Below are 268,588 nucleotides of genomic sequence, written 5' to 3' on the forward strand. Positions count from 1 at the left end.
TTCACACAGACACAAACACACACGCGTACATACACTATAACTATACACACACATACCCACACACTCATGCCTGTACACAGACACACACGCCTACATACACACACACGTGATTGCGAAAAACATAATTTGAATTTAAGAAGTTAAAATTCAAATTAATTAATTTTTGTATTTATTTTGCTTTTACTTTTATGGAAAACTTGGCAAAAAAAAGAAACTTTTAAGAAAAAGAGAATTTTTCATTTATTTATCAAGAGCAAATTCACGATACGCAATAATGGCATTCTCCAAAATTCACTTTCATTCCCTAATTGGTACATTTTATTTCCAAATAACATTATTTAAGTTCATAAAATGAAAAGATACAAAAACACAAAACCCAGACTTTCGAAACAATCAACAAAAAAGAAAAAAAAAAAAAAAAAGAATCCGGGTACTTTTCAGCGTTCGTCCACATTCCATTGTTTGCATTCATAAGAGCGACAAATGGAAAAAGTTTCCGAGCATTAGCGTAACCATTATCAATGTCTCTAAACACACTTCTTTTAGACCTAATAAAAGAAACAAATCCGCGGGAAGAAGAACTCCAAATGGATGGGTGATGGATTTTTCAATCATTAAAGGGCACGTTGTAAGGAGAAAGAGCAGCGGAGCTTAAAACTCTTGTATCTTGATTCTTGGCACTTAAAGACTGTTTTTCTAGAAAGGGGTCTTCTGCTAATTTATTGAAATTACTCATAGGACTAGCTGCGTTGCTCGGTCTCCCTCGAAAATAAAATTTGTGTCAGTGCATGTTCAAAAAGCAGGATTAAATAAAAGAAAAAATAAGAAAAACGAGCAGATGTGTTGATCACATAACTTCCTTTTACGCCAATTTAATGATAATAGTGCCTTGGAGTAAGCACAGAAACACTTTAAATATTTTTGCCCTAGTTTTGTTGCGAACTGAAGCTAAAAAGTGTTTTATACAGATTAACCCCTTAACGATCGGATAATTTTCAAGAAAACGGTCATAAAAGTGTCTATTTTTTTATTTGAGAAAATAGTATACAAATAAGTGTATGAACAACATGTGCATTCATTTTTTTCATTTTTCAATATTTTTTAGATTGAAATTTTAAAAAAATTTAGAATTTTATGAAAAGTCAACAAGCAACCTCAAGCAAGCAGCGAAATTTTAAGAAATACGTCTTTTATACATTAAAAAGTAATTTTATTAATATTTTGTGTAATATAAGTAAAGATAAGTAAATTTTTCTTGTGTGGTAAATTTCAAAGCTTGAGATACAGAGGCCAACGTCACAATCTGGTAAGTTAGAACCAAATTTCCTTTCTTCACCTCTGCAATTACATTTAAAATGGGCTGGTGCTGCCATCTAGCGTATAAAAAGAGAAATAAAATGTATTCTGGGCAAAATAAATGAATTGGTTTTAAGTTTCGTCGCGCTAATATTGCACACCCCAGCACGGCGCTATCACGGTAGCAAGAAATGGAGGTCGAAACCTCAGCACGGCATAGACACGGGAGCCAGCGGGAAGAGGTTAATTTTCTCAATATTTGCAATTTTAATTAGATTCAGTGGTTGAATCGCTAAATATCGCCAATTCTGGCCAAAAGAGAACCAGATTTAAATTAAAAATTTAAAAAAAATGCGAAGCTCGCGACAAAACTTGGTGACCAAAAGCTTGGCGATATATCGCCAAATTTAACCCATCCTTTTTCACGAAAAAGTTGTTTAGTAATGCAGTAAACTCACGATTATCCGTGGAGTAGGGTGGCATTATTGTAACTGTGGATAAGCGAATTCGCAGATAATCCACAAAATAGTTAAAAAACGATGTGCATGCATGCAATAGCTTAAAAAGATCAATGCTGCAGTGGGCAGGTAAACGGCAGCATCTGCAGAAATGAGTTTTCGAGATATTCGAAGCAATGTGTGTTGGATTCTATACTAGACTCCCCCCCCCCCCCCCCCAGTGGAAACCAAATAAGCAAGCTTGTACAATAAAGCTAACGTATAATGCAGTTACTGCTTTTTACCTGCACACGGCAGAATAACACTCGCCTGCATTTAAACTGCAGCTAAAAACGATAGCAGTGTATGCGAAAAAGTTGCGTAAAGGCTAAAAAAATTTGTCGTTCATTACTGCAAATGGAATACATACATACGGCAGCAAATGGTGCCTACAGATTAGCTGAAGCAAATCAAATTAGGTAGCACCAAAAACACATTGGGGTGGGGTGGAGAAATTTCTCGAATAAGATTTGTCTGGTTACTCGTTTACACGCGTATGTAGTGTAGATCTAAAAATCAGTAATTGGTGTAGATTAAAAAATCAATGCACTGTAAAGAAATTCCGAAACGTTACTGATTATTTCCGTTGAACGCTGCGGGATTTCACGGGTTTTCATCTATTTCCATGTAAAATAAATGTATCTTTGCAAAACCGTTTCCTGGATTGCTTCAATGCAGCCTCGTCTCGGTTGTGAAAAATAGTTTAGCTACCAGTTTAGAGATTAACTAAATGTATTTATTAAGTGTATCGTAGTCCTGTTACGGCCCGTCCAGGTTGACTAAGTTCCAAGTGCGAGCGAATAGGTCTCTGAATAGCTGCAGTCTTGCAAGGCAAGAATTGCTGGAAAGGAAATGCTTAGTTCGTTCTTGCAATTCTGGCACGGGTGCAATGATGCTTCAGGAGTTTTTTTGGTAACCCTGGAAGAATCTAATCACTTACATCAAACCTAAGGTTCCTATAGAAGGGGAGCTGACCTATCCGACATTTTGGTTCCGAAATTGTCGGGCGCAAAAAATAGTATTTGTACCAAAGCCTCATTGCAGAAAACTGGTGTCCAAGCTTTAGATGTGTTGCCTGATTGATGTTTGATTATTTTATTCTGCAGATGAAGATGATTTAATTAATACAAATTAAAATTAAATAAAGTGTGAAAATAAGGTTTATTACAGTAAACGTTTTCCGATGCATTTTTGTTGAATTTTTGAACTAAGTTATCTTTCTAGATTCACACCTTGAGTGACATTTTACTCAACTTATCATCAATTTTTTTACTACATAGTATACCAGTGTATTTTTTACGACATAGTATACCATAGTAATACCAGTATATATTATACACTGGCTCTAGTATTTATAAATACTAGAACCAAGGTAGGATCCAATTTTGTCTTGGGACTATAAATCTCGGATAAACCTACCGAGTTGCCCATTGTTTTCCAGGAATGTTTCCGAATCGTTTTTACAGTGTAGGTAGTGTAGATCGAAATCAGAAAGTAATGTAAGTCTAAAAATCAGGTCTCAACTACTCAGGTTTCGTTGACCATCCAATGTCATTCGAAGGGGGGGGGGAGAAAGAAATTGATATGTCTAAAAATGGATTTTGCACTCGTTGAGTCAAAATGTGCGCATTTATCTGCATTCAGTTATTTATTGCAATTTGTTTTTCTTTTTTTTAAGTGTGAAAGGCCGCTGATAATCCGCCACGTGGATAAACTTCTCGCGGTTTATCGGGAGTTTACTGCGGTCTGATTTCATAAATATTGTCCTAGTGTTAAAATTAGCTCAACACATTATTTGCACAAATTAGACATTTTTGCGCATGTACTTGCACTTTATTGTCGGAATTCTAACCTTTGTCTTTGAATTGTGAGATACTCGAAAGAAAATGAGCCATTATGTGCATATAATAATATGAAGTATCAGTTTTCTGAAAAGCTTTCTTGCATTTAAAAATAACAATTTGTACTAGACAGTTCGGTCACACCCGGAAGGAACCCTAAGGGGGGAGGGGGGGACACAAACGTGCAACTTTCCTGTTTTTTCATAGATATGTTAGTGGAAGAAATTAAGCATTTTAACTGTCCATTATTTTTCAGAAACTTTTCTTTTTTGAGCAATCACGATTGCTTATTGCTTTCATTTGAGTGTTTTTGGCCTTCCTATGATTTTATTTTCCCCCCGCCACCCTCCGCTCCATCACCGTCGACGGGCTCCTCACGATGCTGCTCCTCTAGCGAAAGCCGTCTCCAGGTTGCATCCATGTCCTACACACACGCGCATACATACACAACTACACACACACGTGCACACATACACCTACACACATGCACACACACACACACATACACCTACACACACATACACCTACACACACAAACACATACACACATACAAACACATACACACACGCATACATACAGACACCCGCAGATACACACACAAAAACATACACACACACATACACACAACTACCCACGCATTCATGCCTGCACACAGACACAAACACATATGCCTACACACATTCATACACGCAACTACCCACACACTTATGCCAGCACACAGACACAAACACACATGCCTACACACACATACACATAACCCCTACACACAAACATATACCCCCACACACAAACACACACGCCTACATACACACACTCGTGATTGCGAAAAACATAATTTGAAATCAAGATGTCAAAATTCAAATTATTTTTTTTTTTTTTGCACAGTGTACCTTAATTCATACTGTTTGATAGTAAAAGCAGTAGTATATTGAGATAGAACCATTATGTTTCTGTCGCAATCGGTGTAAATCCCTCATTTAATGTACATGTAAAGAGAATTTAATCGTGATCCCACTTAAATTTCACTTAATTTTCTTATTTTTGCATGTATTCTAAGAAAAAAAAAGAAACCTTTAGTTCTACTATTCACACATCACAGAAAAAATATCAGTAGCCAACTTTTGATTGGTAAATGAAAATTTTGTTTTTAAAACGATTTTTTCTTTTTTTTTAATTCTTGTTCATTTAGCTCCAACATAATGTTGAAAATAAAAAGGGAGTACGGTCACTTTCGAACAATGGGGTCGTTTCCAAAATTTTAAAAGTATTTTTTTCTGAAAGAGCATGCTTAAAAACATAGGATCTGACCATTTTTTGATAAATTTGTTTACGTTTAATATTTTTTAAAAAAATTACTTAAATCGGAGCGCTCTCATTGTTTACGGCTTCTGCCGATGACATCACAAATGATGAAATGCCATTCAGTGTTGTAATTCACGGAGAAAAATATTTAATTCGCATCTTTACTCACTTGTCTTGGCAACGATAGGGTTGATAGCAAGCGGAGAGTGCAATTTTAATTCGCTGCTTGATTATCATAACGTGGAAACGTAGTAGAAAGATGCGGAATAGCGCATCATTTGTGACGTCATACAGACCACGCCTTGATTGAAAAATCGGACATTTTAAAAAATTAATTTTAAAAAAACTGTTGGAAAAATAAAAGTATTTTCTGGGTCCATGTTATTTTTTGAGCAATCACGATTGCTTATTGTTTTCACTTGACTGTTTTTGGCGTCCTATCATTTTATTTTCCCACCGCCACCCTCCGCACCATCACCGTCGACCGGCTCCTCACGATGCTGCTCCTCTAGCGAAAGCCGTCTCCAGGTTGCATCCATGTCCTACACACACGCGCATACATACGCACAGCACACACGCTCGCACACACACACACACACATACACATACACCTATACACACATACACCTACACACACAAACACATACACACACAAGCACATACACACACATGCACACAACTACCCACACATTCATGCCTGCACACAGACACAAACACATACACACACAAATACACACACACCTATACACTCACATACACACAACTACCCACACATTCCTGCCTGCACACAGACACAAACAGATATGCCTGCACACACCATACACATACCCCCCCCCCCACACACACATTCATACACACAACCACCCACACACTTATGCCAGCACACAGACACAAACACACATACACATTACCCGTACACACAAACACCCTTTCCCCCACACACAAACACACATGCCTACATACACACACTCGTGATTGCGAAAAACATAATTTGAATTCAAGAGGTCAAAATTCAAATTATTTTTTTTTTGCTCATTCTATCCATTTCAATGACTAAAAGTAGTACTTTTGACTGAAGGAAACCAGCCCATTCTGTAGCGACTAATTTGGGATAAAATTTTTGATTTTAACGTAGAAAAAAGTAGATAATTGCTTTTTAAAAACAAGCAATATCTTTACTAATAATAAAGCCGAAGTCTGGCTCTCTCCGAAGTCTGGATGTCTGTTACGCGCATAGCGCCTAGACTGTTCGGCCGATTTTCATGAACTTTGGCACAAAATGAGATCGTAGCATAGGAGTGAGCACCTCGAAGAGATTTTTGGAAAATTCGATTTTGTTGATTTTCTATTCCAATTTTAAGAACATTTTACCGAGCAAATTATGATAACATGAACGAGCAAATTACCATAACGTGGTCTACATAACATGGGAGAGCAAATGAACATAGTAAATTGGAGAGATCAATTCACTATGTTCATCATCCATTATGTGTAAATATACAGGCAAACCAAATGACCTTTTAATTTTCTACTGCGGGCAAAGCCGTGCGGGTACCACTAGTATTGAATAAAAGTAAATATCAAATGGCACATTAATCATGGTGCTTTTACGTAACAATAACTTTTTATGTTCGCGCTTTAATTTTTTTTTCATAACTGTACTTGTTTTTATTTCATCTTCATACTTTCTGAACCGTGAAACGTGCTCTCTAATTTACCTACACATACCGTTGCTTTAGAAAATGAAAATACCACTAAAACGTGTCGTTCCAATAAAAACAAAATGGTTACTGATTATGTAGTATCCATGGCAACGATTTTTATACTCTCTCATTTATATTTTCTGGATTTTCTTTTCCTTCGATTTTGCAGCCGGGTACGAAAAATATAAAAAATAAGTGAGGCTGTGTTTTATGTTAAGCAATAAAATGGAACAACAATAGCTGTGGAAAACTTTTTGAAATGCGTATTCGAAATGTCGACTAAAACTGTTCGACAGATCATTAAAGTTCTTTTATAACTTCATATGAGGCATTAATTTGCTTCTTTTTTTTTTCTTGCTCTGTCGTAGAATACTTTCGCTTGTATTTTGCCGCTCGATGTAGATTTAAAAATGCAGATTAATAGGTTATTTCGCGCGTAAGGCAAATTAATGAAATGCCTTTATGGGGTTCAATTACTTTTTATTTTTTGAACGATATTTTTAAAGATGCTGAATTCGTATAATAAGTCATTCCTTTTTATAGCATTACGGAAATTGTACTCGCTCGGAACTGCTTCTTATGTTTAATGAAACTATTGATTGTAAAATGAATTTTATGAAGTGAAAAATCAATAAATAATGTGTTGTTTTTGATTAAGTAATCATTTGATTCCCCCCCCCTTCCCCCGCATGTTACCAGCTAAATATAACTTAATAAAACGTACATTTAAATACGAAACAAAGTCACTTTTTGGGTCAAACATTATTTAAATGAACTAGAAAGTCGCCCGTCAAGGGGGGTGTCGGGTGAAAATTTCTTCTACCTTTGAACGAAGCCATTGCCTGTTGGGTGATATTTTCATAGTTGAAATTATAACCCAAGTCGATCGAATGAACCCTAAACTCCAGTAGGTAGCGTTCATTTTTGGCCATTTTTTTTTTTTTTTTGTTTCTTGTTTCTTCATTCCCCTGAAATGACACAGTCTTACCAGTAAAACAGTAAAGAGACCGGATCGACTTCAGCCTTGTCACAATAAAGCCTTTCCCTGCAGTTAAAAATTACCAAAACATATTGTCAAACTATCATGCCGTGGCCGCGAGTTTTGTTGTTGAAACACGCGCGTTACTCGATCATTGGCTATTATATATATATATATATATATATATATTATATATACATATATGTATATATATATATATATATATTATATATATATATATATATATATATATATTATATATATATATTATATTATATATATATATTTATATATATATATAGATATATATATATATATATATATATATATATCTATATATATATATATTTATATATATATACATATATATAATATATATTATATATATATATATATATATATATATATATATATATATATATATATATATATATATATATATATATGAGGATGTGAAGCAAAGTATTAATTCGCCACTTGCAGACTTACCTGCGCTGTCCGGTCGAGGCTTGTGTGGCGGATTTTGGGCAACAAAAGAGCGTATGGATAGCTGATATGTTTTCTTTTCTCTTTTTTATTTTTATTTATTTATTTATTGTTTAGTTTTTTTTTTGTGTGTTCTTTATTTTGTTTTGTATTTTTCTCTGCCAGTCGTTGGAAAGAAAAGAAAAGTATTAATTTCAACGTAAAAATAAGTAGATACCTTTGCTCATAAGAAATAACGTTAGAAAGCTCAAATTGCAGATGACTGCAGACAAGTGTTTCGGCGTTACAAGCAACGCCTTTTTCCATGCAAAGGAACTGAGCTTATGGATGTCGGCTGTCTTTTCATCCAAGAGCTCATTTCTTTTGCATTGAAAAAGGCATTTATTGTAACACCGAAACACGTGTCTGCAGTATCTCCAATTTGTGTTTTTTGTTACGTTGTCATCTTTTGGTTTACTTTTCAGCGCAAAGGTACTTATTTAACCCTTGCGCACATTCAAAAAATTAGTTTGAAGTTAGAAAATCCATTAACGGCATTTAAAAGTTAATGGAAAGAAGATGCAATATATTTTTCACGTGCTTCCAGTGATGTTGCAAAACATCGTATAGGAATTAAAGTTGATTGGAAACTATGTTAAAGTGCCAGAGCTGTTTTCCACTTTTATCGAAGAAGAATACGAGGGACGTTTTAAAAGTAAGGTCCGTTTTGAAATAAAGAAAGAACGAGCACAGATAGAGCAAAAAAATTTATTACACAAAAATCTACCACCCTTACGCTACATTTGGACATTACTCCCGTGATTTCCCAAGCACTTGTCATAGCGTGGTACAGGTTTTTGTATACCTATTCGTAGAAAATTGCCGCCTGTGTAGTCAACCATGCTTTCAGATCTCATTATTGCTGTTGTGCCACAGACCACCTAGGAAAGACTTTAGATGCCGAAACAAACGAAAGTTGCTGCGAGCAAGGTGGGGGCAGACCAGAGGATGTTCAAAAACGTCCCTGCCAAAGCCCTGTAAGAGTCCTCATGGTTCACTACACAGGCGGCAACTTCGCACGAATAGGTATACAAAAACCTGTACCACGCTATGACAAATGCTTAAAAAATCACGGGAGCAATGTCGAAAAATAACGTAAGGGTGGTAGATTTTTGTGCAATAAATTTCTTTGCTCTATCTGTACTCTTTCTTTTTTTATTCCAAAACGGACCTTACTTTAAAAACACGCCTCGTAGTTATCCTCAGTTTAGCAATTGTTGAGGCAATCTGAAGTATATAACTTGTCTGATGTGACTGTTCGCTCTTTCTGTCAGTGTACTGTTCGCAGATGGACTGTACGTAAAAAAATCATAAAGTTCTTGAAAATAATGGTCAGCTAATGTGTCTAATTTCTGCCAGTAACATACATGCAAAAAACAAGAAAGTTCCCCGCTAAAAGTCGGTAACGTTTCTAAAATTAAACTGGAATTTTCCTGAGCCAGTCATGTTGCTGGAATAAATTGTCCACTTTCCAAGGAAATTTAAATACATGTTTATATGGCTCCACTTCACTGTAAAAACGGTTCAAAAACGTTCCTGGAAAATAATGGGCGGCCGATGTACCCAATTTCTGCCAGTAACATACATTACAAAAACCAGGAACGTTTTCCGCTAAAATTCAGTTACATTTCTGAGATTATCCCGGAAGCTTCCTGAAAAATTCTGAAATCTTCCCGATTAATGCCAGTCGTGTCGTTGAAACTTTAGAGAAAACTGAAGTAGGTGAAACACAATAGCTTGGCACCTACCTGTTTTACTAAGAGAGTTCCATAAGCGGTATTGCAAACATGGCCAAAGTCAAGACAGAATTGCAAGCAAGTATCGAGATGTGTACTCGCCTGCAATTCTTGCAAAGCAACGTCGTCCGTACCATTGAGAAGGAATACTAATGGAGGGAGCCACAGCAAATGTCTCAGTGAAATAAGCTTGGGACCCAATGTTTCCCAGGTCAGGTGACTTGTTTGGCTGGGAAGTTGTCGCGTTTTGGCACGCAATCGCTCTTTTGGCATTAAATATTTTTCAGACGGCGCTTATTATGAAGTTGGGGCTACAAATCAGAGCAACTCTGGCTCCAACTCCTTTACCGCATAATAATAAATAAATAAATAAATAAATAACGGATACAAATACAGGCCTATCATTCAAACTCCCTCTCCCCACTTCTTTCCGGATTTTAAAATATAATGCAATTGCATTTTTCATGTATTTTGATGTTTATTCCTTGAAATGACGGGCATGTACAAATAGTTTAAAGTGTTCTGTTATTGACTGAAAATTTATGGATTCATATGTATTGTAATCAATGTTTTGAAATGATTTCATACGCAGACATACTAGTATTTAAATTGAAGCATAAAAATAGCAAATCTTTATTCTCGCGCATCTGCTGTTCACAGGAGCTTGGCGAGAAGATACTCGCCAACAAAGCAAATGTACATAAAATGCTTAAGAACCGTTGAAATAATTACTAGTTAAGTAAAAAGTGTTTTTATGGAACTAAAATGTTATTTGCACTCAAGATATACAATGTTTTATAACTTTTATAAATAAAATAAGTACAAAAATGTGCCGATGTAAGTAGCCGATGTGCCCAATTTCTGCCAGTAACATACCTTGCAAAAACCAGGAACGTTTTCTGCTAAAATTCTGTAACCTTCCTGAAATTATATCGGAAGCCTGCCGAAAAATTCAGAAATCTTCCTGTTAGAAGCCAGTCATGTCTCTGAAACTTTAGAGGAACTTAGCTAGGTATGATTGAATACCTTGGCACCTTCCTGATTAAATTAAAAGTTCCATAAGTAGTATTGCAAACACGGCCAAAGCTATGCCAGAATTGCAAGTAAGTATCAAGAATTTTACTCGCCTGCAGTTCTTGCAAAGCAACGATGTCCATACTTACTCGCTCCCTTTGGGAGCATAATCAGTACGGACCAGCCTTACACTACCTGCAGCCGATACACTTTATAAATACGTTCAGTTAATCTTTAAACTGGGAGCCAAAAATATTTTTCACAACAGTGAGAGGTCTGCATTTGTGCAACTTGTAGCAATTCAGGAAATTTTTTGACAATAATACTTGATTTTTCCAGGAAGGTGGATAAAAACCATTGAAATCCGGAAACGTTACACGGAAATACTCAGTAACGTTTCGGAATTTTTTGCAGTGTTCTTCTAAGGGCCACTTAAAAGGTGAGCCGACTTATCCGACATTTTGGTTCCAAATATTGTACGCCTGAAAATATTAGTTTGCGTAACAGAAACCACGTGGTACAAAACTGGTTGCTAAGCTATTGATAAATTGATTTATAAAATGTTGATTGTTTTATTGTCTTAAGAGAGAATGTATACTTAATTTATATTTAAAACTAAGTAAGGTATAAAAAATGGGATCCATTACTTGAAACATCTGCTGATGAACTGTTATTTAGTTAGAGAAAAAATGTTCCTTCTAAATTTACCTAAACGGACGCTTTACTCAACGGACGCTGTTCGACATTACAACCAGCGACTATAATAACGTATTTCTAAACAAAGCTGGGTCCAAAGCTGTCGTGGAAACAAAATGTCGGATAGGTCGGCCTGTCTTCTAAAGGGGTTCTAACTTCTTCCTAATATTCTAAGAAGGCTCTTAAAGCATTTTAGCAAACGTGGCAGAATTATTTAAATGACGTACAACGTATTTGCCTGCAATTCCTGCACAACAATTGTAACCAAAGTCTGCCGTACACAGTTGCTTACGGCTCAGTCAGTCTGGAACGGATCGTAAATGCGCTGAAGGATAAACACCAATAACATCTCCATACTGGTAGCTAAAAAAATTTCACAACAGTGAGAAGCTTGTATTCATACAACTTGTAGCAATTTAGGAATGTGTTCGCAAAGATATTCGTTTTTAACAGGAAACTGGTGAAAACCCGTAAAATTATGGAATGCTGCCTGGGAAAAGGGCCTTTAGTGTTTTTGAGTTTTCTTAAACTGTAAGTGCTTTTGTGCAAAATATCAGGATGGCATCCTCAAGGACTTTTACATTGAAATAATTTTGGTTTTTTAATTCAATTAATTTTATTAAATTATATCTTTAGTAAGTTTTGTAATCGTTCAAGCAATTACTTTTACAATATTCAAGAAGTTCATTTCAGTGAGATTGAACTAAATCATCACATCTTCAAACGAAATCACTGCTATTTCTGCCATGAAATTCCAGCAGGGCCGTGGTAGCCCGATCGGTAGAGTGTCGGATTCGGGGCCGGAGGGTCCTGAGTTCGAACCTCGATGGTCGAAGATCCACCGTCGTCATTAAAGGGGACTGGGCGACGTTAAATATGCTCGTGGTCTCAATGTCCTCCAAGTGAAACGATACCTCTGGGGGTGCTAGCACCAGGTAGCTATTAGCTCCTGGACTAGTTCTAAATTCTCATTAACTGTACGATCCGGTGATGGTGCTGCCATCTATCGGTATAAAAAATAATGGAGGCAAGGCACTTAGTATGCAGTCCTCGACATAAATACAGTTGTAGTCCGTTGTGACTCGGAATCGGAAATCGGAAATCGGAAATCGGAAATTCCAGCAAAAATTCAGTGAAATTAATTTGAATTGCGCTTCTCAAACGGGTAAACGTATTTGAAATTCTTGTGTGAAAATCACATCTGCATAGCTTATCCGTTCTGTGATTTGTGTCTGAAAGCTTTTTCTTTTCTTTTTTTTCTTTTCCAAATCATAGGTCTTATCGACGAGCGATATGAAAACAAAATTGCTTTTTGTTTTATCTCGCAAAGGTATACGGATGTGCCTTTTGCCTGAAGTTGTCGGATCACGGAATGAAAACAAAGAAAGAAATACCGTTGGATTATTTTTGACTTTACATCCTGAGTAATTAATGTAAGTAAAACCATTTTTGCCTCCAATGTTTTTTTCTTCTTTTATGACTTTGTTACGGAAAGTGATTCGACTATAATAAAAGGCAGAATCTTCTCTCTGAATATATAAATACAGTCTACCGCAACGCGTGTACAGCATTTCAACAGCATTGCAAACAAGCAAGGGCGCCCATACGCAAAATTTTAAGGGGAGGCTCATATATTTTCCCCATGGTTTAGCAGGATATTTTCCCCATAGAAACCGATTTCAGTACAGATTAGGGTTATTAAATTTTGACATTTTTAATAACTGATTCATTAATTGCTGGAGAAAAAAATGTTTTTACATTTTTGCAAAGAAAAAAGTACACTGTAAAAAAAATCCGTAAAATTTACAGAAAAAAACTGTCAGCCAGGACGCCAGTTTTCTTCCGTTTATTTTACAGAAATCTTCCGTATTTTTATTATTTATTCAAGCTGATTTATTATTTTATGAAGATTAAAAAATGAAACTATAGTTTCATAAATCCATTTCAATATTTACTATACTACTACGAAATACATGTATACAAAGGTAAATTTCCGAATATGCCTCTGTAACAGATGACAAAAAAACATAATAATAAAATATTGATTAGGATGCAATGAAATGGAAGTTGCAAACGATTTAAGACTTACTCGCTTTAAATAAATATAAGATCAAAAACTCGAGCACGAGAACCAAAATCCAAACACGCGGGAGAAATTTCGAAGATTCGAAGAAAAACAAAGTATAACCTGTTAGAGATTTAAAAAAAAAAAAGAGAAATCCTGTATTTTATTACGAACAGTTTTTTTCTGTAAAAAATACGGATAACTTCTTCAAAATTTACAGTTTTTTTTTACAGTGTACTAAAAGCAAGGAAGTTTAAATTCAAAGGGAGAGGGGCTTGAACCCCCACTTGCCGCCCCCCCCCCCCCCATATAAGCGCCTTTGCAAACAAGTGCTTCTATTCACACATTTATCCACCTTAACAGTTCAGAAAACGTTTAAGCTCCGACGCTTAGAAGTATCCTCATATATATATATATATATATATATATATATATATATATATATATATATATATATATATATATATATATATATATATATATATATATATATATAAATATATATATATATATATATATATATATATATAACAGTTTATCCACTGATCGAGTAACGTTCTGACGTCACCAACGATGACACTCGTGCCATAGCAAAAATATTTGACAATGTTTTTTGGTAATTTTTGACATTCAAGGAAAGGTTTTATTGTGACGAGGCTGAACCGGAACCTTAACTGTTTTACTGGAAAGACCGTAATTCAATTAGAATGAACAAACGAAAAAGTGGTCAACAATGAACGCTGTCTACTGCAGTTTAGGGTTGATCCACTGGAGTTAGGGTTTAAATTTCAACTCTCAAAATAGCATCAAACAGGCAACGGCTTCGTTCAAACATAGAAGCAATTTTCACCCGTCATACCTTGACGGGTGACACCGAATTTTCACCAGGTATTGAAAAGTTGGTCGGTCTTTGTCAATATGTATTGCTCCTTTTTTTTTTTTTTTCACGCGGCAGTGTATTTTGTAGAATGTCACTCTTCGAATTATTAAATACTAGTGGTACCCGCACGGCATTGCCCGTAGTAGAAAATTAAAAGGTCTTTTGGTTCGCCTGTATATTTACAAACAATGTATGGTGAATTTTCTCGCCAATGGGCTTGTGCTCATGTTACGGTTCCACGTTATGATAATTTCGTAATTTACTCGTCCATCTTATGATAATTTTGCTCGGGAAAATGTTCTTAAAATGGAATAGAAAGAGAACCACATCGAATTTTCGAAAAATCGCTTCGAGGTGCACAACCCCATGCTACAAACTAACTTTGTGCAAGATTTCATGAAAATTGACCGAACGGTTTAGGCGCTATGCGCGTCACAGAGATCCAGACTTCCAGACATCCTACATATCCTCCGGACAGAGAGATTTTCAGCTTCATTATTAGTAAAGATAATAAATAATAATAAAGATAAGTTAAAAATTGAAATTTGTTTTCAGACCAGAAGCTGAAAATGACGCAAATGATCCCCTACATTCTACCTCTGCTCTTAGGAAGAACTTTTGACCTGGACAAAATGCAAGTTGGCATTGATATTTTCCCCAAAAGCGTCATTTCTAATCCAACTGTAAGTACAAAAAATATACCTGTTTTTTAACCTTTCAACGGCCGCAGCCTCTTTACCAACATGAAAAGTTGCACTTATTTCTTAGATACTAACATAATTATTTTCAAGAGATTAAACATCAAAATTATGTTTTAATTAACCAGGAGTTAATAGGTAAGATACATTCGGGTCACTCTCCAGAAAACGTAACTTTTGAACGCAAATCTTTTTTCAATTTTGAAACCTTTTGTTTTCCTTTTTTTTTTTCGTTCTTACTTGAAAGTGTTACCTATTAGAAGTAACCATAAACAATGGCCCAGCTAAATTCCAATTATTTTAATCATTAATAAAAATAAAAAAAAATAAGAAATGCCTTGCCCACGGAAATTTAAAAAAAAAAACTTTTAATATTAAAAAATCGAGGATAATTTAATATCTAAGTAATAATTTTGTTAATTGTGCAAACAATCAGCTATTTCAATGATTAGTGGGGATATAATATTAAGCTCTCTTAATTAAAGTACGGCTTAATTAGTAGTTTCAAATGTATGTTAAAAAATAGTATTTAGTAAATTTGAGGATATGCTGGCAATTTATAATTTTGGTAGAATGCATATTATTGATGTTTTTCTCCTTCTTCATTTATTTTCACCTAAGAAATAATGACATTGATAAGGTTTATCACGGAGGTGAGATTCACGGAGGTAAGGAATTTTTCATTAATATAGGCCTGATAGATATATTTTCTAGGGAAAAAAATTTTTCTTCTTTGCTACACTCTGCACATGTTACGCATATGAAAACATGTTCATTTCTTTTTTTACATTAATTTTCCTCCCTGAAATTCAAGTTCACGGGGGTGAGAAGGCAGAATAACCATTCTAAGTTTTTGAAGCAAAATCTATCTTTTTGTTTTTCGACAAAAATCTCATAACTTCAACTATGGCTGAAAATAAACAAGGAGGCTCCCTCGTATCATGGAAAATAAAATTTGATGTCATTACTGCCACGTGTTAACGAGGAATGGCATTTTGTGTTTAGGTAACGGAGGGGAGAATTTATTGTCTGACATGACTCCTTGTCCCTAAACACAATATTAAACTAAAACACAATATTAAAGAATTAAATATACTTAAACAATTAGTTTTTCAGACACTTCTGAAAGGAATAATCAATAAATAAGTACATATTTTTAATTAAACAAGTTATTAAGCAAGATAAAGAGTCACACAAGGTGTGTGACACGCCACGGAGGTGAGAATCCACATGTTGTGAACCAAAAATATACTAAAGTAAAAATTATTATTAAAAAATTGTTGACAGGTTTAAATAGATTAATTTTTGATAAAATTAAAAATCGTTGTTAAATGAATTGTTCCTTAAAGTTTTTACTGTAAAAGGCGTGTGACAGAAAAGTTACACTTTTTGAAGACTGATCCATTTATAAAATTTCACTTTAAAACACAGACAATCTGCCATAAAACACAAAAGCAACATAAATTGATCAAATTTTTTTTTAATTTACGCGAAAATAAAATAAATAAAATTGTCTACATTTGGACTCAGCTGTTTACATCTGAATTATAAAAGACAAAAGGGTTTGAAAATGAAAATGGAAGTTGAAAAAAAGTAAATTAAACCCAAAAAAAAGAGAATTTTAAATTAAACTGTCACGCGTATCTTTCAGATACAAATAGCAGATGTGCAGACTGACGCTAGAAAAATTCCAATGATAACAAATATAATTTCAACAATTTTCTTTAACTACTATTCAAAAGAAACTCTCAACGATATTACTAGAAATTTTGTTGCAATGAAAAGATTTCGGTTGGTGACGCTAATGCCGCCAAAAATGACGGGCATCCCTGATCGAAGCCTATCTATAACTCGTCGACGTTTGGCAGTTGTAATGCAAGGTTGCTTAAAATAAACAGCAAAATCTATACTGGTATAATCTAAGAAGTGTTCTGAAAGAAAAGACGTGCGTTAGAGTTCAAAAAATGTTTAAAATGTGCTCTGAATCAAACAAATGTCCTGAAAAGTGTTCTCAGGAGTGTTTTGAAAATTTTTCCGTTCAAAGAGTTCCAAAAAAAAAAAAAAAGACAAGTGTCCATATTCAAAACGTATCAGGAGATTTGCAGTGTATGACTCTTAATGCGTGTAATAATGATATCCTAATTTGATAGTAAATTCAAGGACAAGAGATTATTAACACAAGAAAAAAATTTGCCATACACTGAGATTTTCTAATACGCATTGAAAACAAGTTTGGAAAATTTTTATTCAGAAATAGTGTTCCAGTTGCCTGAAATGTACACTAAAATGTGTTTATAATGTGTTCCGTTAAAAATGAAATGTTACTAAAATGTGGTCCAAATTGGTTTCGAATGTGTCTCGGCTTTGATTGTCCACCTCACGAGATTGCTGTAAAAAATAACAGCAAAGGCTACTTTTATAATCAAAAGAGCAGTTCAAAAGTGTTGTAAAAGCTGTGCAGCAACGTGTTCCAAAAGAAGGGACAAGTGTTTAAAAAATGTTCTCGAATGCGTTCTATAATTTAAAAAAGTGTGCTGAACCAAGTAAGTGTGTTCCGAAAACTGTTCTCAGAAGTGTTTTAAAAACTGTCCCGAAAAGTGTGCACAAAAAATGTTCTGAAAAAAGGGACAAGTGTTCGTGTTTAAGAACTATTTGAAGATTTGCAGTGAATAGTGAATACTGAAAGGCAAAAAAAGCGATTTTTTACCTTTTTAAAAACATAAATATACATCGCATGGTGTTAAGGCCACTTATTAGAAAGTGTTTTATTTTGCATATCATCCATCAACTCATTTTATAAATATCCATTTGTAATGCATGAAAACCTTTTCGAAACTGATGCACTCCAAATGAATGTAGCCATTAAATTCCATTAAATGCTAGAAAGCCAACGAATTAGGACCCATTTAATTCTTGCAATCACTTAGATATTTATCTTGCTTTGAAGTTATTGACTAGCGACGTTCGGCCAAAGGTGCGGAGTTTCGATCCATAAAGTGTATGTTAAAAGTTTCTCGGTATTAATTGAACTTAATTTGGAAATTCAGCTGAAAGCTAAATTTAAATTCAGCGTACGACATGAAAAGGGTTATTATTGGAATTGACGGTTGAACTTTATTTGACATTCAAATTCCATTTAGAAAAGCCCGGTATGAAAACTTGGTATATAATTAAACAGATCATTTCATACTCTTGGCTGTTAAAGTTATTGCGGTTAATTTTCTGTGAAATCTTCATAGAAAGAGGGAAACGTATTTTGCCATAGAGAAAGAATATTTTTCTTTGAATTTCACAAATAATAATTATTACTGTTATTAATATTCTTTACATTATTATTTACAGTAATTATTTCTATTTATTGGTTAAATGTAATTGAGTATCGTAATGTTTTTGATTGTAAAAAAACTGTGAATCGTCAGAGATCATTTCACCGTAACGTTGTTATTACGATAACGTTCCGGGGTTTCACTGATTTCTACCAGATTTCTGTAAAAAAACAAGTATATTTGAGAAAGGTTTCCTTAATTGCTACAAGTTTCATTAATGCAGTTTTCTCACGACAGAGAAAAATGTTTTCATCTACCAGTGCGATGATATACTTATCTTCTTTATTAGTTGCTTTAGAGCCCCTTGGAAAGGACAGGCTGACTTATCCGACATTTTGGTTCCGAGACAAAATTGGATCCCACCTCGTTTCTAGTATTTATAAATACGTTATAATATTCGCTGGTTGCTATGTCGTAATATAATTGATGATAAGTTGAATAAAATGTCACTTAAGGTGAATCTAGAAAGATAACTGAGTTCACAAATTCAACAAAAATGTATCGGGAAATGTTTTCTGTAATAAACCTCATTTTCACACGTTATTTGTTTTTAATTTGTATTAATTGAATCGTCTTCATCTACAAAATAAAATAATCAAACATCAATCAGGCAACACATCTAAAGCTTGGACACCAGTTTTCTGCAATAAGGCTTTTGTACAAATACTATTTTTTTCGCCAGACAATGTTGGAACCAAAATGTCGGATAAGTCAGCTCCCCTTATATAGGAGCCTTAAGTTGCTTCACCTTCCTTTATTTGAGAACCGAGGGCAGAGAGCTGTCTTTGGATAATGTATAGTGACTACAGTAGTCTTTGTCTTTTCAGAATTGACTGAGCCCCAAAATCTGTCTCTGAATAAAGTATCTGTATACGAAATGCTAACATTTTCTTGCAATTATACATATTTGACAAAATGTCCCAGGAACCTTCTTTTAGGAAGGTCTCAGGCTATTACTATAAACATTGCTAAGTTTTCTAGGAAATTTCCCGAATTGTTCCTGAAACGTGACTGGCTTTAATTGGGAAGGTTTCTGAATTTTTCTGGTAGATTCCATTCTAATTTCAGGAAGGTTACTGAATTTTTGCGAGAAGTTTTTTGAGCAATCACGATTGCTAATTGTTTTTACTTGACCGTCCTTGGCGTCTGGTTCCTTTTTCAACCCCACCGTCTTCTGCAGGCGCGACTCCTCCGGTCCTGAGCACTGTCCCCCGGAATCCGCTTCTTCTGGTCGGTGGCGTCCATGTCCTACACACAAGCACGCTCATACACATACACACTTATACACATACACACTCACACACACAAGCGCGCCTTTACGTACATGCCAACGTTCATTCACACAGGTCTACGCACACACACAAACCTACACATACACAACTATACACACGTAACCGTCCAAGAGGAGGGACAGGCTTGGGGGGACAGGAGCCCGTTCAAGAAACAAGTGAGTAGGGTAGTAACCAATGAGTAGTGTTCTGTTGCAACTCGTGATTGCGAAAAACATAATTTTAATTCAAAATTTCAGAATTCGAGATAATTTTGTTTTATTTTATTTATTTTTTTATTTATTTTTAATTTATTTTTAATTTATTTATTTGTTTATTTATTTAATTATTAATTTATTTTTATTTTTTAGCTTTGTTACTGACAGAAATTAGCCACACTAACTGCTCATATTTTTTTAGGAACGTTTCAACTCCTGGACTTTCATCAATTAAAGTTGATATTATTCTTCAATTTCAACCTGAGTACAGTACAACCTCATTTATTAGGACTAACTGGGATCATAGTCAATCTGGATAAACGAAAATCCTGATAGTCCAGGTAGAATTTAGAATAAGCGAAACACATTCTTAAATGAGCAGACCTGTTTTTTACTACAGCAAAAAATGATACTGTTTTGAAAATTACACGGGATTGTGTATCGTAAACACTTTATCATTTATAGTTTAGCTGCAGTGGTGACGTACAGGAGCTCCAAGTACACCATTTGATAGATTACTTAAATTTATTACACTACCTGTGCAAGAGCTCAACATTTAATCAAAATGAAATGCGAATAGTTAGTGTTTTTATAGTTCCGTTCTTGCTATCACAATTAAAAATTATTATTAAGTAAGTATATTTTATTTAAATCTACAAATTGGGCCATTCCATGAAAAATTCAACAATTTGTCCCGCACGTGAAGATTCATACATTTCATTAAAGAGTAATAATTCTAAAGGGTAATGAAGAATTTCTTTTGCTAAAGAAATCACACATAAGTTGATGATTTGTAAAAAAAAAATGTTCATTAATATTTTTAAGTACTATTTTTAGTGAAACATATGAGGTATTACGTGCGTGAAAAAATGACCGTTTTCTGTGGAATGGCCCAATTTCATCCGAATAAAGCGGAGATCCGGCCAAACAAACGCCGGATAAGCGAGGTTCTACAGTACATTTTACTTTAATTGACTGACTGATTATTTTCATGAATACTTTTTCTTCTGTTTTGCAGGTCATACAAAACCCAGGAACAAGAAATCGTTACAAAATAGTGGACAATACTATTGCGGCAAGAGATTTACTGGATGTCGAAGGAGCATTCTCTCTTAACGTGAAAGCCGGAGTGTTCAAGGCTGGAGCTTCTGGTCAATATCTTGCCGATACGTACAACAAGGAAAATACCGTAGAAATAGCGATTACATCCACTTACGAAACGGTAAATTTCCGTTTTTCGCAAAACTGGATAATGAACGCGAAGGCCCGAATGTTTAAGCATGGCCCCACTTTAATTCTTATAGGCCGTGACAATCGCTGAAACTCATGGCAACAAAGAGGGCGCTATAGGGAACCCCTGATTCCATTACGTTGCCATTTTTGGATGGATGCAGTTGTTCCGTTCAGCACCTCTTGCGGTCAAAATGGGTGACGTCCAATCATAAATAAACAAACTTTGAAACCTTGATATTGATTGGTGGATGCATGAGCGGATCATAGTTGCATCGGTTTAATACAGAAAAGTCATAAATTGTCAAGGCCCTTTAAGCGTCATGTGCCATCTAGTGGGGCCATGGTTTAAGATTCAGTTAAGCTTGATTGAGTTCATATCTGTACGAAAGACGGATTGAGCACTGTCGCAAAAACAAAGCATTCCAGGATATACCTCAAAGGGATTGTCAGCAAATAATGTCATACTTTGTTTCAACAAATTCGACCTTACTCTTCCTGTGTCACAATGTCACACTTCGCCTGACCCCTTCCCCAGTTTGTCCCGTCTCGTTGTTTTTCATAAGCGTCTTGTCATTCAAATAATTTCTGATGTCAGACTTCTTGTTACATCCTCCCCCTTCCATGGCACGAACAGTCACAATTTAACAACCCCGCCTCCTCAAAGTGCGACATCATTTGTGAAGGAGAGCCTCAAAGGTTTTTTTCGTGATTATTTGAGGCAGTGAGAAGCAAACGGGTGTAAGTGGACATTTTCAAGCTTTGAGTAAAACGCGTTTAACGATAACATCCTAGGTAGGCTTTCATTGATTTTTTTTTTCTAAATCATGCTATACAGCAGCACCTACCAGGGCTACTAGTACCAACTCTTGCCCCCATGACAGAGGAGAGGTTCACCTACCATTTGCACTGGTTATCTCCAAATTTTTAATTTTGTCATTTACATCCCTCTGCTTCTCACTGCCTCATTTGTCCTTTGGATTGTCAATTTCGATATTTTTCAAATGAATATTAGTTTATGTAATCTTATGAACTCAGAATTTTTAACATGTTGCGATAGATTTTAATTAGAAAAGTACTCCTTGATTTCAAAATTAAATATCTCGAAAACAAAGGCCGATATTGGAATAAAATATTGTTAAACCCATAAAAATCGCGTGCAGAACCTTGGAAATTAGTAACAAAAAATGCCAACAGGGGTCACTGCGCGCTATAATTGCAATAGAAGTCCCCATAAATAGTGCTGCGAAAGGGTTAGGCGCTTCAGCAGTAGTTTTGCCTCTCAGAGACACTTACATTTACACTAGAAATTATCGTCCAACCTTTGCTTTCGAGACTTTTAATTTTGAAATCAGGAAGTCCTTTCCTGGACACCCTGCAGTTCCAAAATGAACAGTGTTCTTCACCTGCGAGGCACAGATTATATTAAGCGAAAGTAAGTAAATGTAACTTTCATTGGCATTTGAAGAAACGTGTTTTAGATTCAATAGCAACAATAGGAAGGTGTTGGAATTAGCCATTTTTCTCGCTTTTTTTTTTTTTTAAATAACACAAACTAAATAAACGATCTTTTTCAATAAAGCTACCGTACAATGGATGACAAAAATGCAAAAAAATTAAAAATGAAAATTTTGCAGTTACTTTTTTTTAACGTGTCTACAGAAGCATAATTCTTTGCTTTGTCAAGAAATTACTGTCTGAACACGGATTATATGGAAAGGCTAATATCCGGTTTACAGGCGAAAATGGACGCGTCTATTACCTTTCAGGGATGGTAGTTTACCTGATACATATGTGCGCATTTGCCTCTTAATTATTTCGACTCCGTTTTTTAAGAATGACAATTTATTCACTACAATAATTTTCAGATCAAAATTATATTCGATATATATTGTCACCCAAAAATTAATCGATTTATTTTGTTTACAACATAATTTTGAGCTAACCATTTTGCTTTCACATTTCGAAACGAAATGAAAACATTTTTTTTTTTTTTTTTTTTTGTTGTTGTTTCCATAGAAACTCATTTTGTTTCCACTCATTCTCACCTCAATGAAGGCAATAAATAAATAAGGCCTTAGTGAAATTATGAAACGCGTGCATCAAATTCCCATCGCTATTTTTCCTTCTTCCCTGCTAGATTCATTCAGATGGAATCGTCTGAACTTGGCCGATTGCCAACTTACATACAATCTTTGGTCAAACAGTAGTAACTTGATTTTTTTCCCTCGCTTCATTAGGTAACGGAGCAAATACCAGCTGATGCAAAACCGTTTCCTCTGTGGAGCCAGTTTGGTGATGCCTTGGGAACCCATTTTGTCAGAAGCATTACTTATGGTGGTGAGCTTGTTGCTTCAGTCCGTCTGTCATCCAATAACACTCGAGACAGACAAAAAATCAAAGCTGCATTCGAAATTGGTGGTCGTCTGGAGATATTTGACCTCGGTGTGGAAGGTGAGTTGTGAGGACGTGAAGAGATATATTGTGAAATTATTATTTTTTATTACGGGGTGAAAACTTCCCCAGTGAACGAAGCCCTAGTATGGCTTATTTGCTGAACGAATCGAGCCAAAATGTTAGATATGGTTACATGAAGATAGGCGCATGAGAGTGTGATGATTTTAAGCAACGCAATACTCACTGCATCGGTTACATAGAACAAATCTAGAAACTTTTAAATGGCAATGCCCGCTTTTTTCCTTCGCAAATTTATCAGCGTATTAAAAAACCACAAAAGAGGTTGGAGCACTTGGCGTGTGGTAAAAAATGCTCATTGGCAAATATAAATATTTTTTTCCACAAACAATACTTTGCACGTAATGTTTTGAGGTTGGTGCTTCTCTTACTGTCTAATAGGGTGGGTTTATTTTAACTTTTTTTAAAAATTGAAATCGCCTGTGGTGGGAAAAGTTGTGTATTGGCATCAGATGTTCGTGTGAAAAAGTTTTTGAAAAAATATAATTAGATATCCCGCCAGCTCCTTGAACTTTCGCAAAATATGTAAAAATTGACATTTAAAAAAAATAAATAAAAATTTCTTATGGATATATTTTGTAATCGCCTAAGGTCGGAAAAGTTCTGTATTCACAGCAAATGTTCGTGTGAAAAAATTTAGGTAATCGAAACATATTTAGAGCCCCGTTCTGACTCTTGAATTTTCGCCAAATATGTAAAAATTAACATTTATTTCCTATTTTTTAAACTTCTTACACATATTTTTTTTAAATCACCTGTGATAAAAATGCTTGCCCAATAAGATTTTTTGCTCATGAAAAAAAAAAAAAAAAAATACGTTGTGATATCGTACGATATTTTTTAAGCCCCCTCGACTGGTAAAATTTGGAATATTAGCAGAGTTTTTATTTTTTTCATTAAAGCTATTTTTACACTTTGTTTTCCTATAATAACACTCAATCATTCTTTTGAATTAAAACTAAAGTTTAAAAAAAGAGAGCACCTAGGGACTTCCATCCTCAGAAGGACCTGCGTCACTGTTTTACAGAGTAGCTCTTCACTTGTTTTGCCGAAATTTGGGGGAAATATCTTTGAATTCGTCTCGAGGAAATGCCTGCATTTGAACTTCCCCATAGCACCCTCCCAAGCACCCAAATTTAGGCTCAGTAGTTTTATTTATTTATTTATTTTTTTGTAACACACTCCTGTTTGAAAATTGCAACACCACGAAGGACTTACGCGAGTGAGCTGAAAATTGCAGGAAATGTAAAGTAGGGCATGATATGCGAGTGATTAGAATTGCAGACCGGTAGCGCATGCGTATGCTGAGCAGCGCCCTCTGAATGGCGGCTCGAACCGAATATAAATAGACGGCTGTAGCGAGGCCTCTATGATTATCGGTGGTTATATGCCAGAGTAAACCCCGTTAACTGAATCTTTACTATCTCTCTTCGACGAAAGAAAGCGAAATTTGAGCAAATTTCGGAGTTTGAACGGGGCAGAATCTTCGGCCTTCGTGAAGCTGGATTGTCTTATCGTGCAGTAGCCGCTCGTGTGCAGCGTAACAGCAGCACAATCATGCGTGTTTGGAAGCAGTGGGCGGACGAGGGTCGGACAGCTCGGAAATCCGGGAGTAGATCCCGAAATGTGACGTCAGCTCGCGATGACAGACACCTGGTGCGTATGGCGCTGACGGACCGCCCAGCTTCTTCTAGACAATTGACAGCAGAGTGTCAACAGCTACAGGTGTTTCATTGTGTGCTTCATCAATTCGGAGACGTCTGCTGCAGCGTGGGCTGTGCGCAAGAATTCCTTTTTACAGGATTCCTCACCATCGCCGCCTGCGGCTACAATGGGCCAATGTGCATAAGAGCTGGCGTGCTTATTCGCAGCAGGTCGCCTTTTCTGACGAATCCCGCTTCAATGTGAGGCTCCATGATGGCCGAATTCGTGTCAGGCGCTATGCCGGCGAATGGCACATTCCGGAGTGCATTATCGAACGCCACAGTGGACGAACACCCTGAGTTATGGTTTGGGGTGCCATAGCATATCATGGACGATCACAATTGCTACGAGTTGTGGGCAATTTGAACAGTACCCGATACATAAACGAAGTTTTACAGCCCCAAGCTATTCCTTTCCTGCAAGGATTGCCAGGGGCTGTATTCCAGCAGGATAGTGCCCGTCCACATGTCGCCAGGACGGTCAAATCCTACCTTGATTCGCAGCAGGTACAGCTTCTTCCTTGGCCTGCATATTCCCCGGATATGTCACCGATTGAACATGTGTGGGATTTCGTTGGGCGGCGTCTCGCTCGTGATCCTCGTCCTGTTGCTTCGACGGACGAACATTGGTTGCGCCATACAAACAATATGGAATACTCTTCCGCAGGCAGATGTTCAAACTTTGTTTCACTCCATGCCGAGTCGTGTAGCAGCTCTTATTGCGGCGCGTGGAGGCCACACAAAATACTAATTTCTATCTCTTTTTATTGTTTGTTTGGTTTGAAAATGTAATCATTTATTTGTACCAAAACCACTCAACTGTGTATTAAATTTCATTCAACTAAGATGCTTTCTTCATGGTGTTGCAATTTTCACAAACAGGAGTGTATATAAATTTTACAACTTATACTGCTTTGCTTTGTTTTCTACTGTAAACTACTTCATAGGGGATAAAATTGTTGAATTAATTATCAGACATAAACGAGTAAGTCTTGGTTGAACTAATTCAATACAACTCTGAATTAACTTTTCATGTTTCCCTTTTAGTTGCAATTTTATTGTGAGTAGCATTAATAATGGTAGATTTCATTTATAGCCCCCGTCGCCCCCTCCCCAAACAGCAATTATTTTAACCTTTTCGCTAAGTTTTTTTTTTTTTTTTTTTTTTATACGCAGAAAAAAAAAAAAAAAAAAACTTTTTATTTTTGCATCTATTACCGACATTACATTTTTCGTTATATTGTAGTAGTATAACTTCGAGTTAACAATACCCGATTTAACGATTTCCTCAATTTAATGATACGTTTCTCTGGTCTATATTTAACTGCATTGAATGTATATGATCCTCGATTTAACGATAACCTTGATTCAACGATACCTTTTTCTAATCCCTTGACAATAGTTAAATCGGCGTTATACTGTTTTATTTTATTTTTTTTAATACTGTCTAAATAATCTTAATTTGCATTTGTTTTAAAACAACCAAATATTTTAAAATTTCCCCAAAGTTTCTAAATTTCGCACAAAAAAAAGCTTTTTTTTTTTCTATTACATTACTTTTTCAGTTACGTTGTTGTACATTTTCTAAAAGCAGGCTAAATTATTTAATTTTGTATGCGTTCCAAAACAAATAGGTAACTAGCTTAGAATTTTATACATATTTCATGCCCAAATAGACGTCTTGCAATAAGGCAAAAAGTTTAGATGAAAAATATTTCTGAACATTTCAGTGGAAGGTGGTTACGAAAAAGAACTCACTAAATCTGTCGAGTCAACCCAAATCAAAATCTACAGTTCCGTGCCTCTAAGCAAGGCCCCTAATGATATGGAGACACTGAAAGAAACCCTGGATGTGTTTCCGGAGGACCTCAAAATTTTCAATGACGGCAAAGGAGTTCCTCTAAAAATGGAATTGTGGCCCTTAGAGCTCCTGGATTCTTCACGGCCCTCACGCTTGAGAAATAGGTAAAATGGATTTTATAGCAACCTTAATAAAAACGTCTTACACATTTCAAAAGCTTTCGAGTTTTTTGTTTTTTTTTCTTTTTCATTTTTAATTTGAATCATACGAATAGGCTTAGAGTGTGTGCAGATCATGTAATTTAAACTAAAAGTATTTCTTTTATATATTTTGCTCAACCCATTACACGGGTTTGATTCTTTTAAGCATGTCAAATGTTATTTTTATTTTCATTCATTTTTTAACAGATTTATTTATTTATTTTACATTATTTTATCTATTTTTTTTAATTTAATTTCTTGATCGGGCTTCTTGCATAAATTTCGAAATTTCATGAAAAATAACTTTCCACTATACGACTTTTCCATTTTTGTCCATTATTTCCCCTGAAACAACGTATCCATTTAGGATTGCATTTTTTCAGTTTCAGATTCGACCGCCATTATTAGCGAAATAAAATTAGTATAATGTATTTTTGAAAATAGTTACCCATTTTCTACGTTCATAAATCTTTTTGTAAGACTAAATATTTAAATAACTGGCATTGCATTCTGTGCACAAACGTTTCAATTATTTTTCCAAACGGAAGATTTTCAAATTTCAACATTGAAATCTTTCACTTTATTATTATTTTATAGAGCTTTGGAAGTTGAACTGGACACATTTGAAGAAAAATTTGATGATTTGAGAAACACCAAGTTTGCTATCTCTGATTGGATGAAAGTGATGTCACAGTCTCTTACAGACGATCAAGAAAAAAAAGTAAGGTTTGACTTTAATTTTAATAAGATTTTTTTTAAACAATAAAATATGCTGGCGTTTGGGATCATAATGCAAATTTATGTTCATTCAACTTGTGAAAATAAAGAAAAAAACGAGTTTCCATACGCCTAGAAGAGAGAGTAGTAGTTAACAGACCTTTAATCTGTGCTAGATCAAGTTATGTCAAAAAAAAAAAAAAATACTGATACTAAAATAAGTAAAACATGAACATAAACAACAAACACACCGAATCAATTTCCAAGATTTTTGTAGCAAACAAACTGCTTTCCCATAACAAAGCTCCAGTTAGGAAGGAATCTACCGACTTTCTAAATACAGTCGATCCGCGATAATTCAAATTTAAAGGGACCGACAAAAAACTTCGACTTATCGAAAGTTCGACTTACCGCTAATTTTGGTTTTCGGCATTTCAATATTAAAAACCATGGAATATTTTAATTAATATGTACATATTACAGACAAAATTACAGAACTTAAAAGTTTTGAAGCACAATAGTACAGTTTAATCAAAAATAATGAGAGAAAAAAAAAACTGCTGGAACCACTTGAATAGAGCTGATTCTACTTCAGAAAGATACACATCTTCATTCGTTTCAAATTCGGATTCATAGATTCAACTGTTAAAGAAGTTTCACTTTTTCTTTTAATATCAATCACAGAGTTCTTGATTAGACATCTTTAATAGTAACGAAAACTCACTCTGTCTCTCAGGAACTTATTAGCAAATGATCGAACTAAAGAATGAAGGGGGACGAATCTTAACTTAGGTCAGCCTTTGAATAAAGGTACAATTAGTTTGCTTGGCAACTTGACATTTTAAAAGCAAATTTGTAGTCCAGCAACATGTCAAAGTGTAAACAGTACAGTAGAACAAAAGAAAACAAGCTAACTCATTTTCGCATGTGTAACTCTTTTATCGGACATTGGTTCAAGCTAGCAAGCAAGAACTGCTCTCTTGCTTTAGAGGTCTATTGTGCAGGATTTGCAAGTGAAGGTGAAATAATTTTTCTCATATATAGTCACTTGTTTCTTTCTTTTTTTCTTTTTTTTCGTTCTTTCAAAATAAATTTCGAGTCATCTTTGAAAAAACTTCGAGTTAAAGGAAGTTAACTTCGAGACATTGAGAATAATTAGCATGGAATTAAGGCAAAAGGGTCGAGACTTGATAAAAACTTCGAGTTATAGTAATATTCGAGTTATCTAACTTCAAGTTATCGCGAATTGACTGTACTATGCATTTTAAAGGAGTTATTGAATACTTTTAGACAAAAAATATTTTTCTCCTCACCATTCTCCATTCCGCCCTTGGGTTGTGATTTTAAAAAATTCTGCTACTGGGTGCACATCCCTTTAGAGGTTAGTCAAAAAAAAAGAAAAAAAAATGGGATTGAGAGGTTAGTGCTCTCAATCCCATTTTTTTTTTCTTTTTTTTTTTTGAGCAATCACGATTGCTTATTGCTTTCATTTGACTGTTTTTGCCGTCCTATCATTTTATTTTCCCACCGCCACCCTCCGCACCATCACCGTCGACCGGCTCCTCACGATGCTGCTCCTATAGCGAAAGCCGTCTCCAGGTTGCATCCATGTCCTACACACACGCGCATACATACACAACTACAAACACACACACGCACACACAAACACATACACACACACACCTACACACACATACACAAACACATACACATACACACACACACACTGATGCTTGCACACAAACACATATGCCTACACACACATACACATTACCCCCCCCACACACATGCCTTCACACACATACACATACCCCCCTACACACAAACACACATACCCCCCACACATAAACACACACGCCTACATACACACACACATGCGAAAAACATAATTTGAATTCAAGTGTTCAAAATTCTTTTTTTTTTTCAGCGATCTACGACAGAAATTAAAAAATCAAAAACTTGTCTGCAAGATAAACCGACATTATATGAATTGACGCACTGAGAAGCAGAGGGATGTAAGTGCCAAAACTTAAAATTCGGAGATAACTAGTACAAATCGTTGGTGAGCCATTCCTCTGTTTTGGGGTAAGATATAGTACTAGTTGCCCTTGTAGGGGCTTTTATACAGCATGATTTAGAAAAAATGTCAATGAAAGCCTACCTAGGACCGGAACTTTAAACGCGTTTTAGTCGAAACATGAAAATGTCCACTTACATCCCTTTGCTTCTCACTGCCACAACAGGGTTGTTTCCTTCAGTCAAAAGTACTGCTTTTAGTCACTGAAATTGATAGAAGAAACAAAAAAAAAAAAAATAACATGGACCCAGGAAATCCTTTCATTTTCCCAGCAGTTATTTTTTAATTAATTTTTTAAAATGTACGATTTTTCAAACCAGGCGTGGTCTTGAATGACGTCACAAATGATGCTCTTTAGCGCTTCTTTGTACCGCGTTTCCACGTTATGATAATCAAGAAGCGAATTAAATATTGTGCTCTACGCTTGCTATCAACCCTATCGTTGCCAGTACACGTGAGTAAAGGTGCGAATTAAATATTTTGCTCTGTGGATGGTAACACAGAACGGCATTCCATCATTTGTGATGTCATCGGCAGAAGCGTAAACAATGAAAGCGCACCGATTAAAGTTTTTTTTTTATAATAAACTTAAACAAATTATTTAAAAAATGGTCAGATCCTACGTTTTAAAGCATGCTCGTTCAGAAAAAAATACTTTTAAAATTTTGTAAACGACCCCATTGTAAAATCTAAATTAGCACCGAGAAATGCCTTATAAAGAAGATGCTAATACACGTACATGCTACTTGCGGATCATGTCCCGGAAGATGCGATAAAAATCTTCATTAGCTAATACGTAAGTTTCTTTTTTTTAAAATTTATTTTCTACCCCTACTAAAAAAAAGTCTACAGACTCTTTCGAGAGTCTGCGAATCACGTCACTGCTTCCGGTACCTGGTTTTGTAGTATCTGGTACCTTGTACCGCAAAAAGAACAGTTTGTTGGACGATATCAGAAATAAGTTTTTATCAAATAAGGGTTCATTTCACATTTTTTTAATAAAACACCAAACAGTTTTTTTTTTTTTTTTTTTTTTTTTTTTTTTTTTTTTTTTTTAAGTTCTTAACAACCATTTCGAAAGAGCAACGCACGTCATGGTATGATTGGGGATCTGCGTTGCCTTTACAATGCTGCCAGGTTACCTTTGCCCCAACTAAAAGTTTACTATTCAGTTATAGTTACTATTGTTATTAGCTTCATGTTCATTGTAAATTAGCGGTAGCCACGAAGAAGAATTTTACTCTATAAGACAAGAGATAGAACTACACTCATGTTTGTGAAAATAGCGACACCAAAAAGGAATTATGAATAACTGAAATTCACAAGAAATGTATAGCAGGATAAGATATGCAAGTGATTAGAATTACAGAGACGTACACTGTAAAAACGATTCAGAAACAATCCTGGAAAATAATGGGCAGCTGATGTGCCCAATTTCTGCGAGTAACATATCTTGCAAAAACCAGGAACGTTATCCGCTAAAATTCAGTAACCTTCCTGAAATTATACCGGAAGCCTCCTAAAAAATTCAGAAATCATCCCGTTTGAAGTCAATTGTGTTTCTGAAACAAAGCTTATAATAGCTTTGCACTTTCTTGATTTATTAAGAAAGTTTCACAAGCAATACTGCAAACACGGCCAAAGCCAAGCCAGAATTGCAAGCAAGTATCGAGAATTGTACCCGCCTGCAACGCCGTCCATACCTATTTGCTCCCTTTGGGCGATTTATCAGCATGGACAGGCCATAATCGAGCTGAAACCGATACACTTTATAAATACGCTCAGTTAATCTTTGAACTGGGAGCTAAAAATATTTTTCACAACCGGGAGAAATCTGCATTCATGCAAATTGTAGTAATTCAGGAAACGTTTTGACAATGATACTTGATGCTTCCAGGAAGTGTATAAAAACCATTGAAATCCCGAAACGTTCACAGAAATACTCAGTAACGTTTCGGAATTTTTTTACAGTGTAGCGCATGTGTGGATCCAGAAACGCAATCGAAACAGCGGTGTAGATTCTGTACATAAAAGACTGTAATGGTTCTTCGAAATCAATGTATGATCTTCTACCGATAGTAGAGGTTTCTCTAGTTCTCAATATACCTCACCCAAAACGCAGAGCGTCATACGAACAAGTAACGAAGTTCGTAAGAGGCCGCATGATTGCCATACCTGAGGATGGACTTACGTATAGAGAAATCATTGGCCGCACGGGGCGTAATGCCTCAACTGGTGATGCGTATGTGTAAAAGATGAACAGAGAATAATGAAATTAGTCGAAGGGCTGACACCGGCAAACGAAACTCAACGAAGCCACGGGACGATCGACGCCCCACCCGCCTAGCTGTGACGAATCGTACAGCGTCCTTTCGTATGCTGGCACAACGTTGTAGTACGGCTACAGGTGTCACACTAGGACTTGGTGCATCCATGTCGACGTTTCGTCGACGGTTCGTCGACCTCTGCTCACCAGGGCCCTGCATGAAAGGATTCCCCTGTACTGGATTCCTTTCACCCTCAACCATCGTCACCTCCGGCTTCAAGGGAACCACCAACACGCCCAGTGGCATGTGAACTGACAACAGGTCGTCTTCTCGGATGAGTCCAGATTTAATCTGCACTATAACGATTGACGTGTATGCGTCAGACGTTACAAAGGGGATCGCTACCTCCCAGAGTATGTAACCAGCCGTCATAATGGCATAACACCAGGCGTCATGATCTGGGACGCTATTGGATATCGAGAGCGATCCCATCTACCCCAAACTACGGGTAACTTCAATAGCGAGCTCTGCATTAGGGATGTTGTGAACCGGAGTTACCAACCTTTCTTCAGAGTATTCCTGGTACACTGTTTCAACAAAACAAAGCCAGTCCACTGTTGCACGTAACGTACAAGCGTTTTTCGGTGCCCTACAAATTACTCTACTTCCTCGCCCTACCCGTTCTCCGGATGTGTCGCCTATCGAGCATGCCTGGGATTTCGTTGGTCGGAGACTCGCCCATGTGTCTCGTCCGGCAATGGGTACGGATGAACATTAGTGACAGATTGAAGCCATATGGGATACTATTCCCCAGAGTGACATGCAGCACCTTTATGATTCGATGCTGAAATGTGTACAGGCTCTCAAAGCTGCTTGGGGTAGCTGCACCCGATATTAATTTACGCCTATTATTGAGCAATCACGATTTCTAATTGTTTTCATTTGACCGTCCTTGACGTACCGTTTCCTTTTTCAACCCCACCGTCCTCTGCAGGCGCGGCTCCTCCGATCCTGAGCCAATGTCCCCCGGAATCCGCTCCTACTGGTCGGTGGCGTCCATATCCTACACACACGCACGCTCATACACATACACACTCACACACATACACGCTAACGTGCATTAAGCCTACACATACACAATTATACACACGTAACCGCCCAAGAGGAGGGGCAGGCTTGGGGGGACAGGAGCCGTTTCTGGAAACAATAACTCCGATGAGTAGGGTCCTGTCGCAGCTCGTGATTGCGAAAAACATCATTTGCATTCAAAATTACAGAATTCAAATTCTTTTTTTTTTTTTTTTGAGCAATCACGATTGCTTATTGTTCTCACTTGACTGTTTTTGGCGTTACGCTGATTTTATTTTCCCACCGCCTCCCTCTGCTAGCACCGCCGTCGACCGGCCTCACGATGCTGCTTCTCTAGCGAAAACAGTCTTCAGGTTGCGTCCATATCCTACACACACACGCATGCATACACACACACACACACATACCCACACATACACACATACCCCCACACACATACCCACACACTCATGCCTGCACACAGACACAAACACACACCTACACACACTTACACGCCTGCACACAGACACAAACACACGCACCTACACACTCACACTCACATACACACACATACCCACACACATACACATATATACGCACACACATGCCTGCACAGACGCCTACATACACGCATACCCACACACACACACACATGCCTGCACACACGCAAAAAAACACGTGATTGCGAAAAACATAATTTGAATTCAAGATGTCAAAATTCAAATTAATTTTTTTTTTAATTTTGACGGTTTATTTGTAGCACTAAGAGTACTATGTGCAATAAATTGTATTCCTTCCCAATGAGTCCTTGATGTTGCTGCAATTTTCTCAAACATGAGTGTATTTTTTCATTTGTGACGTAATGACTTCAACTCTGACAAAATACAGGCTAAGGCGATTTTATACGTTTATTGTTTATCTTTGTAAAGTTCTTTGTTAATGTTTGTGCAATATTTTTACAGCTGGGAGAATTTTACCAACAAGTGGAACAAAAGATTCGCATTTTCTCTGCTGTTATTGGTGACTTGGATATGACGAAAAGCATTGAACAACTAAATCCCGCCAAGGATGCGTACGGAGAAAATCTTCCTGGAACATATTACAAGAAATATTTAACACTCAGGAAAGACATTGTAAGACATATATTCTCTATAAATTAATAAAGGTCAAAAATATAAATTGTTTCAAAGAAATACTTAGCCCCATAACTAGAAATTTTAGTCGTTATTGTTTTTTTTCCTTTTAATCGTGATATCTATCTTTAAATCGCAATATAATTAACCTCTCATATGTACGACCGAGATATTTCAGGTAAAAGATAGTTGTGGCCAAAAACAGTGCAACCCGAGCTTCTATACCAGGACACTCTGTAAAAAAATTCCAAAACGTTCCTGGAAAGCATTGGGCAGTAATATGACAGATTTCTACCAGTAACATGTCTGGCAAATAACAGGAACGTCCGCTAAAAGTCAGCAACCTTCCTAAAGAGTTCAGAAACATTTCCGACAAAGTGAACAACGTTTCTGGAATAAAAAAGCTACTAAACTACGACCGAATTTAACGCAGAATCGCAAGCAAATACCAAACCTCATATTTGCCTGTAATTTTTGGATAGCTACAATAACCAGAGACTGCACTCCGCCTTTACTTGGTGCTCGGTCAATCTGGGAGAGTTGTAGCTTCCGTCTTCGCTTGGAGTTCAGTCCATCTGTAAGGGCCGTAGCTGAGCTGAAGCTTCCGCCTTTGCTTGGGGCTCAGTCAATTCATAAGAGCCGTAGCTGAGCTGAAGACGAAAAATCTGATAAAGAAGCTGAACATATTTTCATGCTGGTAGCTAAAAATGTTTTTCACAACAGTGAGAAATCTGCATTCATGGAACTTGCAGCAGTTTAGGAAACGTTCTCGCAGAAATACCTGTTTTTTACAGGAAACTGGTGGAAACCCGTAAAACCCCGGGACGTTGCGCGAAAATTATCTGAGACGTTTCAATTTTTTCTTGCAATAGAAAGGACATGAAACTGCTAACAATTTTCTTAATGCTAAGAAAATATTTGTTTTATGCAGGATGTCCTGAAAAAGACTGACTGTTTTCAAAAATTTATAACAGGAGAACGGTTAATGATAAAAAACAAATTCTTGCAGAAAATTCATGTGGTGGGCCCTAAATTTTTTCCCTCAGAGTTCCAAATTTTAGTTCAAAAATGTTTCAATAGATGGCGCTGCACAAAAAAAGAAGAATTGAAATTCACCGATTTTTCTTCCGATTGCGACATATGATTACAGCCGACGATTGTTTGAAAATATTGTTGTGTTCTTTTGTTCATTATTTTCGAAAAATTATGATGTAATTTTCTATTTTTTATTTCTGATTTACGGGCTTACTGCCTGCAGCGCCATCTATTGGAAAAAATTTCAACTAAAATTTGGAACTCAGGGGGAATAAATTTACGACCCCCCTCCCCTCCCCCCACACATGAATTTTCTGCAAGAATTATTTTTTTTATCATTTACCGTTTTCCTGTTATAAATTTTTAAAAACAGTCAGTCTTTTTCAGGACACCCTGTATTTACCGCAGCACAATATCAATGTTTTTGAAAAATAATATTTAATCAGACAACTCACTGCTACACATCATTTTAACGTTTCTTTTCTTTTCTATTTTTTACGAGCACGGCATGCAAACTAACTACATGGTGACGTAAACCCGCATATGCAACATGAAATGATGATGTAATAAATTTGAAATATTACTCTAATCTTAATTTAAAAATATAGAATTAATTAAGCATTACTTCCAAAGCAAAGACCTGAATATACGTACCCAGTGTTTTTTCCCCTAATTGAAACTATTCTTTCTTAACTATTTCAAATTAAACTATGTGTTTGAATTTAAAATTAAGACGCGTAACAAAGCTAAAAGTATTTGACTTAAGATTATTTTCTTCTTTTTTAGGCAAAAGACCAAGGAAGTAAGTAAATACTGTTTTATATTTTTGGTGAAATTGTACAGAATAAACAGAACTTTAATTATTTACAATAACCACTTTGTAGAAAACTTACTCTTTTTCTAAAATTTCTTTGAAGCGATAAAAATGATTTTCAAACGCGTAACACGTTTTTGATCATAGTGTTGCCTTCTTTTCGAAATCAATGCCATTTGATTCTGAAATACGTGGAAAAAAGAGAACGTCTACCGACGGACATAGAAGCTAATGGCAAGCTCTTTAAATACAGGGTGTTTCAAAATGAATAGCAGGGTTTTAACATGTTATAATATTTCTTACACCAAACTTACAGCCACAAGTGATATATCAAATGAAAGAGGAACTCAAACAGTTTTACATAATATCCTATAAGTGTTCAATGCGAGCACCATTCGTCACTCGGCACACGTCAAGACGATATGCGAGTTCTTTCCAAACTTTGATGAGTGTCTCATTAGTAATTGCTGCAACAGCTGTTTCAATCCTGTTCCTTAATTCGGGAAGGTCGGCTGGCAGTGGAGGCACATACACACGGTCCTTAATAAACCCCCCAAAGATAGAAATCACACGGCGTTAGGTCGGGTGACCGTGGAGGCCATGGGAAACAAGCCCTGTCATTACGGCCAATCCAGCGGTCGGGTACAGTTAGGTTAAGCCAATCGCGTACCTCATTATGCCAGTGAGGCGGCGCACCATCTTGCTGAAAGATGAAGTTTCCTGGTTCATCTTGTGTCAGTTGAGGGAAGAGCCATAGCTGTAAAGTATCCAGATAAGAAGGCGGATTGCAGCAGAAACATTCCACGCGCATGCGCACTGATGCCAACAAACAAAAAAACTGTTTGAGTTTCTCTTTCATTTGATATATCACTTGTGGCTGTAAGTTTGGTGTAATAAATATTATAACATGTTAAAACTCCGCTATTCATTTTGAAACACCCTGTATTTCTTCCTAGCAACAGTGAATAAATTAAGATTACTACGTAAAAAGGCTAACGGAATTAATGTACACCTTCTTTTGCCGAGGCATGTGGCTCAACGCAAAACATGTTGCAGAGTACGAAAATTAGGGTAAGGTCACCTGTAACAGGCAAGGGTCCAGTAACAGACAGTCATACGTTTGGATTTAAATAATAAGCTTTTCGGGCTGGTAAAACTGATGTTGCTGTGGCCCAGGAATACGGTAAAGACATCTAGTGTTATCAGAGTGAATTTTATGAGGAAATCGGTATTTACAAGGCAGTGGTGGAAGGTTATGAACAGCTACCACGAGGTCTGCCGGTGTTCCATGTTCATTTGAGTTTAACGAGTGTTTAGTTCTTAAAATAAGGAATCTTTGCACATTTTGAAGAGAAAAGGGGAAGTTAGTCAATTACTCATCCTTTCCTCATCCTGTCTGTAACTGAGCATCATCAGATTTTTTTGTGTCTGTTACTGCACAGTAAAAAAAAAATTTGTTTCGTTACGAGTAGTAATGGGTGTAATGTTACACGAATTCTGAAGTGTGTAGCATCGTTGTTTTAAAAACTCAAACTGTTGGAGGAACCTTGCACTATGGTTTCAGTAGAACTCAAAGCGCATGAGATCAGACTCGGCGCAGAGCAGGTAAACTCTTATTAGCTCAATGCTAACCGTCCTCGGTAGCCGAGCAATAAAAGCGGCCTTTTCTATGATACTCGCGTCGTGTGTTCGGACACCACTCTGGCCATTTCCTTTATTAGTACAATAAAAACGTCTTGTTTGTACATTTAAAGAAATAAATAATTAGTGTATGTTGGTTGATAAAACGCATGAACTTGAAAAATCGTTCAAAAAAGCTAGATGAAAGCTTCATTTTCACTAATGTGTGACTTTTCAAGCAATTTCTCTGTAAGCATACAGAAAATACTGATGAAACCTTACGCAGAAATGAGTGAGACGTTACGCTACACTGTTAAAAATTTTCCGGAAAATTTACGGTAATTGTTGCTGGCATCCATGTTGCCAGTAACTATTACCGTAAAAATCAAATGTTACTGCAAAATTTTACGGTTTTCTCGGTAGGCCACAGCAACCAATTGGCGCCGGGATCGCTTATTTCTCCGGTATAAATTACCGTAAAAATCAACGATGCTGTAAGTCCGCCATTTTACAGCAACAACTACCAGAAAATCTTCGTGAATTTTTAACAGTGTATAGTTACATTACCAAGGTGTAACTTCCACAAGTTACACCAGTTACATCAGTTAAGTTACTCCAGCGCAGTGGAGGCAGCAAAACTGCCACCCATTTTATCGAGCAAGGTTACAGACAATTTTTTACAGTGTGGGGGGGTCGAAATAAATTAAAAGGCTCAGAAATTGAGTTAACCTGAGAGCGATGTCTTAAGCATATCTGTGACTGGTGCCGTTACCCTACTTAGCAGGAGATAAATGAAAATGCGTCGTATAACCTTTGATAAAGCATGGCTTAACCTAAATGATTGCCTCTCTGTGAGGAAAAGAGGACAACTTGAGAGTCGTTTGTAATTCATCTTTTTTTTTTTTTAAGGAATATATTGAGGAAAAATTATGAAAAAAAATTGCAGTGAAAGTTTAAAAGTTCTACAATCATGTTCTTCAGTTAAAATTTCTTTAAAACTACAATTTAAGAAATTACTGCGAAAGAAATGAAAATTTTTCCACTCTGCTACTCTCTCCTCAACCTTTTCAATATATCCAGGGCCGGATTTAGGGGAGGGCAGGCGGGGCTACTGTCCCGGGGCCTCCACAACAAAGGAGCCCCCACAATAAAACTTTTACAAAATATCCTAACTTTCACAGGTCGAAAATATCGGATATATACATATACATAAAAATATTCGGATATATATCGGATATTTTTGAAAATATGATGATCTTTTCGAACCCTGATTAGGGGCCTCCACTCCTTCGTTGCCCCGGGGCCTCCACACTTCCAAATCCGGCCCTGAATATATCCCTGCAAAGTCGCTTGATATACTATTATGCAGGGGTGCCCACCTAGAATGGCGCGGACTGCGCCATTGAAATTTTTAGGGGAGAGGGTGTTTTGGCGAGTATTTTTTTCATTTGGGGGGGGGGGGGAGCTCTTGCTTTTGGAGTGTCTTCGCGATATTTAAGGGGGTGCGCCCTAGCTCTTAGAGGGGGTGGGCACCCCAGTTATTATGGGTAACGCAAAATAGTCCATTCTCTTATGGATAATTATGACGTTGGTCTGCTGAAAAGAACTCTTTCCAAATGTAAACCAACTACGATTGATGGAAGAGGGGAATTTATTGAAAGTTAAGGAACAGGAACAGCAAGTGATACCTCTAGAAATGTTGCGAAAATAACTTATATCATGGAAAGTTCGATACACACCTTTAGCTCAGAAATAAGGTTGTCAGACAGAAAATTAAAAAAAAAAAAAATTCTCAACATTTTAATCTTTGAAAAAATGGCTCCGAAATCATTTTTAAAAATGCGCTAAAGATCGTCTGTGCCTTTTTTTTCTGAACTGAACTTTTTTTTTTCTGACTGCGCCCCCTGCTCGCTGACGCTCACCAACTCCCAATGATTGCTTCGCAATCTCATTTGATTCGCAAAGATGTAAATCGTCAATTAGAAAGAATCAGATTAAAAACGCGTTACGAGTTCAGTTTGGAACAAAAAGCACCCCTTCCCCGAGTTTCAAAATAACTTGCACAGACTGGCTTAGCCTTAAGGACTAAGGGGCTCCTGAGCATTGCGGCGAAACAGCAGTTTTGTACGTTTGAGAAGTCGCTTTCAAATTCGTGGTCTCTAGTACTATATTTTGCTCTTCAGCTAAGGGCTTGAATTGAGATAGCCTAGAATTTCCCGTTCAAATAGAAACCCTTATATATGCTGTTCTAATTAATTCGCAACTCCAATAAACTATAGGGGGCGTTGCAGCCACTGCCTAATGGCGGACGAAAAAGGTACTGTCCAACCACGGATTGCATGGAATTTTCGAACGTCCAGATAAGACGAATCTATGGGAATAAGGAGGAAAAGTTAAAATTTGATGCGCGTATTCCGCTCATTTGAATGAGATTCTGCTTCTACAAAAGCCGACATTGGTAAAAAAAAAATAATAGATTCGTCCATTTCAGGCTGTAAAACGGATGTTTGTCTTTCCATACAATCCGTGGTCAGACAGTACAACAAACAAATGCCGTAACTTATAACTTGCTTTGAAGCTTAGTGAATGACAGTAATTTTTTATCGTGTTGTAGGAAGCTTTCTTTTCTTTTCTTCTGAAATCACATTACACCACAAATTGTCTAAAGTCTGTAATTATAACCAAAGGAAACACGTGGAATGGAATGTTTTACCTTTTTCGATAGTACAGTGAAATTCCGTTACAACGAATATCAATACAACGAAATTTCCGTTTCAACGAAATAAAATTTCAGTAACGATTAAATTTCTAGTATGTAGATTGAATTCCATTATAACGAAATTCCCGATACAACGAACGAAATTTGCGGTCCCTTGAAGTTCGTTGTAACGGGATTTCACAGTATTATAGTATTGTTAATGACTGCAAGGTAGCGCATTCGAGTTCTGGATTTGCGAGTTGAGAAAGTTGAAATAAACTTTATCTGACTCGGAAAAAATCTCTTTCGAACGGCTTAGAATATTAAGGGGTGTGGTAAATCTTTCATCCCTTTAATAGGCAATTTACGTGAAATTTTAACTTAAAAAATTAATTACAAAAAAAAAACTAATTCGAAACGTAAACTAAAAAACCCCAGGTGCAAACCCCCCAGAACTCGAATCAATTGTGTGCCATATTTCAAGACTGTAAGGGCTGTAGGGTCTCCTGGGCGCAGACCCGCCCAGACTCCCTTTCACAAATTCTTTGACGTTCCTTTTTTTTAATATGTACAGAAACTGTTAAAAATCAACGCATTGTTTTCAGTTTTTAAGTTCATTAATTCCAATAGGTGAGTGGAGAAGAGCAAAAGGCAATGGAGCCACTTACATTCACTGGGGCAAGAAAAATTGCTCAAAATTTTCTGAAACTGTGAACAATGGGACAGCGTTTGGATCCCATACATATGGAGGAGGAGCCGGACTTCTGTGTTTATCAATTAATCAAAGTCTTGAAGCACAAATGAAGAGCGCAAAAGACTCTGTGATTTTGCAAGGTAAGATTTCGTTGCGTCAAAAAAAAAAAAAAAAAAAAAAAAACTGTTGTTTTCCAAGAAATATAAAATGTAAATCTTTCGCGACGATCCAATATTGAAATGGAAACGAAACATTAAAGGTGAATGAAAATGTAGTCTAAAAATCGTTTTCTAGCATGACGGATGCAACCGTGCAAAAATTCCGAAACGTTACTAATTATTTCAGTGGAACATTTCGGGTTTTTACAGATTTGCATCTATTTCTCCGTACAATTAAGTATCTTGGCAAAAAAGTTTCCTGCTACAAGTTGCACGAATGCACACTTTTCATTGGTGTAAAAAAAAAACTTTTAGCCACCAGTTTAAAGATTGACTGAGTGCTTATTAAGTGTATCGGCTTTAGTTCGACTACGATTCGTCCAGATTGACTAAGCTCCCAATGAGAGCTAATAATTCACTGGAGTGCAGCTGCTTTGCAAGGCGAAGGAGATGCTTTGCTCTTTCTTGCCATTCTCTCTCAGTTTTGGCCGTGGTTGCTTTAATGCCTCTGGAGCTTTCTTGGTTGATCAGGAAAGTTGTAATTAAACACCTACCCGATTTTCTTGAAGATTCCCGAGACATGACTGCCTTTCACTAAGGCCATTAATAATTGGAAGCTGACTCGTCCGGCATTTTGGTTCCGAAATTGTCGGGGGACAAAGTTAGTAATTGTACAAAAGCCTCCTTGCAGAAAACTGGTGCTTATAAGCTTCAGATGTGTTGCCGGATGGACGTTTGAGCATTTTATTCTGTAAATGAAGAAGGTATTGTTAATACAAATCAAAAACAAATAAGGTGTGAAAATGAGGTTTATTACAGTGAACTTTTCCCGACACATTTTTGTTGAATTTGTGAAGTAAGTTATCCTTCTAGATTCATCTTAAGTGACAGTTTACTCAACTTAACATCAATTGTTTTACGACATAGCAACCAGCGAATATTATAATGTATTTATAAATACTAGAAACGAGGTTGGATCCAAAGCTTATCTTGGAACCAAAATGTCGGATAAGTCGGCCTGTCCTTTTCAAGGGGTTCTAGCTTTAACAGGGGAGATTTCCCAATTCTTCAGAAAGGTTCAAGGATATTTTTAGAAAGGTTACCGACTCTTCGCTGAAAACGTTTCTGGTTATTGCAAGAAATTGGGCACATTAGTTATTTCTAGAAACGTTTCTGAATTGTTTTTACAGTGTGAATATATATATATTTTAAATTTCATTTTTTTCACTTTTACTTTCACGTCAGCCCAGCTTGGAGTTGTCCACTTATGGATAAACAAGAGGTTAGCGTGGTACGTGATACTGATCACATTTAGTTTGTGTGCCAAATTTAGGGGCGCCCCGAATTTAAACTTTTGGAAGGTGGGTTTAATGAAGTCCCAAATTTTACCGAATGATAAAATATCATACCCACATAGAAGCCTGCATCTAATGAGCATAGGCATTAGGCAGCATTTGCTCAATCTATATGCACAAATGAGAGATTTTTAGGCGTATATTTCCATTTTTTTAACCAGAGTTTCAAACTTTAGCGTTTAATTGTGATATACAGGCGTCACTCGTATAAATCGGTACTTGTACAGCACGGTTGTGATATTACTCGATCAAAACTTGATTTTAACACTCGACGTTAAATCCCGGTTATCACAAATTTGCCATTTCAACTGCGCTTGCGCGCGGACTTTGCTGATTTCAAAACTCTTGCTAAATTAATTACAAACATTTTAAATTTGGTAATAAATATGAGATGGCAAGAGATAAAAATTAGAAATCACAAAGTTTTTTCTGATTTAGTTTTTAGGCCTCGGTAAAGATTGAATTTTGCGTCTTAATTATTAATGGATTCGGTGTTTGAATCGTCTGTCCTTTTTCAGGACCAAATTTTTAACCTCAGAAGAGCGTACTAGAATTTCAGCATCACTTCTAATACAAAGCCGAACCCTCAACCTAAATAAAAATGTAGAATACTAAGCTGTTTACGCCTAACGTAAAATATCCGCAAAAGACGGATTTCTGTACTAGTATTCCAATCATTTTTGAAGTACACAACGTGTTTTACACTTATGTTAAATAAATATTTCCAAACTAATAAATATTGAAGTGTCATTTTTTCTCTTAAGATTATCAATTATTCATATCCGTAGTTTCATATAATATATCACGAAGTCGCTGTGAAAATATTCTAATCGCATTCATTAATTTGGTGGGACTCTCGCTCAGCTTAAATATAAACAAGCAACACGAAATCTTAAAACAGAAAGCCCAAAAAGCTAAGTCCGCGCGCAAGCGCAGTTGAAATGGCAAATTTGTGATAACCGGGATTCAACGTTAAGTGATTTTAACACTACACGGTTTTGATATACAGGTGACACGATTAATTCATGTCGTGTAGTATCGAAACCGTGTCATACGAGACGTTTCCATAAATATTTTTAACAGTTTATTGAACAAAAATTAATTCAATGTTTTAAAATTCGTTATATATCTAAACCTTGTAGCGTTAAATTCAAGTTTTGTGCCATGTAATATAGAATCCGTGTTGTAATAGTCGCAAATTTCGTAGCGTGTAATATTGAAACCGTGCTGTGCAAGTACCGTGTTATACGAGGGACGCCAGCAAAACGAATTTTTCAAGATTCAATTTTATTTTTGTTCAATAAACTGTTAAAAAAAAACCTCTTTAAAAAAATCTCGTATAACACGGTTTCAATAATACACGGTATGAATTAAACATGTTGTATGAAGGACACCAGTATTCGAATATAGGGAGCTATTATGTATCATAATCAACTTTCTTAAGGGGTTACAGTACCTCAAAAATGATGAAATGGTCAAAAAAAAAAATTTATTGCTTATTTCAAAACAAAAACTATTCTGAACGCAGGGGAAAAGTTTCAATGCTTCAGTTCAAATATTTAAAAAGTTATGAGTGGTTTTAGGCCATGCTCCCTATGTGTTCTTATGCAAAAGAAAAACTTCAAATTGCTTTTTCTCGATGATGGTTTTTTTGTGTTTTCATGTCATTAGAATCCCTAAGGATTTTTTTCTATTAAAGATACAGCTTTAAAGTAATACTTTTTGCAATTGGGATAACCTATTTGACAAAACTGTGCATTGGATAAGCATTTTATAAATTGCTCTAATGTTTAGAGCATGTTAAACCTTTAAAAACCAATTTAAAAAAAAAAAACTTTGATTTTTTACATAATTAATCACAGAAAATTTTCGAATGAACTCATAAGCAAATGAATGCACAGATTTTTAGAGATGATTATAGTGATCGTTTTGCAAAAAACTTTTTTTTAAATTAGTGCAAAAATAAAAAAAACCTTAGGAATTTTAAAAAGTTAAAATTTTTCTCAATTTTTTTAATTTTCAAAAAAAGTAGGCAATATTTTTACATTTTGAAAATAAATTATTGATTACGAAACAAATATGCATGTTATGGTTTCAAAGAAATATAAAATTTATATAAATTAAAAGAAATTGCTTGAAAGGTACTGTGACACCTTAAAACAAAATTTCGACTTTAAAAATAATGATTTACAAAAGCTTCGGGTGTGACCGTACGGTCACACCAGCATCACTTGTAAATTGCTATTTTTTAAGCGTTAGAAAACTTTTTAGAAAGTTGATAATTCATATTACATAATGGTTCCTTATATTCGAATTTATCACAATTAAAAGCCATAGTTTGAACTTCTTCTTTACTAATAATAAAGCAGAAAGTCTCTCTGTCCGGAGGATGTCTGGATGTCCGTAGGATGTCTGTGACGCGCATAGCGCCTAAACCGTTCGGCCGATTTTCATGAAATTTGGCACAAAGTTAGTATGTAGCATGGGGGTGTGCACCTCGAAGCGATTTTTCGAAAATTCGATGTGGTTCTTTTTTTATTGCAATTTTAAGAAAAAAAGTATCATAAATTACGAAATTATCGTAACGTGGAACCGTAACATGGGCACAAGCCAATTGGCGAGATACGAAATTATCATAACGTGGAACTGTAACGTCGGTACAAGCCAATTGGCGAGAAAATTCACTATACATTATTTGTAAATATACAGGCGAACCAAAAGACCTTTTGATTTTTCTATTGCGGGCGAAGCCGTGCGGGTGTCACTAGTTACTAATAATAAAGCTGAAAGTCTCTCTGTCCGGAGGATGTCTGGATGTCTGTAGGATGTCTGAAGGATGTCTGTAGGATGTCTGTGACGCGCATAGCGCTTAAACCGTTCGGCCGATTTTCATGAAATTTGGCACAAAGTTAGTATGTAGCATGGGGGTGTGCACCTCGAAGCGATTTTTCGAAAATTCGATGTGGTTCTTTTTTTATTCCAATTTTAAGAAAAAAAACTATCATAAATTACGAAATTATCATAACGTGGAACCGTAACATGGGCACAAGCCAATGGGCGAGATACGAAATTATTATAGCGTGGAACCGTAACGTCGGTACAAGCCAATTGGCGAGAAAATTCACCATACATTATTTGTAAATATACAAGCGAACCAAAAGACCTTTAATTTTTCTATTACGGGCGAAGCCGTGCGGGTGCCACTAGTCTGAGAATAAAGTGCAAATATATCCCTAAAAATGTCCCATGCAGTGAACCCTGTGTAAGTTGACCACTTACGGTGCACTAATTTAGTGGTCAACTTAAGCAGGTGGTCAACTTATAGAGGTTGAATTACAGTAGGCGCCGCTTAATGTTATCCTTTTGGGACAAACAAAATTTGATAACAATAACCGACTGATAACAATAACCGAAAAGAATCCAGGAGACACAAAATAATCATTTTTTTCTAATTAAGGTGTATTTATTTTGGCAACCTCAAATTAAAATCACAATGACTCAACCGAACGCAGTTTTGAATTATAAATTATTAAATTAACAGAACGGAAATATCTGAACTGTAAAAAGTTAAAGCTAAATTAGGCAATTTTTAATCACATAGTAATAGATGAAGTAAAATATGACCGTTTTCCCTGATATTCGTAAACCAGTTTCAAAGCACATTCAGCTTTTCTATCTTTTCCAGCATGGTTTTGTTTGTTGTTTAAATTTTAATTTAACTTCGCTATGTTTTCAATCTCGACACAATTCTTTTACAGCTTACAAAGTAATGACAACAATGGATGTCCTACATCAATGCCTGCAACATGTCCAGCGACTGAATTTTTTTAGACGCAAAAGAAAGTTATCTTAGGGGAAGTCTGTGGTCACTGGGGGCGAACTTTCTGTAGGTAAATTCATAGAGAAATTTTGAACTGCTATTGAAAACCACAAAATGCTACACAGAAAGTTAGTCTCGTCAGGATTTGCCTATGTATTTCTGTTAATTGAGGAACAAAAACGGGTAAAAAATTGAAAGTTTATGAAAAAGTGATAACAATAAACGAAGACACTGATTACAATATCCGACTTTTTTAACGCGTGTTATCATACTAGTTTCCGGGACTTCGTGATTCTGATAACATTAAGCGAATGATAACATTAACCGTGATCACATTAAGCGACGCCTATTGTATATCATAAGATTTAAATCTGTTCCTGAAAATAGCGGTCAACTTAGACAGGTGGTCAACTTTACAGGTTTTACTGTATCTGCAAACGGATAGAACACTTTTTTTTTTTCAATTGAAGTTTTATAATACTTCCTCCAAATCTGCCGAGTCGTCAAACAAAATTTTCAGAATTTGTAAATATTTGGGAAGTCACATTGACCTCCCATGGGACGTGTCATCATTTTTTTTCTTTCTAGTTTACATTAAAGTTTCGACCTTGATTTTCCAGAAATGTCATACAAGACACCCGGCAGTGGGAATTCCCTCATATTCTGCGCTTCCTGTCATCTTCGGTCACGTGGTTCGACTGAGTTGTTCGCAGGAAGAACAGAATGTCCAGAAGGGTGGGAGTACATCTACGAAGGACAGCTGATGAGCGGTTCTCTCAACAGTAACTCGACTGAATTCGTTTGTTTGGACAGAGAGGCTGAAAAGGACATCAGGACATCGCTGGACAATCCTCTTGTGCCGAATTTCGCTCTAATTCGTGACAGCAATCAAGTTGACAAAGAAAAGCATGTTTTGGTGTTGTGCGTCGTATGCGCTAAATGATAGCTCAACAATATAAACTGAATTCTGCTTCTCTCTTATTAAATTTACTCATTGTAGTAATATTAAATTTAAACTTATAATTTTACAGTAATTTATAAGAGCACTTTTCTTTTTTCTCGCACATTTTGAGTTTTTTTTACAGGCCTATATTTCGAACAATTTGCAGAATTGTAATCTAAAAATTGGCAGGATTACTTGTCTTGTTATATGTGTCCGTCATGCCAAATTTTATTGAAATCGGAAATGGTGAAGACAAGAAGGTGAATCATATGACATGGAATTGCTTATAGGCAAATAGCCGAGCGACGAGGTAAGATTGCGAGGAAATGAAACTCGTCTTAAAAAGAAGCGAATTTTCTGATCAAAGCCTGTATGTGTTGAGATTTGAATGCAAATATACAAATTTTTAAAGTCATGTGAGTTCGATATGTTTGGGTGGTACCTTTATCCGCAACATACTTAGCGTATAAATTACTTTTCCTTATTTCTGCACTAATTCTGAGGAAAAAAAGGAATTAAAAGAAAATTCTCCAAAAAAAACTTAAAACACTACTTACATTTATTTCATTTCTTGAAGAAAAAGTTAATCATGTTTTAACGTACGTAACTAGTTCTACTAATCACATATCACAGAAGAAATATCGGTAGCCAACTTTTCATTAATAAATGGACATTTTGCTTTTTAAAACGATTTTTTTTCTCTGTTTTGTTCTTTTGTTAATCTAAGAATTTAGTGTTTTTCTTATAAAGCAAGTTCAGTTTTTCTAGCATCAACTTTTTTTTCCATTTTAATCCACTAATTTTCAAATATTAATCGTTTCCTTTCTCTCTCTCTCTATCTTCCACTTTTTATTAATGCTTAAAATGACATTTTAAAATCGCACAAAAACAGGTTTGAATGAATCTACTTATCAAAGACTACCAGTTTTATTTTAAACTATTCCGCTTATATATAGAAATGAGTTTTTAACAGCAAGCTAAATTTTCTGTCTTACCTAGTCGGGAACGTCTCTGTTGAATGAACAAGAGAGAGTCTAGAATTAAATACCAAATCGTCATGTTGTAGCAGTATGGAACAGTTAAGTGTTTCGGGAACAGGCGCCAGTCAAATTCAAAATTCATTATTTATCCCGCACATTAACACAGTGGTTTCTAAACTTTTTACATTTCTCGCCCCCCCCCCCTCCCCCCGCGCCTTCCTTTTTTACACAAAAGTTATTGTGACCACCTTCTGTTTCTGTACTTATCCAGTTTCATTGATGCTGTCCTAGTGTTATGAGTTGCTCAATGCGTTGAACAAATGAGAGATTTTTTTGAGCATATACTTGAACTCGGTTAAAACGAACTATCAAATATCAATGAATTTATTCGTATTAACTGCTATTCGTAACAACCGTGAGTGAGTGATACTGATAAATAGTGAGGAAATGCTTACCTATTTTTTTTTAAAATATTACCACTAACACATATTGTGATCTAACTATTAGTACAATCAGAAAAGTATCACTTATTTCTTATAAATGAATGTTTTTGGAAAATATTAAAAAAGGAAGATGATAACCGACAATCGCGGAACAGGTTGTAATCCACAATGGAAAATGAACAGTTTTATCTTCGGGAAAATTGGAATGTCCTTAGGTAAAAAATGTGCGGGCTTTATTTTGTGCGCGAAATTCGGGTCATTTTCTTCTCGATACGCAATGGGACTTATACTACCTAACAAAAGGGTGAATAATTTCTAAGAAAGAAATTGTACCGAAAAAAAATAAACGATTGCAGCTCCAATAGATACACCAGGTGACTTACAGTGCGAGGCACATAGGATCGTACTTCCCCTCACACGATGTGTACCAACTGGTATGGTGGTCAGCAAAGCCGCCTGCCGATACGAAAGCCCAGAGTTCGAACCTGCTTCTCGCATGTTGCGTTTCTTAACTCTCATCTATTCTACAGTTAAAATTTACAGTAAAATAGGATTTTAAAGTAAAAGTTACTGACAACATGGATGCCAGTAACTTTTACCGTAAATTTTCAGAATTTTTTTTAAGAGTGTACCTGAGTTTTCATGTAGGTTTTTGGTTTATTTCAGAGACATGACTGGCTTTAACTGGGACGATTTCTGAATTCTTCAAAAAAATTCCAGGTTAATTTTAGGGTGGTAACTCACTTTTAGCAAGAAGTTTAGTAAAACGTTCCTGTTTTCTGCAAGATATGTTACAGGTAGAAATTGGGTACGTTAGCTGCCCATTATTTTCCAGGAACGTTTCTGAGTTGTTTTTGCAGTGAACATAACATAATCTAAAAATCAGCATGGCGTACTTGGAGCGTCAGTTTGACATCACAATAGCTGCATTATCTTTACTAATAATAAAGCTGAAAGTCTGTCTGGATCTCTGTCTGGATGTCTGGATCTCTGTGACGCGCATGGCGCCTAAACCGTTCGGCCGGTTTTCACGAAATTTGGAACAAAGTTAGTTTGTAGCATGGGGGATTTTTTTCTTTTTCTATTCCAATTTTAAGAACATTTTCCCGAGCAAAATTATCATAAGATGGACGAGTAAATTACCAAGTTATCACAACGTGGAACCGTAATATGGGCAAGCCAATTGGCGAGAAATTCACCATACATTATTTGTAAATGTACAGGCGAACCAAAAGACCTTTTAGTTTTCTACTACGTGCAAAGCCGTGCGGGTACCACTAGTCATGATAATGTGTTTGCGAGAAGCGATCCTATTTAGTTTTCCTACAAAGCATCGTTTTTTGCTATAATAAAAGATAAGTCTGCTTATTTAGTAACGTGTTTTGCTTATTGCATATTATACCTCGATTTTCGTTTATCCGGATTCCCTTTTGGTCCCTGTAAGTCTGGATAAACGATTAGGACAATCCGTTGGGAGATGGTTGGTCAACGGTGGAGCTTATTGTTGGTCAACTGTAGACAATGTCCGCTTCGGCAGCCGATATCCAACCAACCATTTCCCAACGAAGGGCCAACGATCTGCAGTGCCTAACAATTTCCCAACAATGGTCCGTCGAAAATATTCACGGTTGGCCCGACGATGCCCCGAAACTGTGGGGCCATCGTTGGCTCATCGTTCGTTGCCAACCCACCATTCAACACCGGTTTCCACCGTTGTCCAACTAGGGTAACGACCCCAGTAATTGGCACTTTAAGGGTTTGTCCTTAAACTTACCTCTGTTTTCATTACTTAGAAAAATAAAATTAATTTGCAAATATTTTTGTATCAAAGAATGCACATCTGTGCATCAACTTAGTTCACTGAAAGCAAAAATATTTCAACAGATCTTTTTATAAAAATATATGCATAAAAAGTTACCAAGATCACCAGTAATTGGCACCTGATACCCCAGTGTATGACACCTTATGATCCAGTAATTGGCACATGTTAATAGAACTGGGGATAATCACTTCATTTTTCAGTTTTAGATTACATACAAATTTTATAATCGCAAGAAACAGAATTAATGTTCATTTAAAGTAGGTAATTTCTTATAAATTAATGTCAAATCACACATCTTGACGTTAAAAAACGTATTTCAGAGAAAATAAATTTGGAGTGTTGCATGGGAAAAAATATCGAGATTATTGCTGTTTCATTAGTTGGTATGCAGTTTTGATTTTACGAATTACAGCTATTTCCACAGAAAAAGGAACATTGACCCGATGATTCTAAGGGACTATAAAAAATGAAAGAATTCTTTACTGTCGCAATACCTGACTGATGGCCAACCATATTTGTTTTTCATTGTTTCTTTTAAAAAATTAGCAGTAGATTCTAGAGGATTCAAATCTGTAGTAGAACCCATATAATATTGTTGCTGCAAAAGTATCAGAAATCAAACTAGTGACACATTTCACAACACATTAGGGACTATAAGCACATGTGCCAATTACTGGGGACTAACAAAACTGATGCACCACTAAATGGCATCCATCATTTCTTCGAAAACCCAAAAAGAGACAAAAATTTACTTGTATACACTCAAAGTAACATCTTTCAACTAAACAAAACTTTTGTCAACCAAAATTTAAAATATATTTTATGTCAGATTTTAATGGATTTATGTGCATGCTTCCCTTAAGCCAGATAAGAAGCTTCTACAACAAAAATGGCTGATTTGACACAAGCCACAATTGTTTCTTTTTCCTATGCACTGCTATATTTATTAACATGAATTGAAGTTAAAAATCTTTAACGTAAATGTACATTCAGTTGGTATGTAGCCTTCTACTTATAAAATATTGGATGTAAATCTTATTTTAGGACATTTTTGTTGGAAGTGCCAATCACTGGTGACCTACCAATTACTGGGGGTGTTACCCTATCTCCCCACCGTGTGTGCTACTTGGGGAAGTTGTATCCTGTTTCTAGTGTGGCGTTGACTGTACTCCGTTGGCAGGCCCTGATCTGAGTACCCGCAAACTCCGCAGTGCGGGGGAGGGGAGTACGCCTTTAAGCAGAGCCGGATTAACATATATTTACGCCCCTAGGCCAAACTTAAAGATTACGCCCTATCTCACATATCCGATCTCTATTGAAATCGTATCCCCCCCCTCCCCCAGTTATTCCCGGAGGCTTAGGCCAGTGTCAAGTGAAGTTTTCGGGCTCCTATGATTGTTGACAAAATGAGGGATGGATTTCTTTGTTTGTTTTCCTTCGCTGATATTCAAATGGATGGGGAGGGGGGGGGTCTCCCGGGAAGTTTTAGAAATTGAAGCGCTGGAAATGCAATTTTAGGCCATCTAAGTTGATTTAACGGAAAGTAATGGCATTCGGAATTTTCCTCGGAAAGTTTTCGAAAGTGAAATACGTAACCTACGTAACTGTATCTTATGTTACAGAAAGGGATGAATTCGGGGACTTTCTCCTCCCCCCCCTCCCTCCTCACGTCGCAATTAGTCTTAAAAACAAATCTTATAAGATTTTCAAAAAGGTGGAAGTAGTGAAAATCAGGGTCACGCCCCAGGAAAGTTTTCAAACTTAAGTTCCTAAAAACGAAATTTTAGACGATCTGTTGTGATGTGAAAGTGGGGCATTAGAAATCTTTCTCCTGGAAAAAAAATCGAAATAAAAACTGTAAATGTGCAATTGTACTACCTTTAATGCAACTGATAGTGCTGGATGACGGGATAGATTTGGGGACTTTCCAGCGGGGGGGAAAATTTTTGCAATTTTAGATGATCTTCAAAGTGTCGAGAAGAGTCGGGGATCGGCAAGAACGCTCTAAATATAAAAAAGTTTAGATAATTTTTGAAAATAATATGGAAGCGGGTTCATGGAATTTCCTCTGAAGTTTTTCTGAAATTACAGTTGTAAAAATGCAATTTTAGGCTACCTTTGGTGAAGTAAAAAGATGGCGTTTTGCTCAGGAAACGCCTCCCTCCCTTTATTTTGCTTTGGTCGCAATCTTTTTTTATTTTTAAAAATATGTTGTAAAACATCCTGCCCCACTTTTTCTTTTCCAAAAATATTTAACTGTTTTATTTTTCCCATAATGTAATTTTCAAATTTCTCCCTCAAATTCCTGTCTGTTTGAAAAACGACCGTTTTCGGCCGCAGAAAAAAAAAAAACTTTTGGCGCTTTAGACTGAAATGATCTTTAGCAGTGATATCTTATGCAATATTTTCCGTTTTATTTAAATTTAAATATCATGGCTCCTGAATTTCTTCACACATTTACGTGTTTCATTCATTTTTACCATAGGAAGATTTAGAACTGCTAGTGTCTCTTTCTCTACTTTAAAGTTTTCTTCTATTTAAAACGTATTTCGGGGCATCCTATGCATTTTTATCCATTTTTTTGTGATCTTTGTGATGATGTTTTCACTAAAAATGTTCACAAAAATAATGTGTTGGAAGCAAACCTCGATAACCGATATTATTATCAAAAAGTATATGTAAAATTGTGTATAGTAAAATATTTATTTGGAACTTGCATGCAATGCATGTGCGTGTAGAGAAGTAAAGCAGTCTATGGTGCATATTTTGAGCAAAATAGATGATATCATTGCCAGAGGAGCCTCAATTGGGGGTCACGGGAGGTCACTGTTACATCCAAACTTTCCTTATTTGGCAAAAAATATCCGACAGTTTGGAAAATTCGAAGACAACATGATAATATTTTTGTTTGTACGGATGTCTAACGTCTGATTTCTCTTTTCGTTAGATGTTGGTATGCGACGTGCATGCTCGTATTTTGTCATTCGGCAACAAGTTTTATAATTGAACATTTTCTAGGTCGTGATTTTTACTAATTTTCCTGTGTGTGACCTCTAATACGCTTTTTACTTTACAAAACCAAGGGCGAACAAGCCTACCGCCGGTCCAAGGTTCGGTGCGCCCTCAAACCTGTCCACCTTCAGTTTTTTTTTTTTTTTTTTTTGTGTCCTCAAATCTGTGTGACTCCCGGTTTTTTTTTTTCTTTCTTTTGGCGCCCTCAAACCTGTGCGAATTCGTTTTTTTTTTTCTCTCGACCCTCGAACCTCGCCTTTTTTGGGAGTCCCGGTTGGTGCTCTCTTGAAGGACTCCGTTCGCCTCTGGTCAAAGCTATATTTTAAAGAAATTATTATTCAAATCAAAGATATTGAAAATTACATGCTTTGATTGAAAAAGGACGCCTCGACTCAAGCACCACGCCCCCCCCCCCATTCCCCCCTCCAATTGCTGTTTTTATACCTTTCTTTTCTAGATACATTTTGCTGCTCCATAACGCGTCGCTTTTTTCCCAGCAAGCTGTTTATTTTTCCACCCTCTGCAACTTGCGCCCTTTTCGGCATGCGCCCCTAGGCCAGGGCCTAGGTTGGCCTATTGGGTAATCCGGGCCTGCCTTTAAGGAGTCCAACGACCAAGAAATTGAAGAAAAAAAAGAAAAACACTACCACTAATACTTATTAATGCTGCAAATATACACTGCTGCCCTCTGGGAAGTGGCCTTGCAGATTTTGTTGCAGGGAGGCCCAAACTTTATAGATCCGGGCCTGGCCGTTGGCTATTTATTCAAGCTTCGAAAAGCTTGTGACCATGGAGAAAAAGACTACTAATAAGCATTCTGCATGCTTGAAACGCATTCGACGGAAATGGGTTTTTCGTTGAATATGAAAAGAGAAATACCATTACTGTTTCGAAACGTACATCAGCGTCCATATTACAAATGGAATCCCTATGTGAATGCAAATAGTGTCCCTGTATCAGGAGTTCTACAACCATCACCGTTCATCTTCCCCGTTGGTTTGGCCCGTGAGTTCTAACATTCCCAGAGGAGGGCAAAGGGGAAAAGAATGCAAATTATATCGAGAAGCAGCATAAACAACAGCCACTTATATATTAAATACATTAATTTATCAAAGATAAGGAGGGCAATTGCACCCTCTTGAATACATTAAATGACGGGCCTGCCGTTGATGTGGACGAATTTTCCAGTTTCATTATATTGCTAAATTGAATCTCATGTTCCATCACTAATGGTAACTGAACCCATAGCCCACCAAACGGTTTCTAACCGTAGTTTATATAGGTACTTCAGGAGCGCCCACCTAGAGAGGTCATGGCGTAGATTGCGCCATTGAAATTTTTTCGAAAGAGGGGTATTGAGGGGTATTTTTCTCTTTTTTGAAGGGGGGGGGGGCCTCTTGCTCTTGGGGGTCTTTGCGATATTTAGGGGAGTTCGCCCTTGCTCTTAGGGGGAGCGGGCACCCTTGGGTACTTACGACTGTTTCAAGTGTGGATGTTGATTGCACGCCATTAGCCGTATGCTCTTTATGAAATTAGTAAAAACTTGTGGCCGTGGTGAAGAAAAACTATTAATAAGTATTTTACATGCTTGAAATGCAATCAAATGGAAATGAATATTTCGTTGGTAATTTAAAAAAAGAAAAAAAGAAAATCTCATAAGTTTTATGCACTGATGCTTGAAAAAAGATACCTTTACATTTGATGCTGCAAAACTCATTCAATTGTGTTATTTTCATACGACATCAGCATTATGAATGTTTTCCGGTAATAAAACGACATATTAGCGTAAATAAGATACGCTTTAATTTGACTACTATACCATAGTCAGTATCAAGGAGGTCCGGGAAACATTTTGAAAAAAAAAATTATTAAACAGTTTAGAGTTTTGAAATTTTTGCACTGATTCAACATCTATTTAATAAGCAAAATCATGGCAAAAATGTTAATTTTTTTTAATTTAATTTGTTTAAAAAAATAAAGTTGCTTTAAATCGCTAAAATTCAAAATATTCTTGGTAAATTTTCAAATTTTTTTCAAAAAAATATGCACAAATATCTAAGCTTTAATTTTTATTCGGCGATTTAAAAAATGTATATTCAATAAAAAATAGAAAATATTTGAAGAAAAATTTCGAAAAATTCGAAAATACTTTTTTAAAAATATTTTTTTTTTTTTTTTTTGCTGAAAACGTTTTTTTTTTTTTTTTTTTTTTTTTTTTTTTTTTTTTTTTCAAATTTTCCGAATAAAAATTAAAGTCAACTGTTTGAAAAAGATATGCTCAAATTTCATTACTTTATCTTTATCAGTTCTTGACTTATAAGAGTTTAAATGCAAAAATCGGGAAAAATTGCATCATGGAGAAAAACAAAGTTTTAAAGTTAAGAATAATATTAATCAAGTGCATGAAACAAAAATAATGATGTCTTTTGTTCTAAATAAGATAGAAACGAGATTCAAACGTCCTTTTAAGCAGAAAAAAACGGATTGTTTTTTTTTAAATGTTAAAAAAAATAATATAAAATTTGACGAATTTTGTGACCTGGACCCTCTTAAATACATGCAAAGGCCCGACGAAAGGCCATGTCAGCCTAGTTGGAAACTAGGGCCTCAGGCCTGGAGGGGACCTGGCGACACTGACGCAAAAAAAAAAAAAAAAAAAAAAAACCCGAAAGAAAAAAAAAAAAAAAAAAGAAGGAAAGAAAAAAAAAGGGGGGGGGGGAATACTCCAAATAAGAGAAAACGTAAAGATTAAGTAAAATTTACTCTTTTGGTATTTTTGTTGTGGCACTTAAAATAGTTATTTGTTTTCTAGTAAGCAGTTTGTTCCCCCCCTTTTCCCCTTCTTTTTTCCCTTTTCTCTTTTCTTTCCCCTCTTTTTTTTCAACCTTTTTCTTTTTTTTTTTCTAGGGGGCGGGAGAAAACTGACAAGGAGCCCGTTTTGGCTCTCTGCGGCCCTGCATATGCATACTTTGGAATATTTTATACGAAGGGGGTATATTCATGTGACGTCATACTCACGGATCACGTGATCTCGCGCTGCCGCGAAACTCCTCCTCTGGACGAATTTCCTGTTTCATAATATCTATTTACAAGTTGACGTTGGCAACAATACAACTGCCAAGCTAATGCATGTAAACAAAGTGATTACAGTGGAGGGAAAAATTTACCTCCCCGGTGGTTTTGCAACCGAAAACGTTATTTTTATAGTTTAATATTGATAGCTCACGTGAAGAAAAAAAGTCCACTTCTTTTTCTTCGCATTCGCATTGTTTTTGAACTTCAACCGATTTTCTTTAGTTTTGTATTTAAAGTAAAAGATTCAAATTTTTTCGGCCAACTCAAGATGGATATCAAGGTTTTAATTCTTATACATATATATATATATATATATATTCGTATGTTGCTAAATTTCATGTTTAAGATTATAGCTTTCCTTTAACAGAAATACAATCACTCGGGTTTGCATTATTCAGCAGCAATGATTAATTATCGAGTCGAGTTTTAGCACACTAAAACGTTTGCATAGCTTGTTCCGCTTGTTCGGAGCTGCTTGCGTCTGCTGTCTAATTTTTCTGACGGGCGTTTAGACAGGGTCCTAAATTTAAAAAATAGCCTAGGCTCTACCTTTTCCCCAGAAAAAAGATTTTTTTATTGCATTTTAATGTTTTAATGAATGGACTGCAGTAAAAAGAAATCGAAAGTTATTTACCTTTATTTCATCCGTTAAAAATCTTACCAATCACATTTTTTTGGGGGGGGGGGAGGGGTGACGCAAATTTCTATTAAGTAGCTTGACTGGATGTTTAAACAATTTTGCCCCTTGTTTTGAACTTACAGAGTCTAGAACAGCCATAACAAAACTGTTGAAGGCAAAAAAAAAAACTTGAAGGAGAACATCTCCACTTTGGAAGCTAAAAATGATTCTGCAAACCAGTAAGCGGTCTGCTAACATGGTATAGTTGCACTTCAAAAAAAAAAAAAAAAATGCAAGCAATGGCACTCCGTTGTTGCATTGAAATGTAGCTGTATGCCTGGGGTTTCATCTTCACATATTGAGATTGAGTCGTATAAGGTTAACTTTACCCTTTAACTTTTAAACATTGAATTAGAATTTAATGTTTTCTCCATATTTTTAGGAGGGAGCTGTGCCCCCTCCTAAATGTTAACATTTTAAATGTTAATTTTAAATATTAATATTTTTATGTGCTCTGCCTTCTTAAAAAATATTCAAATAATTATTTTTTACTTGGTTGTATCACACATAAGGAGGCGTAGGAACTTAGGTGCTACCTTGCTAAGCGCAAAAGTCGCTTCTGCACTTTTTATCAAAAATGAGTTATTGCCACCAGGTGGTTTTTTGTAACATATTTTATGTACCTTGTACAGTGTTCTACACTCATTTGCAAATGGGAAATATTTTTAAAAAAAATCTGAAAAAGCTTCAGCTGAATCAAGTATAGAACCTCACAAGAACAGATAAAAGAGGAAGGTCATGGGGGTCATAACCCCCCCTCCCCCTAAACGGTCCGCTTTGTGTTCAAACATTTCATGGATGAAATGTAAACATAGTAAACAACTTTAGTAATCTTTTCAATTCATTATTTTTTTTAATGTAAATATTTGACATACTTACTTATTTTCATTGCTGATAAAATAAAGTAGTAGTAAATGTTTTTATTGACATCCAAGCAGTTTCAGAAATTTTTTGCTCCCAAAACCATAGATTTGTTCATAGGGTCAATCTTCACCATGTCCCCCTCTAAAATTGTAGTCTGTAATCCGCCCCTTGAGGTGCAAAACTTAAAAAAACACAAATACAAATGTGACGACCAGCAACAGGCTCTGAGCTCAGCCAGGCTCGTACTTAGTACTCATATTAGTCTTCCCACCCCCTTGTTCATTACCACCTTTTCTAGTGATGGGCATAATCGAAAATTTTTGATAATCGAGATCTCGGGAATCGAGCATATATCCGGTAATCAAGATCTTTCCAAATCGAGAACTTGAGTGATTGATAATCGAGATCTTTTGAAATCGAGAACTTAAGCTGTGATAATGGAGAACTTGAGCTGCGCCAATCAATAACTCGAGATGTGATAATCGAGAACTCGAAATACGATAATCGAGAACTCGTGATAATTGAGTTCTCGAGTGATCTTGAAAAATCGAATGTTTCGATAATGAGAACTCAATTATGCCCATCTTTAACCTTTTCAGGTAAGTTGTTCCAAGTGCCCACTACCCAACTAAAGTAATAATTTTTCCTAATTTCCAAGTTAGCCTGAGATTAGACTTACTTAAAATAATGACATCTCTTCCTGATTTCTGTCCAAAAATTTAACCCTTTAACGTCTTTCATTTTTTAAATTTTAACCACTGAATCATGGTTGATTCAGTTCTCACACGTTTCAAGTTTTCTTGTAAATTTTGTACAACGCTAGTGCTGGAAAGGTTAATATCAATTTTTTGTTTCAAAAAAATATTCTGTCCAAACTTATATTTCTATTGTTGTGATTCACTCACAGTGAAAATTGTAGCATTTTATGTTAATTGTGACTTTTGTATCTATACGCAATGAAGGCAAAGACTGAAAATACTCAGGGTTGGAGTTTGAATCAAATGTCCTAGTGCATAAACTCAAGAGGAAATCTCATGGAAATGAAAATCCCAAATTGTTATGGGGTATGCCTCTGGTATTAATTTTCATCAAGAGCAAGTTTCCCGTTAAAAAAAGGAACCATGGTGATGTCCTGTGCTGCTTTTGGATGCAAGGAAAAGTTTGTGAAAGGAGGCCCTATCACCTTTCATAGGTTAGACCTTTTTTTTTCTCTTATCCAAATATATTTCCTCTATCTATACATCAGACTCAGAAGGACGTAAGTCACATTATGATAATTTTACTGGTGAGAGAAAAACTTTTCTGTCGAATGCAAAGGATGGGATGCACTCTTTTAACACTGGCAAAAAATTTAAAAGGATTTTTTTTTTCTGAAAAAATTAAGTTCACGTGGCTCAATGCGGAATGGGCTTCTACGTGCAATGCACTAATAAACAGAAAATCACAATTTTCGGACTTACGTTAGTCTAACTCTGAGGTACAGATGATAACACTACTTCAGATTATTCTTCCCATATTCCGTAATTTGTCTAGTTATTTAAAATAATGATGTTAGTTTTTTTGTTATATTTTTATTATATATTTGTTTATTATTATTATTTGTATTGAAACTAAAAACAGCTTGGCATGATTTGGTACATAAATGTACTAGCACCTTTCATGCTGTTTTGGAAGAAACTTTGTGAGATTGTGAAAGGGGGTGAAGATAAATCTGAGCTTCATGTTTAAAAAAAAACGTTTGAGATACCTATCCTCCTAGCTGTAAGAAAAAGTTGAGTTTGGTGAAAAATTATATACATTATATTAATATTAAAAGAAAGTAAAAAATGTTTAGCTGAGAAAAACATTGTAAATGTCGTTTTTTTGTTTTGTTTTTTTTTGTGAATGTATTTGACTCATACAATCAGAGAAATATATTTTGTCCACAAAACAAATGAATAGTTTTTAGTTGCACTCATGTGTATATTACTGGTTAATGTTTCTAAAATGTGAGCTTTTGTGAAGTTTGCACCAGAATTATAAAAAAGATGCTTCCAGGGATTGCAGACTTTTTATACATCGTTTTATATCATAATCTGCTAATTAATTGAATGTTGTTACAAAATTATTTCAAAATAACTGTCAGGACGTTTTTGAAATCGACATGTAAAGAACTACGGGGACTTGTAGTTCTTTACATGTTGATTTCAAAAATGTTTTTTTTTTTAATAATTTATTTGTGCAAATTAAAACATGGAAATATAACCACTACCCCTACACTTATTTTTTTAATAAAAAATAAGAGTCTTTTCCATTTATTTATCTTTTTTTCCTGTGTTAAAATTCATTTACCTGTTTATTTTTATCTTTTACTGATACAAGATTTGATTGTTTTTTATGATTTTAACAGGTTTCCTAAAGATCCTCAACAGAGGTCACTTTGGGAGCAAAATTTGAGAAGAGAAAACTTCACAGCTACAGACGCTTCCTGTTTGTGTTCCAAACATTTTACTGAAGATTCATTCAATGTTGATACATTTGGTGGCACCTGGCTGAAGAAAACTGCTGTTCCGACAATTTTTGAGTATCCTGCTAGTTTGAAAGTTAAAAAAACTTCAAGAAAAAGGCTAAAAGTAGACAGTGATGCAGAAGAGCAACAACCTGAAGAAGGTAAACTTTTATAAAAGTGGAATATATTTTTACAAACCCTTTTATGACTTGAAGAAATTACACACTTTTGCAATGTTCAATCATCTCTACTTTCTTGACATTATGCTTCATGTTTCAGAAACATGTTTGGAAGTTTCAAAAAAGCTTCGATACTTGGGTGATTTCACGTTAGAAGACATGGAGGCTCCTTCGAAAGCGCGAAAAATGTTTTCTATTGCGGTCAAGGAAAGAGAAAGAAAGGATGGGACAATACGAAATCTCAACCAGCAAAACTGTCGTCTTCAGGAGAAAATCACAAAGCTTGAGCAGTTTTTCAATGAACTGAAAAAGAAATACTGCATTCCAGAAAATTCAAAGAGCAGAATAAAAGTAATTATAACTCCCATTATTGCATGTCCGAAACTTCTTTTTAAATCCAGAATGTTATCTGAAGACATTTTTAGTCGAAATTGCTTATAACGACACCCGGTTTAATGGAGAAATCAGAAATTCTTGATTGGTGCAATGTTTAAGTCTATGGGAGCATAATTTTCTTTTAATGAACTAACCCCTCCTTAAGTGAGCAATACTTTGTGATTCATGAAATTTCTGTGGACTTTTATCGCTGCTTAACCCTTCTTCGAGCAATTCTTTTAACATTCCTAAGTCAATCAAAAAGGTAGTGAGTCTTAAGTCCAGAAAGCAAGTGATGACTTCCTTTTTATTTTAATTTGTGGAGCAGAGAAATATTTGAAAATTATACATTTGTTGTCTTTTCAAGATACTTACTTCTGCGAATATGGTAACTCAAATTGAAGATATAAATGAAAAGAGCCATGATCAAGATATGTTGCCAGTTAACTGCTGAATTCTTAATTATTATAAAAGACAACTAACTATCACTACAATAATGTACAGTTGTTGAATCATTTCAAAGAGCGAGCTAAACTTGGCAGTTATTCATTGAATGTTGAGAAAAGAAATATGTATACAGTTTTGTAAATAGATGTAAAGAAACTTTTATTTTAATAAATAAAATGTATTTGTAATATTTCTTCATGTGTGAAATTGCTTCATATTATTTGTGTATATGTATATAACTAGGGTGTGCACTTGACCTGGAAAACCTTGAAAGTCCTTGAATTCTATTATAATTTCTTTCAAAGCCGGGAAAGACGGGAAAATTAGGTATATTTGCAAAAACACTTAGAAAGTCTTTGATTTTCATATTTTCTTAAGCTAAGCATGTGAAGCGATTGGTGTAGTAAAGCTTGTGACATAGAAAGCTATCCATTTTTGTCGCTTTGCACAAAAATGGCAAAAATTGTATTTAATTGTGCAACTAATAAAAGTCCTGCTGTTTATCATCAATGATTTTTTGCACTTACTACGGAAAAAATAAATACCATAGTACTCATTTTTCAAATTTGATATTTTATTCTAGGTACCGTCCCTTGTAGACAAGTACAAAACCTTGGCTACCACTCCATTCCCTATATCAGCAGTTTTAATGCCTGGTCCAAATCCTGAAACAAGAAGTGTCTATTCTATATGGAAATCCCGAGATTTAATCAAATCAGAGTCAAGCAAGTTCTCAAAAGAGTTTGTCATCAGAAACACGGCAGAAGGCCTTGACAGCATAGCGAGTAGTTTACCCCAAAATACGAGCACAGTGTAAGTTGGCATGCATTCTGTGTGGGTTTTTTAAATGTTTTTCTGTACACTTTAGTAGAAATTTCCAACTATGGAGAATGAAGGGCTCATTTTCCTCCTACTTTTTCCTACTCAAGTAGCAAAAGTTCCTACTTTTTCTACTTTCCAGCAAAAAAATTCCTACTATTCCTACTTTTTAGCTTGATTTTCCTTTAGAATTTAGCTTGAAATTCCTTCAGAAGACTTTGAAATTGATGTGATTTCAAGAAATTCCCATTCAGAAAATGAAAATTTGTTAATTGTAAATTTTTTATATTTAAAATATTGAATTTATTTCACGAAGTTATGTACGCTTGCAATTTCTTCTGAATTCTACTGTTGTATTACGAAACAAGATTGGTTTTAAAAAGTACATAGTGAAAAAAAAAGCATCAATAAAAATACAAACTTTTAATAATTATACTTAATTATGTGTTTTTTTTTTTTTTTTTGCTGGTATGTAATGTAGTTATTATATTTAATTTTCAATTTGAAATATAGTCAAAAAAAAATTTCCTCCCTCATTTTTTCCCCCCTGCTACATTTTCTTAAAATTCTAGAGTTTTGTAAAATAGATATAAGAGTAAAGTTTAGTTAAATCAGAAAAATAAATATTTTTTTTAAGTAAAAAGTTTTAAATTAGAAATCTCATGTTATTTCTGACCTAAACTATTTTGTTGCTTCTCCATCAGTATTGTACATATATCTTTTGATTTCATGCTTATGAATGATATTTCATCTGAATTTTGAAAAAAAAAAAGTCTTAAAAGAAATGTAATTTCTAATAACTCGCTTAAGAAGTTGAGTTGACCTAAAAAAGTGTATATAGTACTCCAGTTAAATATGATGCTTTTATTTTGTTTTATTTTGTTTTGTTATTTATATGTTTTGCATGTAAGATATGTACTGGGGAGTTAAAAATATGAAAGGAAGTTTTTCATGAAAAAATATTGTTCAATAATTTTTTAATTGTTTTGAAAATCTTGTATTTTTGCATTAAAATACTGGTCCTACATTTTCCTGCTTTTTTGTAAAAGTGTCCTACTTTTCCTACTTTTTTGGGGAAAATATCCTATTTTTCCTACTTTTTGACCTCCAAAATGCACTATGACCCCTGAGAATGCTGATTAAATAGGTTGGTTTGGTTTGATATGTTGAACGCATGTTTTCTTTCAAAATATGATCTGTATTTACTTGGTTTTTCAAATTATTTGTTTAAACAGTTTTATGTTGTTTCTATTGCTGTTAAAATTGAGCCTGAGTTCAATAAGTACGCCATAGTTGTACGAAGCATAAATCTGACATTTGGCACAGCATTACAGTCCAACATGCTTAAAACTTATGAAGGGTGGTGGTCGCGCCGTGAAATCATCATTAATTAAAAAAATATTAACTCTTTTTTCCTAATTTTTTTGATTAAAATCACTTGTTCTTTTCCTAAAAGTTTAATGAGCAACAGTAATTGGCAGTGCAACAAAAGTATTTTTTTTCCATTGACTCCTTTTTTTTTTGCACAAATGATCCAAAGCTATGATCTCAAAAATGGGGAAAATTTCAAAGTTAAAAATTTGTTAATCATTGCTACAACAGTCAACCATTTTTCTTCATTTTCCTTAAGGTATTTGATAATATAGTAATTATAAAAGATCCAAATACATTTTTACATGCATAAAAACATTTTTTTTCCTGTTAAATCCGTTTCATTTTTCCAAGACAATTTGTTACACACCTTAGTAATAGTGCTATAACAATATTTGAAAAAGTTTTGATTACTAAATAATGCTTTTTTTATTGCCTCTGTAATCTAATGACTAGTGACTAAACCTAGGAGTCTAATTTTGTCCCCATGCATACTCATTGTAAAGAAAGCAACAAAAATTATTAAAAGTTTAATCAAACTTATACATTATAGAAACCATAAAGCTGAGCTCTCTTATTTGTAAAATGGTTAGGCTGCAATAATGTGGTCACTTGGCAAAATTAGTGATAAATAATGGATCTTCTAATGTTCAGTTTAGTGAACAAGTTATTTTACATTTTAGTAGAACTTTAAATGTTATTTGATGGCTTGTTTTATTATTTTGGTGAATTGCTTTTTAAATGGTACTTTTGGTAATTTTTTATGCCTGATTTTGTTGGCAGAATTTTTACATTTAATTTTTGTTATAACTTTTAGTACAGCATAACCATAAACTTTGCCCGCAAGAACAACACCTGATATAACAAATAAGTGGCATATGTTAAGGGTTTGTTCAAAATCTGCACTATTTATCACCCAATGTTAGGAACATTCTTATTGACGACAACTTGGAAAAGCAGTCCCCAACATATGGCACAATAACTTATGAGCACCCAATTAATTTTATAAATAAAAGAATTAAAGTTGGACACTGAAGTTGGATAAATTCAGAAAATGAAGTTGTAGTAAAATTATCTGATAAATGAAATAATGTTTTGTAAATGAATTTCTAAACTTACCTACTGCTTTAATAATTCATTTATAAGTTCAGTGAGGATAGTATTAATGCTATTTCAATGAATTTTCTTTTCAGAGTTTTTTATGCTATCTCTAAATCAGCAAATAGGTATGCGGTCCTGAGAAAGAAAGAAAATTTTGATGACAAAATATTTTTAGAGGTAAGAAAATTAAAACTTTTGTGTCTTAGATTTTTTATCCTTTAAAATTGATCAATTTTTCTTAGTGCTGCATAGTTATTATTCATGCCAAAAGGATGTGTTTTAACATCAACAGATTTGCACTAATTTTTGATCATTTACGGAAACAAAATTGTTCTTTCAATGTTGAAAACTCCGTGAAATTTATTTTCAAGAAACATGATTTTAAGCTGTGTGTGTGTTTGATGTAACATTGCATCTTGGCTATGTAGCCGTATACATATACACGATAATGAAACATTGGAATAATTAAGACCTAGCTTTTTCAAAAACCTCGAACTTTAAAACGCTGGAATAGTGAAGGCACATATGTACAGGAATATCTAACAGTTTTCATCCTTTATTACAGAACCATTGCATAATTATTGAATAATGTATGTATTTCTTGTTATTTCATTTTAGAGTTTATGCAGTTCTAAAATGAAATAACAAGAAATATACACATTATTCAACAATCATGCAATGGATACATTTATTGATAGCTTTCCTTTCAGAAAGTAATTTTTAAACTTATTCCTTTGTCTATTGTTGTCTAAAAATTTTACTTTTTTTGAATTGTGTAGTTTCAAAGAAATGTTTCCATTGTGTTTTATAATTTTATTCGCAATTCACTTCCTGTTTTAATCTTGTTTCTTGTGCAGATCCATGTACTATTTCTTTGCAATATTTTTGGTATATCATCTGTATATCTGGTATAAATCTGTTACATCATTATGTAATTTTCCCCCAAGTGTATATGAACTTATACATTTTTCCTATCACAAAATTTGTTTCTTATTTAAATTAATGAACAGAATATAGCAATTTCTATATTTTGTATTTATGTGATGTTTGTTATGTTTTTTGAGTACAATCTTGATCTACTTAGCAGTAATATTTCCCGATTTTTGTCGCAGATATGGACTTCTTCTAGAAGGGAAAAAACTTTTGATCTGTCAAAGAGAAAAGAACATGGAAAAGTGAATGACAATGGTAATTTGTTTTCTTATCTTTATCTTTTTTGAGTTTATTCGTTTCAATAATTTGTCATCTTTCAGGGATGAGTTTTTTCCGCCTTTCTCTGTTGGCGGTTTAAACTCCCCCCCCCCTTTTTTTTTGCCTCTTTCAGGCCTCATACCAATCCTGTTTTTCTTTAAAATCTGAAAAGATTCTGATTTTTCCTAATTTTTGGTCCCTCTTTTCTTAACCCCCCCCCCCCCCACCACCACCACCTGGAACTTCATCTTTCATAATATCTGCCAAAAATGTATGTTTGAGAAACATGTCAACGAAGTCAAACACGTGCTTTGTCGAAAATTGCGTGCCTTGTTTGAGATTTCAATCTTTTTGCATCCTGCAAATATTTCAATTAGTTTTAATGTGTGAAGGTTTTTTACCATATACTTTCTTATATCTACTTATTTTATTCATTCTTCCAATAATATTTTTATTTCTTAAATTTATTTTAGAAAAAATGAAAAATTTGATCAAAAACATGTGGTCCCACTCTCACGATCTCAGATTTTAATGAACTTGTTTTATAGATTTAAGAAAGTGTACAAAATATTTATGGTGAATCTCAAATGGTTCAGTCTTTACAAACTTTTTTTTATCCTGAAAAATTAATATTTTGCTTTCGAACAATATGTGCCATGTATTAATTACTACTCAATTATTTCAAACATAATTACGATAGAAAAACATTCGTGTTACCTTTGAAAGTGGTAAATTAGCCATTTTTTATTGAATTTTTGTTTGCGTTTGACGATCGGGACCGATGACTAACCCCGACGCTCTATGAGAGCTACAGGTTAACTGGTTGCTATTGATATCGTTCTATGAACCTCACCAGTTGATCTACCGGTCGACCTCAATTTAAGCTGGTTGATTAAACCACGTGACATTTTCAACCAATTATAAGTATTTTTCACCTACATGCTATCGTCTGCGCCATGTCTGCGCAAGTAACCGGTGATCAACCAAAAGCATTCGATGAAGCAGGGGTTGGTAAACAACTAGTTAGTAACCGCTGGCGTCCTTAGCTGTCATGTGATCAACCGACCGGTCGCTACCGGTCGAGGTCCTCGAAAGTAAGCTTTGAATACTTGGCTTCCAGGGGCTATTTTGATGCAGTTTTGAACATCATCCCTTTTCCGCATAATTTTTACAAATTTTTTTGGATTTCCTCATTTTTGCTCTCTGACCACTCTCATTCTTGCATCTTGGCTGTGTTTGTGTATATTAACCCCTTGCCTGGGTTGCACAAACCCAGTTCGAGCAAAGACTACATGCAGTTTTTGTGATGCCCGAACCGAGTTTGGGCAGGATAATAGAAACATTTAACGTTTCTATTTTGTGAAGCCTGAGCTGATTTTGTTTCTTCTAAGGATACTTCATTCACAATTTTCCTAAAAGATTCTAGTTTTTCACCCATTACAACTTCAGTGCAACTTCAATGAGTGCAATATGGGCTTGTGTATAGTACTGTGTTTTGGGATGTGCCATACTGTAAAAGATTTGTAAAATTTGTATATAGAAAATCATATTGTCGTGCTTGTATATTATACTTTCCAGTTATATTATATTTAGCTTAAAAACTTTGTGCTCTAATTGAATAAGATGTGCCTGCAATCCATTACTTTTTATGTGTATGTACAAATTATAAATATAGTTATTATTGCATTTAAAATTTTAAATTTATAACAAAAAACCATTTTCTAACTTCTATAATAATATAAAGAACACAATAAAACAGTAAAAAAAAATCCCGATTTTCGGTCCATTTTTCTGAAATACATGTCACAGTTAAGAGGTTATGAAAAACTTGCCTTGTGTTCACGAGTCCTATTTTTGAAACTTGTTTTGCCTGAGTTCTGCACTTGAAATAACTAAAAGAGGAAAAAATAACAAACATTATTTATTCTCCCCTTTATTTTACATTCATAGTACGCACCAAAAAGGCACTTTACTAAGAGTACAAAGTTAATATTTAGATCTCTGTTTTAATGATTAATGGGAATATAATATTAAGCTCTCTTAATTAAAGTACGGCTTAACTAGTAGTTTCAAATGTATGTTAAAAAATAGTATTTAGTAAATTTGAGGATGTACTGGCAATTTATAATTTTGCTAGAATGCCTATTATTGATGTTTTTCTCCTCCTTCATTTATTTTAACCTCAGAAATAATGACATTGATAAGGTCTGTCACGGAGGTGAGGAATTTTCCATTAATATAGGCCTAATAGTAGATATATTTTTCAGGGAATTTTTTTGTCTTCGTTGCTACAATCTACACATGTTAAGCATATGAAAACATGTTCACTTCTTTTTTTACATTAATTTACATCCCTGAAATTCAAGTTTACGGAAGTGAGAAGTCAGAATAACCACAATAAGTTTTTAAAGCAAAATCTATCTTCTTGTTTTTCGACAAAAATCTCACAACTTCAACTATGACTGAAAATAAACAAGGGAGCTCTCTTGTATCATGGAAAATAAAATTTGATGTCATTACTGCCACGTGTTAATGAGGAATGGCATTTTGTGTTTAGGTAACGAAGGTGAGAATTTATGGTGTGACATGACTCCGTGTCTTACTAAAACAAACTAAAACATAATATTAAAAAATTAAATATACTTGAACGATTAGTACTTGAGACACTTGTGAAAGAAATAATTAATAAATAAGTATGTACTTTTAATTAAACAAGTTATTAAGCAAGATAAACAGTCACACAAGGTGTGTGACATGCCACGGAGGTGCGAATTCACATATTGTGAACCAAAAATATACTAAAACAAAAATTATTATTAAAAAAAATGTTGGCAGGTTTAAATAGATACATTTTTGACGAAATTAAAAAGCATTGTTAAATGAATCGTTCATTAAAATTTTTTCTGTAAAAGGCGTGTGACAGAAAAGTTACTTTTTGAAGAATTACCCAAAAGTGTTTTTACCAGGATGGTTTTTACTGTTTTTTTCCATGAGTTTTCCCCCTTTGATAGAAACGTGTCAACCCTACTTATCTGTTCTCACTTTAACAAGGCTAATGTTGTTTTGTTTACAAAGTCCAATGAATGACAGGAAATATCCAACGTTGTTTAGCACAAATAAACAGATTACAGGATACACATGGTTTGGGGTTTTAAAGAACCCTTTTTTCAACTCAAAGGTGTGAGCTTCTAGATGTAAAGACACCCAGTAAAAGCAATGAAAATGGACAGCAGACAGCTTAAATATCAAAATAAACAATTAATAAAAGCAAAACGAGACAAAATGTAACTCAAAGTCAAAATTTATTGCATAATTCCCTCCCAGAGAAAACCGTTAAGCAATAAATTTCAGTAAAAAGACATATAAAGTACATTTTGCTGTCAAAATGAAATCACTTATTAATAAATTAGCAATTTATATGTTAATTGGTTATTTTGATATTTAAGCTGTCTACTGTCCATTTTCATTGCTTTTATTGGGTGTCTTTACATCTAGAAGCTCACCAGTAGCATAACTAGGGGTTGGCAGGAGTGGCTCTTGCCAGGGGACAACATTTAGACTAATTTAAAAATTTAAAAAAAAAGTTTTTTTTTTTTTTTGAAAAATTGAGCATTAAGTAGAAAGTGCTTTCATAAATAAGAATTTTAAAAAAATCATAAAAAAAAGAGCTAGAGGGGAAAATGAAACAATTCTTGATTCTGTAAGAAAAAAAAGGAATTTTACCCGTGGCGTGAAATTCTGTTCCGATTCATTGAGTTAGTTAAAGCACCTAATTTGTATACCAGGGAGCGGTGGTGATGGTGGGCATCCTATGCGGGATGATTCCTTTTTTTTTTTTTTTTTTTCGGGAGGGGGGTTGTGTATAGTTTTTCTTGGGTTTTATTCTCATTATAATAAAGAATATGAATAAAAATCCTTGTTTGAACAAAATATTGGAAGGCCTTAATTAGCGATATATAGTACTTTTATTTTACCTGTATGTAAATGGTCGTGTTTTTTTAGTCAATTTCAGATAAGCGATGCTTATTGTATTTGCTTTGCTTTCCTAATTATAATAGAATTTTTTAAATGCTTTGATTTTAATTTTAAAAAATTATCTATGGCTTCTTTCTTTTAGTAAATGTGTTAAATTATGTTTATTGTACATTCTCCTAGTGGTTTGAAACATTCTATTTTATGTTAAAGCTTTTTAGAAAAAATAAATAAATACCTTGCTATAAACGAAACTGAAAAATGTTTATCCTCATTTGGTTCAAAAACATACATTATTTATATTTATTAATGAATTGCAAATAATATTGGTTTTATTGAAAATGGTGGGGGAGATGTGAAATGGTGAGGGGGGAACTAAAATGTAAAATGTTTGGAAAGGGGGTAAATTCTCAATTTGCCGAATGAAATTCCAATTTTACCAATTGATATAAAATTCAAGCATGCACACATATACATTTGTAACATCTACTGGGAACGAACATTGGGCATCACTGAAATCAATTTAAAAAATAAAATAAGGATATTAAAGTTGCAATACTGTCTAGTAATTTGTCAAATCAATTAGTCAGATGTACCTCCCCCCTTTCCCCCATGAAACAAAAAAAAAAAAAAAATTTGGGAGGTCACAGTGACCTTTGGTGGCTTCCCATCTCTGCAACTCTGTGAGGGGGGGGCACAATTTTTTAAGTTCGTCAGGGGAGCCAGTCCCCGTAGTTACGCTACTGAAGCTTACACCTTTGAATTGAAAAAGGGGTTCCTTGAAACCCCAAAACACATGTATTTCTGTAATCTGTTTATTTGTGCTAAACAACATTGAATATTTCCTATCATTCCTCGGCCTAAAGTTTTTTTTTAATTGCTTAGACTCCAATGAGTTCCTAGTATACTTGTTAAAGAAGTAACTTAATAACAGCAGACAAGTAGCAGACCACTGTTAATTTTCAGCCCTGCATGGGGTTAGAAGGAAAAGTAATACATGGGGGTTTGCTCTTCTTTCAACTTGAAGGGGGCAACTACTTTTAAAATATAAAGTAAATTAACATGTTCATTCTAGTAACAATGCAATTGTGATCATTTGTGTTAACTATTTTTGAAGTGAAGCTATTCTTTTCAGGCGTCTTTTCTTGTCTGGAATGGAGTGCTAATGAGAAATATCTTCTTTACACTGCTGAAGCAAAAAAATCAAAGACTGAATCTTTTTTCAAAGATGCTTATGTGGAAAATAATGATGAACAAGATAAAGAAAAAAGTCAGAAAGTAAGAATTTTAAAAGTATTGCCCTAAAATACTTTTTGTATATATATATTTGTGTGTGGGGAGGGGGGTATTTATTTTTTTAGTGTTATTATTTATTTATTATTTTATTTTATTTTATTTTATTTTAATTTGTATGAACCATAAAATGTGAAAATGAAATTTTATTTAAAATTAGTTTATTTTTAAAAATTATATTTTTTTGAACCATGTGTCTACAAACTTTGAACCATGTGATAACTACTTATAACGACGTAATCCTATTCTCAGGCAGTGATGTTGTTCCTCAATTGTACACACCTCATCTGTATATTCCTCAACTGTGTACTTCTTCATGCTGCTTAATCATGTGACATGGATGCTACTGATTTTATGTACAGTAGACCCTCGTTTTACGCGGGTTTATTTTACATGGTTTAAGATTTGACACCTTTATTTTATTTTACATGGATGAGTTTCGGTTTTACGCGAATGCAAACAGAAAACTTTTTCCTCTCTTTCAAAATCCAGACTCCTAAAGATTGCAGATTACACATAATAAACTGCATTTTGGTGTGCTAATAACTGAACTTGGTCCCCTGGAGACATTTTACGCAATTGGTTCCAGAGCTCTTTCCAGAAGTAAAGTTATTAAACTCAAACAGTTCAGAACTCACTGGAAGAAGAGCTTTTAGGAGTGAGAAAGGATGCCAAAACCAACGAGGATACCGACTTTGGTGACACACAACCAAAAATGTTCACATTGAAAATTTTGAGTCATACCTAGACAATAGAAATGATCTTTCTTATTTGTTAGTGAAGGAAGATTCTATCATGAAAATGACGCGAGTGATCATGGATGCGATAATGCTCAGCAAAGAGTTACAGAGAAAAATTCTTAATGACTGCCAAAAGACTATCATAGCCAGCTCCTTTTTATTGATAACTTACAATGTTTAAACGAAAAGCCGAGAGGCTAAATTCCGTGAGTCAGTCAACAATGTTACATGCTTATACAAGCAGAGATAATACCACACAGTGGAAGATGCAGAATCAAATGTTAATGTGAAGAAATGAACATTGGAAACTTGTTTAAAATCTTACCAAAAATTTATTGGTCCATAGAAACTAAAATAAATAAACTAACAAAAATAAGTTTATAAGAATAAGCCCTGGCCATAAGCGGAGGTGGAGTTCGCAACTCCCCAACACCTACCGGATCCAACCCACAAGAGGCTGACGAACACAAAAGAGAGAGAACGATTGGAATCGTTCACTATTTATACTTGCCTCATTTGCATATGATTGGGCATCAAAGGATGCCAACCTAAAACTGAAACTTTACACGTGCCGAAAGAGTTGAGAAGTTAATCTAATTTGAATAAAGTAAATTTTATATTACATTACATTAGGAATGAGAACGCGGTTAAAAATCGTTTACCGATGTCTATCATTTATAAACAGGACACGAAATTAACTTATGTTTTCTTTATGCATGTTGTGCATAAAATCAATATAAGTACACATTAAACTTATTATACAATAGGGAAGTTGCAACCTATTAAATGTTCACACTTTGACTATTGGATATTGTTAATTGACCCTCAAAACTAAAAAATTCACCATCGCCAAATTTTAGAACACCGTGATTGATTTTTAATGAATTTTTAAAAATCCACGCGCAAAAGTGCGCTCTTCTGAAACGTCACGAGCCTACGTCACAGGGCACTAATGGGCAGCCTTCCGCCGAAGATGCCTTGTTTTCGCTAGGGACATTTTGAGCGCGCTGATATTTTTATTTTTTAGAAATTCAATAATCCTTTTGAACACACTATGGAGGCCGGATTCGTTAAAGCACAATCTAAATAATCTTCCTCAATGATGATATTCGAATATTTCCGAGAGGATGAGAGATTTAATGTTCCAGAAACGCGAGGAGTTAAATGCGAGGAAATAAGTAAGCCTTTTACGTTCGAAGCCAACTGCATGTCCTTCGGCTTCTTCCGTATCGGAAGAGCGCATGACGTCACTTCCTATGCCATTTGAAGTCACAAGCGCTTGAACTTTAAAAATTAATTTAAAAAAAAAAAACTTATCGTATCGCAAAAAAATTCTCACCTATGATGTCCATACATGTTACTCTATCATATAAAAATAAAATTGAAAAATCGAAAACTTCCCTATTAGTCATCACTAGAATGAAGTAATTTGTTATCTATGGAACCAGACCCCTATTTTAACACTAGTATTAGGTTTCAATTTACGCAGTTTCGATTTACGCGGCATTTCCGTGGAACGTAACCCCCACATAAAACGTGGGTCTTTATATTGAAATAAGCTCAAAATTGTGCCTTTGGGCGTGAGAGAACAAAGCCTAATCACTGCATCACTCCTTCGGCTTGCACTTGCAGTAGCCGGCATAAAATTTAAATTTCATGCATTTTTGAGGTTTATTTTTAGTTGTTTGGTGAATGTTAATTGTCTGTTCAAAATGAATATCGCATTGCTCAAATAAAATCAATAGCAAGATAAAAAACTATCTCTTCAAGCTGTCAAATTACGTGAATTGACAACTTGAGAAGGTATCTTCCAAAAACCAAAGAGGAATATAATTAAAAATCATTTTTATTATTGATTAACCTTAAATGTGTGCTGTAAACATTTTATGCTAAATACATATATTATACATGTTTTTAGAGACTTAGAAGCTTTGATCAAATGTCATCTAATTTCCTTAGAAATCTCCTCCTTTTTTAATTGATATAAAACAGTCAGGAAAAGCAGTCAGCAGATTTTACAATTCTTGAAATTTGGGAAAAGCTTAGAAATATGGTCAATGAAAATACTTTAAGTAGAGAAAAAAACAGATAGTAATAAAAGTAATTAAAGAAAGTCAGGAAACATTTTCTGTTTTTCTCATCTCCTCGTTTATTTCCTGAAGCTGCCAACTTTATTCTTTGAAGCTACATGAAAAAATGATTTTTTGGCACTGGTGCACTTCATTGAAGGAATATAGCTATGTTATAATGTTTTTATGGCTGTTTTGTTTTCACGAAAAAGAGCACTTTTACATAAAATAGACAAGATATATTTCTTTTTTCAAAAGGGCTATAAATGTCGAATTTCAAGAAATTGAAGTTTAATCAAAGTGAACCAAAAGTGTATTCTACATTTTCCATTCATCATTTTTTTTTTTTTTACAATAAACTTTTGGGTATTTTTTGTCAAAATATAGGGTAACAGCACCAGTAACAGACAGTAATTAGTTTGGATTTAAGTAATATGAATTTTAGACGGGTAAAAACATGGGTGGATTTATGGGGGGGCAGAGGGGGGCAATGCCCCCCCAGTTTTGGGAGGACTTTATGCAGTAACACATTTTCAATTTTTTTTTTTTAATCATTATTATTTTTTCTTTTTTGACTAGTTCAGAAGGGCATGGGTGGATTTATAGAAGGGGGGCATAAGGGGCAATGCCCCCCAGTTTTGGGAGAACTTAAAATAGTAACAACACATCTTCCAAAATCTTAAAACAAAAAAAATCATCATTTTTTTTCTTTTTTGAATAGTTTAATGAAAATGAAGAGAATAGCGAATGTCCTTTTCTGATTTGAGAAAAGAAAAAAAAATAAAATTAAATACAAATAGTAAAGCTTTCACTGGGGTGCTGAAAATATGCCTATATTCACTATTTTGAACTGAAAACCATTTGGGCAAGTATATAAATGAAAATATAGGCTAAACGAGCTATGCATTCAGCTGCAACACTTATAATAATTGACGATTATTTTTAAATTAGAACCTAAAACAAAGGGAACCCCCCTCGCCATTTGCGCGAATAGAATGATCTACTTGTTATGATTTGTTTTCTTTCTTTTCAGAATGTTTATTTTCAATTTGCGTGATTTCAAAAATTAGATATTTTGTGTTGTTACAGACGAAAGATTTTGAAGAACCTTCTGAAAATCACACGTTCTTATTGGTAAAATTGTAAAAATATTTTAACCGTAAAAACTGAAGAATTTTCGTAAGAATTACAAAAATCTGCAGGTAAGAGTGAATTACATATAGGGCCGGATTTGCCTATAAGATAAACAAGCTATAGCTTCGGGCTACTGCTTTGAAGTGGGTCCGTAACTCGCAAAAAAAATTGCATGATTTGTTCCTTAAAAAATGGTAAGTGCTTGAAAAAACTAATTTTCTTTTCAAGTGCTTGAAAACCTTGAATATTTGGAAACATGTGGCTACAAACCTCAAATTTTAAAATTTCTAACAAATAGTAGGGGGATGAATGCCAAAATATGTCAAATTCAGCTCCTTGCTACATCCTGCATCAAACGTGTAAAAATCATGGTTCTTTCGTTTGTAACATATTACTTGAAATAAATTTTTGTGACTCACATGTTTCATATCTTGCTATTTATTTAATCCCAAATGCAGTATTTTGGAAATTCTTCTGTATTGATTGCTTTTATCTTGCTTCTACTGCATATTGTTAATCTGTTTAGCCCAGAAAAAATGATACACTACCTCTATTTCTTTTCGTTTTCTGCACTGCTTATAATTTAAAAAAAGGTTGTTGTAATGAGAGAATTCTTTTGTTTATTTTTTCTTTTAAACTTAAAATAGCTATTTTTTTTTTTTTTTACAAAGTTTGAATAATACTGTACAACTGTATAATCTAGTACTCGATTTCAGAGATTGGAAAGTGCAAGTGAGGTGCCTTAAATTATTAAATCTTCTAAAATTCTTGAAAAGAATTGGCGAAGTATAGCCTACTAGGGCTCTTGTGCCAAAACACCCAATCTAACCAACCAAACCTTGAAAATAATTAGACAAGTCTTTGAAACTCCTAAGCAAAGTGTGCTTCTATTTTATTTCTTATCAAGATTATAAATTATGAACTGTTCTAATAAGTAGTATGTTACTCTCAGGTTACATATTTGCTAAATCTGTACAGCATTTCTTTTAAAGTATTAACTTACATCACAAAGCACATTTAAATCACGAAACTTAAAAAAAAAAAAATTATTTGTCTATTTTTTCCCCCGAGATTTTTGTCTGTCCAATTAACCCTTATAAGGCTTCAAAATCAGAAAATAAGGCTGGCAGAATTTTGTATCCATTTTACAAAATTTCCTCCGGGGGAAAAATCCCTGGTCCCCCTAAAATTGAAGATATTCTGTATTTCACTTAAAAGGGAGCCCTCTCCCCCCCCCCCCCCTGCGTCACTCTCTTGATACCAATCACCTCTCTTAAGGTCAATTAAAAAAGGACAGCATGAAAACACACATTAATGAAAACGACAAAAAAGGTAAAGCATGGCCTTTTGCATCACCGGAGACAAACTAAAACATGGGGAAGGGGGACAAATTAAAATGCTGCTCACAAAAAGGAAAAAAAAATCCTGCCCCCCCCCCCCCCAAGAACTCAGTCCTAAATCCGCCTATGGGTAAAAATGGTGTTCTGTGGCCCATGAATATGGTGCAACCATCTATTGGTATCAGAGTGAATTTTATGAGGCAGTTGCTATATTTTTACAAGACAGTGGTGGAAGGTTATGAACAGCTACCACAAGGTCAGCTGGTGTTTCATGTTCATTTGAATTTAACAAGGCTTTAGTGCTAAAAATAAAGACCTTTTGCACATTTTGAAGAGAAAGAGAATTTTGTCTATTACCCATCCTTTCCTCGTCCTGTGTGTTGCTGGGTATCATCAGATTCGGTGGTGTGTATTACTGGGGGGGTCAGACCTTTTTTCGAAAGTGAGCAAATAAAAATAGATTTAAGTCATTCAGAGGATCCAGAAGCAGCCAAACGTTAGATGAGATGTAGTTGCATGAGAAAAAAATAGTTTATTGTTGTTGTCGTGTGTCAGCTAGGCTGGGGAATTTTTAGGTGCGCTGCTTCACTTTTCCAACTGTACCGTCATTTGGTGTGAAGTCCGACTTCTACAGTACACACATGCCATAAGGACTCATTTACAGGGTAGGCAACCATTCACAGCACAACAAGTCTTTCACACAAAGAAAGGACAGGAGAGAGAAAGTACTGTAGTGTGGAGCTAGGCTTAGTGATCAAAAGTGGTTATGTACAGGAGACAGAAAGTTAGTTGAGTCAACCTGAGAGCAATGTCTCAAGCATGTTTGTTACTGGCGCCGTTACCCTACAGTTGGTTTTATGAGAATAATAAAAAAAAGTTGCTTTGTAAAAAAATTTATGGTACCTCAATTTTGTTTTCCAGGGAGAAGAAAATGCATTCTATGAAGATTGGGGTGAAACTCTTGTTGGTGCTCATCACTCCGTCTTGTGTGTTTTAGAAATAGAAACGGGAGCTATAACTGTTATTGATGTGAAGGAAGGGGAAACAAATACTGTCTCAGTTGCTGAGGTATTCATTTTATTCATATATTTTTGAAAATCCTTGTTTTCATAGCTTCCCAGCCTGCCATGCCTGTGGCCAAGAGTTTAAATAAGTCACTGCTGGGCAATTCCATGCAAATTGTTAAAGATGTTGTTGTTATTAAATTTATTATTTACATATTGAATGTTCAAATTGTTGAGTAGTAGAAATAAAAAAAAAACATGTATACACAAGTTTATTTACAATTCGAAATCACTTATTAAATGTGTTTTGCTAAATTAGATATTAAATGAAACTAGAAAGTTGCCCGGCAAGATATGACGAGTGAAAATTGCTTCTATATTTGAAGAAAGCCATTGCCTGTTTGGTGATATTTTGATAGTTGAAATTGTAACCCTAACTCCAGTGGATGAACCCTAAACTCCAGTAGATAGCTTTCGTTGTTGACCATTTTTTCGTTTCTTCATTCCCCTGAAATGACACAGTCTTACCAGCAAAACAGTTAAGTAGCAGGATCAAGTTCAGCCTTGTCACAGCAAAGCCTTTCCCTGCATGTTAAACATTACCGAAGCATATTATCAAATTATCATGCCGTGGCCCGAGTTTCATTGTTGAAACATGTGGGTTACTCGATCATTGGTTATTATACAGGGTGTTCCATTTTAACCTGCAAAACCTCTATTTTCGCAACCGTTAGTCCTGGATGTATACTTCCAATTGCAAAAATGTTCAAAATCAGATGCAGAGTTAAAATATCGAAAGTTTGAAGTGGAAATAAAAATAAGTCAAAAAATACAAGATTTAACTTTTTATACGGGCCCCAAGTCCCCTAACTTGTATTCAGGGAAAAAATCTCCAATTGAAAACGATTCCAACACAAAAAGTTTGAAATTTGTACAACCAATATTAACTGAGATATGAAACACAGCGTTTTGTGACTTACACCACTTTTCACTCGCTGTCAATAGCACCTTTTGGGGGAAAATATAGCGGTTAACAAGAGTTTAAAATTATATATGTGCATAGAGTGGTTTTTCAAATTGTTCAAGGCTTTGTAGAGTGTTTTTGCTTTTCGTGGCATAACAGTTGCAATTTTTTTTTTTTTTTTGAATAGCAATGAAAAATATGAGTATCGTGTTTTTCTTACTTTGACGACCTATCATTCTTCTGAAGGGGCGATAAGTTCCAATATCATCTTCTGTATGGTCCCTTAAAACTTTGAAGTGGCATATCTCCTTGAGTTTTGCTCGTACAAATGTCTTTTTTGTGTGTGTGTGTGTCTGTATAGTTTTCAATGGATATTATTTCTCTAAATACTAGTTAGGGGACCTGGGGCCTGTATAAAAAGTTAAATTTTGTATTCTTTGAGTCATTTTTATTTTTCTTTAAACTTTCAATATCTTAACTCTGCATCTGATTTTGAATATTTTTGCAATTGAAAGTATACATCTAGGACTAACGGTTGCAAAAATAAAGGTCTTGCAGGTTAAAACGGAACACCCTGTATGTATGAGGATTACAGAATAGAAGTTGAAGTTCTTTTTTTCTTTGCTTGAGAATTCGGGACTGATAAACACATTCATGTCCTCAAGGCTTCGCTGTATCCGGTTAAGACTTAAAGACGAGAGGTTTTTCCTGTCTGCTATACAAATGGTACTTTTTTCGACTGGACTGAAAATTCTGCTGGGTTGCTTGCAGCCTATGTGGTGCAGGTTGAGTATTGCCGCTCTAATGTTCATTTTATTTCACATAATGATTTGAAATCCAATTGTAAATACAGTGGAACCCCAATTTTACGTTTTCTGTCAGATCAGTGATAAAAAATGCGCCAAGCGAGAAAATGTTGAATCAGGATTGGATTAAAAATCGAAGCATATTCTTGAAAAAGTTAACTCTTACCAATGAACTAGTGAGGAAAATGTGTAATCTTTACTTGTTTTTTGCTTTTAGATGCAATTTCAATAATAGCACGTTATATCCTAGCAATTTTTTAGATTTGCTTCTAGTTTGGCATTTGCAAATAAAAAATTTCTTAGCCTTTGCATGCTTCAAATCTCTTGTTTAGCTATGGGGACATCCTCCATTATTTCTTCTTCATTGTTACCATCAGCAGCAGATATTTAATCAGATACTTAAAATACACCGCCAGCTCAGTTATTCCATCCGAGGACTGCAGTTTCGTGCTTTTTAGCATTCATCAGCCCGGAATAGGAATCACATGAGCTGGAGGCGAAAAATCTCTTAAGGGAGCCAAGAGAGCCAAACAAACTGGTAGCTAATACAGAATTAGTAAACCAGATGAGCGACCGCAGCAATGGTGCGATTCAACTCGAAGATTGATGGCAAAGCTAAGGTATTTTGTAGTAAGTTACAAGTAAGTTTTGTAGTAAGTTTTGTGTAACTTACTACAGAATTTAATCAGATATTTAAGAAGTTTCATGTGATGAGGCGATGTATGTTTCATCGACTTCTGGAAGATTTTCAAGGAGGAGTGTCGGCAGCTCTGGTCCTCTATTGTCGTGAAGGAAGAATGGATGATCAAAGGAAACTCATCTATCATACAACATATAACAATACACAACAAAAAGAACACCAGAGCGGCTTCAAACAGCTATAAGACAAATTTGTTTTGAAAAAAAGCTTGTGTAAGTCTAATAGCTAAAATAATTATTTTGATCTGTTTGTAGAAAAATACATTAAGGGGGTTTTCTGAATCAGGGTAGGGTAAAAGCTGGAGTATTGAAAGATTTTCAATATAGCTTTATTCATGGAACAGCAAAAAATGACTTTGGAAGAGGGATAATGTATGAAATGGACTACGTAAAACCGGGGTTCCAGTCTGTATATTTTAACTGGTGCAGTTGCTTCTTTGTTTATTTGTTATGGATTAAATGTTAGGCAAACAAATTTCTATGACACTACACTAGTTTTGTTACTTCTAACCCTTTTTTACAACAATGTATTGTTTTTGTGATTAACTATCAGTTATTTATATCGTCGCCTCAGAGCAACAGTAGGATATTTTAGTGTTATTCACGGGATTAAATGTTTTAGTATTGCTCTGAGGCGACGATATGTAGTAGGCAGAAATATAAAGACATTGCGAAATAAAAGTAATTTGTGTTATGTTACAGTGACCTTTTGTTGTTTATAATTAAGTATTTAATGTAGAGCTATTTTTGCAAGCTGTAAAAGGCATTTACAAGTTAAACATAACGTCCTTAGCATACTATTTCACTATCCTAAAAAAAGACTTTTAACTAGCTAGTATTTTTGAAGTAATCAATGTCATATATTAATTTAATTTTTTTAAACACAGTATTATTTTAGAAAAGTCTATTCTCTCCCTAAAATTTACTGAATGCTAAAACTTTCAAACTTTCTGCTTCCAAGCTGTGAATTTTGCACATCCTACTTGTTTGTTATGTGGGATAGAATTCAATTTGCAAAGGCAACTAATTTGTGCATTTTTGCTGCACTCTGATGTTAAAATGTAAATATTTGTAAATTAGTCTCATTCAAGTCATTTCTTTTTTTAATTGAAGCTACAAAAAATGCCAGAATGAGTAATTATGTGAAATTCAATCATATTATGCTCTTTTGTAAGAAAAGAGAATCATATATTATTTTTTTTACAAAAGCATTATAAAAAGATCCATAAAACATTTTCCTCAATTCATCAAAAAAAATTATTAAACACTCAAGAAAAAACAATGAAACTGTAGAGTGGTAAATATACCCTGGAAATCACAGCATTATATATTGTTTTCTGTAAAATGCCCAGTGTTTTGAAATTAATTTATATGAAAAAATAAAATTCTTGTATTGTTGCATTTGAAAAATAGTCATAGAAAACATGCTTCAAATGCACAAATTTGACTGCAATGATTTTTCAGGCTGTTTGGGGCCCTAATGATGAAGCGATAGTTTTCATTGGATATAGAGAATTTCCTCAAAGATTAGGCATAGTATACTGCCAGAATAGAAGGTTTGTTTTAAGTATTTTCTACCTTTATACTTTTATGCTTGGTATATTTTTTTTATTAATACTTGACCTTTATTTTGCAGACATCTATTCAAGTATGAATTAAATGTTTTAAGCAAATGGACACAGTTCTATGCTAAACCCTTTATTGCCCAAATTATTACTTCCTGTAGAAAATAGTATTCGAAATATATCCACAGAATGTCAAAGAATAAGGCATTTAAAACACCTAAGATGGATTTTTATATTTTCAAACTAGGTTTGTGACTCTGGGCCTAATATATTAAGTTTTATCTCTGCCTACAACCTAAACGTAAAGCAGCCATATTGCGCCACTCAAATCACACTGGTCAGTGAAGGAAGGATGTTCCAATAGCGAAATGTAATGATCAGATTTGTTGCGACCTCAGAGTCATTGTGGGCAGTTATATAATAGCGATACCCGCACGGCTTTGCCCATAATAGAAAATTAAAAGGTCATTTGGTTCGCCTGTATATTTACAAATAATAGATGATGAATTTCTCTCAAATTTGCTATATTCATTTGCTCGCCCGTGTTACGGTTCCACGTTATGATAATTTGGTAATTTACTCGTCCACGTTGTGATAATTTGCACGGTAAAATGTTCTCAAAATTAGAATAGAAGAAGAACAAAATCGAATTTTCTAAAAATCGCTTCGAGGTGCTCACCCCTATGCTATGAACTAATTCTGTGCCAAATTTCATGGAAATCGGTCGTACAGTCTAGGCGCTATGCGCGTAACAGACATCCCGACATCCAGAGACACAGACTTTCAGCTTTATTATTAGTAAAGACTAGCTGCGTCGCCCTACTTTGCACAGTCTACTTCTAAAATAAAAGTAATGTCAAGTGACCCATGTTCATCAATGAGGCTTCAATTAGAGGAAAAAAAACTGTAAAATATCCTATCAAATTAATCATTCTTAAAGAAAGAAAACGGCAAATCAAAAATTTCCAAATAAATTAAATGCAACCCTCCATAAATGCAACTAAAATCCTAAAAAAAGGAAAAAAGATGAATTGCCAAATAATGATCAGAAGGGGAAATTTGTTCCTCAAAACAAAAACAAAATAGTTTTTAGTCACAGCCGAGAAAAAAAAAAGTGGCAACCTTCTAAATGGTTTAATTTATGCTAACTTAAAATGAGATCAGGCAAAGGGTAAATTTCCAATGTAAAATTTTTGTTCCATTAGGCTTAATAATGCTTTTAAATTTTTTCTCGGTGATTTACTGCTTTGGTTTTTTTGGAAATTTGAAATTATTAATTCAACTTCAGAGATATTTTTCACGGGCTTTCGAATGGCGCTAAAATGTAACTGGTTGGATATTAGTTTCGGATAGAAAGAGCCATTTAATGCCAGTTTCGGGCCCTAAAATGAAAATTCGAACGGTTCAGTACTTTTTTAGCATTCGAAAAAAAACCTACGTTCCTTCTCGGACGCCCAAGTACTTCCCTGCCAAATTTAGCACAGATCTGAGGCAAACTGGATTTGTATAGGGAACATACATACACACATATAAACACACATATATTCTCTGTTTTATTTATATAGATATTGAAATTCAAGGCTTCCCACCTCCACTGTATAAATAGGATATACGCGCACCTGGAATATTATGGATTTCAACCACCATCGAAGTTCATGATTTTCTGAAAAAAAATACTCAAAAATTGTAGACAATTGGTCATGCATTTTAAGTTCTAAAACCTACATACATGCAAAATTTTACCAATTAGGGAAAAAAAACTTTGAATTAAGTATGTATAGGAGTTGATCGAGTCTGAAAATCATACCACGTAGCATTAGTTGTTTTTACTTATAATAATAGTTTGGCTAATTCCATTTTGCTTTAACCCTTTCACTGTGTATCCCGCTATTTCTGCAGGCAACGTAGAAGCAACAAAATTTGCTCATCCTTCAATTCACACGTGTATGACATAATTGAAAAACCCTATTCTGCTATTTCACCATTTAAATGTCAGCAACGTATTTCCTGAAATATTTACACTAACCACTCGTCCATTCTTCAAACCACATACTTCTTAATTTATTCAGGAAAGGGTTTCACCCTACAACTGTTGTTTGTTGCTCGAAAGATTGGAAAAAGAAATCGTAATAAGACTTGAATTTGGTGAAAAGAATGAAGTAGAACTTTTCCCTCAACCTTGTAATAAGATTTATCGTACCAAGCGCAATTTATGTAAATTTAGTACATATTAGATTTTATATTGGTTTTTGTAAACAAGAAAATACATATATTGTAAACTCTCGATTATCGGTGGTCGGTTTATCTGTGGTTCGGGTTATTTGCAGGTCTTTTCACTACTTGTTTCAACGGTCGTTAAATGTTTTCTGAACTTATGATTGTGTTATTGTTCGTATTTAGCATATACATATGTATCTTTTTTACGTTCAACTTTAGTATATGGAATGTAGCAATGTTTTTAGCTATAATTTAAATGTATATGTGAATGTAATTCATAGTTTTTAGCTGTTGTATACAGTAGTGTAGCTGTTTACCTATTATTCGGATTATCCACAGTTACCGTGCCACCCTATTCCACAGATAATCAGTAATTTACTGTATTTTCAAGCGATTTGGTTTAAAAAAATTGAGGAGTCAGAGTGCTGATTTGAAATCTGAGAAACATAGGCGTGGAAAACGTAGCTCCGACGGTTGCAATTTTATTTTCGGCAAACAGTAATTTAGACAATTCTTGTGTAAAATGTTTGCTTTTTCCGAGAATGTTGTAGCCCATGAGTCATGGAAAGTTATAAACAGAAGTCACTAGAAATCATGGAGAGTCATGGATTTGAAAACTAAATGTGACAGATACCGTGTATAAGCAAACCTCTTAATGCCATTTTTTATATTTAACTTAGAGAAATAACCTTTTTGTAAATGAGTGAAAGCATTTTTTTTTTTTTTTGACATGAGTGACATGAAAGATTGCCATTGCTAGTCAAATTATTCAAAAAATCTTGCAATTGAATTGGACTTGAATTGTCTTGAATTAATCTTGAATTGACCAGTATCTTATTGTGTCCCAAACTGGTGCATCATTTCATTTGTCAATTTCAGTTATTTTGTTAATGAGTAGTTGCTTTTTTTAACACAATGCTTACAGTATTTCATTGTTTTGCTAGACTTGTCATCTCATAAAAGTTTAAATTAATTCAACTTAGTGTTATGTATTCATATTATATTTATGTAATAAAAATGCACACTTTTTTAGGAGTTTAACAAACATAGCTTGAAATTCAGTTCCTTTTTCTCGCCCCCCCCCCTTTTTCGCAAAAATTTGAACTTTTATGTTCGCTCTCTTAAAGCAATTCTGTCTGATGTATGATTTAATATAAACATTGAATCCTTGAAGAGTTAAACTCTTAACTAAACAAATGTTCAAATGAGTTAATTAAAAATGTTTGAAAGAACTGACCTTTTCATATAAATTGATTTTATTATAATAATGGCATTGACAATTTACATTGAGTTACTAAATTTGTCCATGGTTGATCTCTAATGCAATGTATCTCTGTTTCCATTTAGGAGTTATTTGTGTTCAGTGAACTGGAGAAGTAAAGAGATTGGTGAGTATAGCTTACATATTACAATTTATAACATCCTGTCACAAAGACAGCCTGTTCAGTATCAACTGTTTTATGTGGGGGTGCCATGGTGGCCCGATTGGCAAGGCATTGGACTCGTGATTGGAGGGTTCCGGGTTCAGTGCCAGCCGGTTGAAGATCCTTTGTTTTCGCTAATAGCCCCTGTTGCACATTAAATACGTCTTGGTCACAAAGTCCTCCATGTTTCCATTCCAAATCAATGCTCTGGGGGGTGCTGAACCAAGAGTTGTTCATCTTCTGGTTTGGATCAAAAGTGTTGAAATGTTGACAGATGGTGCTTATCTGAGCTATATCAGACTTCCACTTTAGTGGTGCTCTGTTAGCAGAAGCTGTTCATATCTTCCTGAAATTGGGTCCCATTGTCTGCTCGAGCTCGGATACTCAAATGGTTTAAGCAACAACAACAACAAATATAGTAATAATGCTCAAAAATGAAAATTTAGCTGCATATATGTGTTTCAGGAACACAAATAACCCCTTTGCAAAAGCAAACAATGAGCTTCAGGGATAATTGATCCCTTATTCTTTGAACATCAAAATATGCAATTGAATTTATTTCTTTGTGTGTTATTATATTGTTATTACGATATTCATTTATTGCACTAACTGCCCTATTTTATATCTAGTTGGAGTAATGGAATTGAGAATTACAGTTGAATTGATTTCATATTTCAGTATGGTAGTAAAACATGTTTACAAAGTAACTAATGTTACATTAAATATGCAGCTTTTCATTATTTTTGCAAATGATTTTTTTTTTGCTCAATGCGGTTTTGTTTTGTTTTCAAAAGTATTAATTTTTTTAATTCTGACTTCTACTAAAAAATTTTTTTCCCTTATGAATGACTACGAATTATTTTCTTTTTAACCATTAACTAGTTTTAAATTAACCATAAAGGTGATTTGCCACTTCTAGTTTTAAAACATAAGTGATGAAGTTTATAAGCTGTTTTAGTTTTTAAAAATTTATAATTGATTGAAACTGTAAAAAAATAATAAAATATTGTTCCTCAATTACAGTTGAAAAATTGTTCTGTTGTTATTTTTTTCCACTTGGACTTTTTCTCAGTATCTAAGGTCTGCTGAATTAATCAGCTTTAAACTTTTTTACGTAAGGAATGACCTTTTGTTTCTTTCAAAAATTAATTTGCATCAATGTATTTTTCTAGATTTTATTTCTGAAGGAAACACTTGTATTATAAGCCCTCACTTTAGTTCTACGTTTGAAAATTTATTTTATCTCGAGAACAAAGCTGGTGGTCCTCATCGAATGTGTAGCATGTTGAGAAAGGTAAGCATGCATCCAAACCCAAAAAAAATTATCATTTCAATTCATAAAATGGTCTTGTTCTTTCAATTTATGTGAATTACCCTTTTTATATGTCCATTCTATATTATGCAAAAACTATTTGGCTGATTTAAAAGAGGGATGTAAAATGAAACTGATCTTTAGTTATAATGAAATTATGTATGTTTATAATATGCCCCCAACAAAATCCCCGATGTAATAATCTCCCAACAGAATTTTAGCATTCAAGCACATCATATCATAATATTAAAGTGCGCCATGGAATGCTCCAAAAAAATTATTGATGTAGTCAAAGTTTGCACCAGAAACAAAAGTTAGGTGGAAAGTTCCCACTATTTTAAATTTCATTTGGGATTTTAAAAATTGAAATCTGAGTGTTTTATTTATTTATTTATTTTATTTTTTTTTTTTTTTTATAGTTGCTTGGAACATTTTAGATAAATATTTATTTGAACAAAGTATTTGCATATCATGTACCATCAGCACAAAACTTATTTAACGAGCATAATATTGAAAGAGAACGTTTCATTTGTTTGCTAAAATAAATGTGCAACTTATTATTTTAGAGATATCAACTAATGTTTTTTAAGGAAAATTAACATTAAAACTCTTCATTTCTGCTTCATAGGCAAGATTCTTTTTTTTTTAATGAAGAATTCTCAACTATTATAAACAAATCAAACAGTGCTTCTAAAAGAAAAATAAACGTCTGAAAGCGGCAATTTTACCAACAAAAGCACTTTAGTGCAGTTTTGAGGCAAAATGAGTTAAAAAATACGTTTTGTTTGGTGCAACTAGAAGCAGAAGATAAACTCCGAAAGGTGTTTGAACGTTCAGTAATCGCAGAGAATAAAGGATCATCAATCTTTTATTCCTAGTTCTTGGTTTCTAAATTTCTAGATTCTTCTATTCATTGCTAATAAGACAGCAGTTGACAATTATTGTAAATCAATCCATTTATATTGGTTATCTTCTTAAGAAATATGAAAAATGGAAAAATCCGAAATGAGAAATTTCGAGATTTTTTAAACATACACTGGTGGAGAAAATTAAGAGATGAGTGGGGTTTTCACACATTTCTCGGAAAATATCACACAAAACCTGGACTGCTGGTTGCCATATAATGGCCTATGGTGCTGGTGTCGCTGAGATGAGTTTACGTATTCTTGTGGACGTTGCTAAGGCAGAAGGAGGTATAAAAGTCTGCAGACAGCTGCTCAGCTCATTCCACTCTACAGCACAGTAGCGATTTGTATTGTGTTTCTTGTTGATATTTAGGTGAAATGAGTGAACATCGTCTTTAAGATGAAGGTATGAGGTTGAGAATTGTGGATAGACATGAGGCAGAACAGTACCAAGCTGAGGTTGCTAGGTGTAACTCCAAGCATTGGTTCAAATTTGTGGAGTCAGCTTAAAAACATGGGAACAATGTCCAGTAGACCAGGACAAAGTCGTCCGAGGGCAACAACGACCGATAAAGACCAATATTTGTTACTTACAGGCAAACGCCAGAGGACGTCTACAGCGACTTAACGGTCTAGGGACCTCACTGCTGCCACAGGAACATTAGTTTCAGGGAAGACAGTTGCCAGGAGGCTCGGTGGAAGAGAGTTGTATGCCAGGAAGTTCACCATTTGCATCCTATTCACTAACTCCCACAAAACAGAGCAATTACAATGGTGCAGACAGCACCAACATTGGATACAGTTCCAATGGCCTGATGTTCTTATTACAGATGAGTCCAGATTCAGTCTACATCATGATTTTCGGTGAATATTCATATAGAGGGAGCCTAGGACCCGATACCATTCCAGTAACATCACAGAAAGGGGCCATTATATTGGTGGAGGAGTGATGGTTCAGGCAAGGATCACACACACACCTGCAAGATACCCGCATATCACTCCATGTGTGTAACACTGGTTCAAGGAAAACCCTAGGTACAGACAGGAGATCCTACAACCTTATGTGTGTCTTTTCAGGAGTGCTGTTGGCCCTGAATTCGTTTTTATTGAGGACATTGCCCGACCACATAGGGTTGTCCTGGTTGAGGAGTATCTGGAAACCAAATACATTGGTCAAATGGATTGGCCAGCCGATTATGCTGACCTTAACCTCTTCGAACATGCTTGGAATGCTTGTGGGAGGGCTACTGCGATACGCCAACCCCCTCCCAGAACCATTCCCGAGTTAAAAACTGCTCTGGTGGAAGAGTGGGAGGGTCTTCCTTAAGCACTCCTTAACTCTCTTATTAACAGCATGTATACTCGTTGTGCATGCTATCTATCTGTCAGAGGGGACCACACAACATACTAGAGGCGCCCACATACCATACAAGCCTCATTTTCATTTCCATCTTCCATCATGAAGTTCAGTCCATATTGGAGTATTGGCAATAACTCTTGCCAATGAATGGCACTTTAATTTTTGCTTTGCACACATTATTGTCATTCTATAAGTTATATCCATACCAAATTTCATTAATTTTTATCCAGTATTTCTCGAAATACTTGGGAAAAGGCCTTCTATCTCTTAATTTTGTCCACCAGTGTATGTCTGCGAATGTTGATCCAAGAAAAGCCCGCTAAGGGACTTTTATTATGTGAAATTTTAGAAAATGTTGTGGGAATCGTACAATCCGGCACCCTAGAGCAAACCCTGCATGTAGTACTCTTATTTGTTTAATTACTTATCTCTCTTTTTTTTTTAACTTAATGCATTTAAAATTTCTTATTATAATTCTTTTATATATTTTAATGTTAAAATCTTAGTAAGCTCCAAGGACTTTAGTTCTGTATAATGTTCTTCGTTTTCTTGATTATGCATTTAATTATGTAACTTTTTGTTCTAGATGGAGTGGAAGACACAAAGTGTTGAAACTGTTGTGGACTTGGTGTTTTCAGCAGAAGGTGAGTGTAATAGTGACTGGTTACTAAAGTTGTCTTGTCATGAAGTAATATTATCTTTCATTGTAAGAGTCTGTTTGTGTTAAGATAAATACTTTTTTGAATTTTGGAAAAAAAAAAGTATATTAGTTGAGATTTTTCTAGAATAAAGATGAAATGGTAGGACTCTTGTATCCAAAAAAAAAAAAAAAAATCATGTGATACCCACCCTATTTCCTTTGAAATTTAAATTATGTATAAAAATATTAACTATGTTTTTTCAAAAACTCAAAATAATGGGTCTGTATACTCATGATGCAATAAAAAACTTTCACATTGAACTTCATTTGTACCTAAAAAAAAGGTTGCTGTGATTAAAGCTAAAGTCAGGCCAAAATCATATTAAATGCTTTTTATTTGGTAATTGTAAGGGGAAATTATTCTAAAACGAGTGAGGTTTTAAGCGGGGTTCCTCAAGGAACAGAAGTTTGGTAAGACCTCATTTGGAGTATGCTGTTCAGTTTTGGTCTCCTTATCTTAAGAAAGACATTAATGTATTGGAAAGGGTTCAAAGGTGGGCTACAAGGCTAATAAATGGACTTTCTCATTTAGACTATGATTTCAGGCTTAGAATGCTAAAAATGTACAGTCTTGAGCAAAGAAGAGACCGAGGGGACATGACCCAGCTGTTTAAATTCATTAAAATGAAAGATGTTACGGGGCTGAAGTTTAGCACTGAAAACAGGACAAGGGGTCATTGTTTTAAACTATTTAAATCTCATGGATGTTAGGAAAAATTATTATTTTAGCAGGGTAGTGGAACCTTGGAACAGCTTACCGGAAGAGGTGGTAATGAGCAAGGGAGTAGATAGTTTTAAGAGGGCCATTGATCTTCACTGGGGATTGTAAATTGACTAGGACCAGTCTAGCTGGGCGCAGAGCCTGTTGCTGGTCGTCGCCTTTTGTATTTGTATTTGTATTTCAATTGTGCCTTTCTTTTTTTCTTCAATTTTTAAAGTCAATAATTTGCAATAATGAAATGTTTTTAATGCAAGTGCCAAATGATGGAAAAACTGTTTAAGAAGAAAAATCTTGATATGAAGGGACTCTTTTTGATTTATTATTATTATTTGTGACTTATTGTTCTAAAAAACATTCAGATTAAATTAGGTGGTAGTGTAGCTCCAAAAACTCTCCCATTTGTTCCGTTCATATTATCTCAACTTCGAATAGCATAATTACAGCATAACATAGCTTCCCCTGATTAGTTCGAGAGATTCTCGAATTTTGTTGCCTTCTCTTGATCTCTCTAATAAACCAAATGTCTCTTGGATTTTCATCAAAACAATGAAATTCCCCGAAAGTGGTTAAAATATTTTTCAGTTATTAAAATTTGGAGAAGAATCCCTACAGGGGTTAAACAATTGTGATCCCAAAAACAAAGCCTTTTCATGCACGAGTATGAAAATCATTATAATCCAATTCTTTTTGAAGCATATTTATTCCGTATTCTGTCTTTTTAAAACTTTCATTTCCCAAAAAATTCAGTACAACAACAGGGATTTTTCTTTGAGCTTAATTAATTCTTACCTGTTGTGAGAAATATTTATCATTACTTACAGAGCTGCGAACTTTTGAAAATCCAAAATTGTAGCAACATTTTGCAGTTGGAGGGGAGGGGCGCCGCAGATTTAAACAGAGATGAATTGTCAACAGTATAAGGAACAAAAACAATGATACTAAACAAATTTCAAATTTGATACATTGCTTTTGGCCAGGGCCGGATTTAGGGGAGGGCAGGCGGGGCTGCTGCCCCGGGGCCTCCGCAACAAAGGGGCCCCCACAATAAAATTTTTACAAAATATTCTAACTTTTACAGGTTAGCAAATTTTGCGTTTTTTCTCCCCTATAAATTATAATAATAATATAAAAATATAAATAGCAGTAACTTCAGGATGTGTTTACTATTAAAGTGCTGATCGAAAATATCGGATATACACATATATATCAAAATATTTGGATATATATCAAAGTAATTTTCGGAAATATGATGATCTTTGCGAACCCTGATTAGGGGCCTCCACTTCTTCGTTGCCCCGGGGCCTCCACACTTCCAAATCGGGCCCTGCTTTTGGCAGTTTTTTCCTCTCTTTTGCTGAAGGTTCAATGACTGGATCAGCGTCGCAATCTAAAAACCGATCTATCTTTACACAATGCAACTTTCAAAGAGTGATGCTAGTTGCGCAGAGACTGTCAGCATAGAAGTTTGATTTTCTGAGCTTACCGGTTTAGTAATCGTGCTGTTTTTTTTTTTTTTTTTTTTCATTCTTGGGATTATAAATTAAAAAAAAAAACAGAAAATCGTAATTTTTGGACCCACTTTCGTAGCTTCATAGTTTAAAGCTGTAATTCGTAGAAACTACAATCTTTTCGTAGCAGTTGGCAGCTCTGATTAATAAGAGAGAGGAAACTTATACAAGCAAAAAGTAAAAATAGCAATCTTATCTTCCAAATAGACTCATTTTAAGAAATCCCTACTTAGACTATTGGCCAAAAGTACTAGCAAGTTTGAAAAATCTAACATTTTTACAAGATAAGACTCTAAGAATAGTATATTTTTTAAATTGTTGCATTTGTCTATTTAAAGCTTGTAAATGTAGACGAAAATGGTGCTTCTATTCAACCATGAGTTTCCGATGCATTAAAAGCTGCCTCTGAGCCGCTTAAATTATAGCAAAGAACTTTTATTGTTAGAAAATGGGAGAAAATCCTGATATATAGTTTACTTGTGGATTAAAAAAAAAATGCAACAATAGAAATTAACTATAGCATTTTTCATGTTCCCAAAACTCAAAAATGGCTCTTTATAAGTATTTGTCAGGAAAAATCTTAACTTTTGTACCTTGCTTTGAATAAACATCGATAAAAATTTTTTTTAATTATCTGATTATTTTTGTTAAAAAAAAGAAGCTTTGACGAAGACTATAGTGTGAGTAGAAGCAATTAATGTTTCTTAATTCGTAACACAGGTACTTTAGCTGTGAAAAATATAAATATTTTATGCACTTCCATCTATATTTTGTATCATTTTAATTTGTGCCAAAAATATTTGTGCATTAAACATTTTTTTGAATAATGTTTATGTTATTATTCACCTTTTAGTTTCATGATTCCATGCAGTAATTTATACAATACTTTCATTAATATTTTTCCCCAGTGCAATTAGGAAAATCAGCTGATTTGTATTGTGAATTGTTCTCACCAATCTTGGGGGGGGGCGCACAGAGGAATTTTTTAAAGGAGGACATTTAGGATCGAGGGTCCAACATTCTCATCTTATATCATACTCCAACATGAATTCAAAAATATTCGTTTGATTTTATTGGCTGTAAGGAACACAACACACACACACACACACAAAATAAATAAATAAATAAAGCCATTGAATAATTACTTAGATCAATAAAAAAAATTAAATTATACAGTCGAACTCTCTTATAACGAGCACACGAAGGGACTGCAATGTTTGCTCGTTATCACCAAGTGCTCATAAAACAGGGGTTCAACAAAAGGTTTTTACTGCTTTGACACTATCCTATTATTGATTGTAAGGAACACATCACACATACACACACAAAAATAAATAAATAAATAAAGCCATTAAATAATTACTTAGATCAATAAAAAAAAATATATACAGTCGAACTCTCTTATAATGAGCACACGAAGGGACTGCAATGTTTGCTCGTTATCACCAAGTGCTCATAAAAAAGGGGTTCAACAAAAGGTTTTTACTGCTTTGACACTATCCTATTATTGATTGTAAGGAACACATCACACATACACACACAAAAATAAATAAATAAATAAAGCCATTAAATAATTACTTAGATCAATAAAAAAAAATATATACAGTCGAACTCTCTTATAATGAGCACACGAAGGGACTGCAATGTTTGCTCGTTATCACCAAGTGCTCATAAAAAAGGGGTTCAACAAAAGGTTTTTACTGCTTTGACACTATCCTATTATTGATTGTAAGGAACACATCACACATACACACACAAAAATAAATAAATAAATAAAGCCATTAAATAATTACTTAGATCAATTAAAAAAAAATTATACAGTCGAACTCTCTTATAACGAGCACACGAAGGGACTGCAATATTTGCTCATCACCAAGTGCTCATAAAAAAGGGGTTCAACAAAAGGTTTTTACTGCTTTGACACTATCCTATTATTGATTGTAAGGAACACATCACACATACACACACAAAAATAAATAAATAAATAAAGCCATTAAATAATTACTTAGATCAATAAAAAAAAATAATACAGTCGAACTCTCTTATAACGAGCACACGAAGGGACTGCAATATTTGCTCGTTATCACCAAGTGCTCATAAAAAAGGGGTTTAACAAAAGGTTTTTACTGCTTTGACACTATCCTATTATTGATTGTAAGGAACACATCACACATACACACACAAAAATAAATAAATAAATAAAGCCATTAAATAATTACTTAGATCAATAAAAAAATATATATACAGTCGAACTCTCTTATAACGAGCACACGAAGGGACTGCAATATTTGCTCGTTATCACCAAGTGCTCATAAAAAAGGGGTTTAACAAAAGGTTTTTACTGCTTTGACACTATCCTATTATTGATTGTAAGGAACACATCACATATACACATACAAAAATAAATAAAGAAATAAAGCCATTAAATAATTACTTAGATCAATTAAAAAAAATTATATAGTTGAACTCTCTTATAACAAGCACACGAAGGGACTGCAATATTTGCTCGTTATAACCAAGTGCTTGTAAAAAAGGGGTTCGTGAAAAAATCATAAAATTTTATACATGCTTGCTTTTTAATATTATGTTTCTGTACAGTGCCAAAGAAGTTGGTTATTTGTTTTTCAGTCTTATTGTCTCTCTTTTGTTACTGTTTTTGAGGAAAGTGAGGGCCGGAAAACCTCTTCATTTGCATCTGTGGCTTCAAAATAGTTTGGAGTTTTTCTGCACTTTAGAAACCAAGTATGTTGAGTGCTACTTAACTTCAAATTCTTCACATTTGTCGTTATGGTGGTCTTTTTTTTTTTTTCTCTCTTGACTTTCAGCTACAATGTCCTCGAAAATGATAACATTCTCTTCAGCAAATATATAGCTTTTAAATACTCTTCTACTCGATGGATTTCAAAAAAAGGGTCGTATCATCACTTGTTCTCATGATTTATGTCTTACTAGTGGCACCCGCACGGCTTTGCCCGTAGTAGAAAATTAAAAGGCCTTTTGGTTCACCTGTATATTCACAAATAATGTAAGATGAATTTCTCGCCAATCGCCTTGACCATGTTACGGTTCCACGTTATGATAACTTGGTAATTTACTGGTCCATCTTATGATAATTTTGCTCGGGAAAATGTTCTTAAAATTGGAATAGAAAAAGAACAAAATCGAATTTTCGAAAAATTCCTTCGAGGTGTACACCCCCATGCTACAAACTAATTCTGTGCCAAATTTCATGAAAAGGGGCCGAACAGTCTAGGCGCTATGCGAGTCAGAGATCATGACAGACAGAGAGACTTTCGGCTTTATTATTAGTAAAGATGTATATAGCTTACGATTGATTTCAAAATGTTAATGGAATTTTTCCGAAAATAGAATAATCTTCTCTGAGGAGGAAAACAAGAGACATTTTATGAATGACAAAAACATTGCTTGCTTTAAGGAAGGTTTGCTCGTTAAAAGCGAGTTTTTTTTCCCATAGACTTAACATCGAACCAACCAAATCTCTTTGATTTTCTCGCTAAATCCGAGTTTTCATCAAAACAGGGCTCGCTATCAGCAAGTTCGACTGTACTTAATTAAAATACCAGAAAGCACAAAAATGAATGTATTTACTTTTCCCAAAATGAAAAATAACAAGAAGTTCTGTCTAGAACTAGATGAGCCTACTTTCCCGTATACCCATACTACTTTCTAGTACTTGATCAATATTCCCAAAAATAGCTAAAGTCGCAAATTTTTTCAAACATATTTTTAAAATACTTTAAGCTGATTTCTAGGAATGAAATATATATATTCCTCACTCATCTAAAAAAATTAGATGCGTAAAAAAAAAAAGAAAAAAAACGAACAAATAAAATAGCAGCAACTTTTAAACAAAGCCGCTAATACACTTTTTTCCATTAAAAAAAATCTAACAGCTTTCAAAACGAAAAAATAATAATTAAAATTAATGAGCTCATTAAAATAAATGCATCATATCAAAAAAAAATCGTCTTTTTCCCCTGTTGCCAAAAACATTTTTTTAAATGAATTAATGCACTTACCAAAACAAAAGAAAACAATAAAATGTCAACTTAAAGAAATAATTTTCATTGTCAAAAAAAAAAAATTGTCTGCGCATATCTTTATGTAGAAACATAAATGTCTTCGAGTTAATTCGCCAAAAACTAAGTACCTAAATTGAAACTTTAGCGTAAAAATAAAAACAAGTCATTTTAAGATGCATTGAGCCTTCTTTCATGCTTTTTTCTTCTTTTTCTGATTTTTACTGGGAAAGTAGGCTAAAAACAGCAAAGCAAAATAGTTGTTATAAAACAATTTATGTTCACATGCAGTTCAATTTTTGCAGGGAAGAAAGAGAGCGAAAATAAATTTTATTTTCTTTTATTAAATCTGAAATTATTGTTCCCCTTGCTTGGAATCATACATAGGATAGGATTATAGCCAATCAAAGAAAACTCAAGGGCGATGGGAGGGGTCCGGACCCCCTGGACCTTTCCTTTCCCCTGCACCACTGCCAATCTTGTTTCAATTGTTTCATTTTTTAATTGCATTACAGGCGACTCATTTCCGGGAATTTTTGCTACTGGTTTTCCTCCAAGATGTCTCACTTCAGATGACAAATTAATTTTCTTTTCATCCATCTGGAGAAGTTGTCAGGTTAGATTACTTTCTGCACTCTGTCAATTCACCCTAATGATTTATACCTTTGAAAACCATTCAAAACAATATCTGTTTTCTAATCAAATGTCATTTATTTAAAAAAAAATTCATTGCAATATTTTAGTTTATATTAAGCATTTTTTACTGCTTTAACACTATCCTATTATGATTTCTGCTTAACCACTTTGTCAGCTTTGCAAGTTTTTTGTTATTTTCATTTCGTTATTTTATTTTTTATTATAATTTTCTCAAACCAAAACTTTTTTATTACAGTACCCGCCACTAATAAAATCGCTGGATTATAAAATCAGCCGCTTTTTAAAATCAAATCTGGAAGAACAGAATCATTGCAATACCAAAACATGTTAAAACCATCTTTTAATAAAATCACTATCGCCGTTTTACAAAATCAAACTTTTGGACATCATACGTAAAAAATTGTTAAAGCGCCACCAAGAAGTGAAGGAATCAGCTTTTCAGAAGTTGAGAATATCTCAGAGTCCAATTTGCCTCTTCATTTTCAATAGATGTCAGAAAAGCGCTTGATGATGTACTACGCACTTCAGAACAAAGAGGAAAATATGTTGAACGTTACAAAACACTTTGTAAACTCTCAAACGATATTGAATCTTCGTTCTCCCAATTCTGTTAAGCAAACAACAATACACCTACAGTTTAAGATCCTTGTGCAAATAATTATAAAAAAAAATGTACCTCATGTTTAGTTAAAATGATAACTGTATTTTGAAATACTTAAAATAGAAATAAATGAAGTAGTTCAATTCATTTTTAGAGTATTTAAACTTCAAAACCTTTCTTTTTTTTTTTTTTTTTTGAATGCCGGTTAATAAAATCGGCTGCTTTATAAAATCAAATGTCCACCAAACGAATGTGATTTTAATAAGCGGCGGGCACTGTATTTATACTTTTATACGGGTGTTCCGTTTTAATCTACAAGATCTCTATTTTCGCAACGGTTAATCTTAAATGCATACTTTCAGTTGCAAAAATGTTCAAAATCAGATGCAAAGTTAAGATTTTGAAAGTTTGAAGCTAAAATAAAAATGAGTCAAAAAATACAAATTTAACTTTTTATACGGGCCCTAGGTCCCCTAACTTCTATTTAGAGAAATAATCCACATTGAAAAATATTACTAACACAAAAAACTTGACATTTGTGCTACCAAAACTCAAGGAGATATTAGAGTTCAAAGTTTTTAGGAACCATACAGAAGATGAAATGGGAACTTATCGCCCTTTTAGAAGAATGACAGGTTGTTGAAGTAAAAAAGCAAAGTATTTATATTTTTCATTGCTATTCAAAATTTTTTGTCAATGCTATGCCGTGATATGCGAAAACACACGACAAAACCTCAAACATTTTGAGAAGCCACACTCTTTGCTCACATATAAATTTAAACCCTCGTTAACTGCCATATTTTCCCCCAAAAGACTAACGGTTGTAAAAATAGAGATCTTGCAGGTTAAAATGCAACACCCTGTATAAGCATTAGTATTCTTATTATGTTTTAACATCGCATTGCGTAAAAAAATTAATAAATAAAAAGAGGAATACATGAAAAATAAGAATAGTGTTGGTTTTATGTTTAACTACGCTCTATTTAAGAGTAACTTTTCACGGCCTAAGCCCTCCACTGTAGTTTTAGAAAATTCTGTTCAAGGATGCATTCTACTTATGGACAATTTTTTTGTAGTCCCTTGAAAAACCTTAAATAGAAATTCAACTACAATTATTGAAGACATTTTTCTTCCATTTCTTTACAGTATAATCTTGAGAAATGCATTTAACTTCATTAAATTGCTTGTTTTTGCAGTAAATGCATAGTTTATATTACTTAATAATTTTTACGTTGATAACTTTTTATGAATTTAATAACTGTTATAAAATTTTCATGTTTGTTCTGTGTTTCTTGTTTTTAAGATGTTTAAATTTAGCTGTCTGAAGTTTTACTATTTATATGTATCTAATAAATTGCTAATTCTGAAAAATACTGTGTGCTTGCTAACATGTTTAACTACCTAATACAGCCTGAGTAAAAACTTTAAGGCCAGTAAATTTTTTTGTGAAAACTAGAAAATAAAATTAAGGGGGTTTTAATATTTATTGTATTATTAACTATTGATGTTCATACGTAAGAAATAACACAAAAGACAGGATTTGTAAAGTATGAAATTGCCAGAAAACATTGGTGTATTCATAGTTAGTATTTTAGCCTGACTAAAAACTTTAAGGACACTAGTGTATTTTTTAAACTACAGGTACATATACTGGTATAACTATCACCTGAGTTAAAATATTATGGAAACATTTCAACTTGTATTTTTGTCATTAATTTCATCAAAGTTTTGGTTCTCTTTGTGAAGATGTTAAAAGGTAAGAAATTGACTGTTCATGAAAGAAGGCAAATTGAAGTTTTTCTTTCAACGGGGATGATTAGGCATAGTATTATGAAAAAAAAAGAAAGAGTGTAGGTCGAAGTCAACCACTTTTTTCAATTGAAACATAGTTACGGTAAAAAAAGCACTTAGAAAAGACCCAAAGCTTTGTCTTCACGGGACGGAGGAAGAATTTGCAAACTTACATCACCTGAAAATTACTCAATCAGGAACCTTATTTTAATGATAGGTTTAAATGTTTGTCAAAAACTATGTATATCACATTTAAAAGGTGTGGAGGTTTTATTTATGCAGCAAAATTGCCTAAGCTTCAGTTACTGACTAAGCACAACATAGGGCATTTGAACTTTAGCCAGAAAATCATGACCTGGGGTAACCAGTGGATGCAAATATTTTTTCTGAAGAAAAGAAGTGGAATTTGGATGAACCAGGCAGATGGAAACACAATTGGCATACTTTACGAAAAGAAAAAGAATTACTCTCCAAGCGCCAATTAGATGGAGGCTCTAGCATGACTTAAGAGCTTGACTTTGCTTATAATAGTGTGGGCTCCGTTATGTTTGTTTCAAGTAAAATGAATTCACAAGCATATAAAATGTCCTTCCAATCCATCGTTTTACCAGATGCTGAATGTATTGCTGGAGAAAATTGAAAATCTCAGCATGACAGTGCACTTATGCGTTCGAGTAACAGTGCAAAAAAATGGTTCCAAGTCAACAATGTTAAAACTTTGAAATGATCAACTAAGTCTACAGATCTTAGCTTAATATAGAACTTATGGGTTGACTTAGCAAGACAAATTTATGCAATTGAGGGACATTTAACTTCATCAAACACAGCTGAAATTTAATATTGAAGATGAATGGCATAAAATATATCCCTAACATTGTCAAAAACTAGTTTTATCCATGAAAACAAGAATATTAGAGGCAATTTGAAGAAATGACTCCTACACAAGCTCATAAATATTTTTATCTTTGTCTTCATTTGCTTTTTTCTATGTTGGCCTTAAAGATTTTACTCAGGATTAAATGTTGATCTGTAGTATTTTCTGATAAAGAAATATACTCAAACAAAATTTTATCTTGTGTTTAAGGTTAATAATTATCACTAAAATGATTTTTTGATCCAAAAGTTTAAGATGTGTCCAATTTCTCAAAAAAGTTTACTAGCCTTAAAGTTTTTACTCAGGCTGTATTTTCAATGTTTATCAGAAAATTAGTCTCCATTTCCAGCACTCTTATTCATGAATTTTTTCTATTAAAAATCACAAATAACCATTCTCTACCTTTTTATCCCTTACTTTAAACCTTTGCTTAAATCCCTTTATAAATACAATAATAAATGATTTTGAAGAATATGATACAAATGCATTTTACTTTGTACTGCATCTAAATTAAAACGTCACTTTTTGGTAGTGTTTTAAAAAGGATCAAAAGAACATCGTGTGTAATAACTTTTGGTGGGTGTCTCTGAGGTTGTCAAATGTGCAAGTATTTACTGTTTGTGTCCAGTTTTTAAAAATGTACTTATTGTTTTGGTTTTTTTTATTTTCAGGTCATATTGTGTATTAATACAGAAACTTCAGAGGTTGTAAAGTTAGGTGTAGGTAAGCATTTTTTTTTTCTTTTTAAATTACTAAAATAGCTGCAGTTTGCTTAAGAGCAATAAACATGAAAGTATAAGTTATATGCATTTAGTTTAATCAAAGTAGAAGTGTGTGTTCTAATCAGGGATACTAATGCTGGAAATACTTGACTTTCTGGATATGTACTAGATATTTTTCCCTCTCGTGCTGAAAAGGCTGAATTAATACTGAAATTAGTTTTGAAATATTGGAAAAATATAAATTAACTGAAAGAGAGAGAGGAAAGTGTACCCTCTTGATACAAACTCAAGAAAAAAATAATGCTGTATTCTATTGCAACCCTGACAGTGATAAGCATTTTTCTCTTCTGAGATTTACGATTTTTTTTTTTTTTTTTTGTAAGCAAATGAAAGTGCGATGACATCTCGTTACAGTGAATTTCAAGTTATTTCAAATTTTGTTCGTTGTAATGTGTATTTCACTGTAATCCAGTTCTAGCAATGTGATGCAACTAATTCAGACTGAAACCTTATTTTGTTTAAACGAACATTTCATTGTTTTGGTATTCATTGTAACGAGATTTCATTGTATATTACAGAGTTCATAGATATCCTGATTTTTAACTTTTTGCCCTGCTATTCTTGTTTTTTTTTTTTAAAGATATATATACTTTTTATTTCTTTCTTAACTAAAACACATTAGTGCCATATCTGCACCAAAAATAACTTCTCTCGCCAAAAAACAATTATTTCTCTTGGAATTTCTTCTGCGCAAGCACCGATTTTCAATTCTGCCAAAGTGCATGCTTGTGGTTTGAAGGAAAAATCTAATGTTCTGCTTTGCTGTTATTGATTACTTTGTAAAATTACTTGTTGCATTTTACTTGCATTACCTACCGAAGTGTATCAGAGTGAAAATTCTGGCATTGGTGGAGTGTTTCCCGCCATAGAACCCCTTTCTATAGCGCCCATCTAGGGCCCCCGCCCTAGATGAAGTGATATCAAAACATATACAAATTTAAGACACAGAGTTTAAGTTTGTACATGGTTAAATCTATAAATCTATGTACAATATATACTTCTGCAACTGCAGAGAATTTCTGTTTTTGATGAAGATGATTTTATTGCATGATAGTTTTTTGAAATTTTTGTATTGATTTTGATCTTGACAGTTTCATATGAGTGAGTGATGCATTTCCTAAGCAGTGATTATTTCACACTTTAGGGAGCTATTCCATCTGATTATTTTTGAATTTTGTTGAAGTTTCTTTTCTTTTCCTTCCCCCCCCCCTCCCACTTATTAATTTTCTCAAATTTAGTAAATGTTTAGTAAATGTAGCATAAGCATTTTTCAAGCTCTGTTTAAAGGTTATTAACATTCTTTTTTAACTTTGTTTGCAGAGGTTAATGGCTACAAGTTTAGTGACTGCAGTGTTCTTGATGTTTGTGAAGACTTCATTATTGCATCAGCATCGTCACCTGATACAGAGCCTTGCTTGGTATAATTTTTAAATTTGCATGCTACTGATTATCCAGATTAAAACAATTTAAAAAACATCAGCGATGATCCCCATTAAGATAAGATATATATATATATATATATATATATATATATATATATATATATATATATATATATATATATATATATATATATATATATATTCATTCTACATATTTTATACAGTAGAGGCAAATGCCTTTTGCAGACCTAGTGTGATCCCGAGGCATAGCAACCACTCTTTCATGTGACACCACTATTGGTGGGGTGCCATTGCCACGAGAATTTTAACGCCCAGTTTCCCCACTAGATGGACACACCTGGGCTCTATTTGATGCAAACCAGCCCTAGGAATTTAATTTTGCCAAGAGATACTCCATGTCAAACGAAAACTCAAGGGATATTCTACATGCCGCATAATCATACGACATGAAGACTTGATTTTCTGCATCTTGAAAATCCACCTACGAGAGCCAGGACCGAACCTGCGCCTTTGGGCGTAAGAGTCCAGCGTCTAACTACCACACCACTCTATCGGCAGATAGGATAAATAAATGCACCCATTTTAATTGAACCAGTGCAAAATATGTTTTTAGACATCCTCCTCCCCCCGCCCCCTCCAATGATATCAAACCTTCCAAGGCCATCAAAACCTGACATTTAATTAAGGTAGGGTTGTTCATGCTAGTAGTCGCTTGTTGCCCCAAAACTGTCTGTGCTTGGCTCTCAATGCATTTTCCGTTTTGTATTTTATCATTTATCATGAATTTGGAACTTCAATGAAAATTGTGTGAGGGTTCATCCTAATATAAATATTTTAAGACATTTTTTTTGTAAAGTTAGAAAAGAAATAATGTTTTGAAAGAAAATTCATGTTTAAATTTAAGAGAAATTCTTTTATTTTACTGCATTTTTTTATATTATTAAGGGCATGTTTTGCTATTTTCAAGAACATATTTTTGAATGTTTGAGGACATTAAAAAAATTTTACGTAATCAAATCCGGGCTCTAATGATCATATTAAGTAGAGATTACTGTACGTAGATGCACAGCTTAATATCACTAAAATATGTTTTGCAAAAATAATCAAGCTTTTTCAATTTTAACAATTTATGCTATCAAAAGTAATTAATAGAACTGAAAAACAACATATTTGTAACTGTGCCGGGGTTCCCCACAGTGGGTGCCATGAAAAGAGTCGAGGGGTGCTGCAAAATTTCCGCAATATCAAATTATTGTCAATTAAAGAGAAGATTGTAATGGTTACTCGTCAAAGTTTCACCCATTTCCATGTGTTTTGCTTTAATAAAATGATAACACAAAATTCCATTCCTTTTCATAAAGAACCTTAAAAAGTCTATTTCATTACACACGTAATAAGTGGTAACTCTATTTCTACTTAATTTCTGGCCTTTTCCGCAAAAGAATATAAATATATAAACATAATGTTTATATATTTATATGCTTTTGCCATGCCCGTGCTTAGGGCTCTCGAAACAGGATTTAACTGACGATCCTTTAATAGTGTTAGAATTTTTGAGGGTGTACAATATCATGGACTTGGTCTAACACTGCTGGCCAATGGGGGGGGGGTGCAACAACATTATGTTTAACTATCTATCTCTATGTAGGTATATGTAATTTGATTTGTATACTAGTAAATGAATAAACATACAGTGAAACTTTGTTAAAACAAACTCAAAGGGACTTTTAAAACTAATTAATTTGTCTTATCCAAAAAACAACTTACAGCATTATGTATAAATACAATAGGACAGGGATTGCAAATGTAGTTCATCTAATTTGACTTAAACGTGTTCAAATTAAGGAGGTTTGGCTGTATACATATATATGGATAGATAAATATGGATACGTAATAGAGGTAAACAATTAGGGGGCCATGAGAAAATTTTAATTGCTGGAAGGTTGCCATGACTAGGAAAAGTTAGGGATCCCCTGAACTATTACATAATCATGATTAGCCTAGAGGTGTTGTATGTGGGATGGCACCTATAGTTGTGGAGGCTCTCTAAAAGAGCTTAAGATATGCGTAAAAATCTTATGTTTTCGAGAGTTATAAATATTTTTGAACACAGTCTATTGTTGACACACCTTAAATATATTTATGAAAACTTTTTTGATTGACGGAGTGTACAAATTTGCTCACCTTCTTGTAAGTTCTATTTTTGAAATTCATTCAAAATGTCTTTGCATTATTTTGGAAAAATATGGAATTGAAATCTGAAAGTTTAGTTTTTCAATGATGGTTTGTGTTAACTTTTGCAAATCCTTTTTCAATTAATACGTAATCGCCTTTTAGCCTGTTAAAATAAAATAACTTTCTCTGAGTTTAATCTATTATTTGATAATTTAGTAATGAAAGTTTTCCTACTTATTGAACATTTGAAGAAATAATTTAGTGTGCATTTTTGTTTTAGAATTAAACTATTCCATCTTATGCTGCAAACTACCTATATCTCTTAACAAATATTTCAGTTAGTATTAATCTATACATATTTATATGTAGGTGTGAAAACACATTTTCTGTACTGTTTGAAATTCTAGTTGTGTTGCTAAACGAATTTTAGCTTAATAATAGATTGAATTAGTTTAATTTATTTTGATATAAATATTATTTACAAATACTTTCCAGTTTGTTTGTTTAAACCGTAGATAAAACTGAAAATTGTTAATGACTGTCTCAAAATACATATCTTTTTGCTTTGATTAATTGGCAATTCTCCCCTCCTTTAAGTAAAAAATGCTTTTAATACTGACTTGTATTACGCAGAAAAAGAATTGTTCTTTATTGTCTTATTTTTGACTTATTTCTTATAGGGGAAAGGGAGGCACATGTGAACAATTTTTCATAGCTCTTAATTTCTCAAAATATATTATCAGAGAAATATATTTCAAAGAAGAAGTGTCCCCATAATTGAGTAGTCTTTTCTTTGTGCCCCTATAAGGAGGGGCACATGTGAACAAGCCTGGGGTAGATATGAACACGATTGAAAAATTCAGGACAAGCATCATATTTCAACGAAAAATTCTTTAATATGAAACATATACATATATGCAAATTGGTTACATTGAAGCATTTGTAACCAATGCTGTGTCAATTAAAATTGTACAGTAACTGTCGATAAAAAAATATTTTTCCGAATTATATAACTCTGCTCACTGTCAAGTTTTAAAGTTTCGCAGCATATTCTAATCACTGAATTAACAAAAAAAACTGTATTATGTAAAATTTATCCGTGTTAAAAAGTGCGTTAAAGCTTCATACAGAATATGATCAATTAAAAAAAATTTTATGCTTCAGTTTCTAGTTGAAGAAAATATTCAATTTTTCCTTGTGAATAAATTGTTGGCCAACTTTTTAGTAACGAAAGAATTTAAAAAATAATAAAATAAATAAGTAACTAATAATTATGTAGTATAAATAATAAACAATAAACCTACAAACTGACTGTAGCAAAATAACAATTATAAATCTTTGCACCTTTTGTAACACTTATAACCACCCTGCTATAATATTTGTTATTATGGCGAGGATAAAGGAACTGTTCATGTGTACCCCTACATATTGTGTTCATAAGTGCCCCAGTCATCTACCTCAGAACTAATTTTGAAAAATAAAGAATTTTTAATTTAATTTTAAAATGTAAAATTACTTGAATGTTCAGATAATGGTTTGCAATAATAAGGTTTAGCTTATATATATATAAGCTTTTCTTGTGAAGAAGACAGAGATAAAATTATATCAGTATCTGCTGAAAGAAAGAAGTTGTTACCACAGGAACGTAAACTGGCACTTTGCTCTATAAGGCCAATAAGTAGGACTGGTACTGCCTTTACTTGAGAATTTTTCAAGATTTTTTGCTTCACGTTATCCTATTAAAACATACATGTTCACATATGCCCCCCTTTCCTCTACCTGTTTTTTATGTTTCTAAAATAAGGTTATTTTGATCTTTTAGGTTCTAGGGAAAATAGCCTTCAATGGAAAAATTTCTGTAACTTGGTTCCTTCTAGGTACAAATAGCCCTTCAAAAATTGAAGAAATTAATTGGAGGGTTGAAAAACTGACACCAGTTACTCCTAATCCGCATTATGGCAAGTTCATGCATTTTAAACCATACATTATTATATTTATTCATGCATAAATGTTTATTTATTTATTTATTTATTAAGGATAAAAATTTCAATCCTAAAAAATTATTTACAACACATTAAGTATTTAACATAGGGTTAAGTTTCTCCCAAAGTGGAAAAAACTAGGCGAAAGAAGTAGGTTTTCCTTCCAAGTGGAAGAATCTTATTTGTTAAGATTTTATTGTATAAATTGCATTTTTTTTTTTTTTTTTTTTGTGATAAAGTAGTTGCATTTTCTAAGAAATCCTTAAGTACATATAGTTCAACCTGTAAACATTAGTTACACATGATAAAATAATTAACTATTAAGTACAACTTCCAACTTCAACTCAAACAACACAATTTACAGCTCTCAAATATAATTATGATTTGTTGAGTCCGAAGACTCATTCAATGAATAGAACCATTCAATGGAGATTAGTCTTGGATAATTTTTAAAACAGATTTTTTTATTTGTTAACTAGGACTAATAGTTATGTATGTTTAAACCAGTTATTTGATTTTTTCCTTAGCCGTTCTGAAAAACATTTCTTTTACAAAATTTTAACAATGCTCTTTCCAAAAGTAGTAGCAGCAATGCCAGTAGATATACCTTTCAAACCCAAAGCTTGAAAGTTGTTTATTTTCTCAAAAATAAAATTTCTAATATTAACACTTTCCAGTCTGAGCTATTTCGACCGCATATCTCCCTCCAGACTGGGGTTTTTTGGCACTTTGCATGATTTTTTAAAAAAATACTTAGAAGATGTGTATTTTAGTAATTTTTAATGTATTACATACTTTAAGATGTTTTCTTTCGTAAGGAAGGAACTATTTGAATGAAATAAAAATCAGTTTTTAGTAAGAAATTTTCGAAAAAAGCATGTCTGAAACTAAAAAAAAAAGTTTCACATAGGAAAACATAATTTTTAACCATAAAAGTTTACTCAGACTCAATTAAAAACTTACCTAAATCTTGAACAAATATCTGAAAATAGGTTTAATTTGAAAATAAACATTATTTAATAACATTTGCTTTTGTATAGTACATTTCAAAGCATAAACTCAAATTTAAACTTCCTATTCTATCATGATTCATGTTATTTCTGCCTGGTGCTGCCATCTATTTTTTTTTTTTTTTTTGAAAGTAAAAGGTTTGTAGATAGTATCTAAAAAGGTTAGAAACGTATAGAACTCGTACTTTTATAGCTAATAGAGTAAAAATTTGACCCCGAGTGAATCTCAGGCTTAGTTCCCTTCACCAAAAACGGTAACCCCAGTGACGCTCGGGCATAGACCTCAAAGTCAGGGTTCGTACGCCCTTGAAAAACCTTGAAAAGTGCTTGAAAAAATAAAGTTCATTTTCAAGTGCTTGAAAACCTTGAAAAAGTTTTAAAACCTTGAAAAAGTTTCTTAGTGCTTAAATTCTCTCAAAAATCAACGAATTGTGCTCAAAAGTTTTAAAAAAGTATTTCACCAATGCAATTTTCTGAACATGTGCTCAGTATGCAAAATCGCGAAAAATTGCTTCCGTGTTTGGGATTTCAATCCTTTTGCATCTTGTAAATATTTTGATGTTTTTTACAACCGAAAGATATTTTGACATATGGTACCTTAGATTAGCTTATTTTTTGTTTAATTTCATTAATTAACAAAGAAATTAATTTGGAAACCATGACAACATTGAACTTACTCGGGTTTCGCAGAAAATTACTCTTGTGTTTGAAATTTCAATCTTTTTGCATCCTGCAAATATTTAAATATTTTGGCTAATCAAATGTTAGTTTCGCATATGCTACCTTAGATTAGTATATTTTTGTTTAATTTTAATAAAAAACAAATAAATTTATTTCATGGGAAACATGCCACGTCGAACAAACTCAGACTTCGCGAAAAATTGCTTCTCGTGTTTGAAATTTTAATCTTTTAGCATCTTGCAAATATTTAAATATATTCACTAATCGGATGTTATTTTCATATTTGCTACCTTAGATTAGCATATTTTATGTTTAATTTTAGTAAAATATAAGTTTATTTTATGGGAAACATGACAACATTAAACTTAATTCGCGAAAATTTTCTTCCCTTGTTTGAGATTTCAATCCTTTTGCATTTTGTAAATATTTTTATATTTTTGGCAATAAGTAGTTATTTTGACACTGCTACATCAGATTAGCTTATTTTATTTTTTATTTTAATAACTAAAGAGTTAAAGAATTTATTACCTTGGTCTTGTTTAATTATTTGATTATCTTTACCTAATTTTTGGTCATAACAGATTTTTTGAAAAAAATTCAAATTTCAGTAGTTGAGCACCTAACAAATTAACTTAAAGTTTGTATTTTAAATATAAAGTTGATTTATATAATTTTATTGAGTTGAATTTTATTTATAAGTACATCATTTTTTTTATGTGTGCTAAAATAATTAAGGTGTATAACAGGGTTGGTTGTGTTATGATTATTCACTTGAAATCCAGTAGTGTTCGTTTTTATGCTTTTACCTCCCTATATCTCCAATTTTCCCCTTTTCCTCAAATGTTCAAAATTACTACTTTATTAAGGTTGTGGGTACTTGGAGCAGCTTACTGAAAGAGGCTTTAACCAGCAAAGGGGTAGATAGCTTAAGGAGGGTCATTGATCTTCATTTGGATCTAATCAAGTGACCAGGACCAGCCTAGCTAGGCCCAGTGCCTGTTGCTGGTTATCAACAGGCACTGGGCATGGTATTTCTATGAAGACTATTTTGACTTAATAAACTATTTTATGAATTGTATGCATAGCAAAAGTTATTGTTGTAAGTATGTATATTCAAGTAATAGGGGTCTTAGTTTTAAAAATTATCCCCCCCCCTCGCCCCATTTTCCTCTTTGAAACTTTCAGGTAATTTTTTATGAACTCACAAATCACCTGAATATTATTGCCTTTCTAAATTTAAATTCTAATTTCAACAATAATCCATTTGTTCCCAAAATAAAACTACTTTTGTCATAATATATGTCAACTTCTTGTGAATCTTTTCAATTTCGAAATATGGCTCTATAAATCTGAACTTGCACATTTATTGACTATTGCAAGTTAATCAATAAAAGCTGAATAGGCTCAAGTTTGCATTCAGAGTATTTATTACTTAAGTACTTATTACTTTTAGCATTTACTACTTAAGCTGCTTTTGTATATTTTGAGGTGTAGAGACTGGACTGTGGACTTTCATAAACTTTTCTTACTTCCTAATTTTTAAATTTTTCGAGGACAGTTGAAATGCCTTATTGGCTGAACAACTAATACATACTACATACGAATAATTGATTTGCATACTTATAAATTATTTGCAAACCTAATATTTTTAGAACTTAATAGTGCAAACTGAAATAACTTTCTGGGTAGTGTTTGTCCTAACCGCCCTCATATTGTAATAAACCACTGTATAACTATTGGAAATAAATGTTGAAACCAGGGGGGGGGGGAGTGACTTCAAAAACTCCTCTCTGGCAATGCCATTGAACTTGGGTATTTTAGTTTCTTCCCATAAAAGTTAAAAGCACTTATGAAAGGTTTTTTTTTTTAAAGTATTAATTTGCTGATTCTAGAAAATATACAAACCCCTGACTGCTGCAGCCTTTGAAAAACCTCAAAATTGAACCTTTTGTTATCTGCTTCTCTTTATGATCGAACTTTTCAAACATTTTCAGAATAACTTTCAACGCAGTAGATCTTTCATCAAAGCGTCTCTCGTTGTAGAAAAAGCAATTTTGTTTTCCTATACTTTTTGTATTATTGCCTTATTTCTATGTGTTTGTAGTAAATGAAATCTGCATACAATATTTTTAGTACAAATTTATGATATTGCCTTGAAAACAAAATTTTTTACCTTGAAAAGTACTTGAAAAGTGCTTGAATTTTTTTCTGCCTAAAGGGTATGAACCCTGAAAGTGTTAATGATGTCATCTACTTTACAGACAAATTGGTTGAGTATTTATGCTAATTTAATATAGTCAGGGTTCGTACGGGTCATGGAAATCTTGGAAAGTCATGGAAAAAAAATAATAGAATTTCAGACCTGGAAAAGTCATGGAAAATTGAAATTTTCATTGAAAGTCATGAAAATTTATTTCAAGTCATGGAAAAATGTCTTGGACAAAGAGAAAGGAACAGTAGCTAAAAGAGCGTTAGAAATCTTGAGTGATTTAACAGTATAGCACATAAAAGCTATTGAAAGTGGAAAATTGAACGTTCCAAAAATCAAATCTGAATTTTGAAATCTCATTGCATCCACTTCTGTCGCAGCCACTTGCCATTTTTTGCGATGTGATTTTATTGCCTGGACATTACTTATTTTGAATTTTCTGTTATTTTCAACACTTCTTATGTTTCATATTATGTAGTAGCAAAATTTCACATTCTTAGTTTTGCCACGCTTACTCAAAAAAAAAAAAAAGCAATACAATTGCATGCAAGTTCGATTCCTTCACTCGTAAGGACTTTATTATTAAATTTATCAGAGTTTATCTTAATTTGTTGAATGCTTTAGAAAATAAAGATCTTAAGTCAGGCGATAGAATACAGAAATAGAGGAATTCTAATGCTCTAAAACAGTAGTTCCCAATCCCAACATACGGCGCGCAAAATTAATCCATGCGACCCACTACTACGTTCAATGTCAAGAATTAAACATGTTCTGGAATTTCTGAACCTATTAATTTATATGCATTTGAAAATATGCAAATTTGTAAACAAAGCAAATATACTTTTGAATCAGAAGATTGATTCATTACTGAATGTTTTTTTCGAAAAAGATCTGGTTTAAAAACATAAAAAGAACTAAACTATGTGGCTTTACTTTAAAGAACCAAAATACTGCAAGTTACGTGGATGATTAAAAGCACTGTTGACACTAAAAGGTAACTTTTGAAGCAAATTTATTGAAACTTAGTGATGACCTTTGTCCCATTCAATATCATTCTGCCTGTTTTTAAAAAAATATATCAGGCATTTAAGCATCATCATATTTGTTACTTGCATTTTTACTTCACGAAAATTTATATGATGAAGATAAATAAGAATAGTTTAGTTTTTTAAGTGTGCACTTATATTTTTTCCATTATGAGTAAGTGCTTCAATGAGGCTGTGGCATTCATATACTAAACGTTTTGCTAATGCTCATTTCAAAATATTACCAAGTATGAGATTAAATAGTGCTATTCTCTTCATGTAACGAGGTCATGAAAATTTTCACTGAAGTCTTGGAAAAGTCATGGAATTTTTTCGTCCAAATAGAGTATGAACCCTGTATAGTTGGACTTTTGCCAACTTTTGTTTTTGGTTGGTTTCACCCCCTTCCTTTTATTTCTTCTACCCCTTTTCCCATTTCTTCCAGGTACTTCCACTGTCCTGGAAGAAACTTAACCCTGACCTAACAATAATAGAAACTGATTTTTAAAGCTTGGTTCATTTCTAATATGCATGTTTATGTTTTTACAGCTGATTTGTCATATGAAATGATTGTTCTCACCCCAAAAGAAAATGAGGAATCGCCAGTTATTATGTTTCCACATGGTAAGATTTTATTTAATTTTGCTAATACCCATCTTAATCTATATATATAAAAATGAATGTTTGTCTGTATGTCATCCATGAACTCAAAAACTACCCGACAGATTTGGCTGAAACTTTCACCGTTTGTTATTTTTGGTACTGGGAATGTTTATAGACCAGTTCGAAAAAAATCTGATCGATAGTTCCTTTTTTATTCCAATTTAAGTCACAATCCATTGGATAAATGCGAATAATATTATCGGCTGCAGAAATTAATTCGCGTGAAAGATCTCATTGATAAGAAGTTAGCTGTTGCCATTTTTCTCGAGTTTGAACAAATAAATTCTTTCTTTATTGTTTTATGGCTTTTCATGCAACGGGGGGATTTAAAACTTTTTCTATTTGATATTTTTAGCGATGGATTGATCTTGCAAACTCCGTGAGTACAAAATTTGAATATAGTCACGGCTTCACTTGATACCTGGACCGATTATTATGAAAATTGCTATATATATGTATTTTTCCACGGAGAAGGTGCATAATATGCTCATTGAAGCCACTTGCCACCAGGTGGCACTGCAGAGTAGCAACTTCTGCCCCGTTCAACCGATTGTCATGAAAATCAGAATAATGATGTATTTTTTTGTTGGCGTAGCAACGCGCGTGGGGTACAGCTAGTGGTTCATAAAAAAGGGACCTGAAGTATTCTCCTTCTTTTTTGCAGGTGGACCTCATTCAGCTTTTACTACATCTTTTGACATTTTAAGTGCCTTTTTCGTAAAATTAGGATATACTATTTGTAAAGGTAGGCTTGATTCTATTTTCACTTTTATGTGTGTGTGTGTGTAAAAGAAAATATTGCTAAAAATAGAATATTGTTTTATACAGCAGTGTCACAGAACAAACAGTGTTCATTTGTAATAAGATATTATTTTTAGTAAATTAAATTTAATAAGCTAATTCACTACCTAATTTGATATGAATAAAATTAATTTCCCTAATTATCACCCATTTCAAATAATTTCTTTATCAAGGTCAAAAAAAGTGAAGTCTCAGTTTAATCAATAATGTTAATTCTTTAAATATATACTTGAAAATAATTAGATATGCTATAATAAAAAAAAAATTAAGTACAGTGAAGCACTGTTTATACGTTTTTGAAGGGACTGCATGAAAAAAGCATTTAAATGAAAAAGCGTATAATAGGTGCCCATTAATGTGTTTTAAGCTCTGCACGGACCAATTTAAAAAACATAATTAATAAAAACGCATAAAAGAGAAAGGTATAAACGGTACTTCACTGTGCTAGGTGAAATTTCAGTCATTGGAATAGCAAGGCTCGAAAGAACTAAATGTATTTTAAATAGATGAATTTTGAAAAGGCCAGAAGGAATTATGTATGGCGATATTTTAACACTAAAATTGCAAATTGATTAATTTTAAAAGTTAAATGCAAAATTTCTTGAAGTCAAATAAAATATACAAGTGTCAAGTGTGAAATCAATAAAATATACAAGTGTCAAATATACAAGTGTCAAGAGAAGAAAAGGCTCCATAGCTAAAAGGTATCAGAGTTTGGAAATGCGGCACAAAAATAAAAATAAAGCAAATGAAACAAACTCTCCAAGCTATTGTTTTATTTAAAATTGTTGTATGTCATCCTTATGCAGGCAGCTTTTGCCTAAAGATGATCTTAAGTATGAAGCTTACATCTGAAAAAAAATTAAATTAATGAGAAATTAAATAATCACTTCAAGCGCCCTTAAACTGCCAAATGGAGCCTGAAAAAAGTCTAGTCTCCTTGTCCAGAAATCTTCCCTCTCTCGATCAGGCAAAGGATTTTGATATATTTGCTAAATTTTAACTTCACTTCCCTTGTTTTTTCAACGCTTTATTTGAAAAAGTTGTGATTGATATCTCTGCGAGAGTTACTCCCATACATTGAAAATGTTTCATTTTATCATAATTATTCTTTTAAAGAAAACTAGCTAACAGTAAGAAATATGCTGGTAAAAATTTAATCAAAAAATATGTTATTTAGGCTTAAATGTATAAAGCAATTATAGTTCATTTAGTACAAGATATTTCTTGGCGCTGATTGGTAAGATATTTGTTTTTCCCTTACAAAAGTTGTAAATAAATAAAATTGACGTGATGTCAGAAAATTAGCAAAATTGATATTAAAAAATTTTAAATAAATTACAAAATACCGTCCCCTAAAACATTTTCAATTCTACAAAAATAGTAATATAGATAAGAAATAAAACATAAACTTACTTGATGTACTGCATTAATTCTAAATTAAAGTATTGTACCTGCAATTGTACAGGGTTCATTCGGGAAAACCTGGAATTGTCAGGGAAATTGACATAGTTAAAAATGTCAGGGAAAAGTCAGGGAATTTTCCAAATTTGCCCCCCAAATTTTTTTTTCCAATTTTACATTGTAGTTTTGCATTGTATTTACATTGTAGTTTTTTAAGGATTATTAATTATTTATAACTACTTTTATGCTACAAATTCAAAAATCTACTTATTATCTCAAATATTTCACTTAGTCGCCATATTTGGTCGCAGGCTCGATGGAAGTAGATGTAAATTTTCATAAACAAAATTGGATGTTTATCTCAATATAAACTACTGAAAGGAACATGAAATGTGCAACAAATTATGAATTTTTAAAAATTAATTACTTTCTAGAAAAGAAAAATTTTAATTTTTATGAAAGCATCCTTTAATATGCCAAAGAAAAAAAAGCCGATGATTATTGGTACTGGCCTATGATCGACAGATGTTGATTTTTGTTATTATGCATTAACGCCGATCGATGGAACAAGTTAATCATATTTACTAGGAAAAATAGCTTTGTATTTTGCTCAGTATGTTTTGTGTTATATAGTAATAAGAAAATAAAAGGTATTGTAAATCAAAAGCGAATGCTAAATGATTGCTGCACGATAACAGCAAAACGCTAATATTACGCATGACATGTGACATCGAAGAAACACTAAAATAAGTTGAAAGTACTTTGTTGAAAGTTCAACAAGTAGTAAACGAATTGAAACGGTTTTGAACAAAATGGCTAAAAAAACTTAAAATTTTGAGAGATGAAAGAAAGAAAAACAAATCCAAGATTTTTTTTTTTTAAATCAAAAGGAAAAGTTTCAGTTCTTCTGCATTGCTACTTCAAACAATTTTAATTATTTTGAAAATAATTCTATTCAAACTTAGTTTTGAATGAAGCTAGTCCCCTGGAAGTTTCTAAAAAATAACCTGGAAAACCTGGAAAAGTCAGGGAATTTTTTTTTAACCACAAGTGTATGAACCCTGTTGTATTATGGTCGCAGGTGAAACTGAAAAAAGAAAGGATTTTGAATGTGTAAAGTATGAAAGCAATATCAGAAAATCCAAAAAGAAAAAAGATAAATGAATATGATTCGAGAGAACGACAACTCATTTTTACTTTCTTCTATATCTAATATATAGAAGAAAGTATTGGATTCGTGCAAATTTTCGAATTTCGAATTTTGACGGATTCGAACGTTTTGAGGTGTGCTGAGTCCATTTCGACCATTTTTGGAAAATGTCTGTGTGTGTGTGTGTGTGTGTGTGTGTGTATGTGTGTGTGTATGTATGTGTGTCACGTCTGTGTGTGACCAGTTTTTTGTGGCCGCTCTACAACAAAAACTACCGCATGAAATCGAACGAAATTTAGTACACATATGTGCCCCTATGTGAACTTGTGCCCATTAGTTTTTGGCGCGAATTCCTCCAGGGGGGGTGGAGCAATGGGACGTTTTTCGAGTTACGCGTGCTTGCTATTCCTCAGGAAGTAACTGGCGGAATCAAACAAAATTTGGTCCATATGTTGGTATTAACAGGAACAGGTGCTGATTCAATTTTGGTGTCAATAACTCAAACGGGGGTTGAGCTATAGAACGTTTTTTGTCGTCAATTGTGACTGCTGTATCTCAAGAAATAATGAACGGAATGAAAGAAAAATTTATCGGCAAGTAGCCCTTAGTGGGTATAAGAACTGATTTATTTTTGTGTCAACAGCTAAAAAGGGGGTAGCGCAATCACCCGTTCTTTTTTTCCATTTTGAGTGCCCTATCTCAAGAAGTAATGCTACGTTCTGGTTGAAATTTGGAATATATGTGAATCCATACGTAAACAGGCTTTGGTTCAATTTTGACGCCGATCGCTCCAAGAGGTGTTGATTTTTTTTTTTTTTTGCGAATAAAAATAGTTTTATTAATGCAACAATAAGAAAGATAAATCGTAATAGATTGTCGTCTGCGTATTTCTCGTGATTTTAATTGCATGGAAATGATCGGAAATATTATCTCAATGATTTAAAATTTTTAACTGTTGCCATCTTATGTTTGTTAATAAATAAAATATTTGTAATTAATTCAAGTAAGGCTTTTAAAGTAACTTTCAATTTTCGCTCTTTGTTTTGTTTTTACAATAATTCAGACATTGGGATGGTCGTCAAGTTTTTGCATGTGTAATTTTGTTTTTGTTGGGAATATTGCTTCCTCGTCAAGCATGGGGAGGGATCAGAAAAAGGAAAAATATAGAAGAAAGTTTCGTAATGGCCACAACATACTAGTTTAGGAGATGGTACTGCGGCGTTCATTTTGAGGAGTATGTTAGCCAGACCCGCTTGTTCATGAACGACACACCCTGTAGTTGCCAGATCCATGTAACTGCTTTTTGAAGTGGTTCTTCCTTTTTTGGTATTCTTCACTGATCTCCATCTCTCTGGGTTTTCACTGGAACTGTTGATCTATCCACAATGGAATTTCAGGATAATCTTGCTCGTTTTTCATTATTTAATTTTGCGGAATACTTATGAGCTTTCTGAAACATAAAAAGTGTTAATTTGCTCGATTGCATGCTGACATAGTTTCTTTAGATCAGTTTTTTGGGATTCTTACGGTGGTGTGAGCAAAAACATGCAATTATATTAAGGCAGTGCATTTTCTGCATTTGAGTTAGCAACAATTATTTTATATCAAGTTTCATGAAAATTTCTTTCTTTCGGTATAAGATGTTTCAATGTCAGTTTGTAGCTTGTTGATTAAAGATACTGCCCAGAAAATGGGAAAATCTGGAATTTTGAAGTTAAAAGCAGTGATTTGGCAGATTACTGATAATGAAGATTTCACTGTAAAATTTGCTACCAAGTAATAAACATATGATGACTACTATATTTTTTCAAAAAATGATCCTGCTAGTGTTTGGTTGTATTGATTGAAATTCAGTATAAGAGGTCTGACCATTGTTGTTTTTAAGCATAAATTGTAACTTGAAACAATACTATGTCTCGCACTGAACATCATTGGGACTTATGCTTGGTTATTTTTCACCACAGATATATGACTTTTTTTTCTCCCTTAAACTGCCACAGATGTTTAAAAAAAAATAATAATAAATTCTTGAAACATTTAATATTAAAAAAAAAAAAGGAAGAGGAGTAACCTAGTGGTAATAGTAATGTCCCCTTTGCATAAATAAAATGAAAAAAGTCGTATGTTTTTAGTTTCTTTAAAATAAAAATGTGTGCTGAACAGAAAAACATCATTTTCCTTTCCTACTTTGCCTATTCTCTTAACTGTCTATTAATTAAGGTCATGTTTTTTCCAGTAAATTATAGAGGTTCGATTGGATTTGGAGATAGCAGTGTTTATTCACTTCTTGGAAATGTAGGAAGTCAAGATGTCCTAGATATGCAAGTAAGTTTTAATTATGTGTTGCAATGCTAGATAGTCTGATTGCTTTTCAATTTTGTCTTTTAAGACAAAGGTAATACATTATTTCAATTTATTTATTTGTAAGGGGGTTTCAAACAGTTCAAACGACAGGGGATTTGAGCTTGTGCTAAATGTCAAATAATTTATGTGTCCAGAAACATGTTTTACTATTCTCTATCTGTTGCTGCACATTTATTTTTTCATAGTTACACTATCATGTAGCTTCCTGGTGAGAAGAGAAGCATGTAGTGTCATGGAGTATATATGGAAAGGAAGGGCTACTCTGACTTTTAGAGTAGGGGCATTCCACGGTATTTTTGACATTTATGTAGAGTCCGTAACGTGACCTTTTTTGCCATAGCTTTTTTATTTACTGTTTGATTAGCATATTATTTTATTTTGATCTTTTCCTACCAACACACCAGTTCAAATTAAAATAATTTGCTAATCAAAAAGGTAAATTAAAAATTATGGCAAAAAAAGGTCACGTTACGGACTCTACATAATGTCGAAAATACCGTGGAGTGCCCCAGTGGCAGGTATGCACTGGACAGAATTGTATAATTCTTTCTGCACTAGTTGCAGAAAAGGGTGTTTAATTCAATATTCTAAATAGACTGTCCTGTAACCAAAACATTTTTCTGGAAAAGCTGGGAAAATGTTCTCTCTTTTCCTAAAAGTTGGGATATTACATTGGAAAAAGAAATCACAATTGCTTTTGTAAAAAATTATCACTTTGCAAGACAAGAGTTTAAAACTGCTGAATATTGTGGAAATGAAGGGCGAGTCAAAGTGCATTGTACAGGCCCGGATCTGCATTCCCTCAGTGCGGGGGTGGGAGTGGGGGTTGCATGGTCCTTAAGATGCCTTACAACCCAATAAATTGATTGAAAAACTAGCACTAAGACTTAGAACGTTCCAAATATGCACTGCTGGCCTCTGTGGAGGATTTTGTTGCCAGGGTGCCCAAAATTTATAGATCCGGGCCTAGCATTGTACAGTCATGGGGACCAGAAAATATTATCGTTATAGAGGTACTTGTCAATGTGTCATATTGTAGCAACAGGGTACCTCTGTATTTTATTTTTTTTTTAGTTTGTCTAAAAAGTGTGCAATTAATTACTGTTGCATTAATTTGTACTGATTTCTTTTTTCTGTTTCAGCAAGCAGCTGAGTATATGAAAAATCATCTTGGTTTTGTTAAAAGTAATTTCGCCGTTTTTGGAGGCTCACATGGAGGTTTTCTAACTGCTCATTTATGTGGCCAATATCCTGTGAGTTCAAAAAGTTTGTATTTGAGTGGGTAATAATGATATTGTACGCATGTATGAAATCAAATACAGAAAAATCTCCCTTAATGGACACTCCCAAATAGCAGAGCTTTCTTCGAGTCCCACTCCCTTAGTATAGGTTGTTCCCTGTTATTCACTCTAAATAGCATTTATAATGGAAGCAATTTTATCAGAATTTTTTTTTTTTTTTTAAAGCTAGCAGTGTGGCTATATTTATAAAAAAAAAAAAAAACAGGTTGCCTCCTCATTATCTGGGATTTGTTTTATAATAGCGTCACAAACCCATATTTATTTTCCACTCTTTTTTTTTTTTTTTACACTGAAGTTGCTCTGTAAATGTAACTAAGTGCTATGTTTTTCTTTAAAATAAAAATGTGTTTGTTCAGTTTAATGTGACAGCATGCTCAAAACGGTATCTAAAATAATTGATATTTAGAAGTCAGATTGTTTTGGGAGTTGATCGAAGTGAAAACCTCGATACACACTGTCTGCCCGAAGCTTTGAACATTTTCATAAGTTTTTAAGTAGAACAAGAATAAAACTGTAGAATGCAGTTGAATTTTTTGAGTTTTGTTTCTTAAGGGCAGCCAAACAACTAACCTCAGATGGTGAAGTTCTTGTGAATGAGAATGTTTTTTTTTGGGGGGGGGGAATGGAATTCAAAAGCACACCCTGGGAAGAACTTGAAAAAGAAAAAAAAAATATTTCAAGAGTGCAGCAGCAAAAAAAAATTTAATATTTAATGAAAAACACAGGTTTATATATATATATATATATATATATATATATATATATACAATGCAGTAACAAAATTTGAATTTTGTTTCCATGAATTTCTTTATTTAAAGAATTATATTAATATTTAATGTATGGTATCATTATTTTATATAAGACAATATGAATAGTAACATATTTATATAAAATGTCATATATCACATTTAAAATATAAATAATGCCTTATTGTATTCATTCCCACAGAACGTGATAATATTACATTTTAAATTAATATTGTAATTTTTGTTAAATGATTTGCTATTAACTCAAAAAAAAGCAAACTATAATCCTTCATTATGAAGAACAAATCTTCTGGTCCCATAACTATCCGTTAGTCAGAGGTATTGGTATTTGGTCAAACCTCAGTACATCAAACTACCCTGTATTGTAAGTTTCCATTTGTCAAACTTTTAAATTATTGCTATGTTATTACATAGAAAAACTTTAAAACAAAAAAAATCTCTATGCATTGAAATGTTTTTCACACATAGTGGGAGATTTTACTCCACCTTAGACCATTTGTTTCTCAAAAATTAAAGTCAACAGAAAAATGAAGTTCTGTTTAGTCGCTACAAACCCCACAAGTCATCTGGGGTTGAGGGAAGGACAAACTAGTGGTTATTTCGTTTTGGAATTCCGAAATTTCCTTAAGCCATTTTCAGACTTCCGTTGCTGGTACCTGTTCTTGAAAAAGACATTTTTAGTTATCCCCTTTTGTCTGACAGCTGTTTCTCCTAAAGTTGTTTCAGTGTGGCGACACAACCTGGAAATCGGAGAATTCTCAAGAAAATTTCTGGAAAAAATCAGGGAATTATCAGGGTATTTTTAAAATTTCTCAAATATCAGGGGAAAATGTAATTTTCAACCGCCAAACCTCTGAAGTTTTCCTCCCTGATATTTCTTTTCATTTTGACTTTTTTTTTTTTTTAAATTTTGGATTATTATTAAGCTTTGTTAAAAAGCTTGTAAATGATGTTTGTTTGTGTTTAAACCTTAATGAAAAATGTTTAATTGAATTCTCCAATCATTTTGAGTGCGATTTTTCAAATTTCTTAAGTTAAATGTTGAACAGGACAAAATTGTAATTAAAAAATTATTTTGAAATTTAATCTTAGTGTTTACTTCCTTGTTTTCTGATCTACTGTTTTTCCTCATTTTTCAAACTAAAATCAACTGTTTGCCATGATTGTAAAATCAGGGAAATTTTAGGAGCTAAATCAGGGAACATCAGAGAATTATCAGGGAACTTTTTTCTAGAATTTTGTTACCACCATGTTGCTGAGTTTCAGTGACAATCTAAATGTGTTCTAGCTGTTGAGAAACATAATGCAAGAGTAATTGGAAACCATGCATTCTGTACTTAAATTCTCTGAAAATGTTCCTGATGAAATTTTTATTGGACTGAATAAATACAAATGTCACTTGGAAAACATCTTGCAAAACTGACTGTTCAGCAGCCCATTCATATATTTTTCAAAAGGAATGCTCCTATGAGCAGTGTTGCCACTGTCTGCATTATTACCTTTTCTTTTTTTTTTTTTTTTTTTGTTTAACTTTCTAGTAATCAATAATTTTTTCTTATTAATTCACAATTTTTATTAACTTTTATTTGTTGTGATTCACATATGTATTAGAAATTCAGTTTATAAGAAAATTCGCTTTAATTTCAATGTTTTAGGAGCATTAATCTTAAAATTAAAAGAACTTCTATACTTCAAGCATCAAAATTTCTTTATATCAATTTTTTTTCAGAAAATTGTTTTCAAATTTTATTTTAATTCTGTAGAAAAGCATAAAATTACTGAATGATTAAATTATTATTTTACTTTTATTTGCTTATATAAATTTGTAATTACTCAGATTAAGTTAGTTTATTTTTTTTATAAACTGAAACCCAATATACTATATGCATACCATATGTAGGGGGATATTGCCTTCAGGCCCGAACAGTATCATTATAGACAGATTTTACTGTATATATACAGTATAACCCCGATTTAACGATTGTCAAGGGGTTAAAAAAAATTATTGTTGAATCGAAGAGAATGTAAATTCAATGCAGTTAAATCCGGACCAGTGAAATGTATCATTAAATTGAAGAAATTGTTAAATTGAAGTTATACTGTATATACACCATGAAAGTTTTGAAATATTTTTTATACATTGATTTATGCAAAACATAGTTCTTCATAGTTATTATATGTGAGTATTTCTGCTTGTCTGAGTATGTGTACATTTTATTAATGTACTGTTTTTATTCTACAGGATTTTTACAAGGCTGCTGTTTGTAGAAATCCAGTTATTGACTTAAGTGGTAGTGTATTAGTTTTCATATGTGTTTAATTCCTGCAATAAATCATATGCATTAAACCAATTTCTATTTCTACTGCTCTAAAAAGTTCACTAAGGTTTTATTTAATGCTATTTAATTTTTTGGGGTACTACTTAACTAATGCCATTTAATAAAGATTTTATTTAATACCAGCTTCAAATCAATTTTGCAATCACCAAAACATGTTTTTTAGTTTCAAACATGTGTCTCAAACCATGTATGAATACTACAGACAAATCATTGTATTCATTGGCACATAAATTAAGTCTGCAAATGTATTTTCATTCTTTGAATTTATAATTAAATTTAGAATTCATATTTGAACTGACATTACACACATTTATTTGGTACTAAGATATAAAAAAAAAATCTTCAATAGAGCTCAACCCCCCCCCCCCCCCCAAACATTTGTCATCCAAAAGTTGTGATGTGTGAGAAAATCATTTTGTTAAAGTAATTTTGTGTGAGGGTTTTTTTTTTCCCCCCAACACTACTATTTTCTTTAACATGATCACTAAATAATCATGAATGAATTTCAGCTTTGGTTAAAATTATATTACCACCAAATAAAAGCATTATATTTTGTAGGGTTTTTTTTGGGGGGGGGGGGAGAGGAAGAGAGAGGCTCTGATTGAGTTTCTGTGGTAGCTATATTTTCTTATTTGTTTTGTATTGTATCATTATATATTTCATTTGTGTTATTCTTATTTACATTGCAGCCAAAGTTGAATCTACAGATATTCCAGATTGGTATGTCTTCATTTATCTTCGTCTTTTTTCCTCATTCTATATTCAAACTTGTAAATGCTGACAATTGCTAATTTAAAAACTTAATTTATAGTGAAAAATGTATACATATATTGCTTTTACTGCTCTATATCAGTAGAAAACTTTGTTTTTGTTTTAGTGTTTGTTTTATCTGTTCAGCTTCTAAAAAATCTTATTGTTATTGTGAAATCTGTTTGTTATATTTCAGAGGCATTGCACACTAAGTACTTTGATGAAAAATAGTTACCTGCCTTAATTGCAAAGTTTTTTGCACAGGGTTCGTACGCTCCTTCAAAACGCCTCCAATACTCCTTCATTTAGGAAACTTTTTTGAAGGGCCCTTCAAACTCCTTTCTTTTGGCTTTAACTCCTTTTTTTTTAGTTCAAGGCAGCATAATCTTCTTTTATGACAGTAACTTAAAATACTTTGATCAACAACTTAACTTCATCACAAGGGAGATTTTAATGTAGTAATTTCGTATATGGGGCATTCCACGGTATTTTGGACATTTATGTAGAGTCCGTAACGTGACCTTTTTTTGCCATAACTTTTCAATTTACCGTTTGATTTGCAAATTATTTTAATTTGAGCTGGTGTGTTTGTAGGAAAAGATCAAAATAAAATAATATGCTAATCAAACAGTAAATTAAAAAGTTATGGCAAAAAAGGTCACGTTACGGACTCTACATAAATGTCAAAAATACCTTGGAATGCCCCATATTTATTTTTTCCATAAAGATGTGATTTGCAAATTGATCATATAAGTCATCAAAGTTGAAGGTGAAAATAGTATTTGATGACAAAGACATTTCATAAGTGAAGTAAAACATTCTTAAATGGTGCTTGGCTACTTTTGCAAGTTTTATGATTGTTTTTCCCTCCATCACACTCGCAGCAGCAAAAGTCAGGTTGTCTAATTGTTTTTTAAATATTTAAAAAATACATAAGTAGATGTACTATGTTACGCATTGTGTTAAAAAACAAATGTTTAGTAAATTGCAGTTATGATATTGTAAAAATTGTCATCCATAAGTGATGTTATGCCTATAGTGGGAAACGGGTTCATGAAATTGTGACAAGGGGATGAGAGGATGACAAAAAGTGACACAGTTATTGCAACAATATATTTATAAAAAAATATGACATGTGACAAGAGGAGGAATAAGGTGAAGTGTGACACTTTGTGGCAAAGGGGGAAGGGGGTCAAATAAGTTGAAAAAAAGTGTGATATCATTTAATGACAGTCCATTAGTAATCCTTCAAAATTTCATTTTACTCTTTCAAAACTCCTCCAAAACCCCTTCATTTTGTTTCTGAAATTGAGTACGAACCCTGTATGCAGGTTGGCCTGATCCATTAAACTTGATAAAATATTGTGCTTCAATTTGTAAAAAAGTGATTTAATAAAAACAGTTAGTAAATATTTAACAATAACTGATCTATATATATATAGTAGTCCCTCGTTTTACGCAGGTTCATTTTATGCAGTTTCGATTATACGTTGTTTAAGATTTGACACCTTTATTTTATTTTAAGCGGATGCGGCAATGCAAAGAGATAAAATTTTGCCCTCTTTCAAAATCCAAACTCCTAAAGATTGCAGATTACACCTAATAAACTGCATTTTGGCTTGCTAATAATAGAGCTTGGGCCACCGGAGACATTTTATGCGATGGGTTCCAGAGCTCTTTCCAGAAGTAAAGTTATTAAACTCACACAGTTCAGAACTCACTGGAAGAAGAGCTTTTAGGAGTGACAAAGGCCAAAACCAACGAGGATACCGATTTAACGCACAACCAAAACGTTCACATTGAAAATGTTGAGCCATTCCTAGACAATAGAAATGATCTTTCTGATTTGTTAGTGAAAGAAGATTCTATCATGGAAATGACGCAAGTGATCATGGATGCGTTAATGCTCTGCAAAAAACTCCAGAGAAAAAGTCTTAATGATTGCCAAAAGACTATCATTGCCAGCTCCTCTTTGTAAGCAGAACACGAAATTAATTTATGTTTTCTTTATGCATGTTGTGCATAAAAATCAATATAAGTACACATTAAACTTATTATGCAATTAGTCATCACTAGAATGAAGTATTTTGTTATCTATGAAACTAAACCCCTATTTTAACACTAGTATTAGGTCTCAATTTATGTGGCATTTCCGTGGCACGTAACCCCTGCGTAAAACGAGGATCTACTGTATATGCAAAGCAGCATTAATATGAGCAGATTTTTTTTTTTAATTAGACAAATCAATTAAAGAAATTAAACATAACAACACAGCTCAATGGACGCCATAGCAGCACTTTGAAGCTGGTGGCAAAGATAATATTAGCCATAGAAAAGTTGAATAATAAAAATAGAATTCAGAAATATAAGTATTTCACAAATTTTAAGATATAAAAAATCTGCAATACTGCAATTCTGGAAACAGCAATTAAAAATCTGACTGCAACCTGACTGAAAACTGTTATCCAATAAATCTGGCAGACAGTTTCATTCATAAGTTGATGCAGGAATAACTGGTATGTCTTTTTGTTTTGTTCCACGTTTGTCCTATTTCAGTTAGTGTTTTCTTCACTTGTGTTCAATTGTTTAATTTATTTTTCTTTTAGTGTAGTATGAATTTTATTTTTAATTTATATCATGATTGTATTTTTAAATTGACTTCCAGTGTCCCCTTTGCTTGATTTGTGAGATGTCGGGGTACTAGTGCTGCTTTTTTAGGCTACTATGCTTGCAGCACTCACGAGACATATCATTGTACACCCTGCCCTAGGAGAGTCCCCTCACGGTGTTTTAGGATTATTGTTCAACTTTTCTGTGGCTAATACTATATATATATATATATATATATATATATATATATAAGAACCGCTGCTCGGTTCTTATTACAAATCTTGATTTTCGCAAGTTGCAGTGTTGTGCCGTGATAATCTACCACGTAGGAAGAGGACAAAACTACATTCACAACATCTTTATTTTTTACATAGAATATACCAGCAGGAACTTCTCTTAACTAACCAACTTGTTTAGTTGTGCCACGATTTTTATATAGGGAATATCATTAAAAGATTACAGATAATTATGCCTTGATCATGTGATCTCACGTGATCTATATAGGAGGAGCAGATTGCAATAACGAAATATTATTGGGCTTTGCACCGCAGGCAGAGGCTGGCTTAAGTCTGGAGGGAAAAAAGTGTCTGGTAGGTACTTTAAGGGAAAACACATCTGAGCCTAGAACATAACCATATATGGTATGAGAAGCATTTAAGTGTGTAATAAATAATGTCTGTGACTCATACACGCTGACATATAAGTGAACAGAGCTTAATATGGAAAAGGCCTTGCAAAGGATTTTTCATATTACATATATATATATATATATATATATATATATATATATATATATATATATATATATATATATATATATATATATAGATATATATATATATAGATATATATATATAGATAGATAGATAGATAGATAGATATAGTTTCAATCTTGTGCTAAATCATGTGATTGTGTGTAAGAAATGCTGATGCACAACTTATGTTGTAAGCTTATATGTTATAAAGAACCACCTCATGACAATAACTCATTTATTATAAACAGTAGGTACGACTTCTGTGCTTAGCGCAGCAGTATTGTAAATATTCTCTTTAAAAATCTAGAAACATTTCTGAAAATTTCTTAAAAGCCGTTTTGAATTAGAAAGTTATCCATTACGCGCAATAGCACCCATCTTTTGCAATTAGCCGTCAAAACAGGTGTGATATGGTTTGAGCGTCAAGTCATCGCTTCAGATGTTCTTTAGCTCAATGTGTAAGACTTAAAGGATTGTCCTGAGAAGGCCCAGATATATAAATTTTGGGCCCCCCTGCAACAAAGTCTGTAGGATTAGTCCCTCCCCAGAGGCCAGCAGTGCATATTTGCAACATCAATAAGTCTTAGTGCTGGTTTTTTTTTTTTTTTTCAATTTTTTGGAGCGTTGAGTCTTTTAAGGATGTGACCCCCCTCTGCGGCTACACAAATCCGGGCCTGGTCCTTAGAACAAATGATGCAAAACAGACAAATTATGAAGGAATTGTTGAAATGGAAAAGACATGAGAATTTCTGAAGACTTTTCTATATGCCTTAATTTTTATAACATTATAGGGGGAAAAAAGGTGTTTTTTTTCCTCATTTAAAAACATTTATATTTATCTGTTTAATTTCATAGATTCCGTGTTTGTACTTTTACTGTGATAAATTGGTTAATATTTATAGGAAGATTTTAAAATTCTGCACTTGTCGCGTAAACAGGACCCATTTGATTTTACAAAATTTTAAAAAATGTGAGGAGAAGTCTATATATGTATAGAATGTGCTGTTGTTTCATTCTATGCTCTAATCATAATTAGATTTTCTTTTTTTGTAGGTCAGTTGTTGAAGCTGGGCATGCTGAATTTGATGTAGCATCAGCCATTAATCCTGATCTTTTGACTGACATGTGGGAGAAGTCCCCGGTCAGATATGCAGACAAAGTAAATATTTATCATTTTTTTGCCATCCCCTAAGTTTTCCCTGTATAAATTATTCTCTTCATAATTGACAATATTTTTACGCTGGTCATGATTATTGTTAACCCATTCCTGCTTTAGTCTTCATCTTATTATTATTGTTGAGTGCTATCTTAAACTGCATAGTTAGGATTAATGCACATCAGATTTTATAAGGGGAAAAGAGAATTAAATTAATTTAAAGTGCTGACAAAGATGGGTAGTTTTCTTATGCAATTAATCGAAATTGCAAATTTAGGCAAAGGAAATAAATAACCTATTTTGAAATTAAAAAAGGGGAGAAAGATTGACACAAATGAGGGAAAATATCTATAGAAAAACATGAAGCATTATGTAAAAACAATTATTAATTTTAATTTAAAACTAACCACCTTGAGTTTCTTTGTAACAGGTCTTTGAAGTTTAAGTATTGTAAAGCACTTAGAATTATCCATGGGAACAGCATAGGTATAGGAGCTCCATCCCCTGCGCACTGTGCTTGCATGGTATTTAGTGAAATGGTAGTAACATTTTGATTATGGTATTTATTAGGTCAGGTTGTATTCAGTTTTGGTATTTTTAGACTATGGAATTTTTTTGTTGTATAGTGCTAATTTAGCAGTTGTCTTGACTACAATATAGGGACAACTTAGTTATATTTTGCCAAATTTGGAAAAGACAGACGCACACATGAGAATAGATATAAATGACATAGATTTTCACTATTATCTTTAAGTTTTTTTGTTTTTTTTTTCCTAATAAGGCTGCGGTAGAGACACTGCCTTTTGCAAATCTAATGTGATCCCTGGCATAGCACCCACTCTTTCCGTAGCACCGCTATCGGTGGAATGCCATTGCCATGAGAATTTTGACTCCCAGTTTTCCCACTAGATGGAGGCACTTGGGCTTTATTTGATGAGAAATCGCTCTAGGAATTTAATTTTGCCTAGACCATGCCAAACGAGTACCCCTGGGATCTTTTGCATTTCGCATAATCATACAAAATGGACTGTGACAACCCTGTTTCGTCACACCCGCTTCTACTCACTTTCACCCTCCAGGTGAAATCAACTCCGGCTGAAGATCGCTCTTTTTTTCACCTCTCCGTCTTCTGCTATCTCCGTGTAACTGCAACCCGTTCAGTTAACGGTGAGTTTTTTTAGCGTTCTCTCCCATGTGGCGGCAGTTCGGAATTTCTGTATGAAGCATGTAGTTGAAAATGTAACAAGAAAAGTTTTGAGGGGTGACCCCCGGACTTGCTTGTGTCCGGGGAGTCGGCTTGGTCGTGTGCTGGAGAAGCTCTCCATTTTTTGTTCCTGTTGACGGCCTGCTTCGGATAAAGGATGATCTGGTGGAGAAAAGATTGTGCCCTTTTGCTGTTTGCTCCCTCCTTTTAAGGATTTGTGCACCTATCTCACCCTGAGCCCGCCAGAAGGAGATTCAAAAAAAAAAGATGGACTAATTTTGCAAACATATCTTCAAATGACCAATTCAAGACCCACCTGCTAAGACTTTTGCCAAGTGTGAAATCCAACTACATCATCGCCATCTGTGGCATCATGTGATTACTCTATTCAGATTCAGAGTCTACAATAATGAAGAAGCGATTGTGATTTGCGATTTCTTTAATATTTCTTAATTTGAGTCGTGTGCGGGGCGACTTCAAATTAGTGTTTGTGGAATCATCTTAAAAAATGGCAATGAAGCCATCTTCTGCACAGGACTCCACGGACAGGTCGTATATCTCATAATTATGTATTTAATTATGTATTAACTTCACGGGAATGCATTTGTGTCAAAATTGTTCGTATTTAATATATTTTTGATTTATCTTTGTAATTCCATACCATGTGTGTTTGCTGATCAGCCCTATAATAAGTTAATATTTTTTATTCTAGTTTTCATTACATGGCCATTAATTTAAGGTTAATTCTATCATTTGCAATAACCATCTTTTTATTGAACCAATAGCAATGTACTGCCACTATTTCTATTTTTTAATAAATCTGTAATTTTCGGTTCACTATTTTGATCTCAGGTATGTTTTTTTTCACGCCTCAGTTTCATTATCTTTTACTAAAACCCCACACCTTTAACATGGACGCTGTTGATTTTCTGCGTCTTGAAAATCCAACTGGGACCAGGTTTGATCCTGCGCCTTTAGGCATGAGAAGCCAGCGTCTTAACCACTACACCATTCTGTCACTGTATCTCCTTAAAGTACTTGGTGGCTTCTTCAGGATATTTCGAATTTGAGGTACCTGTTTCAAACTTTGACAGACACCCCAGAATGTCCCGAGATGGAGACAGACACACACGGATTTTAGAAATGTCAATTCTTAAAGTAATCTGTAAGTGCTTGGGGATTTGAGAACTGAAATTTCAAAAATTTGAACATTTAATTTTTGTTATTATTATAAAGTGTTTACTGTATGAAAAATATTTTTTTTATTTTTACAATATCAAATTTGTTATTTTCAAGAAATTGAAACTTTTTTTGCATATATATATATATATATATATATATATATATATATGCATTTTATGCATCCTACTCAAATGTAAGAAGTTTATTCTCGTATTTTTTTTTCTAATTATTATATTTTCTGTTTTCTAGGTTACCACGCCAACACTTATACTGCTTGGAAAAAAAGATTTGAGAGTACCTCCATCTCAGGGCTTAAAATATTATCACATGTTGCATGCTCGTGGTGTTCCTGTAAAGTAAGCTTCTTCTTTTTTTTTTTTTGGTGCCCCATATAACAGCTACACAGGGTTCGAAAATATCCAATATTTTGATATATATCGGATATTTTGATATATATCCATTATTTTCAATTAGCACAAAACTAAAGTGTTCAAAGTAGTAAATGCATCCTCAAATCACTCTTTATTTTCTTATATTATAATTACAATATGCAGACTTAAAATTAAGGTTCCTTTCATTATTCATCCCTAATATTTCTTCTTACATTTCTGTCAATATTTATGGAGTTAATTTAGCATTAGTTGTTTCACTCATTTTTCTTGTCAGCTTCTTTTACAGTTATGTGATTCATCAAAAATAAATAATATGCATTAGTCAGTGCACAGTCATAAGACATTTCCTTTTTTTCTGAGCAATGTTTAATTAGGCACTTTTAATATGAATTCAAATTGTTACATTACTTGTAATTTTATGAATATAAAATACAAGTAAAATAGAAACATTGTATTACTTTCTCATATTATTGATCAGAATACATCAGAAAAATATAGAACATAACTTTTTGGTTATTTTTAATAATAAATAGACAATATTATTATGATTAATATGCTTTTTATATTGAAAATACCGTAGCTGAAAAAATAAATATCGAAAATATCAAAATGTCATGATATTTTCAAGATAAATATTGGATATATATCATGATATATATCTACCGATATATATCGGCGAATCCTGCAGCTACGTAATCCAAAATGTGAGGGGGGAAAAATTCATAAAATCGTGTGTAATGCTATGCCAAAACCAGCAAATTGTGCATGATTAATAACAATAACATCCCCTTCCTCCCCATCTGCATGAACACAACAGTCCGTTTTTTAATTCTTATCTACAGTATTTCATTAACTGCATTACTATAGACCATATCAGCTTCAAGAAGATTTAGATCATATTGCTAAGTCAGCGGATAAATGGTGTATGGTAGTTAATGTAGGGAAATGTCTAGTGCTACATTTAGCTCATGGAAATAAGAGTATGAGGTATCGTTTACAGGGTTCAGTCATTAGTCAGGCAGAAAATGTTGTTTATCTAGGTAATTTAACAAATCAGGACTTCAAGTTTAGTCAACAGCATTGCAAGTAACCAAGCCAACAAAATGCTTGGGTTCATCAATAGATCTATTTCGAACCAGGGGGGCCCACAGTGGGGGATTATGGCGCAAAATTTGGGGGGGGGGGATTTTAGAAGTTATTTATTTAAATTTTTTTATTGATATATTTAAATTTATGTATTGATTTATTTTTTATTTAACTTATTATTTATTTAATTTTTTATTTCATTCTATTTATATTTTAATTCATTCCTTTATTTAGTTTGTCTGTGTACTGTGTATATGTTTTTGATGGGGGTAGCACACAACTTTTCTTTTAAAATAAGATAAATAAAAGTAAATAAAATTTTTTAAAAAATACATAAATTAACAAATTTTAAAAAATCATAAAAAATATTTAAAAAAAATAAATAAAATTTAAAAAATAAAAAAGGGAATGAGGGTTTAGAAAACTTTTGGGGGGGGGGAATTTGCGCCATTGAATTTGGGGGGGGGGATGGGCACCCCTGTTTCAAACAAATCTAAGAAGGTTCTTCTGCCTTTATATAGGAGTTTAGTAAGACCTCATTTGGAGTATGCTGTTCAGTTTTGGTCGCCTTATCTGAAGAGAGATATTTTTGTATTGGAAAGGGTTCAAAGAAGGGTAACTAAATTAGTAAGGGGACTCTCAGATTTAGATTATGATACCAGACTTAATAGGCTTAACATGTATAGCCTGGAGCAAAGGAGAGTCAGAGGGGACATGATTCAGTTATTTAAATTTATCAAAATGAAAAATGTTAATGGATTAAATTTTTGCACGGAAGGTAGGACGAGGGATCATTGTTTTAAGCTATTCAAATCTCAGGCTAACTTGGAAATCAGGAAAAGCTACTACTTTAGTAGGGTTGTGGGCACTTGGAACAGCTTACCGGAAGAGGCGGTAATGAGCAAGGGAGTGGATAGCTTAAAGAGGGCCATTGATCTTCATTGGGGACTAATTAATTGATTAGGACCACCTAGCTGGGCCCAAAGCCTGTTGCTGATCGTCACATTTGTATATGTTGAATTATTTGTAACATTTTCAAAGTATCATTATTCATAATATTATGAGCATTATTGTTTTTCTAAATACCAATAGATAAGTTTTAGCCCATTTCTGTTTATGTTCAGTAAGTTACCGCCCTATAGCCAGGGCTAAGGCAGAAATACATGAAATACACCGCCAACTCAGTCATTTCCAGCCGAGGACTGCAGTTTCGTATTTTCGTAGTTTCGTCGCAGCGTGTATTTCATGTATTTCTGCCTTAGGCCCTGGCTATAGGGCGGTAACTCACTGAATATACCTGCCTTGCCTTCAAAATTCGAGTTGAACGGAACCATTGCTTCGGTCACTCGTCTGGTCAGTGCTAATTCTGTATTAGCTACCAGTTTGTTTGGCACTCTTGGCTTCCTTAAGGTGTTTTCCATCTCCAGCTCAGTCACTTTCCTATGCCGGGCTGATGAGTGCATCAGCAGGAAACTGCAGTCCTCGGCTGAAAATGACTGAGCTGGCGGGGTATTTCACGTATTTCTGTTTAATTTGTAATATTTTAAGCGTATTTCATTTAATGTTGGTTCTGTTTTTTATAGGTTATATCGTTACGATGATAACCATTCTTTATCAAAAGTGGATGTCGAAGGAGACAGTCTTATGCATTCGGTTTTGTGGTTCAAAGAACATTTAAACCCTGAAAAGAGTTAATGTTGTAACATTAATAAAATCTTGAAATTTCTTTAATCACCAAATGGTTAAAGATCAAAATAAGTCAATTTTCTGGTTAATAACTTTTTTATAACTATGTTCAAGTTGTGTGTGACAACTTGAAGAAAAACACGATTATATTTTTAAAATGTGTATGTGAGTAATTTTTGAAATAAAACTGTTTTAAAAAGAATTAGTTGTGTGTTGTTGATTTGGAACCTGTCTTAATCCATGTGAGCAAAAATTTCAAACAATTATTTTTTAAAAATTAAAGATAATTAATAGTAAAATGTTACCTTTGATGAAATAAATTTTCTTGTTATAATGAAATGTAGTACCCTTTACAAAACTGTACTCCATTACAAAAGGTGTAACTGCAATGAATTTACTTTTGTTGCCCCCTGTGCCCTGCGCTACATTTTTAAAATATCAGATTTTATATATGATGTGAATTTAATTGAAATGATTCTGTGCTGAATTTATAATTGGTTTATGACTTGATACTTTAAATTGTTAATTAAAAAAACTAGTAATATGCAACATCAATTACTTATTGATTTTGTATTTATGTATACAGTGAAATCCTGTCTGCAATGAATTTAAATCAAACAAAATATCTAATTAAATGAATTAAATTTTCAGTCGCGATTTAATTTCCATCATATTGCTCTTCATTAGAGCTGAAATCTTGCTACCACTTACAAAATTTGTGGTCCATTGAATTTTGTTGTTACAGGATTTCACTGTTTATATATAAAAAGTTAATCTGAGTTTTTTAACTTACAGATTGCAACTCTGCTGTGTAAAAAATCTTTATGTCCAACTTTAGTAGTAGTACTAGCCGCCAAAGTGTGTTGGTGTACACTCTATACTTTTATGGCGAGATAACATTTCCGGGCTTATTGGCCGTGGTCTAATTGGAGTAGAAATTTCAGACACACTGTGTGTAATCACACACAGACCGTTACCTTCATAAGAACTCAAACCACCACCCGAGACAAAAAATGGCCGTCATCAATACCCTTATGCACCGAGCAGAAAGAATCTGCGAAACGACACATTTGAAGGAGGAACTGAAACACCTTGAGCTAGCATTTCAAGCCAATGGATTCACTAGAGGAGAAATTAGAAGAGCCCTTCATCACAAAATAACGAACAGAAGTCTACCCCATCTGAACCATTAGGGAAAGTATTCTTACCCTACCTACACAGAGTTACTGACCGAATTGGAAAACTCCTTGAAAAGCACAACATCAAGACCATTTTCAAGCCCACCTCTCAACTTAGGAATTGTTATCGCCCGTGACCCTTTCTCCACATCTGGAGTTTACAAAATTCCGTGCTCCTGTGGATCAGTTTATGTCGGAACTACGAAGCGCAGCATCAAGACACGCCTTTCTGAGCATGTTCGTCATTGCCGTTTAGGAAACTATGATAAGTCCGCCGTAGCCGAACACAGCCAACAAGAAGGAGTCCACAACATCAAATTTAAAGACACAGAAATCTTGGCTACAACATCTCATTACTTTGCCCGTCTTCATCGCGAAGCTATAGAAATTTTCAAACACCCCTTTAATTTCTACAGAAAAGAGGAGAATTTCAATTTACCAAAAACATGTCACCCTGCCCTTAGATCCGCTCGCCACAACAGTCTAGAACATACTGTGGTCCCATCCAATCAGAAACCGGAAGCTACCGCGGCTTGTGAATCCCATCCAATCAGGTACCAGGATCACCCAGCGGCTTGAATCTCATCCAATCAGGAACCTTATTCCACCATGGGCTTGAGAACGCCTCCCAATCAGGACCAGCAGCAGTTTGTTTAAATACCGGAGCGACCGAAGCCAGGAATCAGTCTCGCCAAACTCAAACCACTGATGATGGCTGCAGCAAAGCAAGCCGAAACGTCTGGAATTTCTACTCCAATTAGATGTTATCTCGCTATATTGACGCCGGCCGTGAAAGCCTTAAACAGTAATTAACTCTATACTTTTGTTCCTCCATAAGTGCCAAAGGAAATCACAACAAAGAAAAGCCTTTTATGACGAAACACCAAAAAACTCACACTTCTTAACATTAAAAAAGGAATTCCTTAAAACCTTGACAGTTGTTATGTGTATGTCAGGGATCACATTCATCATCATGAACATGTATCTGCATTCAATTATTAATGTGTGCTTTGTCTAGGTTGTTTATCACAGTAAATTATAAGCTATGTACAAAATCCATTTTTTGCACACAAAAAATCGGCTCATTCGAATGTTGTTGACTTAACAGAGGATTAAAAAAATAATTTGAATCCATGATTTGTATATAATGTCCATCAATATTTTATTTCCAGCTTTAAATAAACCAAAATATACCACTTTTTTTCTATAAAAACTAAATTCTTTTTTTTAAAAAAATTGATGCAAGAAAATGTTCAGAGAATGGATGCGTAAATTTAAAGAGAATTGTTTGTACTGTCAGGTGCTGCTTCCAACAAACGTTATTATATTGTGTGATGAGTAGTTGCTCTTAGTTTACCTTTTCATACTTTATAAACTTTTTAGTAAGTCATCAATTTTTAGTATTGCTTATTACATTTATTATAATACTAGTGGTACCCGCAGGACTTTGCCCATAGTAGAAAATTAAAAGACCATTTGGTTCTCATGTATATTTACAAATAATGGATGATAAATTTCTCGCCAATTGGCTATGTTCATATGCTTGCCCATGTCACGGTTCCACGTTAAAATAATTTGGTAATTTACTTTTCCACTTTGATAACTTGCTCGGTAAAATTTTCTTAAAATTAGAATAGAAAAAGAACAAAATCGAATTTTCGAAAAATCGCTTTGAGGTGCATACCCCTATGCTACAAACTAACTTTGTACCAAATTTCATGAAAATCGGCTGAATGGTCTATGCGCTATGCGCATCACAGAGATCCAGATATCCAGACAGACAAAGAGACTTTCAGCTTTATTGTTAGTAAAGAAGAGAGACAGAGTGTCTCCTGGCAGAGACATACAATATAGCAAGTGAGCTTAAAAATACTAATTTTTAAAACAATTAGTACTTTTTATGACTACGCTTTTGTAATTTTCTTATCTACCAGCATTTAGACACATCTACAAACTTTATATTTACGAACCTACTGTATGGGTAATTCTCAAAATAGTTGCGCATTTATGACTTTTGATATTCAAAATAACTTGGCAGGCTTTCTAGATTTTTTTCAGACTTCAGATATGTCAGAAATTATTCATTTTTCAATCAAAAACACTATGAAATGACAGAATAAGTTTTTGAAGTGCAACTAGGATTGTATTTAAACCCAAAAAATTTCATTCTTTGTTTGAATGAATTAAAGAGATTATGTACAAATAAATTTATTTTAAAAGTATAATTATATGGCTTAGCACAAAGATTCAAGTTTGTCCTCCATATATCATTTTTAAAGCAAGTATATACTTTTACAGTAGTGATTACTTAAATTAGTGTCCTCATGGAAGCATATGCGGTATTTTGGTAACAAAAGTGGCACATTAGGCAAGTACATCAGTTCTATCAGTAGAATGGATAGTAATTTTCAAAATAAATTTTTAATTAAAAATTTTTGTTTTACTGATTTGCATAAAACTTTAGTATGTTTAAATGCCACACAGAAAGGGATACTGTGCTGCAATTATTGTATAGTTTATAATATTTAAGGTTTTAATTACCTCATGGCATTAGCATGGGTTTTCTGTCCATACCAATGTCTTTTTTTTTTCCAAGTGAATATTTCAATTTTTTTTAGCTCTGCTGACAACAGATAAAGTATTAAAACACTTATTAACAAATCCTTTTTTTCCTGAAATTTTTCTTACAATATTTTAAGGTTTTATTTTTTGAAATAGTCTCCTATTTGGAGACTTGCGCACATAATTTTTAGTACTACAACTACACTTCCACTCCTTAATTAGGGTAAAATTCGTTGTTCACACCCACAGCTAGCCAAACGCTTTAAAAAAAAAAAAAAAAAAAAAAAAAAACGTGCCAGTAAGTACATTATTGTTAACTTTTAGGGAGTGTAGAATATGAACAAGACACGAGCAGAAATAGGGGGATCTGAGGAAAAAAAATTGAAATTTTAGTTCTAAAGACACCCAGAAGTTTTACAGTGACTCCCCCCAGGAAATTTTTCGAAATTGGAGTTTTAAAATCACAATTGTAGGCAATCTTTGTTGATATGTATGGAGGAGAGGCTTTCTGGGTTTCTATTCAGCAATAATTGAAATTTTAATCCTAACGAAATTTGCTACATCTTTATTGATGTTAAGGGGAAGGAGTTCTGGAGCTTTTCTCCTTAAGTTTTGCAATATTGTTGCTCTAAAATCTTTACTTATGTTTTGTCATGGATCACTCTGCCCCTTAAAATTTTAGAAATTGCAATTCTGAAAATGCAATTTCATGCCATCTTAGGGGGAGTGTTGTTCGGGAGTTCTCTCCCCAGAAAATTTTCGAAATTGTTAAAAGCGTAATTGTAGGCCGTGTTTGATAATAGCGTGGCGCGGCAAATTTTCGAAATTGATGCTCCAAAAACTAAAACTTTTTGACGATTTTCGATGCTGTTCGGGGGTGGGGTACTCCCATGAAAATTTGAGACTGTAACAATGCTATTGGCGGGAGGGAGGTGTTCGGGAGCGTAGAATTTTGAAGATTCTCTTATTTTCAAACTGACTAGAAAGAAGGAGAAAAAATGAAAGTAGATAAATTTGACCAAAAATCGGCAGTTGTTCCAAATTTTTTATTTAAAAAAAATATTTGTTCCTAACTCTCTCTCTCTCTTTTTTTTTTTTTAACTTTCGTTTCTCCGAGTTGCGCACTCGCTTTTGTAAGAATGAATATTTAATAAGAATTTAATCAGCATTCAGAGGAGAGGCATTCCTCTGAAGCTTCGAAATGTCAGACTAGTTTAACTTGTCTAAGTATATCGATGTGTAGAAAAATCCAAAAAGTCCAAAAATTTGCAAAAGCATATGCGCTGCCATCCGTGCTTCTGTGGGTGGCGTAAATGTCAAATTAAGGCGGTGAACAATGTATTTAAACACGAATGTAAACTAATTTTTGTTCAAATGCGCCTTTTTCACCCCCCCCCCCCCTTTCACAAGCAATTCTGAAAGCTAATTTTTCAGACGAATCCAAGCGGATTTTCCAAAGAATGATTTACTTCATAAATTAATTATTTGTTTGGAATGCATTTAATCTGTTGACTTAGTCTTTTGATGACTTTTAACACTTAAGGTTTTATTCCCCCCTTGAAATATCCATGAGATAGTACTTGAAAATAAATAACTAAATAAACTCAATAATATACTCAATGCAAATTCATCAGAAAAACTCAAAAAAAAAAAAAAAAACCCACTCGCCCTAAAAAATGTTCATTTTTCAAAAACAGAGGGAATAATCATCATATTTGGAGTGCTGAAAGGGACTGGGTGGAACCCCGAACTTAAATTTTTTCGCTGGCTTAAATTTTTTAGCTACATTAAATGTACGAAATACAAAATGCAATGTACACATACCTACATTTATTAATGTGAAGAGACATTTGCAGGGCCGGCGAGAGGAAACGAGGGTGGCTCTCGGCGGCCCTGCTCCCCAAACACCCTCGGTGCAGCATGCACCTCTGGTTTTATGTAAAATTTATAAAAGTTTACAGAAATGCTTTAAAAGGAAATTAAAGTCGATGAGTTCTTTAGCGCTATTTGAGTTTAATGAAAGCTCAGTGTAGCGTTGATTAGAGTCCCTTTTTGGCACTCTAGTTTGAATGGACCAGAGTGCAAAACTTGACAATTCATTTGAAATTCTAGACAATAAAACGCCAAATCTGACATTTTTGAAATTAAGGTCTCTCTGTATATTGATACCCCGAGCACAGAAGTCAACTTTTATTAGTCAAAATCAATGGGTTTCGGTTATGTGACTCAATATTGAGTTTGGCCTTTTAAAGTTTACTATTACGAACTGAAGTGAAGACAAACTCTCAAATTCGTAAACATTGTCACGCGATTTCGAAATTGCAGACGAATTTCCTCTTTTTCCTATGGAATGAAATTTAGTCGTTTTCCTTGTTGTTGCCTTGTTTCAAATTATGGATACGACGGAAACAGCTCTTTCTGTCATTGCTAAATCCCTGAAGTCCCAAGTTAGTTTCAAAATTCATTTATGCTTTCTTGCATTTGTTTAGTGTGTTTTAGTCGGAGCTGGATCGCATAGAAATACAGTCGAACCTCCATATATCGAACTTCCACGTATCGAAATTTTCTATACATCGCAATCCCAGCAAATTTCTATGTTCATTACATAGAAAAATTGTTTCTATATATCGAAAAAAATCTCTATATATCGAATTTTTTTTCGAGACATTCGTAGATTTTTTTTTTCTTTAAACTGTTTGTCTCGTGAAAAATAAAGGTTGGGGGAGAAAATTATGTTCACTAAAAGTTGCTACGAAACTCATAAGGAATCTGGGGTTGAGGGATGTGTAGATAGATCGTTGTTTCGTTCTAGAATTCTTAAATTCCCTCAAGTTTATTTAAAAAATCTTAGTTGTAACCAGTAACATTGTAAAATCAGTTTCAAGAGTCATCCCTTTTGTCTGTTGATTATCGTTCCTAGTCGTTTTAGCTGCAGTAAAAATCATTCAAATTAAGTGGATTATTTTTTTTACTTTTCTCTCGATTTGTCAAAACGAAAATCCCCTCATGTTGTGGATCAAGTTGAATTGCCGAAGAATGAAGATGTATGAAGGCAGATGTATGAAGGCGCAAAAATGTAATTTCTGTTATTTTTTTAATTATTAACTTTCATTTAATCTGATGCTCGTATAAGTTAGAAATTAGGTTTCATACACGAAACAGGGTTCGTACGGGTCATGGAAATCCTGGAAAGTCATGGAAAAAAAATAAACCAATTTCAGACCTGGAAAAGTCATAGAAAATTAATATTTTCATAAAAGTCATGGAAATTTATTTCAAGTCATGGAAAAATGTCTTGGGCAGTAAGAAAGCAACAATTGCTAAAAGAGCGCTGGAAATATTGAGTGATTTAGTAATATTGCATATAAATTGAACAATCTCAAAGACAAATCTGAGTTTTGGAATCCAATTTCATCAGCTTCTGTAACAGCCGCTCACCTTTTTTTATGATGTGATTTTACTACTGGGGCATTACTAATTTTGAACCCACCATTATTTTCAGTACTTCTTATATTTTATATTCTGTAGTAGTGGACTCGCACTTTCTTGATTTTGCCCCGCCCCCTCAAAAAGTGTAATTCAATTGCATACCAGTTCGTTTCAACTACTTGTAAAAAGTTCATTATTAAATTTTTCAGAGTTTATCTTGATATGTTGAAGGTTTTAAAATGAAGACTTTAGTCAGGCAATAGAACATAGAAATAGGGGAATTCTAATACTCTAAAACAGTAGTGCCCAACATATAGCTCACAAAACTGATCCTTTTAGCTACCTGAAATATCTGGTTTGCAAAAATGAATTTACTGTAAAAAGTGGCATTACTTTAATGAACGAATATGCTGTCTAGTTACATGAGTGATTAGATGCACTATTGATATCAAAGGGCAATGATTTTATGAAGTAAATTTATTATTTTAAACTTATTCAATTTTTATCACATTACTATTCTGTTCTATTTATTAAATATTTATTCGACATTTAAACATCAGTGTATTGCATTCCTTGTATTTTTATTTTCCTTGAATGTATGTGATGAAGACAAAAAAGAAAAATTTATTACTTTCAGCAGTATGTACTGATATTTTTTTCAGTCACAAGTAAGTGCTCCAATGAGGTAATGGCACTCATGTAAAAGTTTTTCTAATGCCCATTTCCGAAAAAATTGGCAAGTTTGACATTAAATAGTACTATTCTCTTTGTGTAACAAGGTCAGGAAAATGTTTATGAAGTCATGAAAAAGTCTTGGAAAAGTCATGGAATTTTTTTATCCAAATTGAGTATGAACTCTGACGAAAACTAGCTGTAATTTTAATGTTTTAGGAGATTTTTAGGATAAAATAAGATTGTTTCTATACATCAAAATTTCTATATATTGAATTTTTTTCCAGCAATTTGCTACTTCGATATATAGAGGTCCGACTGTATTTTGTATATAGCTCAGAATATTAAAAAAGATAAAAGTGCATTTACAAGCTACTTAAAATTGTTTTCTTTGAATTGTCACATAATATATTTTTCTAAATTTTCCACTACTTTCAGGGGATTCAGTATGCATTTGGTGTTGTTGGGATTCCTGTAGTAGAGGTAGCTTCTGCTTTGCAAGAAGTAGGAATAAAATACGTTGGAATGAGAAATGAACAAGCGGTAATAAATTCTGTTTGTACTTTGAATAATGTGTCATTCAATTCTTTAATTTGGTATTTATAGATAAAAATGTTTTCATTTTCGTATGTGTGCAAATATTTCTTACATGTTTTAACTAGTCAAGTAATTCGAAAACTTCAGTTTTCCTTCACTCACAGCCTGCATTTACTCAGCTGACTTTGAATTAATTAAATATAAGGGAGACAATTTTCAAAATTCAGCCGAGTTTAAATTAAAAATGTAATTGTACTAAAAATTACGCAAAAATGTCAAAATCATAAACTTGTATGGCGAAAGATTTTTTTTTTGTGGTAAATATGATTTTGAGTTCCACCTAAGTAAGTACAACCGCATCATATTAAAAATTAAAATTCAATATTTTATTTTTGACAGGCATCTTATGCAGCTGGTGCTATTGGGTACCTCACAAAAAAGTAAGTAATTATTTCAATGTAGCATAAAATCATAATGATTTGAATTTCTCTAAAAACTCAAGAGCCCAAAATAACACTAAAATTGATGAAAAAAACATTGTTGGTGAACAAAAATTGCAAATTTTTGCATGGATGTGTGTTTGGGTTACAGGGAACCACTTTTTCAGTGCAGAAGATGCGACCTTATTGATGAAAGGACGTAGAGTGCTCTTTCATCTTTAATTTCTTCTGAACCAAAGAATATGCTCCTTGTGGTTCTGAAACAAACCAGTGCAGTATTTTCAACTTTGGTTCTTTATCACTAAGTCCAAGGGCCAGATTAAGGCATGGGCACACAGGACCAGGGCACCAACATTTTGGGGACACCAAATCTGTAGCCAAAGTTTTTTAAAAATGGAGCAAATTAAAATTGCACCATAGCAAAAAATAAAAAATAAAATAAAAATAATAATAAGTCTAGAAAATATTCTACACATTTAAAATTATAACTTCTCCCAATGCTACTACAGACTTAGTATAATATTTTATAGTATTTTAAATGTTATGTTGAAGAGATATTTGATATTTATGTTGTATTGCTACCAGGTAAAAGTTTGACAACATCTCATTTTATACTGTTTCTGTAATTTATAATGCAATGTAAGACATTACCACATTTAGCGTGGTTGCAGAAAATACTTAAGTATCAAAACATTTATTAATGTACAGTATAAGTTGGGGGGGGGGGGGGCACCAAATAAAGTTTGTGCCCAGTATCCTCAAAAGGGTACAGATGTGATATACCCCCCCATTTGGCGACATTCGATTTTTTTTTTCACAAAATTAAAATATTTTTCTCGCCAATGAGGCGATAATTTTTTATGCATGGCATCCCTGGCCAAACTAACCTGTGTTTAGCAACCCGAAGGCAATCTTACAGATCTGTTCAAACTTGTTTACTTGGGTTGTTTGGGTTTTACGCAGGAGAGATACGTGGTGTTGTTTCGTGCAATATACCTTACAGGAATGCTTATTTTGTGTTAGTTTAAATTCAGTAGTTGTGTTTTGAAGTAAAAACATTAGAAAATGCCAGTTTCTTCAAACTTGAAGGTTAATTAAAAGTTAACTCCAACGTGGTGTGTATCTGTAACGTGCCATTGTCATATGATGTATTGTTTTAGACTGAGTGTGAATATTTTTACCATATAAAAAGGTAAGTTCTTTATTTTAGAATTCAAAAAAAACCTCTCACTTCCAAAATTCTTTGTTTTTACAAATCCTTGAGGGGTTCTTGTAGTTTTTAACTTTATTTTTACTGTATGTAAATTAATTTTACAGAAATAGTACGGTTATTTTGTTCTAAAAGTTAATTCTTATCGATGCCACGAATTATTTAGACATTAACGTGCCTCCTTTAGGTACTGAATTTTATGTTAACAATTGAAAGTTCTTTCGGTTGTACTCTTAAAAATGCTGAATTTTATTAATAAATCTGCACAATAATGGTGCATATTTCACACTTAAAACTGTGTCATTATTGTACACTGAACGGAAGGAGCCACCCTTGGGTGTACATACACATGAATATGCATAATATACATAAATATACATAATTGTGACCATACTCCGACTGTAATGTATATTAACAGTCGGAAGGATAACGGACCGAGCGGAGCGAGGTCCTGGCGAGCCAGAGGTCTCATAGTACTTTCGTAATGAGACCGAGGCAGGGGTCTCATTACGAAAGTACTATGAGACCGAGGGCTCGTATCCCGGAGAAATGATGAAAAAAAAAATTAATGCATTAATTTCGACTTGTAATTAATACAATAATTTATTTCATTGTATTTTAATATGTTTACAAAAAACCCCGGCCTGTACATTTTTGAAGCATATATTCGTGATGTTTTTTGTTGTGCTTTTATGTTTTTATATATATTGTGTTCCGAAGTGCTTTGATCATGTTTTTTTATCTGATTTTTTCCTGTTGGCGCTAAAATAGCATCGCTAAGAACGATGTATGACATATGTCGTCATACATCGTTTTCTTGGCGACGCTTTCTTGCCGCCAACAGGAAAAAGTCGCCAAGGGTGGGGTATATCACATCAGTTCCCTCAAAAGTCTTAGTTGGGGTCTGCTAAGCCTGGATCTATTCATCCGTAGACCCTGCATCCTAGGGGGCCTACAACTTTTGAAGGGCCCATGTAAGGAAGAAATATGAATACCTTATCGATATAATGAATTTTGCTTCATTTTTTAGTGTTTAGAATATCTTTTTTTACTTCTAAAGTATGATTTCTGTTACATGGGTGCCCATATGCAAAATTTTAAGGGGAGGCTCAGATATTTTCCCCATGGTTTAGCAGGATATTTTCCCCATAGAAACTGATTTCAGTACAGATTAGAGTTCTTAAAGTTTGACATTTTTAATTAATTCTTCATTAATGGCTGGAGAAGAAATGTTTTTACATTTTTGCATAGAAAAAAGTACTAAGAGCAAAGAAATTTTAATTTCATGGGGGGAAGGGGCTTGAGCCCCCTCTTGCCCCCTTATATGGGCGCCCTTGTTCTGTTAGCTTATGACTACAATGTCGGTAAACATGAAAATAAATATTTAAAGGTAATGTAACACAACAAAATATTTTTCCTGCAGAATTAAAGGAAAATAAGAACTAATACCAGTTAATCTTTCCGCTGCTACGGCCACTCATAGCTGGAGGGTGCTTTTATAGGGTGGTGTCTTGATACGTATGCTCTGAGACAGCAAAAGCCAAACACAAGATCTGATACAGTTCAGTGACAAAGGTCTCAGAAAGGTCATTCTCCAGAAAACGTAACTTTTGAAAGCAAATATTTTTCAATTTTGAAACCTTTGTTTTCTTTTTTTAAAATTCTTACATGAAAGTGTTACCTACTAGAAGTAACCATAAACAATGACCTAGCTAAGTTCCAATTATTTTACTCATAAGTAAAAAATAATAAAAAAAATGCCTCTTTCACAGAAATTAAAAAAAGAAAAAAATTTTTAATGTTTTAAAATCAAGGCCAATTTAGTATCAAAGTAGTAATTTTGTTAATTGTGCAAAAAATGAGCTATTTTAATGATTAGTGGGAATCTAATACTAAGCTCTCTTAATTGAAGTATGGCTTAATTAGTAGTTATCCTTTTAGTTCAAATGTGTGTTAAAAAATAGTATTTAGTAAATTTGAGAACATACTGACATTTTATAATTTTTGTAGAATGCCTATTATTGATGTATTTCCCCTCCATCAGTTATTTTCACCTCAGAAATAATGACATTGATAAGGGATCTGTCACGGAGGTGAGGAATTTTCCATTAATATAGGCGTAATGGATACATTTTTCAGGGAAATATTTTTTTCTTCATTGCTACAATCTGCACATGTTCAGCATATGAAAACATTTTCACTTCGATTTTTAATTTAATTTACGTCCCTGAAATTCAAGTTCACGGAGGTGAGAAGTCAGAATAACCACACTAAGTTTTTAAAACAAAATCTATCTTCTTGTTTTTCGACAAAAATCTCACAACTTCAACTATGACTGAAAATAAACAAGGGGGCTCCCTTGTATCATGGCAAATATAATTGGATGTCATCACTGCCACGCGTATGGCCTTTTGTGTTTAGGTAACGGAGGTGAGAATTTATTATGTGACATGACTCCTTATCCTACTAAAACATAATATTAAAAAATTAAATGTACTTAAACAATTAGTATTTGAGACACTTGTGAAGGGAATAACTAATAAGTATGTACTTTAAGTAAACAAGTTATTAAACAACATAAACAGGCACACCAGGTGTGTGACACGTCACAAAGGTGAGAATTCACATCATGTTGTGAACCAAAAATATAAAAATAAAAATTATTAATAAAAAAAAAAAACGTTGCTAGGTTTAAATAGATATATTTTTGATTAAATAAAAAAACATTGTGTGAAATGAATTGTTCCTTAAAGTTTTTATTGTGAAAGGCATCTGACTGAAAAGTTACACTTTTTGGAGAATGACCCAGAAGTGAAAAGTTTAAGGAAGAACCTTAGCTCTAATAGGTGCCAGAGAGAAGCAAAAAAGGATGTAAGTGAACTTTTTTTTAAGTTTCGAGAAAGTCGCGTTTGAAATCTGGATCCTAGGTAGGCATTGATCTTTTTACTTCCTTTTACAAAAAAGGAAGTATTGTGTTCGCCAAAAATTTTTTCACTCAAAAATCCACCTTAATTTCCATTTTACTCACCCATGAATGAATGTTGAGTTTTTGTTTCGACTCAACCACACGTGGATAAGTGCCCAAGAACGTATAGACACGTGAAATATCCATTTTGACGGTTCCCCGATTCATTTACAACGAGTTTTCTCGCACCGTCTGTATGTAAATATGTGCGTATGTATGTCGCATAACTCAAGAGTAGTATGTCCTAGAAAGTTGAAATTTGGTACGTAGACTCCTAGTAGGGTCTAGTTGTTCACCTCCCTTTTTGGTTGCATTTGGGTGTTTCTAAAGGGGTCTTTTGCCCCTTTTTGGGGGGAAATCATTGTTCATTTCGATGTAAACTCAAGTGGTGTTATAATTTGGCGGACACTTGGCAAGATATCGGCAGTCTTTAGGTCGCCAAGTTTTGTCGCCAACTTGGCGATTTTTTTTAAATTTATTTATTTTTATTTATTTTTTTTAAAATCTGGTTTCGATTTGGCCACTGTTGGAGATATTTAGAGAGTAAACTATTGAATCACATTAAAAATGCCAATAAGGGGGAAATGACATTAAATTGGAGTAAAAGGAAGTCATGTGATGCGCACATCAATTCGTTTTTTTTTTTGTTTTTTCAAGTACAGTAGAACCTACCACGGCTACTAGTACTAAACCTTGCACCAACGCAGAGGGGGACCATTTCTGCAGATTATTTTGAAATTTTTACTTTTGGCACTTACATCCTTTTGATATGATCCGCGTGATATGTGGTCTTCCTTAATTCTTGGTTAAACAAATTTTTGATTCTTTATAAACAATTTTAACAACAATTATTATTGAATGTATCTCATCCATGTGCGACCCAAACTTAAATTTTTGGAGGAGGAAATTTTCAATTTATCAAATGAAATCCTGACTTTTACCAAATCATAAAATAGGAGCCTGCATATATAGGTACTAAGGGAGCCCCAAACTTAAATTTTTTGGGGGGCAGGAATTCGCAAATTACCGAGTGAAACTGAATTTTAGTTATTGATTAGGTACAAAATACAAGCATAACCTCAATACCTGCACTATATTCATTGAGGGTGGACATTGAACATTGTTTGAAAAATAATTTCCCAATACTTTTGCCAAGTATGCCAAATTGTTAGTAAAATTTGTCGAATAAGGAAATGTTTTGGGAGGTCACAGCGACTTCCCATTGCGGCACTCTTCGATCTCATCATGAACTAGATTACTTTCACTGACATTCTAATAATTTAAGTTCCATTTTTGTATTTGTTATTTTCAAGTTAATGTTTCAAACCAATCAACTGAAGCTGTTGTATTTTTAGACCAGGTGTTTGTCTTGTTGTTTCTGGCCCAGGTTTGATACATGCTCTGGGTGGGATGGCCAATGCTCAAGTGAATGGATGGTAACTATAGCATTACTTTTAAATCTGTTCACACATTTTCTATAGGACAATATGCTACAGTATGAGACAATAATTTTGAAAACCTAAAATCCAGAAAAACTGAAAACCGGAACTTTTTCCCTTCAACATTTAAAAAAAAAAATATTTTTCAATTTTTTTTTAGTTTTGGAAGTTTAAAATTGTTAAAGTTCGGCAGTTACCAACTGAAAACACAGTACTTTCAGTTCAGTCTTTTCTTTTTAAATGTTTTTTCGCTGCCACGTGTTACGCGTAAATAATCGTTTTGCTGTAATTGTTCAGCAATCTTTTAACATCCACTTTTGATTAACGATACTTCTGTTTTTCTTCTCATAAGTATGCAAAACAAAAGCTTATTAAACAAAAGTACAAACATTTTTTGAATATGATTTATTATTTATTGTAACGATCAGAGCACACAGATTGCGTAAGAATAAAAGAGCAACATTTGCAGACTACATACGACTGCAAATTGCCTCTGACTTTTGTTTTATCATTATAAAGTGCTTTCATTCAAATTGATCAAAAAATAAAAGACATTTTGCACAACATTTGCGAAACCAGGAAAAAGTGACAAATATCGAATGACAGGAGAGTTTTTACAATTTTTTGAGTAAAAATCCAAAATCCGGCAAGGCCACGGTCCCAATCATTCAGGATTTGCTATATTAACCATACCAAATCAGTTGTACGCTTCATACTTTATTTATTTTAGTAATTACTTTTACATGTTTTCCTCTTGAGATGTGGAATGAAATTATGTAGAATATTTGTATGAAATTTCTCATTCATAATAGTTTCAAATGTTTTGTTTAAAAGTTAATTCTTAATGCATTATTTTAAAAATTCTAATCAATGCAGAATAGTAAATGCCATTACAATTTGTATTCCAATACAATAAAAGAGAAAAGCTGAATAATCAGATTGTTTTGCACAAGCTTAAGAGAGATAATATAATTTAAATGGTTTAAAAGTTTTAATCAAGTAATGAATTTTCAGGCCAATGATTGTGATTGGTGGATCATGTGACCGTGATCAAGAAGGCCTTGGAGGCTTTCAAGAATTTCCACAGGTAAAATATTTACTGTGAATAAAAATCACTATTCTGATCGATTAAGATTTAGAACCTGTATTGAATTTTTGAATATTTATGTCAATTTAATAGAGTAAAAGCAGGCCCGCCATTTAAAAAAATTTCCAGGTCAAAGGGTTTTCATTCAAAGCATTTTATTGGAAAAAACAACAAAATACATACAAAAGTGTCCAATTTTATTATGTTTAGAAAATCCAAGAGGGGGAGTCAATTACCCCCCCCCCCCCCCCCACCAATCACCAAAATGGCAAGCCTGAATAAAAATGCACAGTTGTTAAGAACTTGCATAGAGTTGTGGAAAAACACATACATGTTATTAAACTTGGGATGTAGGAATATACAAAAAAGGCTTAAATATTTCGTCAGATAACATTGTAACTTTTTCTCCCTCGCAAAAAATTTACTTTTTCTGTCCTTATAATTTCAAAGATCAGTTATTTATAGTCATAGGTATATTTTGTGATAGTTTTTTAAAACTTTTTATTTATTGTTTCTTCTGAATTTTACATTCCAGGTAGAAACTTGTCGCTTATATAGCAAATATTCATGTCGTCCATCAGATGTCAGCTTGATTCCATTTCATATAGAAAAGGTATAAATAGTGAGATGTTTTATACCTTTAACATAAGTGATTGCAATTGTTTCAGTTTTCTTATGACTGCGTAACTTCTTTCACTTAAAGTATGTTATTATTTAGTATAAGAAAAGTATAAGTTCTTAAAATCATTCCACTTTTTGAATTTCAGTGTTTATTTATTATTTATATGACTATTCAATTATTAGTTATACATTGCAATTTTTACATGTTATTCAGAATTTTTCTTTGATTAGAATAACATTTGTTATTGGTTGTTAATAGTTATTGTTTGGAGATATATGTTCAGCTTACCTGCTGTTACAATCCAATGTTTACTATTTTGGTCATTTGTAAAATAAATTATTTTTTTTATTTGTCTTTTATATTTCCCTAAATCAAGGGTGCCTATGACCCCCAAGATCAAGGGCACTCAACCCCCAGTGGCATAGCGAGAAAAAATCCTTGGGGGGGGGGGTAATTTTTTTTGAAGTTTAAAGTAAAGCCATGCCCTCAAGTTTATACACACACACACACACACACATATATATATATATATATATATATATACCCTTCAGGTTCGACTGAAAAATGATTTTTTGGGGCTCATGGGAGGGGGGGGTTCTGACCCCCTATCTCCCCCTCATGGCTACGCCACTGCTCACCCCCAATAACACAAAGCCCCCCTGAGTGAGTGCCCCTCAGAAAAATAATGCCCCTAAAAAAAACCCCTAAAAATTTCATGGCATGCCATGAGCCCCCTAGGTGCGCACCCCTGCCCTAAAAAACACACCAGGAATTTCCTGTTGGTGCAAATTTAGTTTTATTCTGATTAACTAACTCTAAATTTAATCTTCAAGTCTTAAAACCCAACAAAATGCTATGGAGCACCCCTACTTCCCCCAAGAATGACCCCCCCCCCAAAAAAAACAAAGCTCAAGAGACAATCTAAAATTACCCCTCTAAAAATTCAGTGGGTCAATCTGCACTCCTGTGTTATGCATGGAGAAAGTAACCCAGTATTTTTTTCAATTAGTTTGATAAAAAAAATCTTTAACTGTTCTCCAAATACTTTAATTATGATTGAAAATGATAAAGACTTTAGATATTTGCCTAATGGGGAGTATGCCAAATGACTGATTGTTATTTAATTTCCTAGGCTGTCCGAGAAAGTACATATGGTAGACCTGGAGCATGTTACATTGACTTGACAGGTGATATAATTAATCAAGAAGCAAATCAATCAAAGATCATTTATCCTTTAAAATGTCCAGATCCACCAAGTGCTGTGGCTCCACCAACAATGATAAGCTCTTTAGCTGATGTGTTGACCTCTGCAGTAAAGCCATTGGTAATCATTGGGAAAGGTAAAAAAATGTTTTCATTATTTTCATTTTTTTGTTTAAAAGAAAATACAGTAGAAGACCGTTATAACGCATACCTTGAGACCACAGCTTTTGCGTTATACAGGATTTTGCATTATATAGATCATTTCACAAATTTTGAAACTAACATTCAGAATATATCTATATATTAGCACTTCAGAATGAGTTTTATCTGCAATGAGTATTAAAGCACCAATACGACAATTAGTTGTTCACAAATAAATATGTTTCACAATCAAAAGAAAGTGCATTATGCTGCACTTCTGCTAGCTTCATGATTTGCATAACAGCTGCATTTTCAAGAGCCATCTGGTATTTTCTGTTTATTATTATTACTAATTCTAAATTTAAAAGCTTTGAATTAAGATGGAAAGATGAAAAACTTTCAAAATTTAATTTGCCTAACAATTTTTATTTTTGCAAAGCAAAACAGAGGGATTTTTCAAACTTCAAAACCTATTGTTTACTTCTGAAAAGTTGTGCAGTTTATAGAGAATTGCGTTATATAGGTCGGCGTTATAATGGTATTCTACTGTATAATGTAAAATTGAATCTAATAAGAAATCCTTTTTGCTAATGTTTTTTTTTTGCAGTGTTTTTACTGTGTACTATGATAGCTTAAGGTTGTCATTTTTCATTTATTTATGTTTATTTCATTCAGTATTTTTCACAGATGTTCAATGAGTAGACAGAACATATAACCACATCATCAGTATTTTCTTTGACCACAGTTCTGATTTTTTTTTTTTTTTTTGCTGTAGATTTTACATTATGTTCATATGTGCATATTTTCTGTAATCTGCTGCACTTGATTATCTGCTTGCTTTTGCAAGTTTTGATGCTCTTCGTTCTGCAGGAATTCTCAGTAGAGGATGATGATCTCAACTTTTATGTATAACTTTTATGTTATAACTTTTATGTGTATTATGGGTAGATAATACAGATACATGTATGCAGCATGGGTACAGAATAGATATACCCCCCCCCCCCCCCAGGGCCCGATCAAACCAAACTGGTGCCCAGGTCCTGAGTAGATGTTGGTGCCCCCCCCCCCCCACATGAGAAAATCCGCACAATTTTAAAGTCAATGTTTCATACTAGAAATCTAAATACTAGAAACTACATTTAAAAGGAAATCTTGGCTTTGAATACCAAACACTTGATAGTCACCAAACTAATCACAGTTAAAATTGCCTCTTATGGCGAAAAAGAGTTAAAAAACAATTTAAAACTGCAAAAAAAAATCTTACTAATTCTGACATCAAGCTTTAAAAAAGCTTCTTTCTGGCTTTAACAGAGGCAAATGTGTCGATCACATCATCGAAATCTATGTTTGATGTCACAGAATTTTCAATGGTCAATAAGGAAAACGCCTGTAAATTATCCTGAGAAACGCAGCTTTTCAAATGACTTTCGATTCTTTTCAAAATTGAAAAGGAACATTCACTGGAACAGCTGCTGATAGGCAAGGTAAGAAGAAGCTGCAGGGATGAATCCACATTCGGAAATGCATGTGTAATGTTTAGTGGTCTTATACTTTTAAAATATTCTCCAGGAGATGGGTTACCTTTTGCAAAAATTTGAAAGAGCGTTAATTCTTCTGGAAAATGGTCATCTATGTCATCCGAGTAATTATTTTGAAATTCCAGAGCTAAGGGACAATGACTTCTTTAAGCGAAATGTTTTTAACTTTAAGAGGTTTTGAGCTGATTTTTTAAAAAAAATTTGAGCCTCCTCTCCCTTAAAGTTGAGAAAAAGTAAAATGAGCTTTAAAATAAAAAAAAGGAAGTAAGTAAGTGAATTCAGGCTAGGCTTCATTCAGGCTGTTTTGGTGCCCCTAAATTTGTAGTGCCCAGGTCCGCGGACCCGCCGGACCTTGCGTTAATCAGGCCCTGCCCCCCCCCCCCATTTGGCGACATCCGATTTTTTGCACAAAATTGAACTATTTTTCTCACCAATGAGACGATAATTTTTTAAGCATGGCATCCCTGGAAAAGCTAACCTGTGTTTGGCAACCTGAAGGCAATCTTAGATCTGTTCAAACTTGTTTACTTGCAGCCCTTTCACGTTGGATAGATTCTTGTTTTTTCGTGCAATGTACCTTATAGGAAAGCTTATTTTGTGTTGGTTCGAATTCAATAGTTGTGTTTTGATGAATAAATATTAAGAATGCCAGTTTCTTCAAACTTGACCGTTAATTAAAAGTAAAATCCAACTTGGGGTGTGTCTCTGTAAGGCGCCATCATTTAATAATTTCAGTCTGAGTGTGAGGATTTATACGATAAAAAGGCAAGTTCCTCTTTTTAGAATTCAAAAGAAAAAAAAACTCTCACTTCCAAAATTCCTTATGTTTTTAGAAAATCTTGAGGGTTTCTTGTAGTTTTTAACTTCATTTTTACTGCATGTAAATTTATTTTACAAAAATAGTAAGGTTATTTTACTCTAAAAGTTAATTCTTATTGATGTCAAGTTTTATTCAGGCATATTCTATAAACATAACTCTTTTAGATACTGAATTTCTGAAAATAAGTTGACTCTAGCGTTTTATAAAAATATGAAGTGTTATTTTGTGTAAAATATAGTAGATATTTTTGGTAGGTATTTTGAAAGCATTTCTGGATAGCAAATTAATGCATGGTATTTTTGTATTGTTTATGTTTGGGATGTTCTGTCGAGACATTTTTACTTTTCATACATAAAAATTTGAATAACTAAGCGTTCTTTTGGCTGAAATAGTTATATTTTGGGGATGTTTTCCGCTTTAAACAATGCATATTGAATCGCTTTGCTCTTTTTCAGTAGTGTATGAGAAAAGTTTTTGTTCGATGAAATGCATGTTGAAAAACAGCTTTTGTTTCTATTGGTACATATTTCTTTGGTCAGCTGCAATAGTAATTTGTTAATTTAAGCATTTTAAATACCTTCTAGCAATTTTTCTTTGTACAAAAACTTTCTAGTTCCTGGTATTTTTGAAGCAAATATTCGCGATGTTTTTTGCTCTGGTTTTATGTTGTTTTTGTATGTATTGTGTTCTGAAGTGCTTTGATCGTGTTTTTTATCTGAATTTTTCCTGTTGGTGCTAAAAAAGCATCGCTAAGAACGATGTATGACATATGTCGTCATACATTGTTTTCTTGGCGACGCTTTCTTGGCGCCAACAGGAACAGGTCGCCAAGGGTGGGGTATATGACATTAGTTCCGCAGCATGCATTTGCTGCTGTGCAGATGCATTTGATGCAGATATGTGCATCACCCAATGGTTGTCAATTGATATCAGTACTAACCACTGATTATCTTCAAAATCTGTCGAGAATTGAATGAAAAAAAAGTTCCCCTCTTGTCTTCATGGATACATCGTTGAAAGCAAAAGGCATTGCATTACTGAAAATTATACCTACTCCTGTATGTTGTTTTTCATACCTGTAGATAGTTTTGAGTTATGCGTGCAAATGCTTTATATTTTTATGTCACTATGATTGCATGTTGAAACTTTTTTAAGTGTCTAGTCCAGCAGTTGGCAATTGACGAACAGGTCCGTGCTATGGAAGGTCAAAAACTGTATCGCCAAAGGTATTTTGAAAGTATAAATTACGCAAATAAATTATTGAAAAATATTTTGTGTTGGCAATATCTTTAGGTGCCATTTTTATAACTTTTTTCTAGTATTTTCAAAGGAAAGGGTTTTTCGGGGCCTCAATACTTTTAAAAGTGCCCGTAAGTGGCGACTCGTGCCTTGAAAAAGTGAGTGGGGCCAGATCATATGGGTGCACTCGCAGCTCCCCCCCCCCCCCCCGGTTTAAAAAAAAAGAAAAAAGAAATATTTAAACTTTCTAAAAATAATTATTTGTGTTAAATAAATAAATTTAAATTTATTTTAAGCACAGGAAAAGCTACAAAATACTTAACCTAATAAGTAAATCATGAACGATATTAATAACATTCAAGCTGTGTAAAACAAACAACATACAGACAGGGTAATGAATTCTTCGGTCTCGTCGAATTCCGCCGTAAATATTGAGGTTCAATGCGTTGGTGTTGAGGGAAAAACACACACACAGAGATAACCCGCGGTAGGGTATAAGCCGCACCTCATTAATTTTACTTTTTTAACAGACAATCCGCGGATTATGCGCAGAAAAATATGGTACAATCCATTGTTTTAAATTTCAAGCGCGTACGCAAAAAAAAGGATAATAAATAAAAAAGCTATACTCCCACGAGCCGCCACTGGTACCTGTACTCCAATTCAAATGACTTGCCGAACCCCGGGTCTAGTCTTTCAGAGCAGCTGCTCTTGAATTTATCACCAATGCAGCAGTTTTGCTGATATTGACTCCAAAGCTCAGAGCTTCTAAAATTACTCCCTGTTGAACATTTGTTCAATGTTATGAAAGGATTCCGGGCTGTTGTGCCGTGGTCTGAGTGTATATTCTCCAAACGTTTCGGCTGCATCTGCGGCAGCCATCCTCAGTGGTTCCGAGTTCGTGACTTCCAGGGAAGAGACTTCTTGGCAACTGATGCAAGTGTCGAAGTGCTGTCAACATCTATAGGGCATGGGTCCTCTTGGTTCTGGACTGGGATTGGCTGGTGAACATCTGTCTTCATCGCTTCCTGATTGGAGCTTATGCCCTATAAATGTTGACAGCACTTCGACACTTGCATCAGTTGCCAAGAAGTCTCTTCCCTGGAAGTCACGAACTCGGAACCACTGAGGATGGCTGCCGCAGATGCAGCCGAAACGTTTGGAGAATATACACTCAGACCACGGCACAACAGCCCGGAATCCTTTCATAATATTGACACCGGCCGTGAAAGCCTTCACTCTTACATTTGTTCAATGGTTTGTCTACCTAGCAGTATCATGAAGCAATGATAACTTACTTGCAACTTTCAGGTCGTCATAATATTTCCCATTCAATGCTAGAAAGAACACTCGTACCGGTCCTGCCATTTTGATTTTTTTTTTTTTTTTTGGATGGGGCATATCGTTGCCTCAGAGCAACAGTGAGATATCTAATCCCAGAAACAACACTAAGATATCTTACTGTTGCTCCGAGGCGACGATATACGCATTGCAAATACAAATACAAAAGTGACGACAGCAACAGGCTCTGGGCCCAGCTAGACTGGTCCTAGTCAATTTACAATCCCCAGTGAAGATCAATGGCCCTCTTAAAACTGTCTACTCCTTTGCTCATTACCACCTCTTCCGGTAAGCTGTTCCAAGGTTCCACTACCCTGCTAAAATAATAATTTTTCCTAATATCCATGTTAGCCTGAGATTTAAATAGCTTAAACCAATGACCCCTTCTCCTGTTTTCAGTGCTAAACTTTAGCCCCGTAACATCTTTCGTTTTAATAAATTTAAACAGCTGAATCATGTCCCCTCGGTCTCTTCTTTGCTCAAGACTGTACATTTTTAGCCTTCTAAGCCTGGAATAATAATCTAAGTGGGAAAGTCCACTTATTAGCCTTGTAGCCCGCCTTTGAACCCTTGCCAATACATTAATGTCTTTCTTAAGATAAGGAGACCAAAACTGAACAGCATACTCCAAATGGGGTCTTACCAAACTTCTATATAAGGGCAGAAGAACTTCTTTAGATTTATTTGAAATAGATCTATTGATAAACCCAAGCATCTTATTGGAAAGCAACAAAAAAGATGCCACCCACCTGTTTGTAAAAACATTAATTTTTTAAAGCTGGGGCCCGACTCCCCTAAATGGCAGACCTGCTATCATCACTCTTTCTGTTTTCTCCTTTTGTTTTTGGATCTTGTTATATTTTCTTCCCTAATTTTTATGTAGTTACTCTCAGCTCTTAAGGCTTTTGAATATCTGCCTCATATTGCGAGGCTAAAATAGATCTAACAGTCTGGGGGGGGGGGAATACAACACAGACCAAGAATCAGCGGTACATCAGGGGTAAAATGAATCCTGCAGTTACGTAGATCCTCTGACACAGAGGGCCGGATTTAGGGGAGGGCTGGCGGGGCTACTGCCCCGGGGCCTCCACAACAGAGGGGTCCCCACAATAAAATTTTTACAAAATATCCGAACTTTTGCGGGTCGAAAATATCGGATATATACATATATATCAAAATATTCGGATATACAGTAGGGTGGGCCGAAATAAGCCGAAAATTTTTTTTTTCGAAATCAATTTTTGGATAGCGCGCAAAAGTTGCATAGTGAGCTAGTTAGCACTCACAAAAAATTTCTTGGATGTTAAAAAATATCTAGCCGGCGCTATTTGACACTGAAAAACCGAAAAAAAAAAAGAGAAAAATGAATTTTTGTCGATTTTTTTTTTTTTTAAACAAAATTCCAAATATTTTGCTGGAATGCACCGAAAATGTTATATAATGAGCCAGTTCGAGCCCATAAAATGTTTCATTGATTTTAATGAACATTTAACCGCTCCTTTCCAACATCAAAAATTGGAGAAAAATGAAAAAATATTGAATTTCTTTAAAAACCAATGTGAAAATTATTTTTCAAAATTAAATGATAGACTAATTAATTAAATAGCACTATTAATCATAGTTATTATTATCACGCAATAGTATCATACATTTTCTAGAATTACATATAGAGATAATAAAATTTTGAAAAAGAAATCTTCAAATTTGATTTATAATACCTTATGAAATAATGAATATTATTTTTTGGAATAATATTGTCCCTTGTTATCAAATGATGGAAGTTCTTTCCTAGCTTGAAGTTTGGCACGAATGTATCCATCTCGTGCAGTTTCACCCCGAACTTTTATTGCAACTTCGGTTATTAGTTTCACACAACGTTTCACAGCTTGCGTGTGACAGTTAAATTTCTCGAAAGTGAACTATGTAGGCTGTTCTTTGCACATTTCTTTCAATTGTTGGTCTTTTAGATGCATTGTAAGAGGTGACTCTGTTACAACATAGTTTGCCCAATCAACTAAATCAACATAATCAACGGCTTCAAAATTGAGTTTAGGACGCTTAAAAAATCGTACACCATCCGAGCTCTTCGTCTTCTTATTTCTAGAGTTCAGACCGCGCCTAACAGCTAATTCCTGAATGTATTTTCTTGAGTCAAACAACATTGTCAACAGTAGCTGTTCAGGATGAGCGAAATATGCATTAATTGAGAGAACTTTGAAAATTATCTCCTTAACGTGGTCTGGAAACTGCCTTGCAAGAGAAATCATTTTCCAAAAATGGTGGGCACCATACTGGCAGTTCGGTTTCATTTTTATTTCAAACCACATTGGAGCATAAGCTAACATTACATACTTTACAAGCATTGTAAGATTTTCTGATGGAGTTGGAGTGTCTATATACAAGCGTAACAAACGCTGCTAAAGCAGTATGAGCCATAGAAAGTCTCATTTGACTTGTCATTGTTGATGGCGCATCAGTTCGCTTACGTTTTCTTGAAAGCGGATAATTCAATTTAAAATCGTCATCTGTATTTTTTGTGCTTTCTCCTGATTCAAGCTCTGTTTCAGGTTTATTCAATGTAATATGACTTTCCTTAACCCTCAATCCACTTGTGCTGGGTACTGATATGTCTTTCTCATCCAAAGCAGCACTTGATTCAATTTTCTGGCATCTTTTTTCTCTTTTTCGTAGTTTCTGGGTTGTTACCTTATCCACTTTCCCAATAGCCAGTTTTCTTACTGTCTTTTGATCAATTAGAAATTGTTTTTCTCTATCAGGGACTTTTGCTTTTTTTCTGCAATTACACGAATATAAATCTCCGCATTTGCAGGCACAAATGTCAAACAAAGTCGTAGCCTCTGCTTTAAATGTGCCTTGCTTTGATTGTAAAATTTGCGTCTTTATATTCTTAGCTTTTTTTTGTTGCGCTATTATATTTAGAATAATAAGATAAAATCATGGTAATCACTCTCCTTATTGAAACAACGGGAAGGGAAGCACGCTCCCAAATATCAATAACTTTTTTTGCAACTACAGCGGCCACACTTGCAGAAGATAGTTGCTTACTTCCTTCTCCCTTTATTTTCATTCTAGTGATTTGATATCATCTGATAATGTTTTCATATGTTGGAAGAAATAAAGCATCGGGAGGAGACAAATCTTTTCCAAGTCCAAATAGAAGACTACTTGTGCTTGCTAGCGTTACTTTCTTTTTCGCACGTTTCTCCATAACAGTCGTATTGTATACCAAAACAAAGATAATAATGCAATGATATTCGAAATTTTTCTTTAACACGTTCTGCAGTGAACAATCGAATGCTCATAATTTTATTCTGACTAAAGCTCAGAGAGCAGCCAGCCGGGAAACTTTTTTTTCCCCAAAGATGGACATTGGACACAAGAGAGGACCCCTTTTTAAAATGGGCGTACAAATGTCACATAAAATTGATTGAATTTTCACTGTTCATTCTAAGTAACGTATTGCGTAACATTTCAGTATTTACTTATTTCGAAACTACTTTTTTTTTTTTTTTCATTTTTCCTATGTTTCAGTCTTAAAGAAGCGTAGCTAAATCTTCTACGAAATGTATAAATGTCTTTGAGTATTTCACTAATTCACTGACAGATACTTCTAATGTTTGCTGAAACTAGCTTCAAACTTTTATTTTTGCCCCCCCCCTTTTTTTTTTTTTGAAAAAAGTGCATTTTTGCCTTTTTTTCCGTTTTTCAATGTCAAATAGCGCCGGCTAAATATTAAACAAATTTAGCGAAATTTTTCTTGGGTAATAACGGGCCCATATAGCAACTTTTCCGCACTATCCAAAAACAGATTTCCAAAAAAAGTTTTTTCGGCCCACCCTAATATACAGTATACTCCCGATTATCCGTGTGCGGATTATCCGTGCATCATTTCGGAATCACACTTTTCTAAAGCTTCGATATGATCGATAACATCATCGAGGAAGTTAAAGAAATCGAAGGTTTCGAATCAGTTGACGCTGAAAATGTCGAAGAGTGGTTTAAAAGCGACGAATGTGAATCAGGATTTCAATGTCTAACTGGCGAAAATATAATTGAACTTGTTACCAATCAAACGCAAGTGATGATACCGAAAACGAAGATGAAGAACATGAAGAAAATACAATTTCACATTCTACTGCTCTACAATCTGTAGAACATTTATTGGATTGCATGAGTGAAAGAAGTTACGATTACGGAGAAATAATTGCAGTAAGAAAAATTGGTACGGGTCGAAAATATCGGATATATACATATATATCAAAATATTCGGATATATATATATCAAAGTATCGGACATTTTCGAAAATATGATGATCTTTTCGAACCTTGATTAGGGGCCTCCACACTTCCAAATCCAGCCCTGCTGACACATCCAAATTTTCATGAATTTAATGGCTTAGCTCATTTTTTGGTGGAATTTTTTTCAGTTTGATGATAATATTAGTCACATTTAATGAGTTGCTTATTGTGATATGAGTCACTTATGTTGAGAGCTCGGTGGCTCAGTGGTATCGCTTCACTCTTCCATGCCACAGGTCCGAGTTCTATCCCCAGGTCGGGTATGGTTGGCTCAGCCGTTCATCCCTTCAGTGGGTCGATACAATGAGTGCCGAGCGTGCTTGGGAACTAAACTCTGGGGGTAGAGCGTTAGGCTGACCGCTTAACCGGGATATCTGCCTAGCACCCCAGAGCCCTTAGTCGGGAAGACTTAGATGAGTAGAGTAGGCCTTGGCCCCGATGGGCTGTCATGCCACGGCGCTTGGGTTTTTATTTAAAAAATAAAAATTAAATTTTGAATTTCAAGAATATGGATTTTGACTATGTTTGACAAGCCATTAGCACATTGTTTTGACCTGTTTGGCAAAAGGTGTTAAAAAGTGAATGTTGACTCACGTGTGTTAAAAACAGGGGCGTAGCTAAGGGGGGGGGTTTTGGGGACAAACCCCCCCCCCCCCCCGAAAAGTTAGTCTCAAAAAAAAGAGAGAAAGAAGAGAGAAGTGAAAGAAAAAAAAAAGAAGAAAAGGAAAAAATTCCAAGCGATTATACATATATATATATATATATATATATATATATATATATACAGTAAAACCCCTCTAGTGCGGACACTTATGGGACAAATTTTGTTGTCCACAATAGAGGGGTCTCCGCAGGACAGGGGTTTAATAATGTTATTGGCATTGGAATCGGGGAATTAAAAATGTCCGTATAAGAGGGGTGTCCGCACTTGAGGGGTGTCCGTTAGGAGGGGTTTTACTGTATATATATATATATATATTATATATATATATATATATATATATATATATATATATAAAAGAAGTAACCCCCCCCCCCCCCCCCGAAAGTCGGGTCTAGCTACGCCACTGGTTAAAAACATACCTCCGTTATCCTGGCTTGTCTAAGATTTTGCAGTTTATTAAAGAGGACAAACTCTTTTCTGCTGAAATTTATCTTTTCCCCTTAACAGAATAATATTTGCAAAATCATTAATTCAAGAAACATTTCTACGATAAGATACACTTAGAGTTTGGATTTTAAAAGTGTTTTTTAAATAGCTTATTATTAAATTTTAAGTTTTATCAAATTGTATCTTGTACTTTACTAAGCATAAACAATTTTTTCTCATTTGAAGGTTGTGCGTACAATGGAGCAGAAGATTCTTTGACACGTTTAATCCAAAACCACAAGCTCCCGTTTTTACCCACTCCCATGGGTAAAGGTGTTGTTTCCGATTTTAGTCCATTTTGTGTGGCATCTGCAAGATCCAGGTAACATTTGGAGAGTGTATGGTAAATTTTAAAGATGCATAATGTGTACTTGGAAATCATTTGCCCAATTTATTTCAGTATGATTGTTATGAGTATTGTTAATGAGTTTCATCGATTAGCATTTTAACAAGTTAAAAATCCGGTTTATTATCTGTCAATGTCTCTTCGTTTTGTGATTTGGTATGGAATAAAATAATGAGGGATATATTTCTTTATATTAAGTTTTAAATTAGCAGTTCTGTTAATTGTACAAATATTTTATATTGTTTTGAACAATTTAATTTTTATTATAAGTGTTGCAAAATAGAAAAAGCACTATCAGCATTTTCTTTCTTTTTTATGTTACTGAGCCATTCCATTTCAGATCAGGCAGGGTCTGTCACATGACCATCACCGATTTTTTTTGAAAAAATTACAGTAGTTACAACTAAGGGACATATGAAATATCCCTAAAGGATTTTGCAAGAAAAATTTTTTTTCTTCAGTTACAGCCTATTAAAATTCTGAACAAAATCCGCCATTTTGGAAAAAACCGGCAAATTACTCCATTTGAAATGGACACTATTTCCAAAGTATTTAACTTATTCGAATAATTCTTTTTTCTAAAAATAAATAAGGACCCATATAGTCTCTAGACATCGTTTTTGAAAGTTAAGTTAGGTTTTTTGATGAAGAAAAAAATTCATTTTTGCCGCGAAAAAACTGCATTTTTACCGATTTTATGATTTTTTTTCTCCATGAAAAAAAAGTTTTTTTTTACTAAACGGAGATGGCAGTCTAAAGCCCTTATATGATAGTTTCATAACATATTTTATTATAATCCTTGGAGGCATACAGCCTCGGAAATAAAATTTGAAATTTTGAAAATTTTCAAAAATTAGCGATTTTCGAAGTGATTTTACTCAAAAAACCCATTTTTTAAAAATCTAAAAATTGGCTCATTTGAACTCCATATAATGCTTAACAAGTGGATAGACACCGCATCCAGTATTTTTTCCCATAAAATTTTTTATGATTTTTTGAAAGTGACCTTATCGCCCATGGCATGCATGTAAAATAAAAATTTCTAATAATTTCAGCGACTGAAAATCTGATGAAATTAATGCCTAATAGCTACAATAATGTTGCACTTTATCAGCAACAAATAAAATTTTACTGACTTTTAATAATATAGCAGTATCAAACTGCTTTTGATGACCCAGTCAATTCGTCTTTTTGTAAGACTCTGTGTGTAGCCTTTAGATAGAAGAGCCTTTGGTGATTATATTAATGACTAATACAGTGTTCCCAAAAGTGTTCGTACACCTTGAAATTTTGTAGTAAAACCAAAATAACTCAAAACTGAATTCGAATATGAAGTCCAATTTCTTTTCACATCATTCCTATGCCATTCTGAATAAAACCCAGCAGTTTTTTTTTTTTTTTCAAAATATCTGTTGACCCAGTCAATTCGTCTTTTTGCACTTCGTTATATAAATATATTTTTCTGCTGATCAGCGCCTAATTGTTATGGGAGCTGAGCTTCCATACTTCCTTATTTCTTTCACTCAAATTTTTGTATTTTTGACCGAATTCAGGCCACTTAAGCATTAAAACAAGTTCTGAAGACTATAGGGACCCTGCACTTCTTTTGTTAGAAATAGAATCCCTGGCTATAATAGCTTTCTTTGGTGATCTGTTTGGTTACCTCAACTTACAACCATGTTCAATTGATTACTTCTCTCATAAAACAGGTGGGCTTTTTAAATTCTTAAACTACAAGTGAGTAATCATACGGACAAATTACGTGACAACATTCGCCAATGTCAAACCAAAGCACGAAATTAAAATTAATCGTTTTAAATGCATTGTATTGTTCTTCCTTTTGATGGTTTCCCCTGTCGCGTAATTGAGTTGAAGAGAAAGAGAATTGAAAGAGAAAAAATATGATTCGTTGCTGCATATGAAAGTAACGGTGAATGCATAGCTTTGGAGACAAAATAAAGTAATATTTATAATATATATATATATATATATATATATATATATATATATATATATATATATATATATATATATATAGATTTTTACTGTTACTGATAAAGTACATCATTATCGTAGCTATTAGTCATTAATATAATCACCAAAGGCTCTTCTATCTAAAGGCTACACACAGAGTCTTACAAAAAGACGAATTGACTGGGTCATCAAAAGCGGTTTGTTACTGATATATTATTAAAAGTCAGTAAGATTTTAGTTGTTCCTGATAAAGTGCACCGTTTTTGTAGCTATTAGGCATTAATTTCATCAGATTTTCAGTGACTGAAATTATTAGACATTCTTATTTTACATGCATGCCATGGGCGATAAGGTCACTTTCAAAAAATCATAAAACATTTTATGGGAAAAAATACGGGATGCGGTGTCTACCCACTTGTTAAGCATTATATGGGGTTCAAATGAGCCAATTTTTAGATTTTTAAAAAATGGTTTTTTTGAGTAAAATCACTTCAAAAATCGCTAATTTTTGAAAATTTTCAAAATTTTAAATTTTATTTCCGAGAATGTATGCATCCAAGGATTATAATAAAATATGTTATGAAACTATAATATAAGGGCTTTAGATTGCCATCTCCGTTTAGTAAAAAAAACTTTTTTTTCATGGAGAAAAAAAATCATAAAATTGGTAAAAATGCAGTTTTTTCGTGGCAAAAATGAATTTTTTTTCTTTATCAAAAAACCTAACTAAACTTTCAAAAACGATGTCTAGAGGATATATGGGTCCTTATTTATTTTTAGAACAAAGAATTATTCAAATAGGTCAAATACTTTTGAAATAGTGTCCATTTCAAATGGAGTGTTTTGCCGGTTTTTCCCAAAATGGCGGATTTTGTGCAGAATTTTAATAGGCTGTAACTGAAGAAAAAAAATTTTTCTTGCAAAATCCTTTTGGGATATTTTATATGTCTCTTAGTTGTAACTACTGTATTTTTTTTCAAAAAACTCGGTGATGGTCATATGACACTTTTCATACCTGCCTGCCTGATTTGAAATGGAATGACTCTTCTATATTAACCATAGAACCTTCAAACATTTTAAATGTTTTAATTTAAAAATTTTCTCAGAAACATTTAAAATTTTTTATCATATCTTATGCTCTTTCTCCTCAAAAGCAATTTGATATAATTTCAACAGTTATTGTTGAGAAAGGAAATAGCATATAACAAGCTGAAATATCAAACAATTGAGAAAACTGCGCATTGAGCTTTATTTCATCTCTATGTCACGCTAAATTGAGTGAAATCTCATTTAAATGATAGTTATTGAACAAATTTTCAAAAATATTTTTTTTTTGAGGGGTTCTAAAAGCATTTAACTGACTATATTTTTACTTTCACTTAAGCATAATTTTAGTGTTTTAAATACCTTAGAGTAACCAGCTTCAAACTTTGTTTAAACTGAAAGCAGACTTCAAAATAACAAATGTTGCATATGATATTTTTGTGCAGTTTTAAAATATAAATAAAGTAAACTCTCAATGATCCAGACCTTATTAAATTGGACTTTGCATAGTCCAGGCTGCCATTTAACATAGATGTACACACTGTGTAAATAAATATATTCAAAGTAGTTTTTCATTTGATGTTTATCTCTACATAGTTTATGTTTGTTTTCATATCATTTATCTCTACATATTGTTGTCATATGATGTTTATCTCTACATAGAAATGAAGTCTCCAAAAAAGCGTCTGTGTGTTTGAACTCGCAAAACTCGAGAACTACCCGGCAGATCTTGCTGAAATTTTCACAGTTTGTTCCTTTAAGTCCTGAGAAGGTTTGCAGACCAGTTCGAAAACAATTCGATGAATAGTTCTTTTTTTATTCCAATTTAGGCCCAATTATCACATAAATTCCCGAATAGGGGGGTGAAAAATTACTCGCAAATAGTAATATTATGTATCGTTGCAGTGGCGTAGCTAGACCCGACTTTCGGGGGGGATTACTTCCTATATATATAAATATATATATATATATATATATATATATATATATATATATATATATATATATATATATATATAATATATGTATATGTATGATCGCTTGGAATTTTTTCCTTTTCTTCTTTTTTTTCTTTCTCTTCTCTCTTCTTTTTCTCTTTTTTTTTGAGACTAACTTTTCAGGGGGTTTTTTGTCCCCAAAACCCCCCCCTTAGCTACGCCCCTGTATCGTTGCAGTGGCGTAGCTAGACCTGACTTTCGGGGGGGGTTACTTCTTATATATATATATATATATATATATATATATATATATATATATATATATATATATAATATATGTATATGTATGATCGCTTGGAATTTTTTCCTTTTCTTCTTTTTTTTTCTTTCTCTTCTCTCTTCTTTTTCTCTTTTTTTTGAGACTAACTTTTCAGGGGGGGTTTTGTCCCCAAAACCCCCCCCTTAGCTACGCCCCTGTATCGTTGGATAGGGAAGAATTTTCCGCGTTCTACGCAATTTGTTCCAATGCTCTAACTTAATTACGGCGGGAGTTATTTGCATTTTTAGCTCGAATTTGTTTAGGCTTAGCTGAAATTTAGGCACTTCTTTCTTCATTAAATCTATCAATAAAAAGTGAAGGGATTATCCCACAGTTTTCTTTTTCGCAAAACTGAAAAGAGCGGCTTTTTTTTACTCCAGATCTAACTCGACCTATGGTGGAAAGTTTAACACTCTATCTCCATTAGAAAAAAGCTACAAGCGAATTAAATAAAGTTCAAAAAGTTTTTAACCGTTTTATTTTCCGTTTCCACGGTAATGCCTTTTGAATCCAATGTTTATTTCCATCTTTCTCATTTTCAAATCTTAAACTTATTTTATATTGTGTTTCCATGGTTACGCTTTTTAAATCCATCTTTCTCATTTAAATTTCTTAAAAGTTTTTTTAATATCTGTCATCATTGTTTGGAGGGGAAATTTTGCATGATGGTTTTTTTTTCTTTCATTTAAGCCTGATTGTTGAATATACCTCACTTGACACCATTTTTATTTTCAAAGTAGACCGGGCAACGCAGCTAGTAGTAAATAAAACAATGATGTACATACAATACTTAGTTTTCTCTTATACAGTTGAATATTTCATTCTCTTGAGTTCAAAATACTGTTTATACTGTGTATAGTAGTTTGTTTATGTACCTTGGCTTAATTTATAGGTTATTTTACTTAGTACAGTAAAACCTGTAAAGTTGACCACCTTTGTAAGTTGACCACCTGTCTATATTGACCGCTTTTGTCAGGAACGGAATTAGTCCTATCTTATATAATGAAGGAAAACCTCTGTAACTTGACCACCTCTCTATCTTGACCACCTGTCTATCTTGACCACTAATGAACACCAAGTTTGGTTTGGAGTATTGTAAAAAACCCTTTGTAGGTTGACCACTTGGTTTATTTTTTTTTAATTTTATTTAGCAAATTATTTTTTTATAGCTTTCCAAGAATATTTTTGATGCCAGACCAGCATTTTACCAACTAAATGAAACAGCAGCATAACTAAATCTCCTTTTGAGTTTAACCATCTGGGAAAACTACAAAGAACCCCTTTATTCTCCAAACTTGTTTTTCTTTTGTTGTTAAGCGAAAAATTTGTAATTTTTGATTAGCTATAAATTTTTAGGTACTATTAATATAAAATGAGTAACTTTTCATAAACAATAAGACTTTTTCTTTTTTGATCAATTTACTGAAATTTTAAATTTGCATGACACATTATACGTCATTCTGGGAAAATAATAATTTAAGATATTATTCAAATATTTTTAGATTGTTTCAAAGTAATGCTAAACAATGAAAGTGAGTTGAACAGAAAGAGTAGGTGTCAATTAGTCAAGAAATGAATACATGGTGCAAGAATTACAAAAAAAAAAAAAAATCATTACCCCCTTTATAAGTTGACCACCTGTCTAAGTTGACCACCAAAGTACTGCACCGCAAGTGGTCAACTTACACAGGTTTCACTGTACGTACTTTCAATAATTTGAACGACCTGGATCCCCTATTAGCTGAGATTAATAAGGTTCTACTGATATAATAAAATATCAAATATCTAAAAATCCTCATAGAAGGAACTGGAATTTTAAAAATAGATGGCAATGTTTGAAAGTTTGAGAACCTCTGTTTCACAGAGTAGAAAATATAAATCAAAATGTTTTAGCTCAACTGTAGTCCATTCTAAATGACTGATTTTCCTCAGCATCCATGATAATCTCAACTCATTTGGGGCTGGATTCTAAACCACACTTATGTTGTTACATCGAAATCAGTTAAAAAAAACCCCTTCATTTTAGTGTGGTATATCTAATGCTTCTGGAAGGGGTTTCTTGTGGGTATGACATATCCTCTTTACAGGGTTTAAGCTGAGTATTAAAATTGTTTAAAAAAGCTGAAATTGGGGAAAAGTCTTTAGCAAAATGCTGGAATTCAACCTTCTTTGAAGAAATAAATGTAAAATAGGTAATATTTTTAAAAAAAATTGAAATGAGAAATTCAGAATTGTTCTTAGTATTGAGGGAGAATTTTTTTTTTAAACCCCTAATAATGCATTTATTGGGGGGACATAGTGCCCAATAAGACGAAATATTGCTGAACTTAATAACAGTTCATACATGTTAGCAGGGCTGTAGACAGGGTGGGGACCGTTGGGATAAATCCTCCCCCGAAATTTTAACTTTTCTCTAAAAAATAAAGAAACGAAGACTATCTGATCAAAATTCTTCCCTCTACCAGGGTTCGTACGCCCTTGAAAAACCTTGAAAAGTGCTTGAAAAAAAAAAGTTCATTTTCAAGTGCTTGAAAACCTTGAAAAAGTTTTAAAACCTTGAAAAAGTTTCTTAGTGCTAAAATTCTCTCAAAAATCAACGAATTGTGCTTAGAAGTTTTAAAAAAGTATTTCACCAATGCAATTTTCTGAACATGTGTTCAGTATGCAACATCGCGAAAAATTGCTTCCGTGTTTGGGATTCCGTGTTTGGGGTCCTTTTGTATCTTGTAAATATTTTGATGTTTTTTACAACCGAAAGATATTTTGACATATGGTACCTTAGATTAGTTTATTTTTTGTTTGATTTAATTAATTAACAAAGAAATTAATTTGGAAACCATGACAACATTGAACTTACTCGGGTTTCGCGGAAAATTGCTCTTGTGTTTGAAATTTCAATCTTTTTGCATCCTGCAAATATTTAAATATTTTGGCTAATCAAATGTTAGTTTTGCATATGCTACCTTAGATTAGTATATTTTTTGTTTAATTTTAATAAAAAACAAATAAATTTATTTCATGGGAAACATGCCACGTCGAACGAACTCAGACTTTGCGAAAAATTGCTTCTCGTGTTTGAAATTTCAATCTTTTTGCATCTTGCAAATATTTAAATATATTCACTAATCAGATGTTATTTTCATATTTGCTACCGTAGATTAGCATATTTTATGTTTAATTTCAGTAAAATATAAGTTTATTTTATGGGAAACATGACAACATTAAACTTAAGAGTCATTGTCTGTAAGAATCAGGCAGTTTAAAGCATTTGTGATTGTTGACATTTTTAATTTTTTTTATTTTCACATATGTTGTTCCTTATCATAAATGTAATGTAAATCCGAAATTTGAGCTTTGTCTGACTCACCGTTTTTGAGAAAACAATTTTTTTTGTTTAGGGGGCGTGGCACATTTTTGCCGGTTTTTCAAATTTGCAGATTTTAATGTGCTTGTTGCTTGAAGCGCCCTTATAATGACATGGATTTTTTAATTCCATATTACTATATGGTCTTGTTAGATACTGTTACAGCTGTCAAATCGGTGACACTAAGATGGCGACGCCCACAAACTCCGTTTAAAAATGACCGAAAATGAATTTTTTTCTATATTCAAGGCCAATTTTCTCAAAGCGCCTTCATGATGACACCAACATTTTTAGATCATTTTCTAGCCACACTTACATACATCAAAAATATGTATCAAAATCGGTGTCACTATAAGGGCGTCAGCAGATATTGGAACTTTTATTCAATAAATTTCACAGAAACACAAATATTTAAAATCTAATTACAACTGTCGCCCTCATAGCAGATATCTGATACTACATTAGGTTGATAACCAACATGTTTGTCTAACATTTGCACAAAAAAAATCGGTGTCACTCCTATTATTTTTGGAAATATAATCGTTCCAAGTTAGTACGTTATGGCGTTTTTTTTTATATTTATTTATTTAATATTTTCACACCCAGATTTTTTTTTGTACATATTTATTTTTAATTTAATACAAAGAAGTGTACCTTATAACCTAAACAGCTTTGGGCAGCAGGAGAGTCTTTTTCTTGAATAGAAAATGCTCGTTTTGATATAGGTACCAGGTGGATCTATTGTGCATAACATGTCTAGACTATTATACCAATACTTGTCTTGTTTTTTCCGGTCAAACAAATTTATTTATTCCAATTGTTCTTGACATGCATTTGACATAAACTTGCAAATGGTCAACTTCTACTCTTTTTCTGGGATACCATGTTTTCCCATGCTTTAGTGGTACAAAATTAGCAGTTTTCAATAAGAGATGACCGTCTTTCTGAAATTGGTTTGACTTGATTCTTAATGTTTTCTTCTTTTTGGTCTACGTTATCCTCAAATTCAGTTTCAGATTCTGAATGTTCGCTTTCTTCAATATTCTCATTTGATGTATTGAGAATGCATTCGTTTTTTTTTTTTTGTTTCTTCCATCGAAAAAAAGGATAGGATTTGTTTCATAGTACAATACTCTGAAGCAACGAACAGTTTTTTCCCCGTTACGAACTGCATTTCTCATCTAGTGTGCAACTTGACAGGGATGTTGTTTTTTTCTCCCAGTATTTTCACCAATCGTAAATTGTTCTTATAAATACTCCTTCTGCTTTGAAGTGAACTTGAACTGAGCTCGTAAAGATAGGGACCATCCAATTTCATTAAATTGAACTTTTGGCAATGCAGGGGTATTTATTAGTTGAAAATTTGAAGCATTTATATAAGATGTTTGTAAGAGCTTCTCTCTATACATCTTTCGTATAAAATCCATTTGCAAGTTGAGGTCAAATGTATGTCAAGAACAATTGGAATAAATAGATTTGTTTGGCCGAAAAAACAAGATGAGTATTGGTATGATAATCTAGACATATTATGCACAATACATCTGCCTGTACCTATATCAAAACGGGCATTTTCTATTCAAGAAAAAGACGCTCTTACTGCCCAAAGCTGTTTATGTTAAAAGATACACATTTTTGTATTAAATTAAAAATAAATATGTTAAAAAAAACTATCTGGGGGTGAAAATATTAAATAAATAAATATTAAAAAACGCCATAACGTACTAACTTCGAACGATTATATTTCCAAAAATAATAGGAGTGACACCGATTTTTTTTGTGCAAATGTTAGACAAACATGTTGGTTATCAACCTAATTTAGTATCAGATCTCTGCTATGAGGGCGACAGTTGTAGTTAGATTTTAAATATTTGTGTTTTTGTGAAATTTATCGAATAAAAGTTCCAATATCTTCTGGCGCCCTTATAGTGACACCGATTTTGATACATATTTTTGATGTACGTAAGTGTGGCTAGAAAATTATCTAAAAATGTTGGTGTCATCATGAAGGCGCTTTGAGAAAATTGGCCTTGAATATAGAAAAAAATTCATTTTCGGTCATTTTTAAACGGAGTTCATGGCCGTCGCCCTCGTAGTGACACCGATTTGACAGCTGTAATAGTATCTAGGAAGACCATATAATAGTATAGAATTTAAAAATCCATGTCATTATAGGGGCGTTTAAAGCAACAAGAACTTTAAAATCTGCAAATTTGAAAAACATGCAAAAATGTGCCACGCCCCCTAAATTAAAAAATTTAATTTCCCAAAAACGGTAAGGCAGACAAAGCTCATATTTTGCACAAACATTACATTCATGATAAGGAACAACATTTGCAAAAATAAAGAAAATTAAAAATGTCAACAATCACAACCTGCCTGATCCTTACAGACAATGGCTCTTAATTCGCGAAAATTTGCTTCCCTTGTTTGAGATTTCAATCCGTTTGCATTTTGTAAATATTTTTATATTTTTGGCAATTAGTAGTTATTTTGACACTGCTACATCAGATTAGCTTATTTTATTTTTTATTTTAATAACTAAAGAGTTAAAGAATTTATTACCTTGGTCTTGTTTAATTATTTGCTTATTTATTTTTGCAATTTTGAAGGATTATCTTTACCTAATTTTTGGTCATAACAGATTTTTTAAAAAAAAATTTAAATTTCAGCAGTTGAGCACCTAACAAATTAACTTAAAGTTTGTATTTTAAACATAAAGTTGATTTATATAATTTTATTAATAAGTACATCATTTTTTTATGTCTGCTAAAATAAATAAGGTGTATAACAGGGGTGGTTGTGTTATGATTATTCACTTGAAATTCAGTAGTGTTCGTTTTTATGCTTTTATCTCCAATTTTCTCCTTTTCCTCAAATGTTCAAAATTACTACTTTATTAAGGTTGTGGGTACTTGGAGCTTACTGAAAGAGGCTTTAATCAGCAAAGGGGTAGATAGCTTAAGGAGGGTCATTCATCTTCATTTGGATCTAATAAATTGACCAGTACCAGCCTAGCTAGGCCCAGTGCCTGTTGCTGGTTATCAACAGGCACTGGGCATGGTATTTCTATGCACTATGCAGAATATTTTGACTTAATAAACTATTTTATGAATTGTATGCATAGCAAAAGTTATTGTTGTACATATGTATATTCAAGTAAAAGGGGTCTTAGTTTTAAAAATTATTCCCCCCCCCCTTGCCCCATTTTGCTCTTTGAAACTTTCAGGTAATTTTTTATGAACTCCCAAATCACAATTACACCTGAATATTATTGCCTTTCTAAATTTAAATTCTAATTTCAACAATAACCCATTTTTTCCCAAAATAAAACTACTTTTGTCATAATATATGTCAACTTCTTGTGAATCTTTTCAATTTCGAAATATGGCTCTATAAATCTGAACTTGCACATTTATTGTCTATTGCAAGTTAATCAATGAAAGCTGAATAGGCTCAAGTTTGCATTCAGATTATTTATCACTGCTTAAGCTGCTTTTGTATATTTTGAGGTGTAGAGACTGTACTGTGGACTTTCATAAACTTTTCTTACTTCCTATTTTTTAAATTTACTCGAGGACAGTTGAAATGCCTTATTGGCTGAACAGCTAATAAATACATACGAATAATTGATTTGCATACTTATAAATGATTTGCAAACCTAATATTTTTAGAACTTAATAGTGCAAACTGAAATAACTTTCTGGGTAGTGTTTTGTCCTAACCGCCCTTATATTGTAATAAACCACTGTATAGATATTGGAAATAAATGTTGAAACCCGGGGGGGGGGGGGGGAGTGACATCAAAAACTCCTCTCTGGCAATGCCATTGAACTTGGGTATTTTAGTTTCTTCCCATAAAAGTTAAAAGCACTTATGAAAGGTTTTTTTTTTTTTAAGTATTAATTTGCTGATTCTAGAAAATATACAAACCTCTGACTGCTGCAACCTTTGAAAAACCTCAAAATTAAACCTCTTGGTATCTGCTTCTCTTTATGACCAAACTTTTCAAACATTTTCAGAAAAACTTTCAACGCAGTAGATTTTTCACCAAAGTGTCTCTCGTTGTAGAAAAAGCAATTTTGTTTTCCTATACTTTTTTGTATTATTGCCTTATTTCTATGTGTTTGTAGTAAATGAACTCTGCATACAATATTTTTAGTACAAATTTATGATATTGCCTTGAAAACAAAATTTTTTACCTTGAAAAGTACTTGAAAAGTGCTTGAATTTTTTTCTGCCTAAAGGGTATGAACCCTGTCTACTCCTCCTCCACTTGACCTTGTTATACAAATCTTCTTTCCAGTCAAACCCTTTCTCCTTCTCACCTCCTCCACACATACATACACATTTAAAAAAAAAATTCAAAACGTCCTAACTTTTTTACACCTTGGTTCTTTCCCAGAATGTTAATGACTTTTATTACAAAATAACATTTTAAAAACATTGTTTGTTATTGTTATTTTTTTTTCAGGTGGCAATGGTAGATTGCTTTTCAATTGTGACTATTTTCACTAACTTGCTAGAAAGTTTTTTAAAAGCCTCTGTTGCGTGCATTGGTAATTGTAGACATGTAATAAACACTGTATCATGTATTATAGACCGTATAAGTGCAGGCAGTTAGTTCTCTTATTTTGTCGAGTCTAAATATATTACAAAATTTTTCAAGTAGTTAATCAAAATAATTATTAGAAACAAATTTTTTAATTACATTTCAGCTTAATTTTTGCAAACAACATAATAAACATAATTTTTAAATGCTATTTTTCCCATTACATGTCTGGAACCATTTTTGCCTTCAACCATGTCCCTCCCCGAAAAAAATATCCTGGCTACGGCCTTGCATGTTAGCTAAGATTTATAAATAAGATTATGTTCAATATTGCCATGCTTGCTTTCTCTCTCAGATGGTGCATCTTTTTTTCCCTTTTCCCTTCTTTTTCATATTTTATTGGAACAAAAAAGCGAAAATGCCTTGTTGCATTTTTGCAATTTGAATAGTATTTTTGCATTTTGCAAAAAATTCAACCATAGAGGAAAAACTGCCTCCTTAATACTTCATCAAACATCTAAAATAAGGTCTCATTTAAAAAAACAAATCATTGTCGGCAAAAAAAAAATCACATTTTTGCTGCTACAGTAGAAGACTAATATAATGCACACCTTGGGACATGAGCTTTTGCGTTATATAGGTTTTTGCATTATACGGATCATTTCACAAATTTTGAAACTAATATTCACATTATATCTATATATTAGCACTTCAGAATGAATTTTATCTACAATGAGCATTCAAGTCCTAACATTACAATTAGTTATTCGCAAATAAATGTGTTTCACAATCAAAAGAAAGTGCACTTCTGCTAGCTTCATGGTTTGCATAACAGCTGCATTTTCAAGAGCCATCTGGTATTTTCTGTTTACTATGAGTACTCATTTTCAATTTAAAAGCTTTGAATTAAGGTGGAAAGATGAAAAACTGTCTCAAAATTTAATTTGCCTAACAATTTTTATGTTTGCAAAGCAAAACAGATGGATTTTTTTAAACTTCAAAACCGATTGTTTATACTTCAGAAAAGTTGTGTGGTTTATAGAGAATTGCGTTAAATAGGTCGGCATTATAACGGCATTCTACTGTATTTAAAAAGTTTCTTAAAAAAACTGAGTTTTTGAATTCCTTCTTTCGAGCTTTGTATGGATCTGCTAGTAGTATGTACTGCTGCATTGTGTTTGCATTTTGAATTGCCTTACTTATTTTTATTGTCATTTCAGAGCTCTTGCTGAAGCTGATGTTATATTATTACTTGGAGCAAGGCTTAATTGGATTCTACACTTTGGCAGACCCCCAAGGTTTAATCCAAATGTCAAAATCTTACAGGTAATCATTGTTTTTTCTGGTTTACATAAGAGCATTTTGTTGTGCTGTCATTGAATCTCTTTGATGCAGTTGAATTAATAATTCTTTAAAAAGATTCGTTCGAACGCTTCTCAAGCAATGAAATGACTCCACTATGGACGTCAATTTTAAACTGCTGTTTCTATTAATCCATGAGTGTTTCGTCCAACGTAGATGAAAATGGAAACAGCTATGGATCACAGTATAGCACTGACATGACATTTTTTGATGGTTCAAATCGCCATAGTAATCAGTATATTTTACATTCATGGGAAAATACAAGGTCATTTGTCAAAAATTTGCAATGGTAATTTTATACATGAGTTTGAGTGGAAGACCATTATAACGCACACCTTGGGACCAGAGCTTTTGCGTTATACAGGTTTTGGCGTTCATATAGGTCATTTCACAAATTTTTAAACTAATATTCAAAATATATATATATTAGCACTTCAGAATGAGTCTTATCTGTAGTGAGTATTAAAGCACTAATTATACAATGAGTCATTCACAAATAAATATGTTTCTTTGTTACAAGAAACTGAAATATCCTGCACTTCTGCTAGCGTCATGGTTTGCATAACAGCTGCATTTTCAAGAACCGTCTGGTATTTTCATTTTACCGTGAACGCTAATTTTCATTTAAAAGCTTTGAATTAAGATGAAAAGATGAAAAACGGATTCAAAATTTGATTTTCCTAACAATTTTTGAGTTTGCAAGGCAAAACAGAGGGATTTTTTAAACTTCAAAACTTATTGTTTACTTCTGAAAAGTTGTGCGGTTTATAGAGAATTGCGTTATACAGGTATTCTACTGTACAAGGATTTGTACATCTGCAGTAGTTGCTCTTGTAACAATTTATACAACTCCGAAATATGTACATGCAATGAATAAATACCTTTGTGCCGAGGAATAACAGGAAATATCCAATGTTGTTTAGCACAAATAAACAGTTTTCAGAATACCCATGTTTTGGGGTTTCAAGGGTCCCCTTTTTCAATTCAAAGGCGTGAGCTTCTAGGTGTAAGGACCTAGAAGCTCACACATTTTTTTTTTACACACGCACCTCATAATAAAGTGGGTGTTGCAGACCAAAATGCGTATCACATTTTAAAATTGTTCTAGATAATGTGGGAAAGAAAAAGAAATTACAAACCAAGAACTGATGTTGTCATTACTAGATGCTTATTTTTTGAAGCAAACTTTGAACTTGTATTTAAGAAACCAATATTTGAGCATTTGTCTCCATATTTGTCATTTCGTGACAAATCGTGATTTTCGTTTTGTAACAAACCAACGGGCCACATTGGTCAGCTTCGCGGGCCGGATGTGACTTGCTGGGGCTATAGGTTGGGCATCACTGATTTAGAAGATAAAAAAATATCAGAATAATGTTTTTTATCTTCTAAACCGGTGGAAGCTAAATATCAGGGATATTTAGCTTTCTATTGTACAACCTGATTTATCATAAATCTTTGCACACTTCTAGAGCTGTTGCACATGTATGAGCTCATACTATATTCAATGTATCATTCTGGTTCTATTTGAATTAGTAACATAATTAGTAAGAATAATTTTTAAAAATCATTTTCTAGGTTGACATTCACATGGAGGAGCTTCATAGCAGCATTCAAAGTCAAGTGGCAGTTGCAGGAGACATTGAAGCGATAGTGAAACAAGTATGCAGCTTTTTTTTTTCTTTTGGAAATCTTTAAAATGAAACTTTTTGTTCTGTTTCTCTCCGTTTTAAATATATATTTTCTTAATTCTTTAGATTTCCAATGAATTGGAAAAGCGTCATTGGAGTTTTAATACAGATTCACTTTGGTGGGAATATTTGAATAAAAAGAAATCGGAAAATGCCCTAGCTGTTAAAGTAAGGAATTCTGGTTTTTTTTTTTTTTTTTTAAATTTATTTATTTATTTTCTCTGTTTTAAGGTAGTTCTTTAAAATATTGATTTTGATTTTCAAATATTCTTAGTATTTTAAATTTTGAACCTTACAAACTTGGTAATTCAAGCATTTTTTTTTGTTCACTGAAAAATTTCAAGCTTCTCATATCGACTGTCGAGTCAAAAATATATTTTTTTTAGTGTGTATATTTTTTCAATAATATTTCTTTTGACACCCTTTTTCGAAAATGCTGTAATATGTTTAACATTTCAGACATCGAACATATCGCCACCCATTTTTCTAGGGTCTTCTCAGGCTTAGTTCACTTCCTTTAAGAAGCTTGGTTGCTTTCTAGATTTAGGCTATTGTTACACGTTTCTAAAAATAGGATAGAATTTGCAAAATAACTAATTGAAGGAAAAGATTCAGAAATTGATATTGTTTAACTATGAAAACCTTTCGTTTGGCTATAGTGTACAGTGATAAAGAAAAATCTACTTTATTGAGGTTGCATAAAAACAAAAATACTTTTTTTTTTCAGTGTTACACATATTAACTCTATATTCTTGATAACTGTTAAGTTGTTTTAACAGAATTAAAAACAAAGTTTGCCTTTATGAGTTTTCCGAAGGACCCCCCCCCCCCCTTGGTACTAACTCTGGGTTTCATATAACATGGTTTCACACAATATGGCACTTTGGCACAACTTTTATACTCCATTATGGAAGGGTTACTACTACAAAGTAATGTCATTAGTTAGCTTACCTCTCACTCTTTTCTTTAATCTATATTGGCCATGTGTTACCTGCTTAAATAACTAATATATTTTAAAGAATCTATGCTGTTGTTGTTTTCATCAAAAAAACAAAAAAAAAAAAAAAAAAAAAAACAATCATACAAAACTTTTACAAAGCTATAAAAAAATTTTATTGTGTTCTGAGCACTACTGATGAATAATGCACATTTAAAAAAGATGATAAAAAAATTAGAGTTTGAATCTGAAATTTCTTTCTCTTTGTTTAAGGAAATGATTTCTGACAAATCTCTTCCTTTGAACTACTATGCTGCTTACCAGGAGGTAATGTATTGTTTTTTTTTTTTGTTTTTGTTTTTTTTATAAACTTTTTATTTTTATTTTTAGCTAATTTTTTGTTAAGCATATGACAAAGGACAAGAGCATTTGTTACACTTAAAAGAATACATAGCATGCTTAAAAAGTGTTTTTTTTTTTTTTTTTTTTGATGCAGATTTTCGATATTGTATATTTTTAGAAAAATTAAAACTTGTAATTTTAGATTCAGAATTTGATTCCAAAAGATTCTGTTATCATAAACGAAGGGGCCAACACTATGGACATTGGTAGAACCATGTTGCTTAACAGTTTACCGAGACACAGGTGAGCTTAAGTTTTCTACTACAGTACAGAACCTTTTATCCGGGAACCAAAAAACCGGGAAACCAGAAAACCGGCAACTTTGTGCGAATTTTCCCGTCATTTTTCAAAAATACGCATTTTGGCAATTTTTGAAAAACTAAGCATTTTTTTGAAATACCTAAAAGAATATGAACGGTATCTTAATAAATACCATATTACTCAAGTATAACAGGGGAAAAAGTTAACAAAACCGAACTTCAAAGGGTTATTCTTTAAGCGAGACAAAATTTCCGAAATATTTTCTTGAATTAAAAAGTACTCTCGTAAGTCCAAAATTTTCATGCTTTATTCCAACTGAAACCTAAAGAAATAAATATTGTCACATTCTAATGCAATATTTTATTGTGAATGGCCTTAAATCAAAATATTGCAGTTTAGAGCGAAAGAGCGGGAAATGCCGAAAACCAGATTCGCGAATTTCCGGATAGCTGATCGTGGAATCTGGAAATCGTTAAACACAAGACTGTAATGAGGTTGTAAGAACTCATAAATAAAATTTCTATTCTTATTAACTTAATATAAAAGCAATAGTTATCAATAACTATCGTAATCACAAATACAACATCTTTACAAAAAGTTTAAAAAAAAAAAAAAAAGAAAGCAATGCGTTTATGAAAACAAATGTTTTCATACACTACAGTAGAAAAATCACACATTTACGTTCAAAAGCTTGTTTCTTTTTTTTTTTTTACAAACAGTGTGAATGTCTCAGGTCTTATGAATAAGTTAAATTTGAATTATTCTCTCACGATAGTAGTTTTTAATATTTCTATATATATATATATATTTCTATAGTAGTTTAAGTTTTCTAAACAATCGGCCAATAGCGCTTTTTAGAGAACCAGAAAACCGGGAAATTCAGATATCCGGGATAGCGATGGTCCCGAACTTCCCGGATAATTGGTTCTCTACTGTAATATAAGATTGCCTAATTATATAAAATGAAACCAGTACATTGTTTGCTGTAAAATGACATTCTGAATTGATTAAAGTTAACCCAGGAAATGGATTAGAAATTTATATGATTAAAATTTTAATTTTTTTTTACTGACAAGCTTAACTTTACTGCTCAATATTGCTTTAACTTACTGTCCCCTGTTAATACATATCTTTATACAGTCAAACCTTGTTATCGGGGCACCCAGATCTCATGTCATTTTTGTTTTAGTCTCGAACTTGCGGTATATAATCTTAATGTTAAATGGCTCTAGATTTTGTGACAGTATTTTATGGTGAAACTTTGGTTACCCCGACGTTTTGAGCTGCTCAGATAAGATCAAACTTATCTTTACAATTGAAATATTTTCAGCAAAATAAATGAAAACATTTAGAAAGGTTTATTGTAGGAATTTCTTACAAGCAATAACAGGTTTTAGCTTTCGACTTGAGCATGGGCGCCCATATGCAAAATTGCAGGGGGGGGGGGGCTCAATATTTCCCCGTGGCTTAGCTGGATATTTTCCCCGTGGAAACTGATTTCAGGACAGATTAGAGTCATTAAAATTTGACATTTTTAATAACTTATTCATTAATGACTGGAGAAGAAATGTTTTTACATTTTTACAAAGAAAAAAGTACTAAAAGCAAGGTAGTTCTAATTTCAAAGGGGGAGGGCTCGAGCCCCCCCCCCTTGCACCCCTATATGGGCGCCCTTGGACTTGAGGGATAGTAGATAAGAATGCAAAGTACTAGATGGATTTTAAAACTGGACTAGAGAAGTAGCAGACGAAGAGAGGCTATAGCTAACTTCAGCTGTAGGTGGTCATTACAGGCTTCTCCTATGAGAAATAGTGACTCATTAGATCGACCAGGAACATACAACCTGAAAGGGTAAAAATTGTTAGAAAGAGGTTTTTTTCATGTTCGAAAGGAGGAAATGAACTGTCAGAACCTAAGCAGATTGTGACCAAAAGTAAAAAGTCCTTCAGTTGGTTTCTTTATCTTTACTAATATTATAAAGAGAGAGGGCGGATTTTTGTGTGTTTATATGTTCGAGGTAATCTCCGGAACCACTGCACCTATTTGAAAAATTCTTTCACTACATGAAAGGTGCTTACTCACTGAGTAACATAGGCTATAATTCGAAAAAATCCGATACATAGTTCTTTTTTTATTCCAATTTAGGCCCAAATTTCACGTAAATTGCCTATTATTGGCTATTAAAGGGGTGAAAAATTACTTGCACATATTAATATTTTATATCGTTGAAAAGGGTAGAATTTTCCGCGTTCTAAGCAATTTGTTTCAATGCTCTAACTTCATTACGACGGGAGCAATTTGCATTTTAATCTCGAACTTTTTTAGGCTTAGCTGAAATTTTGGCAATACTTTCTTCATTAAATCTATCAATAAAAAGTGAAAGAATTGTCCCAGAGTTTTCTTTTTGACACCGTTGGAAAAAGCGACATTTTTTACTCCAGAAATATCTCGACCTTTGGTCGAAAAAGTAACCTTCTATCTCCAAAGGAAAAAAAAGTTACAAGCCGTTAAAAATAAAGTTTGAATAAATCTAATCTCTATTAAAATTACTGATGTTTTGTTTCGAATTGCCATGGCTACGTCTTTTAGCTTTGCTTCATTTTAATATCTTAAAGGTCCACAAACTTGACCCCACGGAATTTAAGCAATGGGGAAATGTTTTCGCCAATTCTGCATATTTTACGATCTACGTTATGATAATTCCCGCAGACAATGTAGAAATTGCGGGAAGAGTTTGAAAACTAAGAGTCTTGGCAATTTTCCCAATTGTCGCCAAATTTGTGGACACCAAAGACCAAGGGCCAAAGTTCTTCGGCCATGGCCTTGCTGATAGTGGCAGAAGCAAACAAAATGGGGTTGTTTCCTTCAGTCAAAAGAAGTACTTTTAGTCACTGAAATTTTTTTTAACAGAACGGTTCAAACACTTGATAGTTTATCGAATTTTTTTAACTTTTCAATTTACAAAGTTTGAACAGAACAACGTCTGTCGGGTCCTCTGGTTGCTGATAATCACAGGAAACCCTCTTTTTTTTTTCATTTAAAAGTCAATTGTGTGAACAAATGAAGACTGTTCAAAATGTTATTTAAAACTTTAGCAAACATTTATTGGAAAGTACAGGGTGTTTCAAAATGAAGAGCGGGGTTTTAACATGTTATAATATTTATTACACCAAACTTACAGCCACAAGTGATAGATCAAATGAAAGAGAAACTCAAATTTGTTTGTTGGCATCAGTGTGCATGCGCGTGGAATGTTTCTGCTGCAATCCGCTAGAAAGCGCTTGTAGCTATGGCTCTTCCCTCAACTGACACAAGATGAACCAGAAAACTTCATCTTTCAGCAAGATGGTGCGCCGCCTCACTGTCATAATGAGGTACGTGATTGGCTTAACCTAACTGTGCCCGACCGCTGGATTGGCCGTAGGGGCCTAATGACAGGGCTTGTTTCCCATGGCCTCCACGGTCACCCGACCTGACGCCGTGTGATTTCTATCTTTGGGGGTTTATTAAGGACCGTGTGTATGTGCCTCCACTGCCAGCCGACCTCCCCAAATTAAGGAACAGGATTGAAACAATTACTAATGAGACACTCATCAAAGTTTGGGAAGAACTCGCATATCGTGTGACGAATGGTGCTCACATTGAACACTTGTAGGCTATTATGTAAAACTGTTTGAGTTTCTCTTTCATTTGATATATCCCTTGTGGCTGTAAGTTTGGTGTAAGAAATATTATAACATGTTAAAACCCCGCTATTCATTTTGAAACACCCTGTATTTTAGGACGAAATAAGAAAAATATGTGAAGTATTTCTTTCCCTTATACTTATAACCTTGTCTGCCAATAATTCAAAAACTATGTTAGTTGAATCGAACTAAAAACATCAACTTCTTGATTTATTTATTAAATCAGTAATTGTATTTTAAAATGATGTTTAATTTTGAATATTTAAACTGTTCCGGGTTGAGGCGTTACTCTGGATATTGTGACACTTTGTGGACAGTCCCAAAGATCATGTGATAATGAGATTTGACTGAATTAATTTTGCTAAAAACATCGCCCAATTTAAAAGTGCCTTCATAACACAACCTTACAGGCATAACACAACCTTACAGGCATAAGCACCCTCTAATGATTTTTTTTTTTTTAAATACAAGTTAGATCTAAGGCTTAAAAATAGCATGGCTTATAAATCTAGGGCTTAGTTAAAGTTATATTGAGACTTAATTTATTTTCTGTTTCTAATGAATCATTAGTTTATCCATTTTGAACAACTAAAAAGAATAACTATAAAATTTTCAAGAAATAGTGGGTAAAGAGGTAATGAACTTGTTTCTAAAACATAAAGATTTATTTCCAAAATAAAAGCATTGTGGGAAGTTTGAGTTAAACACTTTTTAAAGATATTTTAATGGATAGAACTTACCATCAATGTATGACAATTTGAATTGTTTTAAACCGAGGCTTTTATTTATATCATGTGGTTTAAATATTTTTTTCCAATAATTTTTCAGTTTTGCCTTTAGTTAAAAAAGTCTTAGTCATTTTATGTTTATACTTTTAGGTTAGATGCCGGTACATTTGGTACGATGGGAGTAGGTCTAGGATTTGCCATTGCTGCTGCTCTGTGGTGTCAAGACTATGCACCACAAAAGAGAGTAGTTTGTGTCCAAGGAGATAGTGCTTTTGGTTTTTCAGCAATCGAAATGGAAACCATTTGTAGGTATGTCCTCAACAATTCAAAACAACATCTAAGAAGTTAGACGATGAGGTAGAAAATTTAATTTTACATTAAGACATCGAAACAATGAACACTGGCTTGTCCTCATGTAAAATCTACTTTAATAATTTCTGTTTTACAAAATACATTTTATTTTTTCCTTTACATTTACGATCATAGTACATCTATTGTAAATTCTAATTAGGTAAAAATAAAGTTTTAAAATTGTGTCAATTGAAACTTACAAGCATACAACATTACTAAATTATTAAATTCTTTAAAATTTTAGTTGAGGTAGGAAATTTCATTTCACATTAAACCATTGAAACAGTGAATATTGGCTTGCCCTTATATACATTTTACTTTAATATTTTTTGTTTTACAAAATATATTTTATTTTTTCCTTTACATTTTATGATCATTATACATTTATTGTAAATTCTAATTAGATAAAAATAAGGATTTAAAATTGTAACAACTGAAACTTACAAGTATACAACATTACTAAATTATTGAATTTTTAGAAGTCATTAGATATTTTACAATACCATTACAAACAATTGTTGGATTTTATCCCAAAACTTTTAGTCTTTTTTTGAAATTGTGTTTAATGAATTTTCTAAATCTTGTAGAAAAAGACGTTTATGCATTTTGTTGTTCAGTATTTTGTTTTAATCTTGTTTCAGTGTATTCAAAAATAAATGAGTTCAAATAATAGTTTATTTTTAATTTTCCTGTTGATTTTCCTGTCCTATAACCATGAATTATTTATTCTTCTGCATTAAATTAAATTGGTGTTTTTCATTATTTCTTCAACAGTTTAGTACTTTTTTGTATGCAATTGTTATTTTAAATCCAACTTAAAACTTTGTAACTATTTACTATTGTAAAAAGTTGACCTTTTTGAAAAATCTTAAGTATCAAAATCAATGTTAAGGGAATGAGTAACAATAAAAATTCAAAATTATTGCTTGCTGTTTATATTTCAACATAATTTTTTTTAAATTATTATTTTTTTTTTATATATTTTTGATGATAAGTGTTAAGTAACATTTCTATAACCTTTTAAAAATTCATTTTACCTGACGTTGGTTTCTTTATTTCTGTTAGATATCAACTTCCAATTATTGTCATCATCTTGAATAATAATGGAATTTATTCGGGATTAGATGAAGAGAGCTTTAAAATGCTTGATGAGTATGATGTGCATCTTGCTCTATGGTAAGACCCAATAATAAAATCTTGACAAAATATTGTAAAAATACTCTTTACTATACTTTTTATCCTCCTATAGCAGTTGCAGGAAATGATCATCTCTACGAAAAGATTTATTTTCAGCATGCTTTTGACATACAATTGTCTAATGTTATGTACAGTGAACTCCCGATTATCCGCGGAATAGGGTAGCAAGGTAACCGCGGATAAGCGAAAACCGTGGATAATCCAAATAATAGTTAAGAAACGATACTACTCTATACAATAGCTAAAAAAATATGAATAACACTCACACGTACATTTAAATTTTTGCTAAAAACATTGCTACATTCCATCTACTAACATTGAATGCAAAAAATATACGTATGTAAAAGCTAAAAACGAACAGTAACACAATCATAAGTTTAAAAAACCTTTAATGACCGTTAAAAAAATAGTGAAAAGACCCGCGGATAATCCAAGCCACGGATAAACCGACCGACGATAACCGGGAGTTTACTGTACAGTGAAACTTCGGTAACTCGACGTGCGGATAACTCAACTACCCCGGTTACTCAATTAATTTTTGTTATGGTTGGCCCAATGTTATGTCAATGAGCGAAAACTTCTCTAACTCGACACACATTTGCAGAAACCCCTTTAAGTTGACTTCAAATTGTTATTGTGGTCCAAGTTTTGTTACCAACATTCTTTCACATTGACCTCTTCTCAGGATTTTATGCTGTGGTTTCTTGATCAGTCAATCGTTTTCTGAAAAACTCTTTAAAAGAACTCCATTCTTTATTAAGTGGAGTCGGCCACCTGTGCTGTTAGTGCAGCTCTAAAAGGCTAAAGAAGGGTAGGATAAATGTACCCATGGAAGTCCTCTAGAGAAAAAAATGCATATTTTGCACATGCTGCTCACATGTTGTGTGCAAGACCTTTTATCTTTAACGGACCTGACTGACAAGAAGCTTCCAAAAACGAAAACAAAAGGAAATTTATTTACTGGAATTAATTTTCAAAATGTGAATGTGTTAACATTAGTAAGTAGGTGAGATGCAGAAACTCTTTAAGAATTGAAATAGTGTAAGTTGTTGCTCAGTAACTTGACATCAACTTAAGTCCACCTGTTTTCATGTACCCTTGGGGTGTCGAGTTATAGAGGTTCCACTGTATCTTACTGTGAAAGGTCAAAACTTGTAAATGTCGACATTTTCCCAGTGAATACCAATTTTTACATACCAAAGACATCGACAAAAGACCAAAGATTTTTGGTGAAAGTCGGATTTTCACAATAACATACACAGGGACGTAACTAGAGGGGGGCAGACGGGGCTCGTGCCCCGGGCGTCAGATTTTGGGGGCGCTAAACTGACTAAATAAATGCTTAAACTTAATTTTTTAAAAAAGGAAAAGTTATTAGAAGCCCCCCCCCCAAAAAAAAAATAAAATAAAAACACGCTGTGCAGGCGTTGGCAGAAAGTTTGCATGGTTTAATGTGGATAAAGAGTGGGAAGGATAGATAGAGAGAGAGAGTAGGAGGGCGCAGTATATATCATGAATGTGTTTTCTCAGAGTGACCAGTACTTGTTATATCTTATCTAAGAATTCCCCCCCCTCTCTCTCTCTCTCTCTATATATATATATATATATATATATATATATATATAAAGGGTGTCCCAAAATTAACGTAAGATTTGAATTTGCCACAATTTTTGCTGTGAATTGTTGGCAGCCACGGAAAAAGAACAATTTGACAGCTGGGAGTTTAGGGTTAGTAAAATTTTTGCTGTGAATTGTTGGCAGCCACGGAAAAAGAACAATTTGACTGCTGGGAGTTTAGGGTTAGTAAAATTTTTGCTGTGAATTGTTGGCAGCCACGGAAAAAGAACAATTTGACAGCTGGGAGTTTAGGGTTAGTAAAAATGGAGTGTTATGCTATTATACAGCCAGCGAAACAATTCAATCACTGCATGAGGAATTTCCTGTTCGTGTACTCTCTCGTTTCGGTGATATGACTTGTACGCTGGATCGTGTGATTTTACATCATTAGACTTCTCCCTATGGGGTTATTTGAAGTCAAACGTCTATGTCAGCAATCCCACAACCACCTGCGCATTACCTCATTGCGACATCGAGCGCCAATAACAGTAAACTGCTTGACCCGCCCAAACTTCATTATTTTTCAAATAATTGTTCGATAATGAAAACGCATTATAGAATCGAAAACGCTCCATTTGTAATAACCCTAGACCCTCAGCTGCCAAATTGTCCTTTTTTCAAGATTGCCCACAATTTATTGCAAAAATGGCGGCAAATTCAAATCTTGCGTTAATTTTGGGACACCCTTTATATATATATATATATATATATATATATATATATATATATATATATATATATATATACATATATATATATATATATATACATATATATATATATATATATATATATAAAAGGGAGCGTGTATTTTCTTCTGTAATGTACGTGAGGGGCCCTGGTGTTGTGGTGTTGACGTTATGAAGTTTCTCGGGGATTTTTTTTTTTTTGCTTTGTTTGGTTTGTATGGGGGGGGGGGCGCCGAAACGAAGTCTTGCCCCTGTTCGAAAATGACCTAGTTACGTCCCTGAACGTACATTGCTAAAAATTGCAGAAATAGTTGCCAGTTTTATGATTTGCTTGCTGAACTTGTAGTAATCGTATCAAATTTGGTGCTTATTCCATTCATTTTCTTTCCATTTACCTTATGTTTTAAACCTTTGCTTGTATGTTGGTTTCCTGCTTAGAAGCATTTAATATTGGAGCAGTGGTGCACACAAGAAGATGGTCCAGACCCCTTTCATTGCCCTTGAGTTTTTTTTAAATTTCACTTTTAATCCCATTTATGTGGTACGTAAAATAATTCCAAGAAAAAGGTAATAATAATTTCGGATTTAATAAATGAAAGAATAAAATTTATTTTCTCTTTTTCTTCCCCTGCAAAATCGAACTGTATGTTAACATAAATTGTTCCATAATGATGATTTTGCTTCGCTGTTTTTATTTTTAACCACGAGAAAACTAAATACATTCATTCTTGTGCTTTCTGGTATTTTGACTAAGTACAGTCAAGCCTGCTTATTAGAATACCTGTTAGAATAATATCCCACTTAATGTAATACATTTTCAATGTATCAAACTGTTGATGTCTACTATTTTAATCCCGTTTAATCGAATATCCGGCTCATTAGAATAATTTTTCGTGGAAAATTGGCTATTCTGCCGTGCTAAGCACAGATTTGGTATCTGCAGTAGAGCTCAAAATGAGAAATTGACGATTAAAGTTTTACAACTCTTTGATTTATGACTTAATTAAATGCTCAACTTGCGGTAGTTGTTTCGTAAATAACTTATCTAAAAACTGTGAGAGAGTATTTTTGTAAAAATCTTAATTTAAAATTAATAAATGTAGTTACGACACATTTTCTTTTCAAAACCTTTTCATATGCTAAGCTGTTTTCACCGTAAGCGACAATGACTAGGCATTTTTAGGGGTATCTGCACAGAAACGACAAAAATAGCTTAGTAAAACGTGCTCAATGTATCATTAAATAATACTGAAAACATCTGCTATCTTTACACTTAACTGTTTCGCTTTATTTTTTTTTTTGTTAATACAAATCTAACAGAATCTACCTTCTGAAAGATACCATTTTCAAAACTCTGGACACTGTAATCCATAACAATTTTCTGTTTTTTATATTCAAAAAATGTGTTTTTTATAATGTTTTATTTTCTAGATTCATTTTTACCGAGCATGAAGATAATTTTGACAGCAGACGATACTTAAATAAAAATATTACTGGCCATAGAATGAAATACGTTTTTTTTGCATGAAAGAATTAGATATGAATATTTTACATGCATTTAATTTTTAGAATTTGCATTTTAAATAAACATTTAAATAGAAAAAGCTGAATATTTACTTTAACAATTATGCAAAGTTGTATTAGTTTTTATTATCAACCTGTATCAACTATTCAAAACGGTAAACTAATTTTAATATTCTGTATTACAATAAACTGCTACATTATGAAATATGCTGCTTTACTAAGGCATAAAAGTCATATCTACAAAAAATACTAAGAAAAAAAGTGGTAACTGCGCAGATACCACTTTAAAGGCTTAGTATTTGTCACTTACGTTCAAAATTGCCTTAGCAAACTGTGCAGTTACAACTTTTTTCTTAAAGCTTTTTTTAATATTTCACGTTCACAAATCGCCAAAAAACTCGACATTTAGGTATATTAAATTACTAACGACCACCTGGTGACAATAACTCAATTTTGATAAAATGTGCAGATACCACATCTGTGCTTAGCACGGCAGTATTCCATTAAGCAGGCTCGACTGTATTTGTTATTGATTTTTTAACTAATGCTAAGTAATTAAACAATAATTTTTGAAATGTTTTTTGTTCCCGAAAATCAATAAAATCAGAAGAACATGTCTGGATGCATGTTGGAGTATGATATGAAAATGGTGGACCTTCGATCCTGGACCCCCCCCCCCCCTTGAAAAATTCCTGTGTGCGCCACTGCATAGGAGTCTGTGGGCTTGGCAAGCTATTGGTAAAATATCCCCTAAATAGCTTCATTTTTGATGACTTGTTTTTGGCTATGGAACACATCATTTTTCCTAATGAGCCTCAAAGCCTAAGATTCAAGGAAATCCACTCATTAAGTAAACTTAGTGGCATGTGAGGGCCAAGGCCATATGTGCCCATCTCCATTTACGAGACCTAGGGCTCTGGGGTGCAAGGCAGATATTCCGTTTATCTGTCACTCAAACGCGGAACCCCTAGGTTGCAGTTCCCAAGCATGCTTGGTACTCATTTTAACGGCCCACTGAAGGGATGAACTCCAGTGCGCAACGGGTCAAAAATCTAGTCATAATTATCTGAAATATTAAAGGCTGCCCTTGTTTACATAAGGCAACAAAATGTTTTAGCTTAGTTCTGCTTAAGATTAAAGTTATAGGATAGTTATATTCTGCTAATGACTAAATTACGTAGCTGTATTTTGGTTGGAAGTAAACACGATTCCTACTGTGAAGAGAAAAATGTCAATTTTTAACACAGACTTGAAATGCAGGCAATTATATCAGACATTTTACAAACCCTCATCTTATACATATAAAATCTGAGTATCTATCTATCTATGTCCAAGCTTCTTCTCCCGAACGACAGTGAACTGACCATCGAACCAGGTATCGATGGATTCGTCATCTTCCCGTCTTCATGTTTGGCTGTTTAACATAATCCTCCGATAATAATTAGCGGAGATATCAATTAAAAACTATTAATTATGACTCTTGGATTTCAAAATCAAATCCCTATTTTTCGAAGGCTTTCCTCCATTCAAATTATTATTCAGTGCTTCATCTCAACTTTCCATAACAATGCTTTTATTAAAATGTATAGCGGGTGAAGAAAATCATTGAGATGAAAGATCTGTTGCCATTTTTTTTCTCGAATATGAACAGGTAAAATTCTTGTTTTTATTTTGAGGCTTTTCCTGTAATCAGGGGATTTAAAATGTTTACTTTTTGGGGTTTTCCGCAATCTGCCGCAAAATTTCAGTGACTTTTTTTTTTTTTTTTTGGTTCAAGCCTGAGTGTTGAACTCGCGTCACTTGATATAACTTTTATTTTCGAGGTGGACCGTGCAAAGCCGGGCGACGCAGCTAGTTAACTTATATTTCTTGTAGTTTTCGTAACTTATTATCTGTCATTTATCTGCATTTTTCTTAAGAGTTTTGCATTTTTCTGTTGTGATAGTATTCCTCCTACAAGTCTTCTACCTGGAGCCAAATATGAAAAAATAACAGAAATGTTTGGTGGCAAAGGCTATTCAGTACAGTCTACTGAACAATTACAGCATGCTCTAAAGGAAGCACTTTCTTCGTCTAGCCAACCTGCAGTAATTAATGTCTCAATATGTCCAACTGCACAAAGGAAACCACAGGTATTTTTCAGTCAAATTGTATTTTCTGAAAATAGTGTTTCATTTGTAGTATTATCATACATATTTTGTGTGTGCATGTATAAATTTATATTTAAGTATCATGTATAATTAAGCTTGCTAGCTTTCCTTTCTGTACCACATATCTTTTAATAAAATATTGATCGTGTTGGAAGAAAAAAATTGGAAAATTTAGACCATAGCCAGAAAAAGCATCCTATAGAATGTATAGTTGAGCTAGCTTATTGGAATATCAGTTAGAAGAATATCCCGCCCTTATGTAGTAAATTTTTAATGTAAAAACTTGTAATTTGTCCTTTTAATCCCGGATATACCACTTCTTAGAATGTTTTTTCGTTGTAAAATGGTTATTCCATTGAGATGCAGTGTGAGAAATAAGTATTTATTGTGAGGAGTAGTACTGCTCCTCAAATTTCGATATTCTGGAGCAGTTATGTAAAATTCAAAAGCAGTTTTGCGACATTTGTTAAATTATATTTTCAGCAAGAAAACAAACAAGCTTTAAGAAACGTAATATTTTCATCTGTGCATTTAAAAAGTTTTGAACAATGACAATTAGGATTTGAAAATTTCAAAAAATTACGTTTATACTATTAAAAAAATTAAAACCATTTGTACCATCCTGTTTATTGATAAAAATATCACCTAAAATCATAAAAAAATGCAGTTTTTTTTTTGCATCACAAAATTTTCGATGCAATTTAGGATAGTGTTTCATACTTTTTGAATTGCAAACTCCAATGCGATACCGCTTATTTCCTAGGCTGTTGAGATAACTTGACTATATTTGGAGAAGTTTTGACTGGGTAGAAGGTTCTTAGCCTTGTTTTTTGTGAACTTACTGGTATGTAAGCTTCGGTTATATCTTGCAGCTAGGAGGTAAAAGAGCAAAATTAAGAAAAAATTATAAGGTTGTGGTAAAACAAATGCTATTTTCCAAGTTTGTTCACTATGATTGTTCTCCTCCCTGCAATATGTTTTACTTGTTCTATAGGTCTCACACATGCACAAAAGTGTTTCATTGAAATTTTCTTTGACACAAGTTGGAATATTTATTAATCGGCTTTCCTAAGTCCTCGAAAAGTACTAGTGGTCCTAGATGGAATTTCGAAAATGTTCTCAAGTCTTGAGTGTCACTTTCATTCAAAACATTGCTGGGAAAAGCTTGTGTGTCAAGGGTCTGATTAAGATATCAAGAGGCTCAAGGCCAAACAATTTTTTGGGGCCCCCTGTAGGAGAAGGGGTGAAAAATGTTGGAAAAAGTGTGAAATCATTTATGGACAGTCTCTCTCTGTTATGGGGGAGGGGGGGGACACAGCATTTTTTTAGAAGAATTTTTGATAATTGAGAGAAAAATTTGGATTTTATTGTAGCAGCAGAAATTTAAAGGCATTTTTGGTGATCGATAGATGGGTTAGTAACAGGGAAATTTTTATTAAAAATCTCTTCTTTTTGTTTTGACGAGTAATTAAAAAACTTGTAGAAAATATAAAAATTACTCTTTTTCCATTTAAAATTAGATTTTTTTCTACCAGGCCAAACTTTTTGTTTCTGACACTATTAGTTCATACTCTCTAGGTTAAAAAGTCCTAAAAATTACAGAAAACAATCATCCGTTGGCAACAGCCAGGGGTGTGGGGCAAGGCCTTTTCCACACCTGTCTTCTCTTAATTGCAGTTGAGCTCTTCCTATTCTTCGACCTAAGGACAATGCAGTCCTCTTCCACAGCATCCACCCAGCGCAGCTTTGGCCTTTCGCACCTTCTAGTACAATAGGGTCTGACCTTGAAAATTCTCTTTGAATGCTGCTACCATCAAGGCGGAAAATGTGGCCTACCTTACTTAAGCGACAATACTGTACACAACATCTGGGTGCTTAAATACTAAAAAACATGGAATATTTTGTCAAAAATTAGGGCCCAAGGTGCATAAAACTTCATCCTTTCAGTGCCTCACCATTTTTTTCACTCTACTAACCAATTACAGAAGCTTCCTGTTATATATATATATATATATATATATATATATATATATTATATATATATATATATATATATATAGAAGATATCATGAATAACGATATTTAACTATACATTTTTACATTTATATAATGATATTTTATTCATCAAAATTTACTTATTTTTATTTTCAGGACTTTCCTTGGTTGACAAGAGCCAAATTATAATTCAAATTTCATGTTTGATGGCTATAAGAGTTTAAAACATATCATTGTGATCAAAAAATATCAAGTATTGATGGAAAATGTATTTTTTCAATTGAATTATTGTATCAATTGTGTGTTTGTATAAAATGAAAATGTGTGCAATAATGTAAAGAAACTCTTTAATGATTCTAAATTATGAAACTTTTAGAAAGTAAAACATTCCTTCTGATCTCACTATTGTTTTATACTTACATTTTTTTATGAAAACTTTTAAACATGTGGAGCAATGTCACTCTAATGAGTATAAAAATGAAATGTTATAAGCATTATTTTTAAATTAATAATTTTAAGAAAATATAAGACCTTTTACATTTGTAATTAGAAATATTCAAAAAATGTTAATTTTATTTATGTATTTGTTATGTATGAAACTGTAATTGGTTATGAGGTTTTGTTATTTTTCAGTGAAATAAATATTATTAAAAAGTGTTGGTGTACTTTTACGTAAGAGATTAAGAGAGCTGCTGCTATAATGTTATCTTATATCTCCCATTTTTCTGCTGCAAAATAATGCACAGCTACTTTTATTATAGTTTATTTTAAGGAGGACACTGGACCTTGAAAACAAACTTTTTTAATTATTGATGGATTTGCATGAAATTTTAACTATATATTTTAAACACTAATACAAGCGTGATTATGAAATTTCCTTAAAAAATTTCAATTAGAAGACCAATTATTTAAAAAAATGTAAGTAACCTTAACCATAATTAACAAAACTTTGAAAAGTTCCTTGTGAAATTAATTTGATTTCAGAACACTGAAACTTATTTTAAGTCATTCTCTATACTATCTTTACTAATAATAAAGCAGAAAGTCTCTCTGTCCGGAGGATGTCTGGATGTCTGTAGGATGTCTGTAGGATGTCTGTGACGCGCATAGCGCCTAGACCGTTCGTCCGATTTTCATGAAATTTGGCACAAAGTTAGTATGTAGCATGGGGGTGTGCACCTCGAAGCGATTTTTCGAAAATTCGATGTGGTTCTTTTTCTATTCCAATTTTAAGAAAAAAAAACTATCATAAATTACGTAATTATCATAACGTGTAACCGTAACATGGGCACAAGCCAATTGGCGAGAAAATTCACCATACATTATTTGTAAATATACAAGCGAACCAAAAGACCTTTAATTTTTCTATTACGGGCGAAGCCGTGCGGGTGCCACTAGTAATAAATAAAACAAAACTCACAAAATTGTCCTCATATTCAAATAAATTCAAAAAATGAAAATTTCAAAAATTTGACAAAGATTTCTTCTTTTTGAACATCCAGTGTCCCCTTAAGGGCTGTCCATAAATGTCACATTTTTTTTTCAACGTTAATGACCCCTCTCCCTTTCTATGTCACATTTACCCTTACCTCCTCCTAGTCACATGTCACACTTTTTTATAATCATATTTTCATTTAAAAAATGCACAATGTCACATTTCTTGCTACCCCTCTATTCCCCTTATCACAAACCATCACTTTCACAACCCCCCTCCCTCTCAAAGTATGAAATCATTTGTGTGTGTCCTTAAAATATATTTTTGAAACATCAATTATGAGATTCATTCCAGACAGTTTATGTTATATGCTAAAAAAAAATTTGAATGGTTAATTGAAATGCATTTTTTTATGAATGTAACAATTCCTTATATTAACAATGTACTATATGCATTGATTGCATTAGAAAGTAATCTGTGAATACCCTACATAATGTCCATATCTATTATTACTAGAGCCGAAATTTCGACCTTAAAAAATGCCCTTAAAAATACACTGGTTTACCAAACGTAAAGAAAATTTTTATTTTTAACAATTTTGTTTAGAAATAACTGCAGTAACGTGTGAATTTGCACAAATGTGAGATTTAAAGTTTCCTGAAAACTTGTACAAATTTTGCATGTGACGTATAAGAGTTTTTTTTCAGGCAAATGGTCAGCAATAGTTTTTTCCAGGTCCATTAAAGTGACCTCCAGGCCTGTCATTTAGAGGGGTCAAGAAAAGGCAATTAATGCCTTCAAGCTTTGAGAAACTAATAAATTTTCTTAATTGTGGGCATTGATTCTGTTGTTTTTCAGTAAAATATGCATTGGGTATATATACTCTTCAGCGGCATAGCGTAGGTTTCTGCCGCTCAGGGCAGGCACCAACTTTTCCGCCCCTCTTCCATTATCCCCCCCCCCACTCAAAAAAAAAAAAAACTTTTTTTTTTCATTTTTTACAGAACGAAAACAGGATTTTACTATTGAAAACATGCTTTGTATTTCATTTGTTCTTACTTCAGCAGAAAATATTTTTGATTGAAAAATTCAAATAAACATTTTTTGAAAATAATTGCATTATGAGAGATAATATTTTCCCTAAATAAAAACATTTAAAACAATATGATCTAAAACTACATATACTGGTAGTATTTCTTTAACCTTTTACTGAAAAGGGAAAAAAATAGATTATAAATTACCGATATATTTACACATGAAAAGATTTTTATTTCTTAACTTAAAATTTTCTACTTTTCATCAAAACAAAATCTTTTACAACACTATCAATGTCAGATAAATAAATACCTTTGTGCTGAACAGTAAAGTAAGACAAAACAACGTTAGAAGAAGCACAAATTTGTAAATTACAGCAATTTACAAATTTGTGCTTCTTCTAACGTTGTTTTGTCTTACTTTACTATCAATGTCGATTGCATCAGTCGTTTCATTCTCAATAGCCAGTTTAGACAATCTTAGGGTACTCATTGTTGATCTTAAATAATTTTTTATTAACTTCAACTTTGAGAATCTTCTCTCACAACTGGCATTGCTTATAGGTATTGTGAGAAATATTCGAAGTAGTATGGTTAGATTAGGCAGGGTGACTTCCAGTCTAGATTTTATTATGTACTTCAATAAATCGAGTGGGCTTGAATTTCTCAATTCATTATTATCACCCGTGGCAGTAACGAAACTTCTTAGCCTTACGCGCTCGAGCATGAACTCCTTTTCATCAATGTCACTATTTAACTGCTGTAAATTAAAACTTTGGTCTTCAATGTCTAGCAGCTTGGCTGGAGCAAGAAATGCAAACTTGTTCGCCAAATTTTGTAGCTGCTCAAATCTATCACGAATTTCCAAAGTTATTTTATCAAGCGAAGAAAATAACTTTCTTCTCAATCAGGGTTGGCAAAAACCCGGGTTCTTTTAAAAAAGCCCATGGATCCAGGGTTTTTTTTCAATAAAACCCAAAAAAACCTAACTAAAGCTGGGTTTTTTAAGGAAATGTGGGTTTTTTTAAATCTTTTTTTAGAGAAAAAGTGGGATACTTGTAGCATATTGTAACATAAGTATATGGACAAAGAGCAAAAACTGTCTAGGGGGTAAAAAAAGCTGGAAAACTAGTTAAAATTCAGCGTTTTCTAAAGAAAAGTATAAAAGACCACAAAACCCAAGGATGGTGAAGTTTCAGATTTTTTAGTTTCCATGATTACCAACAGTTAAGGCAAAGTTACTTTTCGACTCTATTGTTCATTTTTAATTACTTTTTTTTTTTTTTTGCATTTTACTTTATTATATTTCATTTTGTTATGCAAAACTACTGTAGAACCTCAAGTAGTTTAAATCTCTTTTTACTGAATTCCAGCTCAAGACATTTCTTTGAATTTTATGTTGCCTGTTTTTCTATTTCTGTGTACAGGGTAAGAAATATTAAACTTTTTTGTAAGATAATGAAAATACTGTACATCCTATTCTGTTTTCTGTCTCACCGTTTGAAAAACTCCTTGATTTCTAAAAAATATACCTTGTTCATTCGAAATTTGTGACGTGTTGGCTTGCGGAAAATAATTCACATGAAAGCCTTTTAGCTGGAGTAGTTTCCTCTGTACACAATCTACAAATATTGAGAAAATCAGACGCGACAGGACTTTGTCAAGATAGTTTGAGTTATTTATTGACCAGTTAAAGAAAAAAGTTAAAAAATATGTTTATTTAAAATCTTTGAAGTATTTTTTTAATGCCATTAAGAGTTAAGAAATACTATTAAAGTTCAAAATTCATTTTTTATGTTCATTGTCTGTGGTGAAGGAACAAATCAAAAAGAAGTTTAAGTTGTGAAAGTATTTAAATTAATTAATTTTTTTCAAAACTTCTCAGAAAATTTTAAAAAACCCAAAAGTGGGCTAAATAATGGGTTTTTCCAAAAAAAACCATTGGGTCCGATTTGGCCAACCCTGTTCTCAATTCGCTCTCATTTGTAAAGGCTGCATTTTTGCTTCCGTCCCCAAATATTTGTTTCTTCATTATTCTCCTGGGACGATCCATCGAAATTCCTAGCTCTTCGCGCTCAGTTTTTGCATAACATAAAGCATCCTCTATAAGTTTTTTTCGCTTTTCTGTGAGTAGCATCTGCAAAGCACTTATTTTATGAGCACACTGGTGCAAACTGAGTCCCGCTGTTTGCAAATAATGTTGAGAATCATTGACTTCATGCAGTACAGGTTTCCAGAAGCCTGAAAAACAAAGAAAAGAAAATGATTGCATTGCAACCAGCAAAGCTCCTGCGTCTGTCCGCGTATTCATGTTTTCGCCGTCCTCTGTCGTTTTTTCTACTCCTGCCAAAGTTTCCCGGTAATTGTTCCGCACCATGTCTACTGCTTCGGCCCTTGCACTCCATCAGGTTTCCTGAATTCTCTTCATCGTCTTGCCTGTAGCAGCAATTAAAATGTCCCAACGGTGTGTTGACATGGAAAAGAATGCATAGCAGCGTTCTAATGTACCGAAGAAAGTAACAGAGTTCGTTTCAAATGAAGCTGCAGGCACAGGTAATTGTTCCACACCATGTCTACTGCTTCGGCCCTTGCACTCCATCGTGTTTCCTGAATTCTCTTCATCGTCTTGCCTGTAGCAGCAATTAAAATTTCCCCAACGGTGTGTTGACATGGAAAAGAATGCATAGCAGCGTTCTAATGTACCGAAGAAAGTAACAGAGTTCGTTTCAAATGAAGCTGCAGGCACAGGTAATTGTTCCACACCATGTCTACTGCTTCGGCCCTTGCACTCCATCGTGTTTCCTGAATTCTCTTCATCGTCTTGCCTGTAGCAGCAATTAAAATTTCCCCAACGGTGTGTTGACATGGAAAAGAATGCATAGCAGCGTTCTAATGTACCGAAGAAAGTAACAGAGTTCGTTTCAAATGAAGCTGCAGGCACAGGTAATTGTTCCACACCATGTCTACTGCTTCGGCCCTTGCACTCCATCGTGTTTCCTGAATTCTCTTCATCGTCTTGCCTGTAGCAGCAATTAAAATTTCCCCAACGGTGTGTTGACATGGAAAAGAATGCATAGCAGCGTTCTAATGTACCGAAGAAAGTAACAGAGTTCGTTTCAAATGAAGCTGCATGCACAGGTAATTGTTCCACACCATGTCTACTGCTTCGGCCCTTGCACTCCATCGTGTTTCCTGAATTCTCTTCATCGTCTTGCCTGTAGCAGCAATTAAAATTTCCCCAACGGTGTGTTGACATGGAAAAGAATGCATAGCAGCGTTCTAATGTACCGAAGAAAGTAACAGAGTTCGTTTCAAATGAAGCTGCAGGCACAGGTAATTGTTCCACACCATGTCTACTGCTTCGGCCCTTGCACTCCATCGTGTTTCCTGAATTCTCTTCATCGTCTTGCCTGTAGCAGCAATTAAAATTTCCCCAACGGTGTGTTGACATGGAAAAGAATGCATAGCAGCGTTCTAATGTACCGAAGAAAGTAACAGAGTTCGTTTCAAATGAAGCTGCATGCACAGGTAATTGTTCCACACCATGTCTACTGCTTCGGCCCTTGCACTCCATCGTGTTTCCTGAATTCTCTTCATCGTCTTGCCTGTAGCAGCAATTAAAATTTCCCCAACGGTGTGTTGACATGGAAAAGAATGCATAGCAGCGTTCTAATGTACCGAAGAAAGTAACAGAGTTCGTTTCAAATGAAGCTGCAGGCACAGGTAATTGTTCCACACCATGTCTACTGCTTCGGCCCTTGCACTCCATCGTGTTTCCTGAATTCTCTTCATCGTCTTGCCTGTAGCAGCAATTAAAATTTCCCCAACGGTGTGTTGACATGGAAAAGAATGCATAGCAGCGTTCTAATGTACCGAAGAAAGTAACAGAGTTCGTTTCAAATGAAGCTGCAGGCACAGGTAATTGTTCCACACCATGTCTACTGCTTCGGCCCTTGCACTCCATCGTGTTTCCTGAATTCTCTTCATCGTCTTGCCTGTAGCAGCAATTAAAATTTCCCCAACGGTGTGTTGACATGGAAAAGAATGCATAGCAGCGTTCTAATGTACCGAAGAAAGTAACAGAGTTCGTTTCAAATGAAGCTGCAGGCACAGGTAATTGTTCCACACCATGTCTACTGCTTCGGCCCTTGCACTCCATCGTGTTTCCTGAATTCTCTTCATCGTCTTGCCTGTAGCAGCAATTAAAATTTCCCCAACGGTGTGTTGACATGGAAAAGAATGCATAGCAGCGTTCTAATGTACCGAAGAAAGTAACAGAGTTCGTTTCAAATGAAGTTGCATGCACAGGTAATTGTTCCACACCATGTCTACTGCTTCGGCCCTTGCACTCCATCGTGTTTCCTGAATTCTCTTCATCGTCTTGCCTGTAGCAGCAATTAAAATTTCCCTAACGGTGTGTTGACATGGAAAAGAATGCATAGCAGCGTTCTAATGTACCGAAGAAAGTAACAGAGTTCGTTTCAAATGAAGCTGCATGCACAGGTAATTGTTCCACACCATGTCTACTGCTTCGGCCCTTGCACTCCATCAGGTTTCCTGAATTCTCTTCATCGTCTTGCCTGTAGCAGCAATTAAAATGTCCCAACGGTGTGTTGACATGGAAAAGAATGCATAGCAGCGTTCTAATGTACCGAAGAAAGTAACAGAGTTCGTTTCAAATGAAGCTGCAGGCACAGGTAATTGTTCCACACCATGTCTACTGCTTCGGCCCTTGCACTCCATCAGGTTTCCTGAATTCTCTTCATCGTCTTGCCTGTAGCAGCAATTAAAATGTCCCAACGGTGTGTTGACATGGAAAAGAATGCATAGCAGCGTTCTAATGTACCGAAGAAAGTAACAGAGTTCGTTTCAAATGAAGCTGCAGGCACAGGTAATTGTTCCACACCATGTCTACTGCTTCGGCCCTTGCACTCCATCGTGTTTCCTGAATTCTCTTCATCGTCTTGCCTGTAGCAGCAATTAAAATTTCCCCAACGGTGTGTTGACATGGAAAAGAATGCAAAGCAGCGTTCTAATGTACCGAAGAAAGTAACAGAGTTTGTTTCAAATGAAGCTGCATGCACAGGTAATTGTTCCACACCATGTCTACTGCTTCGGCCCTTGCACTCCATCGTGTTTCCTGAATTCTCTTCATCGTCTTGCCTGTAGCAGCAATTAAAATTTCCCTAACGGTGTGTTGACATGGAAAAGAATGCATAGCAGCGTTCTAATGTACCGAAGAAAGTAACAGAGTTCGTTTCAAATGAAGCTGCATGCACAGGTAATTGTTCCGCACCATGTCTACTGCTTCGGCCCTTGCACTCCATCAGGTTTCCTGAATTCTCTTCATCGTCTTGCCTGTAGCAGCAATTAAAATGTCCCAACGGTGTGTTGACATGGAAAAGAATGCATAGCAGCGTTCTAATGTACCGAAGAAAGTAACAGAGTTCGTTTCAAATGAAGCTGCAGGCACAGGTAATTGTTCCACACCATGTCTACTGCTTCGGCCCTTGCACTCCATCGTGTTTCCTGAATTCTCTTCATCGTCTTGCCTGTAGCAGCAATTAAAATTTCCCCAACGGTGTGTTGACATGGAAAAGAATGCATAGCAGCGTTCTAATGTACCGAAGAAAGTAACAGAGTTCGTTTCAAATGAAGCTGCAGGCACAGGTAATTGTTCCACACCATGTCTACTGCTTCGGCCCTTGCACTCCATCGTGTTTCCTGAATTCTCTTCATCGTCTTGCCTGTAGCAGCAATTAAAATTTCCCCAACGGTGTGTTGACATGGAAAAGAATGCATAGCAGCGTTCTAATGTACCGAAGAAAGTAACAGAGTTCGTTTCAAATGAAGCTGCAGGCACAGGTAATTGTTCCACACCATGTCTACTGCTTCGGCCCTTGCACTCCATCGTGTTTCCTGAATTCTCTTCATCGTCTTGCCTGTAGCAGCAATTAAAATTTCCCCAACGGTGTGTTGACATGGAAAAGAATGCATAGCAGCGTTCTAATGTACCGAAGAAAGTAACAGAGTTCGTTTCAAATGAAGCTGCATGCACAGGTAATTGATCCACACCATGTCTACTGCTTCGGCCCTTGCACTCCATCGTGTTTCCTGAATTCTCTTCATCGTCTTGCCTGTAGCAGCAATTAAAATTTCCCCAACGGTGTGTTGACATGGAAAAGAATGCATAGCAGCGTTCTAATGTACCGAAGAAAGTAACAGAGTTCGTTTCAAATGAAGCTGCATGCACAGGTAATTGTTCCACACCATGTCTACTGCTTCGGCCCTTGCACTCCATCGTGTTTCCTGAATTCTCTTCATCGTCTTGCCTGTAGCAGCAATTAAAATTTCCCCAACGGTGTGTTGACATGGAAAAGAATGCATAGCAGCGTTCTAATGTACCGAAGAAAGTAACAGAGTTCGTTTCAAATGAAGCTGCATGCACAGGTAATTGTTCCACACCATGTCTACTGCTTCGGCCCTTGCACTCCATCGTGTTTCCTGAATTCTCTTCATCGTCTTGCCTGTAGCAGCAATTAAAATTTCCCCAACGGTGTGTTGACATGGAAAAGAATGCATAGCAGCGTTCTAATGTACCGAAGAAAGTAACAGAGTTCGTTTCAAATGAAGCTGCAGGCACAGGTAATTGTTCCACACCATGTCTACTGCTTCGGCCCTTGCACTCCATCGTGTTTCCTGAATTCTCTTCATCGTCTTGCCTGTAGCAGCAATTAAAATTTCCCCAACGGTGTGTTGACATGGAAAAGAATGCATAGCAGCGTTCTAATGTACCGAAGAAAGTAACAGAGTTCTCTTCAAATGAAGCTGCATGCACAGGTAATTGTTCCGCACCATGTCTACTGCTTCGGCCCTTGCACTCCATCGTGTTTCCTGAATTCTTTTCATCGTCTTGCCTGTAGCAGCAATTAAAATTTCCCTACGGTGTGTTGACATGGAAAAGAATGCATAGCAGCGTTCTAATGTACCGAAGAAAGTAACAGAGTTCGTTTCAAATGAAGCTGCAGGCACAGGTAATTGTTCCACACCATGTCTACTGCTTCGGCCCTTGCACTCCATCAGGTTTCCTGAATTCTCTTCATCGTCTTGCCTGTAGCAGCAGTTAAAATTTCCCAACAGTGTGTGGACATGGAAAAGAATGCATAGCAGCGTTCTAATGTACCGAAGAAAGTAACAGAGTTCGTTTCAAATGAAGCTGCAGGCACAGGTAATTGTTCCACACCATGTCTACTGCTTCGGCCCTTGCACTCCATCAGGTTTCCTGAATTCTCTTCATCGTCTTGCCTGTAGCAGCAGTTAAAATTTCCCAACAGTGTGTGGACATGGAAAAGAATGCATAGCAGCGTTCTAATGTACCGAAGAAAGTAACAGAGTTCGTTTCAAATGAAGCTGCATGCACAGGTAATTGTTCCGCACCATGTCTACTGCTTCGGCCCTTGCACTCCATCAGGTTTCCTGAATTCTCTTCATCGTCTTGCCTGTAGCAGCAATTAAAATTTCCCTACCGTGTGTTGACATGGAAAAGAATGCATAGCAGCGTTCTAATGTACCGAAGAAAGTAACAGAGTTCGTTTCAAATGAAGCTGCATGCACAGGTAATTGTTCCGCACCATGTCTACTGCTTCGGCCCTTGCACTCCATCAGGTTTCCTGAATTCTCTTCATCGTCTTGCCTGTAGCAGCAATTAAAATTTCCCTACCGTGTGTTGACATGGAAAAGAATGCATAGCAGCGTTCTAATGTACCGAAGAAAGTAACAGAGTTCGTTTCAAATGAAGCTGCATGCACAGGTAATTGTTCCACACCATGTCAACTGCTTTGGCCCTTGCACTCCATCGTGTTTCCTGAATTCTCTTCATCGTCTTGCCTGTAGCAGCAATTAAAATTTCCCTACCGTGTGTTGACATGGAAAAGAATGCAAAGCAGCGTTCTAATGTACCGAAGAAAGTAACAGTTCGTTTCAAATGAAGCTGCATGCACACAAACTAAGTTCAAAGAGTGATTTGAACAAGGCACAAATTCAGCATTGGGATTGATGTTTTTAAGCCTTTGTTGCACTCCTGTGTGCTTCTCAGACATGTTAGAAGCATTGTCATATGTCTGACCTCTGCAGTCCATCTATTACATCAAGGCCATCAGCTTTCAACTTACTTAAAATGCTATTAATAATGCTCTCAGCAGTTTTATTTTTAGTTTCAATAAAAGATTTCATCACTTCTACTTAATGATTTTCAATTCTTACGTATCGCACAACTTGACTTGTTTGGTCAATATGTGAAATATCAAGATTGCTATCAAATATTATTGAATAATATTTTGCCTTTAAAATTTCACAGATAATTTTCTGGCGAACTTTTTGTCCTAAAACTGTAATAAATTCATTCTGAATTTGAGGTGACATATACAAGACAGAAATTTCTCTTCCCATTTTAATTTTCACTAGGTATTCTCGGAGTACTGGATCATATTTTGGAAGCAGATGCACCAATTCTAAAAAGTTGCCTCTATTTGCACTGGTATCGTCCTCTCTTTGAGCGCGAAAAGCCAAATTCTGTTTCACTAGGAATTTAATTATATCAAACATTCGGAAAAGAATTTTGTGCCTTTTTTTGCTTCTTTTTCCACAACATATTGCTCTTTTTTTATCTATCATCTGCTCTTTTTGAAGTCTAGCTTCCAACTCCTTCCATTTACAAAAATTTTGATTGTGTTGAAAACTTGATTCGTGATTGGCTACTTTCGGATTTAGTTTTTGCCAGTTGTTGAATCCATCAGAAGAGCAAAACTTTGATTCATTTGGTGTGCTTAAATTATCAAACAAACGGCAGCAAAAGCAAAATAACGAATCTTTCGAAGGGGAATAAATCATCCAAGTGCGTAGCACTTTCTCTCCATTGGTTAATGTGCAGTAAAACCATTCTTTTGTTAGCCGCCTTGTAGCTCTTTTCAGTATGGTAAGGTCTGTGTCAGGCTCTGGAACTATCAATACTTTAGAAAAATTAGCGTTTATATGCTGCACGACTTCCGGGCCTCGTAGCACAAGAAGTAATCTCATGTTGTCGTCTATATGTTCGAGTCAATTTCTGATATCATTTAAGACTCTATACTGCAAGGAAATCAATGTCAATGCTTTATCACTTTCAGTAATATTTGAATATGTTACTATTGATTCAAACTGAGAAGACATTGCAGTTATCTGAGACGGTTCAATGCATTTCATATCTGCAGCAGGAGCACATGAAGCTTGCAAACTCGAAGAAGTAGTTGCAGATTCCAGGGCATCTGTTGTAACTACAGACTCGGCTTTTGTTTTTAAACACAATTTATTTCACAGCACAGGAAAGAAAGTTTGATGAAGATATTTACAGTGATGAAGATGACTCATTTTGATCTTATGATCCGTACATCTTAAAGATGAATATATAACACAACTCTTTTCTTAACGTATGCGTAACGTAATTCTACAAGAACGCTAATATTTTTGTTACCATTTTTCAAAACCAAAAAATGGGTTGCCAGATCTCAAGTTTGAATATGATACAACGAAAACAGGAAATACAAAATTTGTTTGGAGTGACAACAGCATCAGTGTCAAGTTATTGCACCAGCTCAAAATCTCTGTTTTCAGCAGCAAATTTTTAGCCACCAGTTTGTTGGCACTTTCAGCCTTAATGAGATGACTCCTGCTTCCAGCTCGGGTAATTGATTATTGCAGACTGATGAGTCTATGACAAATATGAAATTGCAGCCTCTGAATATCATAACCAGTTTGTCGGTATATTGCATGCAGTTCGACTTTAGCCCTGGCTTAAGGGCAATCCCATATTGCTTAATATGGGGAATATTTCAAACAAATGGAATGTGCAGCAGACACACTAACACAAGTAATTTCAAACGATAAAACAGCCCAAGAGAGAAGGCTAGAAACACAAACATCATGAGTTCAATCCCACTGTGCATTTGTTGCTTTTGAATGTTTTTCTCCTCGGGTTAATCTTGATTAAAATTTTCAAGAAAACACAGGGTGACAATAAAATAACTTATTCACACATAATACATTATAATTTTAATGCTAATTAAAATATTACGACCAAGCTTCAAAATAAATATGAATGCATTATTTCGTCTAATATATTTACGAATTTTCAAAGCAGCTATCTTTAGGATTAATACAGTGTTTTAAACTTGTAACAAAATTTTCAGCTATGGGCCGCAACTGACTTATACTGCACAAACCCTGGTCTCCAAGATGGACCAAACAGAATAATCCGTTGGGTTCAAATCTGGAGAATACAGTAGCTATTCTTGAGCTCCAATGAAGTCCAGAGAATGTGTTTTGCACCAATCTTGAGTACCTTAGCTCTGTGCGCAAATGTGGAATCCTGTTGGAAGGTCCATCTTTTGTTTCTAGAGAACTTTTATGAACAATATATAAGACAACATCTTCAAAAATGAGCTTTGGATATGTTTCTTGGTTAATTGTATCCCCTGATCAATAAAAACAAGAGGTGTTTTCCCACTAGCACATATCCCACCCTAAACCATTGCAGAATGCAGGGCCGTAGACAGGGTGGGGACCGTCGGGACAAACCCCCCCCCCCCGAAATTCTAGGACACAAACTTCTTAGTCCGTCCCTTTTTTTAGTTTTTCCTTCACTAAAAAAAAAGAAAGAAAGAAAAGAAACAACCCAAGACTGAATCCTCTAAACAAAACCTTCCCCTTCACCTTGTTACTTCTTACTTTCAGCCAGACCCCTTCTCTGACTCCCCCCCCCCCCACCCCGCACAAAAAATGCGCAGTGGACAGGGGTCATTGTTTGAAATGGGGAATGTCGTAGACTGGTTCATCTTCCATTTTCTCTTTCAAAAGTAGAGGGGGATTGGGGTTCCCTCTGTCCTCTGATGGACCAGCAAGTTTGGTGGTGGGTTGAATGTTTCATTTGATTTCACCGCCTAAAAATAGCTTTTTAGCATTTGGTATCATCGCTTTGTGCGTTTCGAGAATGCTGACTCTTTACTCATTGCAACAAAACATAGCTTTGCAAGCTATATTTCATTTTTTAGGATAACGCATATATAGTTGACTACTGATAAATTTCACGTTCATACATATTTAAAAGTATTTAATCAGGTATGTAGTTGATCTGTAGATATATTTTTGGGGGGTATTTCAAGTACATTTTTGGTGCAAGATTATCAATACATTCATTTAAAACAAGCAGTTTAAATGCAACTATAATTTACGAATGAAAACAGCTACGAGAAGAGCGATTGACGGGACTCACTTTATTAAGTGTATTTCGGGATATTCACGTCTGTCCCGAAAAAGTAGTAGAAAAGTTTTCTAAAAGTTCTCGTCGCATGGTTTTATAATAAGTTAATAAAAAAAGTTATTTTTAACTAATTTTTTATTACTTTTAGTTTGATTTTGCAAACCCCAAATAAACGCAGCTTTGAACCCTACCCCCCTCCCCTGGACTACTTGTCTGGAACCACACTTGCCTCTGATCATGTGCCCCCCCCCACCCCCGAAAAAAATTCCTGGCTACGGCCTTAGCAGAATGGGATCGTTGACGCTGTTTAACAATGTAAGAAGGTCTTGGAGTCATGGACGTATGCTAAACCTCATAAAACTTTTGAATTCCTAAAGAAATCCTTATGCAAGGAAAGGGATAAAATATGAGTTGCGGCACATAGCTGAAAATTTTGTGGCACATTTAAAGCCCTGTATTAAAGCTAAAGGTAGTCACTTTGAATATATATTTAAGACGAAATAATTTATTCATACTTATATTGAAGTTCAAGGTCCAACTAACTGAAAGTGAGGCCCAAGGCTCACAATGCTTTGGAGGCCCCCCTCTCTACTCCATCACTTTAAGTCAATGTAAAATAATGTTAAGATAATGCTTAACATTTATTTAAAAGAGGATTTTTTATTATTTTTACAAAAATGCATGAGTTTTTATTGCTATGCATAAGTTTTCCAAAAATTTAGGGGCCCTTTAGGAAGATGGGGCCCCAGGCCCAAGCCTAGTTGGCCTGTGCGTTAATCATGTCCTGTTGAAGTTAGGTCGTAATATTTTCATTATCATTAAAATGATAATGTATTATGTGTGTCCAAGTTATTTCTTGTCACCCTGTATAATCTAAACTCACTGCAAGATTCTTAACCACAGTCATAAAGTTATATTAAATCAGAAATGAAAATGTCTTATTTTTTTTAGCATGGGAAATCGCAGTATCATAAATAATATTTTATTAAAGTTTTTTTTTTCGGTGCTCCTTTATATATTTCATAAAACTACAAAAGTAAGCCATCATTTTATTTTATTTTTCATTGCTACTGGCAAAAATTAACGAACAATTCACCTTGTGACTGTTTTTCAAAAAATTGCCAACAACAATTTTTTTTTATATTATTTTACGTTTTGAATTTTTATGTACGATGAAATACAGACACATACCTACATCTAAAGAGAAGAGACACTATTAAGAAGACCACCATTGTTTCAAAATGTAATACTTGTTTAAACTTGACAAGTATGGGAAATTTTGTGGAGGTCACAGTGTCCTCCAATCATGTTGCCCCTGGTTATGATAAAATGAATCAAAACATTTTGCTGCCCTCTCATGACAAGTAAAATTTAATTAAAGAGCTCCCTATTGTTCTAACAATACTAAAATCTCGCCCCCATCTAAAGAAAAAAGAACATTAAAACACTATACATAACAAAATTTTTGCAAAGCAAATTCTTTCAAAGAGCACCCCTCCCCCAATGTCCGAACTAAGTTGTACCAAATTTTAACTATAGGTGCCAAGTTGATCCTGAGCACAGTGGCATAGCCAGAAAGTATTTTTGGTGGGGGATATGGTTAGTTTAAATCCTTTTCAATGGTTACAAACGGAAAATTTCTGAGTTTCATAGAATATCCTCAAATCCTCCCTTGGATATACAAATACAAATGTGACGACCAGCAACAGGCACTGGGCCCAGCTAGGCTGGTCCTAGAGTCCCCAATGAAGATCAATGGCCCTCTTAAAGCTATCCACTCCCTTGCTCATTACCGCCTCTTCCGGTAAGCTATTCCAAGTGCCCACGACCCTGCTAAAGTAGTAGTTTTTCCTGATTTCCAAGTTAGCCTGAGATTTAAATAGCTTAAAACAATGACCCCTTGTCCTGCTTTCCCCGCAAAAATTTAATCCGTTTACATCTTTCATTTTGATAAATTTAAATAACTGAATCATGTCCCCTCTGACTCTCCTTTGCTCCAGGCTATACATGTTAAGCCTATTAAGTCTGGTATCATAATCTAAATCTGAGAGTCCCCTTACTAATTTAGTTACCCTTCTTTGAACCCTTTCCAATACAAAAATATCTTTCTTCAGATAAGGCGACCAAAACTGAACAGCATACTCCAAATGAGGTCTTACTAAACTCCTATATAAAGGCAGAAGAACTTTCTTAGATTTGTTTGAAATAGATCTATTGATGAACCCAAGCATTTTGTTGGCTTTGTTACTAGCAATACTGCACTGTTGACTAAACTTGAAGTCCTGATTTATAAAGACACCCAGATCCATAACATTATCTGCCTGATTTATGACTGAACCCTGTAAACGATATCTCATACGCTTATTTCCAAGACCTAAGTGTAGCAAGTGTAGTTATATGTCGGAGCCTGAGCTTTGAAAAATGACTGTAATTTACAATTTCAAATTTGTGCCCTCCAGTAACATTTTGCTCTGTAATTCTGTACTTGAATCAAGTTTCGCTTAGGACTTTCACTAAATTAGAAACCAAACCTCTTGTTCTAAATCAGAGTCTCCCAAACTGTGGTCTGCGAGTCCATAGCAGGTGGTCCGCAGTAGAGACGTACCGAGTACTCGGTAACTACTCGGTACTCGGCCAATTTGCCGAGTACTCGGTAAATCGGCCAAATTTTGATCAGATACTCGGCAAATACCGAATAGTTGCAAAAAATTAGTATTTTTGGTGGGGATATGGTTAGTTTAAATCCTTTTCAATGGTTACAAACGGAAAATTTCTGAGTTTCATAGAATATCTTCAAATCCTCCCTTGGATATGTCGGAGCCTGAGCTTTGAAAAATGACTGTAATTTACAATTTCAAATTTGTGGCCTCCAGTAACATTTTGCTTTGTAATTCTGTACTTGAATCAAGTTTCGCTTAGGACTTTCACTAAATTAGAAACCAAACCTCTTGTTCTAAATCAGAGTCTCCCAAACTGTGGTCTGCGAGTCCATAGCAGAGGGCCCGCAGTAGAGACAGACCGAGTAATCGGTAACTACTCGGTACTCGGCCAATTTGCCTATGTGGTGATTTTGGGTTCAGTGCATTTGGTAAAATATGTTATATATGGAGGTTCATTTGTGAAATTATTAGGTTCGGTAGAATGGAAAGAAAACAGGGCCGTTACTCAAATTATTTAGCTTTTATTTTCGTGAATTAATTAATATCTATATGTTGTTGCAAATACTACTTAGCCCACAACAAGACACTAAATATTTAAATATCAACGAAAGGCACATTTTCTATAGATATATTAATAAGAATGCCTTACCTCATTTTTCTCAAGGCATGTCGGGCTGTATCCAAAACATCTGCACAGTGCTTTCTACACTCGCTAAAAAGATTCTCCTCTGTCCCTTCTCCTTTCCAAACATTTCCCCGGAACCCAGGCAAGTTCCTCGCCAATTCGCCTCCTCCACAGTAAAACAAAACCCCGCCAAAAGCGCCAACACACGCACATTTTTACTGCTCGCGAGGCCAAAAATAACTAACATGTAATGTCAGCATTACACCGAGTACTCGGTAAATCGGCCAAATTTTGATCGGATACTCGGCGAATACCGAGTAGTTGCAAAAAATTTAATTTTGTCCAAGACAGATATTAAAATTTATAAAAAAGCTCAAGCATGTATAATGTTCATAATGTTCTGCAATCATTTACAATTCAAATTTAAATTTTGAGAATAGTTTGTAATGCTTCAATGGAATAAATCTTTATTTTAATGTCCCCAAAGTTAATAAAACTTATTAAAAATTGTGAATGGATTTTTGCTACATACAAAAATTAGTTATAAGAAATATAAAAATACCTTTGCTTAAAAAATAAAAGGAAATAAAACAACGTAAAAAGCACAGTGCAGACACGTGTTTTGGCATTACAAGGAATTCCTTTTTCAATGCACAAAATGTGAGTTCGTGGATTTAAAGACATCCGACAAAAGTCGGTTTTTTTTTGTCGAACGCCCTTATTCTTTAGCTCACCTTTTATGCACTGAAAAAGACGTTCTTTGTAACGCAGAAACACGTGTCTGTAGCAGGGTTGTAGTTTTGGCCGGACAAAACTTATTTTGGCCGTGCCACTAGCAAAAACCGGCCAAAACTGGATATAACCGCCATAGAGCTGGCCAAAACTGTATTGTATAAAATCACACTAATATGTATAATGTTGCACATTAAATAATGTGTAGTTACATTTCAGCAGGAATTTAGTTTTAAAAACTATTATATGGACAAGGAGGTCTATACTACTATTCCAATAAGTTCAAAATTCATCACATGTGTGTCGATGGTTCTTCTTAAAACATAATTGGTACTTGGTAACTTGGCCGAGTACTCGGTAACTCGGTACTTGGCCGAGTAATGAAAGGCCGAGTACTCGGTACTCGGCTACTCAGCCAAAGTGCTACTCGGTACGTCTCTATTCCGCAGTGCTATCCAGCTAAAACGATAAAATATAACTGAGATTGAAGGACGAGTAACGTTATTTTAATTAAAAAAGGAAGCACATTTATGATTAATAAAAAATTTCTAGCTTAAGTACATGCAGGATGCAGCAGCTCCCCCGCCCCGAAACTCAACACACTACACATTAATTAATTTTGTGTGCATGATTTAACACACTTAAACTAGGCTAACAGTGTTTGCTTCACTAACTTCAAAAGTTCATCTTTTTATAAGTCAACTTGTAGTAGAAATTTAGTTATAACATTTTTACTCCTAATTGAATTTCAAATAGAATTTTACTACCATAACTTAAAATAATAATGTAAGAGATGTAAACCAGACAAAAACTCTAAAAAAATATACAGAAAAATGAATGAATAAATTTAAAGGAAGAAATAAATTTGTATTAGAAAAAAAATTAACTGTGTCAAATCAATTTCTTTTTGCTCGCGCCGGGGGGGGGGGGGGGGGGGTCCGCGAAATTCGTAATTTTTGCGGAGGGGGTCCGTGGAAGTCTGAAGTTTGGGAACCTCTGTTCTAATTAATTGAGAAAATTGGAGCAACTTCATCTTGTGCGAAAAAAATAAGGTGTGGGAAATCTTTCATACCTTCAAGAAGCAAATTTTAGCTTAAACAATTGATTGCAAAAAAAAAAAATTAAATTTTAAAAAATACACTCTGAGGTGTACATCCTTGGGAGTTCAAAGTAATTTTGTACCAAATTTCACGGCTGTAGATACTACGGGATCTATTGGATGTGGGAGTCGAGACACCCTTTCTCAACTACCTTGACAATTTTCTTTTTTAATAAATAAAGATACTGTTCAAACAAATCAAACTGATATATACAAGTAAATAAAAACTGATCAAAAATATTTTGTGTTAAAATATGATTAAATTAAATTGAAAAAAAAAATTAAAGAACAATTTACTTCTTAACAATTTTTGCTTTATTATTACTTTTTAAATTTTAATCACACAAGAAAAGCATTAACATGAGTGACCCCATCTTTTGTGTAAGAAAGACAAGTCCAATGACTTACAAACATTCAATGCAAATATAAGAATTTATTAGACAAAAAAAATCTGGCACCCGAACCAATTTTGTGTAAGAACAAAACAATAATTTCTCCAAAAGAAAACTCCATTTACTTGAAAAAAAAAAATCAATTGACAACTTTTAAAAATTAAATCAATAATAATCATTCTTGATAATATTTAAAAAAGTCTTTACAAAGGAATGTCGTCAGATATGAAAATTTCTTGAGCGTTTATTCATTGTCACCACAGTAGTAAAATTATCAGTTAGAAGCTTTAACTTCGTGCTGTACACATTTAAATTAGCGATTCATACAATTTTTAATTAAAGTTTTGGCAACATTCGTTAGCAGATCAAAATTACCAGCAGCTACATCACTTCATTTGAAACTTAAAACAGAAAATTTAACTGAACATGTAAAAAAAAAAATAGCTTTGTTTTCCATAAGTGAACTCCACTAATCACATTGACGTTTATAGTACAAGCAAATGACTTAGGGTATCAAAATTCGTACAAACCTTTCATTCCTAGAACATGACAATTATATTTTGACAAATTTATGCTCCAAATCACAAACAGACACGGAGAGCTTTGCCTTTTCATCATAATCAACCCACTCTTTGTCTTCCAAATTAATGTCATCAAACACAGTTCCAGATGATTCACCTACTGCACGCCAACCACCACGGGGGGAAAAATCCACAGGCTCAAGTCCTCGACAGTCCATTACAACAACAGTTTTGAACGTTTCGTTGTCATCAGCGGTATATTTCTTTGCGAAATCGGGAAGAATCTCAACAGAGTTTTCTCTGGAGCACAATTTGCATTTGCTAACAAAGTTAGCTTCTCCTCGTCCGCCTTTCAACGGACATGTTTCAGCCAGAGTAATGTACTGCCATTTTTCGGATTGTTCTCCGCAATTCATGCATTTCCATTTGAGATACCATCGAAAATCAGAATCGTACGCTTCTAAATCTGTAATATTTTCAAGCGTAGCCTTAATTTGCAAGCCAAGCTTACCCATTGCTTAAAAATAGTTGGAAAATCTAGAAAATTCACGATTTGTTTACCAAAACAATACTGATGTTGCCACCTTAGAACAAAATCTCCACTCAAAAATGTTTTTCCTCCGTGAAAAGATGACCAAGCATCCCCATTTTTAAGTTTGCTTCTTCGTTTCAACGCAACTTCAGAGCTCGAATACACGCTACCTTGCGGTGATTAACAATGCTACCGAAAAAGGTAAAACATTATTCCACGTGTTTTCTTTGGGGTAAATTACAGGCTTGGCTTCTGAGAGTTTATGGTGTAATATAATTTTAGAAGAATAGAAAAGAAAGTTTCCCATAAAGACGATGAAAAATTACTGTCATTCACTAAGCGTCAAAGCCAGTGGTTGGAAAAACTATATTTTTTTTGTAGCGAACTACAACTACAACTACTTTAGCACAAATGTAGTTAACTACAACTACAACTACTTTTTTCAAAATGTAGCAACTACAAACTACTTTTGGGCACGATTGGTTGCACGTTGGTTGAGGTTGTGTTTTTTCTCGAGTTTGTGAGTTAGGGTTTGTTAAAGGGGTTTTTCTTCTTTTTCCAATTACGTTTCTCCTAGCTATGCATGTAGCTCGTGCATGGTTTTTGTTTTTTTTTTTGTACTAAGAGGAACTTGTTCATATAGGGCCAAAAAGAAAGGCTAGCCCTAATAAGGAGGTGGTTGTTAATGGTAAAGAGAAAATTACCAAGCGAAATGAATTTATATATGAAGCTAGTATGCTAGGAAAGAAAAAATTAGGGCTCTCCTCTGATATGCCCCCCTCTTGGCGAGATTTTAATTTTTCGCTCGATACGAAAATCGCCAATAAGGCGATAACTTGGCAACCCTGGTTTTGCAACTTGAACGCTGGAAAGTAGTTTCTCGAAGTTTGTCTTTTTGCACGTGTATGTGTGGTAGGAGGTAGGTGCTCATATGTTTCGCTCTTAGGGAGATTTTAAGTTGAATACTCTAAAATAAAGTTTCAATTCAAACTTTATTTTAGAGTATTCTTTTTCTTATTGTTTTTTAATGTTAATTTAGTTGAATTTTCTATTTTAATTATGAGTTCGGTTTGTGATGTTGTCCAAATGTATCAATTGAAATTTTTGAATGAATCTTCTTTTTCTTTTTCGTCAGGTCGTCCAACGTTTGGACGTACCGGAGTCCTAAATAGATTTTTTATATTTAAACTAATTGAAAATAAAGAGGTTTTTTTAGAATTTTTAAGGGAAATTGGTTTACTTAAGAATGAAATGTTATGTTCTAGATGTAATTCTGTTATGAAAATTAAAAAAACTAAAAAATGTTCAGATGGGTTAATTTTTTTTTTGTACAAAGGTTATTGGGGGTGTTGTTTGTGGAAAAGAAGCAACGATCAGGAGTGGGTCATGGTTTAGTTCTAGCAAGTTGAAAATAGAGGAGATTTTTTTGATAACATATGAGATTTTAATTGGGACCAAAACTGCTGATATTGAAAGTCAATATTTTTTTTCATCACAAACTTTAGCCGATTGGCGAAATTATATTAATGAAGAAATATTAAATTACATTGAATTAAAATCCGAACAAATATTCCTAAGAGCGGAACATATGTGCACTGCCTCACGTGAGGAAGTAAAAGAAAAGTAAAAAAGGTAAGTGAACATATTTTGAATTATTGTGTTTTTAGTGTGTTTCTGGTAGTTTGTATTTTGGTCTGGTTAGCATTTTTGTAGCACAAAAATGGTGTTAATTTCACATAAAATCTGTGACTTTATTGTATACTGAACGGAGGAGATCTGTGACTTATATCCGACTGTGATGTATATTAAAAGTCGGAGGGATAACGGACCGAGCGGCAGCGAGGTCCTGGCGAGCCCGAGGTCTCATAGTACTTTCGTAATGAGACCTCGGCTGAGACCGAGGGCTCGTATCCCGGAGAAACAACGGAAAAAAATTAATGCATTAATTTCATTAAATAATTAATGACATAATTTGAATTTTTCCTGTTGGCGCTAAAAAAGCATCGCTAAGAACGATGTATGACATATGACGTCATACATAGTTTTCTTGGCGACGCTTTTTTGGCGCCAACAGGAAAAAGTCGCCAAGAGGGGGGTATATCAGATTTGTTCCAAAATTAGGGCTGCCATGACAAATGGAGCGATAAAATTAAATTAGTTATTTTCGGTGTTAACAAGGAGATACCAAAGAACAAAGGGATGAAGTTCCACAAAGAAATAGAAAACTTAATCTCAAAAGAAGATGAAGTATATTTTACCAGGAACGGCAACATAATTGTGAGTACCAAAAACGAAGACACCATGAAAAAGGTGAGTGAAACTAAAACTTTTCTGGATATTGAAGTTGAAACAAGACTATTAGAAGATGCCATAAGCACAAAGTATATACTAAGAAATGTAGATGAAGATTTGACCGTAAAATTCATAGCAAACAAACTTGAGGAAAGGGGAGTTTACGTAACGCAGGTGATAAGATTTAAGAAAAAAGAGTCTGAGGTACCAATCCCGATTGTTTTGATAAAAGAGTTGGGAATCACAAATAGAACAGAATTTAAAATAGGATGCATTAACTTCCGAGCTAGTAAATACATAGAAAAACCTTTGATTTGCAAAAAATGCAAAAGAATAGGTCACCCAGCAAAGTATTGCAAGGGAGAAGTTAGATGCTCAGATTGTGGAATGACACATGAAAATTGTGGAAAAATAACAGCTTGCTTTAGATGCAATGGTAGTCACAGTGCAGAGGATAAAAGTTGTCCTGTTCTAAAGAGTTATACAAACAATAAAGACAGGAAAGAACAAGAAAAAAATAAAACATATGCAAAAGTGGCTAGTGAAAATAAAGTCGAAAATGAAAACAAAGACCTAATCATTAAGCAGCTAAAAAAAGAATTAGGAGAGAAAGATGAAGAAATAAAAATGCTGAAGCAGGAAATAGACAAAATTAAAATCGAATTACAAATATTGAGGTACAATAACACCTATAATGACAAAGCTGAAAATAGTAATTTTAATACAGTAGAAGTTCAGCTGATTAAGCAATATAGAGAGATGAGGAAGGAAAATCCAAAAATCAATTTAATCCCAAGTGCAGAGAATCTTTTACCTGAAGCTGAACTGTTGGGGGGTCTACCAATAGATGGAGACCCGATGGAAAGTGACCAAGAGGAATACAACTCTCTTTAGGGGGTTGTTCTTTTTCTTTTTTTCATCAGGGACTGTTTTCTTTTATCTTGGAATTGCCGCAGCTTGGCTAAGAATCTTATTTACTTAAAAAATTTTATTTCATGGTTATCTCCTTTTGTTATTTGTCTCCAGGAGACCTGGTGCACAAAGAATAAAATCCCCACTATTAGTGGCTATCATAATTTTAGTTATGAAAGGCCACCTCCCTGCAAAGGGGGTGGACTTTGTATATATGTTAAAACAGATATTCCTGTCACTGAAGAAATAATAGACATTACCAATTCCAATTTTGAAATTAATAGTGTGACTATTTTTTACAATAGCAAGTATTATCAAATTATTAACTGTTACAGACCACCTGGTAAATTCACTGAAGAGGACTTAAACGTTTTAAAAAAGATCCAAAAGGGAAATAATCAAATTTTTACAGGAGATTTTAACGCTAGAAATAAAATAACAGGAGACAAAAAAACATACAATAGCTCAATTAAATTCTATGACTGGATCCAAGAAAAAAATATCTGCATAATCAATAAGAATATACCAACCCGTATCAACAAACAAAAAGATGAGGGAATATTAGACCTAACAATAGTCAGTTCTGAGCTAATTACAGAAATGGATTGGCATAGAAGCGATGAAAACGGCGAAAGTGATCACTACCCCACTATAATCAGGATTGCTGAAAAAAAAACACACACTAAAATTAAAAGGTATGTAAATTGGGACAAATTCAAAGATAATATGGATAAAATCATTCCTAATATAAATTTCAAGATTCTTAATTGCAATACATTTAATCAAATGACAGAAATTATTACATCAAATATAGATAACGTAACAAAAATAGTGAAATATAGTAACAACAACTCAAACAGCAACTGGTGGAACTTAGAATGCTCAAAAAAGAAAAAGCAGAAGAACCAAGCAAAAAACAAAGCCTACAGAACTCAAATGATAACTGATTGGATTGATTACAAAAGAAAACTAGCTCTTTTTAGGAAAAGCATAATAGAAGCAAAAAGAAAATATTGGGAAAACATAAATTTTAACATAAAACAACCTAAAGACATATATAGATCAGTAAATAAATTAAAAAATATCATAAACAAATCACCAAGTCCCAGCCAAGTCCTTGTCAAGGAGGGAATTAAGTATTTTGAAGATAACGAACAGGCTGAAATGTTTGTGGAATACTTTAGCAAGAAAGACAAAACAGATAAAGAGTCACACATACTGGAAATTAATAATAGAGGAAGTGTTCAATCTTTTACGATGAAAGAACTTTTGTCCGAGATCAATAGTTTAAAAAATACGGCAGCAGGATCAGATGGAATAACAAACAATATTATAAGAATGTTACCAGAAAAAACCAAGGAGCTATGCTTAAGACTTTTTAATTATAGCATACATACTGGTAATATGCCAAGTAACTGGAAGACATCAATGATTATTCCAATTTGCAAATCAGGAAAAAACCCACAGAATTTGGAGAGTTATCGACCAGTTGCATTAACACAATGTTTGTGTAAACTTATGGAAAAATTGATACTTAAAAGACTCACATGGTGGGAGGAGAAGAACCAGATTTTCCCAGAATTTTTACATGGTTTCAGAAAAGGGAAAAGTGCAGAAAACTGCATTGTACAAATCATTAATACACTAAAAAGGCTAAGAAAAGAAAAAAACTTTATCTTCCTCATCTCATTAGATTTGAAGGGTGCTTATGATAACATAAAATCAGATATACTGTTAAGAAAATTAAACAATTTAAAAATGGATCATAAATATATTAAATGGATAAAAGAATGGTTGACTAATAGAAAAATAATGATTAGATGGAGAAACAAGATGTCTAAAGAAAGAAGTATTGAGTATGGACTGCCTCAAGGTTCCATATTATCACCATTCCTTTTCAATTGTTTCATGTCAGACCTGGTAGGTAATAATGAAAGTAACAAATTATTTGTATACGCAGATGACATTTCATGTATTATATTCGACAAAAGTAGAGATGCAGCCATTAGGGCTATCAAGAATTTTATAGAAAAAATTGAAGAATGGTCGGACAACAACAAAATGATATTTTCGGCTGAAAAGAGTAGCATACACAATTTGACAGTGACTAGAAACAAATTCACTGAAAATATAAAGATAAACGGAAGGGACATTCCATGGAATACTCAGAACAAACTTCTTGGAGTGTACATTGACTATAATTTGTCCTGGAACAAACACACACAAGTAATTGAAAGGAAAATCAACAAGACTGCAAATGTCATTAAATTTTTGGGAAGTAGGACTGGTTTCTGTAATGATAACTTACTCAAAATTATCAAGCAAGTTATACTTCCACAAATTGACTATGGCAACCTGAGCAGAATCAAAGATACAAAATATAATAAGAATAAAATGGATGTCATTACAAACAAAGTCATAAGGAATGCTCTGAAATTAAACAATTTTGCCCCAAATGAAGTTATTAGACATTTTACAAATATTGACACACATGAAAGAAGTAGGAAGACTAAATTGGAAAGCCACTAAGTGGGTCTTAAAGAAAATGTATCAAGATAATTCTTCAGAAAATATTAACTTGATTAATTCAATGGAACTGGATGAAAACATAGTAGATTTTTGTAACAACTTTATGACAAATTACAATACAAAGATATGGAAGGATACAAATTATGAAGAATATCCACCATGGCATTGCAGAAAACTGAAAATCATAACAGATGAAAGAAAATTTCAACAGACACAAATAAAAGAAGAAATTAAGCAGGACTTCCTAAAGTTTCTTACAGAAAATAAAGACAAAGAAATATGGGCTACTGATGGCTCCAAAAATGAAACATATGTAGGCTTTGGACTGTTAAACCAAGACAAATCTATTAAGAGAAAAATCAGAATCCCTAACTTCTGTTCCATTTTTACAGCGGAGCTTTCGGCTCTATATTATGCTGCTAAATATCTTATAAAAGCTGATATGCCAACAATTATCCTCACTGATAGTCTTAGTGCAATCAACGCCATCAGAAGTGAAAACAAAAATCAAGACCCACTTGTAAAAATTACCAGATATTATTTGGAGAAGTTATCCAGCAAAAATTATACTTATTTAGTATGGTCCCCCAGTCATTCAAATATTACATTAAATGAGAATGCTGATGCTCTTGCAAAGGAAGCAGCATGTGGCTCAAACATTCCAAGCTTAAATATCACTACATGGAAAGACTGTAATAATTATCTGTTGAAAATGAAACATGAGGAGCAATTGGAAAATTGGGAAAAATCCAAATACTTTGAAAAATTTAAATTTAGAAAAATCCCCTCAAACAAAGGAAGTTACAAAGTCCAAAATAGAAGGATTGAAATTTTCCTGAATAGACTAATCTGTGACTGTTATATTACAAAAAGCAAACTTTTCAAAATGAAAAATACCAACTCCCCAAACTGTGATTTGTGTGACTCTCCTGAAACAATTGATCATATACTACATCATTGTACAAAAACAAATTCAAATAGAAAACGTTTAATAGAGCTTATTCAGAAATACAAAAATCCTCTTCGTATCAAATTTCTTGATCAAGATATTTTGTTTATTCCTGGGGTCGCTCAGGCTTTGTTTTCTTTCTTTGGTTGAGACTGTTTCGGTGTTGCATGCTTTCCCCGTTTGCCTTTTCTCTTTTGCTTTGGGGTTTCTTTATCTTGATGCATGCTTTTCTGCTATGATCAATAACTTTTTCCAAATAGTCAACTATTTTTGGTTGAGAAAGTATCTTATCGTGATATTCTAATTTTATAGGAACAAGATAGACAAAGTTGGAAGAACTCTTCAATAGTGACTTTTATTCAAGGAAGTGAGCCCTCCATAACTTTTTGGAGTCCCAGGACTCGAGATCAAATCAAATCAAATCAAAAACTACTTTTGAAATGTAGTCGCTACTTCGCTGCTTTTTAAAAAAATAAGTAAATAAATAACATACACGTTTTGATTTATCCCGCGTTCGCCTTTTCCGTGTTCGCCCTCTGAGAGCCTGAACTACTCATGCGTGAAATGCGATTAAGCACTGAGGTGGAAAAGCCAAGCTCCGCCATTAGTGGTCCAATTTCTTATGCCTCCATTCGTACCCACCTTCTTATTCAGCCATTTGTGGTCACACATTCGCCTTTATACAAGGGTGAATCAGAAATCCATTTTAGTTAGCTTGAATGATTTTATACCTTAATAAAATTGCAACTTTTTTTCTTTCTTTCTTTTTTTTTTTGACTCCTTTGCAAACATTTCTTCCTTTATATTTTAGCATTGAATAACTTTTTGTTGTTCTACATTTAAGAAAAACAGATCAAAAACGACAAATTTGTACTCATCCGTAGGATAAAAAATTAAGTATATTTCATGAACAAAATTTTCTACAGAAAAAAATAAAACCGTTTGGGAGCACAGAATATTGATAGAGATTGCCGCCTACCGTACTTGATTAAAATCAAAAATAGTACGACACGAAAATTTGTTGATTTTATATGGAATGACTCAGTAGCAAATTTCACATTTACTCTGCTCAAAATAGCTCTACAGTTTGGATCAAAGGGAAATAGTTCATTTTTTTACTTATTCATTTATTAAATATTACGTATTTCTTCATTTATAAATTCATTAACATTCTTTTCCTTATTAATCAATTTATTTAATCATATATTCACTTATTTTCTTACTCATTCCCATGGATGCAAGACCTTCCGTCTCAGGACGGATTTCCGTCTTGGACCGAATTTCCGAGACGGAGGTCGGGACGGAAAGAAATTCGATGGCTTTCCTCCAGTTTTTACTAAAAAAAGAAAAGTTGCCAGCCCCCCCCCCCCTTGCCACCTTTTTCTATAATATTTTCGAAGATCGCCCAATATTGTGATTTTGGGACTATCAGTTTGAAAAAATTGATGTAATAGTCCGAACTCCTCCTTTCCCTGAACTTTACAAAAATGGTCTATCAATGTGTTTTTTAAACTTTAATTAAAAAAAAAAATCTCGAGGAGAGCCCCCCCCCCCCCCATTATTGGTGGTTTTCAGGTTTTTCAAGCTACGATATCATAACGCTTAAAAACTAGGTCCAAGTTGTTAGAAAAGTCAAAAGCAAAAAATTCAAAGTAAACACAGATTCAAAAACTGCCATAGTCAAAATCTACAACATTTATGTTCATACATTTTTCGTCGAGCACGTGTAATATTTTCCATCTTGAACACATCACCAAACTTGCACCCATGCTCATTCCCTCACTCATTTTTCTCATATATTAATTAATTAGTTTATTTATTCGTTTTTTTTTTTCATTTATTCGTTTATTTTTTCAATTATTCGTTTATTTAAAAAAACACGATAAATTACTGCTAATCATCAACATGAAAATTTTTCATTTAAAAATACCTTATTTTTCACTTTTCCCCTTGGTTTTTAGAGGTGAAAAATTTTCACCCTTTTTTTTTTTTGACGGTACAAAATAATTGCTAAACATATAAATAATTTTTCAATGCAGGATGTTTCATGAAGTACTTAGTTCTTCTTTATGTACAGTAAATTTCAGAGTAACTTTCCAGTTAGTTCTTTTTTAAACAGGTAAGTCATAGTAACTACCTTACTTTGCCTCATATTTCCTTGGAACACTGGAACCTTTTTTTTTGGGGGGGGGGGGGAGGGATGGGGGGATTTTTAACTTGATGCAAAAAGAAAAAAAAACAGAGCTTTCTGTACCAATTTAATTATAATTTTAGCAAACATTTTCCCCGCCCTCATATTAAAGGATTTATGACGACATTTTGATTAAAATTGGAAAAAGCAAATAATTAATTATTAATTAGTTCATTTGATTATAGATAAAATATTTCATTGTCATCGAATCTGAAGTCGCATTCTAAATTTTTGACTGAGATTACCAAGATTTGGATAAAACTTGAGTTTCAAGATTTGAGCAAGACAAATAAATATTTGAATAAACATTTAGACGTTGTTAGGTACTAGTAGGAATTGAAAAATACGAGAACAGTTCTGACATATTTTTCTCAATTTTACTTAATGAACTCAAATTGAAAGAAAAAAAAATGCTTATTATTGTAAGCAGAAATTTGAATTGCATTTTAAATTTTATTTTTATTTCATTAATTAATTAATTAATTATTTTTTGTATTACAATTGAAGACAGAAATGCACGAGAAAGACTTCATTAAAAACACGTCAAGACTTAAAATTAAAATATGATAGAATGCACAGCTAGGCAGCAAGTAAAAAGTACCTTATTAAGAAAGGGTGGGAGGAAAATATTGCTTGATATAAAATGCATTTTACAAAAGACGATGTGCTAAATCGGGAATTCTCAATCGATGCTCCTTCGGAAAAAATATGAGCTGTCTTCCATGATTTTTACCTGTCAGCGTTAGTTAAAAGTATTTATGCAATGACAGTAATAATAATAATAGTCATTATAGCAATTTACAAGATCCATTTAATATGCAGCTAATGATATGCAGTAAAATAATTTTAAAAATTCTCCATTTTTTTTTTTATCAGAAGCGAAGTCTATTTTACAGTATATAAAAGGTAATGAAAGTTGTTAGGCAACACTTAATACGTGTTTTATTCACATAAAATCTGAGGTGAATTTTCAAATTTCTCTCATTCTTGCACTTGGTGTGTATTAGAGAAATAAAGGATTTACATAAAATGCAAAAATCATAGAAAGAGGGAAAAAAATGATTTATTAAAATTTTATAAATGCATATGATACATTCTTCAAATATTTTTCTAGGGTTATTTTTTTTCTAAGTAGTTGCTTTTTTAATTTTCTTAATCTTCTATTTAGTAGTCTGTACTTTTTCTTCTGACGCGTTGCTACCTCTTGTCCCCCGTCCAGTTGGAAAACTACGGCTCGATTTGCTGCTTCTTCCTCTTGTAACAATTTTATCATTGAAAACAAATCTAAGTGTCTTATTGGTGCTTTGTTGTTTAAGCTGCTGTGCCAGTCTTCGACTACGTTGTTAGTTCGAGCACCATTGGTATCGAAATGATTCCATATAGAGCTGCATGAAAAAAAAAAAGAACGAAATGAATTGAGAATCTAAGTAAAAATTTACTTTTCAACTGACTTCAAAAAAAAAAAAAAGAGTCCGTTATCAGTTCATGCTATATGTATGTTACTAGTTTTTATTTTATTTACGAATTTCTTATACATTATCATCTTAACACTAGGTGTACAAATTTTGATGATGATTTTTTAATTGGTGAGGGTTGGTTTAAATTATGTCCGCTTATTGGTCAGTCCATTTTTCGCTTTTAAAAAAATAATAAAGGAACAGTATTTTTTTTTCTTAATTCCGCTAACACATGATTAGATATGAAACTAATTATTACAAAAATAGGCTGGCATTACTATGTACTTATAAAATATGTTTCAACTAAAAGAAATGACATCAAAGAAAAGGAGAAAAAATCTAAGAAACGACTTCAAATTTGCATCAAAGAAACGAATCAAATTCCAATTTTAAGATGGAGCACCACTATTTTCAAATTAATAGACTACAGCTATTATAAAAGTAAAATATTTAGATTTAAAAAAAATACTCACGCACACAGCATTTTTTGTACTTACATCGGAAATTTGGCATCTTGCTCATCGAGCCAAGTTTCTGCCATGTAGGATATAAAAGTGTCTTCTTTTCCTGTACTTGGCTGATTTTCTTGTATAATGAGGAAGGCCTCAGGTACCGGAGTTGGTGGAACTAGAGCCAGAGCAGCCATTTTTCTGAAGAAATTCCTTACTTCTTTATTTCCAGCATACTCAGTGACTAGACCTATCCTCCTGAAAATGAGTGAAATATTTTCTATTAATAAAAAGGGCACATTAAAAGAAAAACGGAAAACAAAAACTGTTCTAGAAATTACTTGGAAAATGCATGCGATAATTTAATAAAATATTCAAGCTTTGTAATATATTTCAACAAAATATGTACATTTGTACTTATGCCATTTTATTTGAAAACTAGAAAGTAGCCCATCAAGGTATGACGGGTGAAAATTGCTTCAACTCTTCTACATTTGAACGAAGCAATTGCCTGTTTGGTAATATTTTGATAGTTGAAATTTTAACTCTAACACCAGTGGATTAACCCTAAACTCCGGTAGATAGCGTTCATTGTTTTCGTTTCTTCATTCCTCTGAGATGACACAGTCTTACCAGTAGAACTGTTAAGTTACCGGATCGAGTTCAGCCTTGTCACAATAAAGCCTTTCCCTGAATGTTAATCATTACCAAAACATATTATCAAATTACATATCATGCCGTGGCGCGAATTCATTGTTGAAACACGCGGGTTACTCGATCATCGGCATTATTTATATGAGGATAAATATATCTATATCTATGGAGTCGAATGTATAACTATATGAATGTTATATAACGTAACCCTGTCCGATTTGAACAACATTTCAGGCAAAATCCCACAACTCTCTCAACGAAAATATTAACAAGGTTTCATTTAAAAAGCTTGAATTAGTTTTTATTGATTTACATTTATAATATTCTTTTGATAATGCGAAATAGAATGATATTTCCAATCTTATCCGTTTTATAATTATCATTCCTTTTCATCAATTAAAAGCTTGAACAAACTATTAACTCTTTGAGAGACGGAGGCTTCCTTTGATGCAACCATTTTTTTATATATATAAATTTTTTTCTTTAGCCAACTGACACAATGATTCCAGTTAGCTGAAATAAAAAAAGAGAAGCAAGAAATAAATGGGGTTCTCAAGTGAAGTCACTATTCCTCAAAGGGTAAAAGCTGTTCGAAAAAATTTTAAATATTGGAAAAGGCGTATTGCCGTTTTTTATCATTTTTTTTTCTAATGGGGCTGTGCTAGAGGCTTTAGCCTTTTGCGGAACAAGTGAGAACCAACCATATGGCATCCAGTCATTCATATGCCACCATTAAGGCGCGGATGTGAATGTCAGAGAAAAATTTGATGTCCAGTTTCCACCAGATGGAGACACCTGAGCTCTTTTCGATGCGAAACTGCAAAAGAAATTTAATTTTGTCAAGAGCTCAAACGACCTAAGGGATCTTTTACATGCCGATTAATGGAATGTATACCTAATGAATTAAATTAAACATCTGTGTGATTTTATTTTAACAACGTGTTGTTAATTTTAACAACAATACATATCATATTTTACAACGCAGGCAATGATTTTTTTTCTTTAATACGATGTTAGCAAAACACTTTATTGAAAGAAATAGCAAATATCTTTAGCTTGAAGAAAATAAGAGTCGAAAAAATTTAAAAAAAAAAGCGATATAGAAACGAAAAACTCAAAAAAATTTATCTCGTATTCACCTTTTTTGTTTCTTTGCTTGTAGCGCAATAAATAGCGGTAATTTTCACCTAGCAATTTATAGTTAAATGCATATGCCTGTTTTTTGTTACGTTTAATGCTACCTTCACAATTTACTAAAGATGGATGCATAGATGCTAATTAAATAACTTCTCAGTACAATTGGAATACAAATATGCTTTTTGGGACAACATCGAATAAGAGATGAGAGAGAGAGATAATTTTTCTTCAATTAAAAAACTGTTTTTCTTTTGGTATCATAGAATCACAATTCAGTAAGATTTAAAAGTATTAATTCGTAATAAATTACTTATTACATGCTTTAATATGGCCGAACTTGTAATTTCATAAACTGATCACAGAAAAATATTCAAGTAATTTTCAATTATTTTTCTATAAAATTTTGATTCCGCAAAAAATTCGTTACATCAACTTCAAGTTTTATTTATTCATTTATTTTATTTATTTTACCTTTAAACACGAATTCTTTTTGGGCATTTAATATGTTCAATGATCATGCTTAAATATTGGGGGGGGGGGGGGGGGAACATCAGAAAAAAAAATCTATGTAATTTGTTACTCAGAAAGGAGAGAAATGTTAAAAATAATCTAAAAGTTCAAATAAAATTGTTATCAAAATATAAAATGAATCTGAAATGAACCAAGTCAAAAATATAAAGAATTAAAATGAAAAAAAAAAAAATCAATAATTTTTTCTCATCCTCAAGCACATGAAATGTGTAGAATTTCTTTTTTCGCTGCTGGCTTAGAATCTAAAATTAGTTTTTAAATGGAAAAACACATTAACACGTAAAATTGCTTGTATTTTTAAGAAAACTTTAAAAGGGAGCACTGCAACTTACCTAGTTTGGGTAAACTTGATTTTCTTTTGCATATATTTTTCTTCAGGATATGTTTCCTATAAGTATGACGTAGATAAAAACTGCGTGTTAAAACAGAAAAGAATCGGAATTCAATTACTGATTCACCAGGAACGCACCTCACTCTGGCTGTCTTTCGTACAACATGCGTCTACGAAATCCACGAAAATCCAAAAAGAAAAGAGAAAGAAATGAAGAAAACCACGCCAATGAGCCTGTGGGATACAGCGGAAGTGGCAATAAATGCTTGTTTTTACTTTGCCAATGGCAATTTGATGGACCAAGGAGAGGGGCTGAATTTCAAGGTCACAGGACCCAGCTGGTTTGAAAGTCGAAAGGGACATTTCCCCGTTTCGGACGGAGTAGGTGACACAGCAAAAAGCAGACGAAAATTGGGAACCTGCAGTTGTTGCACGAGGTTCTCGTGTTCTGAATTGACTCAAGCGCTGAGAAAATTGCCGATTACTGGGAATATTTAAGTGGAAAATGCAGGGTGTTATAAAAACATTCTCTTTCGGAAAAATTTTGTAGATGCGAGATGCAACAACTGAGAAAAAAGGACAGGGGTCTTTCGGGAAGGGGGGGGGGGGGGTCCGGACCCCATGGACCCACCCCTTGGCTACGTCCTTGCATATACATTGGCTGAAATGAAAGAAACAGCCTTTCACGACAACACCTTTAAATACTTCTTCCAGTGCAGCTATGCAGGCCGTCTCGAAGTCCATCATGACGAACTTCGGATGAAATATCAGACCATGGGAACGTGCATGTTCTTTTATCGCCGAGAATAACTCAATATATGTTTCTTTGGATTTGCTCCCGATCAAGCAAAACGCTAAGGGAAAAATCCTTCCTAAGTATGATCCGTGGATGGTATATAATTGCGAGAACAATTTTGGTACGATTTTAAATGTACCATCCATGTGAATGCTATCACTTTGGCAAAGTTTTTCCAAATCCTCTTCAGAACAAAACACCTGAAAGAGAAATAAAGTAGTGTAAAAATATTGCTTTAAAGATTACTAGTACGTGCATTTTCACTCAAAAATACAAGTTCGTACTTTGATTCGTGAAAGCGTAAACTCGCATGCAGAAAGATACAGAAAAATTAATATCACAGTCCATAAAGTATGCATGCAATAAATGAACTCAATCCTTACCATCATTCGATTTTCTGGACCAATTATTTTGTCTATGATGAGGAACTCCCGATTACCATCTCGAGTACTTGTCCACTCTCCGCTCAACGAAATGTCCTGGATGGTTTTAGGCAAACTAGGTCTTGTCGAGTTTCTGACTTTATATAATTCAGTTTTAATTTGTTGGAATGGTGGAATAGAACTAGCTGTTTCAATATCAACGGCAATTTCTGACAAACATTTCCTAAAAATAGAATAATATGAATTCATTAGACAACCTCCACCTGATAATTTCATTTTTATTTGTGCGTAAAACATACAATATTTTTGAGAAATTGTAATTAATAGTTAGCTTAAAAAATATTACGTACTAAAAAAAGAAGTGTATTTTTTAGCTAGGTTCTGATGGGAGAGGGCAATTAGATAAAATTTCATGAAGTCCAGAACTAATTTAATGCCAAGAGTTATTTGAAGTTTTTTTTTCTTTAAAAGATGGGAAAAGAGGTTTTGCTTGATTTACAAGGTTTGTTTTTACTATGTCAAATATATTTATGTAAGACGCATAAAAACATTATGATTGTTGTGTAGCTATGAAATTATTGGTTATATGTATAACCAATAGTGTTGTAATATTATAATAGAAAATATCGGATAATATCACAATATCAGGAATTTTTTATCTTTTTGAACCCTGTTTATGAGGAAAGCCTATGCGACCTTCTTTTCATTATGAATTAAAATTCAATTTTAAATATTTCAAACTTTCTGTGAACAAGAATTGCCCCTGATTCTGAGTATTTCTTGATCACTTCTGAGGGCCCATAATGGTCACTTTTCTTTCATTCTTCGTTTTTTTTTCTTCAGATAATGTATTTTTAAAATGATAATACAGCAATAATTTATAAATACAGAGTTGGTCAAAATTAGAAGGACAAAGGCTACATTTTTGGCTCTATTTGTTCGGAACATAGTAAACATTTTATGTATTTAAGATAATATGAATGAACGTCTTTATCAAATTAGTTTTATTGGAAATGTACTGGAATTTCGTATTAATAGAGTGAAGCTTGAATTCAGACATGTATGTAATATGATCCAGTTTTCATAATGGTATTTTTTAATTGATTATGGGCAATCTTTTATAATTTAAATTTCTCAAATGTTCTACATTCCATAATGATTTTTGGTATAAAAAAAAGCATTAATTGCTTACATTTCACTGCATTAATTGAGAAACAATTTTTTCCTGTTTATTTTTCTGTTTTCCTAACAATGCTGAGCACCACCATAATATTAGATGAAATAAATGAATCTGCAAGTATTAATTAAGCATCAGACAAGATGTTTTTTTTTTTTTTTTTCAAGAGAGGGAAAACTTAATGCTTCAAAGTCTTTAAAATCTTTGAATCATGTTCATTAACTTAATGTTTATTTTTCCCATTATTTAAAATATTTTTAGTATCTTTATATTGTTTGCAGTTAATTAAATATGAACAGTCATCTAATATAGTACTAAAATTGTATAAGCATCATCTTTTTCAGATCATATTTACTACCAGAAACGTACATTATCAACAATTTTCCCGTTAGTAAAAAATTGTTCCTTCTATGAGGGGCAACATTTAATATACCTTAAAATGTATACATCAATAACATATTTTAATATTTACAATGCGTGTAAAAACACTTATCACACATCCAAAGCTAACACTGTGTTTAGTTCATTTTTTCTTTAAAGTAGATAATAATTCAATTCTAAAAATGGGATAATGATATTTGTAAAAAAATACTTAGCGAATGCTTAACACATATAAAATACTTCTCAATAAATTCAAAAGCGATTTTTCGTAATTTCGATAGTGCAAAAATTTTCAAATATTATTGTCAGAGATGTGAATACGAAAATGTTATTTCTTCACCATATTTATACAAATTTCTAATCTGTTGCTTGTAGTGATAATCAATCTATTTCAAAAATATCAGATTAATGAATTTTGCGCATAATGGGGCCCCAATTTCGGAATACTCATTCATATCCAGGATATTCGAAATCTAGGATTTCTTCTGTAAGTTCAAAAAAAAAAAAAAAAAAATCTCCTTCATTTAAACGTTTAAAACCATTAACTTTCAGTTATTATTTTTTGAAAACACAATTTCTGAAAGCCTATTTTTACGCTTCTGCGGTCACACGTGTCATGCACAATTTGAACCTTATGCTATAGTTGTTTAGCTATCTTTTAGCATCTACTTTTAGTTTTACGATACTTCTATCTGTTTTCCTATTAGTATACACTACAAAGCATATTGAGTCAAAATCTAATGTTATTTTAGTGAAAACTATTTATTAATGCATGAAAATTAAAAGTAACGTTCGCGAATAATATAACGTCCCTACTAGCAAAATTTCTTGCATCAACCTTGACAGATCTTGACATTATACTGATGGCGTCAATATTGACGTGTTTCATACAGCATAAAGCTTGCATAAAGATTAAAAAGTAATATTACAATAACAACACGTATGCAACATTGCATTCATCTTAAAATATCAATATTGATATTACCTCACAATAACAACATTGCATACATGTTGACGCCGTCAAGATGATATTGATTTCATGCTGTCGCCGTCAAGGTAATTAGTACACAATAGAACAGGTGGACTTTCGTCGATACTTGCGCATGCGCACAGTTCTTTCTACCCAGCGTCCCTCGCATTGCTGGCACATTTTCCTCCTTCGACCTTCGATTCAGTCGGTTCAGAGCACGTGGCGTTGCAATCTTTAGGCTTCGTTAAGTTGGTTGCTTAGTTATTAGTGTGGAATAGTATTGTTTTAGGAATAACTTATGAATGAATGATAACTGCATTTGTTTATTAATGTAGTACTAAACAAGTCATATCGCAGACGATGTGCGATCAATGTTAGAAATGGCCGAAAATTACTTTTTTCGTCCCTAGATTTTGAAAAAAAGGACATGAAGTCCAGAATTTCGTATTATCACTTCAATCTCACGAGTAAGATTAATTTTATTCAATGGTTATTTATGTTATTCTTTATGATAAATCATGTATCACGCAAAACGAAGAAACTTCATTCTTTAAATGAAATTGCGAGTACTATTAATACCTTTATATGAATTTCCGATCAGATGTCAGCTTTAAGAAAATATTCTTAGGCTAGAAATTATCTTGAAGAATAACAGAAATAATTAAAGAATGAAATTTAATTCTCGCGTGTTTAAAGTGAAAATAATACAAATAAATAAATAGATAAAACACCTTGCAAACGTGCTGATTTCATACTGTCATGTCAATGTATCCTGACATTTTCCTGTCATATCAATACGTATGCAATATTACAAAAGCAAGATCATCTTGCCTAGACCTTGATTTCATGCTGTCATGACAACATCTTGATATTATCCTGTCATATCAATACGTATGCAAGATTACAAAAGCAACCTACCTTGTTATTTTCCTGATATTATGCTGCATACACCTTGTCAGTCAATATTGTGGCAGCCTGCTGACAGCATAAATGGAGTAACATAACAAGATTGAGGCAGCATTAATGCAAGATGATTTTTCTTGCATGTCGACCTTTATGCAATACTGAGGCAAGATATTTTGCTTACTGGGGTTACACGTTATAAGCACAATTTTTATTTTTTAAAGATTGATCAATAGAAAAGGAGAAGAAAAAAATAAAAGAAATCGGGCACAAATATTAATAAAATTGTGAGAACATATGAACTGTCGCACAACGCAATAATGTTCGCATTTTTTAAATTCTAAAATTTGGAAAGGTAGCGGTACAGAGAATTCCGAATACGGGATCACATATACAATATGCTAGTCCGAAAAAGTAAAACTTAAATAAAGCGCTTCAGTTCTCACATAAAATATACGTGCAGGCAAATTGTTACAAAAATTATAAGCATGACCAAAAAATGCAAAATGATTTTATTCCCAAAAAACTATACTGCAAAATTATTGTATCGATAATAAAATAGTAATTAAAACTTACTTGAATATCCTTGGCACCGGTTCAGTTGCATTTGCTCGTATTTCATCCTTTATCTTCATTAAAAAGCTCTCTTTTTCAGCTTTCTTCACATCTGGCTCATGATTGTGAAAACCGTTTGAACTATAAAATTCATTCTCCTGTAAGCATAATCTCGCTTTGCAATGTGGTTTTCGAACGCATGTCCAGTAACTTTTATTTTGTTTGCAATAGCTTAAATGATAATAATATTTTTTGTGGTTAAGAAGTTTTCCACCTCTTTTTGTTGACGAAAACGAAATGTCGGACATTTTTCAAGCGTAGAAATCCTGGTGTTTAGTACTGCAGAGCAGAAATTGAAGTGCTATATTGAAAGTTAAAAGTTTGTGAAACTGGTTTGACCTTTCAGTCCCCGGTTTCTTGCCCTTGGAAGCCCTGTAGGGGGTGTATCTGACACCTGCGTCTCCATTGTAAACGGGCAGGTGTGCTCCATTGTATATTTTAGAGGGCGAAGAAGGAAAAGGAGAAAATGGAAGCCACCCACATACTCACCGTTTGAGGATTGAATGAAAGAATTAAAAATTGTTCAGATTGATATATTGGCTCATTTGAACATGGAATATTGCTATAAACTATTTATTTCTTTCCTTTACTGAAACGATTCGTCAATCCAAACATTTTTTACCATTTGCACGAATATTCCTTGCAAGAAAGGATTTAAAAGTGGAAGGAATTCACAACCTTCAAATTTTTAATCCTTTCCTGACAGTAAATAGTATTTCATTCAAGAAGTGTAACTCAGCTACTTGAAATTGAGATAAATCCAGTCATAATTTAATTTAAATTTTACATAGACATACATATACATAAAATTGTTTTAGATGATGAAAAAACAAAAAACTCTCTCTTTAACTTTCTCTTTTTAAACAAAAGAGAAAAACTTTAGTTTTCGTTATATGAGTTAATTTTAAAGGAACTTATATTTCGTAGGAATTAATTACTTTTGAACTTCAAGCTAGGGTTCCGGACCTGGAGACCATCTCTTTTCTTACGCCCGTTATAAAATGAAATAAAAGCATTTTTCAATTTTAACAAATAACCTCAAAAACTCACAACATTTAATAATTGACTTTTAATATGTTAATATATCAACACTCGATCAGTGAAAAAGAAAAAAAAGGGAAAATATCGCAAACGGTACTACCAATTATCCGAAACATGAAATATAACTAAAAATGCTTACTTTACTTCAATGTGCAATTTTTAACAGTAGACTCTGGCTACAACGTAATTTGACTAACGCGAAATTTCTATATAGCGAGCGGGGCTTATATAACCTTCTTTCTTGGGTACTAAATATTAGTTTCATAAATGGAATTTCCCTTTAGCATCACTGAAAGCCAAAATTCCCCGCACCGCACTAGTCGAAACATCTGATTGTTAACGTACAAATCGCCGCTCCGCATTTTTTTTGTTCTTAATATGGAGTTGATGAAATATAATTTCACATAAGCGGGCTGTTTATCTAAAGTTTGAAACGCATCCCTCGCGTAAGTTGAGGTTCGACTGCATGTGCAAATGGCATTGATACCGAAAGCTTTTTGCTTAACGGGCAAAGTTTGCATGAAACGGAAAAAATTCGTTTCTTCCATGCTCTATTCAAGGGGAATATTGGGAAAATGTTAAAAGTTTCTATGCCCAACAAACTAATGGCGTCAAACAGATACAACGTATGGCGTCAAAATAATATGTTTTACTCGCATAAGACTTGCACTAGTCAGATTCGTTTAAAAACGCGTTTTTTTTTTTAAACTTTATTCAAAAGTAGTTTCCAGAAATCGCTACAAACTACTTTTTTTTGCAGCGAACTACTCGCTACTGTACTTTTTTTAAAAAGTAGTGCGCTACACTACAAACTACTAAAAAATGTAGCTACTACAGTAGCGTCGCTACTTGTAGCGCGCTACTTCCAACCACTGGTCAAAGCATGTTATTAAGTACGGCATTTGTTTATTTTACCTTTTTCATCCGCCATTAGACAGTTTCTGCAGCGCCCCTGTAATTTCTGAACTTTGAAATAACATTTGCAAACAGTTTCGAAACATTTTCTTTTAACGACATCAATTTTTTCTAGTATTCCAGCAAATTTAGTGAAACATTAAAATTTGCTTCTTTAAACATGACATTTATTGCATTTCATTTATCTTAAATTTTATTTTAGGCAAGAATTGGTTCTGTGTAGAAAAAAAAAAAAAATCAGTGTTTATAAATACTGCAGTTAGTTTTCGAACTTTATTCATACTCCTTCTCGAAGAAGGGGTGCATCCCTAATATCAACCTTAAATGATGGGAATCAGCAATCTGGAAATATGTATTCAGATTAAGTTTCTCCATTTAAGTTCATCTTTATAGGTGTTTTTCCTGGAAAAACGTGATTTTGCACACGAACGTCCTCGTTTTTTAATGTAGAATCTGCTTGAGTTAAGACACCTGGAAAAAAAAAACTCGAAAAGAATGAAAAAGCAAACGATTTGTAACCATAGCGACGAAAATTAATCCTCTTAATAAATATCAAAAGCAATGTGCTAATCTTATTCCTCGTCGTCATGGTAATCTTAAAAATAAGACCAACGTTACTGATGCGGTCAAGTGAGAGTAATAAGCAGTTCGCGATTGCTAAAAGAGAGAGAGAGAAAAGTTTATTTTACTTTTATCAATCGAAATTTAGGTCTAAAAATTAAAATTTTCGAATCTCTAGTGAAAGTATAGTCTGACCATAGAAAACATGGAATCTGGCAAGCTGCCAAGTCAGAACGATTCCATTTGAATGAATCAAGCAGGGGAAAAGGAAAACTGGAGGTTGGGTTTTGATTCACCACGTTTTACAACGTCACTAAGAGCTTTAATAATTCATTACATTTTCTAGAATGAAATGGGGGGGGGAACAAAAAAGTTTCTATGAAAACAACAAAAAGCAAATAAATTTTTATTTTGCCCCTAAATGTAAAAGCAGATGGTAAGCTCAAATTTATGTTGTAAAAAAATAAATAAATTTTTGTAGTGAGAATATAGTTTAGCTTTAAAAAAGTATTGCCTTGAACAATTTGTCGTTTTTACAGAACTGCGTTAAAATAAATAAGAGGCAAAGGAGCACATCTGTAACAAACAAACTACCACCCCTGTAAAATAATGATGCGTCCATTTCCGCCTGTAAACCGGATGTTTGCATTTCCATATCATCGGGGTGGACAGACAGCACTTTAAATGTGTAATTTGTTAAACAGAAACATTTTTTTTTCTAATATCTTTTGTTTTTGTTGAAGTTTTCTTTCACGCAAAGTACACACTTTTGGACATCTGTTTTCGACTTCTAAATTCTAACAAATTATCCTCCGAATCTACTTTTGCCGTTTTTTTAATGGTACCTAGCTCTCCTACCATTTTTTAAAAAGTTTTAGCTTCAAAATGAAACATATAGGGTAAGTGCTCCAGTCAGGGCCGGACTGGGTGGTCAAAAGGGCGCGGGAAAGCCGAGGTGAAGGGCGCCGATTTTGCCTCCATAATATCTGAGGACTTAAGAGATAGTGTGGATATTTTAAGGGGATAAAAAAATCATTGAGAAGAAAATAAAGCCCTTTTTTTTTACAGAAAATGTCCAAAAGAGAAGTCATATTTTTTGCAAGTTCAACAATAGTAGGAGAGACCTTCCTCCCCCAAGAGTGTTGGCATCCCTCCCTTAAATATTACTGATTACCCCCTAGAAATAAGAGAACCTCCCTAAAAAAGAGAGGAAAGACCCCCAAAATACCCCCTGAAAATTTGAAGAACACTGGGGGGGGGGGAATATTTTCTAGTTTCTAAGACTGAGAAGTTTTGCTAAATGTTTCTCAATAGGAACTCCTTTCGAAAATTGATTGCTTGTTCGTCTTTCTTCTGGAAATGCATCATTCAATAGCATTAGGAGACAACATCTCTTGCCGTGATACATCATTTTTTGTGTTGTCGATTGAATATTTTTCAGTAGTATCTGCTGTCGTTTTAAAACATGATGCTGTCATTTTGTCACATAAATTTGTCGATTCTTTAAGCTGACGAGCTTTTTTCTCCTTGCGATCAATATTCATGCCCAAGTTTTTTTTTTTTTTTTCGTATTGTTCCTGCATATCATATGCTAGATGTACATCACATTTGAAACTGTTGTCCGTTTTCAAAGACTTAATTTTTTTTTTTCACTTTTTACTTTCTTCTATATCTAATATATAGAAGAAAGTATTGGATTCGTGCAAATTTTCGAATTTCGAATTTTGACGGATTCGAACGTTTTGAGGTGTGCTGAGTCCATTTCGACTATTTTTGGAAAATGTCTGTCTGTCTGTGTGTGTGTATGTGTGTGTGTGTGTGTGTGTATGTGTGTCACGTCTGTGTGTGACCAGTTTTTTGTGGCCGCTCTACAGAGAAAACTACCGCATGAAATTGAACGAAATTTGGTACACATATGTGCCCCTATGTGAACTTGTGCCCATTGGTTTTTGGCGCGAATTCCTCCAAGGGGGGTGGAGCAATGGGACGTTTTTTGAGTTACGCGTGCTTGCTATTCCTCAGGAAGTAACTGGCGGAATCAAACAAAATTTGGTCCATATGTTGCCCCTAACAGGAGCAGGAGCTGATTCAATTTTGGTGTCAATAGCTCAAATTGGGGTTGAGTTATAGAACGTTTTTTGTCGTCAATTGTGACTGCTGTATCTCAAGAAATAACGAACGGAATCAAACAAAAATTTTTTGACAAGTAGCCCTTAGTGGGTGTAAGAGCTGATTTTATTTTGGTGTCAACAGCTAAAAAGGGGGTAGCGCAATCGCCCGTTCTTTTTTCCATTGTGAGTGCCCTATCTCAAGAAGTAATGCTACGTTCTGGTTGAAATTTGGAATATATGTGAATCCATACGTAAACAGGCTTTGGTTCAATTTTGACTCCAATCGCTCCAAGAGGTGTTGATTTTTTTTTTTTTCTTTTGCGAATAAAAATAGCTTTATTAATGCAACAATAAGAAAGATAAATCGTAATAGATTGTCGTCTGCGTATTTCTCGTGATTTTAATTGTATGGAAATGATCGGAAATATTATCTCAATGATTTAAAATTTTTAACTGTTGCCATCTTATGTTTGTTAATAAATAAAATATTTGTAATTAATTCAAGTAAGGCTTTTAAAGTAACTTTCAATTTTCGCTCTTTGTTTTGTTTTTACAATAATTCAGACATTGGGATGGTCGTCAAGTTTTTGCATGTGTAATTTTATTTTCGTTAGGAATATTGCTTCCTCGTCAAGCATGGGGAGGGATCAGAAAAAGGAAAAATATAGAAGAAAGTTTCGTGATGGCCACAACATACTAGTTTATTTTAATGTGCTATAGTTTAAAGCTCAAAGAATAAATTAAAAATATCATTTCATTATAGCATTGTTAAACATCTTTGCATCTCTGCATGGTGCTTTTTTAAAGCATTTTAGTTATGCAATTATTTTGAGAATAGGAGCGAGTGGTAATGAATATCACAGGTTATGAGGTTAAATAGGCTATTACTAGTTTCTATAAATGTACTTTAAAAAGAAAAATAGTACGTTTTTGGATGAATAGTAATACAAGAAAGGCATTCAGTCATGAACGGAAAACATGATTTTATAACTTAGGTAAGTCAAGAAATATTATAATTTATCAAAAATGAAAATTAATAAAGAGTAATTAAGATGGAAGAATTCAGTGCAGATATAACATGAGAAATGACACTAGTGATTAATTAATTTCAACCCTTTTAAAAAAATAGAATTATATTTACTCATTTGTTCTGTACTTAAAGTATAATATTATTTTTTTTGCATCTCAAACGTCAAATTTGAGACGAATTATGCATTTGTAATGAAATCGGCTTATTTATGCGATACAGTAACTGCTACCATAAAAATGAGTTAAAATGTAATGTTTTTTGCTTAATATTTGCAATACATATTTTTATAAATCAAACATAAATAATATCTAGAGTCTTTGAAGTCTATTTTTAAAGTCTGATTTTTTTTTTCAAGTCCGATATATTTATTTATTTATTTATTATTAGTATGGTTATTAACATGATAATGTCATAGCAAATATCTTGGGTCAAAGTTACAAGAAAATACGACCAATCGATCTCTTAACTCATCCAGTGCACCTGATTGCCTCTTTGCAATACGTAATAAATAGTATCATTTTGATAACACTGCAACTATTGGGAAAAGCTTGAAAATTAAATTATTTGAGAAATCATTTTTTATGTATGGATATACATTTAAAATTGCTATTATTGTTTGTGACCATTATAAGGAATAAATGAATTAATAAAATAAATAAATTAATTAATAAAACTTTTGCAAGAAAACTCAACGATTTCAATTTAAAAGAAGAACAAATAAATTTTTTTACCATTTTGTCTAATTTTCCCCTTGCTTCCTTTTTTTCATTTAAGAATTCCTTAATTTTTTTCGAATTAAATTAAAATTACAAGTTTTTTGTTCCGCAGGGTAAGAAAACAGGAGGGTGTTTCTTGATGATATTTTTTCCCCCATTCTTAGAACAGAATTTCTGAAAATTCTTTTCAGAAATTCTCGCTATCAAAGTGTTATATTTTTAAAGTACATAATAGCAAACGAACATTTTTTAAACGTTTCCACTCATTTTTATGACATTGTTGTCTTAAAATTTCGAAAACTTTTTGAGTGTAAAATTTTGTTTTAGAAAACTGAAGCGAATTAGAAAGAGCCGTCATGAAATAAACCGATCATATTAAAAAGAGAGGGAGAATGAAGAAAAGAAAAAGTTTAGGGACAGGTTTGATCTTAATCTGTTTTACTATTTAAAATAATAGTTTTCAATTGATAACACAAGTCACTTAGATTTTATCTTTCAACTTATCTAAGTACGTTTTTTTTTTAATTATACGTATTGTAGAAAATTTTACAATATCATTTATTTGTAATTTCGCAGCTCATAGATCATATTACAGTTTTTTTTTACGAATCATAGATCGTAATTCTATAATTTAAGATTATATATGAAGGAAAATATTTTCGCAATAAAAAGAAAATGAAAACTGAAACGAGTAACCTACTGTTGAAAAGATCCTTGACTTGATGTATTCAATTTTGTTGCAGCTTCAAAATCACTTGTTTACTAACGCTAAAATCTGATCCAAATGAATCTTCGATTCATGTAAATAACAGCTATTGGACCTCTGTCGTCGTTTAACTGGATAAAATTTATGATAGTTGTTCTTCCTCGTTCATGAGAAATCCGTTGCCACGAATCCCCGAGCATCGCAAAACCTTATCCATAAAACGCATCTTAAAAGGCGTCATTTAAAGCCATAAAACCATTAAAGCCGACATGTGTAATCTACATGTAATTGCTCCTTTTTTGCTTCTTATCATAAGGTTATTTAGTCAAAAGCTCTTGTACAGTACAAGAATACTGCGAAAGACCCTTATAAAATGCTTTAATGGTTAGAATCTTATGCTTTTTTCTGTGAAAGAAAAAGTGCTCTTTATTTTTTAGTCAATCAAGGGCGCCCATATGCAAAATTTTATGGGGGTGGGGGTTCAATAATTTTCCCCATGGTTTAGCAGAATATTTTCCCCACGGAAACCGATTTCAGTTCAGATTAGAGATATCAAAATTTGACACTTTTAATAAAGTATTCATTAATGGCTGGAAAAGAAATTTTTATACATTTTTGCAAAGAAAAAAGCACTAAAAGCAAAGAAGTTCTCATTTCTAAGGAACGGGAGCTAGAGCCCCCACGTACTCCCTATATGGGCACCCTTGTAGTCAGTATACTAACTAATATGTGCATAACTAACTGCAGATAGAAACAGGGGTGCCCACAGGGGGGGATTATGGCGCAAGTTGCGCCATCAAAATTTTGGGGGGGAGGGACTTTTTTTAAAATTTGAAATTGATATTTTTGGAGAAAAGAAAAATTATTAAATTTATTCGACAAAAATTATTAAATTTATTCGACAAAAATTAGTAAGATGCATGAATAATACTTCTTTGACGCACTCCTTCCACCATTTTGTAGCAGTGTCTCTTTTCTAATGAAGATCATCCCAGAGACGGGATGGGTCTGAGTCGCAAAAAAGGTTCAGACGGTTTAATTTCATTTTAATTCATCATGAATTTTTCTGGTAGCACAGTTTTGATTAATACTTGTGAGAGAGATGAAAAAGAGGGAGTGAAAAATGGATATAATAAACTATTTTTTAACCTCCCTTTTTTTCAGTGGAATTTTGACCCTAATGCTCCAGCCTTTCACATTAAGAACGGGAGAAATCAATAAGAACTAGTTTTAAAGTTTTGAAATAACATATTTTTTAGCTCTTGACTGGCCAATATCAATATACTTTTATTTACAGACCAACTTGAGTTGACTTTTCCTTTCATTTTACTCCCATGTTTTGTATCAATTTTAAAATAACAGTTTTTTTGAACTTGCATTAGATGATTTTGACTAACCTTTCAAAAATGTTGGACCCCAATGATGGTTGACCATTTCAAGAAAATATCAATTTCTGTGCATCTGTTTTTTGCAGGGCTGCCGAGAGCCAAGGCACCCCTTGTCAGATTGGTCGCCTCCCTCTCCTCCACCTCGAAAACTTGACCAATTCATATTACTGATTCCAAGCCTGGAATCCTCAAGGGGTGGGCTCTAGTTTTGGACTTGGCTGATATGGCCTCTCTTCGGCTCTCTCTCTCTGTGGGAACAATTTTTGGTGGGGTGGTTATACGTGTTTAGGACTTCAATTTCAAAAACCTTTCAGAAAAACGACCCTTCCTAATCATTAAAAGCCGTCTTAAGTTCTGTATTTAGGGCTTCGATTTCAAAAAAAAAAAAAAAAAAAAAAATCCGCGGGAGAGCCGTGAATTCCTTTCTTCAATAACGTTAAGGAAATTCATTAACAGTTCAACTTCTGTAATTTAATTTCAAAAAATTGCCTGTAAAGGTCTCCCAGAAACTCTCATCCCATAAAAAACATTATCAAAGATCGTCTAAAACTGCCCAAAAAGATACAAGTTCAAAAAATTTCCGATGAAGTGCTCCCCCCCACCCCCTTGCATTCTTAGCAAACATAATCAAAAATAGTTTTAAGTTTTGTGTTTGGGGCCTTAATTGTTAAACATATCCGTGGGAGAGCTTCTGAGAACTTGTCCTTCCAACATCACCGAAGATCGGCTAAAATTACGTTTTTATAGCTTCAATTTCAAAAAACTGCCTTTCCCTAACGTTACCAAAAATGGTCTGCAATCGCGTTTCTAGCACTTAATTTTTTTAAAAAATACCCCCGTGCTCCCCCTAACGTAATCGAAGACAATCTATAATTGCGTTTTTGGAGTTCCGATTTCGAAAAATTGCTGTTGGAGGGCTACGGTACCTCTCCTCTGCCTAACATTACCAAAGACGGTATAAAACTGCGTTTTTGGAACTGCACTTTCAAGAAAGTTTCAGGAAAGAACCTCTGAACTCCCTTCTCCATCCCAAACATCATCTAAACCTTCTATCGGAAATTTGATCTCTAAAAATTGCTGAATAGATCACCAAACCTCTCCCCCGAAAATTTCTGAAGATCGTCAAAAATTGCAGCGTTTTTGAAGTTTCAATTTTGAAAAACTGACTGCCACCTCATACTACCAAAAACGGCGTACAATCGCGTTTTTAACGCTTTAATTTGAAAAAACTTCCAAGAGCCCCCGAACCCCCCTTTACCTAACATAAACGACGACAATCCGCAATTGCGTTTTTGGAGGTCTCAATTGCAAAGAATTGCCGCGGGAGGGTCAGCAAGCTTCTAATCTCCCTAGCATTGCCTAACAGCGTTTTTAGTACGACGATTTCTAAAGTTCCGGAGGAGAGCTCCCTAGCCCCCTCCCCCTTCCTCCCCTCACGCTAACTTTACCAAACATTGTCTAACACTGCGCTTTTGGAGTTTCAATTTGGGAAAATTTCCGCGGGACGAGCACGGAAATCTTTCCTCTTTCTAACATTACTAAAGATGGTTTAAAGCTGCATTTTTAGAACTAGAATTTTGAAAACATTCTGGGGCTGAGCCCCTGTACTCTCCTTTTCCGACATAATTGAAGCAATCTGCAAATGTGTTTTTAGAATTTCAATTTTGAAAAATTGCCGCGCTACGGACACCAAACTTCTCCTTTCCTTAACTTTACTAAATATCGTCTAAATCTGCAATTTCGAAAATTTTCCGCGGGACAAACCGTAAGAACCTTTATTTCTGAGTCTATTTTCTACTTACGACAGGGGTCATATTGCTGGGTATTTTTGTTATTTTATTCCATTAAAAAAAAACAAAAAAAGTTTGTGCTGTCGCAAATGTAAGTAGTTCGTTTTCGCATTTCTGTAACTTTACTTATCTCAAGCAACCTTACTTCGCGATTTTTTTAAAAATTTTTTAAAATATTTTTTTGATGATTCATTAAATGAATGCGAATGATAAGAATTTGACTGGAACTTTGTGACTGCCAAAAGTTTAAGGTTTAACCTAATTTAAAAGCAAGAGAGTTAGGATTTTTTTTGGGGGGGGGGATTTTGCGCCCTTGAGCTTGGGGGGGGGGGGATGGGCACCCCTGGATAGAAAACGAATAAGGTTTTCGATATTTCTCGCACTAGATTTCTAATAATAGTCTTTAGTGACTCTTATTAATATTTGTAATACCAGTAGCGTGCGTAGCACGGGTGATACTCGGAGCGGTAATTTGTGATATCACCCACGTTAAAATGAAAAAAAAAAGTTTTTAGATTCTATGTAAATATGAAAATCCTAAAATTTTCAGAAACAACTGCATTTGTGAAAAACAAAGTGTTTTTAAAGGGATAATATGCAAAAGAGAAATAAAAACTATGACTGCTTTTTATGTAACTTGCTCCACACGGGGTCTATATGAAATTGTTGGCCCCGTAATTACTTTAAAGGTATATACACAGGGAAAGATGATGAGTTTTCAGTTTGTTGGTATAAGAGGTCACAACTATGCCTAAGTATTGACAATATGAACCTAATTCTGAAAATAGTAGTATTAATTAAATGATGTGACGTGGGAAATACTGTGGTTCGGGCTTCCCCCCCCCCCCGCCGGAAAAATTTCAAATTAGTACTCTTGAAAATGCATTTCAGCTTCGTATTTTTCAAAAACTTGCAATTACACTTTGGGTGTCAACCCCCAGAAAGTTCACACCCGGGGCGGACAGTCCCCCTCCCTTCGCGCCCGTTAGTGACGCTACTAGTAATACCTTTGCGTTTTACTTATATCCGACATCGTTATGCATTCCTTCTTCAAACTCAAATTTCGTTTCGCTTATAATTATTTGTGTTGTATCATTGATGCAAAATTTATTAGTAATAACCTTCACAAAGAGAGAGAGGGGGGGGGGTATCGAGCTTCATATATGAGGAGAAACCACAGATTAAAAAACTTCCCAAAATGATACAGCTAAAGGAAGGCAGCATAAAAAGCAATAATAATAACGATTTTATGCAGAAATTCAAATATAAATATTTTTAAGGTAGTACTGTAGCTTACACAAGGGCAACCCCCCCCCCCCCCCCAAGGGCAATGACGAACTCACTCCAAATGCTACGCAGCGCCCCTCCTCCGAAAACGTAACCTTTAACATGAGATTTAAAAAATCTAAAGTGATCCCCTAAAAATTTCAATGCTAAATGTTATGCCATGACCCCCTCCTTTGTGCACACCTCTGGCTAAAAGACTAATACAGTGACGGTATTAAATCCAGTTACAAAAAATGGAATATGTTTTGAACACAAAGCTTGCCAACGGCAAAGAACTTTAACTTTTGTTATGATTTTGACAAAACTTAGTTTAAATTCGAAAAATGTTTTATCTTTAAAACTGTTCGGCATTTTAATTGTTTAGTCCAGTAATTCCCCAAATGTGCTCCGGGAAACCCCGCAGTCCTCCTAGAACCACTTCGAAATTTCACTATTTTTTCTCAACTAATTTAGACTTATTATTTGTGAAACTTTTTTCCATTTTTTATAGAACCTCTCAGGGATAAATAACGGCTATTCAATGCAAATACAAGACTCATATTTATTTTTAACTGTCAGTTAGTTACAAGTCATACTTTTATTTTGGGAAGGGCGCCATGCAAAAATCCAAGTTCCAAAAAGGGCGCCTTGACTCAAAAAGTCTAGGAATCGCCGTACTGTCCTGTCCTGTTTTTTTTTTTTTTTTTGTGAAGCGACTAAAAGTACGACATCTGTCATTGTGTGCATCCAACCACTAAAAAATTGATTTTATGCGGCTTATTTCGACATAACACTATTTTTAAAGCGCCGATTTCAAAAATTAACATTATTTGTAATCTTAATCGCTTCTATTGCACTCATGATCGTTATCAGAACAGGGAGGCATGCCAGTTATCCGCTCTCTGACAGCAAGTTAAGTACAGTCAATAAATCAAACCACTCTTGACCATAGATATGTGTCAGGACTATGATATGTGTGCTGTCACTTTCACCCTCACATCCCTTTTTTATTGGGGAAACACCATGGGTCCGTTTTTGTCCTCAGAACTGAACCTTAGAGCAAAAGATAAGCCACAAACGAGCAGACCGTTTACGAAACGAGGGGGACTAATTGCTTTATGAGGGTGATAAAAGGGAACGTTTATATAAAGAAGAACATTGCTTTTGCATGTGAAAATATTCACATGCAAAATCATTTCTTGATTCTACATAATTTATTTCCATATTGCTAAAACATTGTTTTTGAAAATAAGAAAACAACAGAAGGGCGCCTTTCGAGAGGGCGCACCGGGAAATGTCCCGGTCAACTCTATGGCCAGTCCGGGCCTGGCTCCAGTAGGCGGTCACAAGGACATAAAACTGCTTTTAAATGGAATAAATATAAATCAAAATCGAACATGATGCATTCCCACTTTTCTCTACCTGTCCCCAATTATCATCCAATAGCAGTGAAGTTGTAATTACTTTTCATTAAGTAGTAATGAGCCATTTTATTTTAAATGGTGTGCCCATCATCCAATTTTTTTTTTTTTGTTAAGAAGACACATCATCTTTAAAGGGTACTTAAGTACCCTTTTTTTTTCGTTCTACTGTAAATTTACTTTTACTCATGTTTTAATGGATTGTATAACATAGCGTTTCAATTAAAAAATAAACTCCTTCTTGGATTCAATTGTTTTTAGAGGGGTGGCCGACCACTGGGTACTGAATTCTTATGCATTTTCAATGGTCAGCCATGGTAGATTCACCACTGGTTCTATACTGTTTAGTTGATGTAACCAATAGTCGACTACGTACTTAATATGGATTTTCTAAAATTCATAAAATAGTAATTAAAATAAAGTATTGACACAGTGGCAATTTAGCTGTTTTGAGTAAAAATGTCCCCCTTCAAAAGAAAATGTTTAAATTGTTGTGCCTTAACTTTTTCTCACAAATAGAGTCGTTTCATCATTATATATATATACTACTTCTAATGTTGGTTTAGTGAAGAATTCTCAAAAACAGGATTGAGAACTGGTTGTAGATTCAATCTGTCGTTGCGTTTAGAACAGAAGTTCTAATACTCAACTTGTCATTACCAAATAGTAATTTATTGTTTTTTTTAGCCTACTTTCCCAGTAAAAGTCAGAAAAAGAAGAAAAAAGCATGAAAGAAGGCTTAATGCATCTTAAAAATATCGCGAAAAACAAAAAAAATAAAAAATAAGTAAAATAATTAAATAAATATTGAAAAATTAAAAATTGGAAAGTAGGGTATTGAGATGGGGAAAAATGTCTGTCGGTCTGTCTGTCTGTCGGTCTGTCTGTCTGTCCCCCCTAATAACTTTTGAATGAATAGTCCGATTCGAACACACTTTTTTTTGTTCGAAAGATTTCGGCGAGGACACCTCATTCCCATATTTCACTTTTTGATTTGAACTATTTTTTGTTCAATTTTGAACAGTTCAAAAAAATTTAACATTAGCGCCTACGGGGAAATTCAAGGCAATTCCGAACTGTGAGGCGAATTTGCTTCAAACAAACTTTGTAGGAAAAAGCTTTTGATGAAAAACTTGTATATAAAATATCTTTTTGATTTGAACAATTTTCCGTTCAATTTTGAACAGTTCAAATCCCTTAACATTAGCGCCTACGGGGAAACTGAAAGTCAATGTAGATTCCGTATTTGAAGGCGGATTTACTTCAAACAAATTTTGTTGGAAACAGCTCTTGACGCCAAACTCCAGACTCCGACTCCGAGAATTTAGGGGCACCTGACTCCGACTCAACTCCTGTGCCCGATAATTAATCGGACTCCGACTCCCCGACTTCGACTCTGACTTCGTAGCTTTGGCAAAAATTTATACACGGAGGACAGATGACTGACCCCGATTTTTGGATATTCGACTCCTACTCCTTTATCCCAAAATGAGATTGACTCCTCAGCTATGGTTTTAACTGTGAACTAATTATTGTTGATATGACTTGTTTTTATTTTCACGCTAAAGTTTTAATTTAGGCATTCAGTTTTCGGCGAATAAACTCGAAGTCATAGTCCGTGGAGTTTGTGACAAAAATACCCAAAACATTTCACTTCCGGATACCAGTCTGAAATTTTGCACAGTGCTTATGTACATATCTAAGAACAAAAATCCACCGGGAGGCATTTGATCAGAGGTCATGAACCCCCTGTGATGACGTCATCAAAATGGTCGAATTTTTAAGAAAAGTACATTCGTTTAACTGCTTAGAACTCTATTATGGATCTTAATACTGTGATATTAAAGTATATCATTTAAAAGCGCTTTAAAAGAGCTATTTAATACTGATTGACTTTTTTTTCTAATCACAAATAGTTTAAAAGTTATTACTGTTAACATCATCAAAATGGCCGCCTGGACAGGTAAGTACGTACGTTTAACTGCTTAGAACTGCATTACAGATCTTTATATTGTAATATTAATGTGTATCATCTGAAAGAGCTTTAAAGGAGCTATTTAACAGAGATTGATGTTTCCTCCTAAGACAAGTAGTTCTACAGTTATTAAAAGTTTGGTCATCAAAATGGCCGTCGTGAAAAGGTGAAAAGTTTCGTTTAACTGCTCAAAACGCCATTAGAAATCATTTTTCTGTAAAAAATAGGTACACTAAATAAAAGCTCTAATATAAACTATAAAAATATGCATTTGTCCCCCCCCTTAGTAAATAGTTTTAAAGATTTCACTGCAATAACGTAACTACATGGGGGGAGGGTGGGGGGCGGATGCATTCTTATTGAACTGTTCTGCCGCATCTGACCCGCACTGAAACTTTTAATTAAAAATTCCTGACCGGATTAAATACACATATGTATTGTCACATAATAATTCACTTCTCCTGCAGGTGCGAACGTCTGCCGACTAGCGGTAAGAATCAGAACGACTACTCGATTTTTTTCCCACCAACAAGCTGTAACTTTGGATTGCAGTCCGCCTTGCTCGTTTCTTTCCAGTTCTGCTATTCTCAGCAATAATTAATTCCATAGTGACATATTTATTATTCAGATATAATTTTCAAAAATTGAATATTTGACTGGTTAATGCTGTAGCAAATAATATCAAATAAAGGTGAGTCATATAATTCTATTACGGTTTGAAATTGATACCTTCTATTGTTCATTCCATCTAGCATTAAAATTATTATATACATAGCTTGTATTCATTCCTTTACGTCCTTTTCGATAAGTAAAACGTATTAAAAACTCGCAATATTTTTTAGAATAAATTTTTCTTCATTTGGTCCATGTGACCTCAAAATACTAACATAGCTTGCAATCATTTCTTTTATGTGCTTTTGAAAAAGTAAAATATTTAATGAATTGAGTGTTTGTAATCTGGGTCCCATCTACGCCCTGCTAAAATCTATTCAGTGGGCTATGCTGAATGAGTATGGCGAAGATACAATGTTGGTCATGTCAGGTAGTCTCCACATAGAAATGGCTGTTCCACCTGCTATAGATACATGGCTTGAAGGAAGTGGATGAACTGAACTCCTAGTAGAAGATCATGTAAAAACATGGGAAAGAGCAGAAAGAATACTAAAAGTTTCGCATGTTAAGTGAAGTCAATACGCTCAGACTTCACTTCACATGCGAAATCTGTTAGAGAAAGCGTATCAAAATCGAAAAGATATAGACGAAACATTAACAGACTGGGTTAAGCGAAGATCAGAAGAATCGCCTCAGTTTAAGTACTGGACGATCACCATGGAGCTAGAATGTATACTTTTAAATCTGGTGCACACTTTTCGTCAAGGAAATTTCTCAGGTTTCACTGTCACTCTTGAGAACATATGTCCATGGATGTTTGCTCTTGATTATACAAATTATGTACGATGGTCTTCAGTATTTCTGTTCAATTTGAAGCAGTTACCAGAGATGCATCTAGCTATTTTCCAGGAGTTTCATAGAGGAAATATATCTGGCTCCAAAACTGAGAAAAAAATTTCTAGGATGGCACATGATCATTTTCATGAGCAAAAAACAAATTAATTTTAAAATCACCAACTAATCTATCACGTTTAAGTTGTGAGGCGTCATTAATACAATGGATGGTTGGACGGGAAGTTGTGCGCTTGATTGGGGAGTTTGAAGAAAATCAGAGCCTGAAGTCTGACGTCACTACTGAAAAGCTAGATACTAGATACATGAAGATACTAGAAGCTTTTGTATTCGGTATAAAACTCATGTTTCCAGCCTAGTTGAAACATTTGAAGAACACTTGAATCCTTTCAAAGATGACGATTTAACTACAGTAAATGGCAACAAAATTATTCGCTCGGAAGATTTGATGCCATTTCTGTGATGTCAGCGCAAATCAATTAAATACAGATCGCTTAGTGTTAGGAAAATTATCCATACATGATGTTATTAAAAGAAACAATCTCCTCTTGATGAGCAGAAAAATATTTCTGTTCAGTCCAAAGACAAGCAAAACATTATTGATTTGAGGAGGGGCAGCACTCTTTTTGCTAAGCTATATGTTGCCAGCCAAGCAATTCAAATGGATGTAAAAGAATTTTTTCCCATGAAAACAGCTCGTGTCCAAATTCCATATCCAACCTTAGCAAATTTAGGAAACCAAGAAAAAAGTCTGACGTAGTTTCTTGTATCGTTCCAATCTACTGGACTGTTTTTGACGGCTATTTCGGAACCAAATTGTTCATTGATGGGGCTGCACTGAATCACATGCTTGTTCCTCAGTCTATTTGAACTGTCCAACAATACTGCGATCACTCAGATTGTGAAGCCGTACATGACTAAAAAGCGCTCATAGGGTAGATTTAGTTTTTGACCAGTATTCAAAAAGAAGTTTGAAAAGCGACACGAGACAATCGAGAGGATCTGAACCAAGAATAAGTATTAAATCCAATGTGTTGATACCAAAGTCATTTACTAAATTTCTTGTGAAAGATAAAAATAAAAAACAGCTTTTCAAATTTTTGGCAGAAAATCTCGTGAAGGTGGATCTACCAGATGGGAAGCAGGTTGAATGCACCTACAAAGACACTAATTGCTTCAGTGAAGAAACTATGTCTCCTGTATCCCACGAAGAAGCCGATGCGAGACTATTCCTTTACGTGCAGCATGCAATAGAATACTCGGGTCATGCAAAGGTCACCGTGAAAACTGTTGATAGTGATGATGTAGTGATTGCTACATTCCGAGTTCCGAAACTGAAGAGCTATGGGTGGAGTATGAAAGTGGAAAATATCTGCGGTATCTTCCCATCCATGTTTTGCACCGTTCCACATAGTGTTTCAGATCTTCTGCTTTTTTTCCATGGCTTTACATGAGTTGACAAAGTGTCGACTCATGTAAACGAGAAAATGTGGATGACGTTTAGAAATGTTGAAAAAGTTTTTTTTTTGTACTATACTAAAGTACCCGAGAGCATCAATGAAGACGATGAACATAGATTTTCAGCATTGGAAAGATATATTGGAAAGTTATTTATAGTTTTCCAGCATCTAGTTTTGCCAGCATTGGTAAAACTAGGTACTGCATGGAAAATGTGGATGGCGTTTAGAGATGTTGACAACGTTTTTCTGTACTATACTAAAGTACTCGAAAGCATCAATGAAGACGATGAGCATTTCCTACTTATTCAGCGCTTCGTCGTCCTGACGTATCATTTATCAAGCTCAGTGAAAACCGTAAATGAGTCTAGGAGAATTTTCTTCATCCAGCAAAACAGACCGATTGAATATATTCCATTATCAAGCAACGTTCTTCTGCATCACCTTAAGAGAGCAATATTTCACTATGGACAAAATGTCTTCAGCAAAATTTTCAGCTCTTGAATCCATGTCAGTGGGGATGGGAAAAAAAATCGGTGAAGAGTTTGAACCTCTTTGGTATGCACATCCCGAACTAACAATGGAGAAATTACAGGAACTTATATGATGTAGGTGCAAAGAGATGAGTACACTCTGTCGATGCGTCAGAACAGGTCTGAATTGTACACTTCTTTGTAGTTGTGAGGGTCAGTGTAATACTTAAAACGTTCCTTAACAAAATTTATTACAGTTTTCGTTATAACAGGTACTTTCTTTTTGTATTAAAACGTGTCATTTTCATCTATTTCTCTTATATGTTTAAATTGTAAACATTTTTAACAAAATTGTTTTATTATACGCTAGCATTAATAGTTGATTCCTCGATCCATTGGGGCGAAGACTTTGATTATTTCTGCATTTTAACCTTTCTTTCATTCAATGTACAGGCAAAATACTGACAAAAGGTGTTAAAACATGAAGTACAAATTTAAATTTAATGAAACTGGAAGGGTTCTTTTATGATGCAGGTATAACAGTAAAAATTTTACTCCAATATCGGAGAATACAGGAAAGTCATTGCTTTCCTATCAACTTTCACGTTGATATTGTAATAATTATTAAACTATTTGTCTTCTTTACTAAAATTAAAGCACAAAATCTGGATATCTGTTGGGATATCTGTCCGGATGTCTCACCGTGACGCGCATAGCACCTAAACCGTTCAGCCTATTTTCACAAAATTTGGCACAGAATTAGTATGTAACATTCGTGTGGGCACCTCGAAGCGATTTTTCGAAAAATCGACTTTGTTCTTTTTATATTTTAACTTTAAGAACATTTTACTGAGCAAATTATTATAACGTGGACGAGTAAATTACCAAATTATCATAACATGGAACCGTAACATAAAAATTGTTGTGAAGGGCAGGCCCCATCCAGGGTTGTCGTACAACTGAGGAAGGAAGGAAGGAACCGTAAAATGGCTGAGCAAATTAACATAGCAAATTGGCAAAAAATTCATCATACATTGTTTGTAAATATACAGGCGAATCAAATGACCTTTTAATTTTTCTACTACGAGCAAAGCCGTGCTAGTACCACTAGTAGAAAATAAAACTAAACACTGTTAAAGAGCTTTTTTAAACGGCTTTTAGATAATGTATTTATATTTTACAAAATTATGACCAAATTCGTAGTTCTAAGCAGTTAAACCAACGTACTAACCGATACATGGCGGCCATTTTGATGACGTCACCACAGGGGGTCTTGACCTCCAATCAATTGCCTCCCGGCGTTTTTTTGCTCTCTTACATGAACATAAGTGCTGTACAAAATTTCATACTGGTATCCGGAAGTGAAATGTTTTTGCACAAACTCCACCGACTATCATTCATGTTTCTACATAAAGATATACGCAGACGATTTTTTTTTTTTTGACAATGAAAATTATTTCTTTAAGTTGACATTTTATTGTTTTTATTTATTTTTGTAATTGCATTAATTCATTTAAAAAATTATTTTTGGCAACAGGGGAAAAAGAAACGATTTTTTAATATGATGTATTTATTTCAATAAGCTTATTAATTTTAATTATTATTTTTTCGTTTTGAAAACTGTTAAAGAATTTTTTTAATGGAAAAAAGTGTATTAGCTGCTTTGTTTGAAAGGTGCTTTTTTTTTTAAAGATGAGTGAGGAATATTTTATTCCTAGAAATCAGCTTATGATATTAAAAAAATATGTTTGAAACAATTTGCGATTTTAGCTATTTTTGAGAATATTGATCAGGTAGTAGAAAGTAGGATGGGTATATGGGAAAGTAGGCTCGTTTAGTTCTGGACAGAACTTCTTGTTTTTAATCAAATCATGAGGTGTTGATGAAAGTGATAAAACAAATGATCAGACTGCTATTAGTATTTAATCAGCAATAAATAAACATTCCCACTGTAAGGAATTAAGAGGTAATACTTAATAGTTACGTTAACTTAAATTGTTTCAATGAGCGTTAAACCCAAAATTATTCTTTCTATTGCTCATTTTGCTAAACTATTTGCTTCACCAAAAGTTCAAGAAACCTGTATTCTATTCAGAGTAATTATTCCAAATGTTGGTACCACTCCTTATTACTGCTTCTAACCAAATATTTAATTTATTGGGTTTTCTTCACAAGGAAATCAAAATTTACCCCTTGTGTAAAAGTATGCCGAATTTGTTTTAAAATAACACGGTTTCAAAGTTGCATTACATTGCTACCCACTCCATTTTAATTCATTCATTGTTTACTAATGTTCTTGTTGAAAGCTGTAAGATTATCTCCATGACATCCCCCCATTTCTCGATTTCCATTTTCCCACATACAGGCCCGTCATTTGGGCAATAGGCGGGGGGGGGGGGGCAATTAACTTTATTTTCAAAAAAAAATTTAAATCTGCATTTTTGCGTGTATTTTGATGCATTTTTCCTATGCAATGCACTGAATTCATATCCTTTGCCCGCCTCCCTCCCAGAGAAAAACTTTGCAAATACGGATCTGTCAACATAATTTGTCTTATTTCAGTTCTTTCACAATAAAAGTACATTTTTTATGATACATTTTGTTTTAGATGTGCCTACGATTGCCAATCTTTTGAGTGCTTTTGGTTCATATTTTTACTTTTTTGTTATGAGGTGAAATTGTTTCCGAAACTGCAATTTTAATTTTATGTTCCGTATGTTGAAGTTTCGTTCTAATGAACAAGAACCAGTCAATTTAAATTGTATTGACTATCGTAAATTCACTCTTTATTGAGCATGGATTTCATCATCTCTTTTATTCAGTCTTTATCTTAGCATACGCAGTTAAAACTTTTTTCGCTAGGGGCGGGGAGGGAGGGGGGATCTACGTTCTCATGTTTTCAAAATTCCTTTCTCAAAAAATCCGGGTTTTTTCCATTCTTTAATTTCTGTTTTCGCAGTATATGATATTACTTCAGTAAGTGATGTAGACATGTAGAAGATAAATAATAAAAAATTTATTGCATGTGATGCACATCCAAACTGGTTGCAAATTGAAAAATAATATAAGCATACATGTTACGAAGACATCAATAATGCAGAATTCTTTCGTAATTATTAGAATAATTAATTTTGGAAGTACAATGCTATGCTGTAAGTTTCGCATTGAATTTTGTTTAAATTTATTCACTCACTAGTGGCACCCGTACGGCTTCGCCCGTAATAGAAAAATTAAAAGGTCTTTTGGCTCGCTTGTATATTTACAAATAATGTATGGTGAATTTTCTCGCCAATTGGCTTGTACCGACGTTACAGTTCCACGTTATGATAATTTCGTATCTCGCCAATTGACTTGTGCCCATGTTACGGTACGGTACCCGTACGGCTTCGCCCGTAATAGAAAAATTAAAAGGTCTTTTGGCTCGCTTGTATATTTACAAATAATGTATGGTGAATTTTCTCGCCAATTGGCTTGTACCGACGTTACAGTTCCACGTTATGATAATTTCGTATCTCGCCAATTGACTTGTGCCCATGTTACGGTTCCACGTTATGATAATTTCGTAACTTATGATTGTTTTTTTCCTAAAATTGGAATAAAAAAAGAACCACATCGAATTTTCGAAAAATCGCTTCGAGGTGCACACCCCCATGCTACATACTAACTTTGTGCCAAATTTCATGAAAATCGGCCGCACGGTTTAGGCGCTATGCTCGTCACAGACATTCTACACACATCCTACAGACATCCAGACATCCTCCGGACAGAGGGACTTTCTGCTTTATTATTAGTAAAGAAGATGCCCCATAAGAGTAATGAAAATGAAACGGCCGACTACTGGGTTCATGGGTACATGGCCGAGCACTGGATTTCTACGGCCGACTACTGGAGCATTTTCTCGTGTCAACAATAGGTTAGTTTTTTTTAAAAATAAAAATAGTTTTATTTTTGAAACAATTGAGTGAATCATTATCAGAAAGGTATAGCCTAAAGCCTTGCAATGTTTTTGCTGTTGTATTGATTGGTGAAATGTTTAGGTTAAAAAAAAACAGCAATCGCCGTCTTAAATGGCCGACTACTGGAGCTCTTACCATAACTCGTAGTAGACCATTCCACAGAAAATCGGTCATTTTGTCCAGTCCCATACTTTATTTCAAAAGTAATATTTAAATAACAGAATTAAAAAAAAAAATTTGAATTTTGGCATCTTGAATTAAAATTATGTTTTTCGCAATTACGAGTGTGTGTATGTATGCTTGTGTGTATGTGTTTGTGTAGGTGTCTGTTTGTATGCGTGTGTAGGTGTATGTGTGTGTATGTGTACGTGTGTATATAGTTGTGTATGTATGCGCGTGTGTGTAGGATATGGATGCAACCTGGAGACGGCTTTCGCTATAGGAGCAGCATCGTGAGCAGCCGGTCGACGGTGATGGTGCGGAGGGTGGCGGTGGGAAAATAAAATGATAGGACGCCAAAAACAATCAAATGGAAGCAATAAGCAATCGTGATTGCTCAAAAAATACTAAGCTCTTTTCATAATGCACTCAAAAGGATAAAATTATTTTTCTGGAAAAAAAGGTGAACAAAATTCATTATTCATCACGTTATACTTATAATGAAACGAATAATGAGAGTAGAATCTTACTGTTACCCCCCCCCCTCCCGACACAAATTATTACAATTTCACGGAGTCCCCTTCCTCCTCCTCCCCCAAAGTGTTACATCATTTGGTGACAGCCTTACGAAAGAACCACACAAATTGAATGAGAAAAAATAAAATAAAAATTGAATGAATAAATAAATAACTAGCTCGCAACCGAAAGAGCACAGTTAAACATATTTTTGACTCATTAAGTATTTATCTTCATCTCTCCGTTATCGAGATAAAAAGTCTTTTGAAGCCTGCCGAAAATTTAAGAAAAGTCAGCAATTTTAAAGATTCGACGAGTCTTGAACACCGTCCCAAGTGACATCAAAAGTGGATTTAAGGAGGGAAACCAGTTTAGACCAGTCAAAAAATCTACTTTTTTATGTCATAAATTATGTATTTGTAAAACTATTCAAGAATATGTTGCCAAAATTTGAGTGAACATTTCCGATTAGTTCCGATGCTAGGAGCACTTAAGTGACTGTGGAGATTCGAAAACGTTCACATCTCATTTTTACTTTCTTCTATATCTAATATATAGAAGAAAGTATTGGATTCGTGTAAATTTTCGAATTTCGAATTTTGACGGATTCGAACGTTTTGAGGTGTGCTGAGTCCATTTCGACCATTTTTGGAAAATGTCTGTCTGTCTGTGTGTGTGTGTGTGTATGTGTGTGTGTAAGTGTGTGTGTGTGTGTATGTGTGTCACGTCTGTGTGTGACCAGTTTTTTGTGGTCGCTCTACAACAAAAGCTACGGCATGAAATCGAACGAAATTTAGTACACAAATGTGCCCCTATGTAAACTTGTGCCCATTAGTTTTTGGCGGAATTCCTCCAAGGGGGGTGGAGCAATGGGACGTTTTTCGAGTTACGCGTGCTTGCTATTCCTCAGGAAGTAACTGGCGGAATCAAACAAAATTTGGTCCATATGTTGGTATTAACAGGAACAGGTGCTGATTCAATTTTGGTGTCAATAACTCAAACGGGGGTTGAGCTATAGAACGTTTTTTGTCGTCCATTGTGACTGCTGTATCTCAAGAAATAATGAACGGAATGAAAGAAAAATTTATCGGCAAGTAGCCCTTAGTGGGTATAAGAACTGATTTTATTTTTGTGCCAACAGCTAAAAAGGGGGTAGCGCAACCACCCGTTCTTTTTTTCCATTTTGAGTGTCCTATCTCAAGAAGTAATGCTACGTTCTGGTTGAAATTTGGAATATATGTGAATCCATATGTAAATAGGCTTTGGTTCAATTTTGACGCCGATCGCTCTAAGAGGTGTTGATTTTTTTTTTTTTTTGCGAATAAAAATATTTTTATTAATGCAACAATAAGAAAGATAAATCGTAATAGATTGTCGTCTGCGTATTTCTCGTGATTTTAATTGTATGGAAATGATAGGAAATATTATCTCAATGATTTAAAATTTTTAACTGTTGCCATCTTATGTTTGTTAACAAATAAAATATTTGTAATTAATTCAAGCAAGGCTTTTAAAATAACTTTCAATTTTATGGGGGATAGTCGTCAAGTTTTTGCATGTGTAATTTTGTTTTTGTTGGGAATATTGCTTCCTCGTCAAGCATGGGGAGGGATCAGAAAAAAAAAAATATATATAGAAGAAAGTTTCGTAATGGCCACAACATACTAGTTTTTTTTTTTTTTCAAACGCGTTTTTCTTGAAACGACTTTTTTTCAACTGGTGTGCATTCTAGCTCAAAGAGTTTATGACCAATCGTGCTGTAAATTTGTGTGGATATTCTTTGTTCAATTTTTTCTCTATATGAACCTAACTCTTCGATAATATTATTAATAAAATTATTTTTTTTTAATGCAAGAAATGTAAAAAAAAACGAGCTGATGTGTGCATCACATGACTTCTTTTTACTCCAATTTAACGTCATTTTCTCATTATTGGTAGTTTTAATGTGATTCAATAGTTTACTCTCTAAATATCACCAACAGTGGCCAAATTGAAACCAGATTAAAAAAAAAAAAAAAAACCGCCAAGTTAGCGACAAAACTTGGCGACCAAAAGATTGGCGATATATCGCCAAGTGTCTGCCAAATGATAACACCACTTGAGTTTACATCGAAATTAACAATGATTTCCCCCCAAAAAGGGGCGAAAGACCCCCTTTGGAGCATCCGAATGCAACCAAAAAGGGAGGTGCACAACAAGACCCCACTAGGAGTCTACGTACCGAATTTCAACTTTCTAGGACATTCCGTTCTTGAGTTATGGGACATACATAAGCACGTACGCACATACATACGTAGATACAGACGTCACGAGAAAATTCGTTGTTTTTTCCTCGGGAATCGTCAAAATGGATATTTCGCGTGTCTATATACGTTCTTAGGCACTTATCCACGTGTGGTTGAGGCGAAAAAAAAAAACTCAATATTCATTCGGGGGTGAGCAAAATGGAAATTAAGGTCGATTTTTGAGTGAAATTTTTTTCGAGAATACATTACTTCCTTTTTTGTAAAAGGAAGTAAAAAGGTAGAAAACCATAATATTGTAATCAAGCACCTCCAAAGCGTTGCAATTTTCAACTTTTTTGATCACAATTAGGTTCATATTCTAGGGAAATATGTTGTTTACGAGAATGAAACATTGTAACGATTACAAGCAAAAACTGTGGCTTCGGTAATGCACACAAGCTCTGATGGCGATAGCCCATGGACAGCAGCTTCTAAATCCAATAATTCTCGTGGAAATGACTTCAAAAAATGACAAGATGTACTTCAAAAGATGAGTAAAATATTCCCCAAGTTAAAAAAAATTCTGAATGTTTCTTTCTTGTTAAAAAAAAAAAAAAAAAAAAAAAAAAAAAAAAAAAAGAAATCACGAAAAACAGTTTCGGCCTCCTAAACTGGTTCTTCCTCTTATAAGAGTTAACTACCCCAAAAAAGAACAAACTTTTAATGGATGTCTTTTCATCCAAAGGCTCACTATTTGTACTGAAAAATAGGTTCCTGAAACCTCGAAACACGTGTATGAAGCAATCTGCTAATTTTGTGCGCCAAACCGTTGTCGATTATTATTTAATATTGCGAGGATTGGGTGGTTACTCGTGCACCTAGGGTAATCTTATATAATTAAAAACCGAGAGTATGTATGTATGTATGTATCTATGTATATACCTATGTATCTATGTAGTCATCTGTGTCCAAGTTTCTTCTCCCAAACGACAGTGAACAGACCATCGAACCAGGTATCGATGGATTCGTTATCTTCCCGTCTTTATGTTTGGCTATTTGACATTAATACTCCGATAATAATTAGCGGAGATATCAATTAAAAATAGTGTTAATTATAACACTTGGAATTCGACATAAAATCCCTATTTTTCGAAGACTTTCCTCCATTCAAATTATTATTCAGTGCTTCATCTCAAATTTCCGCAACAATGCTTTTGTTAAAATTTATAGCCTGAAGAAAATCATTCAGACGAAAGATCTGTTGCCATTTTTTGTCTCGAATACGAGCAAATAAGATTCTGGGTTTTGTTTTGAAGGGTTCTCCTGTAATCGGGGGGTTTAAAATGTTTACTTTTTGGTTATTTTTCCGAAATCTGCCGCAAAATATTACTGTTTTTTTTTTTTTTTTTGTTCGAGCCTGATTGTTGAACACTCGTCACTTGACACAACTTTTATTTTCGAGGTTGACCGTGCGACATAGCTAGTTTTGTATAAAAAAAAATTGTTCAAAATTTACACTCGTCATTTCGTGTAGGTTTACTTATGTAAACTTGCTCAAAATAAATAAAATGTTTTGTCTCTGAAAATTGTATATGAACTTATTAAATATTTAATGTTCTTTTCGGATGGAGGGAACGCCTAAGGGAAAAGCAAATCTTTGAACTACTCTTTAAATCCTTTCATGTAAATAAATAAATACAGGGAGATAAACTTAAGCTCTTTGCAACCAACCAAATTTGGGGAAACGCAGCAATGAATAAACAATTAAATAGCGTAGATATATGCGCTAATGTAAAATGAATTGTAAAACAAGATATAACAGTTTTGTCTCAGGAAGGAATTACAATTTCTCTGCTGAAAATGTTACTAAGAAGAATTTAAAGGACTTCATAAAAAAAAAAAAAAGTCTCATTTCACTTTTCAGTAAACGTTTTTGCCGGCTGAAAAAATATATCTGCGATTACAACAACTGAAATAGAGTTAGAATCTCAAATCTGTGGACAGTCTCTTTTCAGTAAACAGTTCTTACTTGTTTCAGTGACTTCTTTTCTGAGAACTATCCAATCGTTTCTTTAGAATGTGTTGCGTGGGTGTATGATAGTGAATGTATAGGCCCAAGTGTTCCGTTGTTCTTGATCTGTAAGGATTACAACGTTATCCCGCCATTGTTTTATTAACAACGATATAAATGCGTTCTTTCAAGTCAGGAAATAAGTTTTGTAAGAGACATTTTTATCTGTATCTGTCGCAAAATGAAGGAATTCGTTTCTCCGAGAAACTGAAAAGCAAAAGTAGTATATCCTTTTCTAGGTAAATAAAAGAAGCATCTTTTGTTCGAATTATTAAAATGGTTCATCTTTTTTTTAAAGATTGATTGATTTTCATTTAATCTTGCTTGACTGAAACGACAAGAGGAATAAAAATAAGCATTAATTATTTTATATTTTTATCTTTACCTTTACTCAGGGCCGGATTTGGAAGTGTGGAGGCCCCGGGGCAACGAAGGAGTGGAGGCCCCTAATCAGGGTTCGAAAAGATCATCATATTTTCGAAAATATCCGATTCTTTGATATATACAGTATACTCCCGATTATCCGTGCTAATCACCGGGCGGCGTAGCACGGATAATCCGAAAAATCATTTAAGGAATATGCAGGGTAACTATTTAAGAGGAAATTAGAAAAAACTATGTATATACTCCCACAAACCAGGAACTTTTCTTCGAAATATATTGCTTAAAAAAAATCGGTGATACATTTTTGTTTTCTTTGTTTGTTTAAATTATTGCGTATGTCTGTACGAATTTTTCTAAACTGCAATTATTTCTCCGTAATCGTAACTTCTTTCACTCATGCAATCCAATAAATGTTCTACAGATTGTAGAGCAGTAGAATGTGAAATTATATTTCCTTCATGTTCTTCGTTTTCGGTATCATCACTTGCGTTTGATTGGTAACAAGTTCAGTCATATTTTCGCCAGTTAGACATTGAAATCCTGATTCACATTCGTCGCTTTTAAACCACTCTTCGACATTTTCAGCGTCAACTGATTCGAAACCTTCGATTTCTTTAACTTCCTCGATGATGTTATCGATAACATCGAAGCTTTAGAAAAGTGTGATTCCGAAATGATGCACGGATAATCCGCACACGGATAATCGGGAGTATACTGTATATCCGAATATTTTGATATATATGTATATATCCGATATTTTCGATCCGTGAAAGTTAGGATATTTTGTAAAAATTTTTTTGTGGGGACCCCTTTGTTGTGGAGGCCCCGGGGCAGTAGCCCCGCCTGCCCTCCACTAAATCCGGCCCTGTCTTTACTAATAATAAAGCTGAAAGTATGTGTCTCTGGATGTCTGGATGTCAGTTACGCGCATAGCGCCTAGACCGTTCGACCGATTTTCATGAAATTTGGTACAAAATTATTTCGTAGCATGGGGGTGAGAATCTCTAACAAGGAGACAGCACGACCGTGGGGTCGGAGATTTGCGTCAACTTTTTTTTGTGGTGAAAGAGGACCCCTAGTATCTTACGTAGTGTCACAGCCCTGCCCTGTGCCTAACCGAGATTGGACATTGCGTTGTGATTTTGAATTAAAAGGCGGATAAGTTTAACAATTTAGAATATCATTTTATTCAACAAGGGGCAAGGGCACATGACATAAATGGGGGCACATGGCACAATCAAAACATTTTGAACATTGGAACTTTAAAAAGGGGGAAGGGTAAAATGGAAGATGGAGACTACTCACCACGCATCTTGAAGAAGATCCTGTGCTTGACACACTATTGTCCCTTCTTTTTATGCTTTATTTTATGCCTCTATTTTATGCTTGTCTTGATCTGAAAATGTGGAGGTTTTATACTTCACTGATTTAGGACTTTCGCCCCGTGTTCCGATACGCAAGTTTAGTTTTCACACGACCCTTATACTTTCCCCCGATTACAAGCGTGGGGAGCTGGAAGGGTTGATTGTACAATCCTGGATAACTTAAACATTCCTTAACCGATTACAAGAGGAGCAAACTTTGACTTTGTTATTCCACGTTAATTGTTTGCATTTGAAGTCCAAGCATCAACGGCTAGAAATAATCTTATCGTTTCGAATTGGAAAATTCCCCCGGATGCTGAGAAAAGTAATAGTAGTTTTATTTTATGAATTTCAAACTAATGATTCTCCCTATACTTCTTTGCTTTCTAATGAGCGGCGTGACAGTAGTTAAAGTAATACGACGCAATACTCAGAAAATTATGAGAAAAATCGATTTAAATTCGCCATGGAGTCTCCTAGGAGGCTTATGAATTTAAAATGTCAGACTTTTGACGAGCCGCCGCTAGCCTAGTTGGTTAAGGCGCGATTGTGCTACAGAGATAGCGCGATCGAATCCCACTCTGAAACTTTTACGTTTCCCCTTTTTTTTTTTTGCTACCACAACAATTAGCGGTAACGAAGTAAGGGTAGAATGAAAAATATGAATTGTTTTAAATTGTTTTGCTGGATAGAAAAGAAAATAATTAAAAAAAAAAAAGAAAAATTAATTTGAATTTTGACATCTTGAATTCAAATTATGTTTTTCGCAATCACGAGTGTGTGTATGTAGGCGTGTGTGTTTGTGTTTGGGGGTATGTGTGTTTGCGTGTAGGGGTATGTGTATGTGTGTGTAGGCATGTGTGTTTGCCTGTGTGCTGGCATAAGTGTGTGGGTAGTTGTGTATATGAATGTGTGTATGTGTGTGGGGGGGGGGGTATGTGTATGTTTGTGTAGGCATATGTGTTTGTGTCAGTGTGCAGGCATGAATGTGTGGGTAGTTGTGTGTAAGTGTGCGTGCGTGTGTGTGTAGCTGCGTATGTATGCGCGTGTGTGTAGGACATGGATGCAACCTGGAGACGGCTTTCGCTATAGGAGCAGCATCGTGAGGACCCGGTCGACGGTGAGGGTGCGGAGGGTGGCGGTTTGAAAATAAAATCAAAGGACATCAAAACAGTCAAGTGAGAACAATAAGCAATCGTGATTGCTCAAAAAAATGATGTAAATGAATTCTTAAAAATTATGTTGGGAAGAGAAACTATTTCAATTATTGCTGTGATAACAAAAAAAAAAAAAAAGATCCGAATGTCCTATGAGTAGCTGTTCCTTATAACCGTAAGGGAACCACAGGTCAAAAACCTTTACTAGGCAAAACAAACAGTACAGAATAACAAGCAAGAATGTTTTTCAGTGAATGAAAAAGTTTGCGTTATTTGGCAAAAATAAATTTCAGAAAGTAATTAATATAGGGGTGAAAAGCGTTACCACTAATTGTTGCGATAGCAAAAAAAGAAGAGAAAAGAAAAACGTCAGAGTGGGATTCGATCGTACTATCTCTGGAGAACAAAATCGCGCCTTAAACAACTAGGATAGCGGCGGCTCGTCAAGAGATTGATATTTTAAACTCAAAAGGCGCCTAGAAGACTCCGTGGCGACTTTAAATCATTTTTTCTCATAATTTTCTGAGTATTGCGTCGTATTACTCGTACTTCAACCACGTAAGGTACTAGGGGCCCTCTTTCACCACAAAAAAAAAAAAAAAAAAAAAAAAAAAAATGACGTTAATCTCCGACCCCACGGTCGTGCTGTCTCCTTGTCAGCGATTTTTCGAAATTCGATTTTGTTCTTTTTCTGTTCCATTTTTAAGCTTATTTTACCGAGCGAATTACCATAACATGGACGAGCAAATCAACATAGCAAATTGGAGGGAAATTCATCATCCTCTATTTGTAAATATACAGGCGAACCAAATGACCTTTTAGTTTTCTACTACAGGCAAAGCCGTGCGTGTAAAACTAGTTGCATCCTATTTGTGCTAGTTTGAAACGTTTTTTGTACATAATGTATTATGATTAAGGTTATATTTACAGCTTATACCATTATGGTATTTTTATTTCTTATCAATCTTAAACGATGGGAATGAGTAATCTGAAAATTTTGTATTTAGATGAAATTTTGCTATTGAAATTCATCTGTATAGGTGTTTTTCCCTGGAATCGCGGTAGACAGCAAGCGTAAACATTCAGCGCGCCAGTCGAATGCGCGCCGTAGTACATCACTTGTGACATCATAAACACCACCTCTTGTTTGAAATACCGGGCATTTAAACAAAATTAAATGTTGGGAAAATAAAAGTATTTTTTGGGTCCATGTTATTTTTTTTTTTGCTCATTCTATCAACTTCAGTGACTAAAAAATGTATACTTTTGACTGAAGAAAACAACCCCAATGTATGTATTCACAGTTTCTTAATATACTAACTAACGGAATACTTAAAATTTTTATGGCTTTTATTTCTTTAGAATGACATTGAACTAATGCTTTCAATACAGCTCAAGGAATTGAAAAAAAGTAACGTGTTTTATGGTGCAAGTTGCAAATAACTTTATGAATGTCATTTAGCTGAAAACGGTCGGAGCGTAATAATTTCTTTTGAAATACCATTTGAAAACAAAATTGAAAGGTAATTTAAAAATCAGCGAGCTCAAACCTTCTAACTCTCCCATCGAATTCGAAGAGAAGAACTTTTTGTATTCTTAAGGTCCGATAAGGGAAAAGCCAAAGAAATTGGAAAGCAAATAGAGTAGACCGACCAGTGAGTGAACACCACCCAGTGAATGAACAGCGCGTCATTTTTTTAAAAAAAATAAGCTTTCAAAATTTTTTTTCTGAATAAATTCACTACAAAAGCGTTCTTTATTGATATTCTAAGCTATCTGACACCTGATTGGTTACTTTGGATACGTATTTATTTCCTGGAAAAAATTTGAAATTTTTACTGCCGTGAATCGTTTTTTCTTTCTTTCAAAATAATAAGGCTGGTTTCTTGCTAGCAATTATTTTGATACATATTATTTTTGTCGATAAATTTTATTTTTTAACTCTACGAAAGAAAAATTAAGTATTCATATTTAGGCTATGGATTTAAATTGTTTCAGTCAATGCGGAATGCGTATATTTTCAGGTAGAGGGGTGTTCAGTCACTGGGTACGAAAAATTGCGAAAACCCAGTAAATGAACAATGGCAAAATTTCTTTTGATTTAAAAAGAAATTTGAAGTTTCTTTGAGATATTTTCATTTTCGTACTTTTTTGTAATGCAGATAGTTTTATATGCTTGATTAATTTATGTATTTCATTATATATTTTATAATTTCTTTATTTTTGTCTTTGCAAACAGTGCACTTTTTACTGAGTTTTATCTTTTATCTATCTATATCTCTATCTGTATATTAACCTACCTACCTACATCTATCTTTCTATATCTTTATCACTCTTGATGGATAGACAGGTAGATAGAGCGATAGAGAAATAAAAATATATATACAAAGAGAGAGAATAGATAGGTAGATATGTATGTATGTTTGTATATAGATAGATAGATAAATAGATAGAGGAAGATATAGAGATAGATATATAAAAAATAAGAGGTAAATAGAAAAATAGGTAGATAAATATAGAGATAGAATAGGTAGGTAGATAGATTGATAGATTTATTGATAGATAAATAGATAGGTATAGATAGATAGGTAGATAGAGAGACTAATATAGATAGATAGCTAGGTAGAGAGACTGATATAAATATCGATAATAGATATATAGACAGGTGGATAGATATAGATAGGTAGATATATTGACAAGGAGATAGTTAGATGGATAGGTAAATAGATAGACAGGTAAAAAAGCAGGTAGATAGATAGATAAATAGATTGATTAGGATAATAGATAGATAGATAGATAGATTAGTAGATAGATAGATCGATAGATAAGTATATAGATATATAGATAGATAAATATATAGATAGCTAGATACAGATAAGTAGATAGATAGATATAAAAATAGATAGAAAGGTATATTGGGATAGAGATATAAAAAGATAGATATAGATAGATAGATAGATATAGATAGTTATATAAATAGATAAATAGATATAACTAGTTATATAGATAGATAGATCTCAAAGAAACTTAGTTTCTTTTTGAATCAAAATTTATCATGTTCATTCACTGGACCAATTTGTGTTCATTTACTGGTTCGAGGTGTTCATTCACTGGGTCGTTGTGCCATTTTTTCTTTAAACACCTAAAAAAGTCGGAAGCGGTACCATTTAAGTTCCCGCGATTCTTTAGAGATATTTACATAAATCAATTAAAATGTTTTAACTATCACGATCTGTAAAGTATAGAATTTAAAATTACTAGGATTTTTGAAAAATGAAATTGTGCTTAACTGTTCATTCACTGGTCGGTCTACCCTACAATTAGTGTGAAATATCACCACTTTATTGTGAGGAGGTACATAAATTAACTACATAATCATTAACGTAAGAAGTCTTGCTTGGAATGGGGATAAACCTTTTCAAGAGGCACGAGGGAACACATTTTCACCTCTCGAATGTCTTGTAAAATGTTCTGGAGAAGGAAACTTGATTACGGATTTTTACGGTTGGCGAATCTTCTGTGCCACACATTACTTATCGAATGCAACGTTTTCTCAATTGTACCCGGCACGTGTCGGACGGAGTGAACAAAGAATGTTTAAACATTGCGCACAAATTTTGAGTTGGATGACTTCGCTAAATATTTTTAAGTCAGATAATAGCAGATTATTCATAAAAGGTGATAATTATTTGGATCTGTTTTGAGTAACGTGGAAATTATGGAGGGAGACCGACGGGTGAACGAATGCATTCTCTATATCTATGCGTTTCCAAAGAGAAAATGGTGAGAAAATGCTGCGTTTGTCCTCTGGTTAGGTGGGTTCATTCACTGGATTGGTGCATTCTTTTCGTTTCAGTCCCCCCTTCCCCAAACCTGACGCAGATCCGAAAAAGTTCTTATAATTTAAAAATATGTATATAAATATAAATTAAAATGCATAAAATAACTTTAAATGTTTTTACTGCCATGTGGTTTTAACAGGGCTACGGAATCGGAGCGAAAATGACCGACTCCGACTTCGTGAATTTCAGAGCCTTCGACTCCGACTCTTTTATCCCAAGAACAGTTTGACTCTAACTCCTACTCTGACTCCGCAAGCACTGGCAGAGTGGTGGACTTTGTGGGAAAAGGACTGACTCTGACTCTTACTCTTGCAGTTTTAAACTTTCGACTAACAACTCCGACTCCGACTGTTTTACTCGAAAGACCGTCCGACTCCGAGAATTTCAGTGCCTTTTGACTCCGACTTCTTCACCCCAAAATCAGTCTAACTCCGACTCCGTAAGCACTGGCAGAGTCGTGGAAAGAAATTGACCGACTCCGACTCTGACTCTTGGAGTTTTAAGCCTTTGACTCCCGACTCCGACTCTTTCTCTCCAAAATCAGTCCGACTAAGACTGTTCGGCTCCGACTCGGGGAATTTCAGAGCTTTCGACTTTGACTCCTTTACCTCAAAATCAGTCTGACTCCGACTTCGACTCCGCAGGAGAAAATGACCGAATCCGACTCCTGGAATTTTAAGCCTTCTACTCCCAACTGCGATTCCTTTAATCCAAAGTCAGGTTGGCTCCGCCTCCGACTCTTTTGCCCCAAAGTCAGTCAGACTCCGACTCCGCAAGCATTGGCAGAGTGGTGGAATTTGTGGGGAAATGACCGACTTCGACTCTTGGAATTTTAAACCTTGGACTCCCGACTCCGAATGCTACTCCTTTACTCCAAAATCAGTCCGACTCCGCAGCCTTGGTCTTTAACTTTGTTATGAATTTTTACTTCCTTTTACAAAAAAGAAAGTATTGTATTCGCGAAAAAAATTTCACTCAAAAATCGGCCTTAATTTCCATTTTGCTCACCCCAAATGAATGTTGAGTTTTTTTTTTCGACCCGACTACACGTACATATGTACCTAAGAACGTATAGACGCCTGAAATATCCATTTTGACGTTTCCCGAGTTAATAACAACGAGTTTTCTCGCGACGTCTGTATGTACGTATGTATGTGCATATGTGTGTATGTACGTCGCATAACTCAAGAACGGTATGTCCTAGAAAATTGAAATTTGGTCCGTAGACTCCCAGTGGAATCTAGCTGTGTACCTCCCTTTTTGGTTGCATTCGGGTGTTTCTAAAGGGGTCTTTTGCACCTTTTTGGGGGGGAATTCATTGTTAATTTCGACGCAAACTCAAGTGGTGTTATAATTTGGAGGACACTTGGCGATTTATCGCCAGTTTTTTGGTCGCCAAGTTTTGTCGCCAAGTTGGCGACAAATTTGGCGATTTTTTAAATATATTTTTTTAAAATCTGGTTTTAATGTGGTCATTATTGGTGATATTTAGAGAGTTAACTCTTGAATCACATTAAAATTGCAATAATGGGGAAATGACATTAAATTGGTGTAAAAGGAAGTCATGTGATGCACACATCAGCTCGTTGAAAGTGAAATTTGCGCTTAAGTGTTCATTCATTGGTCGGTCTGTCCTATATAATGTTGATGGCGGCAAATACGTAATTCACTAACTTTACGCAAACGATAAATTGATTAATTATGTAACTACAAGTGCGCCCATATGCAAAATTGTAAGAGGGGGGGCTCAGAAATTTTCCCCATGGTTTAGCAGGATATTTTCCCCATGGAAACCGATTTCAGTACAGATTAGAGTTATTAAAATTTGACGTTTTTAATAACTTATTCATTAACGGCTGGAGAAAAAATGTTTTATATTTTTGCAAAGAAAAAGTACTTAAAGCAAGGAAGTTCTAGTTTCTAAGAGGGGGGGGGGGCTTGATCCCCCAATTGCACCCCCATATGGGCGCCCTTGCTCCTTTTTTATGGGCCCTTAAAATTTTAAACTGGAATATCTCCCTGAGTTTTGGTCGCACAAAAGTCAAGTTTTTTGTGTTAGTAATATCTTTCAATTTAGATTATTTCCCTTAACATAAGTTAGGGGACCTGGAGCCCGTATAAATAGTTAAATTTTGTTTTTGTAGACTCATTTTTATTTTTGCTTCAAACTTTCAACATCTTAACTCTGCATCTGATTTTGAACATTTTTGCAATTGGAAGTATGCATCTAGGACTAACGGTTCCGGAAATAGAGGTCTTATAGTTTAAAACTAAACACCCTGTATAATGTTGATGGCGGGAAATACGTAATGCACTAACTTTACGCAAACGATAAATTGATTAATTATGTAACTACAAGTGCGCTCATATGCAAAACTTGTAAGGGGGGGGGGGGGCTCAGAAATTTTCCCCATGGTTTAGCAGGATATTTTCCCCTTGGAAACCGATTTCAGTACAGATTAGAGTTATTAAAATTTGACGTTTTTAATAACTTATTCATTAACGGCTGGAGAAAAAATGTTTTATATTTTTGCAAAGAAAAAGTACTTAAAGCAAGGAAGTTCTAGTTTCTAAGAGGGGGGGGGGGCTTGATCCCCCAATTGCACCCCCATATGGGCGCCCTTTCTCCTTTTTTATGGGCTCTTAAAATTTTAAACTGCAATATCTCCCTGAGTTTTGGTCGCACAAAAGTCAAGTTTTTTGTGTTAGTAATATCTTTCAATTTAGATTATTTCCCTTAACATAAGTTAGGGGACCTGGAGCCCGTATAAATAGTTAAATTTTGTTTTTGTAGACTCATTTTTATTTTTGCTTCAAACTTTCAACATCTTAACTCTGCATCTGATTTTGAACATTTTTGCAATTGGAAGTATGCATCTAGGACTAACGGTTCCGGAAATAGAGGTCTTATAGTTTAAAACTAAACACCCTGTATAATGTTGATGGCGGGAAATACGTAATGCACTAACTTTACGCAAACGATAAATTGATTAATTATGTAACTACAAGTGCGCTCATATGCAAAACTTGTAAGGGGGGGGGGGGCTCAGAAATTTTCCCCATGGTTTAGCAGGATATTTTCCCCTTGGAAACCGATTTCAGTACAGATTAGAGTTATTAAAATTTGACGTTTTTAATAACTTATTCATTAACGGCTGGAGAAAAAATGTTTTATATTTTTGCAAAGAAAAAGTACTTAAAGCAAGGAAGTTCTAGTTTCTAAGAGGGGGGGGGGGGCTTGATCCCCCAATTGCACCCCCATATGGGCGCCCTTTCTCCTTTTTTATGGGCTCTTAAAATTTTAAACTGCAATATCTCCCTGAGTTTTGGT

General features: G+C 33.9%; 4 protein-coding genes and 1 long non-coding RNA gene across 5 annotated transcripts; 4 read left to right on the plus strand and 1 right to left on the minus strand.

Moving 5' to 3' along the window:
- The first annotated feature begins 15,104 nt into the window (after window positions 1-15,104).
- LOC129225067 (uncharacterized) lies at window positions 15,105-27,422 on the plus strand. The gene is made up of 4 exons (XM_054859615.1): window positions 15,105-15,218; window positions 21,064-21,267; window positions 23,516-23,729; window positions 27,184-27,422. The coding sequence occupies exons 1-4, from the start codon at window positions 15,105-15,107 to the stop codon at window positions 27,420-27,422; spliced, it is 771 nt and encodes a 256-aa protein (XP_054715590.1).
- Window positions 27,423-36,537: 9,115 nt separating this feature from the next.
- LOC129224710 (uncharacterized) lies at window positions 36,538-47,876 on the plus strand. The gene is made up of 3 exons (XR_008580710.1): window positions 36,538-36,553; window positions 41,514-41,717; window positions 47,531-47,876. It is a non-coding gene; the product is annotated as an uncharacterized LOC129224710 (long non-coding RNA).
- A 13,390-nt stretch (window positions 47,877-61,266) lies between these two features.
- Window positions 61,267-133,376, plus strand: LOC129225068 (acylamino-acid-releasing enzyme-like). Its single transcript, XM_054859616.1, has 24 exons — window positions 61,267-61,377; window positions 61,496-61,746; window positions 62,801-63,030; window positions 65,601-65,685; window positions 66,621-66,696; window positions 71,807-71,949; window positions 78,169-78,315; window positions 82,185-82,276; window positions 85,850-85,890; window positions 87,099-87,220; window positions 90,090-90,147; window positions 96,988-97,088; window positions 101,067-101,118; window positions 102,498-102,595; window positions 106,578-106,713; window positions 112,212-112,286; window positions 112,990-113,070; window positions 117,917-118,005; window positions 119,187-119,297; window positions 122,355-122,403; window positions 123,141-123,171; window positions 127,620-127,725; window positions 130,358-130,464; window positions 133,170-133,376. Exons 2-24 carry the CDS (start codon window positions 61,555-61,557, stop codon window positions 133,279-133,281), a joined length of 2,334 nt encoding a protein of 777 aa, XP_054715591.1. The 5' UTR covers window positions 61,267-61,377; window positions 61,496-61,554; the 3' UTR covers window positions 133,282-133,376.
- A 5,948-nt stretch (window positions 133,377-139,324) lies between these two features.
- On the plus strand, window positions 139,325-192,889 carry LOC129223799 (2-hydroxyacyl-CoA lyase 1-like). Its single transcript, XM_054858155.1, has 17 exons — window positions 139,325-139,459; window positions 141,552-141,656; window positions 142,050-142,090; window positions 147,621-147,701; window positions 148,719-148,791; window positions 149,327-149,404; window positions 150,546-150,753; window positions 161,352-161,487; window positions 174,920-175,025; window positions 176,640-176,723; window positions 176,819-176,920; window positions 177,963-178,016; window positions 178,234-178,334; window positions 182,917-183,075; window positions 184,183-184,293; window positions 190,090-190,276; window positions 192,446-192,889. The coding sequence occupies exons 1-17, from the start codon at window positions 139,406-139,408 to the stop codon at window positions 192,476-192,478; spliced, it is 1,713 nt and encodes a 570-aa protein (XP_054714130.1). The 5' UTR covers window positions 139,325-139,405; the 3' UTR covers window positions 192,479-192,889.
- An 18,596-nt stretch (window positions 192,890-211,485) lies between these two features.
- On the minus strand, window positions 211,486-212,656 carry LOC129224548 (CXXC motif containing zinc binding protein-like). The gene has a single exon (XM_054859023.1). The coding sequence runs from the start codon at window positions 212,593-212,595 to the stop codon at window positions 212,113-212,115; it is 483 nt and encodes a 160-aa protein (XP_054714998.1). The 5' UTR covers window positions 212,596-212,656; the 3' UTR covers window positions 211,486-212,112.
- Between the last annotated feature and the right edge of the window lie 55,932 nt (window positions 212,657-268,588).

Source organism: Uloborus diversus, chromosome 6 (genome assembly GCF_026930045.1).
Source record: "Uloborus diversus isolate 005 chromosome 6, Udiv.v.3.1, whole genome shotgun sequence".
NCBI lineage: Eukaryota > Metazoa > Arthropoda > Arachnida > Araneae > Uloboridae > Uloborus > Uloborus diversus.

Excerpts from the sequence above, each read along its gene's own strand:
- LOC129225067 (XM_054859615.1), top strand. The coding sequence starts at position 15,105 with ATGACGCAAATGATCCCCTACATTCTACCTCTGCTCTTAGGAAGAACT. Across the intron at positions 15,219-21,063 it reads GCGTCATTTCTAATCCAACT|GTCATACAAAACCCAGGAAC; the intron begins GTAAGTACAAAA and ends TCTGTTTTGCAG. Across the intron at positions 23,730-27,183 it reads ATTTGACCTCGGTGTGGAAG|TGGAAGGTGGTTACGAAAAA; the intron begins GTGAGTTGTGAG and ends TGAACATTTCAG.
- LOC129225068 (XM_054859616.1), top strand. The coding sequence starts at position 61,555 with ATGGAGGCTCCTTCGAAAGCGCGAAAAATGTTTTCTATTGCGGTCAAG. Across the intron at positions 119,298-122,354 it reads ATTTATGTGGCCAATATCCT|GATTTTTACAAGGCTGCTGT; the intron begins GTGAGTTCAAAA and ends TTTATTCTACAG. Across the intron at positions 127,726-130,357 it reads CGGTCAGATATGCAGACAAA|GTTACCACGCCAACACTTAT; the intron begins GTAAATATTTAT and ends TCTGTTTTCTAG.
- LOC129224548 (XM_054859023.1), bottom strand. The coding sequence starts at position 212,595 with ATGGGTAAGCTTGGCTTGCAAATTAAGGCTACGCTTGAAAATATTACA.
- LOC129223799 (XM_054858155.1), top strand. The coding sequence starts at position 139,406 with ATGGATACGACGGAAACAGCTCTTTCTGTCATTGCTAAATCCCTGAAG. Across the intron at positions 150,754-161,351 it reads ATTGGTAATCATTGGGAAAG|GTTGTGCGTACAATGGAGCA; the intron begins GTAAAAAAATGT and ends TCTCATTTGAAG. Across the intron at positions 176,921-177,962 it reads AAAATGCCCTAGCTGTTAAA|GAAATGATTTCTGACAAATC; the intron begins GTAAGGAATTCT and ends TCTTTGTTTAAG.